At 39.1% G+C, this 288358-nt stretch overlaps 16 protein-coding genes across 27 annotated transcripts; 5 read left to right on the top strand and 11 right to left on the bottom strand.

The window, feature by feature from the left end:
- Positions 1-12693: 12693 nt before the first annotated feature.
- Positions 12694-15650, top strand: LOC127450760 (cytochrome c oxidase subunit 6A, mitochondrial). 2 transcript variants are annotated; one of them, XM_051715098.1, is made up of 4 exons: positions 12694-12856; positions 13831-13908; positions 14744-14886; positions 15378-15650. In XM_051715098.1, exons 2-4 carry the CDS (start codon positions 13833-13835, stop codon positions 15465-15467), a joined length of 309 nt encoding a protein of 102 aa, XP_051571058.1. In that variant the 5' UTR covers positions 12694-12856; positions 13831-13832; the 3' UTR covers positions 15468-15650. The 2 variants fall into 2 exon arrangements, with proteins under 2 accessions (XP_051571058.1, XP_051571059.1); XM_051715099.1 differs by having other exon boundaries at positions 12721-12856; positions 13788-13908.
- A 147-nt stretch (positions 15651-15797) lies between these two features.
- Positions 15798-22445, bottom strand: LOC127450739 (armadillo repeat-containing protein 5-like). Its single transcript, XM_051715064.1, has 7 exons — positions 21472-22445; positions 21315-21345; positions 21055-21165; positions 19631-20528; positions 18277-19100; positions 18030-18162; positions 15798-17926 (listed from the first exon to the last, which is right to left on the bottom strand). Exons 1-7 carry the CDS (start codon positions 21937-21939, stop codon positions 16582-16584), a joined length of 3810 nt encoding a protein of 1269 aa, XP_051571024.1. The 5' UTR covers positions 21940-22445; the 3' UTR covers positions 15798-16581.
- A 290-nt stretch (positions 22446-22735) lies between these two features.
- On the top strand, positions 22736-24885 carry LOC127450752 (uncharacterized). The gene is made up of 2 exons (XM_051715079.1): positions 22736-22966; positions 23952-24885. Exons 1-2 carry the CDS (start codon positions 22873-22875, stop codon positions 24587-24589), a joined length of 732 nt encoding a protein of 243 aa, XP_051571039.1. The 5' UTR covers positions 22736-22872; the 3' UTR covers positions 24590-24885.
- A 144-nt stretch (positions 24886-25029) lies between these two features.
- LOC127450744 (uncharacterized) lies at positions 25030-31290 on the bottom strand. Of its 2 annotated transcripts, none has more exons than XM_051715071.1 (4): positions 30845-31290; positions 30320-30664; positions 27361-27601; positions 25030-26409 (listed from the first exon to the last, which is right to left on the bottom strand). In XM_051715071.1, exons 2-4 carry the CDS (start codon positions 30611-30613, stop codon positions 25688-25690), a joined length of 1257 nt encoding a protein of 418 aa, XP_051571031.1. In that variant the 5' UTR covers positions 30614-30664; positions 30845-31290; the 3' UTR covers positions 25030-25687. The 2 variants fall into 2 exon arrangements, with proteins under 2 accessions (XP_051571031.1, XP_051571030.1); XM_051715070.1 differs by having other exon boundaries at positions 30320-30613; positions 30845-31289.
- Positions 31291-34204: 2914 nt separating this feature from the next.
- Positions 34205-42010, bottom strand: LOC127450758 (elongin-B-like). 2 transcript variants are annotated; one of them, XM_051715094.1, is made up of 5 exons: positions 42003-42010; positions 41463-41636; positions 39852-39986; positions 35862-35970; positions 34205-35772 (listed from the first exon to the last, which is right to left on the bottom strand). In XM_051715094.1, exons 2-5 carry the CDS (start codon positions 41463-41465, stop codon positions 35660-35662), a joined length of 360 nt encoding a protein of 119 aa, XP_051571054.1. In that variant the 5' UTR covers positions 41466-41636; positions 42003-42010; the 3' UTR covers positions 34205-35659. The 2 variants fall into 2 exon arrangements, with proteins under 2 accessions (XP_051571054.1, XP_051571053.1); XM_051715093.1 differs by lacking the exon at positions 42003-42010 and having other exon boundaries at positions 41463-41684.
- A 2120-nt stretch (positions 42011-44130) lies between these two features.
- Positions 44131-48396, bottom strand: LOC127450745 (uncharacterized). Its single transcript, XM_051715072.1, has 13 exons — positions 48194-48396; positions 47802-48000; positions 47532-47558; positions 47305-47372; positions 47090-47192; positions 46957-47010; positions 46752-46829; positions 46319-46558; positions 45718-45824; positions 45437-45602; positions 44842-44929; positions 44687-44731; positions 44131-44572 (listed from the first exon to the last, which is right to left on the bottom strand). Exons 1-12 carry the CDS (start codon positions 48280-48282, stop codon positions 44700-44702), a joined length of 1251 nt encoding a protein of 416 aa, XP_051571032.1. The 5' UTR covers positions 48283-48396; the 3' UTR covers positions 44131-44572; positions 44687-44699.
- Positions 48397-54295: 5899 nt separating this feature from the next.
- On the top strand, positions 54296-56026 carry LOC127450746 (gastrula zinc finger protein XlCGF8.2DB-like). Its single transcript, XM_051715073.1, has 2 exons — positions 54296-54463; positions 54769-56026. Exons 1-2 carry the CDS (start codon positions 54391-54393, stop codon positions 55692-55694), a joined length of 999 nt encoding a protein of 332 aa, XP_051571033.1. The 5' UTR covers positions 54296-54390; the 3' UTR covers positions 55695-56026.
- A 28636-nt stretch (positions 56027-84662) lies between these two features.
- LOC127450757 (ADP-ribosylation factor-like protein 6-interacting protein 1) lies at positions 84663-95834 on the bottom strand. The gene is made up of 6 exons (XM_051715091.1): positions 95669-95834; positions 92562-92695; positions 91706-91825; positions 87836-87953; positions 86681-86765; positions 84663-85536 (listed from the first exon to the last, which is right to left on the bottom strand). The coding sequence occupies exons 1-6, from the start codon at positions 95702-95704 to the stop codon at positions 85418-85420; spliced, it is 612 nt and encodes a 203-aa protein (XP_051571051.1). The 5' UTR covers positions 95705-95834; the 3' UTR covers positions 84663-85417.
- A 3918-nt stretch (positions 95835-99752) lies between these two features.
- Positions 99753-179070, bottom strand: LOC127450736 (serine/threonine-protein kinase SMG1). Of its 4 annotated transcripts, none has more exons than XM_051715060.1 (62): positions 178836-179070; positions 176341-176548; positions 175756-175908; positions 170683-170819; positions 170521-170579; positions 170031-170244; positions 169815-169940; positions 169475-169547; positions 169289-169386; positions 169039-169209; positions 168390-168611; positions 167904-168005; positions 167546-167815; positions 166800-166930; positions 166238-166399; positions 165891-166009; positions 160223-160310; positions 160003-160104; positions 159736-159879; positions 159064-159263; positions 158680-158876; positions 158331-158492; positions 154021-154175; positions 145170-145306; positions 144369-144570; positions 144164-144273; positions 143918-144062; positions 143670-143829; positions 143192-143312; positions 142856-143098; positions 140997-141266; positions 140571-140715; positions 140247-140385; positions 137250-137471; positions 136951-137131; positions 136399-136560; positions 136012-136232; positions 133457-133611; positions 133096-133318; positions 131174-131420; positions 130050-130279; positions 129295-129543; positions 129071-129209; positions 128879-128988; positions 128554-128772; positions 128135-128328; positions 127189-127361; positions 126821-127100; positions 125999-126271; positions 122738-122972; positions 122413-122639; positions 122161-122317; positions 121094-121283; positions 120432-120904; positions 120153-120290; positions 108071-108403; positions 107674-107901; positions 107332-107543; positions 107017-107117; positions 102161-102337; positions 101137-101243; positions 99753-101038 (listed from the first exon to the last, which is right to left on the bottom strand). In XM_051715060.1, the coding sequence occupies exons 2-62, from the start codon at positions 176519-176521 to the stop codon at positions 100961-100963; spliced, it is 10872 nt and encodes a 3623-aa protein (XP_051571020.1). In that variant the 5' UTR covers positions 176522-176548; positions 178836-179070; the 3' UTR covers positions 99753-100960. The 4 variants fall into 4 exon arrangements, with proteins under 4 accessions (XP_051571020.1, XP_051571017.1, XP_051571019.1 ...); XM_051715057.1 differs by having other exon boundaries at positions 176341-176498; XM_051715059.1 differs by having other exon boundaries at positions 144369-144522; positions 176341-176498.
- Positions 179071-198926: 19856 nt separating this feature from the next.
- LOC127450751 (C-type lectin Cal-like) lies at positions 198927-206741 on the top strand. Its single transcript, XM_051715077.1, has 6 exons — positions 198927-199076; positions 201927-202104; positions 202240-202333; positions 203063-203195; positions 204067-204117; positions 204255-206741. The coding sequence occupies exons 1-6, from the start codon at positions 198989-198991 to the stop codon at positions 204461-204463; spliced, it is 753 nt and encodes a 250-aa protein (XP_051571037.1). The 5' UTR covers positions 198927-198988; the 3' UTR covers positions 204464-206741.
- Positions 206742-206910: 169 nt separating this feature from the next.
- Positions 206911-226956, bottom strand: LOC127450742 (synaptotagmin-17-like). The gene is made up of 8 exons (XM_051715068.1): positions 226510-226956; positions 221099-221116; positions 219468-219616; positions 217728-217879; positions 216450-217066; positions 215655-215775; positions 215351-215506; positions 206911-209180 (listed from the first exon to the last, which is right to left on the bottom strand). The coding sequence occupies exons 1-8, from the start codon at positions 226522-226524 to the stop codon at positions 208984-208986; spliced, it is 1425 nt and encodes a 474-aa protein (XP_051571028.1). The 5' UTR covers positions 226525-226956; the 3' UTR covers positions 206911-208983.
- Positions 226957-230363: 3407 nt separating this feature from the next.
- LOC127450963 (protein LDOC1-like) lies at positions 230364-230885 on the top strand. The gene has a single exon (XM_051715455.1). It carries the CDS (start codon positions 230364-230366, stop codon positions 230883-230885), a length of 522 nt encoding a protein of 173 aa, XP_051571415.1.
- A 6467-nt stretch (positions 230886-237352) lies between these two features.
- LOC127450741 (inositol 1,4,5-trisphosphate receptor-interacting protein-like 2) lies at positions 237353-240331 on the bottom strand. Its single transcript, XM_051715067.1, has one exon. It carries the CDS (start codon positions 239830-239832, stop codon positions 238357-238359), a length of 1476 nt encoding a protein of 491 aa, XP_051571027.1. The 5' UTR covers positions 239833-240331; the 3' UTR covers positions 237353-238356.
- A 5056-nt stretch (positions 240332-245387) lies between these two features.
- Positions 245388-254627, bottom strand: LOC127450753 (5-demethoxyubiquinone hydroxylase, mitochondrial-like). Its single transcript, XM_051715080.1, has 6 exons — positions 254462-254627; positions 248879-249054; positions 248519-248633; positions 247992-248131; positions 246902-246970; positions 245388-245605 (listed from the first exon to the last, which is right to left on the bottom strand). Exons 1-6 carry the CDS (start codon positions 254562-254564, stop codon positions 245528-245530), a joined length of 681 nt encoding a protein of 226 aa, XP_051571040.1. The 5' UTR covers positions 254565-254627; the 3' UTR covers positions 245388-245527.
- A 19028-nt stretch (positions 254628-273655) lies between these two features.
- Positions 273656-276129, bottom strand: apnl (actinoporin-like protein). 2 transcript variants are annotated; one of them, XM_051715095.1, is made up of 3 exons: positions 275985-276129; positions 275101-275225; positions 273656-274633 (listed from the first exon to the last, which is right to left on the bottom strand). In XM_051715095.1, the coding sequence occupies exons 2-3, from the start codon at positions 275202-275204 to the stop codon at positions 274183-274185; spliced, it is 555 nt and encodes a 184-aa protein (XP_051571055.1). In that variant the 5' UTR covers positions 275205-275225; positions 275985-276129; the 3' UTR covers positions 273656-274182. The 2 variants fall into 2 exon arrangements, with proteins under 2 accessions (XP_051571055.1, XP_051571056.1); XM_051715096.1 differs by having other exon boundaries at positions 275101-275221; positions 275985-276111.
- An 8040-nt stretch (positions 276130-284169) lies between these two features.
- LOC127450754 (uncharacterized) lies at positions 284170-287354 on the bottom strand. Of its 5 annotated transcripts, none has more exons than XM_051715082.1 (3): positions 287220-287354; positions 286075-286182; positions 284170-285521 (listed from the first exon to the last, which is right to left on the bottom strand). In XM_051715082.1, exons 1-3 carry the CDS (start codon positions 287333-287335, stop codon positions 285092-285094), a joined length of 654 nt encoding a protein of 217 aa, XP_051571042.1. In that variant the 5' UTR covers positions 287336-287354; the 3' UTR covers positions 284170-285091. The 5 variants fall into 5 exon arrangements, with proteins under 5 accessions (XP_051571042.1, XP_051571041.1, XP_051571044.1 ...); XM_051715081.1 differs by having other exon boundaries at positions 286075-286185; positions 287220-287341; XM_051715084.1 differs by having other exon boundaries at positions 287209-287280.
- Between the last annotated feature and the right edge of the window lie 1004 nt (positions 287355-288358).

Raw genomic sequence — 288358 nt, 5'->3', positions numbered from 1 at the left:
TGCCCAGGGGCATTCTCTGCACTCCACGGGTGCCGAGGGGGAGAAGCCGCTGAAATGCGCCATAAATCCAGCAGTTTTGAGGTGCGTCTTTGAAGGGAATTGAATTCAGTGCACTGAATACAACCGCTCGGCTCCGAAGAGAAAATCTGAATGAGTGGTTGCATACCAGCTCCTTTTATACCCGTATGTCTGGGGGAGTGGCATGCAAATTCCACTCGCCAATTCTCATTGGCCTTTTTTCAAAAAAGCAGAGGTGTTTGGGGCTCCCAAGAGTGACCCCTAGTGTCACTACATCGACACAACGTCGAGTGAGTGACAGATAGGGAACTTAATATTGACAACATTAACAATGGTTTGATAAGTTGAAGTGTGTACTTTTTATTTATTTGTTAAAATACTTTCTTGTATCCCAGCTAAAAGAAATATTACGAACCCAATATTTCTTTTAGCTGGGATACAAGAAAGTATTTGCAAGTTATGCAAGTTAAGCATTTGTTGCATAATGTTCATTAATACAAAAAAATTTATTTTGACCTGTCCATCCTTTTCTTAAAAAAAAAAAAGAGCAAAAATCGAGGTTACAGTGAGGCATAAACAATGGAAGTGAATGTGCCGGCCATTGAGTCTCACAAAGAAGTTGTAGTGGGCATTCGTCAAACACGTTCATATTCGTTTGCAGTCAGAAAAGTATACTCACAACGGCAACGCGGTCAACCAGGCGCAAGCCAGTCTGGAACACGCAAAACTAAGTATACCTGGGCCTTAAGCCATTCGTGGGTTTATTTCTCCCCACAAAAATTTAAACACTGCAGCGCGATCACAATATTGCTGTTTGTTTGAGCATCACAACAAACCCAACAGAGCAACATTGGATTGTCCAATGGCGTGAGTTTGGGGCAGGACTATCTGTTTGTCCAGCCAACAGAAGATGAGTGTAGTGTTCTGGAAACCTGTTTGAAAACAGCTTTTCTACAATTCTGTTTGGTGACACTAGTGGTGCAGATATTACAAGCTTCACCTTTAAGAAGAAGGAATGCTTTAAACAGATGTTACATTTATTCCAATGTTTAGAATACTTTCATACAGCTGAAAGATGAAATGTTACATGCAAAATATTTCTACAGTCTTCAAAGAGGCCTTTGAAGGAAGAACAGTCACACTCTGTTGTGGATAAAGTTAAGAAGTTATTACCTGGAGTTTACGAAGTCCAGACAGGTCTGCCTAATAGCTTACTGTAAACTTATGTGACAATTTCCCATTTACACAACATGAAAATATCCTGCCAGCAAGGATTTGTAAATATTAAAGTGGAATAATACAAACCAGTGTAGGATGTGAGCATGCAAAGTTCCACATTAAGCATTTATAAAACTTTGTTTTTCACATGAAGACAGTCACTGGCAGAGAGTCCAGTGAAGTCATATTTCAACAGCAATTTAGAGCCGCCGCCACCACCACCTCATCAGCATTTTATGTCAGTGTTTTCTGTTTACTTGCATTCATTCTTTTCTGCCTTTTTATTTTCAAAAGGCATGAAGGAATACTTTGCAAATGTAACACTGTGTAAATACAGAGGTCAAGGGCTTGTGTTTGGATCCCAGTAGCCAGGTTCATACTTTCCACTCAACTTCTTCCCTCTTCTCAGGACAATCCATTTGCAAATGTTCATATTAACAATACATACACATAGCATAGACACCCATCAGAAAAAATACAGACATAAACAGGTGTGAAACTGTAGATGAATAGATGGTAACAATTTTTTACCATCCATCCATCCCAAATGTTACACATTGTTTTGTGTCCATTCTCTGAAATGGGTGTCTGTATGTGTTTGTGCTGACTTAAACAAGGAGTGAGATTAATAATAAAATGCTCACAAGCTCTCAATATGTTTGTTTGGACAAATTAACATAGCTTCCCCCTCTGGAAATGACTTCAGCCAGGTTATTTGTACAGTAATATTAGTTTTTCTTTTGTTTTTTGTTTTTTCTTGTTGTAAGCAAAACCTTTCTATGTAGTTAGATTTATGCTAAAATCAAGAAAAAAAATCTTTCAAAGGAATGCGTATGCCCACCTTAAATTAGTTATATGATACGTGTGGATACAGCGAGGAGGCTTTTGACCCATAACTTTTAAATATACTGAGTTGATGACGCAGCACTGTTGAGTGAACTGTGATTATTATTATTATTATTTTCAATAAGTGTCCAGAGATTCTCTGCAGCAGGAGGCGGGACCGCAACTGAAGGCACGGGCGAAAAAGACAGTTCGACTCAGCTGAGCTACCAATCAGAAAGTTCGTTTTAGAGGCGAGTGGATATTTTTTTAACCAATCATATTTCCCGTTTCAATAAGGGGCGGGACATGAAATTCTAAACGCGTGCGTCTGCAACGCTGCAGTCTCCTTTATTTTGCGCTGTGGATTTACTTCGCTGCTAAAAGTGAAAATATTAATGCTTGTAAATAAAAACTTGTGCTATTAAACTTAAAGAAAATACTGACTGTCACTGAAACCGAGCTAGTTTTTTTTTATGCTCTTTGCAGATGACAAGTTGTCCGGTAATTGTATCAAATGTAATTTTTTCTGTCTTTTACTGCTGTCCGTGATGCCTTTTTATCTCGTGATATCAAATCATCTTAATTTATATTTCTTAACAGGAAAGTTATTTTACTATACACAGATATGAACATTTTTGTACACAATTAAAACAAATAGCCTAATAAGATAAGAAGTAATATAAAATACATGTTAACGTGAACATTACTACACTCAGTCTTTAACTACAATGCTTAACCGTTTATTTTGTATAAGGTTATATTTGTATTAGTTTATTAATTAAAGTATAAAGCCCGTTTTACTTGGGGGATCCTCGATAAAATCACAGTATGCCCACCTCTTTAATCACTGCTACACCACTGCCTAGGGGGGCACCAACATACCTTAGGGGGCACCAGAAACTCCACCGGCTGCCTTTGCATGTTATACGTTATTCACAGTCGATCACCTCGCACTTTCTCTTCGCGCCTTCGCACCGTGCACCACGTTACCAGGGTAATGCCATAGTACTGAATGATTGATCATGTTCATATTTCATGATACTGTCTTGGTATTCCAAGGTACTTTAAAAATACCATGGTTTTACTACATGCCATAAAAACGGGGTTATCACAGACCATAAAAGAAACAAGTGTATTACCATGGTGCTTATTGTGAGAAATATAACAGAATAGGCTATAATTTGTGATAAAGAAAAACATTAGGTACAGTATATAGCTTATACACACACACACACACACACACACACACACAAGAAAATGGTTAAAAACTCAAAAAGCAAAGAAATTAGTTAAGTATTTATAATTACTACTCATTAAAAAAAAAGAAATGCCCTTTTTATCCTTCCACCCCTGTCCCTGCTAAGGTCTGTGCACGTCACTGACCACAGGATAATACTTGATAGCTGCTGTCAGACCAATTAATAAGCAAATTTACCATTACAAAATATACCTCACACTCAGTTTGAAGGAGACCCGAGGGAGATTGACTGTATGCCACAACTACAGAAGAGGTGAAGATAAATAATCATGGGTAGATTCACTTTCTGTGAGAGCTTTCACACATATGTGTGAGACGGTGTGTGTGTTTTGGTGTTTATCCACAGTAAATGACAAAACTTTTGTGTGTTTTGAAGCCTTATGTTCTCATGTTACAGAATAAACTTTTCAAGTGTTAGCCATCTCAACTTAGCAGCAAAACACCTAGACAACTGTTTCTGTGGCACAGTGTTTTAGCCCATGTATAAGTATGGCAGTCACTCTGCTTGCACCTGTGATGGTGCTGTGTAAGCGTTCCACTCCACAGAGTGTGTCATAAACGGTGGGAAGACAAACTGAACCACAGAAACATGACAGTTGTTCATATGCTTTGTCTCTCATATCAACTTTATGCATACATTTTGTCAAATTATTTGGTAAATGTGAGTCATTATGGTCAACCAATGTCAAGGGCCCGGTGAAGCTAGTTCTTCATGTATTTTTCAGTTACAGTTTTACAGATTGGCCAAAGCTAAAATAGAAATGTTATCTTTTGTTAGTATGATGTTAGGATGATACTAACTGTATGAAATAGTGGACGATGGATAGATGGATGGGTGGATGGATGGATTGATGGATGGACGGACGGACAGATGGACGGACAGATAGATAGAGACAGACGCACTGATAAACAGACAGACAGATAGGGACAGACAGACTCAGACAGACGGATGGATGGATGGACGGACAGGCAGACATACAGATAGACAGATGGATGGATGGATGGACGGACGGACAGATGGATTGACAGACAGATAGAGACGGACGGACGGGCGGCAGATGGACAGACAGACAGACCGACCTACTGATCGATCGATAGGTTTGGGAACAAAAGACTTGAGCAGTTCAAAATAAGAAGGAAAAAACAGGTTCAAACTCTCCGTCACCCAGGTGTTATCTGGCCATTGATCCTTTAGTATGTCAATCATGACTTTCCAGGGTGTGGCTCTGGCTAGGTTAGGTTTGGGAGATAGAGACAGATAGAGACAGACGGACAGACAGACAGACATACAGATAGACAGATGGATGGATGGAAGAATGGACGGATGGATGGACAGATAGATAGAGACTGACAGACTGATAAACAGACAGACAGAGAGGGACAGACAGATAGATAGAGATGGACGAACAGATAGAGATGGATGGACGGACAGACAGATAGATAGAGACAGACTGATAAACAGAGAGACAGACAGAGACTGGCAGACTGATAAACAAAGACAAACAGACAGAGACTGACAGACTGATAACAGAAAGACAGATAGACAGAGACTGACAGACTGATAAACAGAAAGACAGATAGAGACAGCCTGATAAACAGACAGACAGACTGATAAACAGACAGACAGACAGATAGATAGACAGAGACAGATTGATAAACAGACAGACAGATAGAGACGGACGGACGGATAGATAGATAGATAGACAGAGACAGACTGATAAACAGACAGACAGATAGAGATGGACAGATGGACAGACAGAAAGATAGATACAGTTGAAGTCAGAAGTTTACATACACTTAGGTTGAAGTCATTAAAAATCATTTTTTAACCACTCCACAGATTTCATATTAGCAAACTATAGTTTTGGCAAGTCGGTTAGGACATCTACTTTGTGCATGACACAAGTAATTTTTCCAACAATTGTTTACACACAGATTGTTTCACTTTTAATTGACTATATCACAATTCCAGTGGGTCTGAAGTTTACATACACTAAGTTAACTTTGCCTTTAAGCAGCTTGGAAAATTCCAGAAAATGATGTCAAACCTATAGGCAATTAGCCAATTAGCTTCTGATAGGCTAATTGGTTAATTGGAATCAATTGGAGGTGTACCTGTGGATGTATTTTAAGGCCTACCTTCAAACTCAGTGCTTTTTGCTTGACATAATGGAGAAATCAAAAGAAATCAGCAAATACCTCAGAAAAAAATCTGGCTCATCCTTGGGAGCAATTTCCAAATGCCTGAAGGTACCACGTTCATCTGTACAAAGAATAGTACACAAGTATAAACACCATGAGACCACGCAGCCATTATACCGCTCAGGAAGGAGACACATTCTGTCTCCTAGAGATGAACGTAGTTTGGTGCGAAAAGTGCAAATCAATCCCAGAACAACAGAAAAGGACCTTGTGAAGATGCTGGAGGAAACAGGTAAACAAGTATCTATATCCACAGTAAAATGAGTCCTATATCGACATAACCTGAAAGGCTGCTCAGCAAGGAAGATGCCACTGCTCCAAAACCACCATAAAAAAGCCAGACTACAGTTTGCAAGTGCATATGGTGACAAAGATCTTACATTTTGGAGAAATGTCCAAATTGAACTGTTTGGCCATAATGACCATTGTTATGTTTGGAGGAAAAAGGGTAAGGCTTGCGAGCCGAAGAACACCATCCCAACCGTGAAGCATGGGGGTGGCAGTATCATGTTGTGGGAGTGCTTTGCTGAAGGAGGCACTGGTGCACTTCACAAAATAGATGGCATCATGAGGAAGGAAAATGATGTGGATATATTGAAGCAACATCTCAAGGCATCAGCCAGGAAGTTAAAGCTCGGTTGCAAATGGGTCTTCCAAATGGACAATGACCCCAAGCATACCTCCAAAGTTGTGGCAAAATGGCTTAAAGACAACAAAGTCAAGGTATTGGAGTAGCCATCACAAAACCCTGTCCTCAATCCAATTGAAATTTTGTAGGCAGAACTGAAACAGCGTGCACAAGCAAGGAGGCCTACAAACCTGACTCAGTTACACCAGTTCTGTCTGGAGGAATGGGCCAAAATTCCAGCAACTTATTGTGAGAAGCTTGTGGAAGGCTACCCAAAATGTTTGACCCAAGTTAAATAATTTAAAGGCAATGCTACCAAATACTAACAAAGTGTATGTAAACTTCTGACCCACTTGGAATGTGACGAAATATATAAAAGCTGAAATAAATAATTCTCTGTACTATTATTCTGACATTTCACATTCTTAAAATAAAGTAGTGATCCTAACTGACCTAAGACAGGGAATGTTTTCTACAATTAAATGTCAGGAATTTTGAAAAACTGAGTTTAAATGTATTTGGTTAAGGTGTATGTAAACTTCTGACTTCAGCTGTAGATAGATAGATAGATAGATTGATTGATTGCTCATTGTCTCCAAAATAAAAACATATTAAATTTGAAGGAAATACTATGCAGCTTAAATTTTTTTTATTTTTTATTATTATTTATTTTATTTTTTTTTTAACTATTGAACTATTTCAGAGAGTGGGGTTCATAATTTGAGTCCACTTTTGCATTTTTCTAATTTAATACAGACTTTTAAACTCCACTGTATATTAACATCTCAGTGCCTAAAACTTCCCATCCCACCACCTCTAATGCAATGCCTTGCCTGTGTTGATGTGCTATTTTTGACCATTCTATCCCTATTTACTTTCCCCTGCCAATCTGTCTGCCAGACAGATCTTCGGCAGTGCCTTAAGCCAACCTTACAAACTACTGACCATGTAACAATGTTGATTTCCTTTATCACAGCATGTGTGGCCAAACAGACTGGGACAAAAACACATGAATGACCAGCAGGTGAAAAACAGAGTTGGTAAGAAAATGTCTGTTTGATGAGCAAAAGAGAACGGCAGGGGAGTGACAATGCGAGAAAGAAAGAAAGAAAGAAAGAAAGAAAGAATGGTAAAAAAGGTTTTGTAAATACTGTACATTCCACTGCAGATATTACTGTATTTACATTCATCCCATGAAGACATTGACCCCAACTTTTTCTTGCATGGCCTCCTCTAACCTCACGCTGGGCAGTGGCTACTGTGCCAATGATGATATAGTGTCATGTTTCTGACTTTTTTCATGGTTAAAGTTTTCTTTAGTTTTTACAGTGGAACCAGTCAAAACCAAAGAAATCTTTACTACACTCTTTATAAAAACATTCGACTCTGTTGAGTCTACATAAATAGACAAATAAATGTGCCAAGATTAACGGAGAGAACGCAGTAAAAAAAAGTCAGGTAACCTAAAAAAATATGATTCATGTGGTGACATCTAAGTCAAAAATATAATTTACAGTAGCATGACTGCATAAACCTGACTAGATTAGGTTACATCAACAAAATTCATTTTAAGGGTTATATTGGGTACACATATTTCCTTAATTTACAAATGCATGATACCACTTTGTAGAATGCAAGAGAAAGAAAGAAAAGTGAGTGAGAGTTGTATTCTCAGGTGACTTTCCATAGACAAGCTCACATAAATAACCAACAGGCCAGAGCCTTACCCTGCCCCAGACCCTGTGCTGATTCCTCATAGCTTTTCTTCATAGTTCACAAGCTTTTTTCTGTTTCTGTTTACTCATGTGTGCATACATGCAACAAGACAGTGATTGTGCCCACAATAACATTGGACCAGACACTCTGATATTCATCCTTGATAACCAACTACTCTGATTTCATGCCTGGTTCTACATGTCCGTTTGCATCGGAAATGAAAATTGTGTATGACAATGACGGTTAAGACTCCCCTGACAGAGTGCAAAAGAGATTCACACTGTGGGTTGCACACACCAAAACTTTCACATACACAAGCTTGAACCAGAAATAAGTGTGGGTGGAAAATATGCACACGTATGTGTTTTTCACACATACTTGAGTACATATACACAAACATAATGTAACATACCCACCAAAATGCATCAGCCTATATAAATGCACTTTTAAATCCTATCTAGAGTCGCAGAAAGATCACAGCTTGTATTAATCACAAAACAGGCACAAATTAATTGCTAGTTAATTTATTTAGATGACTAATGAACAGATTTATGGTGGTTGTCTGCTGATGCCCTTGCACAAAATCTTCGGATTTATGTATAATACTGTATATTCTTTTTTTTTTTTTTCAATAAAATGTTTTATTGATTCATAGACATATATTATTGAAATATCTTGCATATATAAAACAATTATATATAATTAAATCTAAACTACTCTCTCCACAGCCCCTCCCCGAGAGTCCCCCAAAAACACTACGTAATTGCCCCATTTCCTATCAAACAAATTCCGAACCCCCAGCCTTCTGCTTGACCCCTCCTTGAAAGCAGCCACCCTCTCCATCACCGCACACCACTCCAGAAATGAGGGCACTCCATCTGACTTCCATTCCCTTAAAATAATTTGCCTGCCAATCATAATACCGGACAGAACCCAATTTTTTTATGTGTTTATTCCCCAAATGTATGACTCCCACATCACCCAAAATACAGAGTCTGGGGTAAAATAAAAACCGAGTGCCCAAAACGTCACACACAAAACTCTGAACCTTCAACCAAAATTCTTGGATCTTAACACACCCCCAAAAACATGGGTTGTGTCTCCATCTACTGATTGGCATCGCCAGCAGGTGGGTGTGTCTTTAAGACCAAGCCTATATAATCTAGAGGAGGCCCAATAGAATCTATGTAAAATCTTGAATCGCATAAGGCGCACCCTTGCATCTCTAGATGCAGACTTGATGTTTTTTTAGAATCCTAGCCCACACTCCCTCCTCCAATTCAAAGTTTAAATCTTTCTCCCATAATCTCTTAAGAGAAGTTGAAGTTCCGTCCCCAGACTCTGCATTAGCAGGGAGTAATACACTGATGCCTCATGACCTTTTCCAAAAGCAGTAATCACCACTCCCAGAGTATCTGCCACTTTAGCGGGGTGTATGCTAATACAGAGTAGGTGGTGCAGCTATAAATACCTATAGAACTGAGATCTGGGAATCCCAAAATGTTGAACCAAAACATTTTTCAAAAGATCTCAACACTCCACTCTCATATAGGTCACCCAGTGTGACCAACAGAAAAGGGACTTATTAATATATAATTTAGGGTTCAGCCATATGCTTGAGGCAACATTTAAATAATATCCGAATTAAACACTCCGGACACTTCTGTCCATACCGAGTGCAAATGCAAGATAACGGGGTGTAACTTAACTTCTCTGATTCTTTTGATAGAAAGGCTTTGTAATGACGAAATAGGGGCAAGAACTTCATGTTCAATACAAAACCAGGGAGGGGCTCTCTCAGGTTGAAGCAACCAATGAGTCAAATGTCTGAGACTGAATGCATAATAATAAAACAAAATCTTGGGTAGGCCTAGCCCACCTTTGTCAATCGGCCTATATAATTTATTAAAATGTAATCGAGGATGCTTTCCATTCCAAATGAAGGACTTCGCTATGCTATCAAATTGCTTGAAATAAGAGAGGGGGACATCTACAGCAGTGTTTCCCAACCACTGTGCTGCGGCACACTAGCTGGATCAGGGAAATAGGATGGTAACTCTTGGTAATAAAACAAACTAGTAGGCGGAACTAGCACAAAAAGAAACAAAAAAGGCGCTCAGTTTCCTTGGGCAGTCAAATGAATGTTCAGTGAGCCGGCTCATTCGGCTGTAACATGAGTGCAACAACTGACCTAATCACTCTAATATCCTGCAAGAAATATTCCACAAAACAAACACCAGCTAATAGGAGGCATAAGCACAAAGAACGTGCAGATTCATCCACAAATTGTCCCGAAGGAGTGTTATTCAACAAAACAAACTCCAGCCGCTAGACAGAACCAGCACAAAAAGAAACAAAAAACAAACAAAACAAACTAATAAAACAAACTAGTAGGCGGAACTAGCACAAAAAGAAACAAAAAAGCCGCTCAGCTTCCTCGGACAGTCAAGTGAATGTTCAGTGAGTCAAGCCCACTTGGCTGCAACATGAGAACCACAAATAACTTACTCCATTGACTTTATGAAGGACAATGCTGGCTGTGGGCATGTAAATACTTTGCGGCCATCCTTAGTATCTATTCTCAATTTGGCCGGGAACATCAGTGCAAAAGCGAACTTCCGTTGATGTAAGAGTTTCTTGCATTCCTTGAATCGATCACATTTCTCTCTTGTCGAATTTGCAAAGTCTGGGAACAAGAAAATGTTGTGGTTCTTCCATGAAAGCCTTCCTTTAATCCTTGCCTCGGGTAACACGAGATCTTTATCGGATGATCTCAGAAATTTGTCTAGAATTGATCGGGGCCTGTCTCCCTCCGTGGATCTCCAAGCCAGAACTCCGTGAGTTCGCTTGATTTCCAGCTTATGGCCTGTTATGTCGAGCAGACTCAGGAAGAGCCTGTTTAGGAATTTCACCATATCTCGGCCTCCTTCATCCTCATGAATTACAACAATTCGGACGTTGTTTCGCCGGTTATGATTCTCCAAGTCTCCAAGAACATTAACAAAAGTAAAAAATAAATAAAAAAAATACAAAAAACGCACACACTTATGGACAGAAATAATATATATATATATATATAAATTACTTTTTCACTCAGCAATGTCAATTTATTCAAGAGGGAGTCATTTCAAAAATAAAATAATTAGATGATGTCCTGTGCTATAATGAGCACAAATATCTTAGAACAACAGAAGTACTTCTCTGCTGATTTGTCCTTTTCGGTGAGGTACAAACATGCTCTTGGAGGATTGAATTCTGCCATTAAGACTGCGTTTAGACTGCAAGAGGATTAAAACCTTTGACCACATTTGTCCTTATCAAGTGGCAGCAAATGACTGTCGCATAACGTAAAGAAAACATTTTAATTACAAAATGGCAAAACATAAAATATATCAAGTAAATATAAATTAAATTAGGTTACACTTGGATATACATTCACCAATTTCCAAATTAGTATATTTTAGCAAGATAATTTTTCAACCCAATCAAACCCTAATACTAGATAACTGTTAAGGTAAACCGCTAGAACAAGCATTTCCTATTCTAGTGTCACCAATTTGGTCAAAACACATTTTAAAGATGTTTTTCATTGTACAGCTGCCAGCAATGCAAGACTCACTGCTCCACCTTGTGACATGTAAAACACTACACACAAACTCTTGATATCACTCGTTTTTAAAGGTGCAATCAGTACTTTTTTAAAAAAATATATACAGTACATGACGTCTTGGACTTACGCTGACCTCTAGCGGTATGTATTCAGCATCATTCAAATGCAGTAGTTACCGATGCCATTGTGGAAATTCACTAATCACAGTCAGCCATGATTAATGTAATCCATGAGTTAAAATGTCCAATAACAGGGCAGTTACTGAGATCAGGTGATTAGTATTCAGCGTGTCATGTGATCCCAACATGGCAGCCTCCATGAGAAGACCCCCTCTATGTAGAATGAACCTTTTATAAGGTTACTGGAGTCTTCATTTCAGATGAGTGGTCATGATTTTTTACATACGTTTCAAAATTGCGGTCCATTTCTTAAGGAGTAAAACTTTTTTAATGAGGATAAAATTACTGAGTGCATTTTTAATTTTAGTTAATTTGGCATTAAACACAAAATAATCCAAACCATACGAAAAGAAAAAAATATATATATAAAGTTTTATTTACCTCAAATAGCTAATTCGAAAACGTTTTCCATGCTGTTTCATAAATTACCGTTTTAACCAAACACAAATACAGGGCAACGACTTGTCAAGCCTTAAATTGGGGTGGTGATTCTAGCAAAATTATTAGTCCTACTATGGCGAAGGCTTAGCTCATTAATATTAATAAAGGTTTTGCTTTGCAGACTTGCAGACAAACTAAAATTCATAAGCCAATCACCATAGTACTACAATTTGTAAATTTGTGCCCGAATGGCGCTTTGATGGTGGTGGCAGAGTTGCAGAACTAAGGCTTTTGTCCAAAAAAAAAAAAAAAAAGACATGTGAGGTACCAAACAGACAAACATTTAGAACATAAAGCCAACACTGGGGTGACTTTAGGTCACTTAGTCACACAGTCATGTACACACAAACACTCAGAAACCCAATCCGTGTGTATAAATCCTCCTGCAGCTGTGGACTGAATACCCACAGAGAGATTTTAACAGCTACAAACGAATCCCTATGTGTTTCTTAACTATTCTTTCTCTTTTAACATATCCAAACCTACACCTGGTGTGTGCTCAAATGGTGCAATATAAGCAGTTTGCATTCTGTTCTGCACTGCCTCCCTCTATTTCACCATTCCAGTCCTGCCCATGCACTTGACCACATATAAACTTCATGATTCTTGGCAGACAGACAAATTTCAGTGGGGAGGAGTCTTATGCTTTAGGCCAGGACAGACCAAAGGACAAACAGACAGAACTGTAGAAAGAGAAAGTGGCTGATATCTGAAGAACCAAGAATAAAAACACCTGATTATCCTTTCTGGAAGCAGAGAATGTAAGTATCCAATGCCTTAGATATATATTTTGGCTTAAGAAATGTAGTTGTTAACTATTAAGAGCAATGAAAGAGTATTTCCTTCTTTTAACAGCAGTAACGCAACACATGACACACAACGGAAAGCATGTTTGCCCTTGTTGACCTAATAAATTGATCAAAATGAGTCTCTCAAATAAACTTTTGTAATTCAAGTTTTTTCTATTACTGGATGTACTTCATGTGCATAGCTTAAAGGGGTTCAAGATTTCAACTAACATTCTGGGTTAAAGGACAAGGATAAGCAGAAAGCTACATAAAGAGACAAGATAAGCAACAGGCCAAAGCTTAGGCAACATAAGAAAGCATGTCAAAAATATAAAAGAAAAAAATAATTTTAGTACATTTAAGCAATTGGTTATTTTTTAAGAACAGCCAGATCTTTCTATAACTTTAAAGTTAATGAAGGAGGCCATGCAAAGTTATTATGCATGTTAATGCAGATTCATGTTAGGAAGACTGGTCATTATTTGACCTTAGCATCTTGCATCACCTTCATAGTATTTAAACCCACAGTAAAACTGTTCTGTCATGCTTCCGTTTTCACATCATTCAAGCCCTGTTAAAGCCACTATTTTCATGTTTGTGTCAACTAATAACACTTGCAAGCTGACATTTTCATGAGAAATTTGTTTGAACTCTTGCTTAGATAGGGTGAATATACAGTATGCACACAGTAGTTTTACATTGGCACTTTTGCACAAATTCTGTTATCGCTTTACAAAACTTCCTCGTGAATGTTGTGAATGCTTTAATATACAGTATATGAAAAGTAACTTCTAATTTAGTGTTTTTTGTAAGTACATATAGCCCATAATGTAATTTCACCATTGTTGTTATTAATTATGCACAGATGATCAGACAGATGTCTTAATCTTCTCTGTAAATATAGAAAGGATAATAATATTAGGCGTTGCTCACTCTCTCTGCTTCAGAGATGGCAATGTCTCCCACTGCCATGGTGGCCCGCCGGGCTCTTGCTGCTGCATCGCATGGGAGCCACGAGGGAGGAGGTATGACATTTCCTGCATTGCAATTTAATTTGTTTGGTTTTGGGGCTAGATGGGACTCACTCTCAGTTTATAATGCATTTAGAGATGGGTAAAAAAAAAAAAACATTATATATATATATATATATATATATATATATATATATATATATATATATATATATATATATGTAGGGATGAGTGAGTTATAAAATGTTACTTTATTGCATCAAGTTTTACATGTTGGTATAAGCTATTGTTTTTAAACTGATTCTTTGGTTACTGTTTATAGCAGGGTGAAATACGTTTAAAAATTGTTAGATGGCATATAATCTAATAGTTTTGGTAATCAAAATGATCTTGACTTCACAGCGAGTCTCAAAATAATTATTGTTTTTATAATTAAACCACTTCATGTGAAGCTTAAGAAATGTACATTCCCAGCAGTAATACAGAAATACTGAAACAAATCAGTTCACTTTTATCCATTAGCAGATCTTTCCATAAAAGGTCTACAACATTCATACCTTCTAATGTACATTAATGACATAGTAATAAACTGGTTAATCAGTCAATATTTGGCCATTTTGAGAATATTTGACGATAACATGCCTAAATAACAGAGGTAAAATAAGTGTTTATTTGGTTTTAGCAATTTAGTATAAAGCCCATTGGCCATCATTAAATGGCACTATGTATACACTGGCATTATATCTGCTTCCCTGCATTCTAGATTTTGGCATCAGCCTTTGAAAACTCCTTATCGGTCAGCCACTATAATACTTAACAAAACAAATGTTTAATTTGGTATTACATTATATAATAATGGAATCTTACATCTGATTTTAACTGTGCACAGCAAAGACCTGGAAGATCCTATCCTTTGTATTAGCACTGCCTGGTGTGGGTGTCTGCATGGCTAATGCTTACATGAAGATGCAGGCCCATTCCCATGACCCTCCAGAGTTTATTCCATACCCACACTTGCGCATTCGAACCAAGGTGAGTCCAGTAGACTTTCATTAGTTAAAGATGACCAGCTAAAATGCTGGAAAAAAAAAGACAAAAATAATTATCTGCAAAAAATGTGCAAACTTATTACAATACTCTCAAAATCTCTTAAAATAATGGTTACATCTAGCCATTATTTTACAGTCATTATATAGCCATCATCTAGCCAAAATAAAGAAATCTGCCTATATTCTTGGATTAAGTATTGCATGACACATTGAGGATAGATTTTATACAGTTTGATTTTTATACCAATTTTTGTTTATATTATAAATGTTTATTAATACATTTAGTTAATAATAATAATTAGTTAATAACAATAGTAATTATTTAATGATTTTGTTACAAAATTATCACTTAACTTGAATTATCGTTATAAAATATGTAAAAAACAAAAAACAAAAAACCAGAATGCCTCTGAGTTAGCAATGTTGACCAACAGCAACATGAATTATTTTCAAAAAGCCATCTTTCCCTCTTAGCCATGGCCCTGGGGTGATGGAAACCACTCCCTCTTCCACAACCCTCATGCGAATGCTCTGCCCACCGGTTATGAGGGTCCTCACCACTGAGCAGGTTGCCCTCTCCTGTCTTTGCTACACTGAGTGTCTCCCCGGATGCGAGTCAACAGGGTCCCCATTCCGCTGCAATGACAGACAATTTTTTTTAACACTTTTAACAGAAATAAACCACTGTTTTCACTGAAAAGAGAATTTTGTGTGTGTATCGGAATAAACAAAAATCTGGTCAGACTATCTTCAAGCCTTGGCTTCAGTGCCTTGCTAATGGGCACACTGGTGGTCAAGAAACAAGGCTGGATTGCTAAATACAGAGTGCTGTGGCAGTAATGATGACAAACAAGAACTGAAGCAATAAACCAAAGATAACCCCATAAATGAACATACTGTACATAACACAAATAAATACAAATGTAGCGCAACATTTAAAGGATAAGTTCACCCAAAACTGAAAATTCTGTTATCATTTATTTGGTTTCTACAAAGGAAAGAAAGTAATACGGGCTTGTAACATGAGGTTGAGTAAATGATGACTTAATTTTCTTTTTTAATGAACTATCCATTTAAATTCTTGAAAAAGACAACCTAGACAACATCATGCAGAACTCATTTATTGAGAACCATCCTCTGTACCTTCAAAATTTGGCCAGTTAATGTTTCAATTTCTAGTACATACAGAACAACATGGCATACATCAGTTAATTCAGATTACTATAAATGAAGTGTAATATGCCATTTACAAAAATAAAAATATAACCAAGATAAACAGCTCTTTCTCCATGAAATAATCTTATTCACATACTATACATGAAGAATGTGGTATTGCATCAGCATTAATCCCTTTAATTGGCAAAATAGAATAAAGAATACATTTTAGATTAATAAAACAATACCTTCCAAAAAAAAAAAAAAAAACAGCCATTCTACGACATATACATAAGACATAATTTCTTGAAAATAAATTTGCAAAATGAAATGTAATATACAAAAAAATAAAACATTTCTTATTCTTTCTTGCCCTTAACATCCCAAAAACAACCCCAATTAGACTTTCCTTTCTTTCTTTTTTGAGTGTGCATTACAGCATCTTCTAACTTAATCATTTACACCAAACATTCCTTACATTCCCTCCACCTTTCAATTCGCCATCGATTACTGTTTGCGCTTTCTAGCTGAGGGCTTTTTTAACCAGTTTTAAGATGTCCTGCCTCAACTGCTCAGTGCAGTCGGCCTCTTGCACTAAATGCAGGAAGCACTCAGCGGACAAAGAGGACTGAAGGGGAAAAGGCCAAAGCCCCTGAGGCCGCAGCAGTATAGAGAGACAGGCTTGGCCTAGTCGCAGGTAAGAGTAGCGTTGTGAGAACCAGTACATTTGTGGCAGGAGAGACCTCAGACAAGCTCTCTCAGTGTCACTGTCCGAAGACGTGGAGTAGGATGGAACAACTTTTCGAACCTGTTTAGAATTCTCAGAGTTCAGGGGTTTAGACTGTTGTTTGGAACACTTTGACATCACGTTTGGTCGTGTTGATTGGGCCTCTGTGATTCTACCTTTAGACACTTGGAGTGACCCTTCAGGTACTGAGTGTGTGGAATCCTTGCAGACCAAATCCACATCCATTCTGCTTGTCGTTGTAGTATTGTCATCTGAACAGCAAGGTTTGGCCCGAGTCATTAGGACAGATGAGACTGCTGAGTAGAGAAGGCCTACACATAGGTCCTCGGCTGCCCTTTGTAAACCAGGCACTAAAAACCTACAAGCCCCAATCATCACATTGGCCAGTGGGGTTTTCCGAAATTCCCTCTCTTCTGCGTAGAATGGCTTCAAGTCGTCCTGTGGTCTGCCCAACCCACCAGAGACCAGAGAGGCCAAAACAAGACAATTTGCATTTTGTTTTGACTCTTTCCCTTGGTCTTCATTCTCATTTCTTTCAATCAAACGACATCCATGCAGGTAGTGAAGAACTGGTAGCAGCGTCCCACTGTTTATGTCCTTGATACGAATGACCTCGCCTCTAGCTCTTTGGGCCTCCCCAAATCCTCCCATCAGCAGGGCTCTAAAATACTCAGACCCAGCATCTTTTGCTCCCTCTTCCCCAGCAACAGCCTCTTGGTTGGCTAGAAGGAGGGTTCCATCATCAAGGAGGAAAGTTAGGTCATAAGTTGCCTCCTGGTATGGGCATGATTGCTTCTGCTGTGGTTGTGATGTTTTCATGGGGCTTGAGGGTGTCTCCATTCTGGTCCCACAATCTATGCCACAATTCTTTCTGTCCTCCTTGGAACATGCCAAAAGACTGGAGAGGCAGCCAATCAGAAGGGAAAAGTACAGCAAATTAAGTCTGAAAGGGGACACTTGCTCAAGATGATGTAACCAACCAGCCAGACATGTTCTACACTTATTGGACTGTCCATCTTCATCATCCTCATTGCCGTTGTCACTGTGACAGCCAATCAGTTCAAGAGCTGCTGCCAGTCCTCCACTATCCAAAAGCAGCTTCTTCAGAAGAACTCTGTTGCTGTAAAACAAAGAGTAAGAAGGTGAGCAAACCAGTTACATAGCAAACATTAGGCCTCAAAGGGGTAGTAAAAAAAAAATCTTAGTCAGGCATTATAGCAAACCTGTTAATCAGAGGTAGAGAAAGGACACAGTACAGTTTGTCAGTTTCTGAGCCTGACAGCATGATATGTGTAAGAACACCAGAGCCAAATCCAGACTCACTCTGAACCCTCAAATTACTGAGCAGACCCAGACCTAAGGAGTCAGAAAACACACATTAGCTTTATATATACACAGCTGTCTTATAAAATCTGGTAATATGCTGGTAATATGTACCAATGTTAAATTTCAAGATGACACGAAATATACCTAGTTGTGCGATTTTGGCTTTTACTTTTTTTGATTGTCTCCCTGTTTCTCTGTTTCTTCCTTTGCCATTTACGATCTCTTCTCCTCTCACACACAGTCTTTGTCTTATCAGAGCCACAGCTCCAGTTCTAACCAAAGCCTGCAGGCAGTTTGGGTTACAGCTGAGCCTGCCTAGCATCCGAAAGCACCGCCCACTGGGGTCATGGTGCTGGGTGAGGTAGTACAACAGCCCAGAGAAAACGTTTGTGTTGATGAGTGATGTGCTAGGGTCTGAGGCATGGGAAAAACGTGACAGAAGCAGAAGAATGGGGGATTCTGGGGCCCAGGGCTCAGGGTGATAGGGGTGATGGTATGTTGGGGTCTTTGACATCACAGGGGGGTTGTCCAATGTGACCACATTATAGCATGTAGATGTGGAGGAGGTTGAAGATGTACGCAGTCTCTTTCTCGGTGGAGATGAGATCTGGAGTGGAGACGAGGGGGGAAAGAAATGTTTTGCCACTGAAGGCAGTTTCTCAGATTGAGGGGTGGAGGTACAGGATGGAAGTGAAGAGGAAGGTGACTCAGGTAAGTTTCTCAGTTGTGTGGCTTGAGAAAATACTGGAGTAGATGAAGAGGAAGAAGAAAGCTGGCAAGGTTTAGAGCGAGTGGACGGAGAAGAGTGGGGCTGATGCAAGGTCTGTGTTTGGGAGAGCTCAGAGCAAGGTGTAAGTGATGAGGGTGAGACGGAGGATTGAGGGCTGCCACAGACTACATCAGTTCCACTTGGGCATTCAGTCAGCTCCCCCTCAGAGGAGATCAGACCCTCTGATACCAGCCAAGACCTGGAAAGAAAACACAGAGAACAAACTGAGCAACACACATTTGTAAAAAAAAAAATAAAATAAAAAAGAAACGTTTTCTATATAATGTCAATAACGTACTATGCAATTTAAACTAAGGCATGAATATCATATCAAATTACTAAAGATGTTAGTTTGAGCTTGATCAAACAGGAAGTTGGGAAATTATGGTAAAATGCGCATGTTCATTCAGTGGTCTAATAAGGAAGTATATTTTCAATATTGTAATTATTATTGCATTCAATTTTTTTCTGCTCTTGGTAGCTCTAAAAGACCTAGATAATGTGACTGTAGATTGGATTCATCCTGCATGTACACAAGTTAAGCAGACCACAATTGGCCTTGGTGTCCTGTGCGTGCAGGCAATTCCTCAGCTAACGTCCTTCCTTCAAATATTCAATTATGCATTGTGCCATGTATACTTGGACAGAAAGATAGACTGAAACTCGACTACACTGTAAATCGATTACAACTGCACGTGGAAACATACTGAGTGACTATAAGGAACTAACCTGAGACTGAGGAAGCTGGAGGATCCCGACGTCTGGTCTTTGCTCGCATCCTCCCTCTTGTTGCCTTCAAGGGGAGTAAAGTCAAACGAGTCAAAACATGAGGTCATCAGTTCAGGGCATGAAGAACTAGATGACAGGCTGGCATCCATCTTTCCTGTGGTCAGTTCCTCTCCTTTAGCGAGCTCCACCAAACGCTTGATAAGCAGTGGCACCAGCCCAAGCTCCTGCAGCTGTTCAAGAGCTGATTCATCATAGACAAAATCAACGCAAGCTAGAAAGGCAAATCGAGTGAGTGTATAATTTTGATGGGCAGATAAAAAGCCAACCAGCACCTCTAGTCCCCCGCTCTCTTTTACTTTCACCCTGTTCACAGCCTCTCTGCAGCACAGGCACAAGGCCTTGAAAAACACACTTGACTTCAGAGGATCCTTCTTCACTTCCTCTGCAAACTTCTGAATGACACCCAGTGAACCAACCAGTGGTCTCAGGCAGCCTTGAGAGCATAAGTTAGCCAGGGTTTTCAAAGCTAGCTCTTCCAGTGGCTGACCACCTTCCCCTAAGGCAAGGGCCCCCAGATGAGTCAATGCCCCAGACCTGGACACTTCCCTGGCACACTCTGCACTGCAACCTCTGGTTAGCTCATGAAGAGCCCGAAGACATGCCCGTCTCAGACATAAAGGGTACTCTGGAGCAATGAACAAAGCAAGAGCTGGTAGAGTCCCTTGTGAAATCAGGAGGAGTCGGTTTGCAGGCGTGTCTGAAAGGTAGACAAAAGCCCGGGCTGCAGACTGGGCACATTCCAGCTTAGGAGCGCATAGTTCAGGTGTTGGAGTCAGGGAAGAGGGTGAGGATGGGGGTGGAGAAACAGATAGGCAAAGAAGGAGAAGTGGAACACCACCTGTGTGAGAGAGACAGAAATAATTTTTTTGCATAGAGTTATCTGCAATCGGAAGGTGGAGACATTACATGATTGAATTCTAATAAACACATTGTGATCTGTGATTGCATCTGAAGATAAAAAAGATGCAATAGTATCATAAAAGCAGTCCACACGACTCATGCATCATATTTTAAGTCATACAAAAATGTTGCCGTCCATTGCTCGTTCATGAGGGCTATGAGACAAGCTCGTTCACAGTGGCTCGCGTATAGCATCGCAAGTTCTCGCATGAACATGCATGACATTGTGAACGAGCTTCTCTCATACACTAATGAACGCACAATGTACGTCAAGTTTTTCACATTAAAAAATGCCTTGTTTCGCACCAAAATTGTCACACAACCATGTATGCCTTCAGAGTAGTGTGGATTCTTTTATGATATTTTTGCACCCTTTTTGAAGCTTGAAAGTAAATCACTATCCACTGCCATTGTATTTAAAAAATGGTTGGGACATTCAGAATACCAGAAATCCTGGGACTTACCAGCAGAGTGGACCTCAGCAGAACCCTCTGGGTCCATGGCGAGATTTCCCAGAGCCCGTGCAGCTCGATTTTGCACTGTCTCCACTGAGACATTCCTCTTGAGGACATCCACTACAAAAATTTAAGATTATCATCGCCTGAGCAGACTACAAAAAAAAAATTATGAACTTTGCTATTGTATATCAGATTTGGCAATGTCTAAGAAAATGAGAAAGTAGCCACAAATTGTTAACATGTCTGATAGTCTCTAAGTGACGTACCAACAACAGATACACCATCAAGCTTCCTTACCTGTGAGAAAAAAAACAAACAATAATTCATAATTATAAACAAGCAAACAAAAACTAGCAAATAACATGAATGTAAGCTTTCAGAGCTCTTATAAATGTGGTCTGACTGTATCAGTCTCTTCCTTACTTCTAGCCTTGTCCCTTTTTCAGTGCAGCAATTGGCCAGGATGCTTAGTGCCAGGTCCAAAACCTTTCTGGAGCTCTGCGGTTGTCTTAGAAGATCCAGCAAAGGAGGCAGTCCTCCCCGTGCTTGGTACCGGGCTATCCTGCCACCTCCCTTGATGTGTTGTGTCCGAATGGCCACCAGCGCCCTCCATTGGCCAGCTCTGAGTCTCTTGTCTGCATCTCTGGCTTTCTCTCCTCCAGTGATAGGTTTATTGGCAGTTACTGCTAGTCCACTGCTGTGAATATCCACCAATGCGCTTGTTTTGGACAGCTGAGTTAAACACCAGGTAAGGGAGGATTCTGGAGAAGCAGATGACCCCTCCCGGATGCTGGCTGAGCCTTTTGAAATGTTTTTAATTCCTTCTTCTAAAGGTGTAGACATGATGAATCTTGAGTCCAGATCAACCGCCCTACCACACCCCCCTCCCATGAAATGTAATTATTTTACCTTCTATATATTTTTTAAAGGCAATATTTCGGTAATGAAATGATATAACGATTTAATTTCATCACCAAACGCTGTTATTTCTCAATTAATAATATATATATATATATATACACACAATATGCTTTTGCTATGATTGTCACATTTCAGCCGAACGAGAAATAAACACCGAAAAACTACATCTACCACGTCCACCAAACAAAGCTAGCGCAACCCCATAGCAATGGCTTCTGTGAAATTGAGTCTTTTAACCATGCGACATATTTCAATACGGCCTACAGAGGGAGGTAGTCCGCGAAAAATAAACCAAAACATTGAAGGTGCTGTCTGATAGTACTCTAGTTGGGTGTATTTCGATGTTTATATGAAGAGTATGAAGGCTTTATTAACCTTTCATCTTACTCACGTCAAATTCCCTATGCGCTACAAAGCGCAATCGCCTCAGATTTGCACTGGCGCCATCTTTAGCAGAGCGACAAACGGAAGGGTTTGTCAGAAAGGGAGGGGCATATACAGACCTGGCGTCTTAAAACACAAGGGAGTTGTAGTTGTATTGTAATTCATTAGCTGTCTTTATATAATAGTTGGGATAGCTGAAGCAAGAAACCCCTAAAAATTCATGAGTGAAGATATTTATTCTCCTAAAACAGAAAATACAGAGAGCGTTTTGATAATCTACCAAGCGCATGAATCGATTGTAAAAACAATGGAATACATTTCCCACAATCCTCCCTCACACACTTTGTCCATTTCCGGAAAAACCCCAACACCCTACTCCGTGCTGGGTTGGCGTTAACCAGATCGTTGTTATTATCATCGCTGTTTTTGATGCTCGAAAAGAATTCATCGGTGGAGTTGATAAAAATTCACGAAAAAACACAATAATAGTGGAGAAGATAAATCGAAAATAAATGCAACATGGAGATCATTGAGACAGTTGTCACAGACGCCATTGAGGTGGAGGAATCAACAACTACGGTTTCGACTTTGGAGCCTGAAAAGTCCAAAACAGGTAAAATGTGTTTGTGAGTCGATGCAGCAGTGTGTGCAATGGGAATCGCAAGCGAGGAGAACACGATGAGCTTGATTATACAGATTGGCCATCCCAACCCACTGGTCGAAATTGATGCGGATTAATACCCAACATTCAAAATGTTTTAATTAAATGCTTGAATAAATTAGCATTTTAGATTTTTATGGTATAAAGAAATAACTCACAGTTTACGTAAAAGTTTTAAAGGAATATTCCACGTTCAAAACAAGTTAAGCTCAATCGACAGCATTTGTGGTATAAATTTGATTACCACAAAAAATAATTTCAACTTGTCCCTCCTTTTTTTAAAACAAAAAAACAAAAATCTGGGTTACAGTGAGGCACACAATGGAAGTGAATGGGGACAATCTGTAAACATTAAAATACTGTTTTAAAAATATAGCCACAAGACATATAAACAATATGCATGTTAACATGATTTTAGTGTGATCAAATTGCAAAGTTATAAACAATTTTACAATTTCATTGCCATGACGATGTAACACCCTAAAACAAATAGTAATCAAATTTACAGTTCAAATAAAACATGAGTTTTAACATAAGAATTAATGTAAATGCTTTTATAAAATTATAAGCTTCACGTTTCTGCTTTTAAAACCTCCATTCACTTCCATTGTAAGTGCCTCACTGTAACCTCCATTTTTGCTTTTTTAAAAGAAAAGGAGGGATGAGTCGAAATAAATTTTTGTGGTAATCAGCATTATGCCTCAACTGCTTAACTTGTATTGAACACGGAATATTGAAGTTTGAGAACAATTAGAAAGTGTGATATTAATATCAAGAGAGTAAATGAACGTGACATTTAATAAAAAGTAAAAAAGAAAATATTACATATTTCACATCGTTATATAACATGTAACCATCTTAGTACAGCGTCAAAATAAAATTGCCCTATGTTGTTGTTTTGTTTTTTACAATAACTGTTATAACCTTTTTCTATCAGAGTTTGTGTGGACACTACAAGCAACATGGCATCTAGTTCATGTTCGTCTGGACATGGACCAGGAGTTTGACCAGCCTGTATGCAAAAAGAAGAAGCTGTGGGAGACCGTTGCCGAGCGAGTCACTGCAAAGTTAAGGGCTGATGGCTGTACAGATATTCCAGTCAAAGCCTTTGAGTGCGACCTGAAGTGGAGAAACATGTTAGCCACATACCGCAAAAATGCAGAACGAGCCAAAAGACTGGGAATCCATAGTGTACACTGGGAGTTCTTCAAAGAGATGCATGAAGTGCTGGGTAGGAGCTATGAGGAAATTGATGCTCAGCGCAAGGCAAAGCTCAATGGCACAAAGCTGGGCAGGGCAATAGCCAGTAAGCGATTTACCCCAATACTGCCCACGCCCACCGGAAGCACAGCTACACAGTTACCCACCACTAGGCCCCCTCAGGATTTGCTGCAGTTGTACCTGGAGCTGCAGGAAAGGAAATTGAACATGTGGGCTCAGCAGAAAGCTCTGGAGGAGAGGAAGATTGAGGCCATCAATAACTTGGCACGTGCCATTACTTGTCTGTCCCAGGACCTTTCCATGCAAATGCCTAAAGAGAGTGTGGTGCCAGACACCCCTTCTTCCCAGCAATAAGTAGTCATATCCTTGGCATAGTCCTATCAGATAAGGATGTGCATTTTTTTTTTAAGAGAGATAACAAGTATGTTGAATCCAGTAAAGAGAACTGTTCTAACAAAATGAACAACTTAATGTTCTCTTAATGCTAACTGTAAATTATTACAAAATAGGCTCTGTTTTCCTTTTCTCCATTACTAATAGCAAGTATTACCAGTAGTTCACATTACTGATCAGTTTGGATTCTCATGTAACACAAGTAAAGAACATGCTATACAAGATATTTTTGTTTTAATAAAAAAAGTCATACAAAATGTCTTTATCAAATCTTTTTCATGCCAAAAATTACAGACTGAATCCAGGTTGAAATATTTAAAGAAAAATAAAGGAATAGTTCACCCATAAATGAAAATTCTGTCATCATTTACTCACCCTCATGCCATCCCAGATGTGTGACTCTTTTTTCAGCTGAACACAAACTAAGATTTTTAGAAGAATTTCTCAACTCTGTAGGTCCACACAATGCAAGTGAAGGGTGACCAGATATGTTAAGGTCCAAAAAGCACATAAATGGAAGCATAAAAAGTAATCCATACGACTCCATTGGTTTAATCTATGTCTTTAGAAGCGATATGATCAGTGTGGGTGAGAAACATAAATATTTAAGTCCTTTTTTTACTATAAGCTCTCTTTCCTGCCAGTAGGTGGCTATTTGCATTCTTCAAATGCAAATCACCAAAAACAAAAGAATGTGAAAGAGGAGATTTATAGTAAAAAAGGACTTAGATATTGATCTGTGTCTCACCCACACTTATCATATTGCTTCAGATGACATGGATTAAACCACTGGAATCTTTTGATTACTTTTATGCTTTTTGGACCTTCAGAGTTCTGGCCACCATTCACTTGCATTGAGCTAAGATATATCTTTGTTTGTGTTCAGCAAAAGAAAGTCATACACATCTGGGATGGCATGAGGGTGAGTAAATGATGAGAGAATTTTCATTTTTGTGTGAACTATCCCTTTAAATTTAGCCATACAATGCTTTTGTTACATTAGAGTTTGAAATCGAGAGTGAAACCTACATCAAGAGTTTTATAATCTGTGTCAAATGCTTAATGTGTTTCTGCTTCCAATGCACTGTAAAGCAGCTTCACTACAGTGTCCCTCATTGTCACACCAGCTGCATTATCTTTTACCTCCTCCTCATTTTCTAATGTGTTTCTTTCTACCAGTCCCTTTGTGATATCCCCCATGTCCAGAAAGACATTGTTTAATATACAAGCAGTCAGAACCACAGCTCTCGCCCTATCGTAGTTCCCTATATCCAAATATCTCAATTTCTGAAATCGCTCTTTTAGGTCTGCTACGGCCTGGTCAAATCGGCCTAAATGAGTCGCCACTGATCTGTTGTAGAGGTTTTCCTGAGGGCTTCTACCCGGAGAAAATGGAGTGAGCATTTGCCCTGTGAGTGGGTATCCAACTCTGGCTATCAGGCAGGTCCCTGGAGGCAGCATCTCAGGGTGTTGCTGGAGTCTTTCAACTAATGCACTTCCTCTGGTTCTTTCTGAGCCTCTGCTGATATGGCAATAAATGAACCGGCCCTCAGCATTACAAACCAGTTCCAAGTTCAGCCATGAATCTGGATATGGCTCGTCCTTAATTCTCTTTGCTTCAGGAGCATCACATTCACAATCCTGTTTGCCAGTGGGTAGGCGGATGGGGATGCACGTGTCACCCAACACCCCAAACACTTGAGGAAGACCTCTCTCTTCCAGGCCCTCATTGCGACTCAGCCAGCTGGAGAAAGGAAGCAGGTGTTGTAGAGCCTTCTGCCCTATAGGGAGAAAGCCGACAACAGCTGTGAATACAAGTAAACTTACAAATTGACTGCAGTGAGCTGCTATTATGCATGTCTACTTGGGTCAAAACAATTAAGCTAACATACATACATGAGGCCCCAAAAATAATTTAGACTCTTAAGCAATACTCAAAATGTTTGGAATTGTTTTTGGTTAGGTCACTAAATTTACAATAGCACTTATTTTAAGAAAATATAACACAAACACACTTCTCAAGCAAAAACATTTTTTTTTAAAGTTTGTTTGGTTTCAAATTATAATTAAGACCACATAATGTTCAAAATTAAGGCAAAAAATGTATTGAAACACTTTCTGGTTGTCAAACTTAATGGAATATGTCCATAGTTAAAACACTCTGATAGGGCATATGTGAAAACTTTTGGATGGTTTAAATGCAGAGATGTGAATCTTATAATTATATAAAATCACTGACATTAACTCTTCTGTTGAAAGTAGTGCACTATTTGAGCAGTAAAGTAGTTTAATCATTGTTTTAGTGTTTATGGCATTATATCATTGTGTTTTGAAACAGTGAGTATTTTAATGTTTACAGATTGGCTCTATTCACTTTCACTGTAAGTGCCTCACTGTAACTAATTTATTCTTTTTTTAAAGAAAAGGAGGGGCAAGTCCAATTTTTTTTTTTTATTTATTTATTTTTTTTTGGTAATCAACGATATGCCACAAATACTGTCGATTGAGCTTAAATTGTTTTGAACCCGGAATATTCCTTAAGTGTGAAAAACCCCAAAAGTGTCCAAAACCATTTTAGGGGTCACAGTATATTTAATATATTTGTACATGACAACTAGGATGAATTATAGTACTCTGAGGCTGTAATTTATGCATTTTCATTGACTGCTGACGATTTGAAATGAAAAGGCCCCGTATGAGACAGACAACAGTAACTTATTAACTATAAATACCAGTAGGCCATTGGATGAATTTATCCTGAAGTGCGTTCACTCGTTCACAGAAAGAAAAGAAGATTCTATGAATGTTTCCCTTCTCCAGGTGGAAACTAGACGACACACTGCGATAGCTGATGCGCTTTGACAGGAGGGTGAGGGAAAGGAGGACAGTGTGAGACAAGGTTAGTCGAGCTCTTCCAGACAATCGGTTCTTGTTGTAGTTTGTGTCTGCGCTTTGCAGAAGACTGGTTACACACTGTAAAAGATGTGAAGGAGATAAGGAATAAATAGCACAACATGTTAATCAAATGTTTTTTTAATTTACAACATGTATTGTATGTATGTATAGCAGCCATATCACCCTGTAGCTCAAGACTGGTTGCCTACTGAAGCTAAGCAGGGCTAAGCCTGGTCAGTACCTGGATGGGAGACCTCCTGGGAAAACTAAGGTTGCTGTTGGAAGAGGTATTAGGGAGTCTAGCAGGGGGTGCTCACCCTGTGGACTGTGTAGGTTCTAATGCCCCAGTATAGTGATGGGCACACTATACTGTAAAAAGGCACCGTCCTTCAGATGAGGCGTTAAACCGAGGTCCTGACTCTCTGTGGTCATTACAAATCCCAGGACACTTCTCGAAATGAGTAGGGGTGTAATCCTGGTGTCCTGGCCAAATTCCCCCCATTGGCCCTTATCAATCATGGCTTCCTAATAATCCCCATCCATTAATTGGCTGTATCACTCTACTCTCTCCTCTCCACCAATAGCTGGTGTGTGGTGAGCGCACTATAGCTGCTTTTGCATCATCCATGTGGATGCTGCATACTGGTGGAAGTTGATGAGAGTCCCCTTGTTCACTGTGTAAAGCGTTTGAGTGTAGTGTCAGAAAAGCGCTATATAAATGTAACATTCATTCATTCATAAAAGCTAAAGTGTGTAATTTCTGCACCACTGAAACGGAATTACAAAAATAAACATTGTTTTCAAACAGCTTTCGAATATGCCCAACCCTGCTGTTGATCGAACAAACGGATAGTCCCGTCCCCATCTCACGATATTGGTTGGTCCTCTTGTGGTTCTTATTTCTGAAACTGTGCATCCTCGTTTCCTTTCCTCGCTTCCTAGCTCCTAACTTTTAGGAAAGGATGCAAGGAAAGGAAACGAGGACGGAAGTAAGAAAGCAAGATGGATTCGAAAATGGAATGTTCTTGCTCATTCACACGTCACTTCAAAGCGCCGTCTATGTGCTGCTTGCCGTTATGTTGTTGAAACTTGATTAATTTATATTTTCATAATAAGACCTAACAATTCAAGATGCAGTGTTAAAGTATGACAATTATGGTTAAAATGCAAAGATTCCTCATTTTGACAAAAAAGTTTTCCCCATAGGATGCTCCTGTGCTTCCTCACTCAAGCGTCCTCTGAAAGCTTCCTTCGTCTTGAGCTCCTTGTGGTGCATTAGACAATTTATACATCCTTAATGATGGAAATGAGGATGCACAATTTAAGAAATGAGAAGTATCCTGTATGTATCTATGGTTGAATCAGTGTTGTTGTGTTGGGCTGGACCGGTCACTCAAAACAAACAATGCCACAAAGACACATTGTTTACAGTTCTTCAGAAAATGAACCAACAAATGGCTTACTTATGGGGCTTTTCCACTGCACGGTACAGCTCAACTTGACTCGACCCTGCTTGCTTTTTGGGGGTTTTCCACTGTGGATAGTACCTGGTACCTGATACTTTTTTAGTACCACCTCGGTCGTGGTTCCAAGCGAGCCGAGCCGAGCCAATACTAAATGTGAAGTCAAAACCCTGCAGATCACTGATTGGTCAGAGAGAATCGTCACTACCAGCGTCACTGGATTTGCGACACGGGACATCAACCCGCTAATTTTAAAGTTAGCAACAGCGACAGCAGTATCATTTGTTCACACGACTTTCGAATTGTAAAAAGAAATGGCTGTGCACAAAACCATGCCATGGTCAATAAACGAGGTGCAGACGTTCCTCTAGTTGGTGACGAACGAAACGACGCGAAACGAAAAAGTCTTTCAGGAAGTGTCTCAGCTGTTGGCCGCACACGGCTACCACCGGACCTACCAACAGTGTAGGGAAAAGTTAAAAAAAACTTAAAAGTAACTACAGAACCATCAAGGGCCACAACAGCTGGAGTGCTTCAAACAGAAGAAAGTGGAAGTGGTTCGTACGGAGGATGGTACATTTTGTTATGTTAACTCTATATTCTGCTTGAAAGCTTCACTTTATTTAGTTGACCAGCTACTGGAAAGCTTGCTTCTAAAACAGCCAGGCCAATTTAACTGTTACACTTGTGTAAAATCACCATGCAACAACTGCTTTATGCAGCACAATTAGCTAGAAGCTAACAGCTATCAGTCGTGTAATTGTTTATGGTCAGTAATATTTGTGTCGCGTTTTAGATGATGTCACAGCAGTAGAGGCGGTGCAACTATGACGATCAGCCTATAATCCCACCCACGTTGAGGCGGCACTAAACTGCAGTGGAAAAGCAAGCTCAGAAATGTAAAGCGAGCAGAGTCGAGTCGAACTGTAATGTGCAGTGGAAAAGCGCCATTAGAGTTGTCTCTGCATATTAAGCTGGGATAGGGGAAAGCATCTTAACACCGAAAAAGACACACACTGCAGCTTTAAAGGGATAGTTCACCCATAAATGAAAATTCTCTCATCATTTACTCACCCCCATGCCATCCCAGATGTCTATGACTTTCTTTCTTTGGCTGAACACAAATTAAGATTTTTAGAAGAACAGCTCAGCTCTGTAGGTCCTCACACTTCAAAAAAAATAAAATAAAAAAAAATAATAATAATAATCTTCGTTTGTGTTCTGCAGAAGAAAGATAGTCATAGACATCTGGGATGGCATGAGGTTGAGTGAATGTTGAGATAATATTATTTTTTGGTGAACTATCTCTTTAAATATATTAAACTTAGCCTACCTGGACGGCGGGGTTTCCTTCAATTACATCAGTAACACAGGGATCCTGCTCAGATACAGGCTCTGACAGCTGAAGGGTCACAGTTTGCATCTGATCCTGTGTTAAATGCATTGAATCATCCTGTTGAGACACTTGCATAAACACAGAAGACAGCAGGTCAGCCTCTAACATTTCTTCTACTGCCCGATCCAGACGCTGATCAAGTTCCCAGTGAGACAGCGGCTCCCATTCAGACTGAACGATGTCCATTATCAATCGTCCTGCGGCCGCCAGAAACTTTCTACGGACATCCATCTAGATAGAATTGAAATTTTATTCCACTTGGAGAAATACGATCGAGTCCAGCTACAAATACAAGTGAAGCAATAATGAATGTTAAATCTATCAGATATGTCAGTTATATACAGCACAAGAACTTTGCTTCAATAATAAGCAACAAGGCTAGCTTTAGTGTGATTCAGTTCACAAATGTACCGTTGAAATTTTATTTAAGTAGGATTAGATCTTGAAACCTCAATTACTTACTGACACGGTTTGTTGATCACAATCAGAAACCAAAAGATGCAGAAGATATTTACATCGGCAGACTTTTGACGCACATTATCCTCTCCCTTCCAGTAGCACCTCTCACGCTGAGAGAGAAGGGACAACAGCGCATGCGCATTGCCAACAATTTTGATTGGTCCGCTCTCCGGTGCAAGACAGCTTGAGAAAATACAACACAGCTTTTCATTTGGTTATGAGTACGACAACAATATTAAAAGTTGTAAAATTGAAATGAATAATGAATGTGCATTCTGTAAAGATGAACCAGAAACATTATCCCACCTGTTTTGGAATTGCCATCTTGTTAAAAGATTCTGGATGTCTCTCAATTTATGTGTAGAAAAACAAATTACACTTTTTCCATTGAAGAAAACAATGTTTTACTTTATTTTCATTACAATAACAAAGATGCTAACCTTTCTTTTATAATAAATTTTGTAATTATTTATGGACTAATCTTTTTACATAAGTTGAAATGGTCAGAAAAGAAACCCAATATTAACTTATTTTTGATAGTTACAAGGATATTACAACATGATTAAACTTTGTAAAAATATTAAAGCCAAAAGATTTGTAAAGATTTTTAATTGGTATAATTTAACATAATTATATTTTTGAAACCCCTAACTGTTTGTATTGTCTTTATTTTTCTTTCTGTTCTCTGCATTCCGACATCGTGTACCACTAGTGTAGACAGATTTAATAATTATAATGTTCGCTTTCAGAGATAATTTAAACTAATCTTTTATAAAATATTGACATAAACTGAAGGAGCTGTCTAGTTCAGCCAAAGGCAGTTTGATTTTGTTGAAAAAAATAAGACATTAGACTAATCACTTTCAGAAAAATACCATTAGGCTACCACAGTACCGCAGCTCCTTGTACGCATATTACGCAGTCTGTGTAGGGCACCAACTCCCTAGGGTGGCACCATCATACGCTAGGGGCAGTAGTGTAGTCTAGGGCATACGCCCTATGCCCACCTATCTTTCAAAGGATTTTGTTTATGCCCATCTTAAATTAGTTATATTCAGGGTTGGGAGGGTTACTTTTGAAATGTATTCCACTACAGATTACAAAATACATGCTGTAAAATGTAATTTGTAACGTATTTCGTTAGATTACTCAAGGTCAGTAACGTATTCTAAATACTTTGGATTACTTCTTCAGCACTGGTAGATTTTTTTCACTTGTTTTGACTATAAAAACTCTGCCAGTACAGTAAGACAAAATACACATGTTAAAAATACATTCTCTGAAAAACTCAAATATCTTATGCAGTGTTGTTTCTAAAACAAATAAATCTAATTTATCTTGTTTTAAGGATTTTTAGATATTTTTACAGGAAAACAATACAAAAAGTATTATCAAGATTTTTTTTGATTATTTTTAACAAAATTTTTGCCCTAATATCAAAGGTCTTATTAGAAAAAAGAAATTATGATCCAACGTGAATTTTCTTGATAAAAAAATATGATCGGTGTCTGGTAACGTGCATGTAAAATGGCTAGAAATTGCATTTTATCTTAGCGTAAAGCTGACAATTTACACAAGGTTTATTTCTATTTCTTCTGCTCCAAACTTACTTCAAACTTACTTCTCTGTCTGCTCGTATGAATGTAACACATCATAAGAAAGTGTTTCACCGCTGTTCAAATGCACTTTGGATCGCATCATTTATATGTAAAAATGTTTTCTATCTGAAAGGACTAAATATTAAATGAAACAAATGACAATAAAATGCAAAGTAATCTCTTCAGTAATCAAAATACTTTTTGAATGTAACTGTATTCTAATTACCAATTATTTAAATTGTAACTGTAGTGGAATACAGTTACTTATATAATCCCGTTACATGTATTCCGTTACTCCCCAACCCTGGTTATTATATGATAAATATGGCCGCCAGAACAGCGAGGAGGCTTTTGACCCATAACTTTTAAATATACTGAGGTGATGACGCAGCACTGTTGAGTGAACTGTGATTATTATTATTATTATTTTCAATAAGTGTCCAGAGATTCTCTGCACCAGGAGGCGGGACCGCAACTGAAGGCACGGGCGAAAAAGACAGTTCGACTCAGCTGAGCTACCAATCAGAAAGTTCGTTTTAGAGGCGAGTGGATATTTTTTTAACCAATCATATTTCCCGTTTCAATAAGGGGCGGGACATGAAATTCTAAACGCGTGCGTCTGCAACGCTGCAGTCTCCTTTATTTTGCGCTGTGGATTTACTTCGCTGCTAAAAGTGAAAATATTAATGCTTGTAAATAAAAACTTGTGCTATTAAACTTAAAGAAAATACTGACTGTCACTGAAACCGAGCTAGTTTTTTTTTATGCTCTTTGCAGATGACAAGTTGTCCGGTAATTGTATCAAATGTAATTTTTTCTGTCTTTTACTGCTGTCAGTGATGCCTTTTTATCTCGTGATATCAAATCATCTTAATTTATATTTCTTAACAGGAAAGTTATTTTACTATACACAGATATGAACATTTTTGTACACAGTTAAAACAAATAGCCTAATAAGATAAGAAGTAATATAAAATACATGTTAACGTGAACATTACTACACTCAGTCTTTAACTACAATGCTTAACCGTTTATTTTGTATAAGGTTATGTTTGTATTAGTTTATTAATTAAAGTATAAAGCCCGTTTTACTTGGGGGATCCTCGATAAAATCACAGTATGCCCACCTCTTTAATCACTGCTACACCACTGCCTAGGGGGGCACCAACATACCTTAGGGGGCACCAGAAACTCCACCGGCTGCCTTTGCATGTTATACGTTATTCACAGTCGATCACCTCGCACTTTCTCTTCGCGCCTTCGCACCGTGCACCACGTTACCAGGGTAATGCCATAGTACTGAATGATTGATCATGTTCATATTTCATGATACTGTCTTGGTATTCCAAGGTACTTTAAAAATACCATGGTTTTACTATGACACATGTCATAAACATGGGGTTATCACAGACCATGTCTGAAAGTAAATAAACAAGTGTATTACCATGGTGCTTTTTGTGAGAAATATAACAGAATAGGCTATTATTTGTGATAAAGAAAAAAAGAAGAAAAAATAGGTACAGTATATACATACAAGAAAATGGTTAAATACTCAAAAAAGCAAAGAATTTCAAGAAGCAAAGTATTTATAATGACTAATTATATATATATATATATTTGTCCTTCCGCCCCTGTCACTGCTAAGGTCTGTGCACGTCACTGTTTCTTTGTACTGTCTAAATTGATGTTGCAACTTGTTTAACTTGCCTATTGTTTAAAGAAAAAAGAACAACAAAAAATAAACAGACATTGAATATTAGACAAGTTATGAAAGAGGGCAGATTTTAATGTTCATTTCAACGCAGTTACAGATTGCAGCATGGTTTCTTTTCAGTTTATTTGTCAACTTTTGTTGCAATAGCACTGTGAAGGAGTACTGCCATCTCTGAAAAGAATGAGGGTAAATTCTCAAAAACATTAGTTTTTGGGGATGAAACACAATATCAACGTTTGTGTTTTCGTTAAACATTCACTTGTTTAAGCAACTATGCCCAAAGGCTTCATTCGTACTGATGTTTAAATTTTTAAGTTAGTCTTTCCACCATTTTTAAAAATGTCACACACTCTCTCGCACACGCGCGCTCTCTCTGTCTCTCACACGCACACGCGCTCGCTCTCTCTCTCTCTCTCACACGCACACGCGCTCGCTCTCTCTCTCTCTCACACGCACACGCGCTCGCTCTCTCTCTCTCTCACACGCACACGCGCTCGCTCTCTCTCTCTCTCTCTCTCTCACACGCACACACACCTGATTTAATTACAAAATCAGGGAATTCCACAAATGTCAATCCTTCAGCATTAAAACTAATTTTCAAAAAAAGAAAGGAGCAGACACAAACTCCAACACAAAATTGTAAAGAAAAGCAAAACACACTTCAAGAAGCAAGGACACAAGTGGAAAAATGTATTTACAATAAAACCACTGTTTCTCAGAATTCATCTTAATCATGTGCCGTGTACTAATATGCAGGTATAACCTGACTGCATCCATGCCCATTCTGATTTTCAGCAAGTTCCACGTCCATTTACTCTATAGTAAGTCGGTAACATAAAACTGTTCAGCCAGTGGCCTTTGCGCCCAGATAAAATTATGACAGATCTAAATAAGAATAATTATAATATCAATACTCATTAACAAACACAACAGCATACTGTAAATGCAATCAGTAAAGTGGGCATTTGTATAACCTTACAGCCACTAACACAAACCCATCCCCATCCCAACAGATCAAATCACACAAAAAGCACAAAACATTTAACTCTCCAAACATAACATCTACATTAATTAAATAAGAACTGGTTTAAATATTCTGATATCTTACCACCTTAGACAGGTGTCTAACAGCTGTCTGACCAATGAGTAATTTATTCATAAATGAGGGGAACACATTAACAAATCAAAATATGCCTGAAACCAACAAGGGCATTGTGATTGCTGGGTTATATGTAGATGAGCAGAGACTGAATTCTGGAAGGGTTTGCGACAATATCGTGAGAGTAAGCTACTAGTGCTTGATGGGAGGTAAGGAGTAACAGGAAAGCGATTCAAACACTCGAAAAAGTTACAATATCACATGGATCACTCTCACTCATGCGTCCCCCCTTTCAGCTAAATACACACCACCATCTTAAAACACATTTTGCTTGCTGTTCTGGAAACTCTGCACTCCTACCGCCTTTCTCTCGCCCTCCCTCCCACCCTTTATCATCCGTTCCTCCTTCACTGCACAGCTTGTTCATTGGCAGTGCTGCCCGTGTCTTGAGGCTTCATAACATCAGGAAGCTCAGGGGGGCTGGAGAAGGGTTCTACTCTCAGAGGCTCAAAAGCATCATCTGTGATGAAAAACAAAACAAAAAACACATTATGCAAATGACAAAATATCACAGTGGGATGCAAGGCAAATGAAAGAACAAGGACTCACCACTGATGCGAAAGGCCAGTCCTACTGTGGCCGGAGCCTGAGGCCTGGCTGTCTGGTTTGTGAATCCAGAGTCTCCAAGAGTCTTACTATCTTCTAGCAACATGTCATCCTGGAGGACATAAAGAATACAGATTATAGTTTGATCTGTTTGAAGTAAAAACAGAATCACTACATTAAATCTTTGGACTGTACAAGGAGAGCTGTAAAGTTTTTCAGCTCATCATCAGACTATCTTCAGCCAGGTCTCCTAAGCAACCAAACTGGCCAGTTGGTAGGGAGGGTAGAGTCACATGGGGTAACCTCCTCGTGGTTGCTATAATGTGTGGTTCTTGCTCTCAGTGGGGCACGTGGTGAGTTGTGCATGGATGCCGCGGAGAATAGCGTGGGCCTCCACGCACTAGTCTCCGCAGTAACGCACTCAACAAGACACGTGACGAGATGCACGGATTGACGGTCTCAGACGTGGAGGCAACTGAGCTTTGTCCTCCGCCACCTGGATTGAGGCGGGTCACTAAACCACCATGAGGACTTGGAGCGCATTGGGAATTGGGTATTCCAAATTGGGTAGAAAAAAAAAAAATACTATAATTTATATATAAAAACCCTGCCCTCCAAAGACATGCATGCATACAGAGTAGATTGAAAACTAGGGTTGGGAATCGTAAGGAATTTTTCGATTCCTCTTAACGATTCTGGTTCCTTAACTATTCCAGCAATTCTTTCAGTACTTTTTTTTTTTTTTTAAAAGAATTATTTAGAAATGAGAAATGTGAATGTCTTATTGCATTTACTACCCTCTACTGTCTGTTACCATATAATGAGATCATTTCAAATCAGAAATACATTTAATACAGTTCTTGTAAAAGGTGTGTTTGCAGACTTTGAGACATAAATACAATCCAATAATAGATCCTTACTCTATTTTAAATAAAGAAATCTAAACCAACACGAAATGTGATGGCACATTTCATTAAATCATTATTTTATAAAATTCCACTTATTACAACAAAACTTGTGTATCTTTAACTATATATTGTCATATGAACAACCAGTCAGTAACTGCACTGCTTGATTTAATAGAGACACAGGTCATCATTAAATAAACAGTAACAGTTCCAGAGACAGTTTAAACTGTGATTTGTAGTCTAATGTTGTACTTCAGGCTTGTGAGACTTCAACAGTTTTTATTTAATTTAGAGTTGGACATTCATAACTTGCACATCAGTATATGATTACTTGTATACTGAAAGCACCATATGTTTTGCGCTGTTGATTCAAAAGAACCGGCTCCTTTGAATAATTATTTTGTGTATCGAACTGTACCGAAGCGCATATTTTTAGTAGAGGGCAGCGCTGCTGCAAAGATGCGCTGCTGGAAACACTGACAGAGTATTTAAAGGAATAGTTCACACAAACATGAAAATTTGCTGATAATTTACTCACCCTCAGGCCATCCAAGATGTATCTGAGTTTCTTTCTTCATCAAAACAGAATTTAAGACTTTTAGGATTTCATTTCAGGCCTCCTCTAAACGACGCAAGTGAACGTCCTCCATTTTTTTGACGGTCCAAAATGGTCCAAAACGGTCCAGAATAGGTCATTTTTGGGTGACCTATTCCTTTAAGGACGGTGTTCTAGCCACATCGGCAGAAAATTGCACGCTGGAGAACCGTTAACGGAACCGAAAGTCACGAAGATCATACGATTCCAGTATTTTTAAAGAATGGAACCGGTTCTGAACAAGAACCGTTTCTTGGTTCCCAACCCTGTTGAAGACCTCTGTGATCAGAGATTAAGCAGGTAAGCGATTGTGCCGTTTAATGACACTGAATATCGCTGTCTTTTTTTTTGTTGCTGAAGTACTAAGAGCACTTGCATTTGCTTGAAGTAACTTTACATTTCCAAGTCAAATTTTGGTTTTAAAATGGCCAAAAAGAAATACATTTATCTCAAAAAACAAAAACACTCTATTGTTCTTTTACGAGATAAAGGTTATTCTTTGCACTACTAACTTGAAAGAAAAAAGCAAACTGGATCTGACGAAGACAGAGAGAGCATTGGATGTCCCAGATGCACAACAATAAGTACATTAGATTCTCTAGTTTGAGAAACAGTCTCCTCACAGCTCCTAAACTGGCTGCTTCAATGAATAGAACATGCCAAGCACCAGTTTCATCTGCAACAGTGAAAAGAAGACTCTGGGATGCGTCTTTTAGACGCTTTTTCAAGGAAAAAGCCACAATTGAAACTGGCATAAGAAAAGGGTAGAATGCACAAAAGAATGAGTGGTACATAATTAGAAATGACTATTAGATGGATGAATCTAGTTTGAGGTGTTGAGCGACTGTTTGTGTATGGTCCCCGAAAAGTGTTCTACAAACCAGTTGCAAACAGAATGAAATTTCACCCAAATAATTTTAATACTGAATACAGCTAGAAAGTCTAAGTTGTCATTGCTGAAAGTGGAGAATTCGAATTAACAAAGTTTTAAGAATCCAGCATCATTTAAATAGGTAATTTGTAATGTTATCATTACTATAATGCTTGATCAATTTAAAGCATCCTTGGTTCAGAAAATTATAATTTTCTATCAAAAACAAAAATCATGGTGATTCTAAACTTTTAAATAGAAGTGTACGTTTTATTTTATATTCTGATTTCAATTATTTTTCTCACATTTTAGCTTTTTTTTTTTTTTTTATGTGGAATGACAAATTAATTGTAAAAGTACAAATAAATTTTTCCTTTAAATGTCATGAAATTGCATGTACGAGTTGCCACTGTTTGAAATTTCATGTCAGCTGCTTATTTTAACACAAATCATTCACAATGTTGGAACCTAAAAATAAAACAAAATTCCAAGTATAACAATTAAAGGAGAAGTTCACCCAAAAATGAAAATCCACTCATTTCCTCACCCTCATGCAATCCCAGATGTGTGTGACTTACTTTCTTCAGCAGAACACAAATTAAGATTTTTAGAAGAATATTTCAGCTCTGTAGGTCCATACAACGCAAGTGAATAGTGACCAGAACTCAGAAGGTAAAAAAAATTACATAAAGGAGGCATAAAACTAATCCATATGACTCCAGCGGTTAAATGCATACCTTCTGAAGTGATATGATAGGTGTGGGAGATTAAACACAACAATATTTAAGTTCTTTTTTTTACTATCAATCTCTACCTTTGACCAGCAGGTGACTGAATGTGAAAGTAAAAGTCAATTCCACACCAGAATGTGGAAGTGAAAGTGTAGATTTATTTGTGTTCAGCAGAAGAAAGAAAGTTATACACATATGAGATGGCATGAGGGTTAGTAAATGAGAGTACTTTCATTTTTGGGTGAACTATCCCTAAGTACTTGTATCATGAAGAAAGTACAGTTAGTGTCATAGCTGTCCAAATGTGATCGGCAAGGTCCAATGTGACAGCAAAACACCTCACTAGCATTTTCAAGTAGTATAATTGTTTACCTCTTGGTAAAATTACTTTGTGCTCCCACACGTATTCCATTTTGATCTACTCTTCTCAGTAGCTTCAATACAAACTGGATGTTTGACAAAATCTGAGCACTGAAAAGGTGCAGGGGTGAATAAAGTCAATAGGTTTCCCTGTGAAAGCGCAGAATGATTGACAGGCAGACTGTGCCTCAAAGTCTTTTGATTGGCTAAGCAGAAAAAAATAGGCCGTGGCCTGTGTCAGTTTTTCCCCAATGTTTACAGAGCCTAGGACTGTCAGAGAGAGAGAGAGCAGGAATATTTCATGGCACACAATTTGTGATTTCTGACAGGTATATGGGACCTTTTCTGCAAGTCTTTTCATAAAAATAAAAAACGCTTACAACAACTTCACCAGGGAACATGAACAATTTTAAAAACATCTTTTAAATGTCAATTTTAATTACTGTCCACAAAACCATCCATACTTTTCAATGAATAAAACAGCTACTGTATGTCTGATATTTTTCTACCAAATGTTAATTTGCTGACCTTATAAAGCTTCTGATCCTCAGGTGCACGCTTTAGGATGCCCTCCACAATCCGCTTCAGTTCATACACTGTGGTGGACTCCTTAGCATCTGTAAAGATGGTCGTTTTGTGACGTCTGATCATCAAAAAGACATCCTGAGGAAAATCAGGGAGACAATTAAATATAAAGAGATCAAATTAAATAACGAGGAAAAAAGCAGATGGTGAACAGCTGAATCCTATCAGCCACAACAACTGTGGAGATCCACACCTTAAAGGGGTCATGACATGAGGAATCAAATTTTACCTGATCTTTTCACTTATGAGGTCCTAGTAATATTAAAAACATACTGTAAGCTTCAGAACTCAACTTTCTCGTCACAGAAAAAGAGCATTTGTTGAAATCAAGCTGCCAAAACGACTCATTCCATTGTGATGTCACACTGCGGTAGACATTTGCATTCGACCGCCTCCACAACAACACCTCAATACCTACTTTACCTCATCACTTCAGTAGCTCCGCCCAGTAGTGGTGAGCAGTGAGATGACAAGTAAAAAGAGCAGAGAGCCAATCATAACAGTGGGTGTTTACTGTCAGGTCTTAAAGGAAGAGCAGCACCAAAACTGAGCGTTTCTGACAGAGGGTCAGAATGAGGGTGGAAAATCATCATGTTTTACAAATACATGACTGTTTTTTTTTTTGTGCGTGTGCAAATAACAACTAATTTTATGAGTGAACCTCAAAGAACATATCAAAAATATATTTTTAAATAAGGCATGTCATGACCCCTTTAAGGATAACGGTCATGAATGACAATACACAAATAAAAACGCTGACAGCTGCACTTGTGTTGAGTTGTTGTTGACTTAGTAACTGACTACACCCTAGGAAAAGCAACACGTTGCTGTGCTGCTGTTTGTATAATGTGCACAGCATGACTGAGGGCCGACTGTGTTACTATTTCTACCATTCAACGCGGCTAGAAAAGGAGAACCATAACTATCTGCGCTTCCAAGCAGTCTTAAAAACGAAGTCAAGCCATTTTCTTCTAATAGTGCACCAGTAAACTGGAGGTAGTAATAACAGCTTTTTGCCGCTGCGCTAGAAACAAGCAGCAACGAATCGCAATTCAATTGAGTCCACATATCCATTTATACGCATTACATTTATTATGCGTTAGATTAAATCACTGGACGTCCATTAGAAAGGCACAGCCCAAATGATCAATGACAAGACCAGCCCGCTCCTACATCAGAGAGCTGTCATGAAATAAACACCGCTATTAACAGCCCCGTTTGGATCCAGGAGAAGCGCAGCCCAACAACAAACAAAACAACACTGAAAAGAAGGGATCACCCATCGGTTCTTCGTGTTGGCTAAACAGGCCTTCCGTAGAGCGCAATTTACCGTCAATCTAATTAGTAACACAGTAAATTGGACGGATTTAGCAGGGAATGTTAGCTAGGCTGCTAAAAAATATTGCGAAACAAAGAGCTCTGTGACGCCTGGTTTACACGCGATAGCTACTTCAACCACCAGCTGGTTTGGTTACAAACCATTCACTGTCGAAATGGCAAACTACAAATCGTATAAATGAACTATACGCAAGGCTCCTTTCCTACCCAACTCACCATTTCTCTCGGTCTGTTGCGCTGACTTCTTCCACTATCCCACGCTGCACTGCGGAAATCAAAGCGCTCAAGCCAGTCCTCCAGAAGCCCAGATGTCTTTGCGGGAGCAGCCTGAACTCTTGTCTTTGCCGGTGGTCGCCCCCTACTGGAACCGCAGGGATAGAGCTGTTCAGGCTGTAGTCCAAAAACACAGAAGAGAATTAGCATTTTCGAGCCATGGGTTCCCTCTGGATTTTCCTATGGGTTTTTATAATGGTAGTTTTGGATTTATGAGTAAAATCACAGTCCTTCTCCAAACGTGATTTTTGAAGCCGCCATTTTGTGTGTGTGTGTGTTTAAAAGTTTGTTGCTAACAAGTTGCTAAAGAACTACAACGGTTTATGCTGCGTTCCATTCAGTAGGATGTGGGATATTTAGATTGGCTTGAAAGAGCCAACCTACTTATCTACAATTTAAACTAAATATTCTTCTTCTTCTGAAATTTCTAACACTAAGTCCTCCTAGAGCTTTCAAACTACATGCACCAAACTCGGCACAGACCTTTAGACTGATCTCGAATAGTGTGCTATATCTTTCCCACAGCGGACGATCAAAAATCGGAAAAATCCCATTCACTTACACTGATGGAATGTTAGGACTATTCAAACACAACTGTCAAAATTCAAATCTGAGCCACCAACAGAAGGCTTTAACATGCTTTAGGCTGCTCTTCTATCAAATCTCTCTTTCTATTTGTCTCTTAATATGCATTATGCCACTCTATCGAATCTTTATTTCTATCTGTCTGTTTTAATATGCTTTGTGCCACTCTATCGAATCTTTATTTCTATCTGTCTGATTTAATATGATTTGTGCCACTCTATCGAATCTTTATTTCTATCTGTCTGTTTTAATATGCTTTGGGCAACTCTATCGAATCTTTATTTCTATCAAATTTAATCAAGCTTAATTTGAATGACTGTTTTTACAATATTGCCATATCAAAACAATATTTCTATCTATTTCTTTCTATTTGTCCTTTTTTCCTCTCGCTCTGTCCCATCTATCTATCTGTCTGTCTGCCATCATTAGTGCACCCTAGCAACCAAAACCAATTGACTTCCATTAAAATTAGCTTAGATGGATATCTCCGGACCAGAACATCGTAGACACTTCCGGGTTGGCACATTTGACTCAAGCTAGCAAGGAGCCTTTTGAGTATCACCCTGGTAACTGCCTAGCAACCAGATGGGGTTACCCTAGCAACCAATTAGCAAAACACAAATCTCTGCACCAGAACATCATAGAGACTTCCGGGTTGGGTCATATGACTCAAGCTAGCGCGGAGCCTTTTGAGTATCACCCTGGTAACTGCCTAGCAACCAGATGGGGTTACCCTAGCAACCAATTTGCAAAACACAAATCTCTGCACCAGAACATCATAGAGACTTCCGGGTTGGGTCATATGACTCAAGCTAGCAAGGAGCCTTTTGAGTATCACCCTGGTAACTGCCTAGCAACCAGATGGGGTTACCCTAGCAACCAATTAGCAAAACACAAATCTCTGCACCAGAACATCAGAGACTTCCGGGTTGGGTCATATGACTCAAGCTAGCGCGGAGCCTTTTGAGTATCACCCTGGTAACTGCCTAGCTACCAGATGGGGTTACCCTAGCAACCAGTTAGCAAAACACATACCTCTGCACCAGAACATCATAGAGACTTGCGGGTTGGGTCATTTGACTCAGGGTAGCAAGGAGCCTTTTGAGTATCACCTTTGTAACTGCCTAGCAACCAGATGGGGTTACCCTAGCAACCAAGTAACAAATCACATATCTCTGCACCAGAACATCGTAGAGACTTCCGGTTTTGTTCATTTGACTCAGGGTAGCAAGGAGCCTTTTGAGTATAACCTTGATAACTGCCTAGCAACCAAGTAACAAATCACATATCTCTGCACCAGAACATCGTAGAGACTTCCGGGTTGGGTCATTTGACTCAGGCTAGCAAGGAGCCTTTTGAGTATCACCATGGTAAATCCCTAGCAACCAAATGAGCTCATCCAAGCAACCAAGTAGCAAAACACATATCTCTGTACCAGAACACTGTAGAGACTTCTGGTCTCATTCGACTCAGCGTCGTCAGTCTTTGAAAAGGTCTATATACCATGATTTATACACCGGTTTCTGCAGGCGTTTGTTAAACAAGCTTTAATATCATGTAATTAAGGAAATGTGACTCATTTATCGACATCACTTAATAAAAGTGAATGTTTATCACTAACTTTGTTTATCTCCCCGGATGTCAACATATTTCTGTGACGTCACGCACCTATATCTTGGAGAAATCGGAGCTGAAAATTTCCCACTTCGAATTCCGACATCAAGTGGTGTTCCACTGCACTTTTCCTACTAGGAAATTGGAAAATTCAACTTTCCAAGTTGAATGGAATGCAGCATAAAGACAAGATGGGAAATTACTTAATGACGACACAACTTAATGCTCATTGGCTCAATGTTTCATTCTCTTCTAAAATGTTTGATTTTTTTTAATCTGTAATATCCTGTTTTTATGTGTATAAATTATATGTGAATATTCCCAACACTCTGACAGTGCGATATCTCTATGGGTTATGTGATTTTTATCAAATTTCTTAAATATCTAAAATATGTCTTTATTAAACTTAAAAAAATTTTTTTTTAATGTTTTATTGGCAAAATTAAATAACAGGTACATTGAGTGTCTTTTTCATCACATATATTATATAGCAACAGAATTTAAATTATATCCACTTAATCAGCAACAGCGTATGAACGTGAATCCTGCGATATCTGCCTTTGATCTCGAAGGTGCCTGATCCAGTGCGAAAACTGAGAACTGTCCGACTTGACAGCTCTTATTTCACTCCTTCCCAGACTGTAGCCGCCTACTCTCGTACATGGTATCTATTCACCATGCACCATAACATTTCAATATGAAAATCACTTATCAATAACACCTCAGTCTGGGTCTCTGTGGATGTTAACTGGTCACTGTTGTCCATCCTATTGAGTTTGTGTTCTGTCCTGAACTTGTTCCTCATTTGTCCCTTCAGTTTAAAGTCATACACAGACCTGTAGTCCTCCAGCACACTAGAAATTAAACAAAAGAATTTAGTTGCATATTAGGTAGTATCATATTGCCTTTTGAAGATTTTCATAACAAGCAAATAAGAGGAAAACAAAACTGGGTGAAGAAATCATTACCAGTTTTTCAGCTTTACGATACAACAATGCAGTCCGCTGATTCTCCTATATAAACAAAGTGAATCTATAACTTACGTATATGATAATTAGATAAACAGATGTGAAGGAAACAGACAGATAGGTAAATTAATTGAGAAAAAAAAATTGATACTCACGGAATAATCTTTTTAGTGCCTGGAGTTCTTTTAAAGGGTTTGGTTTCTCAATTTTAAAAGTGTACTTTGCAAGGTCATCTTCATTGAGCTTGATTGGACAAAAACAATAAAACAAACAATTTTATAATATAAAGACGTGACAATTAATTGTGACAATTTAAATGCTCTTCTTGTGCTTGCTACATGGATTACGGAGTTAGAGGAACTAAATACTACTAGTACTACAACTAATACTACTAACTACTACAATTGTGCATATCTACACAATGTTCTAAATAACAGCAAATCTGTCCGTGATGCATGACATAATCTTAACCATCCAAGGAACCTCCTAGGGTGTAGGATCATAAAAATATTTGGCCATTGTCCTCTTTTTTGGCTGATCTATATTGGTATGACTAAGGCATTTGCACAACACAGATGACAACAACAGTGCACCAAGCTGGCATCTAATTTAAATCTGATATGCAAAATAATTGGATGTGGGCTGTCAGTGTGAGCAAGGCTTTAAGTGCTTCTTCAAAATTTGATTAGTTGCCATTACAATTTCAAAGTATTTTTTATTTTCTTTCAGTATTTCCTTAGTAAAACATACCGGCTGATCTCTGGGTGATGAAGAAGGTTTAATTCCCTCACAGTGATGAAGGGATAGAGGTCTCTGTTTGGTCTTTGGGTGCACACTGCAGTTGAAGCGCAACACACTGACAGGTAAAAAAGCATGCCAACTTTCTGGATACTTCTTCACTAGATTTTCCACCATACTGTAAATAGCAGAAGAGCATAAATGCTTTTAACGGAAGTTAAGGCTTTGAGGGCTGATTGTTTTTTTTTAAACTTTGCTCAAGTGAATTTAAATCTGATCAAGTCCAAACATACTTGAAAATGTGGTATTGTGTGTAAGGCTCAATCTGTGAAGCCTGGTGATGCCGAGAGACGAGGGAAATGTCCTTTATCTTCAGAATATTACTGAGTGCTCTGTTAACCTTGACAACAAAAGTGAGCAAAAGGAGAAAGAATCCTACATAAAACTTGAAAAAAATGAAAGTTCTCTCATCATTTACTCACCCTCACACCATCCCTGATGTGTCTGACTTTTTCTTCAGCAGAACACAAACAAAGATTTAAAAAAAAAAAATCTCAGTTCAGTAGGTCCATACAATGCAAGTGAATGGTGACCAGAACTTTGTAGCTCCAAAAAAATAAATAAAAATAATAATAATCGCAAAAATTCTTGTTTGTGTTCTGCTAAAGAAAGAAAGTCATACACATCTGGGATGGCATGAGGGTGAGTAAATGTTGAAAGAACTTTAATTTTTGGATGAACTATTCCTTTAATAAAATAATTAATAAAATTAATTTAATAAGACAATTATTATGAATTTTATCAGCACATTTGCAATGCAAAGTAAATTTTTTGTTATTGTTATAATTTATAATTGCTCTGACATCATCCAGATAAGCATATTGCAGGACTTACTGTTCTGACCTGAATCCCTCTGGCTCCCCACGGTGTGAGAAATCCCAAAGGAAAACCATATCGGGAAATGGCATCACACATGAGCAGAGCAATGGAATCAGAATTAGGCTTTTCTGATGGGAAGATTTCAATCCATTTGGTGTAATAGTCACAGATGATGACTATGTGGCTGTAGGGGCCTTTGCTTTCATGAAATGGCCCTGTAACATCTATACTCAGCCACTGCCATCTCTTGGTCACCTGTAAAGTGGACACACTGAGGTAAAAGGAGGTAAGTGTTTAAAAGTAAAATGCATTTAAGCCACACTTTGAATGACTTCTAAAACATCCTGAAGGGATGGATGAAATTTCACTATAACTATTATGACTATTTTGAAGTCTTTACACAATAAATAATACCTGTAACAGAGGACATTCAAACAAAAATGTATACCCTGATAAACGGAGTATTGGTATTTTCAGGTGTGTCAAGAGGTTCATTATCATCACTGGCGACATCATTTCCGGGATCCTGTAAAAATAAAAACAAACCGTTCTAATCACCATTCAGGAGACTATTTCCAAATATGTCAGGCTTTTGTTTTTATATACAGTTTTAGCTCAAGTATCACATTGAAAGATTATAAAGGTCTACATACACTGGTGTCATCATCCTCATCATCACCCTCTGCCAGCTTCATCCAATGAAAGCTCTGTGAAAAAAAGATATACAAGTAATTAAGACACCCTAGTACAATCAAAAGCCTAAAACAAAAGTCAATAATTATTAACTTGTGGTTTGCAGTAATCATCATGAAAGCTTCCAGCATGAAAGGGGCCACGGCTCGACCCATCAGAATCCAGCTGAGTCACATGAACATACTTCCCTTCAAGACTGTCAAACCAATGAAAGAGAGATGTCATTAGTTGTAAAATGACTAGAATTACTAGAAAGAGGGTTTTATTTCTGGCAAAAATGTAATGCAAGGTTAATAAATGCATACTACCGTGGTAATACTGGCTTTTGCACTGGTGTTGGTTTTGGTTTGATTGGGACTTCTACTGGCTTACGATTCTGAAACAGACAAAATATAAAACAAATATTGGAATTAAAGTAATAATATAAGTGCTGAAATGCATTTCATCAAGTGCTTTTAAAGGGGTTTATCGTTCCTGATACTTCTGATCTACATTTTCGCCATGATGGGGTGATTCTAAAACCTCTAATACGTACCAGAGATCGTCTCTTGACAACTGGCCCCTAGATGTGGACATATTGGAAAATAAGAGTAAATAAAACACCAATGCAAAATAGAAAGTATGGTAGTACTTAAACACATAAAATATGATATACATTTTCGGTGTTTAAGCGGCATGAACAAGCAACACAAAAAAACATATGCTTGTGAGACAATCAAAATGCATAAAATATATGCACAAAATAGCATAATGAAACACTGGCCTGCTTTATGATGCAAAAGCAAAATGACAACGCAAAACTTGCCTTCGACTGGAGATGTTTAGGAAAGTTAAAGATAGTTGGGACAGCGCTGCTCTTCAACCGCTTGTGACTTCCCATTTGTTCAAAGCAGTCCTTCTCAAAATGATCCGAGCACAGGACCGAGTTTCCAGTAGGCCACCAGTTCTGCCATCTCATCCGTCGAAGCCACTCTCTCACTCTCAAGCCATCAGCTAATGGAAATCTTAATACACATGCATAGACAAAACCACAAGCATGTTAATGCATGCTTGACACACCGTAGCTATGTTGGACAACAGCTACAAATGGTTAAAAAAGGTGTGTGCGTATAGTTTGATATATGTTTAAATTTATCTGAGACTTCATTATAAACAACAACAACCATGAACTGAGAACATACAGTATATTAAACTTACTTGTGAAAAGAAAACTCGCCCCTGTTGTATGCCTCTTTAAACTCTCTATCTGAGCGTTTCTTGCACTTATAAGCGGAACAAACGGGCATTGTTTAAACACAGAAATTATTTAGCTTTCCTCAGCAATTTTACGCGTCAAACGAGAAACCAAGAAATAACAGCGAGCGGTTTTTTGTTTTCACGGAAACACTTCTTCTTATAGATTTTATTGGCGGTTGGTAAACTAGCTCATGGTGCATTACCGCCACCAACTGGACAGGAGTCTGGAGCGCCGAATTGGGGGGGGGGGGGGGGGGGGATAATAATAATAATAATACTTTGATATAAATGTTGATTACTTATACAGTGTGTGTGTGTGTGTGTGTGTAATATTTAAATCCTTTTGTCTAAACCTGTTGTTTTGAGATACTTTAATAAAGCACTGTGAACTTTTGTATGTCCTGGGGCATTATACACTCTAAAAAAATGCTGGTTTAAAAATGACCATTGCTGGGTTATTTGGTAACCCAGTGCTGGGTAAATATTGGACAGAACACACGCTGGGTTATTTTTGACTCAGCTTGCTGGGTTATTTACTTTAACCAGTGTGCTGGGTTGTTTCCTGACACAATGCTGGGTTAAAATGACTACTTTTTAAAGGTTCTTTATTTTAGATAATCATATACTACTACTACTACCACCACTACTACTAATAATAAGCATGTTATGCTTATTTAAAAAAAAATAATAATAATTGGTTTCACAAAATTCCAAATAAACAAAACAGTATACATGTATAACATGAAAGCATTTTATTTAATTAGTAAATGGCCAGCAAAAATTATCATTTTATTATGAACCAGGCAGAAATATATATTATATTTATATGGTTTTAGATGACATAATAATAGCAAAGTTATTTTATAGAATATCAATTTAAATAAATAATATAAATATTTTTATTTAACATGTAATTTATTTAGTTCAGCATAAAATTATTCAAACAATGTTTAATTACATTTTCTGAACAAGGCAGTGCTTTAAATGTACATTAATTACTAAACTGTAGCAAATCAATTCACAATACACCAAATAACTGAGAATATAACACGAGCATTGACACTGACTACCACCCCTGGAGTCGTGAGTTCGAATCCAGGATGTGCTTAGTGACTCCAGCCAGGTCTCCTAAGCAACCAAATTGGTCCAGTTGCTAGGGAGGGTGGAGTCACATGGCTCCTCGTGGTCACGATTAGGGGTTCTCGCTCTCAATGGGGTGCGTGGTAAGTTGTGTGTGGATCGCAGAGAGCAGCATGAGCCTCCACATGCTGTGAGTCACCGCGGTGTCATGCACAATGAGCCATGTGATAAGATGTGTGGATTGACGGTCTCAGAAGCAGAGGCAACTGAGACTTGTCCTCCACCACCCAGATTGAGGTGAGTAACCACACCACCACGAGGACCTACTAAGTAGTGGCAATTGGGCATTCCAAATAGGGAGGAAAAAGGGCATTAAAAAATAAATAAATACTTAACCTAGAGAATGGTAGAAAAAAATAACCCAGCATTTGTTAAGTGTAAGGAGATTTTGCAATGTGAGGTTATTTACACCTGTTGTTCTAAGTAGCTGTGCAAGCTCATGTCTTTCTCTTTCATATGCTGCACATGCTCAACAGTTTCTATTTGACTGCAGTTTGTACATTGTCCTGTTTCATGTTTCCCTATTCTGGATAATGAATAATTTAAACCAGTATGCCCTATTCGAAGACGGGTGATTATGGTGTCGTTTTTCCTGTTATTATGACCAATTCTTCCAGTACTGACTTATTTCTGGATACTGTAAAGTTGTCTCCCCTTTGTTTCTTCCTCCCATAATTCCTGCCACTTTTTATTCATGATCTCCATTGAAGCTCTTGTTCTTCGCGCGGAATTTCATGTTAGATTAAACATTGACAGTACTGTCACTGCCACCTACTGGACAAGTCTGGACATGTTGCCGTAAAATCCTTTGCTTTCTCTTCTGGGCACCTGCGTTTTGCTATTTTGTGCACCTCTGTCTCTCCTACTGGAGTGGCATTTATGACAGATATTACAGATGTGGGAGAGGCCAATTAACAATGCAACCTGTTTGACTCCTGCTTACTTTTTGACGACAACAATAGAAATATTTTCTAATTCATTGCTCTCATCTTCCGCTGACTTAAAGGGATAGATGAAAAAATTTAAATTCTCTCATCAATTTTCCAGCCTCATGCCATCCCAGATGTGTATGACTTTCTTTGTTCTGCTGAACACAAACAAAGATTTTTAAGAAGAAAAGACCAGCTCTGAAGGTCCTCATAAAAATGTGAATGGTGACCAGAACTGTGAAGCTCCAAAAAGCACATAAAGGCGGCATAAAAGTAATCCATAAAACTCCAGTGGTTTAATCCATGTCTTCTGAAGTGATATGATAGGTCTGGGTGGAAAAACGGTCAATATTTAAAGGAATATTTAGGGTTAAACTCAATCGACAGCATTTGTAACAATGTTTATTACCACAAAAATTTATTTCGACTTGTTCCTCCTTTTCTTTTTTAAAAGAAAAGCAAAAATAGAGCTTACAGTGCGGCACTTACAACGGAAGTGAATGGGGACAATGAAAGTGAATGTGGCCAATTTTTGGAGGGTTTAAAGGCAGAAATTTGAAGCTTATAATTTTATAAATGCACTTACATTAATTCTTCTGTTAAAACTCATGTATTATTTGAGCTGTAAATTTGTTTAAATTGCAATTTTATGGTTTGTTGACATTACATCATCATGGCAACTAAGTTGTAAAATTGGATATAACTTTACACAGAAAAGGTTTGTAAGTGATTTTTTTCACACTAAATATTGTTTATGTTTTGTGGCTATACTTTTGAAAAAGTGAGTATTTTAACTTTAAAAAATTGGCAGCATTCACTTCCATTGTAAGTGCCTCACTGTAATCCAGATTTTTGCTTTTTTTTAAAGAAAAGGAGGAGCTAAATACATTTTTGTGGGAATCAACATTATGCCACAAACGCTGTCGATTGAGCATAACTTGTATTGAATCCCGAATATTCCTTTAAGTCTGTAAACATAGAATGCCTCTACATACGTAGATGCCTCATTCGGCTAGTCCGGATATATCAACCATGGCGCCATCTTGGAACAATCAACAAGGAGAGCTGTTTGAGTGCAAGTGAATGGAGAAGAAGCCTCGGACCGCTGCCTAAGCTGCCTTTGTGTGGAAACAGTTCATCATGTAATTATTTGACTGACTGGGTGTTAATTTTCAGTATGTTTGCCATGAGATATTTATTTGTAGAGGACTTTATTTGCAGTTTGCTATGAAAATAAAAAACCTGTTTTAGAGGTGAAGTCAGGAATTTTTATATCATCTAAAATATTGCCCAATGTTTATGGAAATCAGATAATCTGAGAGTTGGCTGGGAGTCCCAGCCAATTTTCAGATTATCTGATTTTCCATAAACTGTTGCAGACCATATCTGTCAGTTTACTTCCATGTGTTGAGTCAGCTCTTGACTTTTCCAATATAGCAGACCCGCTGACGTACTGCGGTACATAGGAACAGCTGCTAATAAGGTACCTAATATGTATGAATATCTGTGTCTATAAATATCCACAATCAAGCAGCCCTCCTATGCGATCTTCTCTACTAAAGCCACTTTTCCACCATCAGGCTGAACGGTTCTGAGCACGGAACTGTTACAGTAGCATTTCCACTTAAGCACAGTTCGGCATGATAAAAAGTTCTCGGCCTGGAACTCTCAGCACGGTTAGCTAACCGTACTCAACCGTGCTGGTTAAATGGCTTTAGTACGCGCCGTCTTACGACTGTCAATTTGCCAATGCCAAGGTAACTTATAGCGCTTTTAGTTGTTTCTAACTTGGCAAGTTCACCAATATTTGGCTGAAGTTTATAAAAGTAAAAAAATAACTATGTTTAGTGTATCTTCATAATTTTATGATGATGGATTTTATGATGCTGGTATTGTCACCTACATTTATTGTTCTACACACCTTTTTCGTCAGGAAATTGGATTAATAGCTCATTAAAACTCAAAATGTATCAATATATTCCCATACAATACTTGTATTATAATTTGTCAATAAATATCCTTTTTAGCTAGTCTGGGAGCTTTTACCTTAGTGTGTTCGTGTCCGGTGGCACACACAAGCCCTCAGCAAATGACGATAAACCTCTCGTCTTTTTCTTTTTGTTTCCGTTTTGTGACATGGGCCATGTCTTTCCTGTGTATTAGCAGGGTAAAACCAGGGAAAAAAGCAGTCCTAAAAACTGGAACATGCGATCATCATCAATAGCGCACTCGCTCCAATGTTTACCTCTCATGTGGATCTGCTACATACATTCTACTGATTTCACTGCACCACAGTGAAAAAAGAATCAAAACCGTGCCAACTGGCCCGGATCGGCACAGAACGGTACGGTTTTGTGACAAGAACTGTTTGGCCCGATGGTGGAAAAGTGGCTTAAGAGTTCTCTCTTTGCGCGTATCGCCACTTACTGGGCAGGAAGGAGAATTTATAGGAAAAAGGACCTATAATTTAAATACTGATCTGTTTCTCACAGACATCTATCATATCTCTTCTGAAGATATGGATTTAACCACTGGAGTCATATAAATTACCTGTATGCTGCATTTATGTTCTTTTTGGAGCTTCAAAGTTCTGGCCAATTCTTCTTCTAAAAATCTTCATTTGTGTTTAACAGAAGAAAGAAAGTCAAATACATCTGGGATGGCATGAGGGTGAGTAAATGATGAGAGAATTGTAATTTTTTGTGTGTGTCAAGTACTCCTTTAATCCTTACACACACTACAAATCAGCATATTTATTACACATGCATGCACCGACAAAAAAATACAAATTATGGCATTGATGGACAGCAATTACAAAAATATTTTAAAAAGTTATCATCTAACTGTATATTTTTGTGTACACGGCTTACTGGAAATGTGATAATACACCTAAAACGTACATATGAAAAGAAAACTCGCCCCTTTTTTATGCCCCATCAGATCGGTTCTTGCAGTTATAAGCTGAACAAACGGGCATTGTTCAAATAAAGAGAAAATATTACTTTCCCATGCAGCTCCACCAGTCAAGCTGCAAATGAAACAAACATCTGCTTTGTATTTCTGAATGCTGTTCATCTTCTCGTGGGATTTTATGGCATGTTCACTGAGGCGCATTACCGCTATCATCCGGACATTTTAAGTAATTTCAGTCGATGTTCTGTTCTTTCTTACATTTGATATGTAAAAGTTTAAAGCGTTAAAAAAATAATAATAATAAAAAAAAAAAAAAAAATTAAGGGCAATTAAACAGCTGACAAAATGGCTAGCAGGCCATAAGGTACCCAAATCTTTATATACAAGTCCCTTCAAAGGAATAGTTCACCAAAAATGACAATTATCTCATCCTTTAATAAACTTAACTGTGTCAAACTTGTATGACATTCTTTTTTTCTGCAGAACACAAACAAAGTGAAGTGTGATGGAGCTTCAAATCATAATCCTGCCAAGGAGACTGCAGATGTCAAGATATATAGTGAAAAGGGGGTTACGTTTTGGTCTGTTTCTCACCCAAAACAGATCATATCGCTTCAGAAGACATGGATTAACGGATTACCTTTATGCTGCCTTTATGTCTTTTTGGAGCTTCAAAATTTTGGTAGCCATTCATTTGCATTGTGTGGACAAAAACACATCATATATCACCAAAATATTTTCGTTTATGTTCCACAAAAGAAAGAAAGTCATACAAGGTTGAGACGACATAAAGGTGAGTAAATATTGAGAGAATTATCATTTGTGGGTGAACTAATCCTTTAAGCAAGGCAGAGGTCAAATGGATAGCAGGAAAGACATGACATGGCAGCAAAAATTGGACAGGAAAATTAAGGAGAGGTATTAAAGAGCAAGTTGTAAAAGAGCAGTGTGAAAATGCAAAAGTGTACAGTAATTATCTCGAAACAACAGGCATGTATAACAACTTCAAACTCCAGTCCACTTGGTGGCAGTAACCAAACATTTATTTGTCAACCATCATTACGCATCACTAGAAGAAGAAGACTCCTTAATTCTTACCATCCTAACTTGACAAACGTTTCCAAACAAACAGGAATATCTCAAAACAGCTGAATGCTGTGAGATACTACTGTAAATATGTTTGTTAAAGGGACGAGTATGGAGATGAGTGATCCAGAATCATCCAGAATGAAAAATGAGGAACAAAGAGGTTGGTGTCCATTCTTAATTCATTCTGGTACATTAAGATAATAAAGGCTTTAGGCATCTCACCATATTCTGTGGATGTTGTAACAGAATAATTGGAGCTGTGAAATAATGTAGTTAGACAAACAATTAAAGACTGATAAGAAAAATATGATTTCAAAAAGCATCTTAATGATTAATGGAATCTAGGATTTGGTGACATGCATGGTTGAATTCATCTGTAGCATATCAAAGATCACATAAAAATAAATGTTTGATTTGTTATCAGAATGATTGTTTATTGTTGATGATTTATTATTTTCATTTCAGGCCTGATGGAAGTGAAAGAGGAAAGTGAAGAATTGAATGTGCAGGAGAAACATCAGTATCTGAAAACTCACATTATCGCTACTGATGAAAAAACCTTGAGTCACTCACAGACTGAAGAGAAATTCTCACAAAGCAGCACTGAAAGAACAGAAGTCCAAAAGCCTTTCATCTGTCCTCAGTGTGGAAAGAGTTTTACACATAAAGGTCACCTTAATGATCATATGAAAATTCATACTGGAGAAAAGCCTTTCATCTGCCTTCAGTGTGGAAAGAGTTTCAAACGCAAAAGAAATCTTACTGCTCACTTCATTACTCACAATGAAGAAAAGCCCTTCGTCTGCCCTCGGTGTGGAAAGAGATTCAAACGTAAAGAACAACTTAATGAACACATATTAATTCACGGTGGAGAGAAAGCATTCATCTGCCCGCAGTGTGGAAAGAGATTCACACGTCAGAAACACCTTTGTGATCACATGAGAATTCACACTGGAGAGGGCCTTTTCACCTGCCTTCAGTGTGGAAAGAATTTCATTCATAAAGAACTCCTTGATCAACACAAAAGAATTCACACAGGAGAGAAACCTTTCATTTGCCATGAATGTGGAAAGAGTTTCTCCTGGTCAAGCAGTCTCAGAATGCATCTGCTCCACGCTCACTCTGGAATAAAGCAATTTAAATGTGATCAGTGCAGTAAAAAATTTGTTTTAGCATCATACCTAAAAAAACACATGAAAGTTCATACAAATGAAAAGCCTTTCTTGTGTTCTGTTTGTGGAAAGAGTTTTTTATGGCGTGAATGTTTTAAAGTGCACCAGAAAATGCACGCAGGTGTGAAAACTCATGTGTGCTTTGTATGTGGAAATGCCTTTATTACAGCCGGCTCCTTGAAAAAGCACCAAAGAGTCCATACTGAAGAAAAAACTTAAGTTACAAGTGCTCACATTGTGGAGAGAGTACACTAAAGCAGAAAGCCTGAAAGATCATGAAATGGTCTATATGGTGTCATAGAGCAAAACTCATGTGCTAGTATATTATGTGAAAATGTATTTTATTCACATTTTAATCTGTAAAATGTTGTGTGACAAGTTAATTTAGAGAAGTAAAAAACAAAACAATGTATTGTCTGAAATTGCATGTTTAATTATACGAGCTGTCATTGCTTAAATTTTTGTGTCAGCTGCGTATTTTAGCAAAATATTCACAACATTGGAGCCTAAAAAATAAAATAGAAATTCACATATAAAATGGAAGTGCTTGTACCATGTAAAATGTGTCAATATGTGATTTACCTTCGTGGGCGCATCGTAAATTGATTATCTACAGTGACAGCAAAATGCTTCGCATGCATTTTCATGTATCACATGAAGGAATGGAGTTAATTATTTCAGCTTGCCACTAAAACATATTGTAATCTGGGCACTTTTTACTTGAGAAACAGTTTGAACTGACAGGATGACCACAGCAGCAAACATATGAGATGGTCGTCATGGCAAAATGAAGAAAAAAAAAGTATGCACATCTAGATCATTGCTGATTTGCTTAAAAACTACAATGAAAGTATTGGGAAAGTGTGTGACATAGGCCTACCAGAGATGATAGCTAGAAGGACACTGAATCTATTATTACATTTCAAAGTCATAGAGCCTATAAGCTGAAACCGGTAGATGACCAACTCTTTTTATACTACACAACATTCAAATTCTTCTTGAAAATGCTCCTAGACAAGAAAAACTATAGGCTTCATTAGCTATTAAATTCTCAAATCAACATGTTTAGATATAGTATCAACAGGTTTAGCTAACAAGCCCATAATATCATCCTAATCATCCTTTAGGCACTTTGGACTCCAGTTGGTGGGGATAATGCACCACAAGCTGTTTGCCAACCGCCACCAATAGTGCTTACAAGAAGAAAACAATAACAGGTTACCAGGGTTACTATCATTCCTTCACTAGGAGCTGTTGTGAATAGTAGACAGACACGAATTGGGATTCAGCTTCTAATTGACGATGTTTACATGCACCCTCATAATGCGATTAAGTCAATACTGCAATTAAACTGTAGCTCATGTAAACCGAATATTACAATTATGATATAGCAATTATGCTTATAATCAGAGTAATGATAATTCCACTCTGACAAAAGTGTTCCACTCAAGCACAGGTTCGAAAACATTGCGAAAAAGAAAAGCCCCATTCACACCGCAGGCAGCATGTCAATAGACTCTGCGATCTGTGTAGCTGGTAGGCCTTCCTACTGCTGCCGCCGCTCTAATGTTATTGGTGGACTGCCCAACTGGCCATTGTAGCGTTTGAAATGCTGTTTACAGATGATACTGCTGATAAAATTAAGATATACTAATTTGACAAGGAATTAATTCTTTTGCCTCTAAAAATTTACATTCTGCAGGGGAGAGTGCTTTATATAAACTGCAGCAGTGCTTAATGCATCATATCATTAAGCAAGACGAACATTATATCAATATATGAATCAAACTAACTCAGAATGCCGATACGGTTTTCCACACATAATTTTATTAGGCCATAACTATGTATGTGGTTACAGAAAAAATGATATAGAACAGTGAAATCGCTCATAGAAACTTTTAACTTCTCCTTCTTGCCTGCGCTCGAGTCGACTCCAGTATCTCACACTCACCCTGCCTGGAGACGGATGACGTAAGCTCCTCTGTCTTCACTCTCATTGGTAGTCGCTCACGAATGTCGCTCGTCATTTGCATGAAGTTGAAATTCTCAACTTGTCTTGTTGCTGCCCATGGCGATTTCTGTCACCAATAGTCACCGGAAGTCACTGTGTTCTCATTGAAAATGAATGTGATTGTGTCGCACAATGCCGTTTGCTGGCTTCATGTAAGCATTTTCTAGCAGTGGTGCTGCCCCATCTACAGCCCCACGGCAAAAGAAAACATATTTTCCCGAGTTGTGAATGTCTGTTTGCAGTCTGAATTGAGTGTTGGGGTGAATGGAAAAAAAAAAAAAAAAATGCCGCAAAAAATTGGGAAGGAAACACATCTTTGAAATGAGTTTGTCCTTGTGGGCGAACACAACAACATCCATCACGTGTATTCCGATTCACACACAAATGACTTTTATGAATCGATTATTTTTAGTGAATCAAAACAGACAGTGCAACCAGTGTAGTCGAAAATGACTCTTATTAAGTGGTTCTTTTAATAAATCATTCAAAACGACTCACAAACTGACTGACTAATTTCCCTTATGCCAAGCTTTATTTAAAGAGACATAACTGCAACAAGTTGTTTTTTGTAATAAATATTCATTTATATATATATATATATATATATATATATATATATATATATATATATATATATATATATATAAAAAGCATTAAAACATCACATTTCTCAAATAATCAGAGTAATGGCAAGCAGCATGTAAACGGGATTGAAGTGGTTGGCCCAAATCATGTTAAAATCTTAACCTAATTATTCCTTTTAGTCTGATTATTTCAATAATCAAGAGTATTGGTGTGCATGTAAACATAGCCAATTGTGACGAAGAAAGTTTCCAAACAAACAGTAATATATTGGCCCAACTGAATGCTGTGAGATACTACTGTAAAGATGTTTGTTAGAGGAGAGTGTGAACATGAGTGTTCCAGAACCATTCAGAATGAAACAAGAAGAACGAAGAGGTTGGTTTCCATTCTTAATTATTCTTTTAGACTGAAGCACTTCTTGATTTCACCAAATCATTTTGCTTTTGTCTTTTTCATTTTAATTATTTTATTTTATTCTTTTTATTTCATATAACTTTTTCAACAATTTTTAATAGTTATCCTGTTTAATCAGGGAAGGTTAACAACAGTTATGGATGGTGTTAACAATTTAATATTCATTTTAATCATTTAAAAAAAACGTTTTATTCTTATTTCATGTTCTTAATTGGTTATTATTTTTTTATGTATCTTGTATTTTCTTTAAAATTTACATGTAAAGCACTTTGAATTGCAATTGTGTATGAAATGTGCTATATAAATAAACTTTCCTTGCCTTTAATGATGGTACATCATTAAGATAGAAAGGTCTTTAGACAGGTAGCTTACTAGATTCGGTCGATGTCTGTGTAATAACGGAGTTAGACAAACCAATAAAAGACAGTAAGAAAAAAAAAGATTTTTAAATGTATCTATAATGCCGACATCACACTAGCTGATTTTCATTTGCATAAACGGCAGTCTTGGCTGGGTACAGAATACCATATTACTCATACTATTTCTGCCATAGTTATACACTATATTGCCAAAAGTATCCGCTCACCCATCCAAATAATTGAATTCAGGTGTTCCAATCACTTCCATGGCCACAGGTATATAAAATGAAGCACCTAGGCATGCAGACTGCTTCTACAAACATTTGTGAAAGAATGGGCCGCTCTCAGGAGCTCAGTGAATTCCAGCGTGGTACTGTGATAGGATGCCACCTGTGCAACAAGTCCAGTCGTGAAATTTCCTCACTACTAAATATTCCACAGTCAACTGTCAGTGGTATTATAATAAAGTGGAAGCGATTGGGAATGACAGCAACTCGTAAAATGACAGAGCGGGGTCAGCGGATGCTGAGGCGCATAGTGCGCAGAGGTCGCCAACTTTCTGCAGAGTCAATCGCTACAGACCTCCAAAGTTCATGTGGCCTTCAGATTAGCTCAAGAACAGTGCGTAGAGAGCTTCATGGAATGGGTTTCCATGGCCAAGCAGCTGCATCCAAGCCATACATCACCAAGTGCAATGCAAAGCGTCGGATGCAGTGGTGTAAAGCACGCCGCCACTGGACTCTAGAGCAGTGGAGACGCGTTCTCTGGAGTGACGAATCATGCTTCTCCATCTGGCAATCTGATGGACGAGTCTGGGTTTGGCGGTTGCCAGGAGAACGGTACTTGTCTGACTGCATGTGCCAACTGTGAAGTTTGGTGGAGGGGGGATTATGGTGTGGGGTTGTTTTTCAGGAGCTGGGCTTGGCCCCTTAGTTCCAGTGAAAGGAACTCTGAATGCTTCAGCATACCAAGAGATTTTGGACAATTCCATGCTCCCAACTTTGTGGGAACAGTTTGGGGATGGCCCCTTCCTGTTCCAACATGACTGCGCACCAGTGCACAAAGCAAGGTCCATAAAGACATGGATGAGCGAGTTTGGTGTGGAAGAACTTGACTGGCCTGCACAGAGTCCTGACCTCAACCCGATAGAGCACCTTTGGGATGAATTTGAGCAAAGACTGTGAGCCAGGCCTTCTCGTCCAACATCAGTGTCTGACCTCACAAATGCGCTTCTGGAAGAATGGTCAAAAATTCCCATAAACACACTCCTAAACCTTGTGGAAAGCCTTCCCAGAATAGTTGAAGCTGTTATAGCTGCAAAGGGTGGGCCGACGTCATATTAAACACTATGGATTAAGAATGGGATGTCACTTAAGTTCATATGCGTCTAAAGGCAGGTGAGCGAATACTTTTGGCAATATAGTGTATATGGCGCAAACAGTAAGAGTAATATGGTAAGGTGCCAACATTTTTAAGCTCCAAAATCCACATAAAGGGAGCATAAAAGTAATCCTTATGACTCCAGTGGTTAAATCCATGTGTTCAGACATGATGTGATAGGTGTGGGTGAGAAACAAATCAATATTTAAGTCATTTTTTGTCATAAATTCTTCTCCATGCCCATTAGTGGACAATATACACAAAGAAAGCAAATCACAAAATACAGAAGAAGGAGAAATGAAAGTAAAGGAAAAAGGGCTTAAATATTGATTTTTTTTCTCACCCACACCCATCATATCATTTCTGAAGTCTTCACTACTGGATTCATATGGAGTGAATTGGTGGGTTTTTGTTAAATGTGAGCCAAAATCATCACAATTAAAAGAACCAAAGACTTAAACTACTTCAGTCTGTGTGCATTGAATTTATTTAATACACGAGTTTCACAATTTGAGTTGAATTACTGAAATAAATGAACTTTTCCACGACATTCTAATTTGGTGTGGATGTTTGATGAATGTTTTTACTAGCTGTACCAATGTATTTGCGAGTTCAGAACCCAACTTCAAGTTTTTGCAGCATATTTTAAATGTGTTTATATATTTTTGATTCATACTTGTTATTTTTTGATCTGCACTAATTATTTTAATCTGCGCTAATTATTTATTTTTGCGCTTATTTTTTTTATCTGCGCTTATTGTTTGTTGATTCACACGTATTATTTTGATTCACGCTTATTTTTGGCGGGATTTTGATCCCATAAGCAGACAGCAGTGGCAAATGACCCTGGGCCTGCATTTCAAACAGGATAAATCCACCTCCGAAGGGCACTTCGACGGGGGATCGTTTGTGGCCGCCATGTTGAAGGGTCATTCCAAACCTAAGGGCTCAGAAATAGCTGCTTCGAATGGCCCTTCAAAACGAGCGTTTCCGTAGTGTTCAACTGATGGACACTTCGCTGCCATCCGGAACCGGAACATATAAATCTGCAGGTTTGTCAAGTGTAATGTAAATTAAACCAGCTGCAACTACAATCACAATCTGGTTCTATACACAAGATGTGACCAGGTTTGGGGAGTAACGGAATACATGTAACGGGATTACGTATTTAAAATACAAAATAAAAGTAACTGTATTCCACTAGTTACGATTTAAATCATTGGTAATTAGAATACAGTTACATTCAAAAAGTATTTTGATTACTGAAGAGATTACTTTTGCATTTTATTGTCATTTGTTTCATTTAATATTTAGTCCTTTCAGATGGAAAACATTTATACATATAAATGATGCGATCCAAAGTGCATTTGAACAGCGGTGAAACACTTTCTTATGATGTGTTACATTCATACAAGCAGACAGAGTAGTTTGGAGCAGAAGAAATAGAAATAAACCGTATTCTTGATGATTTTTTTATTGTTTTCCTGTAAAAAATAGCTAAACATCCTTAAAACAATATCAGTTTGATTTGTCTTGTTTTAGAAACACACTGCATAAGATATTTAGGTTTTTCAGAGAATGTACACAAAAAAAAAAAAAAAAATTAAAATAAACAGATTTTACTCAAAACGTAATGTTGTCAACTTTCCTTAATTATATGCTATATTTGTAACACAGTATATTGAGATTATCCTGTACTCATAATAATAATAATAATAATGAGACATTTCTAATTATTTTGAGTGAAGTAACAATAATCTGAAGTTTAGTCAACCCAGCCTAATTTAAGATTCCATGGGAAACCACGTGATGCAGAATGTGATTGAATTTTAATCAAGCATATTTGGGGCTTGCTGCCATTTTGGATGAGGAGAGCTTGTGGTGGGCAACACAAAGTTTTTGCTAAAAAGTTCAAAGGTAAATTACTTTAAACAGTGTAAAAATCAGTAGAGGTTTTTCTTTTTTTCTTCTTTCTTTTTCTGTTGCTATCAGTTGTCTGTGTATTCAAGTTTCTATTCGCTTGAAGAAGTTGTTAACTTACGTTACATTTGCCAAACTACAGTATATTAAACGTTTGTCTGCATGAGGCTAATTAGATGTGTACATCTTCACAGTCGAACAAACACAAAGGAGCCCGCACATATTTTCACCAGACAGATACTCTTCATCTTCATCCGCTGCTCGGGGCCTTCACATACAACTCAAACTCAGCAAACAACAGGTAATTCCAGAAATCTCATTTCTACACCAATTTAAAATGTTTAATGCAGACTTCAAATTGTACATCTTGAAACCAGCTAACACTTTCTGAGTGTTGGTTTATATTCAGCTTCATCAATTGCATCTACAGTTTTAGCGTTCAGATAGTGTTTGAGACGACATGAATAAATACATCAATATCATGTGAAGTATTCGGTCTCTGTAATGAGTTTCACTGTTGTGTTGCCGCTTGCCTTAAACGACATTGAGGTTGTCAATGACAATAATTAATATTTTGTATATGGTGCTTACACCATACTTTTCTCATGGGAAATTACTGTGCTTTCTCATTGTCGGGCAATGGTGAAGAATTCCCGCAGATTTTTCACCGGAGAGACAGTTCATCTTCAACTGCTGCTCAGGCAGTGCCGGAGTGGGATTCATATTCAGCCCGGGATGTCATTTCCAAGTCAGCCCACACCCAAAAGGGGGGTTGGAGGTGAAGATAACAATAAACAAGATCACAGCAAAAATATGCAATATATGTAATTACTTGAAAATTATTTAAGCTCTCCATGTCATTATACCACATACAGCATTCACTAAGATTTTCACTTTGTCATAAGACATCATTGTATGTGTTGTAAAAATAAGTGAATGTTAAAGGGATATTTGATCATTTCCTCACCCTCATGCCATCCCAGTTGTGTATGACTTTCTTTTGCAGAACATGAATGAAGATGTTTAGAAGAACTGTTGGTCCATTCATTGCAAGTAAATGAGAAGCAGTGAGAAACAGATCAATAATTAAGTCATTTTTTACTATAAATCTCCACTTTCACTTTCATAAGCACTCTTCTCTCTTAAGAGTTCTTCTTCTGTTTTTGGTGATTTACATAAGCATATCGACCCCTACTGGGCAGGGAGGAGAATTTATAGTAAAAAAAAAAAAAAAAAACTTAAATATTGATCTGTTTCTCACCCACACCTATCATATCGCTTCTGAAGACATATATTAAACCACTGGAGTTGTATGGATTACTTTTATGCTGCATTTGTGATTTTTGTACCTTCTGAGTTCTGATCACCATTCACTTGCATTGAAAGGACCAACAGAACTGTGAAACTCTTCTAAAAAGCTTCATTTGTGTTCAGCAGAAGACAGAAAGTCATACACATCTGGGATGGCATGAGGGTGAGTAAATGAGAGAAATGTCATTTTTGGGTAAAATAAGTTTATTTTAAAGACTATCTAGGCACATAATAACACTATAGAACTGTAAATGTTTATAACTCTTTCAAGATGTAAAGGCTCACACTTTAAATGGTCAGTGCTTTGTATTTTAGATAATTAAAATAGCAACAGATCCAGTGAAAATTAAGTTTGAATGATTGTTTTGACATTTTTACATGCCATTCAAAACCACACCATTTTACAATGATAAGAGTGAAATAAAAGACTAAAAATAACACATTTGTACTTTTCTTTTACTTGGAATGTAAATGTTCAGGACAAAGGTAAAATGGTTACTGTCTCTTTAAGAAGGTTTTATCGCATGAGACAACATTGAAGGCACTTTGTGTAGTTTGTTTCGTTGAGTTTATTCTTTTGAGAGCTGTATTCATTTACTTTAAGTATTCTGTTATTTTGTGACAAAAATAATTTTGCTATTATCATTCTGCACTGCTAGGGAAGAGGATTTCAGAGATTAACTAACTGAGATTGTGAGACTGCAGTCAGTATTAAACTTGTGATGATCTTGTACCTGAAGCACGTTCATCCATTCAGCTATTAGTAGCCTATCTGTTCTCGATGGATCTTCCGTGATCCTTCCCGCGCTGTCAAGTGAAGCGGCGCAACATCAGTTTCGTCTCTCACAGGCTACTCTCTCATTTGTTTGGGTGTGAGATGATAAAATACAGACTGCGTCCGCTATAATACGGAACGCAATTCTGATCCTTTAAATACCGGATGTTACGGACTGTTGGCAATTGTTATGCGACATATGATGAAAGTTTGTCAATCAACATGCGGACCTAACCTGCCCAATTTTTGACCGGCCCAGCGGGAATTCTCCCGATCTTCCCTATTGCCACTACGGCCCTGACTCCAACAAGTAAATTGCTTTTCAACATATTTCAATGCAAAAGTCTAATTGAACCCCTTCGTCTTAAAGGGAAACCAGCTTACATTATCTGAGTGTTGGTTTATGTTCACTTTTCAGCTTAATCAAATTATTTTAGTAGTTCACCCAAAAATGCTATTTCTCTTGTCATTTGGCCTTCTCACCCCTTATGCCTTTTCAAACTCGTATGACTTTCTGTCTTCTGTGGAACACAAACCAAAAAAGAAATATGGATTACATTGATGCTGCCTTTATGGATCTTGAAAGTTTTTAACCTCACTGACTTCCACTATATGGAGAAACACACATCAGATATCCATCAAAAATCTTTGTGTTCCCCTGAAGAAAGTCAAATGAATTTGACATGGTATAAGACTGCATAAATGATTAGAGAATTATTATTTTTGGTTTGCCTCGAGACACCCTGATATCAACAGGTGTATGTTGGTTTGTAAAAAAAAAAAAAAAAAAAAAAGTCACATCATAAGCATAATGCTGTTGCAATATGTAGCGGGGTTTGCAGCGGTTGAAAATTGTCTCGTCATGAATCTTAAATGTAAACTAGCCATACATGTTGCTTATCTTGTCAGTTACAATTTGTATATTATTATTATTTTTTTAATTTTTTTTTTTTTTGCCTTGAAAACCTCTGACTTTTCTTTCAGTTATAGTTGTAGACAAAAAAAAAAAAAAAAAGGGTAGGAAACACATTTGGATGACATTATTCATATTTATATAGCACCATTTTAACATATCCGCTGACATTCATATAAGTGTATGCATTTGGTACAGTGGTTGAATAGCTGTGCTTCAAATGAAAATTCTCATCGTTTACTCACCCTCATGCCATCCCAGATGTGTATGACATTCTTTCTTCTGCAGAACACAAACTAAGATTTTTAGAATATTATTTCAACTCTGTAGGTCCTCACAATGCAAGTGAATGGTGATCAGAACTTTAAAAGTACAAAAAGCACATAAAGGCAGCATTAAAGATATGAATATGACTCCACTGTTTTAATCCATGTCTTCAAAGCGAAATTATAGGTGTGGGTGAGAAACAGATCAAAAGTCATTTTTAATATGAATTTTATGTGGTGAAATGCACAAAGAATGTGAATCCCCAAAGACAAGAGAAGACAAATACGCAAGTCAAAGTGGAGATTCATAGTAAAAAAAGTACTTAAATAATGATCTGTTTCTCACTCACACTTATATCACTTCTGAAGACATGGATTCAACCACTGGAGTCATATGGATTACTTTATGCCACCTTAATGTGCTTTTTGACCACCATTCACTTGCATTGAATGTACCAACAGAGCTGAGATATTCTTCTAAAAATCTTTGTGTTCAACAGAAGAAAATCCTACACATCATAGTGGTGAGTAAATGAGAGTTTATTTTGAGTGAACAATCCCTTAAAGCATCACTTTTTACTCTGAGGATGTTTAATTGTGCAAATAAATATAATGGAAACTGTTAATATACATTTGACAAAGATTATTTCTTTGCATTTAGGAAGAGGAGCTTGACCAAGCACAGAAAGGAGCAGATGCCATCAATGCTTTGGAGGAGGAAGAGCGAAAGTTGCCTTTCAACCCCCTGGATGTATTGATTGTCCTTGAATGAGCTGGGGACATTTGTCAAAATGTAGACTTTTTGGGCTACTTTATGCCTTTCACATCAGCTACCCAAAGAAGCTGACACTTTTTCCCTTTCTTTTTTTGAGGTCATACAGTAAATGGTGTTGCATCTTGATGATGGCAATGTCTGGCCAAGTTGAAAAGATCTTTTGAATGAATAGTTTCATTATAAATACAAATTGTTTCTGGTGTATTTGTTATAGTATTAGTTAAGAGAGTTTTCTCCTACCTGCATATATCTCTGCAGTCTGTTAAAATGCATTTTGAATTGCATTTATTTAGATTTACTGAAATTCTTTAAGTCACTGCATATCCCACTTGTTTTTATGTTTCATTATTTTGTTACTATTTTTGCATTGGAGAACGTATTTTGGTTCCAGGAGAGCATGAATATCTATGTTAGATCGTAAATTTGTAAACAATAAAACCTTTGACATTCACCAGTTGTCTGTTATTTCTTCAGGTCATTTTATTTTAAAGTTAATTGAAAGTAAATGAACAGAACCTAGAATTTGAAGCTGCTAATAGCACTTACAATTGAGCTAAATGAGCATAAAATGCATAGTTGGGTAAACAGAATCTTAGGGTTAAAAAAACCTTAAATGTAGTAGCTGGTGTAGCACAGTATTTTAAGTAAACATTTTTTTTTAAATGGAAGCTCATTAATTTGGCCATAGCCAGCTATGTTTTTTTGGGTAACGTCACTTAAAATTCCTAGTGGAATTTGCTTAAAGTGGGATGCAAAAATGATGCACTATATTTAAGCAAATCGAGCACATTTGTTTGTGTATTTTTAACATGTGTATTTTGTCTTACTGTACTGGCAGAGTTTTTATAGTCAAAACAAGTGGGAAAAAAATAAAAAATAAAATCTACCAGTGCTGAAGTAGTAATCCAAAGTATTTAGAATACTTTACTGACGTCGAGTAATCTAATGGAATACGTTACAAATAACATTTTACAGCATGTATTCTGTAATGGAATACATTTCAAAACTAACCCTCCCAACCCTGCACATATTTCCCTTAATAATTTCTTAAAATTAGGCCAATTTGTTCCAAAAATCAGTGGATGGGTGAGGCTGGAATTAACCGCAGCCTCTTATGCTTTTTTTTCCCCCCCCTGAATAGTAACTCAATGGCAACCACCGGATACATGTGAATATCCCCGTGCACGCACACACACACACACGCACACGCACGCACGCACACGCACGCAACACCCTCACCCATTTATTCGTACCCAAGAGAATAGAGGTTTGGGTACAACCCAAATCCACCAAAGCTTGATATGTATCCCCTTTTAAACTCACCAGCATCTGATACCTCCCTGCCCGATCAGTGGCGGCCTGCGGAGCATCAGGGATCCAGATCAGTGTCCCCACCTCCATCACTGGACACCTATCCTGGCAGTGCCCAGCTTCCCCGCAGCTCACACAGACCGGCCCAGGCTTCCCTTCCATGCCCATGGGGGCGGTCTCGTCAACCTGGTGGAGAAAGCAGAGGGAGACAGTGGAAGAGTGAGACACCGATAAGGGGAAGGGTCCCGACTCAGGGAAAGGGTTTGGGTGGGGCTCCTCCCCACTTCCAGGGAGCCAGAACAGGACGGAAATAGGAGGGGAGTTGAGAGGTAGGAGAGAAAGAAGAGCCTCTGGATTGCTGCCTCTCAGAACCGCCATCATGTAGTCTTCTGCCAGCTGGACGGCCTCTTCCAGCGATGCTGGGCAGTGGCACTGGACCCACTCACCATCCCCCGAGGGAGTTGGGAGATTAAGTTGCTCCAGCGTCACCAGGCTGATGATGTCCACGGCGCCGTGGGTTCCCTCAGCCAGCAGCCATTTTCGACAGACATCCCGGAGCTGTTGTGCAAAAGCAAACGGGCAGCAGTGCTTCCTTAACTTCAGGATCCTGAAGCACTGGCGGTTCTGCTCAGGACTACAGCCAACCCGTTGCACAATGGCCTTCAAGTCTCTGTAGTTGAGGAGGCTGGCAGCAGGAAGTTGCTGGGCCGCTAGCTGCGCTTCTCCGGAGAGCAAAGGTAACAGGTGGGCCTCCCACTGGTCGGGTGACCATTTCCACACCTCGGCAGTCTTTTCGAACAATCGAGATAGGCCTCGGGATTGTCGCTCGGCCCCATCTTGATAAGGGAAACAGGGGTTGTGGGCTTCGGGGGGGGGGGGGTCGCAGCTACAGCCCCCTTTCTATTGATCAGGCTCTGGAACGCCTGCCGGGCCTGGAGCAGGAGATGGAAATGCTGTTCCTGCTCCAGGCGTAAATCCATGAGGGCGTGATGTTGATTCTGATGGGTGCTGGCAAGGAACTTGATTACTTTGCCCAGTGGTGAAGCTTCCATGACGATGTTATCCTCCAATTCCCGGGTTTCGGCACCACTGTAACAGTGTTCGTATCTTCGGGCAAATGGAGGAATCAAGAGGCTGCGGAACAGTCAATGTGAATATTTTTATTACTTCTTCAGCGTCAAACAAAAACATAAACAAAAGGGCTCTTAGTGGCCAAACACATACACAAACAATGTCGGTGAGCGTACACATTAACAGTAGCGAACACACGCAGCCAACTCTCTCTGCTGTCACTCTTCCCTTGCTGATGTGTCCGTTGGCCTTTTCAGGTCTCCCCCACCGTCACTATAACAAGAGACAGGTGTCAGAGATAATGACACCCCAGGTGACGAGCCTTACTGCTCTCCCTCTCCCTAAGACAGATACTCGACCATGCCCCCATACCCACATTGTCTTTTGATAAAAGTCATTCTCAGCAGCTCACAAACTATAGTGAAATGATAGATTTGCTTTGTTCTTATAATGCTTAAAACCTCTACTAAAGTCCCTTTGTAGGTCTGTAGACATACTAATTTTAAAGGATTACAATTTTCTTTTGATCGTTGATTCAGTAACTAGCTAATTTCACACAAGACACTAATTTGTCACCACCTTCTGGCATCACCAGAAATGGTGACTGAATCATTAAATAGATCTGAACAAATTTTGGTGAACATGGTCAAAACAGTCGAGCCACTTGGATACATTTAAATCCCACAATGCACAAGCACAGAGTAAAAAATTAAATTGTGCACATGCATTACTGTAATTGATTAAATTATTTATTCAGGACCAGCTTGTGCTCAGTCTTTTATTGTCATGTGTGAAACAGAAGCAAGTGCTCCACAAGATACCCTTTATTTTTGCAGCTAATTTTGCAAAATTTTGCAATAATTTTGCAATACTTGAATCTTTAAAATACTACAAATATTATTATTACTGCACTGTGAGTGTTGTGTCTGTGTGAGCCACCTACTGACAGCTGTCCCCCCCCCCCCCCCAACACACTTTTAAAATGACTGCTACGCCCCTGCCTCTAGCACATCAAATATCACATCAATTCTAACTTGTTTTTTTTTGTTTTTTACCTCTATTGCTCTCTGCAATTACATACTGTATATATTCCATTTGACACAGTTTTATTGATTTGCATGATTTAATATTTTCATTTTAGGCCTCAGTGTAAAAAGAGTTACGCATGTAAAGTACGGCTTAAAAATCACATGAAAATTCATACTGGAGAGGACCTTTTTTACATGCCTTCAGTGTGGAAAGACTTACACATCTAAAGGTAGCCTTAATTGTCACATGAAAATTTACACCGGAGATAAGTCTTTCACCTGCACACAGTGTGGTAAGAGCTTTTTATATAAAGGACACTTTAATTATCACATGAGAGTTTACACTGCAAGAGACCTTTCACCTGCCCTCAGGGTGGAAAGTGATTGGACTCATAAAGAAACCCTTAGTAAACATGTTCAATTTCACACTAGAGGGCGTTCTCACATGACAACAATGTGGAAAGCTTTTCAGTAATAGAAAACTCCTTGATAATCACATGGTAGTTCACACTGGAAAGAGATCTTTCACCTGTCCTCAGTGTGGAAAATGTTTTGCAAATAATGGCCATATTAAAGATCACATGAGAATTCACACTAAAGAAATCACTGTGAGAAAAGCTTCACATGGTCAAGCAATCTTTACATTCATCTGCGCCATGCTCACTCTGGAGAAAGGGAATTTACCTGTGATCAGTGTGGTAAAAAATGTGTTACGCCAGCATACCTGAGGAGACATTGGAAAATTCATACAAATGAAAAGTCTTATGTCTGTTCTGATTGTGGAAGGGCTTTTGTTTGGCGTGAAGCTTTGAAAAAGCACCAAAGCTTAAAGCATGTTTGAAAACTCATGTGTGCTCTGAACACCAAAGAATCCACAGTGGAGAAAACCTTACAAGTGCTCACATTGTGGGAAGTGTTTCACCAAAGGAAAACACATGAAAGACTGCATACTGCTGTCCTGCATGTGGGATAAGTTTTACTTCAGCAAAAGGTCTATGGTATCATAGAAAAAAGTGTTGTCATAAAAGGGACCATAATTCATGTTCAGCTGTAAAATAGTATCGGATAACCCCAAAGATTAAATTATCTAAAGGGCAATTTGCTACAATACATGAAGTGGTGAATAAGCGGTCCTTTAGCTGTAGGAATTTCATACCTTTAGGACCCTATTGTTGAAGTAAATCTAAGGAAGGTCAAAGTATTGGTTTAAAAATGATGGTGTTATTGTGGATTGATTTCTTGTATGATTGGGAAAAGCATTAGAGCTTAAATACGTTAACAATGAAAGCATAAACCTATTTTTTTCTCCTTTCAGTTTTGTGATTTTTGAACTTTTCACACTTTAACTTGACAACCAAAGGTAATTCTAAACCCTGCATAAACAATCCTGGGTTAAGTTGCTCCATAGTTCTCAATGTACATACTTACAGTATTTGCATATTTAACAATAACACTGATTGGACGAATACAGCTCAAAACAGACATGCAACTTGTTTAAGAAAGTTGTTGCATGGAGAACTGTTAAGATTCTACTTATGCTTTGCTTTGTAAAAAATAATGTAATTTATTCAATCTAACTGTCTCTGTTGAATTTGATAGCCAAAGGTTCTAATGTTGAGTGTGTTGTGTGCTGATTGCACGTCAAGAAATGTCCTGAAATGCAAAGAAACAAAAATCATGTCTGTATTCATTAAATAGCTCAGTACAAGTTTTGTTTTATAATTGTATTCAAAAATGGATCTCAACTCTGATAATAAACCGTTCTTTCAAGAACTGCACCAGATCTTTTTTAATTTATATTTAAATGTACATTTCCTCTCATAATCTTGACTTTGTGACTGACAAATAGTCTGCTCATGTCATATTTGCATCCTGCCTCTAACAGTAAAGTACCAAATCATTTCCAAATTGAAACAATACTTCAATGCCTTTTGCAGAAGATAATTTCCTAGGTTATCTAATGTGTACATGTTTACAAGAGCCAGCCTATAAGGTGCTGCCCTTTGCTGTACATGTGGAAAAACTGGCCACATTGCGAAGTGTTGTACAGACAATGCAAGATCTCGTCGTGACTTTGTGTCATGCATGGGGAAAGGAAGGACACATAACAAGACCATGTTTGGAGAATAGAATGGCAACTCAGTTGTTTTCTATGCATGTGTAAAGAGGGGACACAGGGCAAGAGAGTATATCTCAACTCACAAAAGAATGATGGGCTATCAGGATTTGCTTTAGAAGATGAGCAGCGTAGAAGAACAATTGTCACTGTTGAAGGAAAAGAAAGCCATTCACACTTCACCAGACAAATGACGGCATGAAGAACATGTTAATGAAGAAAGATATTGATTTGAATTTTTTTTTAAGATAGTGGACATACACTACTAATTTGTGGGGAATGTTTTAGATATGAAAACAAATATTTGTTAAATAATCATTGACTTGACTTTACAGTTAATTTAAAAAGCTAATTCAGCTACACAACTATGGTTGTAAGTATAAGTTAAGCTCAATTGACAGCTTTTGTGGCATAATGTTGATTAACACAAAAATTTATGTTGACTTGCAACCCTCCTTTTCTTTAAAAAATAGCAATAATCAAGGTTACAGTGAGGCAGTTACAATGGAAGTGGGGGCCAATTTTTGGTGGGTTTATAGCAGAAATCTGAAGCTTAGGCCAATTGTTTTATAAAAGCACTTGCATTACATTTTCTGTTAAAACTTGTGTATTATTTGAGCTGTAAAGTTACTTCAGTTGTCTTTTTAGGGTTTAGGTTTTGTTGATATAACATTGTCATGGCAACCAAGTTGTAAAATTGGTCACAACTTTACACAGCAAAGGTTAGTAAGTGATTTTGTCACACTAAAATCATGATTACATGCATATTGTTTATGTCTTTTTGCTATACTTTTGAAAAAGTATTTTAACATTCAGAAATTGGCCCTCATTCACTTACATTGTAAGTGCCTCACTGAAACCCAGATTTTTGCTTTTTTTAAGAAAAGGAGGGGCAAGTCAAAATTACATTTTGTGGTAATCAATTTTATGACACAAATGCTGTTGATTGAGCTTGTATTGAATTGTATTGAACCCAGAATATTTTTAATGATTTTTGATGCGTGATCTGAATGCAGCATCTCCTTTGCAGTGCACAACATTCTGGTTTGCCCATTGTAATGGGTTCAGGATGGGCAAAGAGGAGCCGGGGAACCGGCAGAACGCGCGTGCACAGAAGCCGCATGCATCTCTATCTCTTGAACTGGCGGTTCCTCTTTATTCCTCACCCGCTGATTGGGCTGATTCAGCACCTGGTGTCCATCGTTACGGCCCGGCCACGCCCTCTTCCTCGTCACACCCATATTATTAGTAAACGTGAAGTCTGTGGCACCATGTACAGAAAGACCAAATTGTTAATTGATGAAATGACCAAACATAAATAAACATTTGAAGCACAGGTTGAAGCGTGGACAAAGCCTGGTGAGATAATTATGTGGGCTCTTCTTGAATTTTACACTGCAGTCTGTACAGTGATAGTCCCACCCTCTCTATAACTGATTCTTTCAGAGAAGTCTTATTTGTTTACATGTTGCCATGAGCACCAATAACCAAAACACATAAGGTCTGAATAGAAGTTTGCACTGACCTCAGTTATCAGAATGGAAAGCCAAGAGGAATACAAATCATAGCGGAGTTTTCAGGTTCATTTTTACAGTGTCATCTCTGTCTGAGGTGGAGAACTGCAGGGATTTGCAGTAACCACAGATGACTTCCATCGAAGAGCATTCTACCTTCACACCTAATACGGTAAGGTGTAAATGGCCAATGCATCAAAGTACACTGACTCTTGCCGATCAAACCAAACTCATTTATACGACAACACACTCAGAGGTATGATACTAAAGGCGCAGACATTCGAATTTAGTGTGTTGTGATATTTTTACATGTTCTCTAATCATACTGTAGAAAGCGTTTAAATTATGTTATTTCTTCATAGTTTTAAGAAATTTAATTTTTTTTATAATGGGGGGAAACTATTTGGTAATAGAGCTGCACACAATATGTTATACACAGATAAATATTATTATTATTATTATTATTTTTCATCATTAAAGATCCTTAAGTTTTCTTAATTATTTGAATATCAAAGATTATGTCATGTTGTATAATTTTAATGGTTGGGCACAGTCAAAAAGGTTAAAACCTCTGAGGTGGGGCATGCCAAATCACCATTTTTTTATATTTTAAAGAAATCGCAAACAACATTGAATTTGCACCTCTGATGCTTAGCAACATAAATGGGGCACTAACGTTTGTGTGCCAGCTAAAGTTTCAACCCTGTTTTAAAGAGTTTTCCTGGAGGAAGACGAGATGGTCAATCGCTGATCTTTCTGTCCCGTGATTCACACTGTCCCTGGCAGAATAATGGACTGCTGGACCATAATAACATCCATAAAACACCAGCACAGGCACACTCAAGAGATACACATGGACCGAAGGAAATCATACCAGTAAGGCTAGAGTGCTTATTTGTGACATGTGGACAGTTGTCTTTTAGCACAAACAGAAGGTAGCGATGTTAGTTGGTTCAAATTTAAGCCCTGATAAATAAAACCGTAGAATTTTATGAATACGTACCTTAAGTTCCCTGCTGAAAATAGGGGCGAGAGCTGCAATTAAAAACATACAGTGCATTCAGAAAGTATTCTGACCACTTTGCAGCCTTATGGAAAAAAAAGACTATGTTGCAGCCAAAAAAAAAAAAAAAAAAAAGACTATGTTGCAGCCTTATGCTATAATGCTTTTTCATAACTTTGCAAATTTACTAAAAAGAAAAAACTAATAAAAATAAGTATTCAGACCCTTAAATCAGTACTTAGTTGAAGCACCTTTGGCAGTGATTATAGCCTCAAGTCTTTTTGGGTATGATGCGACAAGCTTTGCACACCTGGATTTGGGGATTTTCTGTTATTCTTCTCTGCAGATCCTCTCAAGTTCTGTCAGGTTGGATGGGGACCGTCAGTGGACAGCCATTTTCAGGTCTCTCCAGAGATGTTTGATTGGGTCCAAATCCGGGCTCTTGCTGGGCCATTCAAGGACATTCACAGAGTTGTCCCTAAGCCACTCTTGCGTTGTCTTGGCTGTGTGCTTAGGGTCATTGTCCTGTTGGAAGGTGAACCTTCAACCCAGTCTGAGTTCCTGTGCACTCTGGACCAGGTTTTCATTAAGGATATCTCTGTATTTTGCTGCGTTCAACTTTCCTTCAACCCTGACCAGTCCCCCAGTCCCTGCCGCTGAAAAACACCCCCACAGCTTGATGCTACCACCACCATGCTTCACTATTGGGATGGTATTGTCCACATGATGAGTGGTGCCTGGTTTCCTCCAGGCATGCTTGGAATTGAGGCCAAACAGTACAATCTTTATTTCATCAGACCAGAGAATCTTGTTTCTCACAGTCTGAGTCTTTTAGGTGATTTTTTTACTAATTCCAAGTGGGCTTTCATGTGTCTTGCACTGAGGAGAGGCTTTTGTCTGGCCACTCTGCCATAAAGACCAGATCGGTGGAGTGCTGCAGAGATGGTTGTTCTTCAGCAAGTTTCTCACATCTCCACACATGATCTCTGGAGCTCAACCAGAGTGACCATCAGGTTCTTGGTCACCTCTATTACCAAGGCTTTTCTCCCCTGACTGCTCAGTTTGTCCATGCGGCCAGCTCTAGGAAGAGTCCTGGGTGTTCCAAACTTCTTCCATTTAAGAATTAAGGAGTCCACTGTGCTCTTGGGAACCTTCAATGCAGCTGAAATTTTGTTGTAGCCTACCTCAGATCTGTGTCTATACACAATACTGTCTCTGAGCTCTGCAGACAGTTCCTTTGACCTCATGGCTTGGTTTTTGCTCTGATATGCATTTTCAGCTGTGAGACCTTACTGTATATAGACAGAATTTGCCGTAGATGGACTCCAGTCAAAGTGTAGAAACATCTCAAAGATGATCCAGAGAAATGGGATGCACCGGAGCTAAATTTCAAGTGTTAAAGCAAAGGGTCTGAATACTTATGTCAATGTGGTATTTCAGTTTTTTCTTTTTAATACATTTGCAAAGTTATCAAACATCTGTTTTTTGCTTTGTCATTATGGGTCATGGAGTGTAGATTGATGTGTAAAAAAATTATTATTTAAAGTATTATAGCATAAGGCTGTAACATAACAAAATGTGAAAAAAAAAAAAATACAAAAATGAAGGGGTCTGAATACTTTCTGAATGCACTGTATGTCAACTAACCAACAATCAGATGTTTTTTTTCTGATTATTGGGGGCATGTTATTATGTGCACAGCATTTTGTCCTGCACAGCTTGGGGGTACAGAACAGAACACGGAACCGTGAGGGTCTTGTTATGAAAGAGGTCACCAACCCTCCTGAGGCCACATGGTACCAGACCACATATCACACAGAGTACTGCAGCACATCCAGCAGTTATCAAGCCAATGAATCAAGCGGACAACCAGTCCTCTGGCACAGGCATGATATTCTCACAGGTACTTCAGGCTACTGCATATAAAGGTACTCATTTATTTAGCATAGACCAAACCACAGGGCTCTCAGCAAAACGCATTGATCCAGAGTAATGTTTGTGTTTGCCTTGTAAACAGCCACATTGCTTTGTATTTATTTATTTATTTTGACTATAGGAGAGCATAAAGATCCATCTGGGCCAGGACGACCCAGCAGACAGTCTGGAGAGCGGGTTTTGTGGGCAGCTCGGCATTGGGAGACTCATTGTGACTCGTTCCGTCTGTATTGAACCGCTCGGATGAGAAACAGTGCAATCACTGCAACATATGACCTCAAGGAATGGCTAATAAAATGTTCTCAAAAAAGACTGTAACCCTTAATTTGCTGATTACAATTCAATTTTGAGTATGCATTGCTCCACGATCCATTCTTTGTTTTATAGAAATGTCAAAATATGCAACAGGGTGCACCCCTGTTTCTGTCATCCTCTGATATGTAGAGGTATTTATGCTTGGTTTTTTAAAAAGCTGTATTGGTGGAAGGGTTTTCAATCTGGGACCATTTGCATCCAAAGCAAAGATCAATCCAACACACTGAAAAGTGTTCACTATTATTTGTATATTTGTAAATGCTTTTGGACATTGGTAGACTCCAACTTAAAAAGGTATATTTGACTTTTTTTAAATGATCATTTTGATAATCATTCTGTTAAGAAGGCAGTGGAGGATTGCTGGGAGTATGAGTAAACTAAATTAGTTAGCTTTGGATGGACTGCAACTAAAGAGGCTCAACACATATGAATATTTAACATTGATATTAGCCCAACTCTGGATGTGCCAGTTTCACCCCCATGGCATTTCCCAATGCCATCAGTTGATCTCCAGCTGCAGAAGAATATTAATGATAAATAAAGGTGTGTTCCAAAGGAAATGGTTGTGCAACAGTATTTGGACGAGAAATATTTTGGTGATGGTTCAAAAGACCCTAATTCAGGGCATGCAGCTGCAGCAGTGTTCATTTTAAATATAAAATTGCTCAAAGGACATTAAATAATTCATCAGTTTATACAACAGAGATGATAGCTATTTAGTTCTGAATCCTATTCAGCACTTACAAGTTTAATGAGAGGTAAATCTTCCTCTAGGTAAGCGATTCTATTGGAAATCATTCAGAGTTTGTTCAGAATACATCAGCTAAGAATAATAATTAATTTTTTATGGGTACCTGCTCATGTAAGGGCTGGCAGGTAACAAGGCCGTGGATAATATGGCTAAGCAGGCTCTGAAACATGAAAAAAAAATTGACATCAATGCACCATTGAGTAAATCAGAAGTTAAAGGATTAATTAAAGGGGCTGTTCAGGGGCTGTGGAAGAGAGGTGGGACAAGGGAATAAAGGGACAGCATCTATACAATATTCAAAGACAAGTTGGTTATGAGAGGATTAACTATGGCAATAGAAGATGATACAGTAATGTGTCAAATCTGTATTGGTCACTGCACTCAATCATTCACTATCCATATAGGTGAACTTGAATCTGGTAACTGTAATAAATGTTGTCTGCCAGAGACTAGTGAGCATGTGCTTCTAAATTTAATTTCTTATGACAGCAGTTTTGTAGCTAAGGGTGTGCCAGGGTGTGCAAATGCCACCCAAAATGTCAGTTTGCACACCCAAATGAAATACCCTTTTGACGATTAATTATGTAGGGGTTTAAAAATGCATCGAAATGATGCTGAAACTTCAATGCATCAATTACTTAATTTAGTAATCAATTGTAAGGCCGTCTCAGATTACATGCACACTCTTGCATGAGACTGAGGAAGCAAGAGTGCACTTTAAGAAAGTTTATGCTACAGCCTTCAAATTTTTGTGTCATTATTCATAAATGGGTGCCTTCATAAGAAAAAAGTGAATTGCTGTTCTTTGCTTCCCCAGTAAGGATACATTATGCATATTATGGAATATTTGGAGAATATTTTTCCAAAATGAAGTTTTTGCATCAGTAAATGTAAAACATGAAGTTTTGTGCCTCCATTTACATTTGTGTCTTCTTCATCATTTGGAAAATATTTTTGAACTGTTCCAAAATAATTCAATCAAATTTTATGACAAAATATTAAGCCTAATATTTGGATACATTAACAGTCTTACCTACTCCATTGATAAAATTGTGATTTATTTGTTTATTTAAGTCCTAACAACGTAAAACAGGGCTAAAAAGAAATTAATGCACACCATTAATGCACAGTTCTTGCACACAAAGACTACATTCACACAGTCAGTGTTTGGGATTGACAACCACACTTACTTGCAGGTGTGAGTCTTGAAATGTCCTGGTCATACAACAGCTTACAGTAGCGGCTTGAATTCTGTCTGAATTAACAACTGAAGCTACAACCGTATTCAAACAGCCATGAAGGAAACTTTTTTTAAGAAAAGGAGGGACAAGTCAAAATAAATATTTGTGATAATCAATATTATGCCACAAATGCTGCTGATTGAGCTTTACTTGTACTGAAACCAGAATAATCCTTTAGTCCTAACAGAACATATTTAAAAATGCTTCAAAAGTATTTAATGTTCTTTTACAAAAGGTACTAAAGGCAACAGATCTTTATAAAATAATTTAGTCTTTTAGTTTTTTTTTACTCCCTTCTACATCAACCATTCGCACTCCATCCCAGTAGGTGGAAATGTACTAAAAACTGGTTTGCCAGCTGCCATAAATTCAAAGAGAAGGCAGTGTTTTTTGTTGATGTTTATTTTCTCTCTTACTTTTAATGCTGCAAATTACAAATTCAGTTTTACACATGGCGTTAATGTTCTCATCACCCTAAATGTGACAAAGACACGAGGTGTAATGCCTAAACTCTGTAAAATACTGCTGTAAAGATGTTTGTAAAAGAGGAGACTGTGGGCATGAGTGATCCAAAGTCATTCACAGTGAAAAATGTGGATCAAAGTGGTTGGTGTCCATCCATGTTTCTTCTTCTTTTGTGGTACATAAGATAACAAGGACCTATAAAATAATGTAGTTAGACCCCAAAGAAAGAAAAGGAAATTACTTAATAAATGATCATAACATAGCAGTTGTCTAACAGATTTGAGGACATTATTAAGAGAATGACAGAAATAATGTGCCATACATCAAAGATAACTTTAAAAATAGATATTAATTGACCTCTGTTGCTTTCTGCTAATAAATTGGGGTATTTTTTATTTCTTTTCTTTTTTGTTTTTCCCTCTTGAATGATGATTTAATATGTTCATTTCAGGTCTGATGGAAGTGAAGGAGGAAGATTTAAATGATGTTCAGGAGATACTTCAGTGTCAGAAATTTCACAATAACAAAACTGAAGAAGACCCCTTGAGTTGCTCACAGACTGAAGAGAATTTCTCACAAAGCAGCACTGAAAGAACAGAAGCCAAAAAGCCTTTTAGGCCTATCTGTCATCAGTGTGGAAAGAGTTTCAAATGTAAAGGAAGCTTGAGTTATCACATGATAATTCACACTGGAGAGAAACCTTTTACCTGCCCACAGTGTGGAAAGAGTTTCAAACTTAGAGGATGCTTAAAAAGTCACATAATGAGTCACAATAGAGAGGTCTTTCACCTGCTCAAAATGTTTCCTCAAAAAGGAAAGTTTTTCACACAGGCAACCAGTTTCAAAAATCATCTGCTCCACCCCCATTTTGGAGAATTTATCTACAATCAGTGCAGTAAAAAACAATTTTTCGACGTTATATCTAAAGCAACACATGAAAGTTCATACAAATGAGAACCCTTTTTGTGTCCTGTTTGTGGAAAGAGATTTTTATGGTGTAAATGTTTTAAATATCACTAGAAAATACATTCAGGTGTAAAAAATCAAGTGTGCATTGAGTGTGGGTCTGCATTCACTACAACCAGCTCCTTGATAAAACACAAAATAATACATATGAGAGAAAAACCTTACAAGTGCTCACATTGTAGAAAGAGTTTTGCCCAGTCTGCAATCCTGAAAGATCCCGAAAGAGTGCATACTGGAGAAAAGCCTTACAGCTGCCCAGCATGTGGGATGAGTTTTACCTCAGCGAAAGGTCTACAGATTCATCGAAAAAAATATAATTAATGTTCAGTTGGAAAATAAATGGTGTCTGTTGTTAATAAAACATTATTTTAAAAAGTACACCTGATCTTTTATTATATTTAAATGGACATTTATCTCATAATCTTGACTTTGTGACTGACAAATACATTACATTGCAATCTGACTCGTGTCATTTATAATATTTGCAAGCTGGCTGAATTGTGCGCAGCTCGGATTCACAGGAGTGCAAGTAACAGTTTGATCACTTATGAATTTTTCACTACACAATCTTTGGCTGCATCTGGAATGGGCTCTCTAAACTTTATTGATGATGTGATGAAAATGGCAGCAGCAGAATGATTTCAAAAGTGTACAGAAACATCTTGGCTGTCAATGTACAAGAAAATGCCACCAGACACATTTGGTGCAACAGGACAATGACCAAAAACTCACTGCTAATGCAACTAAAGAGTTCATCAGAGAAAAAGTGGAGCATTTTAGAACTGGCCAAGTCAATCTCCTGATTTCAATCCAATCGAACATGCATTTCACATGCTAAAGAGGAGACTGAAGGCAAAAACTCCCCAAAGCAGATAATAGCTGAAAATGGCTTCTGTAAAGGCTTGGCAAAGCATCTTAAAGGAGTTTGGGAAATTTAAAGTTGGTCACAGACTTAATGCTGTTATTGAATGCAAGGGATTTGTGACTAATGATTATTAGCTTTTATACTTTTATACATTTTTTTTTAGGAGGAATTGTCACAATACTTATATAAAATGGGGAATGGAACTCTAAAGTGCTGTTATGTGTTGAAATAAAAGGTGACATTTTGTAGTTTTGCCAAATATTCATCTTTTCATCAAATTTTCAGGTGCCTTGAGAGAACAACAAAAAAGCAATTTTGTCTTTACTGTCCCAATACTTATGGAGGGTACTAACTATGGAAAAGCACTGTATAATTACTGCCGAGCAAAAGGTTTTGGGAAGTGGCTAGAGCTAGAGAACATTGTTACCAAAGTTCAGCCATGCAACTCTTTGTGGCGCAAGCTGATAGGTTCGAACTTGTTATCCGTTAGCCATTTGGCTCGCACACATGACATGTTAAGCCAATCGGCTCGCATGGTCTGTAAACTGATTGGTCCTTTGATATGTAATCATGTAGCCTATCAACTTGCGTCTCACTCTTTGTATAACATTTAAATTGTTCAGTTTTGCAGATAAGCCGGTTTTACTGCAGCGGGCTGCACAAATTTTCTCTCTGAATCCCATCTTCACCCCAGCTCCACATGTCTAAATCTGCTACATGGGGATTGTTTGTACTGTAAAGGGTAATCACTGGTATGCGCAAGAGGGGAGTATGTATTTTTTTTACTTAACATCATTCTAAATGTTGAAGTCCCTCGCACCTGCATGCCTGTATACCTCTTGAGACCATCCTTCCTTTTAGCCATGCAGTCCATTTTTAGTTATGAAATGTGATGAAACTGTGCTAGTCAACAGAAGTGCATCATGCGTGCAAACCATGATAAACCGTTGCTCACAGAGTGAAGAGAACGCCAAAAAGCATTTAATCTGCCCTCAATGTGGAAAGGGCTTTGGATATACAGTTAAAGTCAGAAGTTTACATACACTTAGGTTGAAGTCATTAAAACTCATTTTTTAATCACTCCACAGATTTCATATTAGCAAACTATAGTTTTGGCAAGTCATTTAGGACATCTACTTTGTCCATGACATGAGTAATTTTTCCAACATTTGTTTACAGACAGATTGTTTCACTTTTAATTGACTATATCCAATTCCAGTGGGTCAGAAGTTAACTGCCTTCAAGCAGCTTGGAAAATTCCAGACAATGAAGTCAAGCCTTTAGGAAATTAGCCAATAAGCTTCTGATAGGCTAATTGGCGTCAATTGGAGGTGTACCTGTGGATGTATTTTAAGGCCTACCTTCAAAATCAGTGCCTCTTTGCTTGACATCATGGGAAAATCAAAAGAAATCAGCCAATACCTCAGAAAAACATTGTGGACCTCCACAAGTCTGGTTCATCCTTGGGAGCAATTTCCAAACGCCCGAAGGTACCACGTTCATCTGTACAAACAATAGTACATCATACAAAAGTATAAACATCATGGGACCACGTAGCCATCATACTGCTCGGGAAGGAGACGCATTCTGTCTCCTAGAGATGAACGTAGTTTGGTGCGAATCAATCCCAAAACAACAGCAAAGGACCTTGTGAAGATGCTGGAGGAAACAGGTAGACAAGTATCTATATCCACAGTAAAACAAGCCCTATATCGACATAACATGAAAGGCTGTTCAGCAAGGAAGAAGCCACTGCTCTAAAACTGCTATACAAAAGCCAGACTACAGTTTGCAAGTGCACATGGGGACAAAGATCTTACTTTTTGGAGAAATGTCCTCTGGTCTGATGAAACAAAAATTTACCTGTTTGGCCATAATGACCATCGTTATGTTTGGAGGAAAAATGGTGAGGCTTGCAAGCTGAAGAACACCATCCTAACTGTGAAGCATGGGGGTGGCAGCATCATGTTGTAGGGGTGCTTTGCTGCAGGAGGGACTGGTGCACATAACAAAATAGATGGCATTATGAGGAAGGAAAATTATGTGGATATATTGAAGCAACATCTCAAGACATCAGACAGGAAGTTAAAGCTCTGTCACAAATGGGTCTTCCAAATGGACAATGACCCCAAGCATACCTCCAAAGTTGTGGCAAAATGGCTTAAGGACAACAAAGTCAAGGTATTGGAGTGGCCCTCACAAAGCCCTGACCTCAATCCGAGAAAAAATTTGTGGGCAGAACTGAAAAAGCATGTGTGAGCAAGGAGCCCTACAAACCTGTCTCAGTTACACCAGTTCTGTCTGGAGGAATGGGCCAAAATTCTAGCAACTTATTGAGAGAAGCTTGTGGAAGGCTACCCAAAATGTTTGACCCAAGTTAAACAATTTAAAGGCAATGTAACCAAATACTAAAAAAATGTATGTAAACTTCTGACCCACTGGGAATGTGATGAAAGTCTGAAAAACAGTCTGCTAGCTGTCCGTTCTGTGGGTGGGCTGAAAAAATTGAATATTTGTACACAGCCCTGGCTCTGTAAATGGGACTAAAACAAAGCGGATTGGACCGATCCACAAAACACTACTCCAGCCAATCAGCAACAGGGGGTGGTTCTTGCGCATGCACAGGATGGGGGCAGAGCGAGAGGGAAATTAATTAGAAGAGCGATGGCAAATCTGGCTGATGCGAACTTTCTAAACTCCAAGGAGTACAAATTGCTGAGAAACAGACCAAGAGAAAAAGGTCAGACAAATATAAAATAAAAAAAGAAGGACTGAAGCACTGAAGGGAGGGGTGTGTTTGTTTTGGCAGTTGAGTTCGAATATCAGCAGTGTTTCTCAGGGATCACTGTGTGTACCTTTAAAGAGTCACATAATAAGTAAAGATAGAGGGAAGTCTCTTATCTGCCCTCATTGTGTAAAGATTTTCTCACAAGCAACCAGTTTGAATGTTCATCTGCTCCACTCTCATTCTGTAGTAAAGGAATTTAAATGTAATCAGTGCGGTAAAAAAAAAAAAAAGTTCGCCGGCATCACTAAAGCAACAGATGAAAGTTCATACAAATGAGAAGCCTTACTTGTGTAATGTTTATGGAAAGAGTTTATTTTTATTTTTTTATGGCATTCACATATTCAAGTGCACCAGAAAAGACATGCGGGTGTTAAAACTCATGTGCATTAAGTGTGGGAATGCCTTCACTACAAACATTTTCTTGAAACAGGAAATTATTGGATGATTATTGACACAAAATAATCCATATGAAATAAAACCTTACAAGTGCTCACTTTGTGAAAAAAGTTTAGACCAGTCAGGAAATCTGAAAGATCCTGAAAGCGTGCATACTGGAGGAAAGCTTTACAACTGCCCAGTATGTGGGATGAGTTACAGCTCAAAAGGTCTACGTTATCATAAAATAATTGTATTTGTCAAAGTAAGCACATTCATGTTTAGTTGGAAAGTAAATGTTAATAAAACATTTAAAAAAGTTTTTATATTTCAATGGACATTTATCTCATAATCTTGACTTTGTGACTGACAAATACATTACATTGACTGGAGTCTGGCTCATGTCATTTCCTGATACTATTATATTGGAAGCACTGGTTGAACCATATAGCATGGATTCATAGCAATGCAAGTTTGACAGATTCTCTCTTTGATTTTTACATTACAAAATGTATACTGAACATTCACATCTGTAATTGGCAACAATTTGATTTTTTATTTAAATTAAGGCCTCTACATGAAGACCCGCAGTGACATCAGACACTGGAGCACAAAGCCGTAACATTACATAATAATTTTCAGCTTTATTTTTACAATGTCATCTCTGAACTGCAGTGGTGACTTTGGTCAGCAGCATCTAAAACTTAAAATAAACACACCAGCATCAACCAAAATTTGGTTTGAATAATAGTTTATTGTTGTGAACACACAAACATAAAATGAGTTAAAAGGATGAAAAAAAAAGAAAAGACATACACAAGCTACTAGAAACAGAGAAATACAAAGAGTGAAAATTAAAATTATATTTACAGCCCAGCAACAGATGTTGGATTGGTAAATGGCTAGAGCTATGAAGTCTACACAGCACTAGTACAGCAGTATGGGTCTAAATTCCCCCACACAAACAAACTTTCACTCCAGTTACTTCTGTTTTTCCAGTGCAATTTTCAGAACAGTGTGCAAATAATACATGTTTCCAAGTCATCCCAAGGAAAAACAGGCTACATTTGAAGACTTATGATAATGTGTTCTGTGCCTGATTGATTAAAATAAATGTTGTTCAGTTGTTGCCTTGCTGGCTTACAAATGGACTGCCAGCAATAAAGCAGTCTTCATATGCACAGACACAAACACATTTACTATGACATGCAAATACATGGATGTAAGATCTGAAATGAATGCATCAGTGTTTTATTTATTTTAAGAGATGGAAAATGTTTCATTTAAACTGAAATTTTTTGGGGAAAAAAACCCCAAACAAAATGGTGTGAAGTGATATATGCATACATTTTTAAGGATATTTTCACTTTATCAGCAATCAGTTTCTGCAACAGCTTGAAGTCGGTCTTCAGGTTGGTGCATGCAGCAGGAGATGTTTAACGGTCTAATTCTTCCAACTTTTCACTCTAATATTTCAAAGCATTTTCTTTTAATCATTCTTCTTCTCCTTCTGTTTGAGTAGCTTGTTGATCTCTCTCTTTGCCATGCCAGCATATTTGGTGATGATGCCATGCTGATTGAGTCCAGGGAGAAGCAGAAGGAAGCTCACTGTGAAATACAAAACAGAAAATGTACAGACAATTAATTAAATTTCTTTTCTTTCTTTCAACTCATTCTTTATCTTTAATATGCACAAGAGTTGAAGAAAAATACTGATGAGCCACCTTAAAGAGAAATTCAGTTCTAAAATTTATAAAAACATACAAACAATCAGAGGCCTTAAAACTTTTTACTTTAAATCTCTACTTTCACTTTTAAACCTGAAAGTCACATGTGGTTCCTGTTTAGTTTCACTTTCACATCTGTGGAGATTTAGAGTAAAAAAGGTCTTATATTGTTCGGTTTCTCACCCACACATATTATATTGCTTCTGAAGATATGGATTTAACCACTGGAGTCTTATGGATTACTTCTATGTTTCCTCTTTGTGATTTTTGAAGCTATAAATGTCTGATCACCATTCACTTGCATTGTATGGACCTAAAGAGCTGAGATATTTTTCAAAACATCTTAGTTTGTGTTCTACAGAAAAAAGTCACACATCTGGGATGGCATGAGGGCAAGTAAATAAGAGAATTTTCATTTCAGAATTTGCACAGGGAGTAAGTGGTAACATATTTCATGACCTAAAATACAATGGCCTCTTTGTTGTGCCTAGTCAGCTTGCATAAAGTACCCAATGACATCCCCTTCCATCTGCACACTTGACAAAGTAAATGTATAGCATGTAATGGATTTCTAGATAGTGCAGATTTAATTCAGCAAAAAAACAAAAAAACAACAGCAAGTAATCTATGCTGATGCTGTGAATCATGGCCATGTATGCCTGAAACAGCAAATTGTTCAGTGATAGTGACTCCTACAACAATTCAGTTGAGCACTTTCAAATAGAAGTTGCACAAGAATGAACAGTATCTATGATAGCCTGATTAAATGAAACCTTCATAGACAACACTTCTTGACACCTAGTTTCAAAATGAAATATGCAGTAGTCACTTCCATGAAAGGTACAATTCAGGTACCAGACTTTTAAAATCAAATCAGAGATTTTAAAATCAACATCGATTTGTGATTTTGTAACAGTGTATTGCGTAATGTTATCCCAGGGGGCTTTTCAGCACATGGGATTTCTTCATGATGTTACAAGTTTGCTTAACTCGGTAAACCTAACCAACATAAACAGTGTACATACCAATCAAGTAAGTGAGGAAGAGGTTATGGACTTGTTGTCCAATCCAGGCCACAGCCACAAGACTGCTGATCACAGAGAGGAAATACTGTAGAGAAGTAAAACAAATGTGTTACATAAAGGAATATTGTGTTTGCAGAAGTTACATGATGTAAATGGAAACACAAGGGTGAGGCTCACGTTTGTTCCAACTGCTGAGTAACAGTGATAAGAAAGTCAACTCAGTGGTGCGAGTTGTGATTGGTTTGTTAGAAAACATCTCACGAGTCACTTGTGAGTTGCTCAGACGTGTAACAATTAGGGGTGGGTAAAAATATAGTTTTCCAGATTAACTGCAATCTTCATTTGAATGATCTCGATATCGATTCTTAAATCCCAAGATCGATCTTTCACTCAATGCGCAGCCCTCCACTACAATGAGAGGAAATCCCTCACATTTGCAACCAAATTTCCCGTTATGTGACTAAAGTGAATATATTTGGCAACTGGCCGGTAAATGTTTACATTTCACCCACCAGTAATTGTGTAGTTTAGTCGTGAAGTGTTCAGTAGCGAGATCCTTTCACAGCGTGTGGAGAGTAAAAGTTGTTCTGTGTAATGTGTGTCCAAGACGAGATCCATGCAACCCATTTGTCATTGAATATTGTATCTTTTAATGCCCTTTCTGTTCTTTACTGACAGTTATTGATTAATTTTTTTTTTAAATTATCATGCATCGCACAGATGAGGTAAAGCCATTCGAGTCCTCTCTAGTTAACATGCACTCATTTAAAGGCGCCGTTTACAGAAATGCCATTTTTAGTTAAAGAGACAGTACCGGTTTTAGCACATGTTCAACAAATCAATGTAAATACTTGTAAATAGTACAAATTATGCAATTTAACAAATATGTTTAAAAAAAAAAAAAAAAAAATCTTATTTATTGATTGAATACATTTATTTGTTCATTTTTAAAAAGCCAAAATGTGACCAAAATAATAAAAATGTAATAAAATATAATTAGTTAAACTAATATTTTCCTAATGTACCTAGTTAAAAGGTCCCCTGTAGAATTAACAGCATTAGCTGGGAAAGAATTTCATTTATATGCAAGCAAAAGGGACATTATAACTGAAATAAACCCATATGAATCGATACGTGAAATATAATTCCATGTACCATTTTTGGCTTTTCTTCCTTCAGGGCAAACAGACGTTTCCACCAACTGAGCACACGGTGCTGGGTCTTCACAAGGTTCCCACAGATCTCATGGAAACGTTGCTGCTGTTCTGTGGTCCTGTGCAGGGACAATATAACACTCCTCAGAAAACATGTTAAACATTGGCTTTATGACATATGCAGGGTTGGGGAGTAACGGAATACATGTAACAGGAATATGTATTTAAAATACAAAATATCAGTAACTGTATTCCACTACAGTTACAATTGAAATCATTGGTAATTAGAATACAGTTACATTCAAAAAGTATTTTGATTACTGAAGAGATTACTTTGCATTTTATTGTCAATTGTTTCATTTAATATTTAGTCCTTTCAGATGGAAAACATTTATACATATAAATGATGCAATCCAAAGTGTATTTAAACAGCGGTGAAACACTTTGATGTTTTACATTCATACGAGCAGACAGAGAAGTAAGTTTGAAGTAAATTTAGAGCAAAAGAAATAGAAATAAACCTTGTGTAAATTGTCAGCTTTATGCTAAGCTAAAATGCTATTTCTAGCCATTTTACATGCACGTTACCAGACATGATCATATTTTTCAAGTTGAATCAATTTCTTTTTTTCTAGTAAGACTTATGATATTAGGGCATTTTGATATTGTACTCTTGATAATTTTTGTATTGTTTTCCTGTAAAAATATCTAAAAATCCTTAAAACAAAATCAATTTGATTTATCTTGTTTTAGAAACAACACTGCATAAGATATTGATGTTTTTCAGAGAATGTATTTTTAACATGTGTATTTTGTCTTACTGTACTGGCAGAGTTTTTATAGTCTAAACAAGTGAAAAAAATCTACCAGTGCTGAAGAAGTAATCCAAAGTATTTAGAATACGTTATTGACCTTGAGTAATCTAACGGAATACGTTACAAATTACATTTTACAGCATGTATTCTGTAATCTGTAGTGGAATACATTTCAAAAGTAACCCTCTCAACCCTGCATATATGTAAGGATTAATGAACAGTCAGCAGGTCATTATCATAAAATAAACACAGACAGGGGGTGTTGCAACACCATGCCATGGTTTATTTTGTGATAATGATAAGCTGACAGCATGTTATACTGTGTTTTGCAACTATTTACCAATTAAATAAATAAATGGTCAAGAAATATTGACTAAATTATTCTAATATGGGTGAAGAGTGAAACAAGAAGGATGAAAGTAGCACAGCTTTGAAATTATTCAGTTTAGCTGTCATGTCATTATACATAAATATTTGCACAGAATGCCATGATTGACCTATCAAAGAATTTAAGACACACAAATTCAGAATTGTAAAATGGATAGTTAAGACTCTAAATTCTGATTGAATGCACGACAAAACTGTTATAAAATTACTATAAAACGCACACCTCTGACCACACATTCTATCCACCTTTTTCCTGAACGCTTAAGTGCCCCAAAATTCTTACCAGAAGCCTGTTTTCATTTTCTGGTCTCCAGTGTTTTCACTTGCATTGCGTATTAAATCTGTAAAAATTGCCAAAAAAGCATGTGGTTCCATAGTGCTTTATATAGACTTTACACAATGACTGTCTTTTGACAGCACCTCACCCGTTAAAGGTTAAGGAACAGGTAGATGAAGCAATGGCCTAAGGTGAATTATGTTGATATGATTAACTACTTTGAGTTATGACAGCCAGTGGTTAAGATGGTTACTGCTCTCCATCTGGATAGCTCACTTTGGTTGTTCTACCATTGCTTCTTATTGCTTCCGCAACCAAAAAAACAGTCCAGTAGCAATCAGAATCATAATGATGCCACCCAATGATTGGTCAGGAAAGCTGAATCATTGTCTTGCTGCATAATCCAGTTGCGCTTGAGCTTCAACTCACGGACTGATGACCGGACGTTCTCCTTTAGGATTTTCTGGTAGAGAGCAGAATTCATGTTTCCCTCAGTTATTGCAAGTCACCCTGGCCCTGAAGCAGCAAAGCATCCCCCACACCATCACACTACTTCCAAACAGGGGTCCTTTTCGTCTCATCAGTCCACAGAACATTTTCCCAAAAGGTTTGAGGATCATCAAGGTGTGTTTTGGCAAAATTCATATGAGCCTTAATGCTCCTTTGGGTTAGCAGTGGTTTTCTCCTAGCCACTCTTCCATGGATGGCATTTTTGTTCAGTGTCTTTCTGATAGTGGAGTCATGAATAGTGACCTTTATTGATGCGAGAGAGGCCTGCAGTTCCTTGGATGCTGTCCACTTCTGGGAAGGTTCACTACTGTGCCAAGTTTTCTCCATTTGGAGATAATGGCTCTCACTGTGGTTCTTTGGAGTTCCAGAGCCTTTGAAATAGCTTTTTAACCATTCCCAGACTGAAGCATTTCAATCAACTTTTTCCTCATCATTTCTGGAATTTCTTTCGACCTTGTCATAGTGTGCTGCTGGGTGAGACCTTTTAGACAACTTCATGCTGCTGAAAAAGTTCTAGTTATGTGTTGATTTGATTGAACAGGGCTGGCAGTAATCAGGCCTGTGTGTGTCTAGTCCAGCTGAACCCCATTATGAATGCAGTTTCATAGATTTGGGGATTTAGTAACTAAGTGGGTATATACTTTTTCACACAGGCCCAGCTGGTATTGGATAACTTTTTGCTTCAATAAATAACATTATCATTTAAAAACTGTATTTTGTGTTTACTCAGATTGCCTTTGTTTTATGTTAGATTGTAATTGAATTTTCAAAACAATGTAGTGTTAGATATACACAAAAACAGAAGAAATCAGGAATGGGACAAATACCAATCAACAACCAATGGATAAAATCAAGTCGGGGCCCAACCTTTTTTTCTTGTTCAATAAGCCGTTTCATTTGGAAATACGTCCCAAAACATAAGTTGGTTGCAATTTCCATTACATGCTGACTTTCGTAAAACTTGCACAACCATGCAATGCACTGAAAAACAAAATCATTTTTTTATTTACCCAGTCCACAGATTCAGAGGCAATATGCATCCATTTGTGCTTAGGCACTGCATTTTATTTCTGGCCATAAAACATGACCATATTCAAGATTAAGCCTAATGTCCACAGGACACTGCCAGACTCTAAAATAAACACTCAGCTCTGATCTAGACTTGCTCTGCAGAACATGAGGTGCATAGCAAGACCTCTTGGTGTTGCCGTGTCTCTGCAGAGAGTACAGCTTGGATCAGCACAGCGGATATCTGAGTCAAACCAGCACCACGCCTGACACTGGACACCCAGCAGCAACTGCAACCTGTCACTCAAAGACACTCAAGACTCTGGATCCCAAACTAGAGCAACAGAAATTGCCAGGGGAGATGGACTAAAAAGAAACCAGAAAGGGCAAGAATGTACATGCTGTGCAAGTACCTATACATGTTCTTAGGGGATCTGAGGTGTTGAAATGTATTAGACTAAGAAAGACATTTAACTTCTGAAGACAAAAGTGCCACTCAAGTTTAAACTCACAAGCAGACCCTTCTCAAAGTCAACTTAAAGGCAACCCAAAAAGGCTTCATTATTTACTCACCAACATGTTGTTCCAAACATGAATTTCTTTCATGGAACATGCCAAGGCATTAAGCAGAATGAGTCATCATTCACTTTAACTGAACTGAATTAAAAATATTTTAATGAAAATGAATGGTGACTGAAGGTAACATTCTGCCAAACATCTCTTTTTGTGTTCCATGGAAGAAATAAATGAATAAGAGTTTATAACAACATGAGGGTGTGCAAATAATAACAATTTTCATTTTGGGGTGAACAATCGCTTTAAGCCCCGCTTTAAAACAACAGGATCTTATGTATTGTCTTTTACTTTCACCCACCATTTGTTGGAACCAAAGACACGGGGGGCAAGAGTGGGCACCAGGTAATCAGCCAGACACAGAATCATTACAGTACAGGAAAGACTGGTAAGCACAGAGGGGTCCAAGTAGTAGATCAGCCTGCCAAAAACAGAAGACAAAACACATTCATCTAATAATGTGTACAGTCAACAAATAATGTCACGATGGAAAACAATGGAGTGGTGCATGATTACTTCAGAGTTACTGGCTATTCCGAAAAATGAATTGGGACAAGCTGAATTTGTTCTCCTTTAATAAAAACTTAGTGCTCAAACATTAAGTGCTAATGCTCTTAAAGCTGAAGTGTGCAATTTTTCTGTTAAAAATAATTTCTAAAATCCCAGCTTAATATGCAGAGACAACTGTCAGGAAGCCATCTGTGGGTTGCTTTCCCCAAGAAGTGTAAACAATGTGACTATCAAAGCATTCAGACAGACATAGCAACACTGGCTCAACCAATTATGTCAGTCTGGTGTGGGTCTATCGGTTTGTTGACTAATAGAAGACGGGGGAGTGTTCAGGAAACCTGTTTGCAAACAATCAATTTTGCAATTCATTTAATGATGCTAGTGGCATAGAAATGATACAGTTCATCTTGTAAGAATTTGTTTAGCACTTTTAGATGAAAGGTTCCCAATAGATTATGTGAGAAACATAGTGAGAACACACCAAATAGGTTACATTATAAGATTAAAACAAATAACTATGCCTGATTAGATGTCACTGGAGAATAGGAATTTGTAATGTGTAATGATCTAGAATTTGAAACATTTGAGTCTGAAGTGAGAAAATAATGATGGTAAAAATCATCTGGGATTATGAACTGCAGACTCACGTGAAGAGGACTGTGGTGACGCCCACTAATGCTCCAGGGTACCATGGCCTCTCCCACCGCAGAACATGATCTCCAGCCAGAATAATCTCTCCCCATCCTTGCAAGTGTTCTTCCAGCTGACTCGTCTCTTGAGCCTACAGGAATGTTTCACAGTCAATAACACAATAAGAACAATGAATTTTGTTTCAACCGATGCCATAACAATCTAAAATAGGAGTGTCATGAAGTCATGGGATGGGCATTGGGCACTTTCTACTGCAATGTCAGTAATGTTAAATCGATGCTGACACAAAATGGTAGTTTATGATATACATTGGTGGCCAAAAGTTTGGAATAATGTACAGATTTTGCTCTTAAGGACAGAAATTGGTACTTTTATTCACCAAAGTGGCATTCAACTGATCACAATGTATAGTCAGGACATTAATAATGTGAAAAATTACTATTACAATTTGAAAAAAAATGTTCAGAACTTCTTTTTGTAATTAAATTTTTTTATTAAATCATACAATAACAAAAAAATGCAAAACAAATATATACATATATAATCAACACCACGCTTCCTGTAGCACTTGTCATAGATGTGGCTGTCTTGTCGGGCACTTATCACGCACCTTACAGTCTAACTGATCCCACAAACGCTCAATGGGGTTAAGATCCATAACTCTTTTCCAATTACCTGTTGTCCAAGTTTCTTTGCCCGCTCTAACCTTTTCTTTTTGTTTTTCAGTTTCAAAAGTGGCTTTTTCTTTGCAATTCTTCTCATACGGCCTGCACCCCTGAGTCTTCTCTTTACTGTTGTACATGAAACTGGTGTTGAGCAGGTAGAATTCAATGAAGTTGTCAGCTGAGGACATGTGAGGCGTCTATTTCTCAAACTAGAGACTCTGATGTACTTATCCTCTTGTTTAGTTGTACATCTGGCCTTCCACATCTCTTTCTGTCCTTGTTAGAGCCTGTTGTCCTTTGTCTTTGAAGACTGTAATGTACACCTTTGTATGAAATCTTCCGTTTTTTGGCAATTTCAAGCAGTATAGCCTTCATTCCTCAAATAATAATTAAATAATTTATATACAGCATGTATAATTACACTGATCAGCCACAACATTAAAACCACCTCCCTAATATTGTGTAGGTCCCCCTCGTGCCGCCAAAACAGCGCCAACCTGCATCTCGGAATAGCATTCTGAGATCATATTCTTCTCACCTCAGCAGTTATCTGAGTTACCATAGATTTTGTCAGTTCAAACCAGTCTGAAAAGTCTAGAATAATGTACAGATTTTGCTGTTTTGGAAGGAAATTGGTACTTTAATTCACCAAAGTGGCATTCCACTGATCACAAAGTATAGTCAGGACATTACTGATGTAAAAAACAGCTCCATTACTATTTGAAAAAAGTATTTTTGATCAAATCTAGACAGCAGCCCCATTTCCAGCAGCCATCACTCCAACACCTTATCCTTGAGTAATCATGCTAAATTGCTAATTTGGTACTAGAAAATCACTTGCCATTATATCAAACACAGCTGAAAGCTATTTGGTTTGTTAAATGAAGCTTAACATTGTCCTTGTGTTTGTTTTTGAGTTGCCACAGTATGCAATAGACTGGCATGTCTTAAGGTCAATACAAGGTCAAAAATGGCAAAAGATTTGTCTTTGTGAAGGACGCATGAATCAAGCCACATAACAAGGTTATACTGGAAGAAAACTTGCTTTCTTCTGCTCTGACAATGCTCCCCAACTCTGAGGATTGGTTTTTCCAGCAGGACAATGCTCCATGCCACACAGCCAGGTCAATCAAGATGTGGATGGGGGACCACCGGATCAAGACCCTGTCATGGTCAGCCCAATCTCCAGACCTGAACCCCATTAAAAACCTCTGGAATGTGATCAAGAGGAAGATGGATGACCACAAGCCATCAAACCAATCTGAGCTGCTTGAATTTTTGCACCAGGAGTGTCATAAATTCACCCAACAGCAATGTGAAAGACTGGTAGAGAGCATGCCAAGACACATGAAAGCTGTGATTGAAAATCAGGGTTATTCCACCAAATATTGATTTCTGAACTCTTACCAAGTTAAATCATTAGTATTGTGTTGTTTAAAAGTGGATATGAACTTGTTTTCTTTGCATTATTCGAGGTCTGAAAACACGGCATCTTTTTTGTTATTTTGACCAGTTGTCATTTCCTGCAAATAAATGCTCTAAATGATAATATTTTTATTTGGGAGAAATGTTGTCAGTACTTTATAGAATAAAACAAAAATGTTCATTTTACTCAAACACATACCTATAAATAGTAAATCCAGAGAAACTGATAATTTTGCAGTGGTCTCTTAATTTTTTCCATAGCTGTATGTGTGTGTGTGTGTGTATGTATATATATATAAAGCTTGTTAAATATTTATAAACTAAAAAAAGAACAAGAGAACACAAATATGACTTCAGAGACATAAAACACCAACTGAGAAATCTTCGTGCTAAAAAACAGAAGGCCAGCTCAGTCACTTCCTTTATCAGCGACACGGGTAAGATACGCTACAACGTAAACATAGATATATTATAGATTTTAAAAAGCATGAAACTCCATTCGAGTTATTGGTAGCTTAACACGTCATTTCTTTGAACTCTTACATCAAAAGACGTTTAAAGGGGGTGTTATAAACATGATTTTTTCAAGGCTGTTTCGTCTCGCTCCAGCAAAGCTATTTTACAAGTTCAAGTATTTATCTAAGAAGCTTTAATATCTTAAAAATCTAAATAAATCGATCCATGTTATGCGTCGGAAAACCATTTGTAAGACACGACCGCTTGAGAGCAATCCGTAACGGTAGCACAGAGTTAGCTTGCTAACATTTACGTCTTATCACGCAGTTCACTAATGTGTCAAAAGTGTGTTTACGAGTGATCGTCAATTAGCAGCAATCACACCTTTATTGTTTACAAATAATCGACTTATCAAGCTATAATTATCGAGTCTTGTCTTTTAGAAATGTGGTCAAGAGCAGCACAAGTCTGTGTATTTATTGCTAAAGGAACCTGTTTCATGCACACACCCGGTCTGATTAAACGTTTACTTCGACATATGTTAACGGACCACTTACCAACAGATTTGCACTTGTGTTATCGCCCTCAGACATGGTTGGTTGCTGTTCGGAAATCACAGTTAAATTTATGCGTCTCTCCTCAGTTGCGGCGGTCTGGCAACTGACCGTGTACCGTTATGTTGTTATCGGAAACTCTCAATGCAGCGAAGCATGGGGAGCAGGGCCGTGGGAAGAAGACGTGCTGCAGCACCCCCTGGTGTCGAGATGATGGTTGTGGTCTTTTTAAAAATAAACACATTAAAACATTTTGGATATGTTTTCCTAAAAACTGTATGCTTGAGGAAGTCTTGACTTTTGAGAAATAATTTACAACACTGAATAGTGTCATAATTAATTATTATTTATAAATCATGAGGACCTTCATGTCAACAACCACTGAACGCCAAGCCACGTTTGGACTATTTTAACTATTGGAGCATCTCATGGTAACGCTTTTGGTTTATTACAAGATGCCGCCCGAGCAATTTAATATTAAGGGATGTCGGTACATTTTAACATGGTGGTTCTCAAATGTATTTGGTCACGCCCCCCATTTGAAACAACAAAAACTTTGAGCCCCCCGAACATTCTTCATAGTAAAAAAGTTTTATTTAAAAAAATAAATACAATTTGTTGCACTTTAATCTGTTTTGAATACTACTATTCTGATGCTAGTGAAACTTTGTAATATGGCACTTTTTCATACCACTGTCTCCTTAAGATGATTCGCTTATGTGCTCCTCTTTTGTAAGTCGCTTTGGATAAAAGCGTCTGCCAAATGAATAAATGTAAATATATGTAAAAATACTATGAAAACTGAATGAAACGTTACACTTCACTGAAAACGAATATGAATGATTGACATTTGTCAACAATGCCAACATTGTTCTGTTATTTTAATTTCTGTATTACATAAAATATTTTAATTATGCCTAAACACTTTCAAACCATACAAAAACAGAAGGAAAAATAAATACTTAAAAAGTGATACTGCGGCATTAGCAACCACTGGGCATGAACACATTGCAAACAGAATAATCTATTCATCTGCATTTAAACAGCAGAATGTTTTTCTCACAATGGAGACATTTACACTGGATATATATATATATATATATATATATATATATAAGATAATAATAATTGCAAAGATTCATACCTGTGAATGTTAATCCGCCTCAGTAGTATCTATAAAAGCATTTGATTTCTCAGGTAAACTGTTGACTCAACTCAAAAACGGTTTAAGAGACAAAAACTGATCTGTGAAAAAATTATTTCACGATTTCATGAGCTGATTTCTCTGATGGCTTCATCCACTGACACAGCCTTTTGTTATTATTACACAAAGCAATGGAGGCAGAGCAGTGAGACGCAATCAAACACGATCAAATGTGACTGTGAAAAGTTTCACAAATCAGGCTCTATATAATACAAGTGAATCTGCATGAACCCAGATTGCGTGTTCACTGGAAATAGCCGTTAAAAGTGAAGAGCGCTATTTTCACCATCCCGTCTCATGGACTTAGAGTTGACAGGAAAACAAACTGCTGTGGGAAAAAAAAAAAAAAAAAAAAAAACAAACAAACAAAAAAAAAAAAAAAAATCACAAATCAGACTGGTCAAGATGAGAGTGGTTTCAATCTGAGGTGTTCAACTTTCGAAGCTATTTGGATTAGAAAATGAAGAGTTGTAAAATTAAATGACCGATTGCGGAGCGGAGGATGATGTCATCCGAATTCGCAAATCATGAAGAATCACATGCAACATTATTTACATGTCTACGACAGCACATAGCGGATTTGTAGCCAAACGAAGTTTGAATTTCAAACAGCAAATCTTTACCGCGGTAGACTGGCCAGTTTCTCTGCCACTTTCTCAACATTAAATTGCTGGATTTTATTCCTTTCTTCCTAGCGGTACTACTGATATCTCACTGTTGAGGGTCAGAGAGATGTGCTCTCTCCCCTTCAGGCGAAAATTTGGATGAAATGGCATTATGCTTCACCCTACAGTTGAAGTCAGAAGTTTACATACACTTAAATTGAAGTCATTAAAACTCTTTTTAACCACCACAAATTTCATATTAGCAAACTATAGATTTGGCAAGTGGTTTAGGACATCTACTTTATGCATGACAAGTAATTTTTCCAACAATTGTTTACAGACAGATTGTTTCACTTTTAAAGACTATATCACAATTCCAGTGGATTAAAAGTTTACATACACTAAATTAACGGCGCCTTTAAGCAGCTTGGAAAATTCCAGAAAATGAGGTCATGCCTTTAGGCAATTAGCTTCTGATAGGAGGTGTACTGAATTGGAGGTGTACCTGTAGATGCATTTTAAGGTCTACCTTCAAACTCAGTGCCTCTTTGCTTGACATCATGGGGAAATAAAAATAAATCAGCAAAGAAAAAAAAAAAAAAAAAAAAAAGTGGACCTCCACAAGTCTGGTTCATCCTTTGGAGCAATTTCCAAATGCCTGAAGGTACCACGTTCATTTGTATAAACAATAGTATGCAAGTATAAACACCATGCCATCATACCGCTCAGGAAGGAGACTCATTCGGTCTCCTAGAGATGAATGTAGTTTGGTGTGAAAAGTGCAAATCAATCCCAGAACAGCAGCAAAGGACCTTGTGAAGATGCTGATGGAAACAGGTAGACAAGCATCTATATCCACAGTAAAACGAGTCCTATATTGACATAACCTGAAAGGCTGCTCAGCAAGGAAGAAGCCACTGCTCCAAAATCGCCATAAAAAAGCCAGACTACAGTTTGCAAGTGCACATGGGACAAAGATCTTATTTTTTGGAAAAATGTTCTCTGGTCTGATGAAACAAAAATTGAACTGTTTGGCAATAATGACCATCGTTATGTTTGGAGAAAAAAGGGTGAGGCTTGCAAGCCGAAGAACACCATCCCAACCGTGAAACATGGGGGTGGCAGCATGATGTTGTGGGGGTGCTTTGTTGCAGGAGGGACTGGTGCACTTCACAAAATAGATGGCATCATGAGGAAAGAAAATTATGTGGATCCAGCATGGAAGGCTACCCAACCCATTTGACTCAAGTTAAATAATTTAAAGGCAATACTTCCAAATATTAACAAAATGTATGTAAACTTCTTACCCACTGGGAATGTGATGAAAGAAATAAAAGCTGAAATAAATCATTCTCTCTATTATTCTGACATTTCATGTGTCACAAGTAGTGATCCTAACTGACCTAAGACATGGAATGTTTTCTATGATTAAATGTCAGGAATTGTGAAAAACTGATTTTAAATGTATTTGGCTAAGGTGTATGTAAACTTCTGACTTCAACTGTATATGCTCTCGCGTGCGCCAGTTGCCAATAAATTGGGGTGATTTTAAAAGGGCTTCAGAGACATCACCCCTGGGCAGAGCTTCCCATAGTGTCAGCAACTGACACAGTGTCTGGTTCCTGCCTTTCAGGGAACCATGGTTACAGTCTTAACCATACAGTTTACAGTAAGGTACTTACAATGGAAGTGAATGGGACCAATTTTTTTGGAGGGTTTGTAGGCAGAAATGTGAAGCTTATTTTATAAAAGCAGATACATTAATTATTTTGTTAAAACTTGTATTATTTGAGCTGTAAATTTTAAATTGTTTTTTTTTACAGTAGCTTACCACGTTACGTCGTCATGGCAACAAAGTTGCAAAATTTGATTTAACTGCACAAAAAAGGTTAAGCGATTTTCACACACTAAAATAATGTAAACACACATATTGTTTACGTCTTGTGGCAACTTTTCAAACAGTATTTGAACATTTACATATTGACCCCATTCATTTCCATTTTAAGTGCCTCACTTTTTTTTTTTCTTCTTCTTTTTTTTTTTTTTTAAAGGAGTGAAAAGTTTAAAATTTATTTTTGTGGTAATCAACATTATGCCACAAATGCTATATTATTCATTTAACCATGGGTTATAAAGGTCCAAGCCTTGCTTCAGTTTGAATGATTGGTTAATCATGAACAGTGTTAAACACAGAACATAACCCAGGAATACTTCAAATATAAGTGAATCAGGCAATACATAAACAGACAAATCAAAGCAAATGTTCTCCTGAACACCATTAAGTTTTAATTATAGGTTTATTTGACCAACAAAATGGAGTAAAACCATTAAGAGACAACAATTTCAACCATTACCACATCACTAATCCAATACTTATTTCTCCTACTAAAAATGTAAAACTAGGTCAAGATTAGTAAAACGCAAGCTTTAATGGGGACATGTATCACAAACGATACACTTCCACAGGCAAGTCAAAAAAATGAGTAATCTAGACTAAATCTACAGCAAATAAGGAAAGGGAGAAATAATCTACAATACACAAACAAGATTAGAGATGCATACTAAGAAAAAAAAAAAGCATTTAGAAACTGATTTGCACATCTCACCAAATCAAGCCTAGGCCTCATTTCTAAGTCATTCGTTCCTTCTTTCTCAAGGACCAAATCAAAGAGACTTTGACACTTACCAACTCAAAGCACATCATTCATTGCGCCAAACATTCATAAACATGACAGTGAATATTCCCAAAGCAACTCCGCAATTTGCCTTTTACTTGTTAAATCTGTGCAGTACATTAGTGAAGGTGTAAAATAAGTTTCAGCGTTTTCCTATATATACCTGTGGGGAAAAAGTCTTTTGTAGTGGTTAAGAACGCTAAGGTCTGCCACAGGCCTTCTGACTTTGAATGGAGTCCCGTGAGCCTTCTTTTTGCACAGCCCATCACATCTGCTCCAGCACAAGATAGCTCAGCCGCAATTCGGTGCCTGACCTTGAACCATCCAAAAACAGAAGCCAGAGCATTCCGTGATCCGGTGATCACCCTTTCTTTCACTCTCTCAAAAGTGTAGTCTAAAAACTTCCTATTTAATGCAGACCTCTGCTCTAAGAGTGGGAGTTGGTTAAACTGTCCCCTGCAAATTTCCCTGCGGAAAAATCTATTTATTTTAATAGTTCACAGACATTTATTGTTGTTGATACAGGGGTTGATGGGGAGGGGGGGGTAGTTCAAGCTGTATGCCTTGCCCCCCCCCCACCCCATCTTGGTAAGCTCCCCACACATTTTGAGGAGACAGATGCAGACCCATTTCTTTATGTAAGCTGGATCGCCGGATGCAGCTGTGCTACTGGGATCCGGTGTGGGCCCAAGGGGGGGTCTCTACACCCCCCCTTTCCCGAATGGTGCTCTGTGGCTCCATTGCCCCAGACCCAGTGGACTTTGGTGGATTTCTACCCTCGCAGAACCAAAATGATCTCCAAGGATCCCCTTCACACCCACGCCGTCCATCCTTCGTACAACTGCGCCAGGTTATCTACATTTGTAGCCTCCTTGATGACATAATCCACCTAAGAGAGTGAGACAACAAATAAGCATTAAGAAACACACACAACAATAGCCATTAAAGTTATACATCTAAAGAGGGAATTCTTTGTGGATCAAGTACCTGCTCAGTAACACTCATTCTCCTGTTAGGGTCCACATCTCTCCCTTCCAGTTTGGCTTTCACCCTTTTCCACACACTAACAGCATAAGAGTTCCTCTCTTGCACAGCTGAAAGAAAATTGTTGGTCAGTGATCTCAGTTGTTACAAACAGCAAAGTTAAATCAAACTTCAAACCAACGTCAAGTTAAAGATGCTGCAAGCGATTTTAGCCATTCTGGAACTTCCACGAGACTGAAAAGTTTAAATAGATATGCCCCCTCTTCCCTAAACCCTGCCCTCCAAAGATACAGTTGTACCGTTGAGACAAGTCACTGAACAGCAGCACATCTTCATAGGGTTGTTAAACACAACAGTATAAAAAAGCAACCTCAACTGACCACTGTTATGAATATGCCATTAAACCAGAATGATCCCCGTCAACTACTACACTATGAGAATGCGCAAAATATTTGACAGGTAGAAAGCAAACGGTCTTCTGATTGGCTGATCAAAAGAATGTTTTTGAATAATGTCACATTTGTTTGCACAGTACAATGCGGTCACAGAGGCTGGTGAGGTATTTTAGGACACTTAATTCAGTGATAGCTTTCAGGAAGTTGGAATATTTCTCCATACCATTCCATAAAAAAAAATAAAATAAAAAAAAAGCACTTACAGCACCTTTAACTGAATTAAAGCATTCAACTGCCACAAACTAAGACATGCTGATAAAGCCACTACTTTCCTAAAGATTAGAAGATAGTGCTTGTATATTATCCAAACTATCAATTGTCATGAGGACCGATTCTAAATTACTTGCAGACTATTAATATTAATCACCAAAAGTTGTTAGTTAATATGTTAAAAACTTGAGCACAGTTAGCAAGTATGAGAAATAACTTTCACTTATGCCCTGTCAGTTGATATACATGCAAATGAGCCCTTTTTGGGCAAACACAGCTTATCTAATAATCAAGATCCCACATTTGAGAGCTTTCAACTGAAATGTTTGATGTGAGATCAGAGCATTTGCATTAAGACTGACCTCTCCCAGTTTTAGGATCTCGCACGGCTCTTTTGGGGCTGGGGGCCAGTCCTTTGCTAGTGATCATGAGGGTGCTGGGGGGCGTGTCCACCGGGGTCCCAAAATTACGAGGAAGAGCTTTGCGGGCGTTCTGAGACATACTATCAGGCTGAGTTTTCACACCACTGCAGCGCACTGCTATAGTAAGAGATGTAATCAGAGTTAAAGTGCACAGAATGCAACTACAGTTGAAATCAGAAGTTTACATACACCTTAGCCAAATACATTTAAACTCACACAATTCCTGACATTTAATCATAGAAAACTTTCCCTGTCTTAAGTCAGTTAGGATCACTACTTTAAGAATGTGAAATGCCAGAATAATAGTAGAGAGAATGATTTATTTAAGCTTTTATTTCTTTCATCACATTCCCAACGGGTCAGAAGTTTACATACACTTTGCTAGTATTTGGTAGCATTGCCTTTAAATTATTTAACTTGAGTCAAACGTTTTGGGTAGCCTTCCACAAGCTTCCCACTATAAGTTGCTGGAATTTTGGCCCATTTCTCCAGACAGAACTGGTGTAACTGAGTCAGGTTTGTAGGCCTCCTTGCTTGCATACGCTTTTTCAGCCCTGCCCAAAAATCTTCTATCAGATCGAGGTCAGGGCTTTGTGATGGCCACTCCAATACCTTGACTTTGTTGTCCTTAAGCCATTTTGCTACAACTATGGAGGTATGCTTGGGGTCATTGTCCATTTGGAAGACCCATTTGCAACAGAGCTTCAACTGCCTGGCTGATGTCTTGAGATATTGCTTCAATATATCCACATAATTTTCGTTCCTCATGATGCCATCTATTTTGTGAAGTGCACCAGTCCCTCCTGCAGCAAAGCACCCCTACAACATGATGCTGCCACCCCCATGCTTCACGGTTGGGATGGTGTTCTTCGGCTTGCAAGCCTTACCCTTTTTCCTCCAAACATAACGATGGTCATTATTAGTGCCCGACCGATATTAGTCTTTCACCGATATATCGGTATCGGCGTATATTTTACCGATACGCACCGATATGAAAACTTTATTTCAGAACATATAATGCAGAAAACAATGCTTTAGAATTGGTGTCAGTGTAGTTTGTCCAACAGAGTGCGCACCGACTCCATTGTTTACAGAGCTGACTCTGAGCTGATGGTGGCTCTGCAGACAGGGCGGAGTTACGCGGTGTCTTGGTAAGTTAACTAGTTTGTGAAATACATACTGGAAACTTAATAAACAATGACCCCATCATTTTCCCTTTTCAATATAACTAATATAACATTAACCTTGTCCCTGACAACCATGTCACTCATGTCTGTTTGCTGTTAGCCAGCTATAGTTTGTCAGTGCAGTCAGTAATGTAGCAGATTGAAAGGTAAACAGAGCATCTTTTTGCAACTCAGCAGACAACGGGGCGGTGGTGGATTGTGTCTGATGAGTGCTGATTTCATGCTATGTTGTTACGTAGTTGGTGAGACACAATGCTGGAAAGTAAAATAAACAACGTCTGTCTTTTACTCTCCGTGACAACGAGCTTATAGCTAACTAGCTAATCACGTTGCTACTTTTAGTAACTACGTTTCCATCAAAGGATTTTTTGCGAAAAAAGTTAACGCATCAAAATAAAGCTGATGGAAACGCAAATTATCGCTAAAATTTCACAAGTGTCGACATAATATTTTTCCCTTTAACTCTGGCGCATAAACTATGTCGATACATCAAATGTCGCGAAAAACTGGTTTGGAAACACCTTTTTGTCGAGAAAACTGGCATTAATGCAAAAATGTAGTGTCACATGACAGAATTTACCCCAATCGTTAGCCTGTGTTAATCATAACGACAAGGTACAGGATCCTTGAAAGCCAATTTATTGTACGTGATTATGGATTGATCTGAATGGCATAAAGATCTGATCACTGCAAACATGACACTTCCAGGAGAGCCAACACAAATATCTCGTATCAAGACATGCACACTGACAAGTGCACAGAGAACAAATGAGTGGCCACTCTTTGAGATTAATTTACTCGCAGTAGCCATTCCGTTTATTTATTAAAGTTGCTTTTACACACCATTCAAAATAATAGACGGCAGTCATGGAAATAGCCCACAATACAAAAAACATATAATTTCTGTGCACAAAGATGTTTTAAATTAAAAATGAATACATAATACTAGAAGAAAAGCTTCAGTGTGCTTTTTTTGGAACACTAACATATAGTCCAATTTTATAAAATTATTGTTTAGCTTTTGAAAAAATGCTGGCAAAATTCCCTGTAGTAAATAAATTACCAAATGAAAAAAATTATATTTTTAGACCTGTATATGCCTTTTCTTTACACAAACTTAAATTAGCCGTACCCTGTTACGAATAAAGTCGGCTGAATGACATTTTCTACACTTCAAGACTATAAACTATCAGAACTATATGTCCAATGGTGAGTTCACTTTCAGAAAACGAGTTTTGAACATTTTAAAATGTTTAAATATTTTAAATCTAACTCGCTTTACCTCGGATTGCATTTGCTGAACTTCTTCAGAAAATGTAAATTGCATTATGACGCTAAAATTAATTTTAGATGATTATCAAGTTCAGTTGGTCGTTTAAAGTTGTGGGACAAATATACGGGACATAATGCAGTTGAGATGGCAATGCTTTAGATAGATGATTGTTCAAAATAGCCTATTGAATATCAGGAATGTATCATATGTAAACCCTGATATTACACTGCATCAGTTTTTCTTTAATAGCTGTGCACACAGCATATACACATCGATGGATGGTCCTTATCCAGCTTGAACAGGGCCATGGCGATTCGCTTTCAGGTTGGAACTGGTGGCAACCTGCGATAGGCGCAACATCAGGACCAATATTATAGTCCTATCAGAAGGGCAAGTGCTCCCTTTTGGTTGCAATTCCTCCTCTTCTGATTGCATTTATTTGTGAAATTAAAATGACAGTAAGTTGGTTAATTTCAATGAATCGTCTCAATACTCTTCCCCATTTTACCAAAACTTCGGAGGAAAAAATTAGGGACATCTGGGAGGCGAATTAGCGATAAACACACATTTCTGTATGGAAACGGCTTAAGGGCAGATTTCTTTTGCTATAAACCAAAACTTATGCAACAAAGTGTTTTTTTTAGGCATGATGTCATCATGCACACCATTTTTATCAATAAAAGGCCATTTGAATGGAAACAGGCAGAAGACGGCAAATTTCGCAGAATTTTTCTTAATCATTTTCACTTTGTCGATAACAAAATAGTGCGAAAAGTGGATGGAAACTGGGCTATTGTTGTCAGCTGAGTGGAAGCTAATGAGTAAACATGTATTCACCAAACTGTTTTGTTCAGGATTCAGAGTTTGGTACCCCCTTCAACCGAACAATTCCAGTCGTTGCATTTATAAAATGTAATATTTAAAAGTCTGGTTTTCCAACGTTGAAAGTTTCCCCTGAACTTGTATAGCAGAATACGTGTAACATCGCTGCTGCTGTTTATCCTGACTCGGCAGTATTAATATAGTCAGCATTTGACTGATACTAAACAGTAATACTGATGTTTATTTAGCCATTTATTATATTTCTATTTATTCTTTATTTTAATGGTCAGCATTTGACTGATACTAAACAGTACTGATGTTTATTTAGCTATTTATTGTATTTTTATTTATTCTTTATTTTAATGGTCAGAATTAGTTGACAATGTATAATAATAATGTCAAATATTCTTTGATAAAAAAATATTTAAGAAATCAGCCTTCTGAGTACCTTTGCATAGTCATATTGTTGCAAAATCTGTGAAAAATCCACATAGAAAAGGTCTGTTTTCATTCCAGCTCAAAAATTTAATATATCGGCCACCATATCGGTAATCGGTGAATTTTCCCTTTCTAAAATCGGTATAGGTCTCAAAAATCCCATATCGCTCGGGCTCTAGTCATTATGGCCAAACAGTTACATTTTTGTTTCATTAGACCAGAGGTCATTTCTCCAAAAAGTAAGATCTTTGTCCCCATGTGTACTTGCAAACTGTAGTCTGGCTTTTTATGGCGGTTTTGAAGCATTGGCTTCTTCCTTGCTGAGCAGCCTTTCAGGTTATGTCAATATAGGTCTTGTTTTACTGTGGATATAGATACTTGTCAACCAGTTTCCTCCAGCATCTTCACAAGGTCCTTTGCTGTTGTTCTGGGATTGATTTGCACTTTTTGCACCAAACCATGTTAATCTCTAGGAGACAGAATACATCTCCTTCCTGAGCGGTATGATGACTGTGTGGTCCTATGGTGTTAATACTTGCATACTATTATTTGTACAGATGAACGTGGTACTTTCAGGCATTTGGAAATTGCTCCCAAGGATGAACCAGACTTGTGGAGGTCCACAAATTTAGCTGATTTCTTTAGATTTTCCCATGATGTCAAGCAAAGAGGCACTGAGTTTGAAGGTAGGCCTTAAAATACATCCACAGGTACACCTCCAATTCAGTACACCTCCTATCAGAAGCTAATTGGCTAATTGTCTAAAGGCTTGACATTTTCTGCAATTTTCCAAGCTGCTTAAAGCCACAGTTAACTTAGTGTATGGAAACTTCTGACCCACTGGAATTGTGCAGTCATTTAAAAGTGAAACAATCTGTCGGTAAACAATTGTTGGAAAAATTACTTAATGCACATGCACAAAGTAGATGTTCTAAATGACTTTCCAAAACTATAGTTTGTTAATATTAAATCTGTGGAGTGGCTAAAAAATTAATTTTAATGACTTCAACCTAAGTGTATGTAAACTTCTGACTTCAACTGTACAGGAAAAAAAATAATTAACATCTTAAACTCACCAGCAGCAAAGCTGGTCTGGACTGTAGAAGTGGGACTTGCACAGTCACTTCCTCTCTCAGTAACAAGGGGAGAGGCGAAGCCCACCAACCCATTGTAGATGCTACAGAAAAATGAAAAGACATTATTCAAATTGTCCAAACCAGTTTCACTACCAAAATATTAATGTAATAAAAAGTAGCATTTGTCATGTCACACTGGTTTGTTATTGAAATATACAAAGTGTATTGGAGTTATCCACTAAAATTTTTTCCAGGTAACCATATATAGTTAACAACAGAATTAATTATTCTAGAGAGCTGTGGGCAAACGCTTACCTCTGGCTCTGGACCTTGAGTTCCTTCAATGTGGCAGGGACTTCCTGCAGCAACTCAACCTGCTCTTGGCTGCGGGGTTGTCCTGTGGCTTGCACAACAGTGAATAACACTATCTGCACATTGTCCTGCCAAGCCTTGTATTCTGAGAGGAACTGACGCACACTGCCATCATAAGTCACTTCCTCTCCCTCCACAAGGGCATTTTCTTCATCCTGCCAAATATAATAACAGCTAAAATTGGAGCCTTCACAAAAAAAGCAATTTTAAGACACGTGTGACCTATTTATTTCTTCAGGAGTCCTGAGGCAATTCCTAGATATTAAGCATATGAACCATAAATACCTTTGCCATTGCACGCAGTAGGTGCTTAACATCGGCAAGCTGGCGATTGTGATTGGACAGGATGCCTTTAATAGTGTCGACCAGAAGCTGTAGCGTCTCTGTCACACTCTCCAGCTGTTGCTCCCTCTCCTCTTGCGTGGCTCTCTGACTGGACATCTCCTGGGTGAGGTGATTCTGTGCATACACCAGCCACTCAGGACCACCAATGGACAGATCCATGGCAGGACTCTGCAAAGACAATGTTCATGAATTAAAGTGGTAGATTGACAGTTCTAGTAATTACATCATGCGCTCTAAATATGCACAAAGAGAGGAATATTGAAAGTTGAACAGTCAATATCACTGCCAAAAATTGTTAGACAAAAACTTAGCAAGTAAAACTGTGAGCAACACCAACCAGCCTGTGCAGCAGCTGAAGCTCCAAAGGGGAAACGGTGGTGTTGAACTGGGCAGCGTAGGAGCAGGTGGACTGGCATCGTTTAGCAAGCTCAAAAAGTGTGGCATCCATGTTCAAGGCTTCTGGGGTGCGGGTACGCAGGCCTTCAAAGTTGAGGATGGTGCTGCAGAGAAAAGTGACCTGGTTGGCACGCTGACTCTCCTTCATCACCAAGGCACGGCGCTCTGCTATAGTGGCCTCAAAATCCTGCAGCACTGGAGCCAGGGCTGGGTTTGCACCACCGGCCCACTTCAGCCTCTGCTCTATGCTGCTCTCTAAAGCTGCTAGTTTGTCCTACAAAATTAAAAATCACAGAGTGAAACAGTAAAAGGAATATTCTAGGTTGTCAACTTTAGCTCTGTTGATGGCATCAGTGTTATGCCAAATACCACAAAAAATAATTTAAGTTCTTAAATAATTTAAGTTCTCCTTCAGTTTGAAAAAAAAAAAAAAAAAAAAAAAATGCACTTACACTGGAAGTCGAATGGGGAAGGTCCTCTGGAGGGCTTGAAAGCACTTGCATTAATTATTCAGTAAAATGTAGGGGTGGGTAAAAATATTGTTTTCCCGATTAATTGCGATCTTCATTTGAATGATCTCGATATCGATTCTTAAATCCCAAGATCGATCTTTCACTCAATGCGTAACCCTCCACTACAATGAGAGGAAATCCCTCACATTTGCAACCAAATTTCCCGTTATGTGACTAAAGTGAATATATTTGGCAACTGGCTGGTAAATGTTTACATTTCACTCATCAGTAAAAGTTGTTCCTTGTAATGTGTTCAAGGATGAGATCCACGCAACCCATTTGTCATTGAATACTGTCTCTTTTAATACCCTTTCTGTTCTTTAGTCAGTTATTGTTAAAAAATGACACAAAAAACAAACAAAAAAACCATTTAATTCTAATCATGCATCGCACAGATGAGGCAAAGCCATTCGAGTCCTCTCTAGTTAACATGCGCTCATTTAAAGGCGCTGTTTACAGAAATGCCATTTTTAGTTAAAGAAACAGTACCAGTTTTAGCACGTTCAACAGATCAATGTAAATACTTGTAAATAATACAAATTATGCAATTTAACAAATATGCAACAAAAATAATATATGAAATATAATATCTTATTTATTGATTGAATACATTTATTTGTTCATTTTTAAAAAGCCAAAATGTGACCAAAATGACAAATAAAATATAATTAGTAAAACTTATATTTTCCTAATGTACCTAGTTAAAAGGTCCCCTGTATAATTAACAGCATTAGCTGGGAGAGAATTTATTTTATATTTAAGCAAAAGGGACATTATAACTGAAATAAACCCATATGAATCGATATGGAATCGAAAGCTTGTGAATCGGAATCTAATTGAATCGGGAAATCTGTATCAATACCCTACCCTAGTAAAATGTTTATTTGGCCAGTAAATTTAAAAGGGCGGGGGACAGCTTCTCTAGATTAATGAACTTCTGTTTATGCATTTCTATTGTAATTCCTCTGGGTGTTGCCTCCAGTTTTTTAATTAATACATGACCTATCCTTGCATCATGCAAAAGTTACCAGTTTAGATGGTCATGACATGAGATGAAAGATTGGTTATAATTTAGGGCTGAAATGATTAGACGTTAGACAACGTCGACAATAAAAAATTGTCGACAACAATTTCCGTTGTCGAATATTCATTTGATTTCATTTAACGCAACTTATGAAAAAAATTGGCAATACGCAGCTTTATTAAGAGTTTTTTTTTTTTTTTTGTGAGTTACAGATGGATTGGAGTGAACAGAAAGGTGAGAGAGGGTAGCATCTGCCCCATAATACACTACAACAAAATATGTTTTGGTTTGTTTTGGCTTGTTTTTCCAATATAAACATCTAAAACTCCTTTAAAACAACATGCATTTTCTTTAGCAGCTATACTGCAGAAGAAACAAATGCTATCGGAGAATGTTGAATATAATAAAAAATACAAATATTTTAAAATATCTAAAAATCCTTTAAAAAAAAAAAGGATGCATTCACCTGAGAAGCCTTGTTTTTAGAGAATAGATCTTGAATATATGTATATTTTGTCTTTACTGCACTCGCAGAAGTATAACGTGAAAAAATACACTTATATAAAATACACTTATATTTAATAAACATTCTCTTAAAGCAAGTCTAAATATCTTATATGCTGCTTCTCAAGTACATATATCTTGTTTTAAAGATTTTTAGACAATTTTAAATGGAAAACAAGCCAAAAACAATTGATAACATTAGGATTTTTTGCAGTGAATTTCTTTACTGAATTAAAGTATTTTTTCCCCCTTTAATTCAGTGAATGTCATTTAGATGTATTTTTAAAAGATGATTTTGTCCTCTTTATTGTTAGCAAGCACATTTAGTAAGTCAGGGCACAAGCTGAATAATCGGTTAAGAGCTAATGATTAATCGTTGCAATAAATGCCAAATAGCCGAATATTCATTCTAATAATCGTTAGATTAATCGATTGTCAAAATAATGGTTAGTTGCAGCCCTATTATAATTTTACAAAAGACAAGTTTGGATAGTGATAACTTTCAAAAGTGTGATAAACTGCATATTTTACTCTGATGCTGTATGATCCCCAATAGACTTATAATGTAAGTGCACTATTGTATGGTTTTATTTTTTTCCAAACTAAAGACCAAGCTGTAAATATAGTGCAAGTACAATTAAAGGCTTCTTTCAAATTGAGGTATTTTTAAATGATTAGTTCTCCCAAAAATGAAAATTCTCTCATAATTTACTCACTCATGCCATCTAAAAGTTGTATGATTGTCTTCTGAAGAACACAAATGAAGATTTTTAGAAGAATATCTCAGCTCTGTAGGTCCATTCAATGCAAGTGAATGGTGGCCAGGCCTTTGAAGCTCCAAAAAGCAGACCAAGTCAGCATAAACATCCATTAAACTCCAGTGTTTAAATCAATGTCTTCTGATGAGATCCAGTTGGTTGGGTGAGAAGAGACCAAAATGTAACTCCTTTTTCACTGTACATCTTGACAGCAATCTCTCCTTGGTGATCATGATTTCAAGCTCAATTACACTTCCTATAGCACTATCTAGGGCTGCGTTCAAATTTAATTTTTTTTGCCCATCCCTCACTAACTTCGCTCCGTCTCACCATCTCGGATGTACGTCACTGCTTATGTTGCGCGAGTACCCACTACTGACGAGCCCGTGCTGTGGGTTTAACTGGGACACCCTGAACCCTTGATCACTTGGAGCTCGTTGAGGGTAATTTGTTGAATTATTCAGTGATTTTTGCACCTGAGAAAAGGTTTTTGGAGATTGATGCAAACATAGATTCAGGTAAAGTTTAGTTGTAATTTCAGAGGCTTATGTATAAATATTATATATGTTTAAAAATACTTTTTATTAGAATTAATTGTTAGAAAGGATTAAATCAAGCTTTACAAAAATGAAAATGGCAACATAATGAACACAGGCTATAACTGTGTGAACAACAGTTAGTTTAAGGTAGCTACAAATATTATGCTGTTAAATCTCAATACAACGTTTCTAAGCTGCTTAATTGACCTAACTTCACTTTCATCATACTGTACATTAGAAGTTTGTGGGATTGGGGTTGATGAAGCACGATCTGCTATCACGTCACAATCGTGTTGAATTGTGGGATATGGAGCTGCCTGAAGCGTACATCCGAGTAGTCTCGCTCCCTCGGTCAAAATCAAGGGGTTCTTTTTGGTTATCAGTTTGACAGCTGATCATTTTACTGTATTGATATAAACACTGCGATGAACCTCTATTCTGATAATGCCATCGTTTATTTGTATTTAGTGACTATTCGCTTGTTCAACTGATATAAAGGCTTGTTTATTTTGCATTGCATGGTTCCTTGTTGTGTTCAATATTTGTTACCCGTGCACTCTTCAGTCACTAATCATCAGTGTACAAGACAGCCTGTTGACCCATTTGTGTTGTAGTGTATAGAGGACAAAAGGTCACTAGTTCTTTTTTTTCCTCAGTACTTGTTTTTTTATTTTATTTTATTTTTTTCTCTCTTTGTATTATTGTTGTCATGCTACTGTTTTTTTTTTGTTTGTTTGTTTTTTTTTAAACCTTTCTGGGGCTTACCTATTGTTAACTCGGGGAGCAAGACACTGTAAGATTGAAGTGTTATTAGATGTTGAGTCTGAGTGCTCAGTCAAGTTTATTCATTTTTTTTTTTTTCTCTCTCTGCTTTCTTCCACCTTCCTTTCTACTTCCTCTTTACTCTTTTTCTTTTGATCCAGAGTGTATCCTATCAGATTGGTACCACAGCTTTACTAATTTCATAGAATGGCTAATATTCCTACTAGAGCCCGTCCGATATGGGATTTTTGAGACCGATACCGATTTTAGAGAGGGAAAATTCACAGATTACGGATATGGTGACCGATATATTTGATTTTTGAGCTGGAATGAAAACAGACCTTTTCTATATGGATTTTTTCACCGATTTTGCACCGATATGACTATGCAAAGGTACTCAGAAGGTTGCTTTCTTTAATATTTTTTTTTTTTTATCAAAGAACATTTGACTATTATTATACATTGTCAACAAATTCTAGAAATGAACACTGAGAAAGTAAAGAATAAATAAAAATACAATAAAAAGCTAAATAAAAATCAGTACTGTATGTTTAGTATCAAACGCTGACCATTAAAATGAAGAATAAATTAAAATAAATAGCTAAATAAACATCAGTATTACTGTTTAGTATCAGTCAAATGCTGACTATATTAATACTGCCGAGTCAAGATAAACAGGTAAGCAGCGGTGTTACACCTTATTCTGCTATACAAGTTCAGGGGAAACTTTCAACGTTGGAAAACCAGACTTTTAAATATTACATTTTGTAAATGCAACAACTGGAATTGTTCGGTTGAAGGGGGTACCAAACTGTGAATCCTGAACAAAACAGTTTGGTGAATACATGTTTACTCATTAGCTTCCACTCAGCTGACAACAATAGCCCAGTTTCCATCCACTTTTCGCACTATTTTGTTATCGACAAAGTGAAAATGCGCTAAATTTTTTTGCGAAATTTGCCATCTTCCCCGTTTCCATTCAAATGGCTTTATCGATAAAAATGGTGTGCGTGATGACATCATGCTTAAAAAAAAAAACAGTCGCATACATTTTGGTTTATCGCAAAAGAAATCTGCCCTTAAGCCGTTTCCATACAGAAATGTGTGTTTATCGCTAATTTGCCTCCCAGATGTCCCTAATTTTTTTCCTCTGAAGTTTTGGTAAAATGGGGAAGAGTATTGAGACGATTCATTGAAATTAACCAACTTACTGTCATTTTAATTTCACAAATAAATGCAATCAGAAGAGGAGGAATTGCAACCAAAAGGGAGCACTTGCCCTTCTGATAGGACTATAATATTGGTCCTGATGTTGCGCCTATCGCAGGTTGCCACCAGTTCCAACCTTCCAACAGGGCGAATCGTCATGGCCCTGTTCAAGCTGGCAACCTGCACCAAGCAGTGGGGAAATTTTCGGTCTTAGTATAAGGACCATCCATCGATGTGTATATGCTGTGTGCACAGCTATTAAAGAAAAACTGATGCAGTGTAATATCAGGGTTTACATATGATACATTCCTGATATTCAATAGGCTATTTTGAACAATCATCTAATCTAAAGCATTGCCATCTCAACTGCATTATGTCCCGTATATTTGTCCCACAACTTTAAACGACCAACTGAACTTGATAATCATCTAAAATTAATTTTAGCGTCATAATGCAATTTACATTTTCTGAAGAAGTTCAGCAAATGCAATCCGAGGTAAAGCGAGTTAGATTTAAAATATTTAAACATTTTAAAATGTTCAAAACTCGTTTTCTGAAAGTGAACTCACCATTGGACATATAGTTCTGATAGTTTATAGTCTTGAAGTGTAGAAAATGTCATTCAGCCGACTTTATTCGTAACAGGGTACGGCTAATTTAAGTTTGTGTAAAGAAAAGGCATATACAGGTCTAAAAATATAATTTTTTTTCGTTTGGTAATTTATTTTTTTAATTTAATGCATTTTTCGTTTGGTAATTTATTTACTACAGGGAATTTTGCCAGCATTTTTTCAAAAGCTAAACAATAATTTTATAAAATTGGGCTACATGTTAGTGTTCCAAAAAAAGCACACTGAAGCTTTTCTTCTAGTATTATGTATTCATTTTTAATTTAAAACATCTTTGTGCACAGAAATTATGTTTTTTGTATTGTGGGCTAATTCCATGACTGCCGTCTATTATTTTGAATGGTGTGTAAAAGCAACTTTAATAAATAAACGGAATGGCTACTGCGAGTAAATTAATCTCAAAGAGTGGCCACTCATTTGTTCTCCGTGCACTTGTCAGTGTGCATGTCTTGATACGAGATATTTGTGTTGGCACTCCTGGAAGTGTCATGTTTGCAGTGATCGGGTCTTTATGCCGTTCAGATCAATCCATAATCACGTACAATAAATTGGCTTTCAAGGATCCTATACCTTGTTGTCATTATTAACACAGGCTAACGATTGGGGTAAATTCTGTCACGTGACACTACATTTTTGCATTAATGCCAATTTTCTTGACAAAAAGTGTTTCCAAACCAGTTTTTCGTGACATTTGATGTATCGACAGAGTTTATGCGGCAGAGTTAAATGGAAAAATATTATGCGGACACGTGAAATTTTAACGATAATTTGCGTTTCCATCAGCTTTATTTTGATGCGCTAAAACCTTTTCGCAAAAAATCCTTGGATGGAAATGTTGTTACTGAAAATAGCTATGTGATTAGCTAGTTAGCTATAAGCTCATTGTCACGGTGAGTAAAAGGACGATGTTTATTTTACTTTCCAGCATTGTGTCTCACCAACTACGTAACAACATAGCATGAAATCAACACTCATCAGACACAATCCACCACCGCCCCGTTGTCTGCTGAGCTGCAAAAAGATGCTCTGATGTTTACCTTTCAATCTGCTACATTACTGACTGCACTGATAAACTATAACTGGCTAACAGCAAACAGACATGAGTGACATGGTTGTCAGGGACAAGGTTAATGTTATATTAGTTATACTGAAAAGGGAAAATGATGGGGTCATTGTTTATTAAGTTTCCAGTATGTATTTCACAAACTAGTTAATTTACCGAGACACCGCTTAACTCCGCCCTGTCTGCAGAGCCACAGTCAGCTCTGTAAACAATGGAGTCGGAGCGCACTCTGTTGGACAAACTACACTGACACCAATTCTAAAGCATTGTTTTCTGCATTATATGTTCTGAAAAAAAAGTTGACATATCGGTAAAATATACGGCGATACCGATATATCGGTGAAAGTCCAATATCGGCCGATAATATTGGTCGGGCACTAATTCCTATAATGACAGGCTACGGACTACGGCTAATCTCTTGGAATGTCAAGGGAATGAATAACAGTGTTCAGGTTGGTAAGGTTCTATTGCATTTACAACATCTTAAGGCTTATATTATGTTTTTGCAAGAAACACACCTGCGAACTGCTGACATGCTTCGAATCAAGAGGACCTGGATGGGCCACTTGAATCATTCTAAATTCTCCCAAAGAGCTCGTGGGGCTGCTATTGTTATTTATAAGAATGTCATGTTTGAACTGACTAATACTATATCTGACCCCAATGGCCGTTTCGTTGTCGTCACGAGTAAGCTTCGTAATGTACCAGTTGTTTTAGTTTCTATATATGCCCCTAATTGGGATAATGAGTTCTTTAAGTTTTTTTTCCAAGTCTCCCAAATGTGGATGATCACCACATAATTATTGGAGGTGACTTCAATTTGGTCCAAGACGTCTCACTTGATAGGTCTTCCTCTAAGCAGTCTGGTTTATCTAAATCGGCGAATGTAGTATTAAATTATGCCTCCCAGCTGGGACTCTCTGACCCCTGGAGATTTAAGAATCCTCAAGATAAAGCTCTCTCATACTTTTTACATCACACCTTCTCGAGAATCGACTTTTTCTTGCTGGATAACAAACTGTTAAACTGTATTAATGCATGTACATATCACACAGTAGTGATTTCTGATCATGCCCATGTTTCAATTGATAATGCTTTATCCCCCAGTAGATTCTCACCCTCCTTTTGGAGATTTGATTCTTCTAGACTATCAGATGATACATTTAAGGATTTTATTGCCTCACAGATTCATATATATTTTGAACTCGATCAGACCCCAGATGTCAGTAGTCTTACTCTTTGGGAGGCCTTTAAGACTTATCTGCGGACAGGTTATTTCCTATGTTTCTCATTTGAGGAGGGCATTAACATCTAGACTATTTACTATTGTTGAAGATCTGCATAAGCTAAATGTGATCTATGCTGCCTCTCCATCCCCTCCTGTTATACTAAACGGTTACAGTTACATGCTGAATATGATTTTTTGATGAACAATATAACAGTGAGGCAACAGTAGGCAACAGTTCTTTGAACGTGGTGACAAAGCAGGGAAGCTCCTAGCTCACCAAGCTCGTATGGTTAGCGCTTCAAGGTGGATTTCAAGAGTTAGATCCCCAGCAGGTGAACTGATATCAGATCAAGTTGGGATTAATTCTATCTTTTCCGATTACTGTGTTACTTTGTATACTTCAGAGAACTCCCCAAATGCTTCAGCAAGCTTTGATTTTCTCAATTTATTAACCTTTCCTAAAATTGATGGAAGTCTTGCTAGATGTTTAGGTGGCCCAATCTCTGAGCTAGAGATACTAGAGGCCATTAAATCTATGCAATCTGGAAAGTCCCCTGGCCCTGATGGCTTTACAGCCAAATTTTACAAATCTTTTGCCTCCTTGTTAACTCCTACCTTGACAAGGCTATACAATGATTCTTTTACAACAGGCCGCCTCCCCTCAACCTTATCCGAGGCTTCTATTTCTCTACTCCTTAAAAAAAAGATAAGGACCCCACTTCTTGTGGCAGTTATAGGCCAATATCACTCCTCAATTTTGATTTTAAAATTTTGGCCAAAGTTTTATGTTCTCGTCTTCAGGTGGTGCTGCCTTCTTTAATCTCCCATGATCAGACAGGTTTCACTCCAGGGAGACATTCTTTTTTTAATACTAGGACGCTTCTTAATATTCTTTTCTCCCCACCATCTGATTCGCTGGAAATCATCCTGTCTTTAGATGCTGAAAAAGCCTTTGACAGGGTAGAATGGGTTTATCTTTTTTTTGTTTGAGAAATTTGGATTTGATTCTAACTTTATCTCTTGGATTCGGCTTCTTTATTCATCCCCTGACACCTCTGTGCTCACTAATGGCTTGTGGTCACCCCTCTTTTCTCTTCACCGTGGGACACGTCAGGGTTGCCCTCTTTCCCCTTTACTTTTTAATCTTGCTATAGAGCCTCTTGCTATCTGGCTTCGTAGCCACAAAGATTTTGAGGGAATTTCGCGTTACGGTTTAGTTCATAAACTTTCTCTTTATGCTGACGGTCTTTTATTGTACATTTCTAATCCCGCCTCTTCCTTGCCTATTATTTTGAAAATACTTGATAAATATGGCCACTTATCTGATTACAAGATAAATTAGCAAAAAAAGCTAACTTTTTTTTGTTAATGCTCAGGCCAGGAAGCTCTCATACTCTCTTTTTCCCTTCAAGATTGCTCTAGGTGGATTCAAATATCTTGTTTTTTTTTCTTTTTTCCACCAATTCCTAAAATAATTTATTTGTTAAGAATTTTCAACCACTTAATAAAACCAAATTAGACATGTCCAGATGGACCTTGCTTCCTTTATCCCTTGTCGGTCACATTAATCTTGTTAAAATGGTTATTTTGCCCAAATTCCTTTATCTTTTTCAATATATTCCAAATTGTATTAAGTCTTTTACTAAATTTGATGGCACTTTGCATTCATTTCTATGGGGAAACAAGCCGGCGTGTCTCAAATCAATTCTTCAACTTCTTAAGTTTAAAGGAGGCCTGGCACTTCCTAACTTCCAACAATATTACTGGGCTTGTAATATTAATCAGATTCTCTACTGGAATAGTTCTATCCACGCTGAAACCTGCCCCTCTTGGGCCCACACAGAGATTGCATCATCAAAAGGCACTTTGTATTCTGTTATTTGCTCTCAGCTTCCTTTAGCTATTACCAAAATCTCCACCAATCCAGTTGTCACTAGCTCTATTAAAATCTGGGTCCAATTCAGGAAACATTTCTGTTTGCATAGAGCTTCTATCGATACACCCATTTTAAATAGTCACCTTTTCGCTCCATCTTGCTTTGACCCTACATTCCGCATTTGGTCAGCCAATGGCCTTGTTACGCTCAATGACCTGTATGTAGATGGGGTCTTTACATCTTTCTCATTTTTGTCAACTAAATACAGTCTGCCCAGTAGTCATTTGTTTTATTTTTTCAGGTTAGTCACTTTGTTCAAAAGTTGTTTCCCACTTCCCCAATCGCCCTCCTGAATGCCCCCTTGATCAATTACTCACCTTAAATGCAGGTCAGAAACATTTTATTTCAGTTATTTATAACTTAAGTACTCTTTATGTTGACCCTACTGTTTCCCTTAAAGTGTCTTGGGAGCAGGACTTTCTATTACTGATGAACAATGGAGTGGCATTCTGAATCTTGTTCACTCTTCATCAATATGTTCCAGGCATGGTCTATTGCAATGTAAGGTGCTCCACAGAGCCCATCTTACTAATGCCTGATTGGCCACATTTTTTCCAGATAGGAGTGATGCCTGTAATCGTTGTAAGCAGCCTCCTGCTGATCACCTTCATATGTTTTGGAGCTGTCCCCGGTTAGCAGATTTTAGGTCTAATGTTTTTGATATGCTTAAAAATGCTCTTAACATAGACCTGGACCCCAACCCACTGACAGCCCTTTTTGGCATTTCCTTGAGATCTGACTTAACTGCCTCATCTCGCCGGGTTATTGCTTTTACTACAGTTTTAGCTAGATGAGCCATTCTTCTTAAATGGAAACATTTTGACCCCCATCATACGATAGGTGGATCCAAGAAATGTTTTGTTGTATAAGACTCGAGAAGCTAAGATGTTCGCTTTCCGGATCCCTCAAATCTTTTCATAAGACTTGGAAACCTTTCTTAGACTATATTAAAGGTTTGCCCTGTTATCCTAATGCTAGTGGGGATGCACTATAATTAAATCCTAGCAACAACTAATGGAAAAGAGGAAAGATTCATATTGGAGAGAGAAAATTGATATTAGTATTATTTAATTTATTTATTATTATTAGTTATTATATTATTAGTATTCCTTTTTCTGATTCCTTTTTTTTTTCCTACCTGGAATGTAGGGTGTGAGTTACTGGTTCTATGTTGGTTTGGAAGTTTGGATGGGGGAGGGAGGGGTTTAACTTGACAATCTGTCATTTTTTTTGTTTGATTTAACGAATGTACAGTTATGTTTTGTCTTGTTAAATACCAATAAAAAAAGATTGGGAGTAGTAAAATCGAGGGATTGAAGGTCTGTCAACAGACACTTCCCTCGCTCACTTAATGAAGTGGAACGGACTTCCAAAATGGGGGCGGGAATTCTCCCAATAGGAAGTGCTTAGGGGAGTTAGGGAGTGGATGTTTAAAGTGAAGTGAAATGCAGCCTAAGTCTCTGTGAATGCATCAAGCAGTATGAAGTGTAATCAAGCTTGAAATCATGATCATGCTGAGAGACTGCAATAACAAGATGTACAATAAAAAAGGAGCTATATTTTGGTCTGTTCTCACCCAAAAACAACTGGATCGCTTCAAAAGACATTGATTAAACCACTGGGGTCTTATGGATTATGATTGTTTACTTTATCATCTTTTTGGAGTTTCAAAGTTCTGGCCACCATTCGCTTGCATTTAAATGGACCTTCAGAGCTGATTTATTCTTCTAAAAATCTTCATCTGAGTTCTGCAGAAGAAAGAAAGTCATACACATCTGGGATGGTATGAGGGTGAGTAAATGATGAGAGAATTTTCGTTTTTGGGTGACCTATCCCTTTAAAACTAGCGAAGGCTTTACCTGGACACCAACAACAGAAGCTTCATCCTGACTGAGTTTGTAGAGCTTCTTCTTCATGTTGCCGAGGATGATGGAGCGAGGCGGGGGGCTTACCGTCATAGGTTGTGTTCTTGCACCAAGAATGTCCTCATGTTGCCACTTATAGGACAAATCAAGGGGTTACAAAAGATGTCAAAATGCTATGGACTAGCCTGAGTGAAATAAAATCTTAAACTGCTGTCAAAATCTCCAAACACCAATTTCAAAAGACATACACACTAAAAGAAAGCAGGCTCTTACCTGGAACATAGCAATGTGCAGCTGAGTTCTCTGCAGGCTGACCTTACAGGCTTCGATGTTGACCTCCAGTCGCCGTACCAGGTCCAGTTTTTTCCAGGCCGTGTCATAGGAGCTGGCCAGCACTGTAGCCCTGTTGAGCAGCAGTTGGGACAGGCGCCCTGCCTGCACCCCCTGCTCTACAGCTTTCTTACAGAGGTCATCCAGAGAGACTTTTCCCTCAGCACCAAAGTCCTTGGCCTCTACCTGGGCAATGAGATCCATGCCAAGGGCACTGAGTGTGCTGCAGATGGCCAGGCCAAGAGCCTGGGTAGGGAGGCCCATCAGCATCTGCCTCACAAAGTCTGCTGTGAAGGTTTTGATTGGTCGTGTCATCTGGTCCTCGCTGACCACGGTGGAGCCTCGGTACAAAGGCTTCACTATGGGGACTGGACCATTAGAAGATGGAGGCTCGTCAGTGGGTGTAGGGCAAGTTCCTGTTAGACAATGTGAGAAGGGTCAATGTCCAATCAAGAGCATCATATTAAACTAAACATGCTAGTTGTCAATGTGATAAATGATAAAACAATGTGATGTTATCCATATGTGCTGCTGCATTGTTAAGAGAGTGTTACTTTCAAGTTACTTAAATATCTTATTAAAAAGGAAGTCCATTAGTGATTTACCAGAGAGCGTCTGTGCAAATGAGCCGCAGAGACGGAAGAAGTCTCTGATGGTTTGGAGTCTCTTCAGGAAGAAAATCTCCTCTAAGACCTGCCTGGTCTGCATGTTATCAAAGAAATGGACCTGTGTAGCTCTGGCCTCCCGGATCACATCCACCTTTCTCCAGGCAGCGGGCACATCCATAGAGTTAAGCTACAGGACAGAATAGGAATAATTTTATACATTGCAATTCAATAATATTCGGATTCTTTAAAAAAAGTGCAGGTTTACAGGACATCTGAACTGCACAAGCAGGCTTAGCTAGACAGACATTAGTGATCGTATCCTCCCCCAAAAATGAATTTAAAGGGATAGTTCACCCTAAAATAAAAATTATCATTTATTCACCATCATTTATTCACCATCATGCCATCCCATATGTGTATGACTTTCTTCTACAGAACACAAAGATTTTTCGAAGAATATCTCAGCTCCGTAGGTCCATACAATATAAGTGAATGGCGATCAGACCTTTGTAGCTCCAAAAATCACATAAGGGAAACACAAATAATCCATAAGACTCAAGTGGTTAAATCCATATTTTGAGAAGCTATATAATAGATGTGGGTGAGAAACAGATAAAAATTTAAGTCCTTTTTACTCTAAATCTCCACTTTCACACCTGAAAGTCAAATGTGGTGCCTCTTTAGTTTCACTTTCACATCTGAAAGTTAAAGTGGAGATTTAGAGTAAAAAAATGACTTAAATATTGTTCTGTTTCTCACCCACACCTATTATATTGCTTCTGAAGATATGGATTTAAACACTGGAGTCTTATGGATTATTTGTGTTTCCTTTATGTGATTTTTGGAGCTACAAAGGTCTGATCGCCATTCACTTATATTGTATGGACCTACGGAGCTGAGATATTCTTCGAAAAATCATTGTTTGCATTCTGCTGAATAAAGAAAGTCATAAACATCTGCGATGGCATGAGGGTGAGTAAATGGTGAGAGAATTTTCATTTTTGGATGAACCATCCCATTAATTGGCCTTATTAGCTGGTAGATTCGGAAAGTCATCTTTTTACCTTGTCTATCAGAAGTCCAAAGGCAGTCTCCAGCTGTGCAAACATGCCATCAAAAGCCACCAACAACATCTGACCAGCACTCATCTTAGGCGTTTCCTGAACTGAGCTTTCCATGCTGCAAGGCTGGATCAGTTCCGAGTACTGGGACCGCAGCTCCCTGACAAACACACATAATCACACAGTTAAGACAATAGGAAAGCAATGCAGCTTAAACCTGGACAGTACAGCAAATAAGTCTATTGTCCATGTTACCTGGTGACATCCAAATAGTGGCTGTCTGCATCCTCCTCCAGACCCATGGCAGAGTTACGAAGGTGGGCCTGCAAAACCTCACCTAATCCCTGCAGTGAAAGCCCGTCTGCACACTGATCAATAAGTGCATCCAGCTCCGTTAACATGGTCTCTAGTGTGCTCTCTCCCTTCAGCATGCAGCGCAGAGCCTCTGGGAAGATAATCTGACGAAAGTTTGTGTTGAGCTCCTGCAAATAAACAAAAGGGAGGGGGGTTAGAAAGTGAAAAAGATGAACACAAAATAAATTCACTGACAAAAAAAAAATCATACTATTAAATGACTTACCTGAAGGCAGGTATAGACGCCGTTTGCCAGGTAGACAACTTGTGAGGTTTCAGCAGGACTGAGGATGTCCAGGTCATGTGACAGGAGCTGGCACTGCTGCAAGAGTTGCACGAGACATGTGATGTTCCCACTCATACTGCAGAGCTCCTCCAGGAACCAGGCACCGTCACGGGACGTCAGCTCCACCAGCTGCTCTCCTGCACTCGCTGCAGCTCCCTCCATCACCAGGTTACGCCTGTCAAAGCACAGAAACATTTAACGGAGGATCGAGAAAATGTTAAGAACTTTTCTCGTGACAAATTCAGGGTTTCCACACCTTTTGACTAATTAATTTCCATGACTTTTCCAGGCCTGAAAATGAAATTTTTCTTATTCCAGGAAATTGAAGGCCATAGTATAATTGAGAACACAGCAAACTGAGTCTTTCACAATTCCTACATTTAAACATTTATAGCATTTTCAGGGTTCCCACTCCTTTCAAGGCACAATTTTCCAGGACATTTTATGCGCCCAACAAGTGTAATATTTAAAGTCGCCATGAAATCAAAATTAATGTGTGGGGATGGGGGCGTGGTCGTGTGTCTGTCTGCAGGAGAGGGAGAGAGGTAAGGCTCGTCACGTGGGCTGTCATTATCATTAACACCAGTCTCTTGCTATAATGATGGCGGAGGGAGACCTGAAAAGGCCGACAAAGAGCATCAGTCAGCAGAAAGAGGGACCAGAGAGAAACTCTTCCTGTGTGTGCAACAAGACTTGATTGACTTGTTTGTGTGTGATTATTTGGCATATTAATTTTCATCCAAATAGGTCATATTCCATGACATTCTGCATTTTATTGCTAATTCCATTTTTATGACTAGATTCCCACATACTACATGTGGTAACTGTGGTATAAGATGACTCCAATCATTGAATTATTAAAAAAATGTATTCACATCCCAAGGTATGAAGTCCAAATCACCACGCGACCAACCCAGTGTGATTTAATTAAAAAAATGAATTTAAAATCAGTAGTCCGACAGTCATTGTTGATTAAGTTTTAACTCACAGGGATGCAAACTCATGAGGTTGAAAAAGGTTAGACAATCACTGATCCGCAAACATGTTTTCCAGGGATATTTTTATTTTTTTTATATTAAGCTAAAAGCACCAACTTAAGCTATTTTAATGATTCAATTATAGGAACTTATCTGCACAGTTATGTAAAATTAGCTGCAATAAAAAGGTACTTTGGTGTGACTTGCTTCAGTTTCACAAATTTGTTCAGTTCCATTAATTGATTAGTTAAGTGACCACTTCTAGAGATGCCACTAGGTGGTGACAAATGAGCATCTTGTTCGCAATGAGTGAGTCGTTGAATCATTTTGAGAAGTTCACGATCACAATCTGCCAAGAGACTTCATAGTATTTAAGCATTATAAGAAAAAAGCAGATCTATAAATTCCATTCATTTTGTGAACTGATGAGCATGACTTTTGATTCAAGACAACAATAATAGTCTAATAATAATAATGAGTTTCAGTAAGGTCCTTACCTTCTCTTATTAAAATTTGCATGTCAAATCTAATGAATTCAGTAGAATGTTTAAGCATTATTAGAACAAACAGATCTACTGTATCATTTCCTACAGCATATAAACTGCTTAGCATGACTTATCAGAAAAGACGTGGTGTAAAGTTGGAGCTGAGGTTGCGCTGACACATCACTTCATTGACTTCAATGTATTTGGCAGAGCTGATGTGAGTCATGTGAAAGACCCTCAACGTGTATAAACATCAGTCACTTTTACACATTAAAGGAATAGTTCACCCAAAAATGAAAATTTGCTGATAATTTACTCACCCTCAGGCCATCCAAGATGTATCTGAGTTTCTTTCTTCATCAAAACAGAATTGAAGACTTTTAGGATTTCATTTCAGGCCTCCTCCTCTAAACAATGCAAGTGAATGGACTCCATTTTTTTGACGGTCCAAAATGCATATTTAGGGTGCATCAAAATAATCCACACGACTCCAGTCGACAAATACATTTCTTCTGAACGCAAACGATTGATTATTTTGAGAAACAAAACAATACTTGTATACTTTTTAACTACAAATGTTCGCTTCCGTACATCTGTGACGCGCGCTCATGAGAGGGATGACGTAAGCTCGTTGGTAAGGTCACACGTCACGTGGAGTCAGGAAGCGCGTCACGTGGAGAAGTCAGGAAGCACATCATTGTTTACATTGTTTTTTTAAAATTATTATTTGGAAATGATTTTTTTAAAATATATATATTGTTTTGAAATTGTTTTGGACTGTTTTGGTTTGTGATCGGCACAAGTTTCTCTTGTAAACAATGACGCGCTTCCTGACTCCACGTGACGCGTGACCTTACCAACGAGCTTACGTCATCCCTCTCATGAGTGCGCGTCACAGAGATGTACGGAAGCGAACGTTTGTAGTTAAAAAGTATACAAGTATTGTTTTGTTTCTCAAAATAATCATTTGCGTTCAGAAGAACTTTATTTGTCGACTGGAGTCGTGTGGATTATTTTGATGCACCCTAAATATGCATTTTGGACCGTCAAAAAAATGGAGTACATTCACTTGCATTGTTTAGAGGAGGAGGCCTGAAATGAAATCCTAAAAGTCTTAAATTCCATTCTGATGAAGAAAGAAACTCAGATACATCTTGGATGGCCTGAGGGTGAGTAAATTATCAGCAAATGTTCATTTTTGGGTGAACTATTCCTTTAATAGCTCTTCCGCCCTTTCCTCTCTGTGATGAGCAAGGTAGACACATGCAGGTGCTGAAGTAAACAAACAATATGCCCCTCTCATTGAGTTGGTCGGTACATGTACCAGGTCATTCAGTCTGTTTATGAATGAGAAGTTTCACGAATGCTGCTTCTCACTGTGCATGTGCTGCTGTAGCCAAGCACACGACTGTCTGTAACTGTAACCAATTAAGCGATCTGCCTCAGTTGAACCGCGATTGCCAAGCACACAATTGGCTGCTGCTGTAATCAAATCACAAGGGTGTAAGCGCCCTTAACAGTTAATGTTGTTTCACAATCTGCAGCCGCCTGCAGTTTGTGTATATGACTCCTATTCCGAGTCCCGATTGTTACCATGTTTTTGTACATGTAATGAAAACCTTGCTAGCAACACAGTCAAACCATTTTATTAAAATTTCCATGACTGGAAAACTGCATTGCAAAATTCCAAGTTTTCCAGGACGCATAGAAACCCTGATTTTAAAGCCACAGATACACACCTTGTGAGAGCACAAAGGGCAGAGACGATGATGCCAGCCAAACTGAAGGAGCCAAGCTCAGCATCCTCGTGCAGGAAGACTTTGATGCAGCGTTCAATCTCCTGCAGCTGCTCCTCACACACAGGCACACTGGTGCCCTCTGCCTTAAGACGCTCCACCTGCCGCAGGAGTCGAGTGTTGGTCTCTGCTGCATGGTGCTGCAGCGCCATCTCGATGTTGGACAGAAACTGACACGTGGTAGGAGGGGGCTGAGGGGCAAACTGCATTTCATACCTGAAAGATAAAAGAGCCTTTTCTATAACTTTTAGTCCATTTAATGTACATTTCTCCCACATTATTATATTACTGGCACTTTCACAAAAGGTTTCCTCAGTAACTGCAAGCTTAGAAGGTTAGGAAAGGACAACCATTTTCTGTAATCAATTATAACCAGGCAAAGATTTGGACACACTTAACTGAATTTATGATTAATATGAACTTAAAAACCTTAGCTAAAAAGGCTTATGCATGAAGGCTTAAATGTTTTTTTAGACAAATATAAATTGTGCCTACATTTGAATTACTTTAACCATTTTTTTTAATTTATTGATTTTAGATAGAATCAGACCAGAGAGAAGGAAAAGCAGATAGCAAGAGCCCAACATACTGTTTAAAAAAATTAAAAAAATAAATTTACATATTTCCCATGTGTGTGTTATTTTGTAGTTTTGATGACTTAACCATTATTCTAACATGTGGAGAATAGTAATAATAAAGGACGAGTAAGCTTTTGACTGGTAGTCTACTTCTCTAACTGGAAACACAAGCAATAGTTGCACTCACTGGTGATAGATGGTCTGGCAGTGCTCCACGGTCATGTCACACATCAGCTCCTCCATCCACTGTTTCCACACGTGGACTCTGTGCCTGTGCAACACTGCACGGGGGTACAGCAAGGCCACGGTGGCATAGCTGTGTAGATGCTCGAGACAACCGCGCAGTTGCGAACGACGCTGCTGTAACAGAGCGCTCACCTCCGCCTCCAGAGCCTCACACTGGCTGATCAGGTGTGCCTGGCCTGCATTCTGCAGGAAGGATGTAGCTGGCACATAGCTGGGAGGACCTGCAGTTTAAAAAGGAACACAACAACATATTAGGTCGCAATACAATTGGTTAGAATTATGATGCATAATCCAATCATAATTAAGTACCTAGATCAATAGGGCTACTGATCTCCTGCAGTAGGCTGGCGAGTTGGGTGGCCTCTAGACTTGCAAAGGCGGCCTGGTACTGAGAGATCCACTGATCAAGATCAGACAACTTCCCCTGAATGGCATCCTGTACCGTTCTCTGCCTGGACTGCAACTGAGTGTGCTCCGAGTACCTGTGAAGGGAATGTAAAAAGAGAAAAAATAAAAACCCTGTAATGCATCGTATATATGTACATAATACAGGTCTAAACGGGGTCTAAAACATTTTGTGATCGGATCACAAAAACCACATACGAATCTGGTCAAAAACGCATGTGACCGCATAGCGTGAGGTGTAAACAGTAATCGTTCCAGTATGCGTCCCGGCAGCAGTGAAGTGCCACCCCTCGCCTGTCAATCACCTGCTGTGCTAAAACAAGATTAAACGTTGCTGGTTACGAGCAGCTTTAAAATACAACAAAAATGTCAGATCGGAAATTTGGAAAAAGCAGATTCAACCACAAGCATGAGAACTTTGCAGATCTTCTTCAGTGTGTCTGATATCAACATGTCGGGACACTTATGAGAAGCACGAACATCTGAAACTCAGGTTATTACAGGTAATCCACTAAAGGATCATTCTACTCAATGTTGATTTTGTGCTTTGATTAAACTTCAGCTGCATCTGGGAGAAACAGCATGCCGTTTTCTTTGTGCTGTCTTTGTCTTTTCTGATTTTATTGCACTTTAATGTCATGCAGTAACACACTAGCATAGTGATTGATGTGTCACACAAAACAGAGTCCCTCCCCTCCAAATCAGATCACAAGTAATCACAGGAGACGCATTTAAGCGACCAGCGGTAAACAGTGATGTGTGTCACCTGACCACATGTGATCGGATCACCCGAGACACATCTTAATACCAGGTGTAAACGGGGTCTAACAAGTCTCATTATTTTGCCAACCTGTGCTCCAGGGTGTGGATTGAATGATCTGCTCTGGTGTCGGCTCCCTCTAGGAACGCCATCTCCTCCAGCAGCTTGCCCTGTACTTTCTCAACTTGTGTGAGCTGCTCCTGCAGGCTCAGGTACTCATCTACCGCCGCCTCTACCTGTGGCAGTACACCAGTCATCTCGTCACGGTTTTTAAACCAGTTCACCTGGAAAACATGAAGAAATAATTTTGGTTAGCCAACAGTTAGCCAGTTTTCCCAAACTTGTACACAAAAATGTAGTTACAAAGTTTCTGATGATGCAATCTGTGGAAAACATATGACATTTTGTACATTAAAAGGCAATACTATGTTTCATGCAGTCATCATTATTAAGTTAATAGTAATGTTTAAAGTTAACATTTCTGTACTATATGCACAAGTATTTCTAACCTTAATCTCAGCTACACGGGAGGAGAAGAGGCTACGGGTGATATCTCTCTCCATCTCTCTCTTGCTTTGCTTATTCTCTGCCTGCTGTCCTCCTCCTCCATACACGGCCCCAGCAAAACCCACCTCCCCACCTGCTGTCCAGTCCACCAAGGGGTCATACACAAATGCCTCTAAAAGAGTCAAGAGGGTCTCTCTACCACGCCGCATTATCTGGATCACCTGAAATACACATGAAGGACACCTATTTAATTTGCATGCATTTTCTAAATTGACTGATTGGTAGAGCATTAAATCAATAGGACAAGACTTAAATGGCAATTTTCACCTGTTCACATGACAGTCTAAAGATGCCCTCCACTCCTGTGACCCCCAAAGCTGTCTCAATATTGTGTGTCATACGGAAAGGAACCTTCTCTGGTACTCTTAAGCTTTTTCCTGTGAAAATAATGTAGCATTTAAATGCCTGTGCAAATAAATCAAAGTGCTTAGACATATTTTGAACAAGCTCCCAACTCACCCTTCTCAAAACAGACATTGTAGTCAATGTGCACCACTTCGCCTGTTGTCATATCAATCAGCACGTTGTCAAGGTGACGATCGCCCAATCCAATGATGTATCCCACCATTGACATCACAGCAGTGGATCTGGCATAAGACTAAACGGGCACAACCGAGTTTTGGTTAATTACAGTACAATGCTTAAATGACACTGAATTTCATGGTTTAACTGTTTTCTCTCACCTGTGTGACACTCCACCACTCACTAGGGGTGGTACATGAGCACCAGAGCTCTTTTGCTAGCAGATTAGGGGGTGTGGCTTCCATCAGCTCCCGCAGCACATCTCTCATGACACTGAGTGGCCAATCACGGCGTGACACATCCAAACTGAGACCAACAGCCTTTAAAGCAGGGCCGATCTTGCTGTAGTACAGTTCACTGGGACGGGGGACCATGGGAAGGTTCTGGGGCTGCTGGAAGGAGTCCTGTGCCTGAAGTTAAAAAAAAAAATAAAAAATAAAAAATAGAATGTTTATTCCAAACTTCTTTGAAAATTCTTTATTTTCAGAAAACACCAATCATGTGCCTAAACAATACCAGAGATAGTTCACCCAAAAATCTAATTTTTTGTCATATACTCACTCGTGTTCCCAACCTGTATGATTTTCTTCAGTGCAACACAAAAGGAGACATTAGGAAGAATTACAGCCTCAGTCGCCATTCACTTGATTGTACGGAAAAGAGATACTATGAAAGTCAATGGTGACTGAGCCTAATCTCTTTTTATGTTCCAAAAGCAAAGTCATGCAAGTTTAGAACAATGTAATGGTGAAATTTCATTTATGGGTAAACCATCCTTTTAACAAAACTTTTGTTCACATTTTACGAAGTTGACCATAACCTAATAGGTAGTGAATAGGACAAGGTGACCGTACAACACAACCTTGTATTTTTCAAGACATTTATATCCCTTATAATTTTTATTTTTCTCCCTCACCTTCTGAGCTTGGAGCACAGCCTCACGCTGCTGCCAGCGTTTGTACAGTCCAAACAGAGGAGTGGCACCATCCACCCACTGGATGAGTCCTGATCTGGTACCCAGTGGTGTGACGGAGTAGTGACGGGCGTGGAACCGTGGGCTCTCCTGCTGATTCACCTTTGTAAACATGGTGTTGACTATGGACAAGAACTGCATGATCCTCTCATCCAAATGCAAGTCCTCCAGTCCTTAATCACAGAAAACACATAAAATTATTATAAGTTTACAAGGACATTTTCACTGCTTTGCAAAGGCCAAAACACAGTAACTACACGCAGCCGCTTGTTCGCGAGGGTTTGCACGCACAAAGTGATGTTATCGTGGCTGTCGCCTAGCCTTCGCGTGGCTCCGTTTCATGCAGTCGTGCACATGTAAATTTTTGGTAACTTTGTGCAAGGTGCAAAAAGTTAGACGAATTCGAGGAAAGGGGCAGGGCAGATGTACCTGTGCTTGAGGCGAAGTAAAACTACTCCAGATAGCATGAAAAAGAATGTTTTCACTGTGAAATTATCTGTTGCAGCTCCTGTTCTTGTTCAAGAAAGTACGGTAAGCCAATTTGTCAACTACCTTTTGAATAAAAGGTCTAAACAATACACTTAAGTTTGGTTTATTAATATATGTGCTCTTGTTTATTTTATACTGTATAAAATAAAAACATTTAAATTAACAAGACGCATTGCAATGCCAGGTGAAAGTATAAACAAGGCTTGAGACTATTTGTCCTCTGACAGATGGGTTTGGCTCAACTATGCTCAGATCCAGAAAAAAAATCTAGATGTGAAAATTCCAGTGACTACAAAATACACAATAAAATAATGGCAATCCACAGTTACAGTGAACAACAAAACAGTGACATAATGAAGTATCTGCATTTTTTGGGTAATGTGTCAAATCATTTTTCATGGCTTTTCAGGCACAATATTTTTTCATGTACATATCTAATTGGTGCATTATCTAACATATGGCTGGACATTCAAAAAACTTTGAAGCCAAGTTTCTCAGATTCAGTGCTGTGCCTTTGTAGGGCTGCACAGACCTCAGGTATGTAATGTCTTGGAAACATGCCCTTAACTATGTCCTACCTTTAAAGAGATAAGGATAGTTTCTGCCATCAGAGCCTAGGAAGTAGAGTTTTTTGGGTTTGGTTTTAGTGGGCAAAATGGTGATGGTGTTGCCCACACTCTGGATGTTGACTGCATCAGTAGCAGAAACCTCCCCTGGCAGCGCCATCTCAGTGTTGGTCATGGAAGTGAGGCGGGGGCTGATCTCATCCAGCCGCAGAAGGTAACTGGCACGTTTCTGCGCCCTCTGCTGCAAGCTCAGCATGATCTGTAAATGGACCGGTTACAATTACAAAATGCACAGAGTATGTGAGCTGTCCGCACTAAGGATGGGTCACCAAGGTTGACTACACGTCCAACAACCATCTAGGTAATTAGCAAGGTCAACTATTTGATCTAGTTATTTAACTTACGATATTTTCAGAGGTGGTGCTGTAATCATCGTGTTTTAGCTGTTATATTGTTCGCATGGTAAAACACTTTATGAAAAGTTGTCTTTAAATGTATTCCCTTTAAAGCATCGCTGCTGCAGACAGATTTTAAAAGGATAGTTCATGAAAATTCTCTCATTTACTCACCCTCATGTCATCCCAGATGTGTATGACTTTCTTCTGCTGAACACAAAGATTTTTAGAAGAATATTTCAGTTCTTTAGGTCCTCACAATGCAAGTGAATGGGTACCAACATTTTTAATCTCCAGAAAGCAAATAACAGCATCATAAGTGTCTATAAGTCTCCAGTGGTTAAATCTATGTCTTCAGAAGAGATATGATAGGTGTGGGTGAGAAACAGATCAATATTTATGTCCTTTTTCCCATAAATTCTCCTCCCTGCCCAGTAGGTGGCGATTTGCACAAATAATGTGTATCGCCAAAAACCCAAGAAGAATGTGAAAGTGTAGATTTATTGTAAAAAAAAAAAAAAAAAGGACTTAAATATTGACCTGTTTTATATCACTTATTATATTATCACTTCTGAAGACATGGATTTAACCACTGGAGTCATACAAATTACTTTTATACTGCCTTTGTGGATTTTGAAGCTTCAAGGTTTTGGTACCCATTCACTTGCATCAAATAGGCCAACAGAGCTGAAATACTAAAAAAAATGTATCCCCTTTTCTCCCCAGTTTGGATTGCCCAATTCCCAATACTTAGTAGGTCTTCATGGTGGCACGGTTACTCACCTCAATCTGGGTGGTGGAGGACAAGTCTCAGTTGCCTCCGCTTCTGTGAATCCGCACATTTTATCACGTGGCTCGTTGTGCATGACACCGCGGAGACTCCCAGCATGTGGAGGCTTATGCTACTCTCCACGATAACTTACCACGTGCCCCATTGAAAATGAGAACCACTAATCACAACCACGAGGAGGTTACCCCATGTGACTCTACCCTCCCTAGCAACCGGGCCAATTTGTTTGCTTAGGAGACCTAGGGTCACTCAGCACACCCTGGATTCGAACTCGTGACTCCAGGGGTGGTAGTCAGCGTCTATACTAGCTGAGCTACCCAGAGGTCCCCGAGCTGAAATACTCTTATAAAAAATTCTATGTGTGTTCAGCAGAAGAAAGAAAGTCATATACATCTGGGATGGCATGAGGGTGAGAAATTATAATTTTTTAAAATTTTGGGTGAATTATCCCCAAGTCACATCTTGCGCTGTTTTTCTAACATCCCGCCACAAGCGTTTTAAGATGCCATGCCATCCAATACTCCAACTTCTAAAAACATTGTTGTGCTTCATCCAGCTGTTTTTGAAAAAAACATAACAACAACATGTCTTGGGGACACCCCAAAATGTATCTGATCAGGGTCGGGTCAACCCAAAACCAACCCAATTATAAAGAGCTTCATTTAGAACATTTTGTTGACTACTTGTTCTGGCAATCCACGACTAGTTGATTCTGAACATTTGTAGATTTGCTCATCCCTAGTCCTGACCTGTTTGAAGGGCACCCAACTGCTGGCAGGATTGGCTGGATTGTGAGGGTTTCTCAGCCTCTCTAGTGCATTGTGGATGGCATCTCCATACGTCTCCTGAAACCATGCCTCATGAGGCGTCTCTGCCGGAGCAGCTGTGATGCTGCGAACGTGATCCAGTGCAAAAACCACAGGCTTCATCAGAGCAGAGTGCTTCTCTCTCATAATAGCCACCTTCTCATCTCTAATTAACAACAAACGAGAGAACAAGGCAAAGAGAATTTAAATGATTGTTGAAGAGAAGCATAATGAGTCAGCTCTCCAATGATGTTTGTGTCTGCCTTGTCATAGTATTGGTTCGCCTGGCAGGCATGTGACTCACTTGCGCAGAGTATTGTTGTTCTGGACTCTCTTCACCTCGTCCTCCAGCTGTTGAATTCTGCGCAAGACATGCATGTGCTGCTGTTGCAAGACTCCCAGCCAGAGCTCATCCCAGAGCAGAGTGACCCTCCTCAGCTCACCCACCAACATCTGCACCTGCATAAACACAAGAATCAACATTCCGATTAATACAATTCTTTGTTTAGGCTTTGTTAAAACAAGCAGCAAAAACCTGATTTTTGGTGATTTCAACTAAAAATGTTTTAATTGTTTGTAGTCTCAACAGCTAAAAACACATTTAAACAAATTTTTACATACCTGAATCACAACACATTCTTATGTGGCTGAGAATGCACTCATTTTTGCTTAATCTTTGCACTTATAGCACAACTATTTTGACACTCCCTATGTAGTGAATGGTTTAAGAACAGCATTTGGATGAAAGTCTAAATACAGTAACACTAATGGCAAGATGCTAGGGCTGGAGAGGGAAAAAAATTATATTCCGTTACAAATCACAATTCTTGAGCCAAACAATTTTAAAATTGCCTCCTTGCTGAAAAATCTATTTTTATTTAATAAAAAATTCTAGGTTTATCTTAATGCTACAATGATTAATAGATAATCATTGTAAACCGCTGCTACAGCAATCAAAGCACTGTTTGTTCACTGTCGGACCTCAAATCCTCTGCTGTGATCAATGTTCCTGTTATTATCCATAATTCAAAAGTTTATTTGAAGTGTTGTGGATTTGTCAGAAGTTATTATACAGATTCTGTCTGACACTAATTTAATAGTTTAGTTGTAAAAAGGCTTATCAATCTGTTGGATGGCGTAAACTACATGTCGAATCCCTGCAACATCTATAATCTAACAGCCAGGGTATTCATGCACAGTGGCGGGTAATTTTGCACATTTTCCCACCAATGTCAACAAGAAATGCCACTAGACAGAAAGATGCGTGCTTGAGGAAACACACCTGATTCAATTTTGAAGAACAGACGAAAGAAATGCTGGTGATTCGCATGTCTGATTTGCTTTTTTGTTCAGAAGTTCATTCATTTGCGCTTTTAGCCCAAGCGCACTGTGCTATCATGTCTTGCGGAACATGAGCAAATGGTGAGTTCTCACTTTTATTTCCTCTGTAAGTCATCTGGGAGCAGTTTGTAAGAATAATGTTGTCTATGAGAATGCTGCATAGGAGCTCAGACTTTCTCAGGATGCATATACAAAAAACAAAGACACTGGCACTACAGGTGAATTGTCATGTGTCACAATTCAGTACAGCCCCATAAATGGTTCACTCTTTAGGCTCCATTTGCATATTGTAATGATCAGTATGATAAACGTATTAAGGCCCAAACTTACTCTACATAAGCACATAAACACAGACGCATCTTGCTACACAATCTAGATTTCACACATCGTTGCATTGTGAAATTTGTCAGAGCGCAATTCATAACCTAATGCAGGTACGCGCTGTATTCTCAGCGCTACAGCAGATTTTCTTTTTTCAATCAACAACTGTCATGGCGGAGCAGCAATTTGAGGAGAGTCTTGCCGAACAAGTTAGATTAAACAAACATATTTTTCTGTCATCCTTTTAGCAAATACAAAAGCACACTACTCAACAGTCAATGTGTTGACTCCACCACATCTGGTTTCGTCGCACCTAAAAACTCTTTCGCCCCCTTGTGGTCCAAGGTTTGTAACCGCCAGAGCAACGCATGAGCGCATGATAGGTATGTAAAACGTGACCACGTGTTGGCGAAGCATTCACGTCTGCGTTTGCGTACTTGCGTGAAGTATGTTTGGGCCCTTAGCCTATGGTAATACATGTTATATTTTAGATTCAAAAATAAAATTTGTTTGATATGTTAAAATTATATATTGTATATATTTATTTGTTGAATACAAAGGGACGTAATGCAGCCTTTTCATGGGTTCCTTTGCACTAGCTAGTCGCCTAGCTCAGACAACGCACTGACTGATCGATTGGTAGTTTTAAATTGGTAGTTCTGCACATCCCTAACTTTTACCTGCAAATTATATATTACAGAATAAAACAATTGTCATTTCAGACACAACTGTTCTTCAATAGACATTTCTTTCTGAGAAAAAGGAGTGCAGAATCACATTATCGCAATACATATCGAATTAGCTAGGAAATATCATTGTAATATCAAATCAGGAGGTCTGTGGCAATTCCCAGCCCTACAAGATGCCATGATAGACATGAGGAGCGGCAAAATTCCAGTTTTCCATCCTCTCTTTCTATGCTGTCAGTTACTCTCAGTTGTCATATATGAGAATTCTATTGCCATCTTGCTGACGATTACATCATTACTACGCCAGTCGATGTACAGTAGATACAACGGATACACTACTATCTGAACAAATGTATCATAACAACTTATATTACAGTACGAACAATCAGTCCTAAAGACAGAATTAGAAAAACAGATTTATGTGTAGTGTAAACAATCTTAAACAGGATGGCCTTTAGTACAATAGGATGCATAAAGAACCAGAACAGTAGAGTCCATTCTGCAATACCTGAAGCACCATGGTGGGGTTTGCGGAAGAGAGCTTGTCTACAATCTTTGTGTAGCAGTCCTGCATCATTGCTTGGTCCTCGCTAGAATACATCACCATCTCCTCTACACGGCTGCTCTCCTGAGAAGTTGGACCACTGCCCGTCTCACCCTCATCTCCACAAAGAGCCTCTCCCTGCATGTTGCCCAGCAGGGTGGGCAGGGCTGATGGCAGCTTATTACCTAACACGGGTGAATAGGCTATTAGCAAGGGTTTCCAGTACTTTATACAGAAAGCCTACTGTGGCAGATCATTAAAACACAATGTGCTCAATCTATAACACAGACTTCCATTCAAGTATCATTTAGGGCTTGTGTATTTAGGATGCTGTCAAAGTACATTAAGTACCTGCAGCCTGAGCCTCTCCTCCGAGAGAGATAGAGCCCACAATGGCTGGGTAGAGGATGAGGTGGGGTGAGTCTTGGGCCACCCTGCACAGCAGGCTGCAGATGCTCTGGCGAATGTAGGCCTCGGGATGATTCAGCCTGGAGAATAACTGGGGGATGATCCCTACAGACAAAACAGATAGTTCAAGTCACCTGACACACAACACTCACTTTAATCAAGTGATACATACAGGGCTGCAATTACCACAGAGACTTAGGGGGATGTGTCCTGGACCCTAAGAATAGTGGTTGATCAATAGGTGTTGCTCAATAACCAATTCTTCAAATTTTACGTTTTACAATTTAACACAGTAAGAAAACTAAAATATACAGTAAAACTAGGCAAAACCCAGGACTTAAGCCATTTTTCTCAGTTTCAATGTTGGCATAGTTACTGCTTTGCCTTTGTAGAGTACAATACACATCTGTGCTAATACAAGCCATTTTCACTTCTTTGTTTATAAGATGTGAAGAGATTATGGTTCATCACGGTTTCAGATGTTCCTGTTATTACCTCTCCAGGGTGCAGTGGGGGTGGATGCCAGACCATGCTCCAGACTCTCTCTCAACTCCCCAGCGTGCTTCACCAGCAAACGCAGCAGGCGAAGGGTTGCCATGACGATTACATCATCGCTGCTCTGATTGCTGCTCTGGTTGTTCAGTAGAAGCTTGGGATCATCTTCATCAATGGGCACCTGATGATCAGAATACCATGTCACTAAGTCACAAAAATTAATTAAATTTGCACTTTTAGCAACAGTTATCATTTCTGGACTACGACTGGACAAATTTCTCCAGGAAGGATTCTCTGACCTGTCCAGCATTGAGCTTAAGGAAGGTGAAGTATGCCCTGCAGGAGACCCGGTACAGGCTGAAGATCCGATCAACCACTCGCCTCCACACCCTAATCAGCCCATCAGTCACACTATCCTCTACTTCAGACAGCCATGGACAGGCACTTAGCAGCTGTCTGCCAATAACATCCACCATATCATCCTCCTCATTCTCTTCATTCTGTAAGGCCATGTCTTCATCCTGCAGGAAGACAAATATGACAGATAAATTAACATCCATACACAGAAAGACAACACAAACAACCCAACAAGTATACACATCAATAGATAGTCTGTCAATACGGACATGCAGGAACAATCAAATAGACCAATGGTTTTCAACTAGGGCTGTCAATTTAACGAGCTAATTTGGTGTGATTATTATTTTTTTTTAAATAATGCCTTAAATTATCGCAATTAATCAAGACCCCGGACCTCAATATGGTGAATTCCTACCATCAGAGAAATTCAAGCTTGAAGTATCACCTGTTTTCAGCAGAGGGCTGTAAGCGAAACTCCAGTTGTATAGGCAACACACAGCTCTACGGAGAACAAACTACATTCAGGCTTGTTTGACACCAGTGACATCACGAGAACGTGAAGATAATCTCAAGATGAAAACGTGTACTAGTGTTCAAATACAGCTGGACAGAGCGCAATTCCGAATGCAGGAATCGAGACAAATATTTTCTAAGTTTCAAACATTTAACTTGACACAGCGACCTAAAAATGCTGTTTATGATGCAACGCAACCAAAATGCTCTTAAAGCGTTCGTCTGATGCATGTGTACATTGACACATCCTTAGAAAAGACTTTCAAATAAATATATCTCTGACATATTGATAAATTCAATTGCAAAATGAATTGCTGTGGACTGTAGGCAAATGACAGGCTTATTTTCAATAATATGGAAACAAATATATTGCCTTCTAAAGCTACTTGTCTTATTAATGCTTTACTCATCTGCCACAATAATGTAATGCATTTTAGTTGTCTGAATTATTTTTATAATATATATTATTTATAACTATTTAAATATAACTACTTATAATTATTTGATTATTATATTTTAATTTGCTATTTGAGGGGCTTTCTCAACAAATATTTATAAAATGTGATTAATTATTTGCCATAAGTAATTAATTCGATTAAAAATAAAGTATCGATTGACAGCCCTATTTTCAACCCATGGACACCTGGGCATACTGCTCCATGAATAAGACAAATTTTAACTCAAAATAACTCAAATTTTCTAACATTTTCATGACATTTCTTACTTTTGAATGAATATCAAACATATGATTTACATTACAGTTGAAGTTAGAAGTTTACATACACCTTAGCCAAATATATTTAAACAGTTTTTCACAATTCCTGACATTTAATCATAGAAAACATTCCCTGTCTTAGGTCAGTTAGGATCACTATTTTAAGAATGTGAAATGTCAGAATAATAGTAGGGAGAATTATTTATTTCAGCTTTTATTTCTTTCATCACATTCCCAGTGGGTCAGAAGTGTACATACACTTTGTTAGTATTTGGTAGCATTGCCTTTGAATAAGTTTAACTTGGGTCAAACTTTGGAGGTATGCTTGGGGTCATTGTCCATTTGGAAGACCCATTTGCAACCGAGCTTTAACTTCCTGGCTGATGTCTTAAGATGTTGCTTCAATATTGCCACATAAATTTCCTTCCTCATGATGCCATCTATTTTGTGAAGTGCACCAGTGCCTCCCGCAGCAAAGCACCCTCACAACATGATGCTGCTACCCCCATGCTTCATGGTTGGAATGGTGTTTCTCTGCTTGCAAGCCTCACCCTTTTTCCTCAAAACATAACAATGGTCATATTGCCAAACAGTTACATTTTTGTTTCATCAGACCAGAGAACAGTTTTCCAAAAAAGATCTTTGTCCACATGTGCACTTGCAAAACTGTAGTCTGGATTTATGGTGGTTTTGGAGCAGTGGCTTCTTCCTTGTTGATCAGCCTTTCAGGTTATGTCGATATAAGACACGTTTTACTGTGGATATAGATACTTGTCTACCCGTTTCCTCCAGCATCTTCACAAGGTCCTTTGCTGTTGTTCTGGGAACGATTTGCACTTTTCGCACCAAACTACATTCATCTCTAGGAGACAGAATGTGTCTCCTTCCTGAGCGGTATGATGGCTGCGTGGTCCCATGGTGTTTATACTTGCATACTATTGTTTGTACAGATGAACGTGGTACCGTCAGGCATTTGGAAATTGCTCAAGGATGAACCAGACGTGTGGAGGTCCACAATTTGTTTTGAGGTCTTGGCTGATTTTTTATTTTCCCATGATGTCAAGCAAAGAGGCACTGAGTTTGAAGGTAGGCCTTAAAATACATCTACAGGTACACCTCCAATTGACTCCAATTAGCCTATCAGAAGCTAATTGCCTAAAGGCTTGACATCATTTTCTGGAATTTTAAGCTGTGCCTTTAAGCTGCTTAAAAGCACAGTTAACAGTGTATGTAAACTTCTGACCCACTGGAATTGTGATAGTCAATTAAAAGTGAAACAATCTGTCTGTAAAAAATTGTAGGAAATATTACTCATGTCATGCACAAAGTAGATGTCCTAAACGACTTGCCAAAACTATAGTTTGCTAATATGAAATCTGTGGAGTGATTAAAAAATGAGGTTTAATGATTTCAACCTAAGTGTATGTAAACTTCTGACTTCAACTGTATATATGTAATAATGTCACGTAATGTTTTGATCAAAAGTTATCACTAAGTGTTAACACAACAATCCAGCCTTTTATATTGCGGGTCTCTGGATTGGCTGAGAGTTAGGATGGAGGGTCCCTGGGTCTGTAAAGGTTAAAAACCTCTGATCTAGATCCATTTAGAAGAATGAAAAAGACCCCTTCCCCCCACTGATGTTATGTATCAAACTAGCAAACTTGAAGAAATGCGAGACCCTCCATCCAACTGCAAACTCTCTGACCTGAATTCCTGCTGGGCGACACATAGCTTGACCCAAAATGCTGAAAATGGTTTCCTTGTCCTCATCACTGGTGCCTGCTGGGAGCAACTCCTCTACTTCTTTCTTCTCTCCAAGGAGCAGAGGGACCCCCTCTCCTTGACTATTAGCACACAGAAAAAAACACAGCAGAGAGTGTAGGAGCACACAATGCTAGACTGAACCATTTTAGCTTCAAATGTTGTGCTTATGCAGACAAAACAATTGTAACTTTTCTCTTCAACTTTAATTTTACATTTAAACAATGAATTCTTTTTTGCTGACTAAATTAATTTGAGGAATAAATACCTTGCATTGTCCACAACCTTCCTGCCCCATCTGTATGCCCAGCTGGCAAGAGCAGCCCATGATTTTGCCACTTCAGGTGCCTGAGTAGTTGAAAGCTGGTACAGCTGCCCCAGGACAAAGTCTGGCTCCCCAACACCTACACTGACTGCAGACAAAAACAAACAATCCATAAATACTCTTCAGATCATGACAGAGAGACAAAGACAACATTAATAGCCACCTTGTGGCACTTAAAATGAATAATTAGAATTATTTCTTATTTATTTTCAACAGTATAACACACACCTGATATGGACTTTGCAGTAATTGCTTAATACACAGTGCAAGTTATTCAAAGGATGAAAGCAAAATGCAAACAACTAAATAAAATAAAGAACACAGAAGACATGCTGGTGGAGTAAAGGGACTAAGCCAGGCCTCTTTTACCTGTGGTCTCTGTAGTAATGTGTGGCATTCCCTGATCCTCCAGCGGCATCTCCAAAAGACCAGAGATGTTCTTGGAGAGGGTGGAGAGGCTGGGAGACCCAGAATTCCTCTTCACCACCATTTTGAGTTGTGGTGTCAAATCCTTCCAGTCGGCCAAAAGCCACTTGCACAGAGTCAGCACTGAGCGACAAGCTGCATACTCGCACTTCCCAGAGTGACAGTATGATAGTGCACAGGAGCTGAGCATTTCCATAGCTGTTATGGACTGACCTAAAGACAGTGTGAGGAATTGTTTACACATGGACATAAATTATATTCTGTAAACAGTCCAATAAGCTTTACATTCAGACTTGTTTCTTTTTAATCAGATCAATGCCCCCCCCCCAAAAAAAGAACAAAGTGATTTGGTTGAGACCAACTGTAGATAAGAAAACAAGTAACATTGTTTATTCACTGAACCAAACATTCAGAAAAGCAGACACTTAGACACCTTAATATGCACACTCAGTATTTTTTGTTTATGTTGTGCTTGCCAATATGGCAGTGGTTTTGGACTTGCGATGACACCTTGGATCTGTATCCAAGCTGCATGCCACTATGCAAAAACAGTAGTTTTCAGTTAGGGGTGGGTAAAAATATAGATTTTCAGATGCTTTGCGATCTTCATTTGAAAGATCTCAATATCGATTCTTAAATCCCAAGATCGATGATCTATGAGCAACCCTCCACAAAATGAGCAACCCTCCACAAAATGCGAGGAAATCACTTGCATTTGCAACCAAATATCACGCTATGCAGCAAAAATATATAGTTGGCATCTGATTGGTAAATGTTTAGATTTAACTCACCATTGACTGTATAATATATTCGTGAAGTATTCAGCAGCGAGATCCTTTCACTGCGTGTTGAGATTAAAAGTTGTTCCGTGTCATGTGAATCCAAAGACAAGATCCACGTGACCCATTTGTCATTGAAAAATGTCTCTTAATTCCATTTCTGTTCTTTACAGTCAGTTGTTATCAAAACCAAAAAAATAAACCTTTAATTCTTAATCATGGATTGAACAGTTGAGACAAAGTTAGAGTCCCCTCTCTCATTAATATGTGCTCATTTATAGACTCTCTTTACAGAAATGCCAGTTTTGTTAAAGAGACAGTACCGGTTTTAGCAAGTTTTCAACAAATCAATGTAAATACGTGTCTTCATAAAAAAACGAATTATGCAATTTAGCAAACAATATATGAAATATGTTATTTATTGATCGAATACATGGATTTGTTAATTTTTAAAAAGCCAAAATGTGACTAAAAAGATGATCCTGTAAACGCATACGATATTAATAGTAAAACTGATATTTTCATAATGTACTGAGTTAGAAGGAACCCTGTATAATTAACAGCATTAGCTGGAAAAGAATTTCTTTCATATGCAAGTAAAAGGAACATTATAACTGAAATAAACCCATATGAATCGATATCGAATTGAAATCAGAACAGTATCTAATTTAATCGAGTGCTTGGAAATCGGAAAAGATTTGGGAAATCTGTATCAATACCCAGCCCTATTTTCAGTGCTTGACACCATTGTAGAAACACACTATTAACAGTCAGCCATGGTTGATTTTTTTTAAGTGTCCGATAATAACAGGGTTACCAAGATAAAATTAGTAGTATTCAGCAGGTCATGTGATCTCAAAATGGCTGCTCAGCTCCATGTAAAATAAATCATATTTAATTTAGCTATGTTGCTGGATTCTTCACCTCTAGTGAGTGCGCATGACTTAAAACATATTTCTTTAGTAGTAAAACTTTGAAGAAAAAAATTACTAAGTGCAACTTTAAGACATTATTTTCACTCACCAGCAGCAAACAGAACTTTAGCCTTCTCAATCTCCAGCTCTGGTCCCCACTTCTCCCCCACAGTGCCCTCTAGAGACAGCTGCTTGAAGCTTTGCACCAGGTCCTGAACTTCAGAGTTGTCTGATGGCTTGCTGCACTGGCCCAGCAGACGTGTGGCCAGAGCGATATTACCTTGCTTACGTGCAAACTTCACTGCAGTCAGACAAAGCTCCATCAGATGAGAGTCCACTGGAGCAAAGCAACCTGGTGGAATCATAAGGTCACGCAGACTTTCTAGAATGCCTTTGCACTATGTAAGTCACACTATATACAGTACATAGAGGAAGGAGAGCTTACCTTTGAGTTTTTTGAAGAGCTGGCGCTGGAAAGTGGTGTATCGGAGAGCATGTAGCCATGGCTGAACATCCTGCTGCTTGCAAGTACTCAAGGTTACACTGAAGAGTGGAATAAGACAGTCCTACAGATTGCAAGAAAGACAGAGCAGGGATTTCTCAAATGAGTAAGACCACGTGAAAATGTCTTGCACATATTTTATTTGTATATAAATATTTATAAAGATGAATGAACTGTGGAGTGACTGGTTATATATCGCAGTGTGTTAATCTATGATCCAAGTGTGCGAGTATTCACGGGATTAATGGTGCAAATGTTCCTCATTTTGGTAGTGCATGGCACTAATAATGCCATCGGTCATGTGCTTGATTCTCAGGGAACACACATACTGTTAAAATGTATAGCTTGAATGTACTGTAGTCACTTTGGATAAATGTCTGTAAAACGGATAAATGCAAGTTAATAATGTGGCGACTCAGACCTCAGAGGGGTGCTGGTAGCAAAGGGAGTTCTCCAGAGAGTTGGCACAGTGCAGCTGCAGGGTGCTGAGACTAGGGAGGGAGTCAGACAGGGTGAGAGTGGAGAGACGCAGGGGACCCAGAGAGATGCGACCCGTCTGCTTCAGGTACTTCACCAGGGTGCTGAAAGTCAAGGCAACAGGGAACCACCAATAGTTACAAACTCTACTGACTTCACACATGAAAGACAATGTCGGCAGTATTTACTTACTCAGACGAGGTGAGAAACTTCTGGTCTTGTTCGTGATTGGTCAAAGTGATGGCTCCCACAGCGCTTCTGAGCAGCTGCACCTCAATGGCCTTCTGCAGCTCTGAGGGCTCTGGACTCAACACAGCAGGCAGGAGCCTCTTCAGATCTGTCAACAAAAGTGACCAAATTTACTCAGCATAGAATCACCACTGACCAGAAAAGTATGTTCACATATTTTGATTTTGATAATATGGCCTGTGATCATACCAATCTTGTCTTTGGTTGCAGAGTTGAGAAGGCCGTAATCCTCCCCAGGCAACAGCTCCAGTTGAGCACGACACTCTGCAAAATCCCCTTCCTCAAACCTGCTCAGAGCTCTGGAGCACAGAGATCAACACAAACAATCATTCAAAAGAACAATCTTCCAATCTAGAATCAGATGAAGTCCAGACACGGACTGTTTGCTGCACACCTCACGTAGTTGAAATCTGTCTTGAGGTTGACACTAGAGCTGCTGCTGTTCTTTTTGAGGTTCATCATGCTGGCCTGCCACTCCTGCACGGACTCCCAATCACTCAAAGCCACGTAACACTCACACGCCTTATTAGCCAGGAAGTTCAGCACCTCTGGAGAACAATCACTCGACTTTAACAGGACAGTCTTTCTTCCATCTCCTATCAAAACAAACATGAAAATCAACAATACATTCAATGTTACATAGTAATGTAGTGAGATTAAACTCATGGGAGGAATTAAAAGTACAGTTCACCTATAAATGAAATTAACATTATCATCTACTCACCCTATTTAAGTCATTATTCACTGTACAAGAACATCATTATTAATAAAGCATTAAAGTGCTTAAAAAATAGCAACTTCATCAATAATATCAAAGTGTAGCACGTTTGGTCACAAGACGTGATGAGAACCATTGAGGTTTGACGTTTTCGATGTAGCCGCCATATCTGATTTAAGCAATTTATAAATGATTTGATTTCAGAGTGACCGACTTAAATTTAATTCTGTTCAACACACAAAGAGATCATATTATCTTAGATCATCTGAAATACAGTGTTTGAGTCGTATGGGTTCATTTTACTGTTGATGTTTTTTTGGTTTATGAAGTCAATATTTACTTAGATAATGGCAAATAAACCCTGTAAAGAATTTTTTATTTTTTTTTTTAAATTCAAGGAATTACAAGGAAGACATTAGGTTAAGTAATTTTGGGTATTCCTATTCCTTTAAAGTGTGATTCTTGTAGACTCCTCACCGCTCACAGTGTGTTTTGGGCTGGAGGTGTTGATGCCAGTGAGTTTCAATAGGGAGTGATCAAAGCCTTTGATGGAGCAGTCCATACCTGTGACGGCACACAACTGCTCTTGGTACTCCAAAGCTGCCCTCTCAAACCTGGTTTTGAACACACAAACATTCTCTTCTTCAGGATAAAGATTATATACATGTCTGACATGCTTTCTGTCTCCAGGTTTATGCACTCTCAGCCTCTAATATTCTCTCGCTTTTGGTCAGCATGAGACAAATTCTACAAAGATGACACACAAAGAGATCAAGAGAGTTTTGGGGAAGTGTTAGCATCAACCTTTCATTGAAGAGTCCTTAGGGAGAGCAGAATGCAAAGAAATCAGAAGAGTTAATAACAGACAGGCAACATTTAGAAAAAGAGGTGGAGCAGACTTTACCTGTTGTTTTTGGTTTGCATTAACAAAACATTTAGATCTTTACATATGATTACCTGCCATCAATATCATTAGATAACTTCTGAATGTTTTTATCTGTTTTTTAAAAAAAAAAGCAGAACCTTTTTCAAGTTTCCAGGTTTCCTCACTCTTTTCAAGGCACAATTTACCAGGACATTTCATGTACCCAAAAGTCATATTTAAGCAAAAATACATGCATCCATTTAAATCGAGCTTTTATTCAGGCATTTCTGTGTGTTTGTTACTAACCTATAGATAAGCAGATCATTACATGGTCCAGTGTGATTATTAATCCCCATAAAGCTGTGATTTAAATTAAATTAATACATAGTCTGTATGTGCTGCGCACTTCAGAGTGCTCTGCTCGGTCATCTCACACACACAAGAGTGTGAGTGATGATCATAGTGTTTTCAGTGTATGAGCAGCTTCACACATTCATTTTGAAGGGTGCATCACTTGCAGATTTTATATTTATTCAATTAAATCACAGACATTTGCAGTTTAACTATCACACATGGACATATCACAATTTTAATTGTGATTAAATTATGCATTCATTTCGTCCAAATATGTAATATTTCATGACATTGTGTTTCATAGCTAATGCCATTTTTATGACTAGATTCCGTTCCATATTTTCTGCATACTACACGTGGTAACCACTCTATCAGAAGACTCTGTTGATTTATTGAAAATTAATTCACATCCCAAGGTATAAAGGTGCCCCGAGAGGTTGGAAGAGGGGGTGGAAATTTTTTCAAGGCTGAATTTTTGATTGACTTCAAATAGGCTTCAGTACTGCAGTACCGAGCAAATATACATGAGCCTAATGTGTAAACGTAATTAGAACATATAACATCAATATGCTTCATCTCCTTTAGAAAATATGAATAAAGATCACTCACAATTTCCTTCTGTCTCCATGGCGTTAACCTCTATATAAATGAAACTTTTTTATAAATAAATAAAAAAACATTATTGATAGGGAGAGGCGGAGCTTAGCCTGCCTTTTTAACTAGCTGTCACTGCAGCCACGGGTCACACACAGTGACTACTAGTTGAACGAATCCATGGTGGTAAGCAGACTATGGATACGTTTATCACACGTGGCAAAAGGAGTTGTAGTGACGATGCAGTGTCATCTACCCCTAAAAAGTGTAAAATAAGCAAGTATGATGGTAGCTATCTTCAGTTTGACTTTATGGTGGCTGGGACAGATGCTGAACCGCTGTGATAGGTTGAATCTGTTGAACACATCGATGCCAAAATCTTGCTTCTTTCAGACAAAGTCAGTGCATTCATTGGCAAACTGGATCTTTGGTGTGATCAGTTGATTAATACAAATGTTGACATGTTTCCCAACTTCACTGACTGTATGCAAGAGACTGGGATAAATACTGTATCTCTCCTTTGATACACACAATCGTTCACCATGTTGATGGACTGAAACAATTCAGTCATTACTTCAGTGAGGATTTCAGTTCATTTGCTTGGGTCAGAGACCCCTTCAGTTGCCCAGGTAAAGACCTTACAATTGAAACGGAGGAATTAGCCAAATAAGTTTGTCAAATTAAGGTGCGACACAAGATTGCGACACCTCTATAACTCTTGCTCTCTGCCATCGTTTTTGTTGACTGTAATGAGTGTATATCATTAGTTGTCTGATGCCGCCATAAAATTACTCCTTCCATTCACCTCAACTTACAGTTGTGCTCAAAAGTTTGCATACCCTGGCAGAAACTGTGAAATTTTGGCATTGATTTTGAAAATATTACTGATCATGCAAAAAAAAAAACCTTAAGGATAGTGATCATATGAAGCCATTTATTATCACATAGTTGTTTAGCTCCTTTTTAAATCATAACAGAAATCACCCAAATGGCCCTGATCAAAAGTTTACACACCCTTGAATGTTTGACCTTGTTACAGACACACAAGGTGACACACACAGGTTTAACACCTGTGGCTTTTTAAATTGCAATTAGTGTCTGTGTATAAATAGTCAATGAGTTTGTTAGCTCTCATGTGGATGCATTGAGCAGGCTAGATACTGAGCCATGGGGAGCAGAATTGTCAAAAGAATTGCGTAACAAGGTAATGGAACTTTATATAGATGGAAAAGGATACAAAAAGATATCCAAAGCCTTGAAAATGCCATTCAGCACTGTTCATTCACTTATTAAGAAGTGGAAAATTCAGGGATCTCGATACCAAGCCAAATTCAGGTAGACCAAAAAAGATTTCAGCCACAACTGCCAGAAGAATTGCTCGGGATAGAAAGAAAAACCCACAGGTAACCTCAAGAGAAATACAGGCAGCTCTGGAAAAAGATGGTGTGGTTGTTTCAAGGAGCACAATATGACGATACTTGAACAAAAATGAGTTGCATGGTCGAGTTGCCAGAAAGAAACCTTTACTGCGCCAATGCCACAAAAAAAGCCTGGTTACAATATGCCCGACAACACCTTGACATGCCTCACAGCTTCTGACACAATGTAATTTGGAGTGACGAGACCTAAATAGAGCTTTATGGTCACAACCATAAGCGCTATGTTTGCAGAGGGGTCAACAAGGCCTATAGTGAAAACAATACCATCCCCACTGTGAAGCATGGTGGTGGCTCACTGACGTTTTGGGGGTGTGTGAGCTCTCAAGGCATGGGGAATCTTGTGAAAATTGATGGTAAAATGAATGCAGCATGTTATCAGAAAATACTGGTAGACAATTTGCATTCTTCTGCACGAAAGCTGCGCATGGAACGCTCTTGGACTTTCCAGCACGACAATGACCCTAAGCACAAGGCCAAGTTGACCCTCCAGTGGTTACAGCAGAAAAAGGTGAAGGTTCTGGAGTGGCCATCACAGTCTCCTGATCTTAATATCATTGAGCTACTCTGGGGAGATCTCAAACGTGTGGTTCATGCAAGACGACCAAAGACTTTGCATGACCTGGAGGCATTTTGCCAAGAAGACTGGGCAGCTATACCACCTGCAAGAATTTGGGGCCTCAGACAACTATTACAAAAGACTGCATGCTGTCATTGATGCTATAGGGGGCAATACAAAGAATTAAGAACTAAGGGTATGCAGACTTTTGAACGGGTCATTTCATTTTTTACTTTGTTGCCATGATTTGTTTCATGATTGTGCCATTGTTATAATCTACAGCTGAATATGAATCCCATAAGAAATAAAAGAAATGTGTTTTGCCTGCTCACTCATGTTTTCTTTAAAAATGGTACATATATTACCAATTCTCCAATGGTATGCAAACTTTGAGCACAACTGTATCTGTGCAAGGCCGGGTTTTCAAAATTGATAGCTTATTTGGCATGCCCAATTCACTCTAGGTCCTCGTGGTGGCATAGTGACTCACCTCAATCCGGGTGGCGGAGGAGGAATCTCAGTTGCCTCCATGTCTGAGACAGTCAATCCGCTCATCTTATCATATGGCTTGAGCGTTTTAACACGGAGAAGCAGCGCGTGTGGAGGCTCACGCTATTCTCCACAGCATCCATGCACAACTCACCACGCGACCCATTGAGAGCAAAAACCACATTATAACGACTACGAAGAGGTTAATCCAACGTGACTCTACCCAGCCTAGCAACCAGGCCAATTGGTTGCTTAGGAAGCCTGACTGGACAAAATTGATAGCCTTTTTATTGATTCTATGCAGCAAATCAAATAGACAGAAAATGCTAAATTAAACCACATTAAATCATAACTTTCCCCCCAAACATGAACCCCCCATCCGACACAAACAAGCACTCCAGTGGTCAAAAGCCAACTGACAAAGACACACAAAAGACAATAAAACAGCAGAAAATATTTAGACTTAATAAAATAAAAATAACAAAAAACACTAGTCTCTCTCCGCTGCCCCTCCCGGGTGAGCCCTCCAAAAAGGCCAGATAGCTGCCCCACTTCCTGATGTATATAAATATATATATCCAGGTTGCCCAGCCTTCTATATACCATCTCCTCAAACGCCACCACCCTGCCCAACTCGACACACCACTCACGAAATGAGGGCGCACCAGACGACCTCCATCCCCTGAGGATTACACACCTGCCAATCATCACGCTGGTCAGGACCCAGCTCTCCATATATCCATCACCCACATTCAGGACCACCCAATCTCCCAAAACACACAGTCTGGGGCAAAACGAAAACCGAGTGTCCACCACGTCACACAAAGCTCTGAACCCTCAACCAAAACTCTTGGATCTTAACACATCCCCAAAAAACATGGGTTGTGTCCCTGTCTTCTGATCACCAGCAGGTGGGTGTGTCTTTAAGACCAAGCCTATACAATCTAGAGGGGATCCAATAGAATCAATGCAAAATCTTAAACTGCATCAGATGCACCCTTGCATATCTAGATGCAGACTTGACTCCAATACCAAGTTTAAATCTCTTGAGAAGTTGAAGCTCCATCCCCCAGACTCTGAATTAGCAGGGAGTAATACACCGAAGCCTCATGACATTTTCCAAAAGCAGTAATCACCACTTCCAGAGTATCTGCCGCTTTAGGGGGGTGTATGCTACTCCCAAAATTAGTACAGAGCAGGTGGCGCAGCTGTAAATACCTAAAGAATTGAGATCTGGGAATGCTAAAATGTTTAACCATATTTTCAAAAGGTCTTAGCACTCCTCTCTCATATAGGTCACTGAGTGTCTTAACCTCCCTCACAATCCACGATGACCAGCAAAAAGGGGACTTATTAATGTTATTTTGGGTTCCGCCATATGCCTGAGGCAACATTTAAATAAATGTTCGAATTAAACACTCTGGACACTTTTGTCCATACCGCGTGCAACTGCGAGATAACGGGGTGTGACTTAACTTCTCCGTTTAGTTTAATAGAAAGGTTTGCAATGGCAAAATAGGGGCAAGAACTTCATTCGATACAAAACCAGGGAGGGGCTCTCTCAGGTAGAAGCGAACAATGAGCCAAATGTCTAAGACCGAATGCATAATAATAAAACAAAATCTTGGGTAACCTAGCCCACCTTTGTCAATTGGCCTATGTAACTTATTGAAATGTAATCTGGGACGTTTACCATTCCAAATGAAGGACTTCGCTATGCTATCAAACTGCTTGAAATAAGAGAGGGGGACATCTACAGGGAGAGACTGTAGCAGGTAGTTGAATTTTGAAATACAATTCATTTTAATAACATTAAACTTTCCAATCATAGATAAATGTAATGAAGCCCACCTGCCCACCTTTTTATTAAGGGGTCAAAATGAACTAAATCAAATAAATTTGCTGGGAATAAGATACCCAAATACTTAATACCCTGTTTGGGCCACTGGAAGGCACCCGGCTGAAAAGCAGTTACTGGGCAGCACACTGTCAGAGCCAAAGCTTCAGATTTAGACCAATTGACTCTGTATTCTGAGAATTTAGAAAAGGAATGAATAATTCTGTGGTGGCAAGGCACAGATCTAATGGGGTCAGAGACGAATAATAAAATATCATCTGCGTAAAGCAAAAGCTTATGCGCCATACCTCCCGCCACCACTCCTGGTAAATCATCTTCCTTTCTTATCGCGGCTGCTAATGGTTCCAGGGCAAGACAGAACAATAATGGGGAAAGAGGGCAACCCTACTGGGTGTCCCTATCCAGAGTAAAATAATCTGAAATTAATCCATTCGTTTGTACCGCCGCTACCGGGTATCTATAAAGTAACTTAATCTATCCAATAAAAGTATTCCCAAACCCGTATATTTGCAAACCTAAAACAGATAATTCCATTCTACCACATTGAATGCCTTTTCGACGTCAAGTGAGATGGCAGTGACCGGAGTCTTATCATTCGCCACTGACCGCATAATATTGATGAAACGCCTAATGTTATCAGAAGAGCTACAGCCCCGAATAAACCCCACCTGATCTATATGTATAAGAGATGTCATAACTTAATCGGTTGGCCAAAATTTGACAATATTTTTACGTCTAGCTGGATCAGGGAAATTGGACAGTAACTCTTACACTCGCTTGGATCTTTGTCTTTTTTAAGAACCAGACTGATCCGAGCTTGTGCCATGGTTGGCAGAAGCTTTCCATTCTTTAATGAATCCGTATAAACTAACAAAAGTGGAGCCAGTTCTGTAGCAGAAGATCTAAAATATTCAGCGGCAAAGCTGTCTGGCCCCAGAGCCTTGCCTGTAGGCAAGGCCTTAATTACCTCGCCAAGCTCCTCCAAGGTTATCTCAGAATCAAGATAATTTTTTTGCTGAGTCATCAGTTTAGGGAGATCTAATGGTTCAACAAAGTTTCTAATATCTTCATCAGTAGATGAAGACGTGGAGCTATAGAGATCAAGATAGAATTCTTTAAAAGCATTAATATCAATGGCCAAGGTAAATATTTCACCACCAGCAGATTTCACTGAGGGAATGGTAGAAAAAGACACTCTCTGATTTATATATCTAGCCAAAAGATTCCCTGCTTTGTCACCCCAACTCAAAATTTGACTGTCTTGCCCTGAATATCCAAAACTCCACCTTCCGCGACAAAATAATATTATATCTGTATTTCAATCGGGTCAATTCTCTGAGGCTATCAGACAACATTCGGTGCTTCAGCTCTGCCTCGGCACTTTTAATATTCCTTTCCAACTCCATGAGTTCTCGTGCTTTGGATTTTTTGATGAATGAGGCACACTGTATGACCCGGCCCCTAAGAACCACATTAAGTGCCTACCAAGCCACGCCCACAGAGGATACTGAGGACCAGTTAGTCTCCATATAAACATTGATTTCAGCCTTTAACATTTGTTGGAATTCAGGATTTTGCAAAAGGCCAACTATATGATTTCTTTTTCTCCATATGTGGCAACACCACTAAACACACCAGGGCGTGATCCGAGACTAAGATATTTCCAATTGAGCAATCAACAACAGATGAAATGAGGGACTTGGAGATATATTTATAGTCCCTACCAGATGGGTTCAGAAGTCTCCAAATATCTGTAAGACCAAGATTTTTACACATCCTGTGAAGCATCACTGCTGCTCTAGGGGGCTTACACACTTTTGCTTCACTATGATCAAGGACTGAGTCCATCAAAAGATTCAAGTCTCCTCCCAATATTATATCATGTGGGGTGCCCGCGGATTGCAACATCCCTTCAAGATCTATAAAAAAAATGCTCTGCTACAATTCCCTAAAGCTTCCAACTTTTCCCAAATGCATTGCAAGTCCGTCTTGGTTGCTAGCGGGTTAGCAGCTAATTCCCTCTCCGATGACTCCAGATAATCGATCCGTTTCTTAACGTCCACCATTCTTGTAACCATCTCAGTAAATTTTGTCTCCATGGAAGTGATCGATCGACGTATTACAGCAAGATCCTCCAAGTCTGCTATGACCTTCGCCAGCATTGCCGACATGCTGGACAGTTGACACTGAATCTCTCCTGCCACACCGTCCAAATTGAGTCCCTGGTCTACGGCCCTGTCTGAGGTATCAGCTTGAGCACGTTAAGTGTCTTTTAATGTCTCCAGAGCCCGAGGATTTTTAATTCTTTGACATATTGTCTTCATAGAATAGTTATGGATCAGGGTGTATAGAATCTCACCAGTTTGACATAAAAAATATTAAGAACTAGCAAAGTGCGCAGAGCTCACCGTTCACACGTCTAACCTCGCATGGCACCACGTGACTCTCCCGAATTTGATAGCCTTAAAAAAAAAAAAAAAAAGTACCGAAATGGCCTCCAGGTGGAGGATGACACAGCATATTGCGCTTCTTTGTAAAAAGCAGCAAGCGCAGGTGTCCCACTGATTAATTTCACAATGTCATGTCTAGTGGGACCAGTTCTTAAAGCAACTCTTCTCTTCATTTTCCTCTTTCAATCAACTTGTTTTACATGTAACATAGCACAGTACACGTTATTACAACCTACTTTAAGTTCTCCTGTTCAAAGCAGGCTATACTGTTCAGAAATATTTTTGATCATTTGTTTATAGCATAAGGACATGTTCCACACCTGTCCATTTTGGGCCCAAGTTCCAAAAGGTTGAGAACACCTGATCTACATATATTTCTCTTATTTTATCATTTGAATTTGATACATTGCTTCATCTAGGCTGAAACCTATTCAGAGTGCAAGGAATGACTGGCTCCACAAATCACACAAAAGATTTATTATAGTCAAAAACAAGTAATTGCAGTGGCAAATCATGCGGTATTGTTTTTTATCAAGGTCTAAATAAACAAATGGAATCTACCTCAAATGACTGCATTTTCTCATCCTGACTGCCCACTCAACCCCACCCCCCCCCCACCCCCACTGGAGCACAAACATGAAAAAAAAAATATATACTTTTGACAAACTAGACAAATTTGCAGTGAAAACTGGGTTTCTTGTTTTTGGGAAACAAGTAACTTACTTTCCCTCGGCCTGCAGTGCCACTGAGCTCAGCCAGCCCAGGCTCTTGCCAGTGTTGGCAAGACTCCAGACTGCCAGACCTTGTATGGCCTCAGGACATCGCAGCTCACACAATGCCTCCACCAGCATGGTGACTGGCACCTCCATCTCTGGACCCTACAGGGCAAAGGACAGATTAACTTTACTGGTGATAAAGCAATATGTTTGGTTATTCCGAATGGTTTGGAGTGGTAGACAGACTAGGGATGCACCGATAACACATTTTTCTCTTCCGATCCGATTCCAATATCTGAAATCTCAGTATCGGCCGATCCCGATCCCATACCAGTGTTATTGTTTCTTTTTTTTTTTTTTGCATAATCAGTTTAGAATATCTTTGTGTGGAACTAATTGGAGGTACTCTGTAATGTGTAGTTAGAGGTTTGTTTCTTTACATTATTTCAATATAAATGTATAGCTTAAGAAAAACTTTAACTAGTACACTGGACTAGTGTAGCAGCAAAATTCATAATTCCAGTCTAAATGTTCAGTAGAAAAGGCAGTTTTTTTGTTTTGTTTTGCAAAATGTTTTCAATTTTGTATCTAGATTTTTTTTGTTCAATTTAGTTGGAAGATATCAGTTCACTTTTCATTCACAGTTATTTTTTGGAACCCATTCAACTTATATTGTTATAATTTGTAAACAAATAAAATAAATTGTAATAATAATGATTATAATAATAACTATTATAATTGATTTAGAATTTTAAATAACAGTAATATTTCTCAATTGTGCACCTTTAACTTTAAAACCCTCTGGCTTTTATTTTGACATTCTGAAATCTTCAGGAAGTCCTGTATGTGTCTGTTTGTAGGCAAGTTCACAGTAGTTTAATTAGCATCTTATTCAAATTTTGGTAAAATGCACCTCCGGTGCCATTCTAAATGCATATTATAAGTGAACCAAACTATACAACTCAAATACCGCACACCGCGTGAAGGTTAAAAATAGCCGCGTGTCAACAGAGCAGCGTCATTCACTGATGCGCCGGTGCGGCGTGTGCATTTTATATATTTACTTAAAACACAGTCTTTTGTAATTCACAGAGCTATTGCACATCTTCAAGTGGCTTTGAATAAAATGCACGAGTCATATACTTTATACATACTTTAGTGGTGTTTTTATGGTTCTTTTTTGTCATTTTTGGAGCTTGACAGTAACAAACATAACTTACACAGTATCGGATTTGGATCGGGCTCGTAGGACCAATACATTTAAAAAACGGCAGTATCGGAGCCTATACCGATCCAGGTATCGGAGCGGTGCATCCCTACTCCAAAACTAACAACGGTGCCACCGAGGTCTACAGATGGTCACACCAGCGTTGGTGCGCGATGCGATATTCATACACTAAAATGATTATAAATGACAATAAAAGCAGATGTTACAACAGTCAGATGGAACAGTCTGTTTATTGAATGTCCCTAATTTTCTCACTGAAGCTGTGTATGGACATACACTCTCTACGGCAAACTTCAAGGGGATAGTACACGATCACACACATACACAGCAGGGCAAAGTTATGAATCCATCAAAATTCAGTCCATTCCCATTTTTAATGTTCAAGCACTCATGCAGTACTCTTATTTCGTCGATGTCCATGTGACAGGGAAGCGGAGAGAAAGTCAAAATGAGCCAGTGCGTGTGCATGCGTGTCTGTTTCTATGACAGAGCTCCGGTTGAAGAGAACGAGACCTCAAACACAATATTCAGTAGGTCTGTGACATCCTTGGTGAAAATTAAGTTATTTTGAACCGGCTAGTGTCACCCCGGCTTTAATATACTGTTATGAGAAGGATTTTAGACCCATTTTTGACTGGGCTGCCTGGCGCGACCATTCCAAAATTAGAATGCCCTGTCGCAGCTGGTTAGGACTACAGCCCGACCAATATGGGATTTTTGAGACTGATACCGATTTTAGTGGGGGGAAATTCACAGATTACCGATATGGTGACCGAAATAGTTAATTTCTGAGCTGGAATGAAAACAGACCTTTTCTATGTGGATTGTGCACCAATTTGACTATGCAAAGGTACTCAGAAGGCTGCTTTCTTAAATTTTTATCAAAGAATATTTGACATTATTATTATACATTAAAAATTCTAGAAATGAACACTGAGAAAATAACTAAAAATACAATAAATAGCTTAATAAACATCAGTACTGTATAGTATCAGTCAAATGCTGACCATTTAAAGAATAAATTAAAATTATAGCCAAATAAAAATCAGTTCTGTATGTTCAGTATCAGTCAATGGATGACCATTTAAATAATAAATAAAATAGCTAAATAAACATCAGTACTGTTTAGTATCAGTCAATTACTGACCATTTAAATAATAAAATAAATAAACATCAGTAGCATGGTTTAGTATCAGTGAAAAGCTGACTATTTTAATACTGCCAGTCAATTAGGGGCAGGTTGTAAAACAAGAAGCATTTACACCTGCCGAATCAAGAGATATATAGCGGCAGCGGCGTTACACCATATTCTGCTATACAAGTTCAGGGCAAACTTTCAATGGTGGAAAACCAGACTTTTAAATATTACATTTTGTAAATGCAATGACTGGAATTGTTCGGTTGAAGGGGGTACCAAACTGTGAATCCTGAACAAAACAGTTTGGTGAATACATGTTTACACATTAGCTTCTACTTGGTTGACAAGCAATGAAAGTAGCAACATGGTTAGCTAGTTAGCTATAAGCTCGTTGTCACGGAGTGTAAAAGATGGACATTGTTTATTTACTTTCCAACATTGCTTCTCACCAACTAGGTAACAATGTAGCGTGAAATCAACACTCAGACACAATCCACAATTTTACACAGAGGGAAAGTTCCATTGTATCCATAGTTTTAACTGTGGCATTTGCATTAAGATTATAATAACCAAAGGTAAAAGTAAAATCATGATTACATGGACAGTAACCATAAAACAAATTATGCCATTTTGTCATAAGAAAAACACATCCACAAATTAAATTGTATTCCCTCACTACCCCGATATATTGATATTGAAGTTAATGGTAAATATTTTTAATATCTGTGATGTGTGGATTGAAAGTCTTACAATTTCTGTCTGTTCATGGTACAGATTTCTTCTTTATTCCTTTTCAATGCTGTTTAGAATGTTGGGGCCATTTAAATACGATTTTAAACTAGTTTAATCATGGACACATTATAGGTTTTAAACAAATAATAAATGCCAAATCCACGACCCAGCCCATGCTTCTTGAAGCACTGTTTATGGTGATCTGCAAAATTATTACTGGGACACGTCAGGTTTATTATTATTATAATATAATGCTGAATTATCATTATTATTCTGATTATTAGATTTGCGGTATATAAAAGTAATATATTTGTCTTGTTTACCTCACCTCCACCTGGGGCTTTTATTTTGACACCGAAAGTGCTGTCGTATTTACTTCAACTTCACAAGGATCTTTTACTTTGACACAAAAAAAGCAATGTGTATTTGACAGTTCACAATGTCCTGCATTTCCTGAAATGCTGTAATTTCCTCCTTTTCTGTTATTCTGTGCTGCATTTGTAGATTTGTATAATAACTTGTAGTGGTTACTAATGTTTGGAATTGTGCGAATGGTTGAACCTGCATTACTATTATTTCACAATGCACGTGAACTGATCCGAGATCGCTGCCATGCGCATGTACACAGATCAGTGCATCACCGGTTTGTTCTGAATCACACACAGACCGTGTTTATCTGTCTTTAAATTTCAGTTTTTTGTGGATTAATAATCACATATGACCAACTTGCCATTTTTATGTTATTTTGATTAATTGTGCAGCCCTGAAGGATCGTGAAAATATTCTACTGATGTACTCTATGAAACTTAATGGCCAAATGAAAACATTAAAATCATAACGATATTGATAAATTTTACGTCGTCAGCAAGAAAATCTCGATTATATCGTTAATATTAGATATATCGGCCAGCCCTACAGCACGTCTCAAGACCGGACCACGTGTAAATGCACGTCTCTGTGCTGATCTGTCCATTGAGCCTTGAGCCGTGCTGACTGATCTGGGTAGAGCAGTTTCTTTTCGCTATTGGAACGTTTGCCGTTTCTCATGCACAACAAAAAATGACAGCACACAGAGAGCTGGCCAACTTTGTAATCGCACCAGTATGACCTCTTGCAGAGTTTAATTGCACTGTTAGGAATAATGGTTGCAAAATGCAGTCGGGAGCCCTGTGATGTAATGTCAGGAAGAGAGATACACAGGTGAATCATTAGTTCTTACCTGTGTATTGCTGTTCTTGATCTCAGTGAGCAAGTCAAAGCCGTGACGGACTGTGACAGCCGGTTGGCCAGAGAGAAGGCCTACCCTCATCAGAGCCAAACGAATTCTGGTGAGCCAGTCCTGGCACGTCTGTCTGTTTGTGTAGAAAAACGTTCTAATGCCCTACATAAGGAAAAGTTAAAAGTCAAACAAAGCCTCGTGATAAAAGACTCTCAGACAATGACTCTCAGTCATTAAAAATAAACACATAAAATGTTGATGGCAATCACCTAAAAAGCCATGAAAAGGATCAAGTTGGCACTCCACAGTTTTAACATCAATGCTAGCTGTGTATATACAGAGGACAGACCTTTGGCGGAGCAGTGAGAGCGCTAGCACAGCCTTCATAAGCGTTGTACATAAGTTTCTCCAGGTTCTCCAGGAACTGCAGTAGCAGAGCCAGGCGGAGCTGATTGGTATGGTGACCTTCATCACTTTCTCCTCCACTCCACTGACTCAACTCCTGCTCTGTGTTCAGACTGTGGGCCGCCAGGCTGCGGATGATACCTACACCAGCACAGGATACAGTTACTACATTTTCGCAAACACTATACTGATGATGTACAATTTTCTCAAACCAAAACATGAAATCAAGCTTAAAATCACTAACTGATTACTTTCCAGCTCTTCTAATAATAGAGTACCTCAAATTCATTCAACAAAATTCCTACACTGAAAACAACAGCTCACAAACCCTCTATGGTCTGGAAGGTGTCCTGGGCTCGCCCCAAAGGGGTGCGAAGCTTGGAGAGTACAGTAAACTGAGCAGCCTCCCACACCGCCCACTGCCACAGCACTGCTTCAGTTTTCAGCAGGACACGAGGCACCATTGCAGAGTCTTTCTTCTCTAGCCGTTGACAGCTGTGGTACAGCCTCTCCAACCATGGCTCCTTACTGCAGATCCCATAATCAAACAATACAATTACAATTCAGGACAATACAACTCACAACACCTGATAAATAATTCTGCATGCAGATTACAGTTTCAAACATATTGTGAGTTATGTAAATTTAATAATAAAGTACGCAAGCAGCCCGATTTTTCTAACCATGTGCACTCTGTAAGCATAGTCTTATCTTTATGGGTCTAAACTCCTGAAAAGAAACCAATATCGCACAGCAGACATAGCGTGCATGCGTCGACCACCTGTGTATGCGTTGAAAGGCTAGAGAGTTCCACTGTACGAACAGACTAGTGTATGCGTAAAAACTAAAGTATACTGTACTCTGGGCTTAATGAGATCATATTCTAATACAAGTGAAAGGCAAAACAACACACATTTGTTTTTTAACCAAGACGAGAATAAAGGAATGGAATGGCGCTAATCAGAGTGACTGTACCCCGATGTCCCAGATGCCTACTCACCCCCCACGGTGGACAGTTCCATACAGAATAAACCCAATGAGGTCAGAGAAGTCCTGTGGGTGGAAGGTGTTGCTAGGCACTTTGCTCATGTGTCGGCGGATGGCCAGAGAAATCTCCTTAATCTCTGAGTGACTATGGGCGCTGCTGGGAGACAAGCTTACAATTACCATCAAATCAACTTCAGCTGGAGGTATAACTAGGATATTGGTTTCCCCCCATGGTTTCTATTGTGTGGATTCTAGGCAGATGGAGAGAATCCTGGCTAACCTAAGTGCAACATGCATGGGAACGGATCTCAGCAATTTCCCAAAGGCCTGCCGCACTCTGACTCCTGAGTGGACTAGCTGAACTCGGCACACGTCCACACACCTGCAGAGAGAGGGGACAGAACCAGTGCTGATTAGATAAGATGTTCCTCCCCAAGAGCAAGAGGAAGTAAAGATGTTCCTGCAGGAAAAAGTGTAGAAGAGAAAATGTGTGCATTAACCTCTTGAGAAGCTCTGTGGATAAGGAGGAAGACAGAACCTGGAGACTGTTGCAGGCCTGCAGACATATTGTTGGGTCCTCATTCAAAGCTTAAAAAAAAAAAAAAAAAAAAAAAAAGGACAGCACATGTTAATGTCTATTCACTGAATCCACCAGTTTATTCTTATGATGCTACAACACATTTTTAAACCTCTACTTATGTTGACAATACTTAAAGGAATGGTTCACCCAAAAATTATAATTCTGTCATCATTTACTCACCCTTATGACGTCTTAAATTTGTATGACTTTCTTCCATAGAACAAAGACGAAGATATTTTAATGGAGATATGATGTCTGTTGGTCCTCACAATGCAAGTGAATGGTGACAAATTTTTGAAGCTCCAAAAAGCACATAAAGGAAGCATAAATGTAATCCACAAGACTCCAGTGGTTTAATCCATAGCTTCAGAAGCAACGCAATTGATTTTGGGTGAGGACAGAACAAAATATAACTCCTTTTTCACTACAGGGCTCAACACTAAGGATTTTTTCTACTGGTCCGGTTGGGCAAGTGCTCCAGATTTTTACTTGCCCTGACAATTTTCACTGGCCCCAAAACAAAAATTAAAAATAGCTGTTTTTACCATCATGGCTTTGTAAAAAATGTGTCCAAAGCTAACATTTTTATATATAGTCAAATATAAAGTCAAAAAGTGTCAAATGGCTGAAACTTCAGCAGGATTGCCCTAAAAAGCTCACTAATAGTCAAAGATTTCCCTTATTTGTCAGTGATGTGCAGCACAATCTCCTGATTAACAACAACTACTTTGTCCAGTATCACAGCAAAAACACAGCAAACAAACTACAGTTGTTGTTCCCCTCTGACAGACCAAATGCAAATGCTTTTTCACTAATATGTATAAAAAAAGAAAAAGAAAAAAGGGAATTTTGCGCACTGCGAACAAGGAAAGTGTGGGGAATGGGGATAATTAAAATATTGTGCAAGATGTGCAATCCCGCTCTGAAATTCATTAAGTAGATTTTTTTCCCTGCAATTTCTACACATTGTAGACTGATTTAAATGTCACCTTCGAGCTGAACAACTCTTCAAATAATAATAGCCATCATGATTTTGCTTCTTATTTTAAACGCCATTATCATTTCTAATTAATGTTTACACTTTGAAACATTACCTACTTAAAATTATACTTACATTTTGGATACTAAGCAGCTCATGATTTCCAGCACGTGTATAACCAGAGTTCAACAAAGTTTATTATGTTTCATTCAGCGCTCCATCTAAAAAGGCAAAATGAGAAAATACGATTTTTTTTTTAACTGTGGGAACAACACTTGTCTCGTGCTCGCTCATCTCTGAGTGCTTGGTTAGAAGACTGTTACCTCCATGTAATTTTTGTGCTCTGTCTCGCTTGTTCTAGTGGTGTACCGTTCAGGAAATTTGAGGTCGATAACAATCTCTGATTTTTTAACACTAAGATCGGCCAATATCGGGGGGTTTTTTTTTTATTTTATTTTTTTATAAAAGTGCCCTTTGCCACACTTTTGCAAGTTATATTGTGCAGATATACGTTTATGCCCCACACAGTAAAATTACAGTAACACTTTATAAAAACGTTCCATTTGTTAACATTAACATTACTGTAGTTAACATGAACTAATGAACTTAATGTTAGTTACAACATATACTACTACATTTTTTAAATCAAATGTTGTATTAGTTAACATTAATGCACTAACAATGAACAATTGTAATTTTATTAACATCATAATAAAGGCTTTAAATATATATTGTTCATTGTTTGTTCATGATACCTAATGTATTAACTAATGTTAACAAAAGGAACCATTTTATAAAGTTGCCAAAACTACATTCAAATTACATTAATTGTGAATTGCTAACATTTATTTGTTTTGAAACGGTTATGAATAGTTCTGTTGTCCATATCAAAAGGTCATTGTGACATACTGGCAACCATAAACTATAAGAGCATTACACACAGCAGTGATGTGTTCAAAAATAAGAAACATTTATCCATTACAAGCTCTAAAACTGCTCCAGTGAGAAATCATTAACATCTATGATTTGTTTACTGTCTTTGGCGTTTTGATGTAACACAAATCACTAATTATTAAGCAAATGCGTGAAGACACGGTGCCGTTATGGTTCAAATGTAATTGCTGTGATTAGTGGTAATGTGACCAATGTTAATCTGATTTAAATTGGGATCCTCACAGAATAGCACTGAGATGAGTGACTGATGAGAATTCTGATGAGCCGCATATTTGATTGACACCGTGAGCATATTGAAGGGAATGAAGATGAAAGTCCTCATGATTGCTCAGTCTATCGCTCAGCGTCTGACTGTTTACGACTCACGTTACATCACGTATACTCAGATTTGAATATGCATGTTTATTTGTTGTTTAATTCGTTTTTATACCCATTTGCAGTCTCTTTATCTCCGTGCAGCGAGTCAGAATTACTACCGTAATGACTCTAGAAAATGGGCAACTAAATGTTCATACAAGTAGTTCTTACACATTTTTAAAAACAAACCTGCATATTCATCTGAATAACAGCATGTCTGAAAGTTTAAATTTGTGAATACTTAGAATTGCCAACAACTCACCCTACAGAGGCCACAAAGTCATGCATCAAGGGCTGAGAATGTGCTCATTTATTAGAGTAGCAGTGTATGTGTGATTCTCTGCATGCTGCAAAAAAGATCGGCCGATCGCCAATCACAGACTTAAGTGTGCCCCAAGCTTGTTGTCTGCTTGCACTAAAGTTATGAATGCAGCACTGGCCCGATCAGGCAAGTGACAGTTCTAGCAACTGACCCGAATATCTCTCACACTGGCCCCGGGCAGTCCTTATTGTTGAGCCCTACACTACAAGCCTTGACATCAGCAGTCTCCTTGGCAATCAAGATTTCAAGCATGATTACACTTCCTAGCGCCTTCTAGCACTCAGCACATGCATCAAGCACTAGAAAAAGTAATCGAGCTTGAAATTATGGTTGTACATAAAGACTGCAATGTCAAGATTTACAGTGAAAAAGGAGACATATTTTGGTCTGTTCACACCCAAAATCGATTTTAATCGCTTTAGAAGACATGGATTAAACCACTGGAGTCTTATTGATTACTTTTATGCTGCCTTTGTTTTTTTTGAAGCTTGAAAGTGTTGGGCCTCATGTATTCAGATAGAAGCCCCCACCTTCTAAGTCGTAAATTTTAAAGATAAAAATCGCGCCAAAATCAAACAAAGGGAGTCCAAAACAGACTACAGATCCATGAAGCCTTGCTCACTAAAGGATTCCTATTGGATGAGGCACACAACAGAACGTCCCTCAAACATGACATCATCAGGAGTTGAAATAATTCTGAAATGCGTCCAGAATTCGCTTCCAGCGACTTAGTTCACTGAATACGGACGTAGCTTTTTGCTGCTCTCGGGTGCAACCTCGTGGCACAAGGAAGTAATGTCCGACTTGAAACCGTAGCCATACAATCTCCATCTCGCTGGACGAGTTGAGATTACTCTGTTCAACCGAACACTAACAGATCCGAAGGAGACCGCTGAGTAATTCGCATCTTCATCCGTTGGCCTACAGAAGTGAAGAGATTAAAGATTTCTCTTCCATCTTCAATCAAGTTGACATTTCTGAGTTCTCCGCCAGCCCGCCGAGAATCAACAGCCGTACCGCCCGCCGACAATCAACAGCCGTACCGCCCGCCTACAGAGCGAGTAAACGGCCTCCCGTCATCACACGAGCCTCAAGGAACTGGGTCAAAGTTAAAGGACGGAGGAAAACACATTCTACCTGTGTCCTCATGCGATTCAAGTAAGAGGTTACGTCTGGGCAGAGATAGAATATTATAGTGTGTTATTCTTGTGTTTCAAGGTTTTTGCTTGTACAGTTTACGGACCGCCATGTCCGCTCATTATTAATACTCAGGGTATTAATTATCACAAATTTGTTTTGCTGTATTGTGGTCCAACCAAATTGGATTGTTGTGCATTTTCGCCATCGCAGGTGAGAGAGAAATTGAGTTCATCCATTAGAGTCAAATAACGCAGAACTTTTACGAGCCCCGCTCGTAAAACCGCATCTCTGAGTGATGAACACAGCTGCTTTCTCTCCAGCTATCACAAAATCAGCTTTCGGGCTGTCACTTAATAATCTCTCTCTCTCTCTCTCTCTCACTAACCACACTGACACACACACACACACACAGTCACACACACACATTGTGTTATAGGATTATTTTCATTTCCATATCTAATCATGTCACTGTTTAGTTTGTAGTTGTAAGTTGGAAGTTTATTGACTGCATTGTATTAATTATTAATTGATATTACTGCATAAATAAACTTTGTTTATATTACAAAGAGAAGTGTTTTGGTTTGTTTTGCATACGCCTGTGTCATGCTGACGGGATGTCAGTGCTCTGATTCAAACCTTCATTCATTGTTTTTTCCCCGAAAATCGATATTCTTCGGATGTCGATTTTCCTAAGAAAACAATTTAATATTGAGACTGTTTACAAAACAATTTAATATTTGGTTACTAGTCCCTGATTCCAGGGTGGTGCCCCGTCAATGTTAATCTTTATTAATATTCTATTGATTTTTGATAATTGATAATTATCTTTGATGATTGTTGAATTTGAATGATCAATAAGCTAGTGTTAATTTTAATTAATGTTTCATCGATGTTAACAATTGATGATTATCTTTGATAATTGTTGATTTTAAAGGATTAAAAAAAGCTAACATTGATTCTCATCAATGTTCTACTGATTTTAATTAGTAATTATCTTTGATAATTATTGCTAATAACCAAACTTGCTCCTAAATGTAGCACACTACATTTACTGGAGTCCCATATGAGATTTTAATGAGTTAGATCCAATTAATTAAAATATTAACTACAGAAATAATTATTAATTTGATAGTAACACTGATCTAAACAACCGGTAAAGCCCTACAAAAGTTTGGTCATCATTCACCTGCATTGTATGGACAAACAGACTTCATCTCTCCATTAAAATACCTTTGTGTTCTGTGGAAAAAAGTCATACAAGTTTGAGACAACATATGGGTGAGTAAATAACGAGAGAATTACTATTTTAGGGTGAACTATTCCTTTAAATTAAAGACATAGTTCAAAACTTTCAAAATGAATCATGTTCTTTCTTCCATGGAGCACAAAAGAGGTTAAAGCAGAATTTCCAAGCTGCTCTTTTTCTATAAAATAAGAAGGTAATGGTGACCACAGCTGTCAAGCAAGAAGTTGAAGGCATATGGCTTTAGACGATTTGGTATATAAGGCACAAGCCGTTTGACTATTAAATTTTTTTTAAGGTGATCTTTAATGCTTTTTGTAACTTGACGGCCCCTGGTCCCCATTCACTTCCACTGTTTGGAAGAGAGCTGCTTAGACATTCTGCTAAACTTCTCCTTTGGTGTTCATTGAAATAAAGAAAGTCACATGGGTTTAAAACAAAATGTGGGTGAGAAATGCTGACAGATTTTTCAATTTGGGAAGGGGTGGGGGGGACTATCCCTTTAATATTTTCATATCCAAATCAACATAGTTTTGCCTTCATAAACTCAAAGGCACCAAAAAAAGATTTAAAAACAGGGACATTTCACTCACAATTTGCAAGTAATCCTTTGCAGAATTTGTGGAAGGATGGGAGTGAGAACAGTGGGGAGTACGTTTCAGATTTCTTCATCATGAGAGACACCTCTAAGGACCAAGTGAGTAACAGCCTCCTAAAAATGGGTGGAAAAAGATAGAACAAATACATTTTACGGCCTTACTGTATGCTAATCCAGGGAAACTGCCTGTTGCCATATGCAAACAAGACAATTAAGGAATCTAACAGAAAGATATAATTACACTCAACATTGTATAAATGATTATAGCAGCTGAAAGGGCCACTGTACAGATAAATCAATCACATTAGGCCTCATTATAAAGAGGCAGTGTGAGCTCTGTACCTCGCCTCAGGGTTGAGATGATCCTTGCTCAGCAGCATACCCAGCAAATTAAGGAGCGTGCTGAAATGCCTTTTGGTTGCCGTAGTAACAGTGCTGATGACAGCACCATCAAAAAGCGACGGGGACGAGGAGCTCAGGCTGCTTGAGATAAAGTGATCGTGTCTTTGGAGACAGAGAAAGAGGCAGCAGTCTATTAGTTATAACACTTGGAGCGAGAGAAACTAAATTCAAGCTTGTCATGTGCGAGGTGAATGACCAAGTGTTGTTTGACAGTTTTATGTACACTGGGCAACAAAACAAAATCTACACTTACAATCTATGATGCAATTGTACAGCACTGCATAATTCAAGAAAATATACTGTGACTCTGTAAAAGCATTTAATTTAATGGCATTGCAGTTTAGGAGTGATGCAATTATCTAATGCATCACAGCAGTAATTAAAAATTTTGTAATACTGGTCAATCTTTTTATTATATTTACAGACTATTATTGGATCTTGCTTCATGTAAAATATTTCACAGAGCATTTTATCATGATGTCAATTGATGTTGTGTTTTTACCTGGTGCAATGCGAGTAAAGGGTGTAGAGAACAGCATACTGGACAGCAGGGTAATGGACTGCCAAATCAGAGTGAACAACAACCAGATTCTGACTGAGCAGGGCAAACACAGTAGGAGACAATGCCCACATCTGCAACACACATCCAAAAATGTGTTCCCATGGTTACGCTTTGCTTAGACCACTTTTACAGCTTCGAAAGAGCTGCACGACTGAAAAACTGCTTTCACAGAACTGATAGAAAACAGGTAAACATTTCCAACTGTGAAAGCAAAAAACAATCCTTTCAGAATTACTGAGACTTGCTTTCCCCAAGGCATTTCAAAAACAACTTCACAAGCCACCTGCTTACCAAATATATCTAAACATGCCAAACTTCATTCAGAAAACCATAACGCTCAGAGATAGTTCACCCATCATTTACTCACCTTCGCGTTTGTAAACCCTGTATGACTTTCTTCCATGGAACACAAAAGGAGATGTTAGGCAGAATGTTGGGAACTGACAGCCTTAGTCCCCACCCACTTTCATTGTATGGAAAAAAAAAAAAAAGGTGCAATGAAAGTGATTAGTGAGTAAGACTGACAGTTCCAAACATTCTGCCTTACATCTCCTTTTGTGTTCATGGAAGAAAGTCAGTCATATAGTTATAGAACAACATGAGGGTGAGTAAATGATTTTCAATTTAACTTTCATTTTTGGGTGAAATATCTCTTTTAATGCATAAGAGTATAGATTAGTGCTGACCCCGATGAGGGAGTTCTTGGTGTTTCCGATGGTGGTGAGAGCACTGAGGTTGAAGATGAGGATAAACTCTGCTCTCTCTGGGCTGAACTGCAGCTGGCTGAAGGCAGGGTGTTGTATATGTGGACAGGCATCAGGCAGACCAAGAGGACTCAGCAAACTGTTCAACGCACAACCCATTTCACCCAACACCAGTTTATAAGCTGCCTCCAGTATGGGGATGTTCTTTAGGCTCAGCACAGCATGATACACTCCATGTGTGGCTGCCATAACCTGTTACACAAACCCATTCAAAAAGAGTTAACTTAAAGATTTTTATTTGTCACTCTGTAAGTTGTACTTTTGCGGTTAGTGATCATACTTCTCTCTCTCTGTGGAAACGCAGCTCCAACAGTTGGGAATTTGGAGCCAATAACTTTTCCACAAATGCAGCTGGGAGTTTGGTGCTTATTTGGTCAACAGTCTACAAACAAAGCAAAATTAATAAATGTGAAAAGGAACATCAACAGCAGATGATTCAAGGTTCCGACACCATTTAAAAGATTAATTTCCATGACATTTTGAAGACTTTTCCAGCCGTTTGTTATTGCTATCACTGCATGAGGATTTTTAGAAATTGCATTTATAAAAAGCAAAGAGCTTAATGTATATAAAAAATATTTTCATGACTTTTTCAGGCCTGGAAGTCACCATTTTAAATATCCCTGATATCTCCAGGTGTTCCATGATGGTGGGAGCCATAACACCTTCAAAGAGGCATTCTCCTCTTGCGTGTATGCAAGACAAATATATATCACAAATTCTGGACTGGTCTGTCAATTACTGGTTTAATATACTCCAGTCTTACCAGTGTTAGCAGGGTGAGGACAGACATGCTGTATTCTGGTCCGCAGCAATGGCAACTCTCCAGCTGGTCTAGGCCATAAGAGATTACAGCATCAATCAGTTGGCTGCCTAAATCCATGCTCACCAGCAGAACGCACACACACTCGTTTCCTGCTGTCAGTACCGCCTCTGAGAAGAACACCTGCTTGGCTGTGGTGACGCAAGCCAAGACACGGTTCAAAACCTGCCGCAAGCAGAGCAAGAAAATGCAAAAGAGATTTTCATTAGTTTCCTAAAGGATTGCATGTGTGTATTCTCAAAATGCAGGACCGACTTGTTTGAACCACTGACATATCTACAGGATTCCCACTTATTTTGACCAAAGAACTTCAATGACTTCCAGTTGTTTGTGATTACTGGATGATGCTTTTTAAAAATCATTTACAAAGATTTCCCTGACAAAGAGCAATTTATAGTTAATTAAATATTTTAGAGCAGAGCATAACTAAAAACATAGAAATGTCCATGCCACACAATTTAAAAACCATCCTGATATTTATCTATATCTATAATGATATAGTTTCTATGATGACATTGGTTTATGTTAGACTATTTGTAACCAGTTCCACAGGTAATTGAAACTGCTGCAGCAATGCATGCAGGATACTAACATCAGTGACGTATGCCTCAGTGATTGGGGGTCCTCGGACAGGGTTGAATCGTTCTCCGATGCTGTGCACAACAGTGCTAAAGACTCTTAACAGGGCTGCCAGCTTTGGCAGGGATACTGTGGGAGGGGGAATGTCCTCATCACCTGATTCTCCAGATACATGACTCAAATCCTATGAACAAAGAGTAGAACCTAAGTAACTCCAAACTTCTCAAAATTATGGGAAAACATTCTACAGCAACACATTTTACCTCAGCATATGCTTCCATATCTTCCAAAAACTGACCCAATAATGTGGTTGAGAAGGCCAAATCCGCCACCCAAAACTGCTCCAGACTCTGCAGCCAACCTAAAACAGATAGACAGTTTAGCCTCATCAATTTAGGCTAAGACAACAAAACAAAAAGAAAACTACAAATAAAACAAACAAATCTTACCAGACACCTGTTGAGTAAGAGACTGTCTCTGTGTGTGATCTATATGCCAACCCACTAAAATGTCCACTGTATCCTAGAAAACAGAGGCATCATTTACATTTGTTCCTTCTACAAATATTACACTGGTTGAATTAACAGCAGATAACATAAGAAAAAAAGTCATCAGGCATCAGGTCCCAAATAGAATATTACTTCTGGGTAGTGCACACAAATTCAAATATGGTGCAAATACTTTTTCATATAGTGCCAATTCAGCAGCAGCGCTAGATGCACGTCATATAGATCAGTTTGATTTCAGGACTGAAATTATACTGCTCTTTAGCAGAGCTGTTCCGCTTACTCTGAAGTTGGTGCTGAAGATGTGTGGATAACAACGGGCCACCAGCAAAATACACTTCACACTTTGGCACAACAGTTCTGGCGTGTCCAAGTTCTCCAAGATAGACTGAAGGCTGCTCATCACCAACTGAATGACAAGTCAAACATCTCAGCAAGAAATAGATTATAAGTAAGCTTTAATTAAAGTACAACCAAGGAGATCAAGCTGAATTAATACCTGCATTACTGTTGAAAAAGCCTTCTTCTCCCCTGCCGTTTCAAGCGCTTTGTGCACTGCCACAAGGTAGAGAAGCTTCACCTCATCCTTTGTGGACACACTGAACTTGAGGAACATCCACTTGAAGATCCTCTCAGCTTCATAACTGAGGGAGGCACAGAGTAGTCCCAGACAGCATGCAGCCTCCTGCCTGAGCTCATGCAGGAGCTTACTACTGCAAGGCCAAAAAGACACACTCAGGATCATATTTTGTATTTTATTTAATGGGCAAACATTTGATCAGGCTTTTACATTTGAGCACAAGCTGACATTTGCTCTTCATCGTTAACCTCAAGAACACAGCTGCCAGATAATGGCCAGTTAAATGGTATATGACTAGGATCCAGCAGGGTGTTCGTAAGGCTTCATGTCAATAATATGCTAAATATACTCTTAAGAGACAGAGCTCCAATAACACCCATTGTGTTAAAAATAGAGTGCGTAGTCATACCTCTCATTCAAAATGTCATTCAGTGTGCTCAAAATGGAATCCAACTGTTTCACTAGGACCTGTAATTTATGCATACAAACAATACAGATTAAATCAGTTTATTTCAAGAGCCCTTTACCTTCTAGGTAATGAAATAAATCCTTTTTCGATAGCAGATCTTACCACTTTATTTTCAGAGTGCACAATGAACTCTCTCATTTGTTTCATGGTGGCCAGCCTGCGTTCCCGGTCATCTTCCCGTGATGCTCTCCGCAGAAGATTGGCCAAACGAGACTCCTCGGAGTGAGCCAACGGTCGGTCTATTAGACAACTGACACTTGTTAATAAATGAATGCCAGAACCAAGCAACACAGCTTCTCTCTTTTCTAATATTGTGTCCTAGTATTTTAATTATGTTGGCTTGACAACTAAGACCAAAATGATCAATTGTCACTCCTCCTAGAGCTTTCAAGCTGCATCCACCAAAGACCTTCAGAATGTTCTGACTCACATTGCTATATCTTTTCTAATGGATTCAAATAACTGTTTTCGCACAGTGGACCATCAACAAAACTAAAAATCCCATAGAATTACATTGGCAGAATGTTTAAACGGGGCAGCAGAATGCTCGTTAATTCAAACTAACAGTCAAATTCAAATGTAAACAAACACAAAAAAGGTCTGCCATATCATGGCTTTGTGGTAAGTTCACGTCATGTCGGAATAATACGTTGTAAACTCGGGAGCTCTATGAAAGCTCAGAATAGACAGTCATGACATCATTTAAAAATAACTAATATAGCAGCGCCTCAACGGTTGAAGTGAACACATATTTTTGTTTGATATGCCATTTTATTATGCCACTGGCCTGGAGAATTTTTTTGTTCTAAAACACTTTGCAAGAACATATAGTGGTGAATAGGTGAATTAATGAAGTGATAAACATTTTACAGTTATCAACAAAGCCACTTTGCCGTTATAAGTGTTGCCATAGAAACTAATAACTTACGAGGTTTGAGAACGTGAATAGCTCGGAGTAGAACCTACTAGTGTTGTCACGGTACCAAAATTTCAGTAGTCGGTACCGATACCAGTGAAATTTCATGGCTCTCGATACCACAGCCAAAATATGCTTATATGATAATGTGCTAATGAAAACACTGGATTAGTTAAAAAAAAGTTTTTTTTGGATTTTTCCCCTTTTTCTCCCAATTTGGAATGGCCAATTCCCAATGTGCTTTTAAATCACTACGTGACCACGAGGACTCGCCTCAGTCCGGGTGGCGGAGGACGAGTCCCAGTTGCCTCCACGTCTGAGATCGTCAACCCACGCATCTTATCACGTGACTTGAGCGCATTGCCACAGACACATAGCGCGTGTGGAGGCTTCACCCCACCCACCGCAGCATCCACGCTCAACTCACCATGCGCCCTACTGAGAACGAACCACATTATAGCAATCACGAGGAGGCTACCCCATGTGACTCTACTCTCCCTAGCAACCGGGCCAATTTGGTTGCCTAGGAGACCTGGCTGGAGTCACTCAGCATGCCCTGGGGTTCGAACTAGCGAACTCCAGGGGTGGTAGCCAGCGTCTATACCACTGTGCTAACCAGGCCACCTCTGGTTTAATTATTTTTAATAACTATTATTATTTTTCAGAACTCCATGTTTTAAAGTTTAATTTAATCAAAATGGTGTCTAAACAATTAATTCTTTAAAACTTGTATTTAAACCTTGTAAGTAAAACTTTATATTTTAGATAACTGGTGTTGGTAAATGTGGTAATTTGGAAATGTTACGTTTTAAATTGTATTACTGTGAAGCACTTTGGTCAACTCTGTTTTAAAGGGGCATTCAGTAGTTCGCTAGCTAGCATTGGCATTGCTCTTCTTCATGTACTTTAAGTACCGATATGACAGCGGTGTTAGACGCTGTTCTGCCATCTATCGGTGTGGATCAGCATGCTCGTCCCCGCCAGCTCTGGAATATCATTTGCATCTGGAAAATGTCGGAGTTTGAGGTAATTTCTAAAGTTATTTATTTTTACTACAATATAATTGCTTTCCCTAAAAACAAACATCAGAATTCAAGCGAACAGACTGCTACAGTCAAGGACAGATTATTTCCCTCATATCAATAATCTTTGGAGACTGTCTACATTTCACGTTATTTCTAAAGACAGTTATTACCTTTATTATCCACAATCGCTGGGCCAAGATACTTGTTACTAAACGAATGAAGATGTATGCCGTTTCATACATGGGCAACCCTTACTATAGCTGTGATAAAGAAAAGAAAATTACACGTTGCTTTCCGGTTGCATTTGTAAATAACTTGGGTCAAATATTTTGGGTAGCATTCCACAAGCTTCTCACAATAAGTTGCTGGAATTTTGGCCCATTCTTCCAGCCAGAACTGGCGTAACTGAGTCAGGTTTGTAGGCCTCCTTGCTCGCACACGCTTTTTCAGTTCTGCCCACAAATTTTATATCGGATTGAGGTCAGGGCTTTGTGATGGCCACTCCAGTACCTTGACTTTGGACAACAGATCATTGAAAGTGTTATGGATCTTAATCCCATTGAGCTTTTGTAAGCTAGACTGTAAGGTGCGTGAAAAGTGCCCGAAAAGACAGCGCTACAGGAAGCGTGGGGTGAAATGTCACCTGAGTATCTGGACAAACTGACAGCTAGAATGCCAAGGATATGCAAAGCTGTCATTGCTGCATGTGGAGGATTTTTTGATGAGAACTCTTTGTAGTTTAATAAGTTCTGAACATTTTTTCAAATTGTAATAGTAATTTTTCACATTATTAATGTCCTGACTATACATTGTGATCAGCTGAATGCCACTTTGATGAATAAAAGTACCAATTTCTTTCCATAAGAGCAAAATCTGTACAATATTCCAAATCTTTGGCTGCCAGTGTAAAAATGGTCATTATGACCAAACAGTTCGATTTTTGTATTGCTAAACCAGTGGACATTTCTCCAAAAAGATCTTTGTCCCCATGTGCACTTGCAAACTGTAGTCTGGCTTTTTATGGCAGTTTTGAGGCAGTGGCTTCTTCCTTGCCTTTCAGGTTATGTCGATATAGGACTCGTTTTACTGTGGCTATAGATACTTGTCTACCCATTTCCTCCAGCATCTTCACAAGGTCCTTTGTTGTTGTTCTGGGATTGATTTGCACTTGTCGCAACAAACTACGTTCATCTCTAGGAGACATATTGCATCTCCTTCCTGAGCGTTATGATGGCTGCATGGTCCCATGGTGTCTAATGTCTATACTTGCGTACTATTGTTTGTACAGATGAACGTGGTACCTTCAGGTGTTTGGAAATTGCTCTCAAGCATGATGAACCAGACTTGTGGGGTCCACAATTTTTTTTTTCTGAGGTCTTGGCTGATTTCTTTTGATTTTCCCATGTCAAGCAAAGAGGCACCGAGTTTGAAGGTAGGTCTTAAAATACATCCACAGAGACACCTCCAATTAGCCTATCAGAAGCTAATTGGCTAATTGTCTAAAAGCTTGACATCATTTTCTGGAATTTTCCAAGCTGCTTAAAGGCACAGTTAACAGTGTATGTAAACTGGAATTGTGATAGTCATTAAAAGTGAAACAATCTGTGTGTAAACAATTGTTGGAAAAATTACTTGTGTCATGCACAAAGCAGATGTCCTAAATGACTTACCAAAACTATAGTTTGCCAATATTAAATCTGTGGAGTGGTTAAAAACTGAGTTTTAATGACTTCAACCTAAGTGTATGTAAACTTCTGACTTCAACTGTATGTAGCAGATATTAAATTAATCTTCAATTATTTGTATTTTTTCTGAGCATATGAATATAAAGCTAATTTTACTATATTATTTTATATCCTAAAAGTGTGTAAAATATTTTTTTTTATTACTTAAATGTATTTACTTTATTTTTACAATGTAATTCATGTTCGTATTAATATCAAAATTAGTTCAATGTGGGTCTTTTATTTTGAAAAATGTTGACAACAGATATCCAAAAGCGCTTGCCGTAGCCATTCGCTTTCTACTTTGTTTTGCTTGTTGTCAGTCCACGCTGAACTTCAGACTGTTCACAGGACAATCCATTAATAGAAACCCACACAGATCTGCAGCAGCCAATAAACAAGCCAAATTTGACTTTATAAACCAGCATCTGGTCTCATTATTATCTGCATATACTTAACGCAGATTGGAAGCACTGAACAGCACCAGCTACAGCAACATATCCACAAATGTGACATGTTCCATCATTTGAGGGAGAAGTAGATTTATGAGAAACACGATTTTAGCTTCAGCTTTCAATTTGTCACTTTTATCACGAAATTCAAACAATGTATGTTTTATTCATGCTCTTTAATGCTGTTTGACAGATTGCAGTAGAAATTCATACATAGCAGAGCAGAATGCACTAGCTCTCCAACGTCGAGCACGAAAAACTAAAAACGAATGAACATCAGAGGGTATGTTGAAAGATAAAGCACAACTTACTGAAATGAGTCTTATGTGATGTAATCACCCAGTCTGTTAATGTTGAAATGACAATGGAGAAAATGAATGAGGACAATCGAGAGCCCTGAAGCACTCACGGGATCATTTCCACACACACAGTCGCACGCCCAGTCTATTCTCTGCTATCTGCGTCACTTTGAATGTTAATATATTAATATAATTCCGTTAGATATGCATATTGCGATATGTACATTTGCGATATTACCATAAATTCTATATATCATGCAGCCCTAATATATAGTCTACATGTAATATGCACTTTACAGCGGGTTAGTGCTCTGCTTTGTCATCTCATACAACATGAATGATTCTCAATGTCTGAGTTGAGTGGTGCTCAGTACTACCAGTACTGCAGAAACATTGGTATCGTTTCATCTTTTTTATTTTAGTATCGATTTGGTTCATAATTACTGGTAATTCTGACAACACTAGAACCTACGAGTTGTCATCTCGTGATTACAGTAATTCCGAGGAACTTCACGACATGAACGCACCATAAGGTTACAGTACAAAATCTATCCATATATTTATCTTTCTGAAGGTTTTATCTAAAGGTCTCCTACTCTATCCATCTATCTGTCAGTCAGTCTAACTTTTAGACAAAGGCTTTGTCAAGCCAACATAAAAGTTTGTCTTGGCAAACTTTACCTATCTAGTTCAAAACATACAATACATAAGCATGGAGAGCAGAAAATAATGACTTTCTTGTGGTTTATCAATATGTACCCTGTGATTTCCTCATGTCCTTTGTAGCTAAAGCACGGTTTCCATGCTGAAAAGTGGTTATATCAGTGGTCACATCATTGATTCTCAACTCTTGCCCCAGCGACTTCCAACCATAAGTATTTTCAGAGAGGCCTCCATCAGCGTCATATCCACCTACAAAACAAGAATACTGTCAGGTTTCCTCTGAAATGCTAGCTTTTTTTTTTTTTTTACATTAAACAAAAACTCTTTATATAAAAAAAAAAAAAAACTATAGAACTTTGAATGTTAGAAAAAGTAGGTTTTACGCTTCCTAGTAGGCCACTGGGAAGTTTACATGATACAATTCGCAAGTAGTAACAAGCTAACAATCAAATGCTTAGGTTTGCACAGCCTGGTTTATACAAGGAAACATTGAGATTTTCAAAACAAAAACTATAAGCATTCCCTGAGTTTACTTTCTCTTTCTTATACACAGAAACCTTAATCTTAAAGATAAAGCAAACCCTCAGGTACTGGGCCAACAGACTGACACATGACATTCACCATCATGGCTGTTGACGTTGATAATCACAATAATTCAGGTGACAGACAGGCAGCACACACCTCCTTCTTTGAGTATGTCTGCGGCAGTGAAGGCGTCATTGTGCAGTTGTGGGGTGCCAGGCCGATCAGAGGGCAGAGTGTCGAAAAGAACTTCTGAACTGTGGTCTCTAGAGACGCTGCACTTCACACCGTCCTGGCTGGCTGACACACTGTCGCCTCTGAAAACCATTCGATACACCATCAGTGACACAGAGAATCACAGAATAACCTAATGTTAAATGTAAGCATGATTAAACTTCACTTTGAGAAGAAACCGGCACAACAAGAGCGGATTTTTCATTTGTTCTGGAATTTGATTGAAATGGATTGGAGGATACTCAAAATTTACGACATCACATGTATTCAACACCATCAAGCAACTTTATTGCCCACGTGGGTCTAAGAGGTTGGTTTACGCATCCATTGTTTGCATATAAGAGTAACTCATTTAGGTAAGAATAACAAACTGTGGCTGAGCAAATGAGAATATTTTGTTAGCCTGTTTGGATGCCAGTCCATTACAGGGATAGTTCTCGCAAAAATGCAAATTCTCTCATTTACTCACCCTCATGCCATCCCAGATGTGTATGACTTTCTTCTGCAGAGCACAAAGATTTTTAGAAGAATATCTCAGCTCAGTAGGTTCATTCAATGCAAGTGAATGGTGACAAAAACTTTGAAGGTTCAAAAGCAGATAAAGGCAGTATTAAAATATCCATACATCTCCAGTGGTTTAATCAATGTCTTCAGATTTTTTCAGAATATTTAAGTCCTTTTTTACTATAAATCCCCACAATCACATTCACCTTTTGTTTTTGGCGATTCACATTCTTCATGCATATCGCCACCTACTGGGCGGGGAGAAGAATTTATAGTAAAAAAAGAAAAAAGGACTTAAGTTTCTCACCCACTATTATCAAATCACTTCAGAAGATATGGATTTAACAACTGGAGTCATACGGAATACTTTTATGCTGCCTTGATGTCCTTTCTGGAGCTTCAAGTTTCTGACCACCATTCTTCATTTGTGTTCTGCAGAAGAGAGATACATACACACCTTGGATGGCATGAAGGTGAGAATTCACATTTGGGTGAACTATCCCGTTAAAAATAGATTCAACGGGTCTCACTAAACAAACCTTAATGACCAAAGTAAACTTTCTAAAAATAAGAGGCGGCTTTTAGAAGTAGATTACATATTCAACTAAGAACAAATGAAATAAGTTTAATATTGATTATGCATAACCTCAAACATATAATTGCAAAACCTTTCAAATATGAAAATATTGGCAACATTAGTCACAAAACCAAAATTTATGATTCTTCACAGGCTATTCACAATTTCATCTGCATCCGGGACTTGTGGACACGACGTCATTTTACAAAACAGCTGAGATTTCCTTTCCCACATGGTTACAAATAATTATGCAACTCAACAAAAACTACAAGCTTAAGCTAGAGATGTTGATATTCTTGACTGCGAATGACAACACAAAATGAATTAGTGTCACTTCACATAATTATAACATGGTTTACTTTTGCCAATCAAAATCTCAGTGAGGCATCGAGTTAAAAAGTTCTTATTGTCTTGACATTAGCGCTGTTTGATTGGCAGACAAGCTCTGTACGCCTTAAGGTCAACGCACTCGTTGATAATTCATCTCTGATCTGTTTCCATTATTGACAAACGTGCAGACAAGCGAAAGAAAGCCGACTTTGACATTCAGCCCACTCTTTTACTGACTTGACTTGCCATAATAAAACTTTTTAAAAACATATCAATTAACAGCGATGAAAAACAACATAAGAAATAAGTAAGGTGCACAGCCAGGCGGTACAAAGAAATAATGTAGCTGATTAGCAAACTGACACGAGCGTCGGAATTGGTGTGGCAATAAAATTAAAGTGAATCTAAAGTGAAAGGAGCTAAATAGGCATTAAATCAGCATGATATTATTTTTGCCTCGAAGGTTCACAGTTGACTCCATGCGAGAACAAAACACTCACCTTTATCACAAACTTGAAATAACAATGTAGCTGATGGCTAAACGTGTCAATCCACACGCGTTCCCGCACACACAAAACCACAACACTCAAGACACATCATCTCCGCCAAAGTCACAAATATCCCTGCATTTACTGGCAGATTTATACTCAGTTTTTACAAACACAATAGCTGAACACACTCACACACCCACATGGTGAATATCGTGAGCGTCTGTTAGTAGGCTAGCCTGTGCTAGCATTTGCTTGCTAACAAGTCTGAAAAATGAACATTAGCGTTTGACATTTGTCAGTTTAACCATGCGGCGTCTTTACAAATATGTCCACAGATTCGAGTACGACAACAGTGTCGTAAGGTGGGCTGTGTAGTGACGGGCTTGAAATGGCTCGTTTAAACTCTCCTCACGTGGAAAGAGCGCGCGGCTGTGTTTGATAAAGAGGCGCGCGAGCGCAAGGCCTCGCTGAATCCTTGGCCTGTAGTGTGAGCACTCGCCGTGTGATGCGCTACTGACCTGGGCTGCCAGTCATTCCAGTTTCGATGCAGTTTGTGGGCGCTGCTCAGCCGAGACCCGAGGGCTTTGCGGCTCATTACCTTTGCGAAGACAGCATGACCCGTCTAACACGGGAAGAGTCCGCAAACAACCCCTACTTTCGACGTTCACTTTATGTCGGTGCACGGCTTGGAAATGCACTGTATGTTTGAAACTGAGAGACAGCGGCCTGACCCTCCCATATATTTCTCCACTGTCCTTTAGCGCGGCTGGTTAGTTCAAACAGCGGCACCGCCATCTATCGGTGCATAAAATTAACCACAGCTCCATTGTTATTATGACCGATGCTGAGACGAATGCATTTCCCTTGGTGTGCAATCTTAGTAGCAAACGCACGCTCGTTGATGCCAGAAACAGGCTTGTTGAGTGAAATGTTACTTCACTTGAAGCTGTTTAGGTCAAAAATAAAATGGCAAATGTAGGCTTAAGAGAGGAAAATGTATTATTTACATATGAGATTTCATCCTATTCTTACTTGAAGCAGAAAATAGAAACATCTGTTGCTATTGCCTGATTCTCTGACTGTGTGGTTGCCTAGTGACAGCAGGATGTGAAGGAAAATAAGTAGAGCTCCAGGTGGAACGACAGGAAGCATGACAACAATGCAAAGCAGATACATTCAACCAGCATTTCATTGCAGTTTAATTGAAACTCATCTTGTAAACAGTCTCCAAATTACCATAAAGGTTGAATGGATGCATATTACGTATCAGTACATTTTCAGGTGCATCTTAACCCCTCAGAAAGACAGGACATTTATTTCAAATATCTTCATGTGGTGGAATATTAAAACTATTAAGTGGGAGGGTGTTGGTTTTTCCTGCCTCTCTGCTGTCTAGTGGAATTATTGCCTGATCAAATTGATCACCCTCTAAAATAATATATATATATATATATATATATATATATATATATATATATATATATATATATATATATATATATTACATCTGGCTTTATATTTAGTATATTTGTTCTTAGTATAGTCATGCACTGGACATTTCCCACTTTATGGACAATGCATCAATGTGAACTTCTGCAGTTAATCCAGGATGGACTTCAAAGATTAGGCATTAATCTTAAAAAATATATATTTATTTATTTATTTTTAAACAATGGACCTTAATGCTTACTTAATTTACCAATTGAAAACCATGACTTGCACTGCATATAAATAAATGATATTGGCATTATATTTGTGTTGTTTAGCCAGAGGAGAACTGGCCCCCACAGTGAGCCTGGTTTTTCCCAAGGTTATTTTTCTCCATTAACCAACATCTTATGGAGTTTGTGCTCCTTGTCACAGTCGTCTTCAGCTTGCTCACAGGGGTTCTAAATACAATTATTTAATTTGTATACACAATTTACAATCATATTTAATCAAATTACACAATGATCACTCTAAGACTTTATAGATATTGCCGTTTAATTTTTTGTTAATGCATGATTTCCTGTAAAGCTGCTTTGAAACGATGTGTGTTGTGAAAAGCGTTATACAAACAAAAATTACTTGACTTGACTTATGCAATTTCAACATACAATATTTGTGATGCTTCGTTATCTCTGCATGAATCTGAAGATTTTCAAAGAAATCTGCTTTTGTGAATGTTTCAGTCTTGAAGTTTGTGTGACCAAGAGAATATCTTTGACCACCTGACTTTAATCATGGAGAATTAAAAGCATATAATTGTAAATGAAATAATACGTATCAATTAATCTCATTTTAAGACTCGTGGATGTGTTTGTTTTGTATCTAAAAAGGCTTCTTATTTTATGGTTATATTCCAAGGTCAGTGATATTTGCATTTCCATACACTACAACTATATTGCATAAGTGTACCACAAGATGGTAGCAATGAGCTTAGACCGACTGCAGGGCATCAGCCTGATACAAATAAACAATTTTACCCTCACTCTTTTCCCTCATGTCACACTTAAAGGTATAGTTCACCCAAATATGAAAATTCTCTCATCATTTCCTCACCCTCATGCCAACCCAGATGTGTATGACTTTCTTTCTTCTGCTCAACCCGAACAAAGATTTTTAGAAGAATAGCTCAGCTCTGTTGGTACATTCAATTCAAGTGAATGGTTGCCAGAACTTTGAAGCTCCAAAAAGCACATAAAATCTACATAAAAGTAATCCATATGACTCCAGTGGTTTAATTAATGTCTTCTGAAGGGATAAGATAGGTGTGGGTGAGAAACAGATACAAATTTAAGTCTTTTTTTCTTTTCTTTTCTTTTCTTTTTTTTTTTTTTACTCTAAATTCTCCTCCCTGCCTATTAGGTGGCAGTATGCATGAAGAATATGAATCACCAAAAACAAAAGAAGAACTCTTAGGAGAGAAGAGCGTTTAGGAGGGCTGTTTGAAACTGGAGATTTATTTTAAATATTGATCTGTTTCTCAACCACACATATCATATCACTTCTGAAGACATTAATTAAACCACTGAAATCATATGGATTACTTTTATGCTGAGCTTTAAAGTTTTGGTCACCATTCACATGCATTGTATGGACCTACAGAGCAAAGAGATTTTTCTAAAAATCTTCATTTGTGTTCTGCAGAAGAAAGAAAGTCATACACATCTGGGATGGCATGAGGATGAGTAAATGATGAGAGAATTTGAATTTCTGGGTGAACTATCCCTTTAAGCAATCACATCGGAAGGTCACGTGACGCCATGCAAGGATTGGACATGTGAACGGCGAGCTCTGCGCACTTTGCTAGTTTTAATACTTTTAATGGCATAAACCAGTGAGATTTGATACACTCTGTTCCATAACTGTTCTAGGAGGACAATATGTGAAAGAATTCTAAATCCTCGGGCTTTGGAGACATTAAAAGACACTTACGTGCTCAAGCTGATGCCCCTGAGCAGGCCACAAGCCTGGGAGTCGACTTAGTCGGGGAGGTGCGGGAAATGCGGTGAGAGATGCTGAACATGTCAGCAATGCTGACGAAGGTCGTTGCTGACATGGAGGACCTTGCTGTGATACGTCGATCGATCACTGCCATAGAGGTGAAGTTCACTGATGTGGTTACAAGAGTGGGGGATGTCGAGAAACAGATCGATTACCTGGAGTCATCGGAGAGGGAATTATCTGTTAATCCGCTAGTGTCTGGCAGAAGTTGGAGGACATGGAGAACCGTAGCTGGTGGAATAATGTCTGAGTTCCTGAGGGCGAAGAGGGACAGGATATGGTGAAATTCCAGGATGGGCTCCTTCCGAATCTGCTCGACATAGCAGGCCATAAGCTGGAAATCGAGCAAGCTCACATGGTTCCTGCTCGGTGATCCGCGGATCAATTCTGGCCAAATTTCTGAGATCATCCGATAAAGATCTTGTGTTACACAGCATTTTCTTGTTACCAGACTTTGTGAATCCGACAAGAGAGAAACGTGATCGATTCAAGAAATGCAAGAAACTTTTACATCAACGGAAGGTCGCTTTTGCACTGATATTCCCGGCCAAATTGAGAATAGATACTAAGGATGGCTGTAAAACATTCACATGCCCACAGCAAGCGATGTCCTTCATAAAGTCAATGGAGTGAGTAAGTCATCTTATTGTACTCACATTGCAACCGAGTGGACCGGCTCACTGAACATTCGCTTGACTGTATGAGGAATCTGTGTGCTTTTTTTGTGCTGGTTCCGCCTAGTGACTGGAGTTTATTTTGTAGAGTGTCACACCTTCAGGACAGTTTTATGGATGAATGTACATGCTATTTGTGCTTATTCCTCTTATTGGCTGGAGTTTGTTTTGTGAAGTATTTCTTGCAAAGACATTGGAGTGATTAAATCATTTGTTTGCACTCACGTTGCAGCCGAGTGGACCGGCTCACTGAACATTCGCTTGACTGTTTGAGGAATCTGTACACTTTTTTTGTGCTGGTTCCACCTAGCAGCTGGAGTTTATTTTGTAGAGTGTCACACCTTCAGGACAGTTTTATGGATGAATCTACATGCTCTTTGTGCTTATTCTGCCTATTGGCTAGAGTTGGTTTTATAGAATATCTTTTGCTGTGTAATTCTGTATCACAAAATTTGTATAGAAACACCAGACTTGAGCAATCTGATGGCAAAGTTGTCGCAGGGGTTCGTGGGCATGCATGGATTGTTTGAGTTTGGAGGGATGGACACCAGTTGTGTCCGTGTCATGCACGGGGTTAATGTGCACGTTTTTCTTTTTTCTGTTTGTTTGGTTCTGGGGGATGTTCGGGTTTTGATTGTTGCACTAATGTTGGAATGTGGCCTTTATAATCTTGTTTTTGACACACAATCTATTTTTCTTATATGTCAAAATGTCAAATGCTAATATGAGTGGATTGTCTCTCTCCACATGGAATGTGAATGGGTTGGGGCACCCCATAAAAAGAAGGAAGGTTATTTCTCTTCTTAAGCATAAGAAATATGATATAGTGTTTCTTCAAGAAATGCATTTTTCTCCGCATGAAGCTGAAAATTTTGGGAGGATATGAGGTGGGCATGTTTTCTTTAGTGCTGGTTCGAGTAAGAGCAGGGGAGTCATTACGCTGATAAGTAAACATCTACAATTCAAATGTCTCAAACAGATTAAAGATAAATTAGGAAGAGTCATTATTGTTTTAGCTGAAATTCAGGGGCAAAGTCTTATTTTGGCTAATATTCATAACGTTGATGATCAGGGCTTTTTTATAGATCTTGAAGGGATGTTGCAAGCCGCTGGCACCCCTCATGATATAATACTGGGAGGAGACTTTAATCTTTTGATGGACTTAGTCCTTGATCATAGTGAAGCAAAAGTGTGCAAGCCCCCTAGAGCAACACTGACGCTTCACAGGATGTGTAAAAATCTTGGTCTTACAGATATTTGGAGACTTTTGAACCCATCTTGGAGGGACTATACATTTTTTCATCAGTCCATAAGATTTACTCTAGAATAGTTGTTTTTTTATATCTAAATCCCTCATTTCATCTGTTGTTGATTGCTCAATAGGAAACATTTTAGTCTCAGATCATGCCCTGGTGTGTTTAGAGGTGTTGCCATATATGGATAAAAGGAAATCATATAGTTGGCACTTTAATGTATTCCTTTTGCAAAATCCTGAATTCCAACAAATGTTAAAGACTGAAATCAATGTTTATATGGAAACCAACTGGTCCTCAGTATCCTCTGTGGGTGTGGCTTGGGAGGCATTTAAGGCGGTTCTTAGGGGTCGGATCATACAGTATGTCGCATTTACCAAAAAATCCAAAGCACGAGAACTTGTGGAGTTGGAAGGGAATATTAAAAGTGCCGAGGCAGAGCTGAAGCACTGAATGTCATTTAATGGCCTCAGAGAATTGAGATACAGATATAATACTATTTTGTCACGGAAGGTGGAGTTTTGGCTATTCAGGGCAAGACACTCATACTTTGAGTTGGGGACAAGGCAGGGAAACGACTGGCTAGATATATAAAACAGAGAGAGTCTTTTTCTACCATTCCCTCAGTGAACTCTGCTAGTGGTGAAATATTTACCTTGGCCATTGATATTAATAATGCTTTTAAAGAATCCTATCTTGATCTCTATAGTTCCACGTCTTCGTCTACTGATGAGGATATTAGAAACTTTGTGGAACCAATAGAAATTCCTAAACTTGATTCTGAGATAACCTTGGAGGAGCTTGGCAGGGTAATTAAGGCCTTGCCTACAGGCAAGGCTCCGGGGACAGACGGCTTTGCCACTGAATTTTTTTAGATCTTATACCACAGAACTGGCTCCACTTTTGGTAGAAGTTTATACAGAATCATTAAAGAATGGAAAGCTTCCGCCAACCATGACACAAGCCCGGATCAGTCTGATTCTTAAAAAGGACAAAGATCCAAGCGAGTGTAAGAGTTACTGTTTAATTTCCCTGATCCAGCTAGACGTTAAAATATTGTCAAAAAATTTGGCTAACTGATTAAATAAAGTTATGACATCTCTTTCACATATAGATCAGGTGGGATTTATTCGGGGCCTTAACTCTTCTGATAACATTAGGAGTTTCATTAATATCATGTGGACAGTGGTGAATGATCAGACTCCGGCTGCTGCCATCTCGCTTGTCGCCGAAAAGGCGTTTGATATGGTAGAATGGGATTATCTTTTTAACATTTTGGAAATGTTAAGGTTCGGGAATAATTTTAATGGGTGGATTAAGTTACTTTATAGACACCCGGTAGTGGCGGTTCAAACGAATGGATTAATTTCAGATTATTTTACTCTGGATAGGGGCACCCAGTAGGGTTGTCCTCTTTCCCACTTATTGTTCTGTCTTGCCCTGGAACCATTAGCTTCCGCAATAAGGAAGGAGGAGGATTTTCCAGGAGTGGTGGTGGGAGGTGTGGCGCATAAGCTTTTGCTTTATGCAGATGATATTTTATTATTTGTCACCAACCCTACTAGATCTATGCCTTGCCTCCACAGAATTATTAATTACTTTGCTAAGTTCTAAGAGTCATTTGGTCTAAATCCGAAGCTTAGTCTCTGACAGCGTACTGCCCGGTAACGGCTTTTCAGCCGGGCGCCTTCCAGTGGCCCAAACAGGGCATTAAGTATTTGGGTATTTTATTCCCAGCAAATTTGTCTGATTTAGTCAGAGTTCATTTTGACCCTTTAATAAAAAGGTTCTCGAGCGATGTGGGCAGTTGGGCTTCATTTTCATTTATCTATGACTGTGAAGGTTAATGTATTCCAAAATTCATCTACCTGCTACAATCTCTCCCTATAGATGTCCCCCCTCTCTTATTTCAAGCAGTTTGATAGCATAGCGAAGTTCTTCATTTGGAATGGTAAACGTCCCAGATTACACTTCAATAAATTACATAGGCCGATTGACAAAGGTGGGCTAGGCCTACCCAAGATTTAGTTTTATTATTATGCATTCGGTCTCATTGGTCGCTTCCACCTGAGAGAGCCCCTCCCTGGTTTGTATTCAACAGGAAGTTCTTGCCCCTATTTCGCCATTGCAAAGCCTTTCTATCAAACTAACCAGAGAAGTTAAGTTACACCCCGTTATCTCGCATTTGCGCTCGGTATGGACAAAAGTGTCCAGAGTGTTTAATTCAGACATTTATTTAAATGTTGCCTCAAGCATATGGCTGAACCCTAAATTATGTATTAATAAGTCCCCTTTCTGCTGGTCAGAGTGGATTGTGAGGGAGGTTAATACACTCCTATATGAGTGTTGAGATCCTTTGAAAATAATAGATATAGATATTAAAATTAATAAATGTCTACTTTTCCAGCCTTTTGTATTAGTTCTTATTTATTTATTGCCCCTTATTCATTTTAGATACAGTTATTAAATATTGTTATATACATAGGCTAAATATACCATTAATGAAATCTTGTTTTATTACTTATTGTATTTCAATGGGGATATAATTTATTACAGCTGACAGTTACGAGCAAACAAGGTTTGAACAAGATCAAACTGAAATTCACAGCTTTTTAACACTTCTGTGTACAAATTTAAAGGTTGCTTATTGGATCAATACAGGAAAACGTCATGTTATGCAACTACGCATTACTTTACAGAGAGCTTACGACCTACTAGTTAAGTCTTGCCTTAAGAACAGGTGGTGCAACTAAATTAAGCACCGACTTAGTTACAAACTAACTAATAGTTACTAAGCCCTTAGTGTGAACTTTATGTAAAAAGGTGGGTCCTCACCAGCATGATGATCGGGAGACAGATAAATCAGTGGGGATGGAAATCAGCGGGCACTCCCTCTTTTTCTGAATGGTGCACCAAATTGGGCAAGGTAGTGTCATTAAAAGGGATGTCGTATAGATGGCTTGGCAGTTCGGATGCATATGACAAGAAATGGGGCAAGTATTTGGCCTTTTTAGAGGGTGCTCAGAGATGGGCAGTTGAGAGAGACATTTTGTTTGGGTATATATTTGTTTAATTTTATTTTTATATATATATATTTCTGATGTTTTTTTTTTTTTTTCATTTTGTGTCGGACCACTGGATGTTTGTAGTGTGTGTGTGTGGGGGGGGGAGGGACATATAATTTTATAATTTGATTCTGTGTGTGTATGTTCTGTTTGTGTAATCCTGTTTTCGAATTAATAAAATGTAAAAAAAAAAAAAAAAAAAAAAAGCAATCACATCTAGCAATAATTTAAAACAAACTCTCAAGCCATTATGCTTGTTTCAGCAATCAAAATTAGATGGTCCACTGAAAACTGCCCATTCCCTCTCACTGAGCAGTGCTTTGCTATCATGCTATGTATTCTGGCCCAACCCCTGCCCACCCCAATGCATTAATTTGCTAAGCAACACTAAACACTGTAGCAATAAAGGGAATGTCAGACAATGAAGGCAGGAGGGTTGACAGCTGGTTACTTAAAGAGGAGCTGTCAAACTGCTCACAGTGCATTGCACCCTTTGAGTTAAATCTGAGATTTACTCACCCTCATGCCATCCCAGATGTGTATGACTTTCTTTCTTCAGCAGACACAAATTAAGATTTTTAGATGAATATCTTAGCTCTGTAGGTCCATACAATGCAAGTGAGTGGTGATCAGACCTATGTAGCTCCAAAAATCACACAAAGGAAACAGGAGAAATCCATAAGACTCCAGTGCTAAATCCATATCTTCAGAAGCAACATAATAGGTGTAGGTAAGAAACAGTTCAAAATTTAAGTCCTTTATTTTACTCTAAATCTTCACTTTCACCTTTACATCAGAAAGTCACATGTGATGCCTGTTTAATTTCACTTTCGCATCTGAAAGTGAAATTTAAAGGTGCACTGAGAAATGTTTCCCCCTTAAAAAGTTTTACTCCTAAAGTAATTAATTGTAATTTTGAAACAAATGTATAAAATCATTACCGCTCACATGAGATGAGGACTCTAGTCATATCAGTAACCTTATAAAAGCTGCACTTCTTGCCTAGAAGTGGTTGGTGAAAGTGAAATTTCATGGGATTTTAGTTGGAGGTCAGCATAATGGTCCTATTAACAAAATGTGCAGCTGTTCAATTGGCCTGCAACAGGAAGTGCTGAATGTCACAGCTGTTGCTCTGCTGATATGCACTACTTTCTGCAATACACCTGGGGACTACAACCAGTGTAGGGTAATAAATTGAGTGGCAATTTTATACAAATTGTACAAGCATTTATTTATTTATTTAGCAATCTCTACCAACAAAACAGAGTGTGATATGTTTTATCTTATGTCTGCACATCAGCTTATTTGAAATTCTTTGAATTGACTCAAAATTAATACCAGACTCGATAAGGATATTTTTTTTTTTTTAGCAAACTCACATGCCTGAGTTCATCTCCTTTTCATGGATCATGGGTACACCCAATGATTCACTGGAAATGCCTGAACCACTTTCTACATCTAAAGCTCAGTGAGGCAAGGAATAGATTTAAAAGTGTGGCTCCATAAGGATGGTTGAAGAACCACGCTCCATAATTTAATGCCAGTTTTATACAGGACAGTAGATTTACATAGTGATCCCACATGTTTATTATACTGAAATTGAATCACAGTGAGTGAAAGGTGGAAGTATTTCCTCTCTGTATTACATGATAGGCATTATTTCTGTACCTACACTTCTTTTCTTATTTTATCAGGTTTTTTTTTGCCAACAACTGACAGAACACAGCAACAGGATATACTAAAGAGCTAATTTAGAAACCATATTTAGCAACAATGCTGTCTGAAAATCTTCTGATTAACATTTTGTATTGATTCAACTTTTAAATATAAATATTGGAACACACATATACAGAATCAATATACAAACCCCACTATCCCCCAACAACACCCCAGCGGTCACACAACCATAGACACACAACAAAAATAAATTAATTAAATAATAAATAAAAAAATAAATAAAACAATCACACACATAAAACCCCTACACCTCTCTCTCCACTGTTCCTCCCCGAGAGCCCTCCAAAAAAGACAAATATCTGCCCCACTTCTTTACAAACATGTCCAGACCCGCCAGTCTTCTGGTCTATTGGACCCCCTTCTCAAGAGCTGCCACTCTGACCATCTCTGAACACCACTCCTGAAACGGGGGCGCTCCAGCTGACTTCCAACTCCTCAAAGTGATCTGTCTGGCGATCATAACACTAGTTAGGACCCAGTTTTTCATGTGCTTATTCTCCAAATTAATGACTGCCCCATCTCCCAAGATACAGAGTCTGGGGCAAAATAAAATTTGAGAGGCCAAAACCTCGCACATAAAACACTGAATCCTCATCCAAAATTCTTGCATCTTAACACATCCCCAAAAGACATAGGTTGTGTCTCCATCTTCTGATTGACATCGCCAGCAGGTGGGTGTGTCTTTAAGACCAAGCCTATGCAATCTAGAGGGGGTCCAATAGACTCTATGTAAAATCTTAAATTGCATGAGGTGAACCCTTGCATCTCTGGATGCAGATTTGACATTTTTTAGAATCCCAGCCCACTCTCCCTCCTCCAATACCAAATTTAGATCTTTCTCCCATAATCTCTTAAGAGAAGTTGAAGTTCCGTCCCCCAGATTCTGAATTAGTAGAGAATAATACACCGATGCCTCATGACCGTTTCCAAAAGCAGTAATCACCACTCCCAGAGTATCTGCCACTTTAGGAGGGTGTAAACCACTCCCAAAAACAGTACAGAGCAGGTGGCGCAGCTTATAGAACTGAGATCTAGGAATCCCAAAAAGTTGAACCAAATTTTTAAAGGATCTCTACACTCCATTCTCATATAGGTCACCGAGTGTAGTAACCCCCCTCCCAACCCACTCTGACCAGCAAAAAGGGAACTTGTTGATGCATAGTTTGGGGTTCAGCCATATGCTCGAGGCAACATTTAAACAAATGTCAGGATTAAACAGTCTGGACACTTTTATGCATACCGAGTTCAAGTGCGAGATAATGGGAAGTAACTTAGCTTCTCCGATTAATTTGATAGAAACGCTCTGCAGTGGTGAAATAAGGGCAAGAACTTCCTGTTCTAAACAGAACCAGGGAGGGGCTCTCTCAGGTGGAAGCGACCAATGAGCCAAATGTCTTAGACCGAATGCATAATAATAAAATAAAATCTTGGGTAGGCCTAGCCCACCTTTGTCAATCGGCCTATGTAACTTATTGAAATGTAATTTGGGATGCTTACCATTCCAAATGAAGGACTTTTCTATGCTATCAAATTGCTTGAAATGAGAGAGGGGGACATCTACAAGAAGAGACTGCAGTAAGTAATTGAATTTTGGAATACAATTCATTTTAATAACATTAACCTTCCCAGTCATAGACAATTGTAAAGAAGCCCACCTGCCCACATTGCTCGAAAACCGTTTTATTAACGGGTCAAAATTAACTCTAACTAAATCACACAAATTTGCTGGAAATAAAAGACCCAAATACTTAATGCCCTGTTTCGGCCACTGGAAAGCACCCGGCTGGAAAGCCGTTTCTGGGCAGTACGCTGTCAGAGCCAAAGCTTCTGATTTAGACCAATTGACTCTATATCCTGAAAACTTAGAAAAGGAATTAATAATTCTGTGGAGGCAAGGCATAGATCTACTGGGGTCAGAGACAAATAATAAAATATCATCTGCGTAAAGCAAGAGTTTATGCGCCATACCTCCCACCACCACCCCAGGAAAATCATCGTCCTTTCTTATCGCGGTTGCTAATGGTTCCAGGGCAAGACAGAACAATAGTTGGGAAAGAGGGCAACCCTGCCGGGTGCCCCTATCCAGAGTAAAATAATCTGAAATTAGTCCATTTGTTTGTACTGCCGCTACTGTGTGTCTATAAAGTAACTTAATCCATCCAATAAACGTACTTCCGAACCCATATATTTCCAAAACCTTAAAAGATAATCCCATTCTACCATATCAAATGCCTTTTCGGTATCAAGTGGGATGGCAGCGACCAGAGACTGTTCATTCGCTACTGACCACATGATATTGATAAGACGCCTGTTATCAGAAGAGCTGCAGCCCCAAATAAACCCCACCTGATCTATATGTATAAGAGATGTCATAACTTTACTGAATCGATCAGCCAGAATTTTTGACAAAAATGTTACATCTAACTAGATCAGGGAAATTGGACAGTAACTTTTACAGTCGCTTGGATCTTTGTCCTTTTTAAGAATCAGACTGATCCGGGCTTGTGTCATGGTTGGCAGAAGCTTTCCATTCTTTAATGATTCAGTATAAACTTCTAGCAAAAGTGGAGCCAGTTCTGTAGCATAAGATTTGAAAAACTCAGCAGCAAAGCTGTCAGGCCCCAGAGCCTTGCTTATAGGTAAGGCCTTAATAACCTTGCCAAGCTCCTCCAAGGTTATCTCAGAATCAAGAGAATTTTTTTGCTCAGTCGTCAGTTTAGGGAGATCTAATGGTTCCACAAAGTTTCTAATATCTTCTAATATCAGTAGACGAAGACGTGGAACTATAGAGATCAAAGTAGAATTCTTTAAAAGCATTATTAATATCAATGGCCGAGGTAAATATTTCACCACCAGCAGATATAACTGAGGGAATGGTAGAAAAAGACTCTCTCTGCTTTATATATTTAGCCAAAAGCTTTCCTGCTTTGTCCCCCGACTCAAAGTATGACTGTCTTGCCCTGAATAGCCAAAACTCCACTTTCCGTTACAAAATAGTATTATATCTGTATTTCAGTCGAGTCAATTCTCTGAGGCCATCGGATGACAAATGGCACTTCAGCTCTGCTTCGGCATTTTTAATATTTCCTTTCAACTCCACGAGTCTTGTGCTTTGGATTTTTTGATGAATGAGGCATACTATATGATCCGGCCCCTAAGAACCACCTTAAGTGCCTCCCAAGCCACGCCCACAGTGGATACTGAGGACCAATTGGTCTCCATATAAACATTGATTTCAGTCTTTAACATTTGTTGGAAATCAGGATTTTGCAAAAGGGACACAAAGGCGCCAACTATATGATTTATTTTTCTCCGAATGTGGCACCACCTCTAAACTCACCAGGGCATGATCTGAGACTAAGATATTTCCAACTGAGCAATCCACAACAGATGAAATGAGGGACTTAGATGTAAAAAAAAATCTATTCTAGAATAAATCTTATGGACTGATGAAAAAAATTTATAGTCTCTACCAGATGGGTTCAAAAGTCTCCAAATATCTGTAAGACCAAGATTTTTACACATCCTGTGAAGCGTCAATGTTGCTGTAGGGGGTTTACACACTTTTGCTTCACTATGATCAAGGACGGAGTCCATCAAAAGATTAAACTCTCCTCCCAATATTATATCATGAGGGGTGCTAGCGGTTTGCAACATCCCTTCAATCGTTAGGCACATAAATAATAGCCAAAATCAAACTTTGCCCCTGAATTTCAGCTAAAACAATAATGACTCTTCCTAATTTATCTTTAGTCTGTTTGAGACATTTGAATTGTAGATGTTTATTTATTAATATAATCACTCCCTTGCTTTTACTTGAGCCAGCACTAAAGAAAACATGCCCACCCCATATCTTTCCAAATTTTTCAGCTTCCTACGTGGAGAGATGTGTTTCTTGAAGAAACACTATATCATATTTCTTACGCTTAAGAAAAGTAAGAACCTTCCTTCTTTTTATGGGGTGCCCCAACCCGTTCACATTCCATGTGGAGAGAGATAGTACACTCATATTAACAACTGACATATTGATATAATAAAAAAAATAAACTGTGTGTCAAAAACAAAATTATACCACATTCCCCATTAGTGAAACAATCAAACCCCGAACTTCCCCCCGAACAAAACAAACCGAAAAAAGAAAAATGTGCGCATTAACCCCGCACACTAAAGCGCCAACCGGCGACAATCCCTTTAAATTCAAAAGGTCCATGAACGCCCACAAGCCCCCATGACAACTTTGCCATCGGACTGCTCAATTTTGCCTCACAAATTTGTGAAGCAAAATTACATAACAGAAAATACTTTGTAAAATAACCCCCAGCCAAAAGGAAGAATGAACACAAAGAACATGTAGATTAATTCACAGAACTGTCTCAAAGGTGTGATCCTCCACAAAACAAATTTCAGCTGATATAAAACCGTTCAGTTTCACGGATAGATAAACGAATGTTCAGTGAGCCAGCTGTTATGAGTTCAGCGGATGACGTAATCATTCCAGTGTTCCGTAAACGACACAAGCTCCAGCCGCTAGGCGGAACCAACACAAAAAGAAACAAAACCGACATCCCGGTTCCCCGGATGGTCGAGTCAATTCACTCGGAGGCCGCATAAAAGTATATACCATAACTTACTCAATCCGTCAACTTTATAAAAGACATCCTTTGTGTGAGCATGTAGATATTTTGCGGTCATCCGTAGTGTCCACTCTCAAACTGGCCAGGAACTTCCATGCAAACGTAATCTTCCGTCAATGCAAAAGCTTCTTTAAGGAAAATGTTATTCACAAAAAAATCTCCAGCCGCTAGGTGGAGCCAACGCAAAAAGAAACCAAAATGATGCCCAGCTTCCTCAAAAGCCAGATTAAGTACAGCGAGTCGACCCACTCACATGAGAAACATCCAATGGTTTACTCACCCATTGATTCAATAAAAGACATTGCCTGATTGGGACATGTAAATACTTTGTGACCGTCCTTCGTTTCTATTCTCAGTTTGGCCGGAAACATCAGAGCAAAAGTAATTTTTCACCGATGTAAGAGTTTCTTGCATTCCTTGAACCGATCGCGTTTCTCTCTTGTCGAACTCGCAAAGTCCGGGAACAAGAAAATATTATGATTCCTCCAAGAAAGCTTCCCTTTGCTCCTCGCCTGGTGCAACACGAGATCTTTATCGGATGACCTCAGAAATTTGGCCAGAATCGATCGGGGCCTATCTCCCTCAGCAGATCTCCGAGCAGGGACTCTGTGAGCTCGCTCAATTTCCAGCTTGTGGCCTGTTATGTCGAGCAGACTCGGGAAGAGCTCGTCTAGGAATTTCACCATATCTCTGCCCTCCTCATGCTCAGGAATTCCAACAATTCTGACGTTATTCCTGTGGCTTCTATTCTCAAGATCTTCAAGCTTTTCATGAATACGTTCCAGATCAACTTTGGTCGCGGGCGGATTAGCGGTTAATTCCCTCGCCGAAGACTCCAAATAATCGATTCGTTCCTCAGCATCCGACACTCTTGTAACTAACTCAGAGAATTTTATTTCCATCGCCGTAATCAATCGACGTATTACAGCGAGATCCTCCAAGTCAGCAAGAACCTTCGTCATCATCACTGATATGTTGAACAACTGATGCTGGATCACCTCTCCTGCCGTGCCATCCAAATCGAGTCCCCGGTCTGTAGTCTTGTCGGGGCTTTCATCCTGAACACATAAGTGTCTTTTAATGTCTCCAGAGCCCAGTGATTTTGACTTCTTTGCCATGTTTTACCTCAAAGAGCAAATGTGTAACTGGGTGTATCGAATTTCACCAGATTATAACATGAAAATAATAACAAATTTAGCAAAGTGTGCAGTGCTCGTCGTTCACACATCTGCTTCTTGCATGGCGTCACGTGACCTCTTGCCGTCTGAAAATCTTAAATGGAAGCCTTCTTTAGTACAAGAATGAAACATATCTCTGCACCCCTGCCCTTACAGGTGGCAGCCTAACAGAGATAAGAAGAGTTCTGGGCCTTTAATAGCATGGGCTCTGTAGGCCTCGAGATAAAGCAGACACTATCAACTGCAAGACAGGGCCAAGGGAGCCTAATGGAACTAAAAATGTGTGTGAAGTGGATGTTGAATAATTGCAGACAAGCTGGAAATCATGATCTTTTCAACTAATTTTTAGAGAGTGAAATGTTTATGCATGGAGATCACTCTGATAATTTTTCACATTTGAAGTTAGCGATGGATTAATGTGAGTGTTTGTTGCATTGCTTTAAACAATTGTATTTATTTATTTTTAAATGTTTTGGGAGAAGTTTTTACCTTCTAAATTGAACTGTTAGTAATTTTCTTTGTGCATCATTCCTTAGTGGCAAACATGATGGATTTTTTTCCAGCAAAAATAACCTTTATTTTCTTTAGGTTACTGTCACTCCATTCATGCCAGACTGTGGTTAACAATGAATGGGATTTGGGGGTTGAATTTCACAGGTTAAAGGTGAACAAGCTACATCTGTACAAATCAGATGCAGGTCAACTGATGATGTCAGAAAAAAAAAAGGTTGATTATAACTTTAAAAGTGAATTTAATAAAAAAATTTTTTTACATAAAATACAAGTGCCATGCTGGGGATGCAGGGGTCTCAGTGCCATGGGGGAGTCCTGAGGCAGTTTAATTGTTCATGAGGAAAATGGCCTGAGGGTAAAAACTGTTCTTGTGCCTGGATATCCTGGCGCTCAGTGCTCTGTAGCGCTGGCCAGAGGGCAACAGTTCAAAGAGGGAGTGGGCAGGGTGTGTGGGGTCCAGAGTAATTCTACCTGCATATTTCCTCACTCTGGAGATGTACAGGTCTTGGAGGGTGGGCAGGGGGGCACCAATAATCCTCTCAGCAGTCCTGACTGTCCATTGTAGTTTCCTTCTGTCTGATTTAGTGGCTGAACTAAACCAGACAGTTATAGATGTACTCAGGACAGACTCAGTGATGGCCGAGTAGAACTGTGTCAGCAGCTCTTGTGGCAGGTTTAACTTCCTCAGCTGGCGAAGGAAGTACAACCTTTGCTGAGCCTTCTTCACAATGGAGTCTATATGGGTGTCCCACTTCAGGCCATGAGTGATGGTAGAGCCCAGGAACCTGAATGACTCCACTGCTGCCACAGTGCTGTTCAGAATAGTGGGGAGGATTTCGCCTGAAGTCCACTATCATCTCCACTGTTTTGAGCCTGTTCAGCTCAAGGTTGTTGTGACCACACCAGACAGCCAGCTGATCAATCTCCCATCTGTATGCAGACTCCATGGCTGATGACCGTGGTGTCATCTGCAAATTTCAGGAGCTTGAAAGTGGGGTCTTTTGCAGTGCAGTCATTTGTGTACAGGGCAAAGAGCAGTGGAGAGAGAACGCATCACAGAGGAGCACCAGTGCTAATAGTGAGGGTCCCGGATGTGAGTTTCCCCAGTCTCTCTATCTGCTGCCTATCTGTCAGAAAGCTGGTGATCCATTGACAGACTGGGGTGGGCACAGAGAGCTGGGTCAGTTTGGTTGAGAGTAGATCAGGCACGATGGTATTGAAGGCTGAACTGAAGTCCACAAATAGGATCCTTGCATAAGTCCCAGGTCTTTCGAGGTGTTGAAGGATATAATGCAGTCCCATATTGACAGCATCATCCACAGACCTATTTGCTCAGTAAGCAAACTGAAAGGGTTCCAGCAGGGGTCCAGTGATGTCCTTCAGGTTGGCCAAAACCAGTCTCTCAAACGACTTCATGACCACAGATGTGAGAGCGACAGGTCTGTAGTCAGTAAGTCCTGTGATTCGGTTTTTTGGGGACCGGAATGATGGTGGAGCGTTTGAAGCAGCAGGGAACTTCACATTGCTCTAGTGACCTACTGAAGATCTGTGTGAAGATGGGGGCCAGTTGGTCAGTGCAAACTTTCAGACAGGCAGGTGAAACACTGTCTGGGCCTGAAGCTTTCTCAGTCTTTTGTTTCCGAAAGACCCGGCAAACAGCCCCCTCACAGATCATAAGTGCAGATTGAGTAGCAGGAGAGGGAGAAGGGGGGTTCCAGGGGGTGTTGGTGTGTGTGTGAAGTGAAGATCAGAGCGGGGGAGAGGTGTGAGAATGGAATTTTCAAACCTGCAGTAAAACACATTCAGTTCATCAGCCATTAGTTGACTCTCTACAGAGCGAGGGGGAGGTGTCTTGTACTTGGTGATGCTTTTCAGGCCTTTCCAAACAGATGCAGGATTGTTGGCTGAAAACTGTTTTTTCAGCTTTTCAGAGTAGCTTCTTTCAGCCAATCTGATTTCCTTAGTAAGTGTGTTCCTGGCCTGGTTGTACAATATTTTATCCCCACTTCTGTAAGCATCCTCTTTGGCATGACGAAGCTGTCTGAGTTTTCCTGTAAACCATGATTTATAGTTATTGAATGATAAAAATGTCCTAGTAGGGATGCGCATATCCTCACAGAAACTTATATACGATGTCACAGTATCTATGAGCTCATCCAGGTCTGTGGCTGCAGCCTCATAAACACTCCAGTCAGTGCAGTAAAAGCAGGCTTGTAGTTCCAGCTCTGCTTCATTGGTCCATCTATTTACAGTCCTTACAACAGGCTTAGCTTATTTTAGTTTCTGCTTGTAGGGCGGGAGAAGATGAACCAGACATTGATCAGAGAGTCCTAAAGCTGCACGTGGGACAGAGCGATATGCATCCTTTACAGTGGTGTAGCAGTGGTTCAATATATTTCTTTCTCTGGTGGGGCATGTGATGTGTTGTTTGTATTTTGGCAGTTCACGGATGAGATTAGCTTTATTAAAATCTCCCATAATAATAATAAGTGAGTCCGGGTGTTGTTGCTCCATGTCTGTGATCAGCCAGCTGTTGCAACGCTACGTTCACGCATGCTTGTGGCGGGATATAAATACTTATCAGAATAAATGAGGAAAACTCCCGCGGTGAGTAGAAAGGCTTACCGTTTATGAAGAGCATCTCTAAATTAGGACAGCACATCTTCTTCAACGTTGTTACATCTGTACACCAATTTTCGTTGATGTAAATGCATGTTCCACAGACTCTTGTTTTCCCAGATAACGCCGCGATGTGATCCGCTCTAAACAGCTGAAAGCACAGCAGATGTAACGCGCTGTCCAGAATGGCTTCATTCAGCCAGGTTTCCGTGAAATACAGAGCAGCGGAGTTAGAAAAGTCCTTATTTGTTAGAGTGAACAGAAGCAGTTCGTCCGTTTTGTTGGTGAGGGAGCGGACATTCGCCAGATGAATACTCGGCAGTGGAGTCCTAAAGCCGCGTTGATGAAGCTTCTCAAGCGCGCTGGCTCGCTTCCCTCACATGCGTCTTTTGGATCGCTTGTAGAGCACCGCTGCGCCTCCAACTAAGATGTCTAATAAAAAGTTTGAATAATCAAACACCGGCAAAAAATGATCAGGTATGATCTGCCGAATATTCAGCAGTTCATCCCTGGTGAAACTGATCGGGAAAGAGTGAAAAAAACATGACAAACAAACAAAAGTAACAGAAATGCTAGAGTGCTCCACACCGAAGCAACCATCTGCGGTACCATCTTGAAACATTGGAACATTGAAAAGATAGTGAACTGAGATCAGACTAGAAAAACACTGAGTGAATGAGCTGAGTTTATATAGACTCCTTGATAAGGTTATTGGGAACAGGTGTGGCTGTGGCTGATTAGAGTGCGGGTGAACTAGAGCAGTTGATGGCTGGAGTGGTGGAGACCGAAGGGTGCATGACAATAAGTAAAACTTTTATATACAAATATATAAAAGTTATATATTACATATATATTCATATCTAGGGAAAATAAAATAAAAAACAGTGGAACATTCATGATCATGCCAACCTTGACCTTATCTATCAATATTAAACATACACATATACACACTGTATAATATGCTGTATATATACTGTATATTGGCATGATCATGAATGTTCCACTATTTTCTATGTTCCCCTAGATTCATTCCATATATAATTTTGTCATGTATGGGTTTTATTTTATTATGTGTAAGTCACAAATAGTTTGAAATCACTCTGCAAAATATATAATAAATTTATCAACATTATAAAAAATAAAAAAAATTAATAAAAAATAAATATATAGTAAATTGTCCATCCAGAAAGCACAAAAATCTACAACCTAAATGTTTTAATAATATCATTGGCTATAAAAATACACTATTTAGATGCATTTATAGTATTCATCAAGCATTACATAGGATTTATTGCAATTTTAGGTTCTTTGCTCTTTCTCTCCTACACACACAGTCTGATGTCAGTTTTCTGGACTTGACCAAGTAGGAAGAGTCAAAAAAAAAAAGAAAAAGGAAAAGGCTGAGAGAGGCTCACACACCCTCTAAACTCACCAACACTCTTCATAGTCCTGCAGCACACATGCTCATAAGCACACACACCAGATCACAATCTCATCTCTTATGCACTAAAAATGCTCTGTTGGGAATTGTGCTTAGCTCTACTGTTCACCGGCTTCCCAGCGTGGGCTCTGCCTTCAACTAACATCAAGATCACACAAGGTGAGTTCCACCACAAACTAAAGCTGTAACACAGAAACTGTTATTTTGCTTTAATGTACTTTATTGAATGAGAATGGACAGCCTCAAACCAAACTAGAGCTGGTTTGCTAAGTTATGATCATCATAGAATTTTAACTGTTATCATTGAGCAGTGCCACTGTTTCTTCCATGAGGTAATGTACAGTTTTTACCTCTCCATATTGCAAAGAGACAGTTTTCCCAATAGACGAAGATTTGTTATATATATGCTATGCTTGAAATATTTTATTGATTCACAAGAAATCAGACTAACAAGCAAAGTATGTTTAAAGGCTATATGACTCAGATTTGGTAGGGCGAGAAAATAAAACTTTTCTTGTAAATTAGATTACGTTGGAAAGAAAGTGATGCCAAGTTCTAGTTAATTCAATTGTACAGATACTAATGTCTTAATATAAACTCATTTATCAATTCAGCTATCAAGAAATATCTTTCCAGACATTTAGCACTCCTAAAATATTGTAACACAATATCCAAAAAGTGTTACTATTTATTATACTAGTATTATTTTATTAAATTATTGTAATGTAATATCAAAATTCAACACTTTCAGTGTACAGGGTATACTGTAATTCTAATTGTTGTATAACAGAACCCTAAAAAGTTGTGTAGTTAGGTTCCAACTAAATTGAATACAGGTGTCACATCCCTTCATATTCAAGGACTCTTAGTTTAACTCTTTCATGGACCTTTATGTTGTAGTTTTCCCCACACTACATTTCCCAGCAAGCACTGTCATCATTACATTCACCTGTTTCCCATCAGTGTTCCCAGCTGTTCAGTGTGTTGTGATTGTGGAGTTTTGTGTTCCTTGCCACAGTCGCCTTCAGCTTGTTCACAGGGGTTCTAAATTCAATTATTTAATTATTTAATTTATATACACAATTTACAATCATATTTAATCAAACTACACAATGATCACTGTAAGACATTATAGATATTACAGTTTAATTTTTTTGTTTTTGTTAATGCATGATTTCCATTAAAGCTGCTTTGAAACAATGTGTGTTGTGAAAAGCGCTATACAAATAAAAATGACTTGGCTTGACTTGACTCACGGCCATCCAGAGGAGGAGGAGGAGAAGAAGGGCTCCTACTCCCCAGTCACTGCCAGCGTTCACGGCCATGGAGGTCATCCCCCTGTCACTGCCAGTGCCCACGGCCACGAAGACCATTCCCCTGTCACTGCCTGTGCTCACGACTATGGAGGTCATTCCCCAGTTGCTGCCAGTGCTCATGACCATGGAGGCCGTTCCCCTGTCTCTGCATGTGTTCACAACCACGGAGGTTGTTTCCCTGTCACTGCCAGTGCCCACGGCCACAGAGGCTGTTCCCCTATCACTGCCTGTACTCATGACCACGGAGGTCGTTCCCCTGTCACTGCCAGTGCCCACGGCCATGATGACCGCTCCCCTGTCACTGCCTGTGCTCACGACTATGGAGGTCATTCCCCAGTTGCTGCCAGTGCTCATGACCATTGAGGTCGTTCCCCTGTCACTGCCAGTGTTCATGGCCACGGAGGCCGTTCCCCTGTCACTGTCTGTGCTCACAACTACGGAGGTCGTTCCCCTATCACTGCCAGTGCCCACAGCTATGGAGGCCGTTCCCCTGTCTCTGCCCATGTTCACGACCATGGAGGTTGTTTCCCTGTCACTGCCAGTGCCCAAGGCCACAGAGGACGTTCCCCTGTCCCTGCCCGGGTTCATGACCACGAAGGTTGTTTCCCTGTCAGTGCCCAAGGCCACAGAGGCCGTTCCCCTGTCACTGCCCATGTCTACGACCACAGAGGTCATTTCCTTCTTATTGCCAGTGCCCATGGCCATGGAGGCCGTTCCCCTTTCTCTGCACGTTCACGACCACGGAGGTTGTTTCCCTGTCACTGCCAGTGTCCAAGGCCACAGAGGCCGTTCCCCTGTCCCTGCCCATGTCTATGACCACAGAGGTTATTTCCCTGTCACTGCCAGTGCCCACAGCCACAGAGGCTGTTCCCCTGTCACTGCCCATGTCTATGACCACAGAGGTCATTTCCCTCTTACTGCCAGTGCCCACGGCCATGGAGGCCATTCCCCTGTCTCTGCACGTGTTCACAACCACGGAGGTTGTTTCCCTGTCACTGCCAGTGCCCACGGCCACAGAGGCTGTTCCCCTATCACTGCCTGTACTCATGACCACGGAGGTCGTTCCCCTGTCACTGCCAGTGCCCACGGCCATAGAGGCCGTTCCCCTATCACTGCCCGTGTTCACGACCATGGAGGTTGTTTCCCTGTCACATCCTTTCATGTCACCATCCCTTCATGTTCACGGACTCTTAGTTTAACAATTTCATAGACTTATTTTGTAGTTTCCCCCCACACTACTTTTCCTTGCAAGCACCGTCATTACATTCACCTGTTTCCCATCAGTGTTCCCAGCTGTTTCTTGTGTTGTGATTTCCCATGTCTGTATATATTCCCTCGTGTTTCATCACTCATCGTCTAGTCTCGTCTATAGTGGAATTGAGCTAATTTGTTTTTTTGTTTATTAAGCCTTGTGCTATTTCTATTTGTACATGGTCTTCTTCATCTTTAAAAACTGCAACTGGGTTCACTAACATCTCTCTCCTTGTTCATGCTGACAACAGGTTGTAGCTGTGAAAAGGAAAATATGACAAAAATGTTTGTAATCAGTTTGATATTTGAAATATCATCTGGAAAGTAATGTAATAATAGGGTTTGTCTTTTTGTCTATTAGGGCTATTATGTCCTCGTATTCTACTGAACTGCTAAATTAAAACAGAACAAAAGTATTTCATATTATTACTGTCTTCTTTAGCACTGCCCATGCAACTATCAGACTCAAACCAGCCCGTGACATGTCCACTCTTTTGGACTGAATTTGAGGGTTACTGCTACCGTTTCTTCCCATTGAACCGTACCTGGGCTGAAGCAGATCTGTACTGTGCAGAGTTCTCCAATGGCCACAAATCAGCCAAGCTCACCTCCATTCACCGGTATGATTCCTGTTGAAGTTTACAGGTAGTTTGACAGAGGAAGGACAGTGTTGGCATGACATAACAAGTCTTACAGTTTGGAGGATTTTGCTGGAATATCTTTTAAGAAAGTTTTTTTCCTCATATTTTTTATAGCTGGGAAGAAAATGTCTTTGTCTATGATCTCGTCAATAGCCGTGTACCCGGAATTCCAACAGATATTTGGATTGGCCTTCATGACAGAAGACAGGTAAACATTCTGTTTACAATCTAAAATTGATTTATTAAAATGGACAGTGGATTTATTAAAAGTGTATAAACTACTAGAGCATTACATGGCAGCGTAAGCTTTGTTTCATCAATCCTTAATGAAGTTTTGTTAAAGGAATAGTGAACCCAAAATTGAAAATTCTGTCATTATTTACTCACCCTCATTTCGTCCAAACCCGCCTGACTTTCTTTCTTCTGTGGAACACAAAAGAAGTGATGGAGATGAGTAAATGGTAACAGAATTGTAATTTTTGTGTAAACTATCCCTTTAACCATGATGTCATGTGAAGTCACACATTTGATTATTAGCTAATATACAGTATACCCATTAACAGCTTTATAACTGACATAATTGTAATACATAGCTTGGGTGCACTGTATAAGGTCAAGCCCAGCCTGTCAAACCTTTCACTATTAATCTCATGAAAGAAAAATATGGTTTCCATGAGTGATGTTTAATCAGCTGCAGACATGGGTGAACCAACAGACTTGGTCTACCACCAAGATACATGATTTATGGATGACAAACCCTCTGATCTGTGAAAAGACTGTCTGTAAGTTTGCTGTTAGGAGTTCTATAGAGATTCTTGATAAAATGAAATGTCACTTAGACATGTGCACAGCAGGATGGATTTAATAACTACTTCAGGGTTGAAAGGGCAAAGAGCTAGAAAATGTGATAGCACTGTTAATCGATGTTTGTCGACAGGAGGGCACTATGGAGTGGACAGATGGGTCACCCTATGAATACAGTTATTGGGATGGAAACCAGCCAGATGATGGCATCCATCGCATCCCCGTGGAGGAGGACTGTGTGGAAATCTGGTACAGGCAAAACAGTGGTAAGTATGCGATGGACTGTATTACTTTGTGTGTTTCTTCAACTCTAGGCACTTTTGACCCTGTGGAAACACACCCTTGAAACACACTTTTTACACTCTCGGTGTTAAAACTGTAAAAATTAAAAAAATTGATTAGCTAACAGTGAACTACCACAGTCATCAGATCAATATTACTTAACGATAAGTTAATTGTTTCTTCATTAGTTAAGAGTAGTAGTGTTAATATACTACTCATTTGTCCTGCATTAATATCTGCATAGTTACCTATTATGTATGAAACAGTATTATAAAGTCTTACCGGATTTAAAAGTGTGGCGCCATAAGGAAGGTTGGAGATGTTTAATTTGTCCAGAGACAAAGATCAACAGTGCATACACATGCATCAATTAAGAATTATGCAAATGATGTCCTTTTTCTGAAACGTCACCGCATATTTACCACAACGTAATTTCCACTATACAGTCTGTCTGTACAGTCTCAAAGTATTGAGTTTGAGCTTTCTGTAGTGGAAATGACAGTGATTAAAAGGGCATTTGACTCGTTTCGAAACTTTATTAGTGGCAATTTGTTTTTGGCATAATGGAAATAACGCCACAACTGAGGTACAGTTGTATATTGTGTTCAAATTTATACGAATCATTTCACACAATAGATTTTGAAATGGTTTATGATTATTTTACTCTATGTCGATTATCATAGTTTTGAAAATGTAATATTTTTATAATGGAATTTCATATTTTAAGACTGGGACAAGGATAAAACAACTAAAGTTGAAAATCACAATGCCCATTGTTGATAAAACAACCAATTATGCTGTGATATTGGTAATTCAAGGCATTCCAAAATTATCTTTTGTTTTCATCTTTTGCAGCGCTGAGGTCTTGGAATGACAACAGTTGTGATAAGGCTTTTCCATTCATCTGTAAGATTCCTACACTGGAAAACTAACCTCTCACTAAATCAAAGATTGATTAAGCAGTTTTATGATCAACAACGACACCCCAACATCTCTCAATCACATTGCAGCAACAATGTGTCTTCTTGTCTCCATCCTTGCAGTGACAATGGGCTCTCTCCAACCTGTTATAACTGCAGTCTGCACTTCTCCCCCATCCACTTCAATTTCCTGTTGCCAGCCCTTCAACATCCACCCACCCCTGCTGTTGTCATTGTGCCAAGTTTTCTCGTTCTTCTGGGGCTTCTGCAGAACACTCGAGAAAAATATATATTTTCCCCCCACCGGAGATGCTATTGATTATTCATGTTGATATTCAATATTGGTGTTAATGCTGTTGTTGTAAATTACATATCAGTCCATTCCCTTTTTAGCCAGACACCTGCACTTGGCTGGTTTGCACACCAAGAGTGAGTTGCACCAAGGGAGTTCTAGAGACTTCAGATTGAACTATGAGTATGCAAATTTTTTTTTTTTAAGGAAATCTAAGCTCCCCGCTGTTTACCAAATGCCTGATAATGCTGTGAGCACATTATTTACTTGTATTCAAATTGGGTATGTTTGCCAGAGACCTCAGGATTTGAAAAAGCTGATAATGCCCCACAGTCTGACTTAATATACATTATGTTGAATTTAATGTTTTTATTTTATTTTAAAGAGCATCATGTATGCTTCATTGGTAGCAAAGAAAACTGACTTTTCATGCAAGAGTTCATATGGGCAATGTCACCAATCTGAAAGATCATAAATATTTCTCATTAATTTTACACCATAACTGTTCTATGTTTTAAGGTTTTATATGATGGTCATATTTTTAACAAGTCTCACTCACAGACACTGAGATACTGTTTGTAATGAGTCCTGAGTTTAGCTTTAGCCCATCATCCAGAGTGCTTTCAATGTTCATATGTGCACATTGATCTACTGACCCAAGAGGTGAGATTCTGAAAGAGTAGGAATTTAAGTCTTTGTTGACTGTAGATCTTCAAAAGAAGAGAGGGCTTAACCTCAGCCTGGCAGATCTTTTATGCTTCTGTCTCCAGTTCATGGACTGTGCCAATTAGTGACTGAGAAATCTCTGTTCCTTTGCACACAGCTCTGTCAGTAAACAACCTTGTGGACAACTTAAAATGTAAGAACATCAATCCAAACTCTCTATACTTACAGCATGCCATACATGTGTATCATTCGTCTTGGACCAAGTTTTTTAGTTCAGCAGAGAGAGATTTTTAAATTGATCATAACCTCAGCTGGGGACCCTTAATTGACTCTCCAGGAAGGAATTTTGTAAGAAATGGCTGTTTGCCCATGACACAGTGCCTGAGTATTCCTGTCATATAGCATCCATTTTTAAATATGTCAAGAAAAATATTCTATTTTGTAGATATGGTCTCATATTCAAGTAAACATGGTAGTTTTTATCATTATGTGCCTGACACAGACCAAGGACTCATGAGGACACAGGGTTAAGCTGCTCCCCTATTGCTGAAGAGAGCAATTAAGTGACTAATCTCTCGGTCTTACAGTCCTCTGAGCAAACATTTATACACAAACAAGCCCTGAATCATTTTAGTGTTTTAATTAGTGCAATGCCAGGGTCATCACTGTGGTTGTAAAATGTTCAGGTTTAAACAGATATTTTCAAATAACACAATGCAGATATGACGATAACCTCAGTATTTTGTTGCAAGTTAAACTCTGTATTCCATTTCTTAACATCATCATTTGCCAACATATGTGGTCCTAGAGAGCATTTTCAAAAGTTTCCATTTCTGGTGGAGAAAAAGCAATTTGTTTCAATCTGGAACATATTCATTAATTCAGGCTCAATAAACAAGAAACATTAACATCTCTGCAATGTCAACGGAGCTTTCACTGTTAGAAGATGTAAAATGTTTCAATTGACACCTGTTTATATCAACCTTGCACTGTCCGTCTAAGAAATCATATTAAAAGTCAAGCTAAGATTAAAGGGTCAGGGTTAAACTTTTGTCAAAGACATAGCCTGAAGGGTAGAGCACATGGTCCGATGTGTTGCACAGTGGTGCTTACGTACGTGTGATCTGAGTTTGAATCTGGCTTGGGTTAAGGATCAGTGAGAGGTTGAAGTTTGGGATAGGGTAAAGTTTTTGGTTCAAGTAATAGTTTAAATTTTGTATTAAAACATACAGTATATTTAAACTTACAGGAATAGTTAATCCAAAAAACAATAATTATCTTATCATTTAAAGGAAAAAGGAAAGTTAGGCTACATTTTGGTCTGCTCTCACCCAAGAACAATCGTATCACTTCAGAAGACATGGATTAAACCACTTTATTCATATGGATTACCTCTTTGCTGCCTTTAAGTCCTTTTTGGAACTTGGAATTGTTGGTCCCCATTGACTTGCATTGTATGGATACATTCACATCATATTTGCATGATATCTTCATTTGTGTTCCGCAGAGGAAAGAAAGTCAAGTTTGAGACAGCATAAAGGCGAGTAAATGATAAAAGAATGATAATTTTTGGGTGAACTGTTCCTTTAAGCATAAGACAGCTGTGAGCTCATACAGCATATCTGACAGAATTGTGTCAAAACAGTGACTGGCATTACGTTCATACAATTTGCATAGCCTGCCTTTGGTTAAAATATTCATAAGGTAATTAAACCTATGTATCTGTTCTCTGGTAAACTTCAAAGAACCATTTGCTACAAATCCATTGCTACAAAATAAATAAATTCACAGGAATTGACAGAAATGGCAAAGCATACTGAGGACAAAGGGAGAAGCTTAGTAACAAACATCACTTTAATGCAACAGCTTGCCAAAAAACGTTTTCATCACTGATACAATCTCTGTAAAATAGACCTTTAAAGGGATTCTGCTGATCAGTTACAGAGGTCTTCTTCGTTTCTTTTCACACTCTACCAAACCGTACACTTAAGACTCGTCGCAATAAACCATTTCACAAAGAGCAGCATTGTAACATACTCTCAGAGGATTCAGAGCAGACAAGGAGAAGGTGGACTAAATGTTTTGGTTAAGAATAAAATGAAGACACAGTTAAAAACAGCCACCTTTGAAACAGGTCATTTTAACAGCGTTTTCATTTTTAAAAATATTTTCATGATTTTGTCCATTTCTTTCTGTTTTTTCTTCTATATTGCAACATGCATTTGTTCAATACACAGTTTAAGTTATAAATATATACAGATATGTTTGCAGAGATAAATATATATCTATTACAGTATATGCATTTATAATCTAAATAAATACATATTTTCACTGGCGCAGCATCATTATTATTATTATGATTTTTTACCACTCATCATTTTGACTGTCATCTACATTAACATTGACATTGGTGGAATCATACAATTGACTCTTAACCTTAAACAACCACTTTGCACACACAGGTCACACAAGAAAGGAAACAGATACAGAAATGTTTCTGATTGCACTTAGATTCTATGCTAAATATGTATATTTTTATGCTAAATATGTATATTTCCAGTCATATCATCCTATTTATGCCTATATACTGTAATATTATAGACAATTGACTGAAAAGAAGTAGACAAATTACATCTCCAGCATGTCGCTCACACAACATATGAACTGAACTTGGCAAGAGCATTTGACTAGGAGAGTGACGGTAACAGAGCAAAGAGAAATACATGTATCTGCACCTTGTCGGAATGGCACTCTATTGCCCAAAATATGTTCACTGTTGTAGACAATAACACTAATGCATTTTTACATGGTGATACAGACCTCAGCTGCCATGAGTGCAAACATTTACCAAATGCACACACACTCACAAACACTTAAAAGTATACTTCACCCAAAAATGAAAATTCTACCATCATTTACTCACCCTCATGTTGTTCCATACCGATATGACTTACTTTCTTTCATGGAACATAAAAGATGTTAGGCAGAATGTTCACTTCATATGGGTTTGGAACAACATGAGGGTTAGTAAATGACAGCAACATTTTCATTTTGGGGTGAACTATCCCTTTAAACACAATCTAAGGTCAAAATGTGTATGGAAAACAGCGATACAGATCACTAAACAGAAGCTTTAGTGTAAAATGCTGACTTCAAATAATCAAACCTGAAGGAAATAAAAATACTGTGCCACCACAGGATTTGGACTGATTTCCAACTACTTAAAAACTGATTATCAGTAATCATATTGGAATCTGAAAAAAAAAGAAACAATATGATAATTAAAACACTGCATCCCAGCCCAATGGTTAGGTGTTGGCTGAGCAGGCTAAATGTAGCTGAGGGTCAGATGATGATGACATTATTGAATTCTTGTGTAAGATAGTATCAATGTGATAAAAAGAAAACATTCTGTAGAATCTGTGGTTTAAAATATTTGTTTGTCTTTTAAAACAAAAGGGATAATTGACCCAAAAATGTAAGTCTTTGTGATAATTTACTCACCTTCATGTTGTTCCAAACCTATATGACTTTCTTTCTTTAGTGGAACACAAACATATTAGGCAGAATGTTAAGGACTTACATTCTCAGCCTCAATTCACTTTCATTGCATTATTTTTTTCATACACTGAAAGTGAATGGTGACTAAGGCTAACATTGTGCCTAACATCTCCTTTTGTATTCCATGGAAGAGGGAAAGTTAAAAACACTTTTGAAACAACATGACGGTGAATAAATGACACAATTACAATTTTTAGGTGAACTGTCACTTTTACACAATGCAGAATCCTCAAGAAATTCCCCTATGTTTGTTTTTTGGGTTTCAGTAAATTCACAAAGTTCGTTCCTGCAGCGGTGTATCCCAGCTCCTCTGCTGACTGTCCTGTGTTAGTACTATGTGACCTCAAGAGAAGCCGGGGAGACGCGGTCACACTCGGCCCGGGAGCGCAGGCTGTGCCACTGTTCCACCGGGGTGCGCTGGGAGCTCAGCAGCCTGCACCAGTGTGTGGTTTCCTGTGCACCGGTGGAGAACTGGCCGATCACAATGCGGCCGACAAAATCGTTGCTACTCTTCACATTGTGCCCATAAACTAAAAAGGAAATGACATTGAAATAAATGTTACATTTAAACAATATCACTGAGTAAGAGTGGTGTTGTACTGAAAATATTAATGGCATATAATCTTTATGATATATATTGAGATTTTGCTTTTTTTTTTACAGAAGTTACAGTATACAAACAAGTTAATATTGATTAACTTACAATTTATACACAATATGGCCAGTTATTTTGTCTGTTTTTGCTCTAACAAAAACACTTACAATCAAAGCCAAGCACAAATTGACAGCCTGTGTAGAACACTGCAAACACATACAAGCAAAGTGTTTCAAACAGTAAAAAGTCGCTGTGCTGTTATACTAGATATCAGCACTCTTGGAATGATGTTTGTCCAATCAGATAAGAGAACCAAAAATGACTACCTGACAAAAGATAATAAGGGTAACATCTTGTTATTTGTAATGGCTGCATGGGGTATCCATATTTTTAATCATTAAATTGAAAATGTAATCCACTCTATCCACTGTTTTAAGACATAGTCACACACAAATGTGTCTTCTCATTTCTTCACCTTATTATTAATCTTTTCTGTCAATCTGTTCTCCCTGCCTCAATCCAATTTAGTTAATGGAGTCAGGTCAGAGTATGAGGCACTGTTAATTTCATCAGGTTGCTCATAAACAAGATTCAGGACTCCAGATCTCACAGTGCATCACGACTGCAGCTGCCGAGGCTGCACTGATCAGACCAGAGCTTGTGATATGTGTCTCCAAGCAAAATCAGCTCTTGAGCAGAGGTTTATCACTGCATGCCAAGGACTCTTTCACCTGGGTCTGGCTTAAGAAAGCAGCTAAATATCCGTGTCCAAAATGTATTATACTAACTCCTCATAGATTTTTCAAGCCACATCCACCAAACTTGGCACAGATAGTGAAGTTTTGTTCGTCACCTCGTTCACCTCCATACATTGACTCATATTTCTTGTTTACTGAGGTCTCTCCCTATAGAAGCCAATGGGCTCTAGTTTGAAGCGAGAGACTGCTTTGGTGGCTTTAAAGCCTGTAAAGACTGACTATAGCATGAGCCAATAGCATTCGAGTGCAGGGTTTGAATAGAGCATATCATTGGCTTGAACCACTGAATGAACACACTGAACCAGTCGAGTCGGTCTTTTGAGTCTGAACGAGATGAGACATCTCATTCATGAACGAACTGAATTTACTGGTATACTCATTGGTGAACGAAATGAATTAATCACTCATACATCTTATTCGTGAACATGGATCTGCTGACTGACTTAACGAGAGGAGGCATGTTGTTCGTTCAGTTTGGCATGTGAGTCAAACGCATGCAACAAGGACAGAAAGGGGTGAAATGCCCTTAGAAAGGTTTATAGGTATGCACAAAACATAATCCCCAATTTATGAATGAGTAAAAATGAGTGAAGATGGACAGGTAAATGACATGAATTATGAATAGAAACATTATACTTTGGTGCACAGTGTAAGATATTTATATTCTTTAACTTTTTTTAAGTTTTTTTAAGTCTTAGCAAAAGTGAAGCCCAGCATTTGTCAAAATACAGAACCTGTTTTCTTGTCATTTGTGCTGAAAACATTCATGGTGTTTAATCTCTATTGTCTTTGTATATTTGTAGACATGCAAATTCTATTTGTGTTGCTTTGTCCAGACTGACGTGAGCCAGTAGCATTCGAGAGCAGGCAGTGAAGAAGCATATCATTGGTTTGGCATACTGAATTAATACACCCCTTCACTGAACTAGTTGGTTATTTTCATTCGTGTACAAACTAAATGTACTGGTACACTCAGTGTTGTAACTACATGGAGGGCAGGGTAGGCAGCTGACCAGTGTATGACATAGTAATATATTGACAATATATGACATAGTAACAACCGCTAATATAATTTACTTGTTTTTGTTAAACAAACACAGTTTAAACAAGGCAGGAACAACTTTCTTGGTATTTATCTCACTTAAAGTTGAAAAAAGCTGACCAGCTCATGGTTCTCCATAGTTTCTTTTTAAATTCAGGGTTCTGACTCAGACCTTTTCTCTGCTTCCATGGATTATGGGATATGAAGTGTCCAGTAGGTCATCCGGGTATTTCTCACAAACCGTTGTATGAATACTGAGGATTCAGACATACTACTCAATTGAAATACTGTTTGTGGCATAAAGTACTACAGTACATAGCAGGGAAGTATACAGTACATATTTGGAGGTGGTATCTGGATCTAAAACCTTCGGATGACACACAGCTCACAATAAAGACTGACAAACTTAATCTGCTACTGTGTGAACATAGCCTTTTTGTATTCAAGGTGTGAGTTACACCTCATAAAATGGATGGGACATTTTTGTTCATAGTGGATCTACAGATGCTTATTTACTGAGAATCTTCCCTTTTCCCTCACTTGAAATGATGAACAGTAATAAATTTAATTTTCCATCACATCAGTACTCATTTCTTTCTATGTAGAACCATCTGGAATGTAGTAAAATGCTTGGCTAAACCACATTCATCTGTCTTCATGCTCTGTGTAATAAACGTCAGTTCAGAGACAGACAAACAGTGAGCTGTTTGAATGGATGACATCATGAGTTTAAAGCCAGGGAACAGGCGTGGTCCAAGTTAGCGCACATGCATGTGCTGGACTTGGTTTGTTGAGGTTGTGACATCATCAGCCCATGTCACATTAAACAGTCCTGGGAGAGCTCTCTCGCTCTACATTTTGTGATGAGGTACAGATGTGTCTATGGCTAAGCATATAAAATACCAGGGTTGAGGTGACTCCAGCATCACAGGTCATCTTATAATGCAAGAACAGCTCCTGCTCTAAAAGGGTAAATGTGTATCATTGGAAGTCAGTTTCCCTCAAGTTCATACAGGTGCCCGAGCAGAGTAAACGACAGGTGCAGTTTGACAACCAAGTGTCCAAATACTTTTGTCTGATATTTAAACAATGAATAATTCTTATGTGACTGCACACTGTAAAAATGAAAAGATACTTGAGGCAACATTTGGGTGCCACACCGGCTGAACTGTCTGGAGAAACTCTAGACATACTTTCAGTTCTCTGAGAAACTCTGAATTCCTGCAAGAACCCTAGACAATGATAACAGTTTCTTCAGTAACACAATCATAAGGGAAAAGCTTCAAGGCTTTTAAAATGTATTTTGAAGTTCCTTGAGGACATAAATATGATATTTGGGGCTCCATTAAAGGGTGTCTGAAGGATCTCCAGAGGGTTCCACCGGTGTGACATCTGAGGAACCCCAAATGGTGCCTTTGAATATCTTTTTATTTTTACAGTGATATACCACATCTCATTTGGCTTTTGTGCCCAACTATGATGATGGTTACCGGGCACAATTTGGACCCCTTCTGTGCATAGCTGTTTGATGGGAGTCATGTTTACCAGAGCCAGGAGATCTGTTTCCACTCATTGCTTCAGACAGCATATGGACATAACACCATCATTAAACCCCCATTACCTGCTCTGCCAGAGGGAAGCTTCAGTTAGAGAGAATGATACACAAAGAAATAAAAGTGAAAGAATGAGAAGAGAAAAGAGTAAAGAGTAAAGAAGAGGAGAGAATCAGGGATACAAAGAGAGAGATTTTTCAAACAGGCAAGGAGGGAGAGACAGAGGCCCGGCAGGAGTGAGATTGCAGGCAGTGTTTGATTGCAGGTCTTTGTAGTTTAAAACATCAGAGAGTGGCAGTGGGCAGACAGCCCTGGCTGGTACGACTGGGAGAGGCACATGCTGACCAATCTAGCTGGGGCACAGGCCAGTGCCTCACAGAGGAGCTCTCAGAGTGGGATATACAGTGACCACAAAAAAAGTCGATTTTAGAAAGTCTGAATGTCTTTGCATTAGACAACAAAATATCAAACCGATGGCATTTATTTTAAAGAACTATAGTACAAACACATTTTTTCAGCAAAAAATGTCACCAACACAAACGTATTAGGCTTTAAATGATCTACATTTACATTTAGTCATTAAGCAGATGCTTTTATCAAAAGTGACTTCCATCCAAAGCGACTTACATTTACACATAAATGCAAATTATAAAACAATAGATTACAAAATAGATTTTGTTCAAAATTAAGACAAAAACGTGTTGTGACACTTTGTAGTTGTCAAATGTTATAGCGGAACAGGTTCATAGTTAATTTGATGAACTACACTTATGGTTACTCTGCTAGGGTACCTGTGTGAACTTGAGAGGAACTGAATTTACACATCCACTAAAAATCATCTAGAGACCAGTTCGTTAAAAGTCATTGCAAAACTGTTTCTTTGTGTAAATACCATTATTCACTATGCACTGATTAATCTTGAAGAAAACAAAAACATTACAGTGGAAGCTTTGATGTTGGGCTGTGCAACTACAGTTAAATCTGTAGCTCGCTGTGCTCAAGTAGAGGAGGTCAATCTCTGCACTGTGCATTCACAGTGCATGGCTGCACCTGGGTGACAAGTGCAAATATTAAATGTCAGTGTGTGCCCATGCATGGAATCTCAGCAAGAGCAACTGTCCAGGTCAGCTTCTGACTGGCAGCACTGGTAATTGCATAAATTCTATTGAATTTAAATGTACCATAATGAGGTGCCCCAGAGCAGCCCTATGTGACAACCTAGATTTCTCTAATTGTGAGGATCTCAACATCACCTGGTTATGACTGGCAATGTCAAACTTTCTTAGGTGTCCAGAAAGATTGAATAGTTATGAAAATACCATTATTAATGATGGGCTCTTCTAAACCTCTAAATACTATAGATGAGGCGGCATCATTTATAGAGTCTTTAATAAATAAACTAAAAAGTCTGAGGTGAAGCAATTTCTGCACCACTAGCATCACAAAACACACAAAAAAACTGACTGTTCAAACAAGTTATGCAAAACCAGGGGCTGAAAACTCTTCAAGGAACGAAAACCGAAAACGAATGAAATTTTTAGCAGAACGTAACCAAAAACCGGAACAAACTGTAGTTTCAATTGTTCCGGAGTGAAAGCGTTATTTTTAAATGCTGGTAGCCGGTTATAACTGGTTCATTTTGTTAAGATAATTTTTTTAATGAAACTAAAGACCAAAGGGTTTATCACATAAATCTTTGGAACTACACTTCATGTTGCCCGAAAAAATGAAACATGTGCTTTGATCCTGAAGGAAACTGCTACATCACACATTTCTTTGCCTAACTGCCTGTTGTGGAATGTCGCATTCTCTGAATGAAGACCTTTTTAACAACTATGCATAATTACATAGTCACATAATCACATACTACATATACATGCATGGCTAATCCTGATACAATGAAAACATTATCTCAAAAAGTACATTTCTCAGTTGTTTCCAAGTCTTCACTGAATTATTGTTAGATATGACGCATTAATACAGATTTGATGCTGCTGGGTTTTGACTGAGAATCAGATCTGTAAATAAAATTATATTTAACGGTTAATTAACTGCTTGTTATGATTTCTATGGCAATAAAATCCACCACGCAGGAAAAAAAAAATAGCATATTTTCGCTTATTTTGGTGAGGCAAATGGCTTATTTTGGGCTTGTTTTTCCATACCAGCTTGTTTCTCTAGAGAGATCTGACAACACTGCTATTAATATTTCACCCACCCCTTAGTGCAGAGTACTGTCATTTTAAAAAGAATGTTATTAACCGTTCTTTTATTTGTTCTCAGTAACCTGTTGGAAAGGAGGCTGCGAAACTTCTGAACCAGAACGAAAAAAATACAGTTTTTGCTCAGAAAGAAAAGAAAGAAAAACATTAAATTTTTAGTCCCCCTGCAAAACACTTTCCCCGTTTGCCATTGATCAGCCAATCAGATTGTCCCATCCTACACTCATGCCATTGGTTGAGCCTATGTTTAGTGTTGGACTGGTCGGGACTCTCAAACAAACAGAGCGATGTTTTGATAGAGCCACATAGCCACAGTGTTAACATATTTTGGGGAAATCAACCTACGAATGGCTTATAGATGACAGATAGATGTCTTAGCATATTAAGCTGGTATAGGAGAAAGTATTTTAACATATAAAAAAAAAAAAGACCACTTCATATCTGACACAAGTTCATCATTGTTTGAAGTTCTCTATTTATTTTGGTTAGTGCATATTCCAGTGTATGCATGTTTATGTTCAAAACAATACCTGTAAAAACGAGGCTGACTTCACTCAGGTCATCTTGAGATACACGGAAGCTGAAGGACTCGTTGTAGTTGGGGTCGATGGTGCCCCTCATACAGGATGTTTTCTTGGTCTTCATTAGCTTTAGCCCTGTCACTAACTGCACCTTCACAAAAGGATCTGGAAACAGAAAACAACATCAAACATATCAACCTCAAAGAAAACATTTTGATGGCCATGAAAAGGCAGCAGACAGTCAGCCGTGAAAACATTAACGATGTCTGAAATGTTAGAGTAGAATGAAGAAAACAAATTGAACAACATTTACCTGAACCTTGGCTCATATCTGTCTGAAGCAGCTGCTTTGCTCGGATAATGTCCACATTCAGCCTCCCAGCACTGGGCAGATAGTTTAGCGACAGAAGAAGTTCACCAAGCTCAACCTCATTCTGAGAAAACAAACTTTGGATCAGTAACTAATTTTTTTATTCTTTTTAAAGGTCAGATAACAGAAGATACAAGCTGAAGTGTAACGGTACTATGGGAAACATTTGTTAAGCCAATCGGCTCACATGGTGTAAGCTGATAGGTCCTTTAACATGTAACCGGGTAGCCAGTCAACTTGTGTACTCTCTCATTGACATTTAAATTGCTCAGTTTTGCAGACAAGCCAGTTTCACTGCTTTTTTTTCTCTGAAACCCTCCTCCTCCCCAGCTACACATGTCTAGATCTGCTACATGGGGATTGTTTGTATGTCTAACAATTGCGGCAGCATTTCCTACATGCTTGATGCAGCAGCATGTCTTGAATTTTGTATAATTGTGCAACAGCATGTCCACATGCTTAATTCAGCATGTCTGTGAATGTTCTCACAGTAGCAAGTCTTCATACTTGCTCTGCAGCAGCAGCCGCAGCAGCGTAACAGATCTAGTATGCCAAGTCCAAAATCCTATCAATAGGCTATGTCATACCCACATTAAGATGCTAAATGTAAATAAATATACTTCAGCTTGAAGCAAAAAACTTGTAGTTCTATGTGATATAATTTTTTAGTTATTGTGTAAGCACCACACCTAAAATGTAAAAAAAAATAAAAAATGTGACGCAGACGAATGGTATTACCTGAGAGCTGGGCACCAGGGCCTTCCACCAATGTCCTCCCTTTACTAAATCAACCTCACTCAGAGGGAGAGCAACTTTCCCAATGACACAGTGCCGTGAAAACTTGTCAAAATCCACGACAGAGAGCAGCAGAGTGCGTCTTTGGGCCTCTAGAAAAGGGACCTCAAAAGTGAATCGTTCTTCAAAAACTGGGTTTTGGGTCTTGCGTTTGACCCCAGTCTGTCTGGAGTTCTTGTGGTCAGGCAGTAGGCTCATCTTCACATAGGGGTTTGAGTGAGCTATGTCCTGGCGAGCACCATCACATGTTAAGGGTGGGGGAATGTCCCGGGCCTCGATGACTCGCACAGTGAGGTGGCTGTTGATGAGATCATACTGTGTGCTGAAGTGCAGCATGCCCAGTTGGTATCGTACCTGAATCTCCTCATCGGTCAGAGAGTCAACATCATCACTACATGAGTCCAAGGAGTACAGGCGAGGCTCCAGTTTGCGGAAGTAGTCATCTGGTGGTGTCGGGGGTTTACGCAAGGGCTGCACCACTTCTTTCCTGGGTCCCATGGCCCAAAACTCTATAGGCTTTACATCCACCATGGGGGAGCTAGGTCGGCGGGCATTCAGACCTGAGAGATGTGAGAGTCAGACTGGGCATCCAACAATGAAAGTTTGACCACTACATGAAAAGCCTTAAAATCATTATTTGCTCTGTAGTTTACATTTTTGTGATGTAATTGGAGCACATTCTTGAGCCATTATGAGGAAATAAGTGACATTTAATGGAATAGTTCACCCCAAAATTTAATTTCTATCATTATATTTACTCACCCTCAAGTTGTTCAAACTTGAATTCTTGAATTCTTGAATCTTCATGCAACCCTTTTCCATACTACAACAGTTCATAGTGACCACATTGGTCAAGCACCAAAAAGACTAAAAGACACAGTTGAAGGACCACAAAAATAGTCCACGTGACTTGTAAATTATATTCCAAGTTTTCTAAAGGCATACAAATATATTTTTGTGAAAAATAAATAAAAATTTGGTCATCATTCACTCAAAATCTATTGTGTTTTTGGTCTTTTCTGGAGCTTGACAACCGTGGTCACAATACATTGTCCTTGAATAGAAAAGTGCTGTGTTTTCCATGAACAATACAACAACATACGTATTCGATACAGCATGATGTTGAGTAAATTACAGAATTTTTCACTTTTGGGTGAACTATTCCTTTCTGATTCAGCATACGAAACATCATATTTTTGCCAGTCTGTATAAATCACTCACTGGCGAGCTGGCCTGCCAGGTTGAAGGTGGAGCGCAAGGTCTCTGAAGTGGATGGCCTGCAGTTTGTGGTGGTATCAGATAAAGCAGGTGAAGCAGGTTCATGGGTCATGATGTGAGAATTTGAGCCTTTCTCATCATTACATTCATTGACACTGAAAGAGATGACTTTGTTAAGCCTATGTACTGAGATACACTGATACATTATTTAAGTACAACTGATGTTTTGTGAAGCATTCTGCATGAGTTAATAATACAGTTATTATTTAGTTTGAATGAAAAATTGGATCGCTCCAGATGCATCTTTCCATTAAGTCCCATTATACTACTTTTACCTGATGATCACAAAAATGAATGCCAAACAATGAACTAAAATCAGCATTCTTACAACATATGCCAACAGCTTTAAAGATAAACCACAGAGAGGGAACAAGCTATTGCCTAGTAATACTATGCAGATATAAATTCATGCAATCACTTTATCCAGCACTGCTGAAAAATATGATGAAATGGAGGGTTTGCTGATGCTGACCAACATGGGCTGGCACAAGCCTTCCAATGGACAATCAAGTCATAATTGAATATGCTAAGAAAAAGAAACATTTCACATGAATTGGCAAATGACAGTGGAAAATATCTTACACTTCCTGACCCTGTGGCTGATCCCATTTCTGTTGCAATGAGGATACTAATGAATTTACATTAATACTATTGTCAAGTGTTGTGTAATATCTATTGCAACATCCTCTTCTAATTTGGTTGTTTTTCAACTATTGAGCCAAATAATCTGTATGGGATTTCTTTATGGATGCCTGATTCCGAATCATTACTTGGGGATCATCAAGGACCCTTTGTGTCCATGACTACAGCTCAGAGAGAGATAGTTGTCATAGCAACAGAGGATTCTAAAACAAATGGCCTTAGGAGCTGGTAGAAGCAATGAGAGTTGCTGGACTAATAGGGTCAGGTATGTCATGATGTATGCAGTTGAAAAAAAAAGCGCATCCCTTGCATTTTCATTGTGTCAGATTGAGGATCATTCCATGGTTATATTGTTCTTGGATGTCTGTGCAGATCAGATTAAAAGGGGAGTGGGGGCCACACTCAAATGAACCTCAGTTCTGAGAAAACACAGTCTCATAATCGAAAGCCTTGGAACTCAACTAGCCATTTGGTCCATGTTTTGGTTATACAGAAACATCCAATTTCCACACAGCAAGAGCTCAGTCTGACCAGCATGAACCTACAGTCACCACAGCAGTGACCACATCATTGCAGAGCTCCATCCCACTCCAAGTGTGATAGACATTTCACAACAGGAACTGCAGATTTGTTATAATGTGTATAGCAAAATGGAAACGTAAATAAAACACATGTATGGTCACCCTTTGTTTAGGCCCCATCACATTCTTCGAATAATGTAAAAAAAAAAAAAAGATCATTATAAATGGCTTAATAGCCTGTGGTGACAACCAAATTGTCCCTGGTAATACATGATTCACTATGATTTGCTCCATAACCCAGTCATATTATGACCTTGAGTTGTATGTTTTAAAAACAGGTCCCTACAAGGGCTAAGGAATTCTTTCTGTTATGATTAAAGAGCATACACACCAAAATTCTTTTTTTTTTTTTACTGAGATTTAACTCTATGTTACAGCTACAACTAGTATTCCATTCCGATTGTCTCTTTCTTGGCTTATTATTTAATCAGACTGCCGAAAGTGAACACATTGCACTCACAGCCATGATGGAGTCTGAGCTGGGAAAGGCCCCAGAATCTCCACCTCCTCATCAGTGGGTTGACAGCAGCTACACTCCCAGCACCACTGCCAACAGGAGTGGCACGACCAGTGACACAACAGGAAGTCAGACAGTTTGGACAGAAGACCCTGAGAAGGAGACAGCCAAGGGATACAAAGAGTCTCCAGTCATTCAGAAGAGTGACTGATTCAGATCCATCCTCAAAGTAAGCAAAATATCAAACAAACTCAAACACATAAGGCAAATTATGATGAAATTAGAAATGAATGATTGGTGCTTTACAAGATAATTTTTTTATTCTCTGGTCATCTGCACCTCAAAGCAAAAAAGTTTAAATGTAACAAAATGAATCCTAAAGAGCCTTTAGTCTTAAATTCCTGTTTTTCCAGTGGTACTTTTTAGTGAACCATACAAGTCAATAACTATTCACTAACAAAACAGTGATTCTATTCAAGACCCCATAAAATGGTTAGACAAATACAAATGTCTTTGCATAGTTATTTTTTGATCTTGTGTTAACACACAATTAATATATATACAGTATACATACAGTATATAAATAACTAACAGCCTTTAGTTTACATCTAACAAAACCATTATTTGACTGTTTGCTTTTGTTAGCAGGTGGCAGGTGTTTTTAGAGGCCCTTCTAGCAAACCTCTTTGGCAAAAATGTCACAGATTTGCCACTCATTATTTTAACAATCAAATGAGCTTCGTGCCAAACCCTTCATTGCCACAGGTTTTCCAGTAGTGGCAAATTGTCCAATGCTGCTAAAGGTTTGCTGCAGGTTTACCACTAAACCACAAGAGCTTCAAATTACTTTTGGAAATAATTTGTGGTAAATTGTTTTGTTTGTAAATTTCTCATTCTAGAGAGCATTTTATTGAATAAAAAGCTCTATATGCATACAAGATGAGTAATCAATACTTTTGATTTTCCTACAAGAGAATGACATTTTAAATGAGTATGGCTTATCTGCAAAAGGTTTATTTTGTTAACTTTTAGGAGTCACTCATATATAGGAGGCTTCAAAGCTAATAGATATGTACTGTATGTCTTCTGGCCTTATATTCGCATTGTTTGGTATTATTACAATTTATACTCCATCAAATGGCATAAAACCAACAGGATGTTAATTTACAGAGAGAGGGATATTTATGTGAAACACCACTTAGAACCAGTAGTGAACCAATGTGACCCACATAGTGAACCAGAGATGAGGCCAGCCATGTTTGGATTGAAGATCTAGATGACAGAGTGGTTAGGCTGTGCCATTTTAAAAACAGAACTTCCTTATATTTGATAAGGTGACTCCAAAGAGACAGAAGAACACAATAAGCTCATAAAAATTACTTGCTCCTCCATTGAGGCTGAATATGTGCCCATGGTTTCTTAAGTAATGAGTCACTCAGAGCAGGATGTGGAAGGTAAAAGAAAATAAAACATATAGGTGCATGTGTCAAAGCATTTCACAATTTGAAAAGTCTGTGGTTGTATCACATATTTGGGGTCATGCCTGGACAGGTTTTTCCTATATCACTGTTCACAAACAGATACAAGTTAGATGTGTGAGTGAATCATTTATTTATCTATGTGACTGTACGTACCTCATTGATGGGTTCCAACTGTCCTTTTAAAAATTTGAGTGAGGAGGGTCGAGGTTATGTGCAGGAAAGAGAAAAAAGGGAAGAGAATCACAGTAGTTTAGTGTGGGGTACAGGTACACAACTTACATAAAGCACCTTAACTGAACTTTACTGTTGAGATGACGATTTGCAATAAAATGTTAAAACTAAAATTTAGTAACATTTAAATCCGTGAAAAGTTTGAAAATAATAATAATAAAAATAAATAAAAATACATCCGTAAACCTTTTGTTTTATGAACCGGTAGACAATACTGCCATGCAAATGCAAAACGTATTAACTACATATTTTGTCAAAATAACAATCCACACACACACACACACACACACACACACACACACACACAACTCAAGCAATTTTTCTCAGTTTCAGTGTTAGCATAGTTACCTCGTTTTGCCTTTGTTGGGCAGCATAGTTTAGTAGCATTTTAAAAGTAGCCTACTAAAAGTAAAAACAGTATCAATCAGGCCTACCTCTTATTTGCTCATTTTTAGACTCATGATAATCTAATCTCCACCCTCAGATTACTGTAATTATGAAGGAAATCTTGTTTGTTCTTTTAAATTTCACATTGATGGGAGAGCAAGATAAAAAGCATCCTCACAATATTACACATGCAGGGTTCGTACAGATGTTTCAAAGTTAAATTCAAGGACTTTCAAGGACTATTCAACACATTTTTATTTGTTTTCAAGGACTATGCTCAAGATGTCATTAAAACAAATTCTTTATTTGTTAATTTTAAATAAAAATATTTTAACCAATCAGTAAATTTTTTTTAATTTTTTTTAATTTTTATTTTTTTTATAAAACACCACGTATTACAAGTACAACAATGAACATCTTTAACTACATATTCTCACAGTAACAGTTCTTGGTTCATTCATGATGAAATTGATGTGCAATTGTAGTGTGCTCCCTTAAAATGCACTTCGCTTTCCAACAAATGTGAATAACTGGGTCTGTAAGCAGTAGTCCATATGACTCACGTGCTGTGTTTCATGTTATCTAAAGTCACACAACAGATTTATGTGAGGAACTGACTAAAATTGCAAATGGGTCATTGTCAAAAAAATGTGACTTTCCAACTTACAAAATAGTTTAGTTTTTGCCTATAAACGCTGAAGGTATACATTTTGTAACATAATGACATACATTTTTATTCATAAAGGACAACTTGGCTGTTGTTCTTTTATTATTTCATTTTGTTTCAAGAATGAAGCAAGTTAACACTAAGTTAACACTAACGAGGGTTCAATGGGGTACAACACTAAATATTTTTGTATGAAAATATTAGTTAAAATGTGACTTAATAACTTAACATGCTGGGAAAAATCCCTATATGCATATTTAAGCAGCCTCTGAACTTTAACCTTAAAAATGATTTTCCACTACTTTTTGTATTTAAAAAAAAAAAGAAAAAAAAAAAAAAAGAAGAAGAAGAAGCAAAAAAAAAAAAAAAAAAGGTTTTAACTTTAGCTGTCTCGTTTGGAAGGTTGCGTGCTAGGTAGGACGCGTCCTGTGAAGGCTGCAGTATACCGACCGTCCTCCTTTAAACAAGCCTCGTTTAACCTGTTGATGCTCATTGACCAAACCCATGGGTTTGACTTTACCTTGCTTAAATTAGTTCACATTTACCATATAGTGTGCTGTTCATAATTGTTCATAATGTTGACAAATTATACATCTTTATAATATGTCAACATTATTAACTCTTTTTTGACTAGACTATATAGTATATGTGAACTAATTTAAGCAAAGTGACATTCAGTTCCTGATAAACAGAAACGTAACATGGTTGCTATGACAGCACGCCACTCTTTAAAAAGCGCGAGAGCTTTGAGTGAGAAGGGAACAAAGTCCCTCTGGAAGGGACGTATGAGGTAAATTTTAGGAGAGTTATAATGATGTAAAGAGAAAAGAAAATAGATTGTACAGGTGTAATTTTAGTCTAATAATTTATTTTAATTATATATTCATATAATTATATTATATATTCTGCACCCATCTACTGAGGTACTTCAACTTGGGAATTAACATTACTTGCGTTTGAACATCATATTTACGGGCAAATTGTCGTTATTTTTTTTTTTTTAGACATTTCCGTTGAAGCAAAGAATTGTGGGTTGTGAGTGCCCACGAAGGTTACACCTCATGCATCCTCTGAATTCCTGTGAAAGAAGGTTGCATTCGAAGTGTCCTACTCGCTTTTCTGAAACGAGACAGCCTCGATGACTTATGCGGCCTACAAATGCAACCTGCGGAGGACGCATCCTTCCAAACGAGACGCAGCCATTGATAATAGCAATGCCATGAAATCAAGGGACAAACATTCTTTTTAAATTATTTAAATTATTTTTTGCACACTTGTTCGGCCTTGCACTAATGCTTTTATTAAAAATAAGTACAAAATATATACACAAATAACTTTACATGTCACAGAAGTGGTGTACCAGCTGAAGGGGACAAGGATTTTATTCAGGCAATTAACAATTTCAAATATATTTTCTAAAATATTTTGCAAAACAGAGCAATTGAAATGCAATTTCATATCATTAAAGGTTAGGTTATAAAATTATACAATTTTCATGACTGAAAAAGTCAAGGGACATGACTTTGTAAACATATTTTGATATTGCCCCAAATGTTGTCAGAAATAACCTATTTTGTGAAACATAAAGCTTTCTTTACACAAGGGGGCGCTAGACGGCTCACAAAACTGAAGCCTCCATTGATCTGCATTCAAATCATTCAAAATGTTTTACATCTCATATAATTTTTTCACTCTGGAGATAAATTTTTAATTAAAACTGATAGTTGCAAGAATTCATACTTGTTAAATCCACCACAGCAGTATCTATATATATATATATATATATATATATATATATATATATATATATATATATATTCAATCCTCCAGTAACAATTGATTGTGATTGGCCAATTCTGAACAGCGCTGCCAAAAGTAACAAGTGCCACGTGACAGCCGTCTTTGCGCTTCAGCAGTGGTCTGTCGTCGTGTTTTTCCGAAAATAAATACATTTAATTTATTAAATGATTTAAGCAGCGTATTTTAAGATTTTCTATAATTCAAGAAATTTTTAAGCACCTCTTGGTAAAATGTACTATTTTCAAGGGTTTTCCAGGACTTAAATTTGAAAAAGCCAAATTCAAGTACTTCAAGCACCTTGTACAAACCCTGCATATGACACGCACAATACATCTGATTATTAGTATTCACTAATTTTTTTTAAACAAAAAAATCTGTTATTTCACTTAAACTACTGGAAGAAGGCTTTTTTTTTTTTTTTCTCTCCCAATTTGGAATGCCCAATTCCCACTACTTAGTAGGTCCTCATGGTGGAGCGTTTACTCACCTCAATCCGGGTGGTGGAGGACAAGTCTCAATTGCCTCCACTTCTGAGACCGTCAATCCGCACATTTTATCACGTGACTTGCTGTGCATGACACCGCGGAGACTCACAGCATGTGGAGACTCATGCTACTCTCCACGGTCCATGCACAACTTACCACGTGCCCCATTGAGAGCGAGAACCCCTAACCGCAATCACGAGGAGGTTACCCCATGTGACTCTATCCTACCTAGCAACCGGCCAATATGGTTGCTTATGAGACCTGGCTGGAGTCACTCAGCACGCCCTGGATTCAAACTCGCGACTCCAGGGGTGGTAGTCAGCGTCAATACTTGCTAAGCTACCCAGGCCCCCCTGGAAGAAGGCCTTTTAAGAAAAATATTTTCCCCTTAATTATTTCTTGCAGTAACAGTTAAAGGGTCTTTAAAAACCAATCAATGCTAATTTCCTTTAAAAATAATATTGAAAAATACCTTTTCAAGCTCATTGTTTTTCCCATGATAGCTGTATTGGGTAAATGGGGTTCCTTAGATGCTGATTTATCAGTTAATATATCTAAACACCCTAAAACATGCTATATTTACTTGAAAAGCAAAATTGTATATGATAATTTTAGCAAATATATCAATGAAGCTCAGTAGATTTGGTTAGATTTGTGCTTAAAACAAGAAAAAACTATTTGCCAATGGGGTACAAAAAATAAGTTTTCCTGCTTAATATTTTGTAGTAAAATTAAGGATCTTTAGCCATTCTCACTGGAAAACAAGACAATTATTTTTATTTATTTATTTTTTTTGGAGTGAAAGCACATTAATTTATTTCGATAAGCATCCCAGTAAGGACCATGCTAACTGACAGTATGTGTTACACACTGTCAGGCTTCTGCATCCAAAATGCAGCTCTAACCTATGGTCAGGGACAGAGTCTAAAACACAGCAAATTTTATAAGATAAGATCAACATATCTGACGGAGCACACACTCAATACACACACTTAAAGGAGGGGTGTTTGTTTACGCCTTCCTCACAACACTTATGAGTATCTATGTTGATTTCCCCCCTTTCCCCCACCTCCTGTTCCTGCGCTCAACCTCGGCTCGGCTCTCTTGCTCCTCATCAGTGGCCCAATGTTGTCTAAGCAATTAGCTGTGGCTATAACCATGGTAACAGTGATGTGAGTGCCTGTCGCCCCCAGCCCGTACCTTGCTGCTGCTGGCTCAGGCAGAGATGACGCATTAGGGTCACTAAACTGGGAGCAACTGTCTCTATTCCTTACCAACCACAGCCAGGGGTCTTTGGCACAATATCATGAATCATAATACAGCAGACAGACATACATTAAAACAAGCACACGTACAGTTTGGATTCATGTGAAAGTGATCAGTGTGCCTTTATTTTACCGATCTAACATCGTCACACGTGATGCTGTCTGTTTTGATTGTACATTTAAGCATTAATGATGTTTTACTTGCTTGCATTAAATGAGTTCTATTATTTCATGTTATCTGCAGAATTTTGTGTCTTGAAAGAGTCAATATTAGATGTTATGTAAAGACAGTCTTTGTAAAGCTGTGCAATTTCAAAAAAATTATCCACAGAAATCAATAGGCATTTAGTTTCTATGTATTGTGCTGTATATCTATCGTGGAAAAACAAAAACTGTCCACATAAAACCTTTTAGTATTACATGATCAAATGTTATATTATTTAATAGCAAATATGATAATGAAGTGATTACAGAACAGTAACAAAATATACTGAAATTATGTAAGGCCTTGATCAGAATAAGAGATGCTGCAGAGCAAAAATAATCATGACAGGCAGATGCAAAAAAAAAAAAAAAAAAAAAAAAAAACAGAAAACAAACAACAACAAAAAAATCACGAACAATTTTCCAAAGGAACACATAAAGAGAGTACATGGAGAACTGATAAAAAGTGTAATCCAGAAGGCGCCAGATGGCAGAGTGTGTGCTACAATAGTGACTGGGACTCACCTGTGTGTACGCCATCCTCCTCTTACACTTGCCCCACTGTCTTACTTTCCATCCAGAGCAACATAGCACTTTCTGGTTCCAGAGTTACTCATTATAAAACAGAGAACAGAAAGAGAGAGAGAGAGAGAGAGAGAGAGAGAGAGAAGGAGAGAGAAAAAAAAATCTGTAGAAGTGACTCAAGCAGTGAATTCAGGTCTCCATCGACTTGGTTACTCTATCAATCCTTTTAAAATCTGCTTCAGGAATAATGATTTACATCTCTTCCAGATACAAAACTAACAACCCCCCTATCTCTCTCTCTCTCTCTCTCTCTCTCCATCTATCTGTCTATCTCCTCTTCCTCCCCATCATCTTCAATACTACCCACCCAGATGCTCCTAATCTCCCTCTCTTTCCTGCCTCCCTCTCCAGTCGTGCCTACTCCTCAGAGATGACACGCAAGACAACCAGCTCTCCTCTCTCTGGAGAGAGCAGCGCCCTCCTCCCCTCCTGCCCCGTTCCTTTCAGAGACCAGTGACTCATCCAGGTTTTCAGAAGCACTGATGGGTATCAAATCTGTTATGTACATCCCTCCCCACCTTTCCAGCCCATTTTTACAGCACCTCGCTGGCTACAACTACTTGTTTCCTTCACCACAAACACAGCGAAGAGGCTGAGGAGAGACAGGCAGACGGCAGGTGAAACGGCTAATTGCTGCAAAGGAAACATGTTATACAGGGAGTTTACTAGAGCCAGGGTCTGTGTGGCCACCTGCTGCAGCTCTGGATCAGAGAGCAAAGAGCATTTGAGAACACACACATCTTCTTTAAAATATGATGCACAAGTTGTGGGATGGTTTACATGAGGCTGAAAGCTGTATAGTCAGTATAATATAATTTATGGTTGAGCAATTTAACCTCAGTAGGTGGATTTTACAAGGAACTTTAAGGTAAGTTTCCTTGCAAATGGCAGGGGCACATGGCCTGTTGCAGTGTCAGCTGTTTTGTCAGAGAGGTTATGGGGTGTAGAGTTTGAGCGTATACTATTTGAACAATTTTGAAATAGGCTAATTGAATTCAGTTTCAGTTGTGTTTTTCACAATTATCCCAAAGTAGCTTTACAAAGAACAGTGTCATATACAGGTGCATCTCAATAAATTAGAATGTCGTGGAAAAGTTCATTTATTTCAGTAATTCAACTCAAATTGTGAAACTTGTGTATTAAATAAATTCAATGCATACAGACTGAAGTAGTTTAAGTCTTTGGTTCTTTTAATTGTGATGATTTTGGCTCACATTTAACAAAAACCCACCAATTCACTATCTCAAAAAATTAGAATACATCATAAGACCAATAAAAAAAAACATTTTTAGTGAATTGTTGGCCTTCTGGAAAGTATGTTCATTTACTGTATATGTACCCAATACTTGGTAGGGGCTCCTTTTGCTTTAATTACTGCCTCAATTCGGCGTGGCATGGAGGTGATCAGTTTGTGGCACTGCTGAGGTGGTATGGAAGCCCAGGTTTCTTTGACAGTGGCCTTCAGCTCATCTGCATTTTTTGGTCTCTTGTTTCTCATTTTCCTCTTGCCAATACCCCATAGATTCTCTATGGGGTTCAGGTCTGGTGAGTTTGCTGGCCAGTCAAGCACACCAACACCATGGTCATTTAACCAACTTTTGGTGCTTTTGGCAGTGTGGGCAGGTGCCAAATCCTGCTGGAAAATGAAATCAGCATCTTTAAAAATCTGGTCAGCAGAAGGAAGCATGAAGTGCTCCAAAATTTCTTGGTAAACGGGTGCAGTGACTTTGGTTTTCAAAAAACACAATGGACCAACACCAGCAGATGACATTGCACCCCAAATCATCACAGACTGTGGAAACTTAACACTGGACTTCAAGCAACTTGGGCTATGAGCTTCTCCACCCTTCCTCCAGACTCTAGGACCTTGGTTTCCAAATGAAATACAAAACTTGCTCTCATCTGAAAAGAGGACTTTGGACCACTGGGCAACAGTCCAGTTCTTCTTCTCCTTAGCCCAGGTAAGACGCCTCTGACGATGTCTGTGGTTCAGGAATGGCTTAACAAGAGGAATTCGACAACTGTAGCCAAATTCCTTGACACGTCTGTGTGTGGTGGCTCTTGATGCCTTGACCCCAGCCTCAGTCCATTCCTTGTGAAGTTCACCCAAATTCTTGAATCGATTTTGCTGGACAATCATAAGGCTGCGGTTCTCTCGGTTAGTTGTGCATCTTTTTCTTCCACACTTTTTCCTTCCACTCAACTTTCTGTTAACATGCTTGGATACAGCACTCTGTGAACAGCCAGCTTCTTTGGCAATGAATGTTTGTGGCTTACCCTCCTTGTGAAGGGTGTCAGTGATTGTCTTCTGGACAACTGTCAGATCAGCAGTCTTCCCCATGATTGTGTAGCCTAGTGAACCAAACTGAGAGACCATTTTGAAGGCTCAGGAAACCTTTGCAGGTGTTTTGAGTTGATTAGCTGATTGGCATGTCACCATATTCTAATTTTTTGAGACAGTGAATTGGTGGGTTTTTGTTAAATGTGAGCCAAAATCATCACAATTAAAAGAACCAAAGACTTAAACTACTTCAGTCTGTGTGCATTGAATTTATTTAATACACAAGTTTCACAATTTGAGTTGAATTACTGAAATAAATGAACTTTTTCTAATTTATTGAGATGCACCTGTACAGACGCCCACTGAGCAAACCATAAGCAGGTCCAGATGGGGTCTGCAGATGTTTTTTTTTTTTTTTTTTGCCTATTCTGACTGATTTTTAGGGAAAATTTAAATATAGCTAAATGTATTAAGTGGACCTGAGAGTACTACACTCTTATTGGTAGCTTCATGAAATAAGTTAAAATATTTTACAAACAAACATGCAAGGGATGGGGAAAGCATAGAACTTTAATGAATGACTGATGTTGCAATTCTGCTGAAATCAGCAGAGCTTTCTGTCTGGGCCCACTCTTTAAGATGATTAGGTAGATAAGGAAAAAAAGGGAGGAACCAAAACTTAGCTGGGGAAGCCCTCCTCCTGGGGCTGGCACATAAAATTTAATTTAATTGAATATTCCATTGAACCACATCATTTTAAATCAATAAGGCCTTTTCATATGTTTGAAACCAGTAGGAAATGTAAGGCAGATTTTAGTTGGGAAAAACTCATTGTTCTAATGCAAATACAAGATGGATGGATGAAATGATAAACAATTGGATGCAGAGAAATAGTGTGTGATATAGAGATTGTGTGATTTTAGCCACTTTATTTGTTCTTCCTCTTGAGAACCAGTAGAAAGGAATAGCTGATAATTACTGTATCTAACATAGACTTACAGTGTCCTCTGCTGTTGTCAGTTTTAGACATCTCCCTGATCTGCTTTAATCGTAAAAGTGGACCCACATATAGACTGTAAACTCTGAGTGTCTGGCTTCAAGGAGAATATTTGGGCAAATCAGTGTATTGCAAACCTATCAATAACCCAAGACATCTGTCACATTTTAGGTCATTATGAGAGAGATCATTCCTAGAGTGTAGTTTAACAGTTTTACTCACATACCATTAGACATTCATTTTTATTTTGTAAATATACTTTGTTTTATTTTATACATTTCTAGACTAGTTCTGGGCTTTGCTTCGCACCACACCACTGTTCAACTGATTGTTCCGGACCTACACAGCACACACACTGACGAACACACTATCCTCGCCCCAGTGGCTCCATTATTGAGCTTGACCAAGCTGGCGCTGTAGCGCTTTTGTGTAGACTGCTTCATAAAAGACTTGTGAGCTTTACCTCTGTGTTTGGGTCCTGTCTTTCCCCAGTGTGACAGAATAAACCAGCCAGCTATGGACCCAGCAGAGAAGACCACTGTTCGCTCTGCCCTGTCTCAGCAAGGGGCACTACTTGGTCGACATCAAGTGCAGATTTCCGCATCGAACTGTGCTATGGAAAAGATGGCCTCGCAGCTCACAGAGTTTACTACGCTGGTTCAGCAACTCCACCTCTCTCCTGATCCTAGTCTGGCACAGGATTTACCTTCTCACCCCTCAACATTTTCACACGCCTCAGCGAACAGATCTGATGTGCGAATCCTTCCCCCAGCTCCATACTCAGGTGAGGGATCTGTAAGAGCTTTTCTCTCACACTGCTCACTCTTCTTCTCCATGCAATCCTCTACCTTTACATCTGACACCATGAAGATTGCATGTGTTATCACACTCCTTTCCGGGAAGGCTGGAGATTGGGGAACAGCAATGTGGGACAACCGTCATGCCTGCTGCTCGTCCTATGAGGCGTTTTCTACTGAGCTCCGCAGGGTTTTTCGATCACACCGCTCAGGGCCGGGTGGCAGGGAGAGTGTTGTCTGAACTTTCCCAGGAGAACTGGTCAGTAGTGGACCTCGTGATTGAGTTTCACACGCTGGCTGCCTCCATGCTGGACTTCCCACTCTCCTTCCGGTTCACTTGCAATGTCGTAGTAGCTGCAACGCTATCTCGGCTCTGGTGGATTCCGGCGCTGAGGGAAATTTAATCGACACGGACTTAGCCCTAAAATGGCGGCTTTCCAGATTCCGACTTGATGAACCTATCACTGCACATACACTTAGTGGAACGCCCCTCTCTGTCATCACCCACTCTACCAAGCCTGTTACCATGGTTTCTGGGAATCTCACTGATCAGCTGTCATTCCTTCTCATACGATCTCCAGCTACCCCAGTTGTTCTTGGACACCCGTGGTTGGTAACACACAACCCTCACATTGATTGGGAAACCAACTCTGTTCTGTCCTGGAGCTCTTTTTGTTCTTCACACCATCTTAACTCTGCTCTCTCCCCTGTCTAGTCTTGTGTTTCATTGCAGCATGAGCCGGCAGATGTTTCAGGTGTTCCAATGGAGTATCACGACTTGAGGGCGGTATTCAGCCAATCCCACACCTCGACCCTTCCTCCTCATCGCCCGTACGACTGCGCTATTGAATTGCGTCCTGGCACCTCTCCGACTTGAGGATGGTTGTATTCACTCTCGGCCCCTGAGAGGGAGACCATGAACAGGTATATAAACGATTCTTTAGCAGCCAGTCTCATCCACTCTTCCTCATCGCCCACGGGGTTCTTATTCGTGGAGAAGGAAGGCAGGCACACTTAGACCCTGCATTGATTATCGAGGGCTGAATGACATCACGGTTAAGAACCGTTACTCTCTGCTGCTGATGTCCTCAACTTTCGAACTCTTGAGGGGGCGTCCGTCTTTTTGAAGTTGGACTTATGGCCCGCTTACCATCTGGTCCGTATAAGGAAGAGGGATGAGTGGAAGATGGCATTTAACATCCATAGGGGGCACTTTGAATATTTGGTCATGCCTTTCAGATTGGTCAACGCCCCTGCCATCTTTCAGGGGCTCGTGAATGATGTGCTTCGAGACATGGTCGATCGTTTTGTTTTTGTTTAACTCGATGATATTCTGATCTTCTCCCAGAATATGCAAGACCATGTGCGGCACGTCAGGCAGGTTCTTCAGTGACTGCTAGAGAATCGGCTGTTTGTCAAGGCGGAGAAGTGTGTTTTTCAAGAGCAGTCGGTTCCGTTCCTGGGGTTCATCGTTTCATCCGAGGGAGTGTGTATAGACCTGGCAAAGGTTAAATCCATCACTGAGTGGCCAACCCCAGATTCTCGCAAGGGTTTGCAGAGGTTTCTGGGGTTCGCTAACTTTTATCGAAGATTTATTAGGAACTATAGCCAACTTGCCATGCCTCTGATGGATCTTACCTCCACGCGCACTGAATTTAGTTGGTCTCCATGGGCAGAGTCCACGTTTGCTAAACTCAAGGAGCGGTTTTCCACCGCACACATTTTAATTACTCCTGACCCTGCATTACAGTTCGTGGTGGAGATGGATGTGTCAGAGGTCAGTGTTGGAGCGGCTCTCTCTCAGCGCTCTCCCTCGGATGGAAAGATGCATCCTTGTGCATTCTTTTCGCACCGGTTAACTCCGGATGAACGGAATTATGACGTCGGTAATCAGCAATTACTGGTGTCATGGAAATTCTCCTCCTGGAATTCACACAAGTGAGAGTGTTCCAAACACATTACAGGATACAATGCAGTCTTTTCCTCAGCGCTTTATTCATACCACCCGGCCGGGGGGAGAAGCCCCTGTGGCTCCTCTCAAACACACACACTTGGCAGGCTTATATCGGTTGTAAACAAGTTACATGTGATTTAACCTCAGCAGATTTTTCATGTGATATAAACTCAGCAAAATGTTTGTGAAGGATGTATTGTATATTCTTCAGCAAACAAGTTGTCACATGATCGGACCCTTAGCAGTATGAACAAGAAGATATTGTCTTCTGCCTGGAAAACAGACTGGTCATCCATTTCAACCCATAAGCACAACACAGGGCTACTCCAACACTACATTTTCTTCCATAAAGTATTTTATACATAAATAATAATGTTCCAATATACCTAACTATTATAATTTCTTTCACACTGGCTGTCCGGTTGGCCTTGGGTGAGTGGCATCACTGGTTAGATGGTACGGGGATACCTTTCGTGGCTTAGACTGATCACAAGAACCTAGAGTACATCCGTAGCGCTAAACGTCTTAACTCTAGGCAGGCTTGCTGGGCGTTATATTTCACTCGTTTTGATTTCACTCTCTCGTATTGTCCAGATTCCAAACACGTCAAGCCCGATTCCCTTTCTTGATGTTTCAAAATTGAGACCTCCACCACCCCAGTGGACACCATCCTCCCCGATTATCATCGCCAGTCACATGCCCAGCGGGTAAGCTGTTTGTTCTGTGATCAGTTCAATCGCACGTCCTTCAGTGGAGTCACTCGTCCAATGTCACTTGCCACCCAGGGGCTGCTCGTACTCAAACGCTCATTAGACAGCATTTTTGGTTGCCATCGCTTGTGCGGGACGTTCGTGAGTTCGTCACCACTTGTCCTATTTGTGTGACTAGGAAGACCTCCTGTAGTCCCCTGGCTGGGCTCCTCAAACCGCTGTCAGTCCCTTCAAGACCCTGGTCGCTCATAGCCATGGATTTTGTAACTGGTCTCCCCCCTTTCATGGCAACACATTCGTTCTGACTGTAGTGGACCGGTTCTCGAAGGCAGCTCATTTTATTCCCCTCCCCAAATTACCCTCAGCGAGGGGATCACGTCTTCCTTATTCATGGCCTCCCGGTGGACGTAGTTTCTGACAGAGGCCCCCAGTTTGTCTCAGGTTTTTGGGCAGAGTTCTGTCGACAGCTGGGGTCTACAGTTAGTTTGTCCTCTGGGTTTCATCCCCAGACGAATGGGCAAGTGGAGCGAGCCAACCAACAACTGGAAAAGACCCTGTGGTGTATGGCCTCCTGAAACCCTTCTTCTTGGAGCAAGAGTTTAGTTTGGGTCGAGTATGTTCACAACTCGTTGCCGTTGTCGTCTACAGGGTCGTCACCCTTCCGGTGTAGCCTCAGTTACCAGCCCCCCTTTTCCTGCCCAAGAGCCCGATACTCAGGTTCCGTCCGCTCACGCCTTTTTACAGAGGTGCAGACACACCTGGAAAGCTGCCAGGGAAGCCCTGTTACAGACTGGCACTCGTGTTAAGAGGTCAGCAGACCGACACCGGTCTAAACCCCCCTACTTACGTGTGCGGGCAGAAGGTTTGGCTATCCTCCCAGGACATTCCACTCTGTCTCCCCTCACATAAGCTGGGTCCCAAATTCATCTGACCATTCCCCATCGCCAAGGTTATTAGTCCGGTTGCAGTCTGTATCAAATTACCTCCTCACCTCCATTGCGTTCAACCTGTCTTTCACGTATCCAAAATTTGCACCCCATCACTCCCATACTCCCAGGGAGGCGTTGATTACAGTAATGGGTTTCTAACACATTCCACTTGTCTTTCTCTGATTGCACGCCCTACTTTATCCCTTGTGTGTTCGCTGTATGTTTGCTGGTTCATTGTTTGCTGTACCTTAATGTTGTTCTCCTGTTTAGTGTGTAGTTCCGTTCTGTTGGTTGCTTTGTCCACAGCACACACACTGACAAACACACTATCCTTGCCCCAGTAACTTCCTTATTGAGTTTGACCGAGCTGGCGCTGTAGTGCTTTTGTGTAGACTGTTTCATTAAAGACTTGTGAGCTTTACCTCTGCATTTGGGTCCTGTCTTTCCCCAGTGTGACATCTTTATTCTGTAAACCCACGGGTTTCAACCGGGGGTTCATGAAGTTACCGCAGGGGGTCCTTGGATTGATTTAAAAAAATGAAGAAATGTATTTTATATATACAGGTGCATCTCAATAAATTAGAATGTCATGGAAAAGTTCCTTTATTTCAGTAATTCAACTCAAATTGTGAAACTCGTGTATTAAATAAATTCAATGCACAGAGACTGAAGTAGTTTAAGTCTTTGGTTCTTTTAATTGTGATGATTTTGGCTCACATTTAACAAAAACCCACCAATTCACTATCTCAAAAAATTAGAATATGGTGACATGCCATCAGCTAATCAACTCAAAACACCTGCAAAGGTTTCCTGAGCCTTCAAAATGGTCTCTCAGTTTCGTTCACTAGGCTACACAATCATGGGGAAGACTGCTGATCTGACAGTTGTCCAGAAGACAATCATTGACACCCTTCACAAGGAGGGTAAGCCACAAACATTCATTGCCAAAGAAGCTGGCTGTTCACAGAGTGCTGTATCCAAGCATGTTAACAGAATGTTGAGTGGAAGGAAAAAGTGTGGAAGAAAAAGATGCACAACCAACCAAGAGAACCGCAGCCTTATGATTGTCAAGCAAAATCGATTCAAGAATTTGGGTGAACTTCACAAGAAATGGACTGAGGCTAGGGTCAAGGCATCAAGAGCCACCACACACAGACACTACAGTTGTCGTATTCCTCTTGTTAAGCCACTCCTGAACCACAGACAACGTCAGAGGTGTCTTACCTGGGCTAAGGAGGAGAAGAACTGGACTGTTGCCCAGTGTTCCAAAGTCCTCTTTTCAGATGAGAGCAAGTTTTGTATTTCATTTGGAAACCAAGGTCCTAGAGTCTGGAGGAAGGGTGGAGAAGCTCATAGCCCAAGTTGCTTGAAGTCCAGTGTTAAGTTTCCACAGTCTGTGATGATTTGAGGTGCAATGTCATCTGCTGGTGTTGGTCCATTGTGTTTTTTGAAAACCAAAGTCACTGCACCCATTTACCAAGAAATTTTGGAGCACTTCATGCTTCCTTCTGCTGACCAGCTTTTTAAAGATGCTGATTTCATTTTCCAGCAGGATTTGGCACCTGCCCACACTGCCAAAAGCACCAAAAGTTGGTTAAATGACCATGGTGTTGGTGTGCTCGACTGGCCAGCAAACTCACCAGACCTGAACCCCATAGAGAATCTATGGGGTATTGTCAAGAGGAAAATGAGAAACAAGAGACCAAAAAATGCAGATGAGCTGAAGGCCACTGTCAAAGAAACCTGGGCTTCCATACCACCTCAGCAGTGCCACAAACTGATCACCTCCATGCCACGCCGAATTGAGGCAGTAATTGAAGCCCCTACCAAGTATTGAGTACATATACAGTAAATGAACATACTTTCCAGACGGCCAACAATTCACTAAAAATGTTTTTTTTTATTGGTCTTATGATGTATTCTAATTTTTTGAGATAGTGAATTGGTGGGTTTTTGTTAAATGTGAGCCAAAATCATCACAATTAAAAGAACCAAAGACTTAAACTACTTCAGTCTGTGTGCATTGAATTTATTTAATACACGAGTTTCATAATTTGAGTTGAATTACTGAAATAAATGAACTTTTCCACGACATTCTAATTTATTGAGATGCACCTGTATATATATATATATATATATATATATATACACTGGATCTATATTTATCTATCTATATCTATCTATCTATCTATCTATCTATATATATATATATATATATATATATATATATATATATATGTGTGTGTGTGTGTGTGTGTGTGTGTGTGTATACATATATATATATACTGTATACAAAATGTCCAATGAGCTTGTTTTTCTTAGTTTTTTTTATTTATAATCAATGGTATATTATCATCAATTATAAAAGGAACAACATCATAAATAAAATCTAGTATTTTGTTTTAGTGTCCCTGGGTTGGTTTAGAGTTAGGGTGTGGGGTCCCTGAGTCAGAACTGGTTTACAAACCCTGCTCTAAACAAATTTTGATTTCTTATGGAACCCACATTGTTCATATCAATTTCCATCCCAAACCCACCTCCGTAACCGGATTACAGAGGATAATTATATGAAGCTGTGTCAATGTGAAAAATATCAGATTGCAGTTTAAAATCTATCTCATATATATATATATATATATATATATATTAAAATAGACAAACATGCACTTTGCAATGTGACAAATGTGTTTGTTTCACAGATAAAAATATCAAATAACCTTTTTAGGGTTGATCTAAAAATGAATAATAATAATAAAAAATACTTGTTCTACATTATATTTGAAGCATTATATTATATCTAAATGTATTTTGCTTGCAAAAATGTACACTACCTGTTTATGGAAAAAATGCTGACATGTTATGTGCAGTCTTCCTGTTCTAGTTTGCAGTACAAATCTGATTTTGTTGTTGTTGTTAATTTTCTATGTCAGTTTTTATGGCCTCTAAAGTACAAAGATACTCAGATGGTTATAGGTGGTGTAAGGAGGATACTGTTATGCCCTTTTCAAATATTATATTAAGAAATGAATTAAGATCAGCCAATCTTTAACACTGAACATGATGCTTTGTTTAAAAAAAAAAAAAGAAAAAAAAGAGAGGAACTGGTTGTTTCAGTCCAGAATTGAGTCACTTTTATTTTGACAATGAACAAATATACAACAAAACCTTGTGCAGTCCAATATATATAGATATGTATTTCAATTCATGTATTAAAATACTTGTATAAATTATATTTACTATATGTACAAATTGCCTCTCATTTTCTTTTATATGAGCATCAAGTACAATGTATTTTACAGTTAACGAAGAATTCACAAAATATACATTAATTAACATACAATCAGCATTAGTTCTCTGGATTTTACATTGCTTGTTTAGGACTACATTTAAGCCTTGTTTTCTGAGAATTTCCTTTTCATTTCCTTGTTTCATTTTTGTTTTTGTTTTTAAGAAACAGACAAGAAGTCTCAAAGACTGTTGCTTAAGTACCACAAATATTTCCCTGTGAAGCTGATGACACTAAACAGAGGAATTATAACCTGGACCTCTCTTTGCTTTTCACTATATCAGATCTGTCTCACATAAATGACCAAGTAATGTGACCATTTTGTGTAAGAACAGGTCTGTGTTGATGGATGAGGTATCGAGCAGAAAAGAGAATAACAAACTACACTAGTGGCACTCAATAAGGTGCAAGATATCAATAAGAACCTCTGGTGCTACAGCATGAATAAGTGACCCTGGACTGAGGAAGCGTGTCTCCAAGGCAACAGCCTGTGGAGGCGTGTCTGAAAGGAAAAAGATCATATGCATATACTGAATGGTGTCCCTATTGACAGGTAACATGAAGTGAAACAAAAGGGATACCATCAGTACCTGATCCACAAGTTGGGCAATTATAATTAACTAAGGCAGACTTAACCACTAATTCTGGATTCTGATTTGACTCATCCATTGAACACAAAGTATTAATTAAGAAACTGTAATTGTTCAAAATTATTCATTCACTCAAAATAACGCTATGCTCAATGCTAGCTGACATGAATGTCAGGCAAAATAAACAACTAAAATGTTGCGACCCATAGATGTGTGTTCAGCAATACCAGTTATAATTGACCTTTACTCTGCATCTATATATTTGCAGTGGACACCTCTGCCCAGTCTGGTCCTCTGTGGTCGTCCAAGGCGAATTAGGCGAGGGAGATGGTTCCATGAGTAGACCAGTCGGGCGGAGACCATATCAAGGGTGTCATCACTGATTTCAGCCCACAGGTTGGAGGGTACTGTCTCCTTCACGATCTTAGGCAGAGTCACTGAGTCTGGCAGAAGGCCATTATCACCACCAAGGAGTAGATGGCAGAGAACCCGAGACTGTAGGCTTTCCCTTAGACTGCGAAGAAGATCATCCAGTCTGTCCACAAGGCTGCACTCTTCCCAGGCCTCAGGGGATGTATGGAGAAGCAAACGAAGCCAAGCAGTCTTCAGAGCATAGGAAGAAAGGACTCCTCGCCATTCAGCTTTGGCCTGCTGGTCCAATGTCTCCCCACCAAGGTTCCGTACCTCTTTCAGAAGCTGAAGGCACTTCAGATGACAAGAGCTGGATGGCAGTCTGCCTTTTAGCCATCCCAGCAGTCTCTGCTCCTGTCGGGGAAAATACACTGTCCACAGGTCCTCTCCCTGCTGAGCCCGTTGGGATGCCACCAAGAAGGCGCCGTCACCAAGAGGCCAGGCTGGGATCAGCCGAACGCCCATGGAGATGTGGCAGCAGACATAATCAGAGTGGGGCATCAGACGTAGTAGTAGCTGCTTCTCCTCATTGAGAGCCAAACTGAGGGAGCAGCGCTGTTCAAATGGGTAACGCACGGTAGCAAGGGAACGCTGAGTGGCCGTGTAAAACCAGCGCTGGACAGAGTCTGGACTCATCCTGTAAGTACTTTGAGCATTGTGTAAGTGCATAAAAATGTCAGTGAAACCTTTGTGATGGCGCGTCCACTCTGCCTTGCGAGGTGTGTTCAGCGTGCACAGTGGTGGTCCCCCATGTTTGTCAGTGCAAATACTAGCCTCCAGTTTTAGCCCCTGAGGGGCCCGCAGTGGTACCAGGATGTCAAAGCAATCTGGCAAGCCCACCTTGTGCTCTTCATATGAGCTCCCGACCTGCATGAAGTCACCCCGGAAGGCCAGAGAAGATTCGGGTGGGATGTTGGTGCGTCCCACCCTCACAAGTTCACTCACCAGCTTGGCAACATGGGCTTTACTGTGGCCAAGAACATGTGGAGAAAGACGCACATGCTTCTCGTAGTGATCATCCAGTAGATCTCTCTTAGATACTCCTGATTTTGAGTGTATCTCTTTTTGGAAACCTCTCTTAGCAGAGCCAGGCTGAGTTGAGCAGTACTTAATGAAGAAGTAACATAAAATGAAAGCTAGGATGTACTTAAACAGTGAGATAGCTCCAGGTCCCTGGTCAGAACAATCGGTACCTTGGTCCTCCGAACCTCTGAAGATTAATTGGTGCAGTAGTAGAAGAATGGTGAGGATACAAGTGACCAGCGGCCAGAACAACTTGAGGTTGAGAGTGTAAATTCTCATCCTCATCCTCTTTCTCCTCCAGTCCACTCCAGCTGAATGAGAAAAGTTGGAGCTAGCCCATGATGAACCATCTTTCCAGCTGTTGAAAACAAGGCCAAGCTGATGTTCGTTCTGCCCTCTCACACAAAAAACGAAACCCAACTTTCCTTATCTGTAGTGTGAGGGGAAGTTTATGCTGTAAAGTTTCAGATGCAGCGTGCTCTGAGGGCAAGAGCAGTCCTGTCATTCAGAATGTTTGAAAATCCCCCCCTTTTGTCGAAAGCGAAGCACTGTGTGAAATTGGAGAGCGCGCTCTTAGTGTTTGAGCTCAGAGGAAATGCCAATCTCTTGAGAGAGAATTTTATATTTAAAAAAAAAAAAAGAGGCGTTCAGAACCCAGAGCCTTTCCACACCTCCTCTCCCTCCTACCTCTTCAGTTAAAGAAACAGAGATAAAATGGGAAGTGCTAATTGAAAGAATGAGCCCTTGCCTTAGAGTTTTGTCAACCACAAACTACATATAAAAATTAAACTTAGAAACCAACACCACGGTTAACATTTCAAGTGTCTCAAAAGTTCAAAGTTAAAACTGCAATATTTCAATGGATATTTAAAAAAAAAAAATTATTACTCACCCAAACATCTTCTTTTGTGTTCCACTGAAGAAAGAAAATCATATGGATTCAACAACAACTTGAGGGTGAGTAAATGTTAGAATTAATTTTTTTGGGTGGCCCACAACTCCCTTTGTAAAATTCTGGGAATTAATTATAAAAGATGATGTCAGTAGAGGTGTGGCCCCTGTAAAACCACAACACAGAACACCATTGAGAAGGTTTTCAAAAAGACTGCACACATACATACAAAGTATTTCACTTTGGTATCTGTGACAGGGTGAAACAGTTAGATATCTGTACCTTTGTTAATTGTTGTCAACAACTAACCTCTGTGTGAGCCCTTACCTGATGCCCCCCTGACCCCTACAATACTGAACAAGAAACCACTGAGTTTGTCAACAGTATTTCTTGTTGAGTTCACAGAAGCAGAATATCTTTCTATGGCTATGTGAAAATTAGCCTTTAAATACTATATTGGTTTATGGACACAAGGCTTTGAAATGGCTTATTCAAAGCTTAGTCAAATACAACTGAGGCTCCTAATCACTCTGTAATCGCATCTTTTCCAAATGCATAAAGCCCTGAACAGTGTACAAAATTTGAATTTAAGCAAAGTAGCCAGTCACTCTGTTGCACAGTTTTTATCAGGTACTCATTCAAACAGTGAGATGGGTACACTTTTAAACCACTACCCTCAGATTTTTCAAACAATGTGTCAAGTAAAAACAACCACATGGCTAAGTCACACAAAACTATGACCCCGTCAGAGGATAAACACAAAGATAGCTCACTCAACATGGTTGACTGAACTGTGTTTAGATAATATGAACAGTCTATTGGGACTTAGGTCACCAACCAAGCAGCTGCCTAAGGAAGGAAGTGATATTCATTCTAAGGGGAAGATAAAGAACTTGAAAAGGCAATGGACAGGAGGCAATTACTGTTCTGTTTCTGTCCAGTCCCTTCTTATCAAACTCCTCATGCTATTTTGATCTATGTGGCCCACTCTAAAAATACCAAGGTATCTCAAGGGGTCAACAACCACACAACAACAGATAAATGGACTGATGATTTGCATTTACCATTGAATTGAATTCAGCCCTCCCCTAGAAGAAGATTGTCTTGTGGTGAGCATTTGGTGCCATGGGGGAAACCAGCATTGAGAAACAGTCCCACAATTACATGATTCATAATACCAGCCACGGTCCATGCATTTTAAGTCTAGGCCTTCAGTGCGATTCATGCCATTAAGAAAACACAGTTTCACAATGAATAAAATGCTATGCCTATCATACATTATGTGGCAATAATACCAACTGACATTTTAAAAACAGGTCCACGCACGAAAGCCAGAACTTGAAACGACACATAACGCTCAAGCAAGCCTAATTTTAACTGCAGCATGACTGTTTTGTGAAATGAACGTCAAAAATAATAATTTTTCATATGAATCTACCAAGGAGGTCTACCTGGAAAAATCATCTAATAATATTTGCAATTTAAATGTTGCTTGCAATAAATTTCATTTCGTCAGAGTACACGGTTATGCTGCGTTTCATTCAAGTTGGATGTGGGATATTTCTACTTGATATCTCCGACCAGAAATACATTCCATTCCCCGATATTCGGAAGCTGACGTTTAAGGAAACAAAACTGCAACCTCCCGTTAGTTTAGCAAGGGTTTAACTCTCATTAGAGATGTCTCCTAGCAACAATGCTGCAGTGCTAGCATTTGTGCTTCAGGTGTACGATTATCAAAAGAGATTATAATGTTTTATACACCTGTTTCTGCAGGTGTTTGTTACACAAGTTTATTATCATGTTATGTGGAAACAAACTCATTTATCGATATTACTTAATAAAGTGAATGTTTATCACTTACTTTGTATATCTCCCTGAGTGTCGACATGTTTGTGTGAGAATATCTGCACGAGCCTACAAGTTGTAATTCTGACTTAAAGATGCATTTCATTGCACTTTTCATAGTAGGAAGTTGTAAAATCCGACATTCTGAGTTGAATGGAACGCAGCACTACTTTTCAAAACTTGATCTGACACTGAATGCTCAAGCAGCCTAATTTACACTTAGAAAACTCCTGATGTTGCTATAACAATGCAAAAAGCACTTACCAATTTACTTGGTGAAAATCAGTCCTCCTTTCCTGTTTAATAAATTAAGCAATCACACCGTCATGCAGAACACCTCATGTTTTTAAATTCATAAGGATCTCTTTCTCAACGCCTATGACAGCAGTGACAGCTGACTCGTCAGACAGCTTGATCTTTCTCTCTTTTTTACGTACGTCACTTAAAGCGTGATTGCGTCACTCAAGGCCAGCTAGAAGGCCTCGACCGGGACATATCCTAAAGATCACACCCACCACGAACAAATAAATCAATCTGATAGGCTGATGAATCTGACAATCTGACTTTAGTTGCTCATTCATTTGCACTGTTGAGGGATTCTGAAGAAATTCTGAAGGCCTGATGGGGTGGAGCTCAAACTCACGCGCTGCTTCAGGCATGTGATTTGTGAAACAGTTGTCACACTTCTCTTGTAAGCATCAAGGAATAAATTCTGACTGGATAAACTTTTCGTTTTTCTCTACTTGTTTGTAGATTAATTAAGAGTGGAAAGCAATTAAAAATACATTGGCAAAAAGGTGATTGAGAATGAAAAAATGAAAAATATTTATTTATTTATTTGGCATATTAGGCCAGCAGAGACCATTTTGCTGGCCCTGAGAAATTGCCACTGCATAATACTGAGTCTGATGATTATACTGATAACAATACGCTTCTGAGCACAACACATACAGTACACTGTACTAAAAGCTTTATAGCAAGCCAATGCTATGAGATAAACAGGTTTGGAGACCAGTTAACCAGTCTTAAGGGCCGGTCACACTGAACGAGTTTTTGCATCCGTGTGTGCTGTTTTTCAATTATTTTCCTATGTGAACAGGCAAGACAGCTTTCTGCTATGTCTTGCTGTTTTTTTTTTCATCCAGCGTCTAGCGCAGTAGCACCCTGTTTTCTAGATGCTGTGTCATGTTAAAATGAACTTCAACTGTTAAAAACATCTCAAGACATCTGTGTTCTGCTCCATTCGTGGTGTTGTGTCTAGCTTCATTTTTTGTTGTTGTTATTTTTTAGCGCAAAGACGTGTATATTATTACATTTTTTTCCCCAGCAGGGAATGGAGAATAATTCTGTACCACAGTCAGCAGTCTACTGTCTATCCTGTGCACACAGGTCTATGTAAAAGAGCTTTATCACCAGCTGGCTCTCAGAAACAGTGTGCTATTAAGATCTAAAGACATGTGATCTGTTCACAATGAGCAACTCATGCATTGTTTCCAGATGGGTCAACTTCCTCTGATACAGAATTACAGAAAAAAAAAAAAAAAAAAGCTTCTTCATTAAATGTAGCAACTTGTACATTACAATGCAGCCTTAAAAGAGTGGGTGGTTGAAACAGTCTGCTGTAAACCTCAATCTTCAGAAACTTTGCAAACTTTGAGGAGTCTGTTATGGGATACATGTGGTCACAAATAATGGCAGACTGTAAGCTGAGGAATACTTCATGTTACACAAGGATTGCATCAGCTTCTCTCTCTCACTGGGTGCATGTATGAGTATACAGTAGCTCTGCCTCCTCACAGAAACTGCCAAACTAAACAGACCTCTCATGAGTGCATAATCAGCAAAGTCAGTGTAAAGGACTCTTGACAAAGAGGAGGGGCCAAGAGTGTAATTTGTGCACTCATAGCCAGTCATCTTAAGTCTTCATACAAACCTCCTAAACTGGCAACATGAACAGAATTTACAACCTACATTTTAAAACAGTGGATTACAAAAGTCCACTATTGAAAATGCTTCTATTTTGCTCTCTTTTATAATTTTACACAAATATTTTCATTACAAATTATATTATTAGTATAACAATTTGAGTAAAAGGTTGAGAAATTAACATGTATTTCTGTGCCACTTTTGCTTTGATGACAGCATACAATAAAACTGGCAGATTTCAAAAGTTGTTCAGAACCTGATGATCCATGTTATCCTGGCATGACTTGTCAATGTTACAAGGAGCATCTTGTGTGCTTCAACGGAAGCAAGGAAATCTGGCCTTTTGTACAAAGTAGTTTATATAGTCACTGCCATTAATTTGCTTAATTAACTTTTTTTGAACAACTTGTAGAGTTCATTCCATCTCAAGGTTATTAAAGCAAATACAGTACTACTTACAAATTAATTTTTAATTTGTAAACTTTTCAACCTTTTACTCAAATGATTATGCTGATAATATGAAAGAATGTCCATTAATTTATAAAAGAGCACAAAATAAAATCATTTGGGCTCAGAGGTAGGCTCAGACTTGTGCACCCCTTATTGTAAGGAACTTAACTGCAGGCCTGACAGAGGCTCTTTCAGTCTCTATGGACTCTACGGGCTGACAGCATGCTCTGGGCTGACACAGATTAGGTCATGGGAAACATGGAAAGAAAGAGACAGTCTTCCAGGACCTCCCAGCCAGCTGTTCCCTGTGTCTCTGCTCCGCAGATTAAGTTACATGCTTTCATAACCACCCGTGTTTCCCTTAATTCTATCGGTAAATATCTCTGGCATGACTGGCATCACAACTTGAAATAACAAATTGGCATTTATAGCAATTCACCTAAATTAGACTAAATTAATAATATTTATCTCTTCAACCTCTTTAACATTTGTGTGAAGTAGGGTAGGGCCACAAAATATATAGGTATAGTAACAGCAGTATAAAAAGACATTTATTACACTTTCATAGGCAAAGCTCTGCTTCCTCACATGTGGATAGACCTCATTCTTCAGAAATCTCCATTACAACTTTTCGTACTACCAACGGGGCTCAGGCTTTACCGCTTTTTATGAGCTTGAAAAGACTGCCCTCTTGTGTCCTAAAATACAAAAGTCCCGTAAAGAAAGACATGACCTCCATGTCAACAAAACATTTATTGTACACAGTAGAGTACATTATTCTTAAATATAGTTAAAAGAAGTCAGACCATGTATAAAATTACAATAAAATAGTTTTTAAATAATAAAAACAAAAAGAAAATCTATTTAGACACGTTCTGAGACAAAAATTGCAGCTTTACAGCCAGCCTGTATGATTACTTTCATCAGCTGATGTCCAGGCACCTGCAATAAAGATGTAAAATGTGTCAGTTATACACACCTAAACAGAATTAAAAAAAAATTAAAATAAAAAAATAATTGGAACAACAGCATTACTGAGGTTGTGCTTATTATGTTTAAATTTATAAATTAATGTTAGATGATCTGTAACAAATCATACACATGCCAATATTTTGGGGTGTAAATCGCAAGCTTCATCACGATACAATCTTATATCAATTCTCTTAGCCAGCGATCCGATGTTTGCAGATACTTCAAAGTCTGCCATGATCACTGATTTTATATATATATATATATATATATATATAAATATATATATAGATCAGTGGCCATGATACAATTTCAATTCGATTCGATTCAGGGGCCTGCGATCAATATTACAATTTTACGTGCCTATTTTACAAAATCAGTTACATTTATTATCTCACAAATGCAACCAAAATACAATGTGAATATTTTATTGAGCTCTCTGAATAGTGCAAATCTAGTATCCACATCGAGACATCCACAAAAAAAATTAAATAATAAAAATAAAAAAAAAGGTAAAAATTTAAGTCACATACAAGTGATCATCAATCGTTTGATGACAGCTCATTGCCTTGTGTAATGAGGTAAACACTACAGTGACAATTCATCTCTACAATAGTCAAGCAAGTCTTTCAATCCAAAATACTTACATCCCCACGACAGAAGAGAATGTGCTATCCGTGTTTTTTCTGTTACAGTTTACTTAGATAAATTTTAGTAAGGGTGTTGATGTGAAAAGTCTTGTAATTTATGAAGGTGCAGAGCAGGTGTTTTTTTCCTTTCCCTCGTCAGCACTGTTCAGAATATCGCAGCCGTTTAGCCATTTGACATGGTTAAATTGCTCCACAGCACTTTAAAATAGAAAATTCTCATGCAGCATTCAAATGGGTCATATGTACCACGATATCAAGGGAAGCCGGATTTGACTGTGCATGTTATCGGCTCCCTGTTGACAGGCATGCACGGATAAAGCAGAGCACAATTTCAGGCTTCATTCACTCCGTGTACATCCGAATCCCACATGAGAAGCATATTTAGCGCTTATAAAACGAGACGAATATCATAAGGTTGCTGTATCGCATGAAGGAAATGCGTACAGTTATGGCTAGCATGAGAATGTCAAAATAAAGGTGCATCTTAAAAAAAAAAAAAATAGACATCAATGTTTACGCGTTGAATCGACGACATCGCATCGTTGGTGATTAGTTTGATACATCGATCCAGATCGATGGATCATTACACCCCTGCCAATAATTCAGACTGAAAACTTACTGATTCAGCATCATGCTCCAGTCCAATGTCATGGTGTTCAATTTCATCATCCCGAAATTTCTTGATCAACTGACAAAAAAAACTCACCGTCAATAAGTAACATTTCATTTATCCACATCATCATTCATATATTTCTCAAACCACCCACGTTTCAAGAAGTCACATTTGGGGGTGATTCCAAAGTTGTTTAAGGGCTAATAAGACAAAGCCTCTTTCTCAATGACTCGTTTGACATCATCATCCACTGCCAACGTTAAATTCCAATAATCAAGAACTCGAGTACCAAGAATGTATAAAATTACCCGGATGTGTTCTTGATCAGGCTGAATATCAAGGATGATTCGGACAGATTCTTGTGGGTAAGAACCTGGCACTACAATGGCAGACGAAAGGACATTTATAGTTGTGTTTTCCCTCCAGAATTTCCCACAGTTATCTTGCGAAAGTCTGAAGGCTTGTGAGATTCGTTATACTCTGTCAACATTTGTTGTTCTGTTGGGCATCATTTTAAATACTTAATAAACACATGGAGGAAACAAGCGTTACAGACTTTACTTTTAGCGTGTCACTAGTCTTGCAAAATTTCACTGGTGTAATAATAATGCTGTCACTGGTGTTGATAATGCCAGTAGTTCTCTCACTGACTACAAATGTGCTCGAACGGGCAATTACACAACAGAAAGATCGCAGAACATCTCAAAGTTTGCAGTACATGCATTCTCTGTCCTCCCGTCCTTTCGAGTTTGATCTTCCAAGGTAGCTTGGCAAGACTGGTCTTCATAAGAACGTAAGTCCACTCTCTGCGCTCTTGGCATTGAAAAACACTCAAAGTTGTTGAACATTATTATTTGAGTTTTTTGGTATTTTAATGTATCCTCTGGATTGGCAGAAAATCCAGTGTTCATCCATTTATCCACTTACCTACTCGTAAAGTTAAACCACTATGCAAAAAAATTTTTTTGATGCATTTTATATTAAGAAGCTAATCCATTTAAAATCCTTTACCACAGATTTTAAGCATCATCATGATTCTGCGGTTTCTTTATCTGAAAAGTATGAAGCCTGGCCTATTTTAAAGGCTTATACCCACCTGCAGCAGCTCTGTGTACTTCTCAGGATCTTTCTCCATTAGAGCTCTGATCTGACTGTTGTAATGCTCTGAGATACTCTCCTCTACAGCCACAGTGCAGGCCATCGCTCCTTCCTTTCCCAAAAGAGCACAGCCAGCCCCTGTCCACAAAAACAGCCATGTTACACGCATCGCACTGAATGGTACGTGCACACATGCACATGCGCACACATGATGTACACTTACATGACTCTAGTCATGTCAGTCTTATAGACAAAGCTGCTGAATTGTACATATGGTGCTGGGTGCACATTAATGAGCGCCACCATGTTGAAATCACATGATCAACTGAATATTAATTGCTTTAATTAAAAAATCCCTTATAATAGAACACTTTCACTCGCAGAATAAATTAATCATGGCTGATTGCGAAAAAAGCATTTTTACAATTACACTGATAACTAAATGAAAATTTTTCTTAACACTGAATCTACATTACTAGGTGTCAGCACTTATGATTTTATTGTTACAAATGTTTACAGACTCACCAAGAGCAAATCCTGCTACATTCCACAAAGGAAGCAGGAGGGTTGGACGCACTCTGTTCTCAGCCAGAATCTCATTAAATTTACTCAAGTGCTTTTTTTCTTGATCCCACATTTCCTGTAACAGTAGTTAAAATGTCATCACAAGCAGTGCATGTTCAACATGTTTATCAAAATGTATGTTTCTGTCACCAAGCAGACATTGTTGAATGGAGAGCCTTGTCTTAGGTACTTGACATACAGTAGGACCTTTGTAGTTTCTAAACAAAATTATATAACGTATAACTACTACATCTTCCCACACACAAAAAAGGAAAACAGTGTTAATATTCAAGATTTTAGTTTTGGATTATGGACTGACACCTGAATGAGCGGGCGAATCTGTGTATTGCCGAGAACAGCCATCTGACCAGCATAGATTCGGTTGGCACCATATTCTCCTGCATGGTTCACTCTCATCATCCTGTGAAGCATGGCTTTTTCCTTCTTATCATCAGTGGAAGGCAGCACACCAAATCCCCTCACACTTAACACAGCAACTGAAAGGCACACAAAAAAGTAAAAGGGTAATAGTGTAATGCCATGTTAAAGGTGGCATAATTAAGAAGCTCTCTTTATAAGTCTCTGTATAAAGACAGTGATTAGATTTTCATTCTCAAAACCAAATCTCATACCACGGCATTTTAAATATGGTGAACTAAATGCTGGTAGTCAGTAAGACACTAACATGTAAATACAAAGTAGAGTACATCTGTGGATGTAATTTCTCTGGTTACACATTGTCATGTACTATATTTTTAGTGACAATGTATAGTGAGTAGTGGTGTAGTCTAGGCCATACGCACACATATGCTGTATGCTTACATTTTTCCCAGGGCTGTTTGCGTATAACGACTTGTAAGGATCAATATTTGCGTACACCGACTTGTTTTGTTGCTTTAGAAGTCCATAATCTACTGTCATGTTAGTTTCCTTTAACTTTATTGGATGCTGTTTTGTGAAACTGGAGATTCTGTTGTAATTGGTGCATTATCACTTGAAATCTACCATTCCCCGCCACTGACAACCGTTGTCACCACCATCACTGACTGAGGGAAATTACAACAGTGAGTGGAGAGAGAGAGTCACCCTCACACTGAAGCAGTATCAGGTAAAATTATTTAATATACCAAACGTCCTGTAAAATAAGGAATCGTCCCGTAATTAAGGGAAAAAATTGCGTTCCGTATGAAATCCATAAGCGATGCCGTTTGTCCCGTATTTTAGGGTCACACACACAAACTGCTGAGAATGTTTCACAAATCGAGAGAAATGGACCTGAAACACACACACCTTTCACGTGAGTTGTGTGTGATATCAGATGTTGCTTTACACGGACGCTACACTTGACAGAAACGGCTGGGGCAAAGATCAGTGACAATCAGTGGACGTCTTCTGTCGTGTTTTCTGTCAGAAGAAAGATACTTTTTTCAAAATCATATAGCATTCGAGTGCATGTTAATTGTTCCCTTATGACTCAGTACACTTGACATTGCGTTCTGCTAAAACATATGGGAGTGTCCTTCTACACAACCTAGTTGAAAACTCTCTACAATAATGGCAATATTCTAATATTGGTGTTTGAGCCATGCCCTTTTAGGTGCGAAGCTGTATACTATTAAAGAAGGCGTGCAAACACCATTCCTCAGAATTTTCTTCTCTCACGACAGCGATTCATCTCTCATCTAGAAACCCTCTATTACTTTGACGGCGACATACACTAGTCAGCAGGTGTGATCTTCACGGCAACGAGAAGGCTCTCTGCTCCCCTGCAGTTTTCTGGCGAACATTTACTCCACCTTAATGCTTTGCTGGTGAATGGATGCTTCAGCTTCCTAATTCCTCGCAGTGCTTTGGCAGGAATCGTGTATCCTTATATGCTATTTTGTTATTGTGAACATGTATGCGTGTATATTTTATATATATATATATATATATATATACATACATACACACACACACACACATACAACTAAAAGAGCCGCTTACGTGTTCGCATCTTTTTAAAGCCGTCGTTCTGTAAGTGTTTTCTTAGGCGATGGACACATCCAGCCGTCAGATCAGCATGAGAGCTACATTCACTGTCTGGGCCGTGCCCATGCAGAGACAGCTCTCATAGAGACAGACTGCCCTCACAGCGAGGGCATGAGTCTCAAGACGGTTCGCTCGTGAATTGCCCTCGTTCTGAGGAACGGTTCAGCCTCATGTGCCCTCCCACCCGCCTCTACTGTGACACCCTAGGGATCACACGAGGGGGCATGGCGGGACCTCGTGTTGGCACACGCCCCGTGAGCTGCTCAATCTCCATGTACTGCATCTATGCCGATACAGTATGTGCGTGATGAGCTTCAGCCCTCTGTAGGAGTGTTCGATGGTTCTGACACTGGGGATGAAGTTATGTCTCTCGCTGCATCTGACGAGTGGCCAGTGGATGACGCTGCCGCCCCTTCCCCCAGCAAGGGCGAGGAGCGTGCAATGAAAAGGAGATGCTTTGCATCCTTTCAAGGGCGGTCGAAGAGCTTGGTCTTGAGTAATTTCTGGAGAAACCTGAAAAATCTTGCCTTGATGAATGGTTTGTGCAGTCTAGACGCCATTAAGCGACCGTGTTCCGCAGATTTGCCCCACTCTTCCCGGAAGCTCATAACGAACTGACAAAATCCTGGCGTGTGCCCTATTCAGCTCGCTCGCGCAGCAATTCCACTCTTCTCAATAAAGTGGACCACGGGGAAGACAAAACGTATGCCCAACTACCCTCCCGAAAGAGGCGGTAGCGGCACATCTCTGCCGACGATTAGCAAGGCGTGGAACTCATGCCCAGTTCATCTTTCTAATGCCGTGACGACTAACGTCCACACTGGCTGGAAGAGCATACTCTGTAGCAGGCCAAACTGGTTCAGCATTCCATGAGATGATGGTGCTCCAAGTTTTCCAAGCTAAGCTCCTTAAACAAATGGACGAGCACGGCTACGATCCAGAGACGTTTAAAGAGCTCAGCACCGTTACGGACTTAGAGCTGTGAGCCACGAAATTCTCTGCACAGTCCATTGGCAAGTCTATGAACAACCTGGTGTTTTTGGATCGTCACATCTGGCTGACCCTCATGGAAATGCGTGAGGTGGGAAAAGCCACTCTATTTGATGCTCCTGTGTCTCCAGCTGGCCTTTTCGGAGGCTCTGTGGAAAGATTTGCTGAGCGCTACGTCACGACTCAGCAACAACCACAGGCTAAGAAACATTTTATGCCTAAACGGAGCAGTACTTCATCACAACCAGCTCGCTCCTGCTCTGTCTCGGGCCAGCGCCCGGCTAAAAACCCCACATGCAAGCCGTGGCCCAAACAAAGGCAGCCGCCTCAGCGCAAGCCACGCACAGCAAAAGCGCTGCTGACACACAATACTGTTCCCCTCTTCCCCACTGCTGTTTGTTGGGAAAGGAATATTGTTGTTCAAAATGTTGTTCAATATGTTGTTTTCGGTGTCTCACATTAATCACATGCAATAAAGTTTGCACATTATGCACAACCGCTTCCCAATGGTGAGCGGCACATTGTATCATGTATGAACATATAAAGATTGCAAAAGAGTACAGCTCGCACTTTTTCAATAAAGGGGTTTCCCACTTCAAAGCCCACACACTTTGCACAACTGCTTCCCAATGGTGAGCGGCACATTATATCTTATAATGAATTACAAAGATTGCAAAAAAATTACAGCGCTCGTTGCACATGCACGAGACAATCACACTTTTTCAATAAAGAGCTTTCCCACTTCAAAGCCCACACATTATGCACAACTGCTTCCCAATGGTGAGCAGCGCATTATATCATGTTATGAGCAATCAAAATTACCCTCTGTCCCGTTACGTAGACGCGTGGCGAGCTCTTACTGGCATTCCGACTGGGTGCTAAAAACGATTGAACATGGTTATACGATCCAATTTACACGTCGGCCGCCCCGTTTTAACGGTGTTCTGTCTTCCATGGTTCCGTCCAAAGACACGCCGGTGTTACAAGCCGGAATACACAATCTTCTTGCAAAGAACGCGATAGAGGATGTTTCATATGGATTAATAAGCCTGCTGTCCCGCTGCACGAATGTGTGGCAAGTCCTCATGGGCATGTCAGAGCTGGTGTTTACAAAGATCGAGCACAATCTGTGGTCTGACCACAGGATGTGCTGGTCTTGCGTGCACAGACTGCGACACACACAGTGGGATTTCCAGCCGGTATTTCCTTGTTCTGGAGAAGGACAGCGGGCTTTAGACCATTCTAGTTCTGAGACGCTTGAATCTCACACTCGCAACGCACCCATTCAAAATGTTAACTCAGAAACAGATCTTATCGCACATCTGTCCTCAGAACTGATTTGTGCAGCCCTAAACACATTTTCGTGCTATGGAGGATGCACGAAAGGAATGTCCATCTCCAAGCAAAGACTTTCTCACTGGATCGTTGATACGGTCACCCTGGCTTATGAGTCGCAGGGTGCGAATTGCCCAGTTGGTGTTAAAGTACACTCAACTAGAGGCGTGGCCTCTTCATGGGCATGGACGAACAGCGTGTCCTTACAAGACATATGTTTTGCAGCAGGATGGTCTTCTCAAAACAAATTCGTAAGGTTTTACAACCCAGACATGACATCTCTCTCAAGACAAGTCCTCTCTGTCTAGAGCGCTTGCTATTTTATTGGCCAAATATATACTTATGCCTCTCTTTTTAAGTACGGGCTCCCTGTCACTTTACACAACCACCTGAATTCAGACCGTTGTGCTCCCAAAGTTACAGGCACTTCATTATAAATAAACGTCATTTCTGACTGGGTTCGTGAAAGGGGTAATCCATACTATATGACCATAGTTCATAGAATATATATATATATATATATATATATATATATATATATATATATATATGAGTGTTCCCCTCCTGGCTGACCATGAGGGTCATTCACTTGCGGCATACTCATGTCGGTCGCTGTCCCGTGAGACTGCGGCATCATGTTTCTTCTTTGGGAAGGTTATGTCGTGTATTGCAGCATGATGGGATTCTGTTCCCCATATGCATTAGCACGCAATGTCAAGTGTACTGAGTCGTAAGGGAACGTCTGTTACGTATGTAACCTTGGTTCCCTGAGATGGAGGGAACGAGACATTGCGAATGCTGGCTGCACTACAAGACTCAGAGATCTTTGAGGTGTGAGCAATGCACTCTTTGTCCATCAGTCAGAAAATTCTGAGGAATGGTGTTTACTGGCTGCTTTTATAGCGGACAGCTTCGCACCTAAAAGGGCGGGGCTCAAACACCATAGCCAATATTAGAATATTGGCGTTATTGTAGAGAGGTTTCAACTAGGTCGTGTGGAAGGACAATCCCATATGCTTCGCAGAACGCAATGTCTCGTTCCCTTCGTCTCAGGGACCGAGGCACGTAACCGAGACGTTTCCTACCATTGGGATTTTAAAACACCAGTAAACGCACCTATTCATGACATGCCATTACATTTTACTGCATATGTCACTTAAGGTGATTTTCTTACATTTCCCTTATGATAAACACTATTTACTGCAAAACAACGACACTAATCCAAGGAGAAATACACTATTTTCATGTTACACCTTTCTCTCACTTTCTCTCTTTTTCCTGGTCGTTGTATTAAAGCGTTTTAGTAGGGGACGGTCACACTGAATGCGTTTTTGCGTCCGTCCGCACTGTTTTTCAATGTTAAGCATCGTCTTGCGCAGGAACGCCTGTAAATATGGTTCATTCCTGCAATTCTTTGACATTTAAGTTCCCATTACAAGTGTTTGACGAACAGGGACTGGGCAATTGTAAACCACTTTTTATGACTACACCACTGTGTGACATAAAGGCAGTTACGAAATTGTCTAATCTTGAAATATTCCAACTTACCTTTGTGTTTTGTGCAAAGTACAAGTTGACTTCCTTGCAAAGTCGGTAAAAATGGCTGTAGAGAATCTCGAAGAAAAAGGTGAGGTCTGACAAACTTATGCATGTTTGATAACGGAGCGATTGCCAGGTGTCATTGAAGGGAGCAGGGTATGCATGTGGTAAACAGAATGAGCTGCGCTTGAATACTACGTCACCGGCTGGCGTTATGAAAACATGATTGTAGCGCTCAGGTAAATAAATAAATAAATAATAATAAAGAGACAATGAAAGACGAGAAAAAAAGATGCGTCATCAGATCGAACTTTTCTTTCATAAATGTACATTTTTAAAATTCTACATGGCGCTATTCAATGGCTTAAATGTTTATGCTCGATCGACCAATTATAAGGATTCACCTTAAAGTTTATTTGTTAAATGGATGTCCATTCTTGTATTGTGGTGTCTAAATAATACCGTTTAAAATGCAATCGGCTCATCTCATCATGACAAAGTCAAAATACTATTAATATACAGGTGCATCTCAATAAATTAGAATGTCGTGGAAAAGTTCATTTATTTCAGTAATTCAACTCAAATTGTGAAACTCGTGTATTAAATAAATTCAATGCACACAGACTGAAGTAGTTTAAGTCTTTGGTTCTTTTAATTGTGATGATTTTGGCTCACATTTAACAAAAACCCACCAATTCACTATCTCAAAAAATTAGAATACATCATAAGACCAATAAAAAAAACATTTTTAGTGAATTGTTGGCCTTCTGGAAAGTATGTTCATTTACTGTATATGTACTCAATACTTGGTAGGGGCTCCTTTTGCTTTAATTACTGCCTCAGTTCGGCGTGGCATGGAGGTGATCAGTTTGTGGCACTGCTGAGGTGGTATGGAAGCCCAGGTTTCTTTAACAGTGGCCTTCAGCTCATCTGCATTTTTTGGTCTCTTGTTTCTCATTTTCCTCTTGACAATACCCCATAGATTCTCTATGGGGTTCAGGTCTGGTGAGTTTGCTGGCCAGTCAAGCACACCAACACCATGGTCGTTTAACCAACTTTTGGTGCTTTTGGCAGTGTGGGCAGGTGCCAAATCCTGCTGGAAAATGAAATCAGCATCTTTAAAAATCTGGTCAGCAGAAGGAAGCATGAAGTGCTTCAAAATTTCTTGGTAAACGGGTGCAGTGACTTTGGTTTTCAAAAAACACAATGGACCAACACCAGCAGATGACACTGCACCCCAAATCATCACAGACTGTGGAAACTTAACACTGGACTTCAAGCAACTTGGGCTATGAGCTTCTCCACCCTTCCTCCAGACTCTAGGACCTTGGTTTCCAATGAAATACAAAACTTGCTCTCATCTGAAAAGAGGACTTTGGACCACTGGACAACAGTCCAGTTCTTCTCCTTAGCCCAGGTAAGACGCCTCTGACGTTGTCTGTGGTTCAGGAGTGGCTTAACAAGAGGAATACAACAACTGTAGCCAAATTCCTTGACACATCTGTGTGTGGTGGCTCTTGATGCCTTGACCCCAGCTTCAGTCCATTCCTTGTGAAGTTCACCCAAATTCTTGAATCGATTTTGCTTGACAATCCTCATAAGGCTGCGGTTCTAGCGGTTGGTTGTGCATCTTTTTCTTCCACACTTTTTCCTTCCACTCAACTTTCTATTAACATGCTTGGATACAGCACTCTGTGAACAGCCAGCTTCTTTGGCAATGAATGTTTGTGGCTTACCCTCCTTGTGAAGGGTGTCAATGATTGTCTTCTGGACAACTGTCAGATCAGCAGTCTTCCCCATGATTGTGTAGCCTAGTGAACCAAACTGAGAGACCATTTTGAAGGCTCAGGAAACCTTTGCAGGTGTTTTGAGTTGATTAGCTGATTGGCATGTCACCATATTCTAATTTTTTGAGATAGTGAATTGGTGGGTTTTTATTAAATGTGAGCCAAAATCATCACAATTAAAAGAACCAAAGATTTAAACTACTTCAGTCTGTGTGCACTGAATTTATTTAATACACGAGTTTCACAATTTGAGTTGAATTACTGAAATAAATGAGCTTTTCCACGACATTCTAATTTATTGAGATGCACCTGTATGTGTAGGAATCACAGTTAATTGAGCCAGGATGAAAATGATTTTGGAAAGACTGAACTGAAGATAAAAAAAAAAATAAAAAAAAATAAATATACTGAAATAATGCTAGAAAAGACATGGTTCCAGCACTAGAAATATATATAAATATATATATATAAAAAAAAAAATGTAAATGTATGAGGTAATTACACTGATTATTTATTATTGTATAGAAAATTCTATGTGGAATGCATGGTATTCAGTTGTTTTTGTTGTATGAGATGCTTGTATGAGTGGGTGTGCGAAGGTGGATTTTGCACACATGCACATATACTTGATTGGGTCTAACATACATGTCACTTTTGATGCTTTATTTAGTTTTGTTAGCTCTTCCTGAGCCATATAAGCGAAGGACTGAAGTTGCTCGTAGGAAATACTGAGACACTGTCTTCTGAAGTGCTGTGGGTGATGGTTGTATAACTGTAATTTTGTTTCTGATGGTTTAAATTTTATCAGCAAAGATATTCACAAAAATAAGCCTACTACTGTGCAGCGATCTAATATCTGGTTTGGTCGAAGCTTTGTTTCTCGTCAATTTATCAATGGTACTAAATAAAAACCTAGGATTGTTGTGGTCATTTTCTTTTGAGTTTGCTCAAATATGCAGACCACGTATACGCCGTATGCTTACTTTTTTCCCAGGGCTGTTTGCGTATAATGACTTCTAAGGATCAATATTTGTGTATACCTTCAGTATACCCACTTGTTTTGCTGCTTCAGAAGTCCATAATCTACTGTTGTGTTAGTTTCCCTTTAACTGTATTGGATGCTGTTTTGTGAAACTGGAGATTCTTTGTTGTAATTGGTGCATTATCACTTGAAATCTACCATTCCCCGCCTCTGACAACCGTTGTCACCGCCATCATCAACTGAGTGGATTTATGACAGTGAGTGGAGAGAGAGAGTCACCCTCACGCTGAAGCAGTATCAGGTCAAATTAATTAACAAAATATGCCAAACGTCCTGAAAAATAAGGAATCGTCCCAAAGAGTTGGGGAGTAACGGAATACATGTAACGGGATTACATATTTAAAATATAAGTAACTGTATTCCACTTCAGTTACAATTTAAATCATTGGTAATTAGAATACAGTTACATTCAAAAAAGTATTTTGATTACTGAAGAGATTACTTTGCATTTTAATGTCATTTGTTTCATTTAATATTTAGTCCTTTCAGATGGAAAACATTTATACATATAAATTACGCGATCCAAAGTGCATTTGAACAGCAGTGAAACACTTTTTTATGATGTGTTACATTCATACAAGCAGACAGAGAAGTAAGTTTGTGTAAATTGTCATTTTTTCGCTAAGCTAAAATGCTATTTCTAGCCATTTTACATGCACATGTTACCAGGCACGATCATATTTTTTTATCAAGACAATTCACGTTGGATCATAATTTCTTTTTTCTAGTAAGACCTTTGATATTAGGGCAAAAATCATATTCTTGATCATAATTTTTGTATTGTTTTCCTGTAAAAATATCTAAAAATCCTTAAAACAAGATCAATTTGATTAATCTTGTTTTAGAAACAACACTGCATAAAATATTTATGTTTTTCAGAGAATATATTTTTAACATGTGTATTTTGTCTTAATGTACTGGCAGTTTTTATAGTCAAAACCAGGGATGGATTATGACTTGCAAAGGCCCCGGGGCCAATTATCTCCAAGGGCCCCCCTCCCACCATTTTTTTATATAGCAACTGTCATTGTTGATGGGTTTTCGAGCAGGGGGATCGCCAAACTGGATCGTGCAACCTTAAAGCCCAGGGCCCCCCCAGGCAGTCAAGGGCCCCTGGGCACTGGCCCCATTGGCCCGGTTGGTAATCCATCCCTGGTCAAAACAAGTGAAAAAATGTACCAGTGCTGAAGAAGTAATCCATAGTATTTAGAATATGTTACTGACCTTGAGCTGACCAGGAAAAACTCATGGGCCTAACACAGTGACAACATAACAGAGCTGAATCTCTTGATTGCATTGGATCTGTATAAGAGTATTTCTTACACACGTCTTTATTTTAAGAATATTAAAGTGGTTAGTTATGTAATTTAGGGTGATTCTCTTCAACGTGTCACTTGAAACCACAGACAAACGAGTTGCAAATCTGAACAAGTTTTTGTTTGCCATATGCATTACTTGCAATATAAACATGCCATGTCAAGAAAGTCTATGTCATTTTATATCTGCCATGTTTTTCTATGAAATATCAGTATATATTTCATGTCTGTTTGTAGTTGTCTTGATCTATTTGTAGTACATGGAGTACATTACAAATTACATTTTACAGCATGTATTCTGTAATCTGTAATGGAATACATTTAAAAAGTAACTCTCCCAACCCTGGATGCCATTTGTCCTGTATTTTAGCGTCACACACACAAACTGCTGAGAATGTTTCACAAATGGAGAGAAATGGACCTGAAACACACACACCTTTCACCTGAGTTGTGTGTGACATCAGATGTTGCTTTACACGGACGCTACACTTGACAGAAACGGCTGGGGGAAAGATCAGCGACAATCAGTGGATGTCTTCTGTCTTGTCTTCTTTCAGAAGCAAGATAACTTTGTCAAAATCATATAGCATTCGAGTGCATGTTAATTGTTTCCCACAATTGGGATTTTAAAACACCAGTAAACGCACCTATTCATGACATGCCATTACAATTTATTGCATATGTCAGAGCACGTTCTGGAAGAGAGAGAGAGAGGTAAGAAAAACTGCATTACTGCATTAATTCAAAATAAAAGTACAGTCGTACAGGCAGGGGCAGACTGGCCATAGGGAGCACCGTGCGTTTTGCCGGTGGACCGCTGGGTAATTTGGGCCGGCCCACTGCTGCACAAGTATGGGCCCGTACTACAGGCGAGATAGGTGTCCACCCTGGGCTACAATATGCCCGCACGGACCTCTTAACAAAGCAAAAATTTAATAAACTCTGCAAGACAATCCAATTCAATGGCTTTTCTTTCTTTCTTTCTTTTCTTTTCTTCCCTTTTCTCCCCAATTTGGAATGCCCAATTCCCAATGCACTCTAAGTCCTCATGGTAGTGTAGTGACCCGCCTCAGTCCGGGTGGCGGAGGACGAATCTCAGTTGCCTCATGTGGCTTGTTGAGCGTGTTACTGCGGAGAGGTAGTACATGTGGAGGCCCACGCTATTCTCCACGGCATCCACGCACAACTCACCACGTGCCCCACCATGAGCGAGGACCATGTACATATTCTGGCCAAATTTGTTTTCACTGATTTTGTAAAATAAACATTTACACATAGTTATGTGAGCAATTGACATGAAATTTTAAGCATTGTCATTAGTGTCCTGCTGTGTGACACTTTCTTCATCTATTTTAAACCACATTTTATGATCTTATATAGCTATATATACACACTGTATACAGTAATATATTATTATTATACTTGTTGTTTCCACAACCTCATATTAATTAGGACAATAGTTAATTTGCACTTCTAGAAAAAAGTTGAAAAGTGATTAAGATCTTTAAAAACTTTGAAGAAATGCTGACTTGTCACAGAAAATGCACACTTTCCCTTGTATATTCATGTACATTTTAACCTAACATCTGTATGTTGGGAAAAACGTTTTCAGACTTTATTTGTCTGATCTATAAAGTAATTATATTTAGTGCTTTCTCTAAAAAAAATCCACTCATCACATTTACAATGCTTTTATATGTTTTAAAGTTTTGATAATTTTTGCACTGGTGGGGCCCATTGTCATGACTAGCAGTCAATAGAAATGTATTTTTTTCAACATAGAAATTTGAAACTGTGCTGGAAAATTTTATTAATGAGCCAGTGTGTTATGGTGTTGTGGGCCGGGTTTGGTGGGCCGTTCTAGGCCAGAAAGTCCAGGGCCACTTTTTTAGTCCCAGTCTGCCCCTGAGTACAGGTTTAGTTAAAACACTTTTTTTGTGCATTCCTTTTCTTACATTTCCCTTATGATAAACACTATTTACTGCCAAAACAACAACACTAATCCAATGAGAAATACACTATTTTCATGTTAAGCCTTTTCTCTCCCTTTCTCTCTTCTACCTGGTCGTTGTGTTAAAGAGTTTTTCATTTTAAGTTTAGTAGGGGACGGTCACATTGAACGCGTCTTTGCGTCCATCCGCACTGTTTTTAAATGTTAAGCAGTGTCTTGCGCAGGAACGCCTGTAAATATGGGTCATTCCTACAATTCTTTGACATTTAAGTCCCCATTACAAGTGTGTATGGTATTTATATTGTTTAATTTCACCCGATTACAATTTTGATAGGCTTGTTAAAAAGAATAAAGACTTTTTATAATGTTACACACTTCTGTGGGCTTAAAAACTCTGTTGCACTGTGTCACTTCCTCATGTCCCAAAAACTGCACGTTAAACATCTTTGACAAAAATAAATGCTAAATCATTGGATTTCTATTTTTTCCCCACATACAGTTAAGAGTTTAGTGTTGCATTCTCTCACTAACACGTATTCATTTGTGGTAAATGTGTAATTTTAACACTGATAGTGGAGGTTTTTTTGTGTGTCCACTGATGTATTGCGCACCATGTTATGTCATGATACTTTGACCTTTCATTAAAGACACACTGGCAGCCAAAAGTTTGGAATAATGTACAGATTTTGCTGTTTTGGAAGGAAATTGGTACTTTAATTCACCAAAGTGGCATTCAACTAATAACAAAGTATAGTCAGGACATTACTGATGTAAAAAACAGCACCATTACTATTTGAAAAAAGTCATTTTTGATCAAATCTAGACAGGCCCCATTTCCAACAGCCATCACTCCAACACCTTATCCTTGAATAATCATGCTAAATTGCTAATTTGGTACTAGAAAATCACTTGCCATTATATCAAACACAGCTGAAAGCTATTTGATTCGTTAAATGAAGCTTAACATTGTCTGTGTGTTTGTTTTTGAGTTGCCACAGTATGCAATAGACTGGCACGTCTTAAGGTCAATATTAGGTCAAAAACAGCTTTCTCTAGAAACTCGTCAGTCAGTCATTGTTTTGAGGAACGAAGGCTATACAGTGCTTGAAACTGCCAAAAGAACTGAAGATTTCATACAAAGGTGTACACTACAGTCTTCAAAGACAAAGGACAACTGGCTCTAACAAGGACAGAAAGAGATGTGGAATGCCAGATGTACAACTAAACAAGAGGATAAGTACATCAGAGTCTCTAGTTTGAGAAATAGACGCCTCACATGTCCTCAGCTGACAGCTTCATTGAATTCTACCTGCTCAATGCCAGTTTCATGTACAACAGTAAAGAGAAGACTCAGGGGTGCAGGCCTTATCAAAAGAATTGCAAAGAAAAAGCTACTTTTGAAACAGAAAATCAAAAAGAAAAGTTAGGGTGAGCAAAGAAACACAAACATTGGACAACAGATAACTGGAAAGAGTGTTATGGATCTTAACCCCATTGAGCTTTTGTGGGATCAGCTAGACTGTAAGGTGTGTGAGAAGTGCCCGACAAGACAGCCACATCTATGACAAGTGCAACAGGAAGTGTGGAGTGAAATGTCACCTGATTATCTGGACAAACTGACAGCAAGAATGCCAAGGATCTGCAAAGCTGTCATTGCTGCACGTGGAGGATTTTTTGATGAGAACTCTTTGAAGTAGTTCTGAACATTTTTTTCAAATTGTAATAGTAATTTTTCACATTATTAATGTCCTGATGATACATTGTGATCAGTTGAATGCCACTTTGGTGAAAAAAGTACCAATTTCTTTCCATAAGAGCAAAATCTGTACATTATTCCAAACTTTTGGCTGCCAGTGTATATGTTAGGAAATGACATCACACACACTGGAGGTGGACATCAGCCATTCTGCAAAATTACTTTGAGTTATTTGAAGTTCGTAACTCTATTGTTTTATTTATGTTTTCCTTTATTGTGTAGTGTTTCCGATTAACATTTTTTAGTGATTCAACCATTAAATAAAAATAGCAGAACACACACATACAGAATCAATATACAACCCCCACTAACCCCTACCCCCTACCCCCCCACCCCCAATCCCCCACTCGACCCCAACAACACCCCATTGGTCACACGACCATAGACACACAACAAAAATTAATTAATTCATTCATTAAAAAAATAAAATATATAAAACAGTCACACACATAAACCCCCTACACCTCTCCACTGTCCCTCCCCGAGAGCCCTCCAAAAAAGACAGATATCTGCCCCACTTCTTCACAAACATGTCCAGACTCCCCAGTCTTCTGGATACCCCCTCCTCAAGAGCTGCCACTCTGGCCATCTCTGAACACCACTCCTGAAACTGGGGCACTCCAGCCAACTTCCAACTCCTCAAAGTGATCTGTCTGGCGATCATAACACTACTTAGGACCCAGTATTTCATGTGCTTATTCTCCAAATTAATGACTGCCCCATCTCCCAAGATACAGAGTCTGGGGCAAAATAAAATTTGAGAGGCCAAAACCTCGCACATAAAACTCTGAATCCTCATCCAAAATTCTTGCATCTTAACACATCCCCAAAAGACATGGGTTGTGTCTCCATCTTCTGATCACCAGCAGGTGGGTGTGTTTTTAAGACCAAGCCAATGCAATCTAGAGGGGGTCCAATAGACTCTATGTAAAATCTTAAATTGCATGAGGCGAACCCTTGCGTCTCTGGATGCAGATTTGACATTTTTTAGAATCCCAGCCCACTCTCCCTCCTCCAATACCAAATTTAGATCTTTCTCCCATAATCTCTTAAGAGAAGTTGAAGTTCCGTCTCCCAGACTCTGAATTAGTAGGGAGTAATACACCGATGCCTCATGACCTTTTCCAAAAGCAGTAATCACCACTCCCAGAGTATCTGCTGCTTTAGGAGGGTGTAAACCACTCCCAAAAACAGTAAAGAGCAGGTGGCACAGCTGTAAATACTTATAGAACTGAGATCTAGGAATCCCAAAAAGTTGAACCAAATTTTGAAAGGATCTCAACACTCCATTCTCATATAGGTCACCGAGTGTAGTAACCCCCCTCCCAGTCCACTCTGACCAGCAAAAATGGGACTTGTTGATGCATAGTTTGGGGTTCAGCCATATGCTCGAGGCAACATTTAAAAAAATGTCCGAATTAAACAGTCTGGACACCTTTGTGCATACCGAGTTCAAGTGCGAGATAACGGGATGTAACTTAGCTTCTCCGATTAATTTGATAGAAAGGCTCTGCAGTGGCGAAATAGGGGCAAGAACTTCCTGTTCTATACAGAACCAGGGAGGGGCTCTCTCAGGTGGAAGCGACCAATGAGCCAAATGTCTGAGACCGAATGCATAATAAAATAAAATCTTGGGTAGGCCTAGCCCACCTTTGTCAATTGGCCTATGTAACTTATTTAAATGTAATTTGGATATTGTCTGGCAAGACAGAATAATAATGGGGAAAGAGGGCAACCCTGCCGGGGTTTTTTTATAGAGAATTTTATTTCCATCGCCGTAATCGATCGACGTTTTACAGCAAGATCCTCCAAGTCAGCAAGAACCTTCGTCATCATCACCGATATGTTGGACAACTGACGCTGGATTCCTGCTCTTTTGCTGAACTGTTGGGTACCGCAGCCACTTGGGCATGCGGCAAAATCAAATTAAAAGGCAACAAAAGATTCACCGGGGGATGGAGTGGTCTTACTACCAGCTCCAATGCAGTGGGTTTCGTCAACCCTGGGTCGCCCGTCTCAGGTGCGCTTTGACGACTTTCGTGGGTTCTTGGCGGCCGGCCGTGAGACGGGTGGCATCTGCTTCCTGTGGTATGCTCCATGCTGGGGCCGGGCCGAAGGGGCGGGCTGCGGTGGAGCCAGTGCAGTCACCACAGGGGGACGCCCTTGGTGACGAGCAGACGGGGTGTGGGATCTTGAGCTGCGCCGGGTCAGGATATGCCGGATAGCCTCCGTCTGCTGCTTCACCGTCGAGAACTGCTGGGCAAAATCCTCGAAGGTGTCCCCAAATAGGCCAGCCAGGGAGATGGGGGCAGCAAGGAACTGTGTCTTGTCGGCCTCACCCATCTCGACCAGGTTGAGCCAAAGGTGGCGCTCCTGGACCACTAATGTGGACATCGTCCGCCCGAGAGACCGCGCCGTGACCTTCGTCACTCGGAGAGCGAGTTCGGTCGCCGAGCGCAGTTCCTGCATCAGATCTGGGGTGGAACTACCCTCGTGCAGTTCTTTTAGCGCCTTGGCTTGGTGGTCCTGCAGGAGAGCCATGGCGTGCAGGGCAGAGGTGGCTTGTCCAGCAGCACTGTAGGCTTTGGCCGTCAGGGATGACGTGAACCTACAGGGATTGGACAGGAGCTTTGGGCGTCTGCGCCAGGTGGCGGCGCTTTGCGGGCATAGTTTCCCATAGAAATCGGGACCGGGCAGTAAAAGGTGCCTCCCACGATTTTGTCAGCTCCTCGTGCACTTCCGGGAAGAAAGGCACTGGAGCGGGGCGCGGCTGCTTTGAGCAGCGCCGCGAGCCCAGGAACCAATCATCGAGCCACGAGGGTTCAGGGGAGAGTGGAGGGTTCCATTCTAGCCCAATGCTCACGGCCACCCGGGAAAGCATGTCCGTCATCTCTGCATCAGCCTGTGACTGGGCAATTGTCCCCAAAGGGGGGAGCCCAGCTGAGGCTTCTGCATCTGACTGGACAAGCCCACTCTCCGATGATGTGCTCGAGAGCTCATCAGCTTCGCAGGCTCCGAACAAGAGGTCGAACTCGCCATGAGACGAGCCGGCAGACTCATCCGGAAGCCCGATCGAGGCAGATGAGCGTGCTGGGGAATGGGAGGTCTGTGGGGGGATGCCCGGCGGAGGCGGTCCCATTGGGTTCCCCAAATCGCCCCCAGTGCTAGCCACGCTGGCCTCAAACCCGTAGGTAGAAGGACCGAGGCGGGCAGCCGCTGGGGTGGCTTGCTTTCTTATGAAAGCAAGCCGTGACCGCAACGTTGCCATGGTCATGTTCTCGCAGTGAGAACATGAACCATCCATGAACGCTGCCTCCGTGTGGGTCGCGCCCAGATACGAAAGACAGCGATCGTGACCGTCTGAAGTTGAGAGGTAACGACCGCAACCAGGAATAACACACAACCGGAAAGACATCTTTAAAAAGACACGTCTTTAAAAAGACGTTCCGTGTGTGCCGCTCTCTTAGAGAAATATACTTTTTCAGGAAAATATACTCTCTTTTTTTCTGCCGAAGTGCCCAGGGGCGTTCTCTGCAGTGCACCAATGCAGAGGAGGGAGAAGCCGCTGAAATGCGCCGTCAGATCCAGCAGAGGTGAATGAACAGTCATGAGAATTCAGCTCAGTGAGCATGACCGTTCGGCTCTGAAGAGAAAATCTGAAAGAGTGGTTGCATACCAGCTCCTTTTATACCCGTATGTCTGGGGGAGTGGCATGCAAATACCACTCGCCAATTTTCATTGGCCTTTTATCAAAGATCAGAGGTGTCTTGGGCTCCCAAGAGTGACCCTAGTGTCACTACATCGACACAACGTCGAGTGAGTGACAGATAGGGAACTGCAGAACTTCACATAGATGCATTGTCCTTTGTTATGAATCCTGAGGTTGAAACAGGGAAACAAATTGAATATGTGTAGATGCCATTCAATTTTTTTGCAGATATAGATCATGATAAATGTTTCTGGTTCCGGCAGACCTAACTAAAGCACCCTAATTTTGAGTTGATGGATAAATTAGGTGTATGCCTGGCTAAATAGATGAGTCTTTAGTCTAGACTTAAACTGAGTGAGTGTGTCTGCATCCTGAACAGTGTTAGGGAGACTATTCCATAGTTTAGGAGCGAAACAGGAAAAGGATCTACCTCCTTTTGTGGATTTTGATATTCTAGGATGTACAGTATTAACAGGCCAGAATTTTGTGATCGTAATGGATGTGATGGAATATAGCGTGGTAGAAGATCACTTAAGTAATGCGGAGCTAGACCATTCAAAGCTTTGTATGTAGTTAACAAAATTTTTAAATTAATACGAAATTTAAATGGTAGCCAATGTAACAATGATAAAATGGAGCTAATGTAATCATATTTCTTGGTTCTAGGCAACACTCTGGCTGCTGCATTTGAACCAATTGAAGTTTATTTATTGAACTTGCAGAACATCCTCCCAGTAATGCATTACAATAATCTAGTCTTGAGGTCATAAATGCATGAAGTTTGACACACAAATGGCATCAGCAACAGAGAGCATGTGTTGTAACTTAGCAATATTATAAATAATAAATTAATAAATAAATAAATAATTTCTGAGGTGGAAGAATGCTGTTCTACAAACATTGGAAATTTGATTGTCAAAGGACAGATTGGTATCAAATATAACACCTAAGCTCTTCGCTGTAGAAGATGTCACAGTACATCCATCGAGAGTCAAATGGTATTTAAGCTGCTTATTTTTAAAGGTTTTTGGTCCAATAATTTGTACCTCTGTTTTGTCAGAATTGAGTAGAAGGAAATTTCTGGCCATCCAATCTTTGATTTCATTGAAACACTCTGCTAATTTGGAGAATTGTGAAATTTCGTCTGGTTTCGAAGAAATATAAAGTTGGGTATCGTCGGTATAACAGTGGAAACTTATTCCACGATTCCTGATAATATCTCACAGGGGAAGTATATATAAGGAGAAAAGCAGAGGCCCTAAATATAGGTAGCATAAAAGTACTTTATAAGACTCCAGTGGTTAAATCCACGTCTTTTGAAGTGAGCTAATTGGTTTTGGGTAGGAAAAGACACAAAAAGTAACTCATTTTTCACTATAAATCTTGACATCAGCAGTCTCCTTGGTGATCATGATTTCAAGCTTGATTACACTTCCTAGCGTCATCTAGCGCTCTGTGCATGCGTCAAAGACTAGGAAGTGTAATCAAGCTTGAAATCTTGATTGTGCCTTGAGACTGCAATGGCAAGATGCACACTAACAAAGAAGTATTTATTTTTTTTTGGTTTGTTCTCATCCAAAATTGATTAGATCACTTCAGAAGACATGGACTTAACCACTGGAGTTGTATGGATTACTTTTATGCTGCCTTTATATGCTTTTTGGAGCTTCAAAGTTCTGGTCACCATTCACTTGCATTGTATGGACCCTCAGATCCAAAATATTCTTCTTAAAAAGAAAGAAAGTCATACACATCTAAAATGGCATAAGGGTGAGTAAATGATGAGAAATTGTTCCTTTCTGGGTGAACTATTTCTTTAAAATCTTATGTACTCTAATCATTAATTACTCTGAACTCTTATATATGAGTTATGCACTTAGAGCATGACTTTAAAGATCTCCTGGACATTGTGTGGGAGAACAGAAAGACTCTATAATATTGTAATATCAGTGCATGTTCATGTTATAATTCACCATTCAAGGGACACCCAAAGTATATGTAGACAACCAGCCAAAGGTTTGGACACACTTGGTTGGCCAAATGCAGAGGTGGAAAGAGTACTGTTTTTTTTATTTTTTTTTTATTGCTTAAGTAAATGTACTGCTACTGAAGAAATAATTCACTTGAGTACAAGTAGAAGTACTAAGAAATATTATGACTCAAGTAAGAGTAAATAAGTAGTTTGCCGAAAAACTTCAAGTAATTACGTTACAAGTTACTTTATGAAAATTATATTATATATAGTATATACTGTATGCTTCCATTTTTAGAACACAAAGACATTTTTGTTCTTGAAAGTAACTTATGCTTCCTTTCACCAAGGATGTATTAAATTGATCAAAAATACTGCCAAAATCATTAATTGCAAATTATTTTATGGTTTGAAATAATTGTTTTAAGTGGTATTTATTCCATTTTTTTTTTACCCATGATGGCAAACATATACTGTGTCACCTATTCCTTACAAAAGCATTCTAAAGTGCTAATTTGGTACTCAAGAAAATGTTCTTATTATTAGAACAATTGAACATGGTTGTGCTATCATGTGGAAATCACAATACAGTGGGTTTTTTCCCCATTTGCTGAGGTATTGAGTTCTTACAAGTTGCTTTACACTTGCAAGTTAAATTTTGGTTTTAAAAAATAGGCAAAAAGAAACACATTTCTCCTGAAATTCTATTTTCTCCTATTGTTTTAGAGAGATGAAGGCTGTTCCACATTACTGTTTTGAAAAAAGAATCTCTAACCAGGATAGTGAGGGAAGTGGATGGCCAGATGCACAACAAAAAGACAAGTAAATCACAGTCTCTAGTTTGAGAAAAAGACTTCTCACAGGTTCATAAACTAGCAGCTTTTAAATGCCAAAGACCTGCATTGCTGCAAGAGGATTCTTGGACAAACAGAACATTTTAAGAATACAACATTTATTTAAATAGAAATAGCCATTTGTAACTTTCTGAATGTCTCTAAATCGTCTCTAAACTACATAATATACATTGTGACAAACACATTCCTATTTCAGGTTTATTCTCATTCATGTATGTCCAAGTATTTTGGCTATTAAGTTAACATACTGTATAAAACTAATATAATGCAATATCATAGAGGAGGAAATGTATCCTCTATGATATTGCAGCAATTATCCAGATATGGAATGAAATTATTAAGCAAACTGTTATCAACGCCTACATGCCAACTGAATAAAATAAGGCAAAAAAAAAAAAAAAAAAAAAAAAAAAAACATTTCACACAGTGTTTAGTGAGAGATATGATTGATTCAAACACTAAAAGTGATTGTTCTGTATATGTATTATTGTATTACAGTTGTAATAATAAAGTCTTAATTAACATTATGGTTATTTAACATATTGAGATATTATTATTATGTAAATTGTAGCATTTGGTTCATTATGTTTTGAGATTTCTCATACCTTCTTTATATTACATCCATCCCTTGCACACTTTTGGCCTCTAGCGGGTGACACAGGGCAGGTAAGTACAGTACCGCACCATGAGCGAGAGTGTTACCCGCTAGAACAGTTTATTTTGTACAAGAGGGGTGTATGGTTACAGAATTTAAAGCGGGAGTACAATACCGAACTGATGCAGCTCGATAGCCCGTCTGTGCGCGCGTTGCTGCGAGGAACCAGACAGTGAGAAAAAAAAATTATGTTCAGTGAAATGACAAAAGAAGATCACAATGTATGTAGCCTAATTGTAAATATATCAGATATTATTAATAAAACATGGGAACCCGTTGCGTGGGCATTTTTTACCCCCATATTTGGAATTTTGGGGATATTTTTGTCAATTTCAATGGAATTTTTGCCCTGAGTCCCCGTTAATTTCCGACACTATTGACATAGACCTTTTTCACAGACTGTGATGACACATTTCCATCTTATTTATCAGTGTAAATCTCAAAAATGTTTATATTACACATTTTTTAAATATTGAGTGTAAATTTATAATATTATGCTTTGTGTTATATTATCCTGGAATTAGTTTTCAAAAACGAATTACCACAGCTGCGAGGGGGTTTCTATTACAGCTGCTGAGAGGGTGACCCTAAATTTGTCATCTTCTCCCATTTTACTGTCTTAATCCACCGCTCTCTATTTTTTTCCTCTTCTGGAATGTCATTCAAACGTAAGAGTGGATTTTTTCTTTTGGTCTTGGAGTGTAAAAATAATAAATGAAATAAGTAAAATTAATATCTCCCATTCACTCCCATTCACCGCTGTCGAAGTTTACCCTGCAAACGTTTACTTCCGCGTTCCAAAACCCGGAGTGTGAAAAAGGTCTATTGTATCTTTCTTAGGTATTTAAAAGTTTGTTTCAGACATATTGCAGCAAGTAAACAAGATATCCCCACATATATGTCAAACTACATTGTGTTAATGTTTGACAGTTAAAACATTGCCAACCTTAAAAATAAGTGAAGTTTGATCAGTGGTTATGCATGTTCAGACGGTTTCCTCGTACCTGAATGAACGGCTCTTTTCCAGGATAGAATGAAATATGCAGAAAATCACCGTAACTGTACACCGTACAGTTCTTGTATAGTGACAGGGCAGAATTTCTTGAAGAAGCTAGAGAAGAGAGGACACCAGCGGCAGTTTATGCAAGCTGCTGTGCTCATGATCCGTCATAGCGCGTTTTAGTTTATAAACAGATTTAGCGCTTATAACTTTCTTCTTCCCAAAAATTCAGAAATATTATGAACTTGTTTGTACTTTGTAATTGTGGTGAGAAATAATTGTAGCGAAGTTGAATACTTCTTGTTTAATCAACTCAAGTAAAAATAAAAGAACTATTATTTATTCATACTTAAAAAAGTTGAAAAATGTATTCAAGTACTGTAACGAGAGTAGTTCTAATTCGTTACTTTCCACCTCTGGCCAAATGTATGTTTCTCATGATCTTAAAAATCTTTGTATGGAACTTTCACAAGTAAGTTATCATATCTTACACAAGACTATTAATGGCTCATAGCACACTAAGGCTTATCATAGCAACAGAAACCCCTTGATGTTTTATGTAGTATATTGCATGCAAGCATGTAGTTTTGAGTCACTGTACCCTTATTCATCCACACAGTGGCACTGTTACACTGCAGCTGCAGTAAACCCCTAGGTAAATGCACAGGGAAAATGAACTGTGATTTCCGCATATAGATCTATTTTCAAACATGCATGATATGGATTTATTTTTTTTTTTATTTTTTTTTTTTTTCTGGTGAATCTCTGTTTTGAATAACATTGAAACCTCTAGTTAGTGATGTCACTGACATTGTCTCTTTAAACAAATAAAACCATTTGCAGATGTCACTGTATATGCAAAGATAATAATGCACTTTTAATCCCTGGCAATGTGTAGCCATAACCATCATCATTCTGGGTTGTATTCAAAAAGAAGAGTAGACCCTCTTTTCTTAAAGAATGTGTAAATCAGTTCTTGAGACTCCTGTAAATTTAGATCCACCAGACAGCCTAATCCTAACAGCCCCTGCAGTGTCCAGCCTTGTGTCCCATTCCAATAAATTCAGTTAACATGCCACTGACATTGGGTAAGGAGACATCTTTCTGTTTCAACTTTGACCCCCTCACTGTGATCTTAAATTCACATCAGTGCACCTCCTCCAAGTAAACTTCGACACTCCCAGTCTTATACAGATCTTGTGCACTGATCTGAAATCTCTCAAATTAGCTCTCGGAGAACCCAGATTGTAGTGTAACCTATAACCTTGGCCCAATGCCCTCCTCTCTGAGGTTTCCCTCTTGTGTGTCTACAGACAAATTAACACTTCTGCATTGGATGGCTCCGGTGTATAAACAGCGTTTCCCCTTACTTACTCCTCTTAGTTGTCTCTGCACATTATACTGTAGTTGAAAGTATTTTGAACTTTGAAAAAAAATTACACACATAAGTTTATTTTCTAAATAATAATATTACAGAGTCAAACCTCATTAATGTTGGTGTGTGTCAATGTTGATTGTGATTTTCCGGTGTTTTGCCATGTGTGTTTATAATCTGGAATGCACACACACCTGTTTATAATCACATACACAATTGCATAACCGCATAAGCAAAATGGGATATATTTCTGTCATAGTGCAAAATGAATACACTGAGACTGAAAGAAAATAATTGTGCTTCCAGCTCTAAAGTGGGGGAAATCCACACACTTGACTCAATATTCCCACAGTAGCATCAAAAAGGCACTTGCCATCTGTCTGCAGCAGTTCTCCACCACCTCAATACATCATGCTTCAGAGATATCTGCTAAAGAGCTAAGAGTTAGCCTGTTGTATTTTGTATGGCTTTTCATGCAAATGCCATAGCAGATAGAGAAAGGAATCTTTGATCAGAGCTCTAATTGGAGGGTAATGGGGTTGTAGTAAAATGAAGTTGTGGTGAAACAGAAAAAGCACATCTCTCTGGTTCTTAAGCATTGAATTAAGATCTTAGTTCAAACTTGTATGTATTTAGGATGTTGGTAATTGTGCTGCAGTCTCTTGAGTTGTGCCCTCTACAAATGCTGCTCTTTGACCATGATGACTGGATTGCTGGGGCATTGAATGAGATGTCAGTCCCTCTGGATTTGGGAAAATAGTGATGGTTGCTTGTAAGATTACACCTGTAGTTTGCCAATTATAGTTACATGTCTTACTGATAAATGGGCGTTGACTTTTTATTGATTGTAAACTGTGTGGTAACTGTTTGAGCACAACATTACATTTCCAGTATTGGGTTTTGGAAATTATTCAGTGCATACTGAGTAGACTTGGGAATCGAAAACCTGCTCCATTTTATAAAACAACAACAACAAAAAATGTCACAATGGTGTTAAGTTACGTTAATGGTTCTTGAAAGTTTACATTCACATACTATGCAACCATACTAAAATACTTTGAAAGTGTTTCCTGTATACGCTATTCAGTATTGAATCGATAGGCAACAATAAAATATATCATGCTTTAAGTGAGCTGTGAGCTTGCAATCCGAATTGAATGTCTTGGTGCTGCAAAATAATATAGATAATAATTACAGTATATAACACATCAGTCTATTGCAATGGTTGCATGCAACAGTAAACATACACAGTGACCATTGGAGTTTGAGTCGCAAACAAATGTTCTTTTTAATGAACAAATAAAAAAGATGGACAAATCTCGAACACATTCAAATGTAGCAAAAATAATATTGATTTTGTTTAGTATATTTACTTAACAACCCAAAGGTTTTGCTAGAATTGATAATGGAACTTTTAAGGAATTTATATTGTAAAGTGTAATAGGAGCCAGAATCATTAAAATCCTTACCATTCCCATCCCTACTACTGAACGAGTTCATCAGGACAAGAAGAATCAAAACATGTATTCAAAACTTGCCCCACCACTTGTGTTATACTGTCCTTTTTTCTTTCTGTCATTCATTCTTTATATCTTCCTCTGTCTGTGCCTGTTTCCCATGGTTCAATAGCCCTGTTCAGGCATTTGGAATTTCCAAATACATATTGCAAAATATTTACACAGGATTGTTTCTGGCTTATAGCTGACAGCCTCAGCACTCATTTGAGATTTTAAATACAAAAATACATACAGCTCCAAGCCTTCAGGCTCAGAAAAAGGCAAAGGTATTAAGATGAAATTGCAGAATAAATATTTATTTGAAAAAAGCTCTTCAGTGGCAGTAGGTACAGACAATGTGTATTGTTCAGTGAGATCTCTGTCCTGATGAGGGTGTAAAAAAATCACCCGGAAGTTGGTGCCACAGAATAACAACCCAACAATGGCTGGCTAATGTAAGAGAGAATTTAGCCTCCAGAAATCATATGAAAAGTGTAAACACACATCTAAAGCATTCTACTGACAGAGAGAGCAAACAGTTTAAAGTGTGGGGCATTACAGATCCGGAAAATATATACTGTTTATGCTACTCTAGTTTAAACAATCTCTTTCTACATAGTTCAGAATGAACATGCACACTGGCAGTCTGCAAAGCTAGTAGCTAGAAAGTCAAGGGAGAAGTTTTTTTTTGTTTGTTTTTAGAATGACAAGAGTAACTGTAAATATTGATGATAACTGACATATAAGAAGCACAATCTGTGATAAAGGACTGCATGATCTGATTCAGTTATTGTATATGAAAGACTGGTTTATCTTCTCAGCAAGTCTGCTGAGTCAAAGGAGAAAACAACTTGTCCCACACCTCCAGCTTTATCATGGCCTTGCCTAAAGGACACATGGTGGCCCTGATGTTCAGGTAGTTGCCCTCATAGTTAATGCCTGACCCATTAGCCTCCTCCCTCACAAAGCCATGCTGGTTCTTCTGATAGTACATTTCTTTATAAAGAGCCTGATCACACTCCTTCCCTTTAGGGTAGATGCCCACTGCAAACCAATTTTTGTACAGGTTGTAGTCCCAGGGTACCGAGAACATTATGGCCAAGGTCTCAATGAAGTCATTTCTGCTTCGCTCAAAGAGGTCATATGTCATGACCCCCACACTGCCAGTGGCCTGGGCACTGGACTTTGAGAAGGTGCAGACTTCAGTCTTAAGTGGTCGTATAGTGGGCTGAGGTGGGTTTAAGGTTTCACCACTCTCCAGATAAACTCTGTGGGATTAGATGGAAGGGTTATGCATGAATCATACACTAAGTCAGATACACCAATCAAAATAGATACATTATTCAAACCAACTCACATTTCCTCATTGCCATGTACACATACACATTTAAATACATTTGATAACCCTGAACCATTTCTCTTAATGTGGAAATATGCAGTGAGGTCCAAAAGTCTGAGAACACACTGAAATTGAAGTTTTAGAATTTTGAAAAATTTTCAACAAAGAATTATGGATAAGACATATTTAAATTCTGCATTATTTTTCGGTCTCTTATTTCTTTTTGAATAAGCAAAGTATACTATAATATGTTACTGAAAAAGCAAATTAGATAAATGCCTAATAGAAGCATTTTCTCTAGTTGTCTCAGACATTTGGACCCCCTACTTTATTGGGAGAGTATTTTTTGATCGGCTGGTTTAACAGAGGAAGCTTTGCTTCTGGTTCCAGTCTCACTTTGGGTTGAAGAGGCAGTAGTTGTTCGTCAGGTTGGTGATCTCTATGGTGGCATTTCTCCTGCTGCTCACATTGGCAGCCACAGCCTCAGCAGACTCAGTCATGATGATATGTGATAGCTCTGACTGACAGATGAAGCGGACAGAAGTCGGAAGGGAAGGAATGATGCGGAAAAAAGGAGTAATAGTAAAATAAAAAAATTAAAATAAGTGTAAATGCCATTTTGTTCACACTGCAGGCCCACAGAGAAAAAAACATAACTTTCTTATGTTTTTCTGTGATAGTTTGCTATCAAAAGTTAGGCTATACAACAAGAAAAAGGGTAGTCTTTGTTTGAAAAATAGTCTGCTGTTTGCACTATTTGATGCTGTGCTGAACTGTTTGTTAAATTTCATATTTCCAAATGAAAAACATCTACATGCTTTTTTGTGTTGTGAGAAATGTGAGGTGCTTGTGTATGTGCATATATACAAACTTGCGATATACAATGTAAAACACAGACATAGATTAATGTTATAAAGTGCTCTCTGTTTGAACAATCTGATTATGAGATGACCCTTTAATCTTTACACCATGATTACTTCTGGCCTTCCTTCATTGCAACTCTCAACACTAACAAGTAAATAAACAAAGTAATGGTAATAACATGTGCAGAGACCACTACGTCAAAAACCATTGTGCCTTTAGCAATCTTCAACATTTTTCATGCCGTGCTCTAATAAAAGAAGCGGGGAGTGTGAAATAGAATTGCTCAAGTGTCTGTAACTGAATAAACTATTTGTATTATAATTTTATTATGCAAATAAAAGCATACATTGACATTTAGTTTTTATTAAGTTATGATTATTAATAACATTTCATCACTAAGGATAATAAAGGCTTACCTCTGTAGGATTCCGGAGTTGTGGGTGTGTTTGTGTGTGCGACGTGTTGCTTGATAAGAATCACGGTGTTTTTACTCTTTCTCTTTCCCTGTCTTTAAGATCATCGAAAAGAACAGTACATGCCCACCTGCAAGCAAGCATAATTCCTGAGATTTAGTACACACCCTCTTCAGGGAAAGATCCACAAACATAGTAACACACACATACATAGACTGTGGGTGTCTTCCAATTACCTTGGAGCACTGTTATACACATCATTAGCTAATGTTAAAAAGGCACATTGCACACTATGCTGACATGTCTCAACCCGTTAGATCTGTTGCAACAGAAAAGTGGAGTTGCTCCTCAAGGAGAGGCTATATCAGGCAAGCTCAGAGTTGTATCAGAAATGACTCAGTCTTGATGTTTTTTTAGAGCACTGCAGCAATGCAGACTCTTGCAAGTAGGTGTAGTAACAGTACGTTTTATAGGTGGGGCTCCTTTGGATCAATGTTTTTATTGGGCATTTTCACACCTAGTTCATTAGAGGACTCCAAGTGCTCTCAGAGCGGTATAATGTATAATTGTGAACAACCCAAATTATCTCAGACCCCCCTAAAAGGACCCAAAAGCGAACCGTACACAGACCACCTCAGGTGGTGGTCTGAGTATGGTTCGTTTGTGGGCCCTTTTGTGGTTTGACTGATTTGTGTGATGTGAAAACGAAGAGCTACCAGTCTGCTTTGCATTTCTCTATGACACAAGTACCTTGAGGCTTGCCATACAAAGTTGCATTGCATACTGTCTGCGATTTATTTGATCTAACCGTGTTTATTGTGTACTTCATATTCCAATCCATATTCATATTCCAAAATTCATATTCCAGTTTTACTGTCCAAATAAGGGAATTTTAAGCAAATATAAAAATACCATGATTACCATGACCACATTGTTGTGTCTCATTTTCCATTCTTGTCATATAATGTGAGCAATCCAAATGAACCGCAGACCGGCCGCAGTCATAGCAGAGCAGCGTGAAGCCTACTGACGCACGTACTGTTTGCGGAGGTTTGAGCCAAACTCCCACGAAAATACATGCAAGGATTTTGATAGTTTCACTTTAATTTAACGTTCGCATAATGTTCTTGGTTAATACATTGAGGAGGAGACGCTTGCTCCATTTCTGTGGAGATGATAGATGAGAAAACATTTTCTAATTCACACAGAATCTCAATTGTTTTCCTTCATGCGTAATAAGGGCTTGTGGGTTTTATCAGAGAGCCTTAACATAACGTGTGAAAGTGAAGAATGTACGATAGAAATAGTATTGCATAATTTAATATAATTGGCTGAATTTCATAAATAACAGTGTAAGTGTAAAGTTGATCAAAAAGAGACATGTTTTAAATATTTGGAAATGTTTTAACATTTAAAATAATAATTTTCATGTCATTCTATCCCTGTGCAATATTTGTATATAATAAACAATTCAATAATAATTTTTTAAAGCCTTAAATTAATAATATAGCCCTATTTTATTAAATGATTCGAAGTTAAATATGAATAAATTCAACAATTATAGGTTTACAAGTTATTGTTAGCCAAATTTCATAATCTTTACATCCATGGGGTCTGAGTTTTTAAGGAGTTGTGGTGTGAATAACAAGGGTTCTGAGACCACATAAATGGTAAAAGGACCAAAAAAGAAACGGGGTCCTCTTTTAAGCCCATTTACAATGTGAACACCAAAAGCACTGAGTTCATTTGCAGCTGGTTCCCTTTCTGGTTCACTTTAACTGAACTGGGTTTGGTTAATTTAAAATGATTATATGTAAAACCACCCATAGAAATTAATTAGTAAAGTAAAGATAGTAATTTGCTTTTTTTATTATTATTATAAAAAAACAACATTGGGGACATTCTGGGATTCCTGTTTTACATAATGGGCCCTATTTTAAGATCGCTAGCGTTAAACGCAGCGCTATGCCATAAGTCATAAGTGCAAAGTCATTGGGCATACTGGGATTTTACTGGGACCGCAACTGTTGGGTCGACCATGAAATTTTGGTATTTTCGTGCAAGCATGCTCTAAGTCTACACACAAGTAGGTTTGGTGAAATCGCACGCGCAACGCACAAATGGGCTGGATTAAGTGCAATTTAGTTCTAAGGTTTTCTCCGGTTATTATTCCACCATCTGCATCCTAGTTAGGGTGGCCAGATGTTCCGTTTTTCCCGGCATAGTCCTGTATTTAAGCACTTTTTCTAGTGTCCTGACTTATTCTGAAAAAATTGTGTTTTGTCCCGTATTTCCCTTCTCCTAAAATTTCTCTATCGCCTATGCAGCTTTCTCAGACACGTGAGTATTCTAATCAAAGGTAGCCAAGGATACGGCTTGCAAAACCAATAAAATCACACCGTGTTATTTGAAGTACATGATTGGATTAAACTATGCAATCACAATCCCCTATCAATAGACATCCAGTTAGTGAACTGATTGAAGAGTCCATTTGAAAGAGCACACAGTTTAAATTTTGGTTGGAAAAATATCAAGGAAGCGTACATGTTTAATGATGATCTTCAAAAAGAGTTTACATTTTTTTAAAAGGAGTCACAGACAGAGCCTAAAACGAATTAGCGGAAGATATACATCGCATGGGGTTACCTTACAGGGAACCACCACATGCGGAGCACCTACCACAGAACAGGGCTTTTAGTTAGCACGTGTACTGGGCTGGCAGCAAGTCTCTCCGAAAACTCGACTGCCACAGGGCTTGGAGGAAGTCAACCAGGGAACATAGTTTGTGAACACTACTTGGAATTAATGGCGCACGTCTTCAGCTCAGAGGAGGTGAAAGGCTCTATGTGCAAGCGATACACCCGGCCGGCTATCCCGGGCTTATCCGCTTGTATTGCGTTCTACTACCCGGGACAAAACCGGTTCCACCCGGAGGTTGTAGAACCTCGCAAAGGTGTTGGGTGTTGCCCAGCCCGCTGCTCTGCAAATGTCTGTTAGAGAGGCACCCCTGTCCATGGCCCAGGAGGCCGCTACACCCCTGGTAGAATGGGCTCGTAGCCCTACCGGGGGTGGTGCATCCTGGGCGTGATATGCCATAGCTATGGCGTCAATGAGCCAGTGGGCGATCCTCTGCATGGAGACAGTGCTTCCTTTCCGCTGTGCACCAAAGCAGACAAAGAGCTTCTCAGAGATCCTAAAGCTCTGTGTGCGATCCAAATAGATGCGTAAAGCGCGCACCGGACACAGCAACGACAGGGCTGGGTCTGCCTCCTCCTGGGGCAGCGTTCACAGGTTCACCACCTGGTCCCTAAAAGGGGTGGTGGGAACTTTGGGCACATAGCCCGGTCGGGGTCTCAAGATTACGTAAGAGTAGCCCGGACCGAACTCCAGGCACGTTTCGCTGGTCTGGAGGGGTTCAGCCTCCTGGTGCCTCTCAGGAACCTGATGATCAGGTCGTGCTTCCCTAAGGACTTACCGTCCACTGTGTCATGGTGTGCTGCTATAGCAGCAATGTACACCTTCAAGGTGGAAGGGGACAACCGCCCTTCCAACCTCTCCTGCAGGAAGGAAAGCACCGATCCGACTGCGCATCTCTGGGGGTCTTCCCGTCAGGAAGAACACCACTTAGCGAACAGACGCCACTTGAAGGCATACAGGCGCCTCGTAGAGGGGGCCCTAGCCTGAGTGATCATGTCTACCACTGCGGGTCCATAAGCCGGCAGCTGCGTGCCCGTTGTAAACAGCGCCCCAGCCCATTTTGGAGGTGTCTGTCGTGACCACGACACGCCTGGAGACCTGCTCTAGGGGAACGCCTGCCCGTAGAAACATGAGGTCGGTCCAAGGGCTGAAGAGGTGGTGACAGACCGGCGTGATGACCACGTGATGTGCTGAAGCGGTCTCATATGCATCAACCCCAGCAGGGTGGCCACCGCTGAGGATGCCATATGCCCCAGGAGCCTCTGAAAGAGTTTCAGTGGAACCGCTGTTTTCTGTTTGAACGCCTTCAAACAGGCCAGCACCGACTGTGTGCGCTCATTCGTGAGGCGTGCTGTCAATGAGACTGAGTCCAATTCCAAACCGAGAAAAGAGATGCTCTGAACCGGGAGGAGCTTGCTCTTTTCTCAGTTGACCCGAAGCCCTAATCGGCTGAGGTGTGAGAGCACCAAGTCCCTGTGTGCACACAACATGTCCCAAGAGTGAGCTAGGATTAGCCAATCATCGAGATAGTTGAGAATGTGAATGCCCACCTCCATTAATGGGGCAAGAGCTGCCTCTGCGACCTTCGTGAAGACGTGAAGGGACAAGGACAGACCGAAAGGTAGGACCTTGTACTGATACGCCCGACCCTCGAATCCAAACCGGAAGAAGGGTCTGTGTCGAGGTAGAATCAAGACGTGAAAGTACGTGTCATTCAGGTCTACTGCCGCGAACCAATCTTGATGCCGGACGCTCGCAAGAATGCGTTTTTGCGTCAGCATCTTGAACGGGAGTCTGTGTAAAGCCCGGTTCAGTACTCGCAGGTCCAAGATTGGCCGCAACCCACCGCCTTTTTCTGGTACAATGAAGTAGGGGCTGTAAAACCCCTTCTTCATCTCGGCCAGAGGGACAGGTTCTATCGCACCCTTCCGTAGGAGGGTGGCGATCTCCACGCACAAGGTAGCAGCGTTTTCGTCCTTCACCAAGATGAAGTGGATACCGCTGAACCTGGGCGGACGTCTGGTGAACTGAATCGCGTAGCCGAGTCGGACGGTCCGGATTGGAAAGCGCAAGCCACGCATCCAAGCTCCGTGTGAGGGGGACCAAAGGGACAACCTCGTCGGACGTACCGGCAGGTGGGGCCTCGCGGTGGGGCGGAGCTCGAGGTGCCACACCATGTCGTGGCCGTGCTGAGTCTAGGGACATCGAAACACTTACTTGGCTCCTTGTGACCACCCCCGGAACAGCCTGGGATGGGGGAGGAAGAGGACTGTCCTCGCAACCTGTGGAGACTGTCACATCGGAGGCGGATCTGGGCGCACAAGGGCGGGGAGACAGCTGCTGAAGCACCAATCCTGCAAGGGTAAAAAGGTGGATGGTGGTCGGTGGTCGTGATGACGGCCGTGCACACCGGGTAAGTGACCCAGGGAACGAGGAAACCGCTCTTTTGCTGAACTGTTGGGTACTGCAGCCACTTGGGCATGCAGCAAAATCAAATGAAAAGGCAACAAAAGATTCACCGGGGGATGGAGTGGTCTTCCTACCAGCTCCAAAGCAGTGGGTTTCGTCGACCCTGGGTCGCCCGTCTTAGGGGCACTTTGAAGCCTTTCGTGTGTTCTTGGTGGCCGGCAGCGAGACGGGTGGCGTCTGCTTCCTGCGGTGGGCTCCACGCCGGGGCCGGGCCGAAGGGGCGGGCTGCGGTGGAGCCGGTGAAGTCACCGCAGGGGGATGCCCTTGGCGACGAGCAGGCGGAGTGCGGGATCTTGAGCCGCGCCGGGGCAGGATATGCCAGATAGCCTCCGTCTGCTGCTTCACCATCGAGAACTGCTGGGAAAAGTCCTCGACGGTGTCACCGAATAGGCCACCCTGGGAGATAGGGGCAACGTGTCTTGTCGGCTTCACCCATCTCGACCAGGTTGAGCCAAAGGTGGTGCTCCTGGACCACTAATGTGGACATCGCCCGCCCGAGAGACCGCGCCGTGACCTTCGTCGCCCGAAGAGCGAGGTCGGTCACCGAGCGCAGTTCCTGCATCAGATCTGGGGCGGAAATACCCTCGTGCAGTTCTTTTAGTGCCTTGGCTTGGTGGACCTGCAGGAGAGCCGTGGCGTGCAGGGCAGAGGCGGCTTGTCCAGCAGCACTGTAGGCTTTGGCCGTCAGGGACGACGTGAACCTACAGGGCTTGGACGGGAGCTTTGGGTGTCCTTGCCAGGTGGCGGCGCTCTGCGGGCATAGGTGCACCGCGAGCGCCTTATCCACTGGGGGAATCACCATATAGCCCCTGGCCGCCCCGCCATCGAGGGTAGTGAGGGCGGGGGAACTGAGAAATCGGGACCGGGCAGTAAAAGGTGCCTCCCATGATTTTGTCAGCTCCTTATGCACTTCCGGGAAGTAAGGCACTGGAGCGGGGCGTGGCTGCTTTGAGCGGCGCCGCGAGCCCAGGAACAAATCATCGAGCCGTGAGGGTTTGGGGTAGAGCGGAGGGTTCCACTCTAGCCCGACGCTCGCGGCCACCCGGGAAAGCATGTCTGTCATATCCACATCAGCCTGTGACTGGGTAATCGTCCCCGAAGGGGGGAGCCCAGCTGAGGCTTCTGCGTCCGATTGGACAAGCCCGCTCTCCGATGCTGCGCTCATCTGCTTTGCGGGCTCTGAACAAGAGGTCGAACTCACCGTGAGACGAGCCAGCGGACTCATCCGGAAGCCCGATCGGGGCAGACGAGCGTGCTGGGGAATGGGAGGTCTGCGGGGGATACCTGGTGGAGGCGGTCCCATTGGGGTCCCCAAATCGCCCCCATTACTAGCTGCGCTGGCCTCATACCCGTAGGTAGAAGGACCGAGGCAGGGATCCGCTGGGGTGGCTTGCTTTCTTACGAAAGGAAGCCGCGACCGCAACGTTGCCATGGTCATGTTCTCGCAGTGAGACATGAACCATCCACGAACGCTGTCTCCGCATGGGTCGCGCCCAGACACGAAAGACAGTGATCGTGACCATTTGAAGTTGAGAGGTAACGACCGCAACCAAGAATAACACACAAATAGAAAGGCATCTTTAAAAAGATGCGTCTTTAAAAAGATGTTCCGTGTGTGCCGCTCTTTTAGAGAAATATACTCTTTTAGGAAAATATACTCTCTTTTTTCTGCCGAAGCGCCCAGGGGCATTCTCTGCAGTGCACCAGTGCAGAGGAGGGAGAAGCCAATTACAGATGTGGATGCACTCTCTACTTCGCATTGATCTGCGCCTAGGTAAGGATACATCAATTTCATTTTTGCTGGGAGGGGACTGTCCCGTTTTCCACAAGCATGAATCTGGTCACCCTAGTCCTAGTTCATTCCCTCAAGCACCAGTGATATAGACAGCACATTCAAGAAGTTGGTAGTGTAAATGTACTGTATGCAATGAATTAGAAGAATTGAAACTTATGTTCTTTTGTGCATTAAAATGCATCCTTGATGATTGTTGGGCATATTTCTATGACAGTGACTCGCTCCTTTTATATGCATGGAAAATGTGATTCCCCTCAGAATTTGGATGTAGGCTCTGTTAAATTACAGGGAATGTAAGTATTTAATATACTGACACACAAATCATGGCTAGTATTAACAGTGATTGTATCGGCACGCACTTCACTTCTACCGGTCAATTTTGAAAAATCGAATTAATTTATTGAAACATGATAAAAATAAACCAAATATATTTCTAAATTGAAATTTCACTTCAAACTAAATGAAAATATAATCAAAATAACAAAGTGGTAAAAAAATCTTAGCCTACCAATTCCAAAAATTTTACTCTCTCCAACTTCTTCCACCCGCCCGTTTTGCAGTGGCTTAAAAATCACTCTGTGACAACAGGTGGAAAAATACCTTTAGACTTACAAATTAGACCATAAATACAATTGTACTTTTAAACATAACAATTATAATTGAAAAATAAACCATGACCTATAGATAATTTAACACAAATCTCAATTGTATGTTTAGTTTTATTTTTTTCATGCAAGACTCATATAAAACTCTGATTGTCAGGAACATAAATGTTACACTATATTTTCAGAGTTTGGACATGAATTTTATTACCACCCGCTGGTGGAATCTCCAAACTGCAAATGCAGGAACTGAGTTTAAACTTTGTGCTAATTTAAGATGTGGTTTTCAAACATCTTAACGCAACAACCTATTTCTTAGGAAAATAGCAAATTTCGCTTTGCGCCACTTTATTAACATACAATACACCCACAGTTTGGACGCATACACCCACAATAGTGTATACACTCCCATCCACGCCCACTTGCGCTTTGCGCTGGCACTCTCTCGAAAATCGGATAAGACGTTGCATATGGTCGCTGCCCGTAGCGCTGCGCTTTGCACGCTCACGAAAATAGAGCCCAATGGATTCAGAAATATTCTCACAGTGTACCATTTTCTGTTTGGAACAGAGCCTACAATGAAACTCTTAAAAAAATATCAGTATACAAAACAGGATTCAGTAAGTGCCATTTTGCATTTTTTATTAAGATTTTTTTTTTTGGAGAGAATATACAGTTGTAAAACTGGACATCAGAAATGTTTAAAATCAATGTAGGTAGAAACACAGACATCAACAATAACGTTACTTTATCTACATTTTTGCTAAATTATTTTTATGTAGCTCATTGTACATACTGTATGTCAGCAGTTTTCTTGGTGAAATGAACACTAGAGGCGCTACAACTACAATGCCCTTTATTCTTATTCGCACAAATCACGAGTAAAACGGCAGATGTTTAGTTAAAAGACACCTATAATGCTATCTTATGACATTAAACAATTTTACTCTAACACATGTCTTATACATTTTAATGTTTGCATTATATAACCAGCTACATTTACAAGCACGTGCAATGCAGAGGTCTGGGGTACGAGTCCAGAAGAGCATGCAGGTTGACACTTGATCCAAAAGTGTCATAGAAGAACCATAAAATGACATGGTTACTTCAGCAATTGTGTTTTTCATCACACATTTCCTTGTATGACACTATCAGTTTGCTTTAGCTTTAAGGTTAAGATTTAGGGTAGGGTTGTAGGTTTTGTGGATTCAAAATGTAATAGAGCATTAACCTAAATAATCTGTTTGGGAGAACATTTGACTCTTTTGTGTGTGTGTGTGTGTGTGTGTGTGTGCCATACATGAACATTTAACCCCAGAACTGCCGTGATACATACAATAAATCATTGAATATAATTTTGCAAAAATGTCACCACAGTCACATCATTTTCATAAGACCAGTTTGCAAAAAACACAAACATTTTGCATTATGCATTTTTGCATATCATTTTGGATAATTGAGTAATCAAAAGTATTTAAAACTATTTTGAAATCTTTCAATAAATGAATTGTCAAAAGGGAACAAGTTTCCTAAAAACATTTTTTTTTTTACTGACCCATCTTATCATAGAGCTCCAGTTTAATGATAGCCTTGCCCACATTGGACATGGTCGCCCTTAAGTCTATGTTTTGTCCCTTGTGGACAATTCCAGATCCGGCTGCTTCTACACGGGTAAACTGACTGAAGTCCTTGCCCTCGTACATGTGCTTGTATAGGGCCTTGTCACATCCACGGCTGCTCTCGAACATCCCGATGCCCAACACATTCTTGTTGAGATGGTAGTCAAAGGGCACAGAGAACAGAACAGCCACGCGCTCAGTGCACATACGGTTCTTCATTTGGAAGAGGTCATAGGTCAAGAGGCCCACTGCCCCGGTGGCTGTGTTGTCGTCCTTAGTGAATGAGCAAACCTCGGTCCTGGTGGTGCGGATGGTGGGCTGGGGAGGATGGCAACTAAACCCACTGAACATGTACACCCTGTTTATGGATTACATTGGTCAATAACATAATCAAAAACCAATAATACAGTAAATAATGGAGAAGCCTAAATAAAAGGAATTTGCCCTACAGTTGAAAAAAATCAAATAAATTCCCTTCACTGTTTTACATTTTCTGAGAAATTTTCCAGTGTAACCGAACTTGTCTCACAGAACAGATTTAACCATCTTAAAGGTTATTTTAAAAGATAGTTCCCCCCAAAATGAAAACTCATTCATCATTTACTGACATGTTGTTCCAAACTCACATGACTTTCATTCTTCTGTGGAGCACAAAAGGAGATTTTAGGCAGTAGTCTTAGTCACCATTCACTCTCATTGCATCTTTTTTCCAGTCAATGGTGAATGATGCTGTCATTCTACCTAATATCTTCTTTTGTGTTCCACAGAAAAAAATACAGGTTGGAACAACATGAGAGTAGGTAAATGATGACATAATGATATCAGAAGGGACAGTTACTGTACATTAATGTGAATGTAAAAGATTGAATTACAGTTTATCCACAAATGCACAGGCAATATATTCTCTTTACTTTGGGTTGATGAGGCAATAAGCAGTGGTGACATTGGTGATCTCCACTGTACAGTTCCTATTGGTGGTTATAGTTGCTGACACGGTCTCTGCGTTCTGCATGTTGGCTCTACTTCAGAACAGAAGAATCACGAAAGAGGAGAAAAAAAGAAGAAAGGTTATAAGATAGGATAAATTCCTTTGAGAACACTTGAATCCAGATAAGCCATTAAATAGTTTATCAACCTATTTCTTCAAACTTTTCAGGCCAAGGACCCACTGGAAAGACGGAGCAGGGACCTGCTGTTTCATTTTATATAAAACTGAGTGTTTCATTTTAATCCCAGCTTATAATAACATACATGTATGTATAGTACCATATTGATGTACAGTAATCACATTTAATGTACAGTCATATACTTGTACATTACATTTTAATTTTACTTAATGCATTTAAATGCGGGATGGAGAATGAACTGTTTAGCTGAAATTTAAGTTAAATGTAATTTTCTTAACTTCTTTCTTAACTGGGATAGTTCACCCAAAAATGATAATTCAGTCATTGTTTACTCACCCCTGTGTTGTTATAAACCCAAATGCCTCCCTTTTTGTTAAGTAAAATAATGTAAATTTTTTCAGTGAACTATCCCTTACATTTTGTATTTATGTATAATGCATATTTTCATTTTCTATTATTATTTCAAACAATACTTAATCAGACCCCCGTCAAATTCTATTCTTAGCAAATTAAGTTGACATTTGCACACCAATCCAGGCAAAACCTAATCTGTCTTTATGTTCATAACTACCTCGTAAATGTGTGACAGCAGGTAGGCAGATGAGTGTTTTCTACAGTTTTAGCTCAGACGCTAAAATAGCTGTAATAACAGCAAGATACTTGCAGGCACCATATGGCTTCCAGATCTAAACTGTTAGCAGAGACAAACAGTGATGCAGTGAGCTGAGAATCTGCAAAGCATGCACCAGCAGATCCAAGCAATGCGACTTTTCACTGCCACTATAGCGCAGAATAATTAACGGTTTATGCACAGTAAATGCATCGGTTGTCTTTTTCAAATATAAGATAAGCACTACAATGACTGACCAGTTATTACAGTACACACATAAAACCTAACACAAACTGGTTAAGAAGTACCTGACAGTCACCTGTTAGTATCAGAAGCTGCTGCTGAAAGTGTTGAGTTTGCTGCTCCTCTGTTGCACTGTAGATTAATAAAGTGTTGGGTGAATGACAGAAACAATCTCTCACACCATACTCCCATATAACACAAATACAACCAAGCATCTACCTGACAAACACAGGCGTGTCCCCTTCTTTCCCCTCAAGCACCGACATGCAGAATTGAAGGAAATATTTGTGGGAGAGTTTGATGGGAGTTGACACACTTAACCGCTTTCATAAATCTTCTCTTGCAAAGCAATTTTCTGAGAAATCATGGGCACACAGCCAGTAAAAATGCCAGAAAAACTCAATCACAGCAGGAGGTGTTTTGTTGGTGAAACAAAAAGCTTAAAAAACAAAACAAAACATTGACTAATTCTACAACAATTCACATTCTAACAAGTAGATATATGACTTGCCTGTTAGAAAAACATCATGATTTGGTTATGAAATGTCCTCTCATTGACGATGAAAGGTACCAATTGTATCAATGCCCAAAACCTTTGTGAAAGGTAATGATAGGACTTAAAGAGGGCTTACTTCAATACATATAACAAGGGCAACAAGGTGCAAGGGCATGGGAGCTTTTTGATCCTTGTAGGTGTGTCATGTGTAAGCATGAGTGTGGAGTAGACTGTACTACATATTATCAAAGCATGTTAGAGCGTCTCCGGCACTCCCTCCTTAGACTGACAGGGTGTGATTGAACATTTCATGGTCTGATGAAGCGAGCGAGAGAAAGCACAGAGTGGTGTGTCAAAATGCCTGTACATTTTTACCCAGTTTCACACCTAGAGACTGGGAAACACAATGAAAAACATGCACACACAAAACATCCAGGATGTACTCACAAATTGGGCCCTCAATTATTATCCAACAGGGGGCAGCAAATGTACACATTCACCCCATTAATCCTCTTCTAATAAAACTCTTAAACTAAGAAATAGATTTTCTCATTCCTGAAGAGGTGATGTTTTCATTTGCTGTTAATCATAGTAAAAATAATTATGCATATGTACAAATAAGATGCTTAGGGGTATATTACATGGTTTTTACACATTTATTACATATACAGAAAGTGGACAGTGACATGCAGTTGACTAACCAACTTCACTCTTCTTCG

This window comes from Myxocyprinus asiaticus, chromosome 13 (assembly GCF_019703515.2).
Source record: "Myxocyprinus asiaticus isolate MX2 ecotype Aquarium Trade chromosome 13, UBuf_Myxa_2, whole genome shotgun sequence".
Classification (NCBI taxonomy): Eukaryota; Metazoa; Chordata; class Actinopteri; order Cypriniformes; family Catostomidae; genus Myxocyprinus; species Myxocyprinus asiaticus.
The sequence above is the reverse complement of the archived record's forward strand: the minus strand, read 5'-3'. Positions and strand labels throughout refer to the sequence as shown.

Bases quoted from the DNA above. Each gene is read 5' to 3' on its own strand.
- LOC127450754 (XM_051715081.1), bottom strand. From the start codon at position 287,335: ATGGGAGTATGGTGTGAGAGATTGTTTCTGTCATTCACCCAACACTTT. The intron at 286,186-287,219 runs GTGACTGTCAGG...TCTGTTCTGAAG, and splicing joins GCAGCTTCTGATACTAACAG to TAGAGCCAACATGCAGAACG. The intron at 285,522-286,074 runs GTAAAGAGAATA...ATCCATAAACAG, and splicing joins TATTGCCTCATCAACCCAAA to GGTGTACATGTTCAGTGGGT.
- LOC127450963 (XM_051715455.1), top strand. From the start codon at position 230,364: ATGGACCCAGCAGAGAAGACCACTGTTCGCTCTGCCCTGTCTCAGCAA.
- LOC127450741 (XM_051715067.1), bottom strand. From the start codon at position 239,832: ATGAGGATGAGAATTTACACTCTCAACCTCAAGTTGTTCTGGCCGCTG.
- LOC127450757 (XM_051715091.1), bottom strand. From the start codon at position 95,704: ATGTCTGAGGGCGATAACACAAGTGCAAATCTGTTG. The intron at 91,826-92,561 runs GTGAGTCTGCAG...TGTTTTTGGCAG, and splicing joins GTCACCACAGTCCTCTTCAC to GCTGATCTACTACTTGGACC. The intron at 85,537-86,680 runs GTATGTACACTG...TGTATTTCACAG, and splicing joins CTTCCTCACTTACTTGATTG to TGAGCTTCCTTCTGCTTCTC.
- LOC127450760 (XM_051715098.1), top strand. From the start codon at position 13,833: ATGGCAATGTCTCCCACTGCCATGGTGGCCCGCCGGGCTCTTGCTGCT. The intron at 13,909-14,743 runs GTATGACATTTC...AACTGTGCACAG, and splicing joins TGGGAGCCACGAGGGAGGAG to CAAAGACCTGGAAGATCCTA. The intron at 14,887-15,377 runs GTGAGTCCAGTA...TTTCCCTCTTAG, and splicing joins ACTTGCGCATTCGAACCAAG to CCATGGCCCTGGGGTGATGG.
- apnl (XM_051715095.1), bottom strand. From the start codon at position 275,204: ATGACTGAGTCTGCTGAGGCTGTGGCTGCCAATGTGAGCAGCAGGAGA. The intron at 274,634-275,100 runs GTGAGACTGGAA...CTAATCCCACAG, and splicing joins TACTGCCTCTTCAACCCAAA to AGTTTATCTGGAGAGTGGTG.
- LOC127450739 (XM_051715064.1), bottom strand. From the start codon at position 21,939: ATGGGAGGGGGGTGTGGTAGGGCGGTTGATCTGGACTCAAGATTCATC. The intron at 21,166-21,314 runs GTACGTCACTTA...AAATTTTTGTAG, and splicing joins TGATGGTGTATCTGTTGTTG to TGGATGTCCTCAAGAGGAAT. The intron at 18,163-18,276 runs GTATATTTCGTG...CTGACTCCTTAG, and splicing joins AGCCAAAATCGCACAACTAG to GTCTGGGTCTGCTCAGTAAT.
- LOC127450745 (XM_051715072.1), bottom strand. From the start codon at position 48,282: ATGCCCGTTTGTTCCGCTTATAAGTGCAAGAAACGCTCAGATAGAGAG. The intron at 47,193-47,304 runs GTAGTATGCATT...TTGGTTTGACAG, and splicing joins CAAAAGCCAGTATTACCACG to TCTTGAAGGGAAGTATGTTC. The intron at 46,830-46,956 runs GTATGTAGACCT...TTATTTTTACAG, and splicing joins ATGAGGATGATGACACCAGT to GATCCCGGAAATGATGTCGC.
- LOC127450758 (XM_051715093.1), bottom strand. From the start codon at position 41,669: ATGCTAATTCTCTTCTGTGTTTTTGGACTACAGCCTGAACAGCTCTAT. The intron at 39,987-41,462 runs GTGAGTTGGGTA...GATTTTCCTCAG, and splicing joins GCAACAGACCGAGAGAAATG to GATGTCTTTTTGATGATCAG. The intron at 35,971-39,851 runs GTCAGCAAATTA...TATGTCCTCCAG, and splicing joins AGGATCAGAAGCTTTATAAG to GATGACATGTTGCTAGAAGA.
- LOC127450742 (XM_051715068.1), bottom strand. The intron at 215,507-215,654 runs GTAAATGTTGTT...TTCTGTTTCCAG, and splicing joins AGATATGAGCCAAGGTTCAG to ATCCTTTTGTGAAGGTGCAG. The intron at 209,181-215,350 runs GTATTGTTTTGA...TTTCCTTTTTAG, and splicing joins AGTCAGCCTCGTTTTTACAG to TTTATGGGCACAATGTGAAG.
- LOC127450751 (XM_051715077.1), top strand. From the start codon at position 198,989: ATGCTCTGTTGGGAATTGTGCTTAGCTCTACTGTTCACCGGCTTCCCA. The intron at 203,196-204,066 runs GTAAGTATGCGA...CATCTTTTGCAG, and splicing joins CTGGTACAGGCAAAACAGTG to CGCTGAGGTCTTGGAATGAC. The intron at 204,118-204,254 runs GTAAGATTCCTA...CCATCCTTGCAG, and splicing joins TAAGGCTTTTCCATTCATCT to TGACAATGGGCTCTCTCCAA.
- LOC127450753 (XM_051715080.1), bottom strand. From the start codon at position 254,564: ATGCATAAGTTTGTCAGACCTCACCTTTTTCTTCGAGATTCTCTACAG. The intron at 249,055-254,461 runs GTAAGTTGGAAT...TGTGCCTTTCAG, and splicing joins ACTTTGCACAAAACACAAAG to TTGCTGTGTTAAGTGTGAGG. The intron at 248,132-248,518 runs GTGAGTCTGTAA...TTTTGTGGACAG, and splicing joins TGTAGCAGGATTTGCTCTTG to GGGCTGGCTGTGCTCTTTTG.
- LOC127450746 (XM_051715073.1), top strand. From the start codon at position 54,391: ATGTTTGTTAAAGGGACGAGTATGGAGATGAGTGATCCAGAATCATCC. The intron at 54,464-54,768 runs GTTGGTGTCCAT...TTTTCATTTCAG, and splicing joins GAAAAATGAGGAACAAAGAG to GCCTGATGGAAGTGAAAGAG.
- LOC127450752 (XM_051715079.1), top strand. From the start codon at position 22,873: ATGGAGATCATTGAGACAGTTGTCACAGACGCCATTGAGGTGGAGGAA. The intron at 22,967-23,951 runs GTAAAATGTGTT...TTTTTCTATCAG, and splicing joins GCCTGAAAAGTCCAAAACAG to AGTTTGTGTGGACACTACAA.
- LOC127450744 (XM_051715071.1), bottom strand. From the start codon at position 30,613: ATGGATGTCCGTAGAAAGTTTCTGGCGGCCGCAGGACGATTGATAATG. The intron at 27,602-30,319 runs GTAGGCTAAGTT...CATCTTTTACAG, and splicing joins AAGGAAACCCCGCCGTCCAG to TGTGTAACCAGTCTTCTGCA. The intron at 26,410-27,360 runs GTATTTATAGTT...TTCTCCCTATAG, and splicing joins ATTCATCCAATGGCCTACTG to GGCAGAAGGCTCTACAACAC.
- LOC127450736 (XM_051715057.1), bottom strand. From the start codon at position 178,912: ATGAGCCGCAAAGCCCTCGGGTCTCGGCTGAGCAGCGCCCACAAACTG. The intron at 158,493-158,679 runs GTCTGTCCTCTG...TTCCTTATGTAG, and splicing joins CTCTCACTGCTCCGCCAAAG to GGCATTAGAACGTTTTTCTA. The intron at 129,544-130,049 runs GTGAGGGAGAAA...TTTTAACTTCAG, and splicing joins CTGTGCTCCAAGCTCAGAAG to GCACAGGACTCCTTCCAGCA.